The 267393-nt window shown below is 44.6% G+C and overlaps 16 protein-coding genes across 24 annotated transcripts; 8 read left to right on the top strand and 8 right to left on the bottom strand.

The window, feature by feature from the left end:
• Positions 1-12686: 12686 nt before the first annotated feature.
• Positions 12687-32168, bottom strand: LOC149307780 (tumor necrosis factor receptor superfamily member 1B-like). The gene is made up of 10 exons (XM_089536938.1): positions 32087-32168; positions 22755-22860; positions 19863-19991; positions 19389-19538; positions 18252-18345; positions 17053-17261; positions 16575-16652; positions 16449-16486; positions 14685-14922; positions 12687-13620 (listed from the first exon to the last, which is right to left on the bottom strand). Exons 1-10 carry the CDS (start codon positions 32138-32140, stop codon positions 13325-13327), a joined length of 1392 nt encoding a protein of 463 aa, XP_089393064.1. The 5' UTR covers positions 32141-32168; the 3' UTR covers positions 12687-13324.
• A 6485-nt stretch (positions 32169-38653) lies between these two features.
• Positions 38654-43100, top strand: LOC149307779 (kelch-like protein 38). Its single transcript, XM_089537212.1, has 4 exons — positions 38654-38761; positions 39739-39817; positions 40293-40520; positions 41609-43100. The coding sequence occupies exons 1-4, from the start codon at positions 38686-38688 to the stop codon at positions 43098-43100; spliced, it is 1875 nt and encodes a 624-aa protein (XP_089393338.1). The 5' UTR covers positions 38654-38685.
• A 4849-nt stretch (positions 43101-47949) lies between these two features.
• LOC149307778 (kelch-like protein 38) lies at positions 47950-53362 on the top strand. The gene is made up of 4 exons (XM_089537104.1): positions 47950-48099; positions 49463-49541; positions 49999-50226; positions 51871-53362. Exons 1-4 carry the CDS (start codon positions 48024-48026, stop codon positions 53360-53362), a joined length of 1875 nt encoding a protein of 624 aa, XP_089393230.1. The 5' UTR covers positions 47950-48023.
• Positions 53363-56384: 3022 nt separating this feature from the next.
• Positions 56385-63950, top strand: LOC149307777 (tumor protein p63-regulated gene 1-like protein). Its single transcript, XM_089534410.1, has 5 exons — positions 56385-56619; positions 57952-58043; positions 59518-59694; positions 60871-61024; positions 61755-63950. Exons 1-5 carry the CDS (start codon positions 56407-56409, stop codon positions 61947-61949), a joined length of 831 nt encoding a protein of 276 aa, XP_089390536.1. The 5' UTR covers positions 56385-56406; the 3' UTR covers positions 61950-63950.
• A 284-nt stretch (positions 63951-64234) lies between these two features.
• Positions 64235-82531, bottom strand: LOC149307776 (WD repeat-containing protein WRAP73-like). 2 transcript variants are annotated; one of them, XM_089534408.1, is made up of 13 exons: positions 82440-82531; positions 80801-81184; positions 80529-80681; positions 77614-77730; positions 71971-72043; positions 69574-69677; positions 68607-68693; positions 68017-68151; positions 67833-67910; positions 66890-66995; positions 65984-66109; positions 65639-65830; positions 64235-64635 (listed from the first exon to the last, which is right to left on the bottom strand). In XM_089534408.1, the coding sequence occupies exons 2-13, from the start codon at positions 80867-80869 to the stop codon at positions 64520-64522; spliced, it is 1356 nt and encodes a 451-aa protein (XP_089390534.1). In that variant the 5' UTR covers positions 80870-81184; positions 82440-82531; the 3' UTR covers positions 64235-64519. The 2 variants fall into 2 exon arrangements, with proteins under 2 accessions (XP_089390534.1, XP_089390535.1); XM_089534409.1 differs by lacking the exon at positions 77614-77730.
• An 11827-nt stretch (positions 82532-94358) lies between these two features.
• LOC149307775 (tumor protein p73-like) lies at positions 94359-136812 on the top strand. Its single transcript, XM_089536936.1, has 14 exons — positions 94359-94390; positions 97041-97136; positions 98334-98457; positions 107946-108191; positions 125148-125334; positions 126775-126890; positions 128451-128560; positions 129451-129593; positions 130599-130687; positions 131469-131593; positions 132035-132189; positions 133400-133532; positions 134112-134205; positions 135522-136812. Exons 2-14 carry the CDS (start codon positions 97078-97080, stop codon positions 135840-135842), a joined length of 1902 nt encoding a protein of 633 aa, XP_089393062.1. The 5' UTR covers positions 94359-94390; positions 97041-97077; the 3' UTR covers positions 135843-136812.
• Positions 136813-140542: 3730 nt separating this feature from the next.
• Positions 140543-151310, bottom strand: LOC149307774 (uncharacterized). The gene is made up of 13 exons (XM_089536809.1): positions 151241-151310; positions 150219-150356; positions 149328-149514; positions 148465-148712; positions 147174-147348; positions 145966-146066; positions 145468-145554; positions 144584-144712; positions 143816-143938; positions 142817-142981; positions 141591-141758; positions 141164-141324; positions 140543-140608 (listed from the first exon to the last, which is right to left on the bottom strand). Exons 1-13 carry the CDS (start codon positions 151308-151310, stop codon positions 140543-140545), a joined length of 1818 nt encoding a protein of 605 aa, XP_089392935.1.
• A 1993-nt stretch (positions 151311-153303) lies between these two features.
• Positions 153304-168536, bottom strand: CCDC27 (coiled-coil domain containing 27). Of its 4 annotated transcripts, none has more exons than XM_089534400.1 (13): positions 168424-168536; positions 166369-166523; positions 164927-165056; positions 163818-163952; positions 160599-160741; positions 159409-159588; positions 158262-158495; positions 156928-157135; positions 156537-156667; positions 155596-155673; positions 155119-155331; positions 153647-153751; positions 153304-153536 (listed from the first exon to the last, which is right to left on the bottom strand). In XM_089534400.1, exons 2-13 carry the CDS (start codon positions 166510-166512, stop codon positions 153411-153413), a joined length of 1827 nt encoding a protein of 608 aa, XP_089390526.1. In that variant the 5' UTR covers positions 166513-166523; positions 168424-168536; the 3' UTR covers positions 153304-153410. The 4 variants fall into 4 exon arrangements, with proteins under 4 accessions (XP_089390526.1, XP_089390528.1, XP_089390527.1 ...); XM_089534402.1 differs by having other exon boundaries at positions 166369-166520; XM_089534401.1 differs by lacking the exon at positions 168424-168536 and adding an exon at positions 168150-168312.
• A 103-nt stretch (positions 168537-168639) lies between these two features.
• LOC149307772 (small ribosomal subunit protein bS16m-like) lies at positions 168640-172257 on the top strand. Of its 3 annotated transcripts, none has more exons than XM_089536933.1 (5): positions 168640-168726; positions 168836-168883; positions 169318-169342; positions 170332-170592; positions 171822-172257. In XM_089536933.1, the coding sequence occupies exons 3-5, from the start codon at positions 169330-169332 to the stop codon at positions 171941-171943; spliced, it is 396 nt and encodes a 131-aa protein (XP_089393059.1). In that variant the 5' UTR covers positions 168640-168726; positions 168836-168883; positions 169318-169329; the 3' UTR covers positions 171944-172257. The 3 variants fall into 3 exon arrangements, with proteins under 3 accessions (XP_089393059.1, XP_089393061.1, XP_089393058.1); XM_089536935.1 differs by having other exon boundaries at positions 168698-168736; XM_089536932.1 differs by lacking the exons at positions 168640-168726; positions 168836-168883; positions 169318-169342 and having other exon boundaries at positions 170316-170592.
• Positions 172258-172816: 559 nt separating this feature from the next.
• On the bottom strand, positions 172817-182977 carry LOC149307771 (proton-associated sugar transporter A-like). Its single transcript, XM_089534399.1, has 9 exons — positions 182762-182977; positions 181308-181721; positions 180294-180386; positions 179721-179945; positions 178534-179276; positions 177134-177283; positions 176069-176249; positions 175302-175507; positions 172817-174316 (listed from the first exon to the last, which is right to left on the bottom strand). The coding sequence occupies exons 2-9, from the start codon at positions 181708-181710 to the stop codon at positions 174050-174052; spliced, it is 2268 nt and encodes a 755-aa protein (XP_089390525.1). The 5' UTR covers positions 181711-181721; positions 182762-182977; the 3' UTR covers positions 172817-174049.
• A 2348-nt stretch (positions 182978-185325) lies between these two features.
• On the top strand, positions 185326-190827 carry LOC149307770 (claudin-16-like). The gene is made up of 5 exons (XM_089537114.1): positions 185326-185502; positions 188446-188581; positions 189634-189798; positions 190106-190170; positions 190451-190827. Exons 1-5 carry the CDS (start codon positions 185413-185415, stop codon positions 190646-190648), a joined length of 654 nt encoding a protein of 217 aa, XP_089393240.1. The 5' UTR covers positions 185326-185412; the 3' UTR covers positions 190649-190827.
• Positions 190828-192302: 1475 nt separating this feature from the next.
• On the bottom strand, positions 192303-197796 carry LOC149307769 (claudin-16-like). Its single transcript, XM_089537009.1, has 6 exons — positions 197726-197796; positions 197387-197500; positions 196081-196183; positions 194956-195120; positions 193863-194054; positions 192303-192886 (listed from the first exon to the last, which is right to left on the bottom strand). Exons 2-6 carry the CDS (start codon positions 197498-197500, stop codon positions 192795-192797), a joined length of 666 nt encoding a protein of 221 aa, XP_089393135.1. The 5' UTR covers positions 197726-197796; the 3' UTR covers positions 192303-192794.
• Positions 197797-201714: 3918 nt separating this feature from the next.
• CLDN19 (claudin 19) lies at positions 201715-205555 on the bottom strand. The gene is made up of 5 exons (XM_089534398.1): positions 205333-205555; positions 204010-204174; positions 203547-203631; positions 202525-202671; positions 201715-202097 (listed from the first exon to the last, which is right to left on the bottom strand). Exons 1-5 carry the CDS (start codon positions 205553-205555, stop codon positions 202064-202066), a joined length of 654 nt encoding a protein of 217 aa, XP_089390524.1. The 3' UTR covers positions 201715-202063.
• A 4170-nt stretch (positions 205556-209725) lies between these two features.
• LOC149307767 (prolyl 3-hydroxylase 1-like) lies at positions 209726-225636 on the bottom strand. The gene is made up of 15 exons (XM_089536808.1): positions 225118-225636; positions 222505-222657; positions 221558-221747; positions 221076-221207; positions 218597-218736; positions 217779-217868; positions 216833-216885; positions 216290-216411; positions 216038-216165; positions 215238-215333; positions 214923-215073; positions 214162-214279; positions 213542-213617; positions 213165-213305; positions 209726-210819 (listed from the first exon to the last, which is right to left on the bottom strand). Exons 1-15 carry the CDS (start codon positions 225634-225636, stop codon positions 210667-210669), a joined length of 2262 nt encoding a protein of 753 aa, XP_089392934.1. The 3' UTR covers positions 209726-210666.
• Positions 225637-227157: 1521 nt separating this feature from the next.
• Positions 227158-232738, top strand: LOC149307766 (uncharacterized protein C1orf50 homolog). The gene is made up of 4 exons (XM_089534397.1): positions 227158-227368; positions 229958-230044; positions 230818-230949; positions 232135-232738. The coding sequence occupies exons 1-4, from the start codon at positions 227177-227179 to the stop codon at positions 232318-232320; spliced, it is 597 nt and encodes a 198-aa protein (XP_089390523.1). The 5' UTR covers positions 227158-227176; the 3' UTR covers positions 232321-232738.
• Positions 232739-235031: 2293 nt separating this feature from the next.
• LOC149307765 (cell division control protein 42 homolog) lies at positions 235032-254366 on the top strand. 3 transcript variants are annotated; one of them, XM_089534407.1, is made up of 6 exons: positions 235032-235170; positions 243393-243534; positions 244510-244582; positions 246888-246997; positions 247106-247303; positions 251616-252378. In XM_089534407.1, the coding sequence occupies exons 2-6, from the start codon at positions 243430-243432 to the stop codon at positions 251664-251666; spliced, it is 537 nt and encodes a 178-aa protein (XP_089390533.1). In that variant the 5' UTR covers positions 235032-235170; positions 243393-243429; the 3' UTR covers positions 251667-252378. The 3 variants fall into 3 exon arrangements, with proteins under 3 accessions (XP_089390533.1, XP_089390532.1, XP_089390531.1); XM_089534406.1 differs by having other exon boundaries at positions 251466-252378; XM_089534405.1 differs by lacking the exon at positions 251616-252378 and adding an exon at positions 252989-254366 and having other exon boundaries at positions 235033-235170.
• Positions 254367-267393: the final 13027 nt, after the last annotated feature.

Below are 267393 nucleotides of genomic sequence, written 5' to 3'. Positions count from 1 at the left end.
AAGAAGAAGAGATCCGCTTGGCATCCTCTGAACCAGAGAGACGCAGAAGCGATGATGACTGCAGGCTTACTTTCCAGAAGGACGGCTGGAGAGTGACATTGGACACCTGGCTTTCGTTGGGCAGAGATCACTTTCTCGGTCGCCTTGGAGCTCCAAAGGGACAAAGAGCCACCTCCATGAAGCAGCGGCCGGCCGGGCCAAGAGTTCGAATCACAAGGCCCTGGGTCACAGGGACACTGTTTCCCTCCGCGGACGCTCCGTCCCGTTCCTCCAAGGGCCAGGTTTCCCAGTGTTTTTGATGCTGTGACAAAAAGAAATAGAGAGAGCAACAAACCAAGTTTCTAGTTCTCAGGGATGCACAGATGAAAGAGGAAAAGGAAGGATGCAAAAGGCTGGGATTTATAGATCTCCCAAAGCTGTACTTGGAGTAAGTCCCAGCGAAAGATGGGATTAGGCACACATTTGTTTAGTTGTGCTCCAGAGATTAAAGGAAACCTATTGTGGGATTTAATAAACAAAAGCTAATTTATTTGTTTATTAAATAATAAAACCAGTAACAACGTCCCAGGTTTTCCTACCCAGACCTCTCCTTGTTTCTTGTCCAATAGAGCAAAGGAAGGTCCAGGGGAAGGGAATGGGGCCAAATCCCCCAGAAACAGACCCACTTCAGTGAATGGAAATAGAGTTTATATACAGAATGCAATGGCTTCTGCATTGCAGCCTCTTGGACTTTTCGTTCCAACTTTAATCCTGGAGCGCCATCTGGTGGCCATTTCTGGGCATCACATCTCAGAAATAAAGCAGTCTCTCTCTCTAATGGGGAAACCCTCGTTTTTGGTGGGATTTGGGAATGCCAGGAGCATTGGGTGCCATTGCCTTGGCAGGGATGGCATCAGAGAGGCACCCTGGAAGCCTTATTCCTGCAGAAGTAACTTCTCCAAGCTCTCTTGCCCAATGCACTCCTAGGAAATATGGGGCCAGGGCCACTTTCTGGAAGGGTTATTATGTGTGTGTGTATATATAAAACTGTATGTGTGTGTGTGTGTATATATATATATATATAATATGTCTATATAAATATAAAACTTTATATTATATGTGTATGTGTATATATATATATATATATACACATATATGATACTGTATGTATAATATGTATGTGTAAGTATATATATGTGTGTATATATATATATATATTACATTCTCTCTCTCTCTCTCTCTCTCTCTATATATATATATATATATATATACTGTGTATATATATATATATATATATGTGTGTGTGTGTGTGTATATTATATATGTCTATGAATAGGAAATAGGCAGCCAATCAGAGCGCAGGAAGGTCCAGGTGAAGGGAATGGGGCCACGGCCCTCAGGGAGGACTGGGACACAGAGCAGGAGACGTCTGGAACTGCAGGGCCCATCATTCCCTCCCCAGGGTTGGTGACTTGAATGTCAGTGTTAGGGGTTTTGGAGGACACTTCCCATCATCCTCAAGCCCTCCATTCGCTCTCCTCCAGCCCTTCACGAAGACTAGGGCTGGAGGACGACACTTCCCATCATCCCCAGGCCATGCAGAGGTTGGGGGAGGGCTGTCTGCGTCCTTGGCCCCCTTCCTCCTCAAGCTCCTTTCTTGAAATCCCCAGAATCCTCCAGGCCCATGCCCATGTGGGTTGGTTGGGGGTGATGGGAATTGTAGTCCTCCAAAACTAAGAAGTCCCATTCCCATCATCCCCAGTCCATGCAGCCTGTCTGCGCCCTTGGCCCCCTGAGGCCCCTTCCTGGTCTGGAAATCCCCAGAATGCTTGAGCCTCCTCCAGGGCCAAGGGCATGTGGGTCTGTTGGGGCTGATGGGAATTGTAGTCCCAAACTCAGTCCCTGCACTCGCTAAGGGCGCCTCCCCTTTCCCTGTGGTCCTGGAGCGCCCTCTGGCGGCAGCAGAAAGGGCGCCTTCTCCCCTCGAGGCTCCTCCCTCCCTCCTTCCCTCCCTCTTTCTCTCTCTCTTTAGGTCGATCTCTTGCTCGACCTCAGCGCCTCTCTCTCTCTCTCTCTAGGTCTATCCAAAGGAGTTTGGAGGAAGCTGAGAGAAGCTGCAGTGCTCTAGAATCGCCACTAGATGGCAGCCTTGCATTAGGAATGTTCTCCTTGAGCCAGAACTTGATCAAACCGAAGTCTTTGGAGACTCAGGTGTTGGTGATGATGGTTGCATCAAATGCACCTGGATGCCTTCTTCCTCTCTCCTTTTCCCAGAGCCTCCCTTCTCCAAACCAAACCCTTCATGCCAGCAATACTTGGCATTTCCAAGGTTAATACCCCCCTTCTCTCTCTCTCGCTTATCAATTAAAAAGTGTATGCTTAATTATTAGTATTATTGTGGTTGTTGTTGTTGTTGTTGTTGTTATTATTATTATTATTATTATTATTATTATTATTATTATTATTATTATTCAGAAAACATTCAAGGGTAGCTGTGGATCCCAAAAGCCACAATGCCCAAGTCCCATTCAATGCAAGGGAGGAGTGAAAGGGTTGGTGAGACTGCAGTCCCCAGCATCCCTGGCTGGCTATTGTTGGCTTAGGCTGATGGGAGTTGCAGTCCAACGAATTAGAACAGCCCCTTCATGGATCCCAAAACCTATGGATGCTCTAGTCCCATTAAGTGCAGGAGGTGCCTATATATATATATATATGTCTCTGTAAAATGCTAAGTCTTCCTCATTTGTTTTATTATTTCCTTCCTTCTGACATGTCATCCAAAACATGTCTTCCCTGCCCATTCGACCCCTTGGCACCAGGGACTGGCATGGGGACAAAGGGAGGAGACAAAGTGGAAGGGTAGGAGGCGCAGGAGCCACTGCTGCCTAGGGAAGGGGATGCCTGCTTTTGGGGCCTCAATGGTCAAAGAAGATGGGGCAGGAAGGGAGGCATTCCAAAATCCGTGGATGCTCAAGTCCCACACGCCCGCACCATTATTAGGGACAATGGGACAAAAGTACCTCACCTCCCGTCCTCCCTCCCTTCCTCTGTTCTTTCTTTCCTCCCTCCTTTTATACCCTCTCCCCATCTCCTTCCCTCCCTCAACCTCCTTCCTTCCTTCCTTCCTTCCTTCCTTCCTTCCTTCCTTCCTTCCTTCCTTCCTCTCTCTCCTTCCCTCCTTCCTTCCTTTCTTCCCTCCCTTCTTCCTTTCTTCCTTCTCTCCCTCCCTCGTTCCTTTCCCTCTTTCCCTCTCCTTCCCTCCCTCTCTCCCTCCGTCCCTCCTTCCCTGCTTCCTCAGAGGCTTTAGCAGCCCCAGGTCCAGCAGCAAGAAATCCAGGCCCTGGTCCTTGCACTGGCTCCCTCTGGACAATGGGGTTTGGGAAATTAAGGGAATTTTTTTATTATTGATTATATAATTTGTATTTGGAACTTTGCTGTTAGCCGCCTCCACCCTGAAAAAGGCAGAGACGGGAAACAAATAAATATATTGTTGTTGTTATTTTTATTGTTGTTTTTGTTGTTTTTATATTGGATCCACCTGAACTCCTCCTCTGGAATTCGCACTTTTGCAGCTGAGAAGGAAGGACTGAAGGAAGGAAGAGAGGAAGGAGTGGAAAGTTTTTGCAAGCCCACACAGGCGCAGAGAATTTGGCAAAAAAGCATTGCAATTTTGGAAAATTTACGCACAGATTTGGGGGGGGGGGTTGTAAGGGGGAAATTTGGGGGGATCCCAAGGAGGAATAAGTGGGGAGCATTAAGTGGGGGGTCATGCCTCTATTCCTAATTTGCTTAGAATCATAGAGTTGTAAGAGACCAAAGGGCCATCCAGTCCAACCCCATTCTGCCATGCAGGAACTCTCCATCGAAGCATCCCAGACAGAAGACCATCCCCGACAGGATTCCTAGGAGGAACTTCCTGACAGTAAGGGCTATTTGACATAGGAACAAACTCCCTCGGAGTGTGGTGGGGTTTCCTTCTTTCGAGGTCTTTAAACAGAGGCTGGATGGCCGCCCCTTGCGCCCCGCGCAGCTTTCACTATATGCTGAAAAAATGGACATAATTAGGATTTGTTAATATCATAGCTTCATTTTCTGATCTTATCTCCTTTTGATTAAGAATTCAGTGTGGAAGTCCGTATTTGTCAAATGGTATAAACAGAAAGCAGTGCTGTATTAAGCATATAACATAACACAATATTAGAAAGACTAGTAATATTAAGAAGAGATGTGATGGGTAATATTAAGAAGACATGAAATGTATTGGTTTATGTGTAAATTGCTTTTGTAAGAAATAAAATTTAATTGAAATGAAAATACAGTAAATTAAACTAAGCTAGTAATATGACAGATCTCTTCCAGCAGGGATTTCCATAATCTGGGAACAGTTGCAGTCGACCTGGTCTTTATGGGCTGCAACAGATTCCTCCCAGAGGATCCAAAAGTGTGCAATTTCATGCTTACACTTGAGTCCAGTCTCCAAGATATTTCATTATGTATGTGCAAATATTCCAAAATCTGGAATATTTGCACATACGTAATCAAAATATCTTAGTCCCAAGCATTTCGGACAATAAGGGAGACCCCAACCTATAATATCCACAACAACACTGGAAGATACATATGGGTTTGGCACCAAACGTTGTCAATACACAGAGACCCTACAAATCCCAATTGAAATAATACATATTGTCCATTCGAAAAATGTAAACCATGCAAGCATCTTCATTTTGTCCCAGCTCAATCTTGAGATGTTCCTGCATTATATACATACACACACGCATTAAATACACACACACATATATACACACAGACATGTATTATATACATATATATACAGACATGCATTCTATACACACACAGACACACAGACCTGCATTACATATATATATATATATGTGTGTGTGTGTGTGTGTGTGTGTGTGTGTGTGTGTGCATTATATACACATACATACAGTGCGCCTGCATCATACGCGGGCACGCTTTATGCGGACTTGAGCTTATGTGCTCAAGAAGCGGGGAGCGCGTGGGGCAGAAGGGGCGGCGTGTCCCATTCAATTGAATGGGCGCCCATGCCTGTGGCGCCCTGTGCACCGCCACACCGCCGTGCACGAGCCCCATTGTTTCCCATGGGGCTTGAGCATAGGCGGGGGGGTGGGGATCCCCAGCGTAAGGCAAGGGCCGGCTGTATATACAGAGACATACAGACACACACACACACACACACAGAGACCTGCATTATATACATATGGTTAATAAGGTTAATAAGGGAGGCCCTTTGCAGTCCAGGCCTCTGGCCACTCTGTTTGAGGTCCTTCTGACTTTGGGGCCCTTTCATCCTCCATTAGGGATTCCCTAAAGGCCTCCAACTGCCAAGTGCTGAGGTGCAGGTGGCCATTTTGTGTTTCAGTGGCCATTTTGTGTCCCGGCAGCCATTTTTTGCTGCTTGTGACTGTGGTGAATAATGTTCCAGAACTTTCTCTGAGGCCTCAGTTGAACAGAGGTCAACTTTGTGTGTCTTTTATGTCTCTTTTCTGAGAGGGTTTTCTTACACAGAAATGCAGAGGATAGTTTTGATAGAAGTCTTATTATTCTTCACAAACATTGGGCTTTGGCTGCCCCCCAAATGAGGCCAATAGTTGCTCCTTTGGAGATTTTAAGTCTCCCTAGTTTTCTTATGAAGAACTGCAGGCAAGAAGGAAGCTGACATTAAGGTTTTCTTATTACACAGCTCTGCTCCTTCTGGGGAACATGGGTTTTAAAAGGGATCAGAAATGCAGAGGATAGTTTTAATACAAGCCTTATTCTTATTCTCCACAAACATGGGGCTTTGGCTGTTATCCCTGTTTTCAATAAGTGTTTTAATAACTGTCCAATACTTTAATGGCATTTCATTTTGGGTGGGAGTGTTAGGAAGGATTTGGGGTATCATGAAAGATGTTGTTATTGTACTGTATGGATATTTTTCTTGTAAGCTGCTAAAAGGTGGCCATTCTTGTGTAATAGTTGTCTTGGGATTAACTCCCACAACAGCCTTGTAAGGTAGGCTTCATGGGCTCCTGGGGCTGGAAGGGAGCCCCAGGGGCCAAACAGTCAGCCCCATTCTGCCCTCCAAGTCCTCCGAAGAGAGGGCTATCCAGCCACAGACACCTCCAATGCTCTTGGAGGCAGCGTCTCCCATAGATTTGCCAAGAGGTCATGATGGGGCCCACAGTCCCATGAGAACCCCATTTTGGGAAAGGAGACCCCCCTCAGCACCATGGACTCTTTACTACCAGGAGGATATGGGAGAAGGTATCTGGACCTAAATTGGAAGTGAACCCATGGCCCTCAAGCGCACAGTGCTCCCCAGAACTGCTTTTTAAAAACGACATTTGCCTCTGAAATTTGGCAACAAATGGCTAAATGCACTATAATCTTTGGAGGCTAAATGTACTATACATGTTGGGATAGTCAGTATCCTAATCCATCATCAATGTCCCAGCCATGGCCTAAATTATATTGTTTATTATATTGTATATTATATTGAAAGGATTCAAGACAAACTGGATCAAAAAGGCAAGAGCTTTTTTCTTGCTAACAGAATTTAAAGTGTATTTCCTAGACTGAATTCTGAAGTGATGAAATAATATTTGGGATGCAACATATGCTTTCCCCCTCTTTTGCTTAGTCTCTCTCTGGATGAGGGCTGTTTTCTGTTGCAGGTGACCTTTGCGGACGTGGCGGTCTATTTCACTGAGGTGGAATGGAAACTGCTGACGAAGAAGCAGAGGCTTATGTACAATCATGTGATGATGGAGAATTATGAGAACGTGGCCTCTGTGGGTAAGGAAGCTGAATCCATTGCCCTTACTATGAAGACTGAGGGTCCTTTCATGCTACCTTATCATGGCAATGGGATTCCACTTTAGAATGATAGAATCATAGAGCTGGAATAGACCACAAGGACCATCTGGTTCGACCCCTTGCCATGCAGGAATACACACTGAAAGCATCCCTGGAAGATGGCCACCTAGACTTTGTTTAAAGACTTTGTTTCAAAGAAGGAGTGCTTTAGAAATTTATTATAATAATAATAATAATAATTGCAGTAATAATAAGAATAATGAGATGCCACCATGCCCTGAGGGAGTATATCCCACTGTTGGATAGCTCTTACTCTCAGGAACCTCCTCCTAATGCTCAGGTGGAACCTCCTTTCCATTGTTCCCTCTCCTTTGCTCTGGAGCAGCAGAAAGCAAGCTTGCTCCATCCTCAGTATCTCTTCACATATTTGAACAGGGCTACCATATCCACTCTGAACCTTCTCTTCTCCAGGCTAAACATTCCCAGCTCCCTAAAGCACTCCTCATAGGGCTTGACCAGACCCTTCACCATTTTCATTGCTCTCCTTTGGATACACTCCAGCTTCTCAACATCCTTTTTGAATTGTGGTGACCAGAATTGGGCACAGTATTCCAAGTGAGAGCCTGGCCAAAGCAGAATAGAGTTGCACTATTGCTTCCCTTAATCTATAACATAGAATCATAGAGTTGAAAGAAACAAGAAGGTCCATCCAGTCCAAACCCCTGCCATAACCCTATACTCTTATTGGTGAGGCCTAGGATCACATTGGGCTTTTTAGCTGCTGCATCACACTGTTGACCCATGTTCAAACTGTGGTCTACCAGGACTCCTAGATCATTTCACACGTAGTTTAATTGTCATAGCAACTTTCTGTGAAATCGTGGAATTAGTAGTTTATGGGGCACTATTTCTCTCCACTTTCTAAGGATTCTAAATATCCTTTCTGAAACTGTCAATTCAAGGATTTTTGTGGGAAGGAACCATGGAGAGAAATACTTTTGTATCCCCATGCTCCTCTGCCCATCCCTGACCAAGTTCCCTGGCTTTTTTGGCCCCTCTTCCAGCCTTTTGAGACTCTGGAGAGGTTTCTTGAGTCTGCAGTGGCTCAGAGATCAGTGGCAAAATGGAATCTGCTTCCCCAAAGGGATGCTGTCGGATATTCAGAGGTAACATATTATTTACCCAGCGATCCCCTGGGGTCCAATGTGACCTTCCCCCAATCCCCAACAGTAGTCCATCCCTGTCTTAGAGATGTCTTCAGGATATTTTAAGGCTGCTCTCTGGCACTTGACCCTCACCAAAATTGGAGTCCAGGTCCCAGCCCCTTCGTTCTGCCTTTCCTATTATTTGTCTATATTGATTATCCTGTCTTGCTCAACAAATGGGCCTCAAAGTGTCCCTTTTATGCATCACACGTTGTGGGTGTGTGTTTGTGATAGAGAGATGGAGGGGATGTGAAACATAGAAAGGCAGGGAAGAGATGTTGAAGGTGAATGCTGAAGCAGTGCAGATGGGCAAGAGGGAAGGATGGGGAGCAGAGGGAGAAAGGGATCAGGCCTCTGTGAGCCAGGAGGGGAAGGCAGGAGCAAAGCCAGGATGGCTTAGCTCTGTGTGGAGAGGAAGGGGCCTCTGGGAAGGGCCAGGAGAGGGGCCTTGGGGATTGGGAGGCAGCCACCAACCTCACAGATTTTAAGAACTGCTTTGAGTGAACTCCTCAGAGCCAGCTCAGATCCTTGTTTTCAGACATATTTAGCGTTTCCATTGAGCAATTATGGGTAATATCTATGAGGGGAGGAAAGGGCTTCCAGAAGCCCTTTGTTACCCAAAATGCTGGAGTCTGGGGAGGACACCCACAAGTGCTATGCTTTAGGGGAGTTTGGTACTTGGCTGAAAGGAGAGATATAGTTTGGTTGGGGTAAGAGCGACCTCGGGATTCAGCCCAACTATACCAGGCCCAGAAGCAGACAGAACTCCAAAGGCATTTGAAATGGGATTATATATCTTGTTTAGGGGAAAAGCTAAATGCACACACGCAGGTAAGCGTTCACACACACACGCAGAAGAAGTAGATAACAGGAGGGAGTGGTGAAGAGATGTAAGACTTTCATAATGGTAATACTTGACCTAGGTGGATCTTGATTCTAAGTGCTGAGGGTTCGAAATGGGAAGAGAAGTCAGGAGCTCCTGCGACAAGTGGGGCTGGCGAGTGCATTGAGGTGCTTAGCCATGTAAACCCACAGACTGTCTGTCTGTAATTGGACTGACGTCAAAGAACGGCCAGTCAGGGCAGATATTTATATTCTAATGGTTGCTTCGGGGCAGAAACCGAGTGTTCAAAAAGGTTTGAATGTTTCCTGGGGGGAAGAACGGTCTGAAACTAAATTGAATGCAGTGGGTGCTTGGTGCAAATACCTCAGACGAAAAGGATTAGCCCACTGGCTCTCAGGTCCTTCTTGGCTCTGAATTCCGATCGCGTTCAGAAGCCAATATACAGCACAATCTGAGGGTGACGCTTCCAGATGCAGCTCAACAATAACAAAGCAGAGTATGGAAGCAAATATCCAGATATAGATATTGGCAATGCACTGAACATTTTTCACACTTAAAAATAAGTCACAAACACAGTTGATTTCATCGAAATCCTTGGAGGTGCTCTCTCTTAGGTTGCAAAATAACACAAATATTTGCAAGCAAGCTCTCCATCAACTTGACCATCTCTTGTACACACAACTCCAATACAATCCACACCAATCTGCATATGAGGTGTATACTGTATTGGTTGTGAGTCATCTCCTGGTGCCAAAGAGCAGGAAGGGATCTCTGCAGTTAGCTTGCATCATGCCTTGGGCTCAGGACTCTATGGCAGTCTCACAGGATAGGATGCCACCTGTCAATCAAAGTATTTTTGCACATGTTTCCTGGAATCCTTTTTCAACAGCCCTTTGACTATCTGCTTCCACTGATTCCCTCAAGGCAGTCCCCATGCAGTCTCTTCTTTGCTAGCTCCTAGGAGTAAGGATACAACCCATCCATGGGTTTAGGCGCATAAGCAGCTGGGTCATGCTTGGGTTACTCACAGCAACTTTATTAATTTAATCTCAAATAAGGAGGGGATAATGAGGGTAAATCATGGGGTAACACCCTCCTCTCTTAACTCTGATTTTCAGTCTTATCTGTCATTGTCCTTCTTTACAGAAGAATATTTCAGTCACGAGAGAAGCCACACCAGAGAGAAGCCACACAAATGCCAGCATTGTGGGAAATGTTTTTATTTGAAGTCAATCCTAGTGACACATCAGAGAGTCCACACAGGAGAGAAACCTCACAAGTGCCAGCATTGTGGGAAATGTTTTTATTCAAAGTCGCACCTAGTGACACATCAGAGAGTCCACACAGGAGAGAAGCCACACAAATGCCAGCATTGTAGGAAATGTTTTTATTCAAAGTCATACCTAGTGATACATCAGAGATCGCACACAGGAGAGAAGCCACACAAATCCCCAAAGTGAACTAACATTATTTTCGTCTAAAAGGAAAACAAAGAATATAATGTTAATCCAGTAGTGATAAGAAAAGGCCCTTGTGATTTTGTGTGTTAGGTTTGTCTGTTTATGTTTTAAAGTTATATTTTGTTAAGTTCAGTTTTTATTTGCTATGACTATAGATCGTTGCTTCAGTTTATCAATTTGACTGGGGATTATGGGTTGTGGAATAGTTTAGCTAGATAGAGGGATGGGATTTGTTGCAGCTGGCTAGAATAGTTTTAGGACTGATAGATATTTGGAATTTGTGGGATGTTGGCTGAAGAACGTTGTTGGCCAGCATTAAGGGAAAGGGGGCTAGTTTCTGGGAATGGCAACGGGGGCCTTGTTACCTGCAGCACATAGATGGCATCGATTATGAGAACTGAAGGTGGGGGCTAGGTTTGGAAGAGGGTGGACTTTTAGGATTTGGGGTTTTAATGTATTGTTTGGTTTGGAGTGGGCAGTTCTGGCTGAAAGGATGAATTTCTGCCTATGTGTTCTTAATAAAGTTCTTTGTTGTTTCAACACACTGGACTCTTTGATGCACAGAAGTTCTGCATTTGCACAAAACTGACCCTTTCTTCTCTCCTCAGCCCTTAGCTCCATTCCTAGCCATAAGAACAGAGGCAACACACACACACATACATTTACATATACACACACACACACACACACCAATTTCAAAATTATATAAATTACTGTTGGAGAGAGACCTCAAACAAGAAACTATAAAAGAAAGTAGAATCATAGAGTTGGGAGAGACTGCAAGGGCCATCCAGTCCAACCCCATTCTGCCATGCAGGAAATCCAAATCAATGCATCCCCAGCAGATAGCCATCCAGCCTCTGTTTAAAGACCTCCAAGGAAGGAGACTCCACTACACTCCGAGGAAGGAGTGTGTTCCACTGTCGAACAGCCCTTACTCTCAGGAAGTTCTTCCTAATGTTGAGATGGAATCTCTCTTCCTAAAGCTTGCATCCATTGCTCCATTGGGTCCTGTTCTCTGGAGCAGCAGAAAACAAGCTTGCTCCCTCCTCAATATGACATCCTTTCACATATTTAAACAGGGCTATCATATCACCTCTTAACCTTCTCTTCTCCAGGCTATTTCTATGGTGAACTGGGAGGCTAGAGTGCTAATCCCAGCTCAGCCATCTAACTCCACAGGATGACATTGGGTAAGTCACACTCTCCTTGCCTATTGTTACTATTATTGTTATCATGCATGATAGGTTTGCGCCTTACCATCACCATGGGAGAGGTGCAGAGAGAGTTGGCCATGCCCTGCCTCTGAGGCCGAGAGAGTGTGCCCCTCACAAAAGAGAAGAAAGGTGTGCTATAGCAGGAATTCTGCCATGGATAAAGCCTAGCATTCGAAGGGATTCCCAGGGGTCATCTAACCCCCCCCCCCCCCCTTTTACCATGAAGGAATACCTAGGACTTGGAGTTGAAGCTGAGAATATGTGACTTGCCCAAGGTCAGCCAGTGAATTTCTATGCTGAAGTGGGAGAATGAAGTCCATGCAATCAGGGAAGGATATCCTTTTTTGCATTTTGCAAATAATACACACAATGATCCACAGTCTCCACTTGGTTGTCCTGCAAAGGGTTGCGGCAGAAGCTTTCAGAAAGATGCTACTAAACAAACAAACATTCTGCTTTTCCTTCATTAACAGATTTCTTTCGATAACAAAAAAAGTCGGAATTAAGGAAAAAACAGAATTAAAAGAAATCCAGTAAAATGGACTCCATAAAAATGTTTGCAAAAGAGACGGACCAACTGCACAAAAAGGAAGGCTCAGTTCGACGCATGGCAGCATCCACACTGAGCAAATAACCCGGTCTGACACCATTTTAACTGCCACGGCTATGCAGACCTCTTTCTCTTAATATATATATATGTATATATACACACACACACACACACACACACACACACTTTCTATATACAGCTATGGCTTTTTAAACTTCCTTATCAACAACCCATCGTTTATATATATATATTCACTATTTACAATGAAATATAAAAATGGGAATTAAAACTGAAACTGGACCTAAACAAGTTTTAAAACAGGGCATACAAAATAAATGACGTTTGGTGAAATATATAATATATATACTGGCCTTTTGGTTAGTACGCAACCATTGCAATTGTTCATTTTTATCAATTATTTATTTATTATTTATTAATAACAATTGACTATTTAGTAGTAATTATTAATAATTAATTAATTATTCAATTATTTATTGATAATTATTAATAAATAATTACTAAACAACTGATAAAAATGAATCAAAAATTAATTGTTTATCATCAATTATTGATTAATTATTTGACCGTTAATTTTTATTGCCATTAAAAGTAGGACCACAGACTTATCGTCTTGCTGTTTCTTAATAAAATCTAAATTTTCACATTCGGGGACATAGGAAATGGGATTTATTCCAAGGAAAGCCACTGATCCATGGATCTTTAATGGATCTTTTAAGGATAAGCGGATCCCCAAAGTCTTAGGATTGTCCTTCTCTGGGAATTTCTTGGGACTTTCTGCATGCAAGGTAGAAAGCCTAACCCTTCTCCAAAACACACACACACATGTGTAGCATTTCTTGGCTGGCCAGGACTCAAACCCAGAACCTCTTGCAGTGAGCCAACAACTGGGAAGCCGAGTCACAATACAGTAGGTTTTGCTTAAAGGCAGGCAAAGGGGACATTTCGGGGTCACATCCCTGAAGTTGCGGAGAACATGTCTGCAACCAAAGAACCCCAGAATCTTTTCCGTTGTCTGACGATCCTTTACAAAATCTGGAATTTATGTATAAAAAGAGGTTCTTTTGTGTCCAAGTCTTTCCGTTTTTGCAAGAAGCAACTGAGATTTCCAGCCGCGAAGGTTGGCCACAGTGTTTTTCCCCTAAAGCTGATTTGCAAGAACTCATTCAACCATTTTATATGGGATCCATCAGCCTCCGGCGCAGTTTTCATGCCGCTTTCATGCCGGCGTCTTGTACGCTCAGCGGCGGCGGCTTTTCCTCACCGTAACTGATAACGTCCATGCTGTCCTCCACTTCCACCGCAATTTGTTTGCTGGAATCTTTCTCCTCTGGACTTTCTTCCGTCGAAAGCGGAAGGTCTTCGTCTTCCACAAAAGTGTGAGGTCTGGGATGCGTAGCATGCAAACCGTTCGCTGGCTGGAATCGCAAACTGTGTTCTGCGCCGCAGACACTGACCACGCAGCTGACATTGACGCGCGTCTCGCCACCACCGCCAGCTTGCTCTGCCGAAAGAGAAAGAGAACCATAAGATATAAATAAATTTTATTATTCATAGCATAGAATCATAGAATCGTAGAGTTGGAAGAGACCACTAGGGCCATCCAGTCCAACCCCCTGCCATGCAGGAAATCCAAATCAAAGCATCCCTGACAGATGGCCATCCAGCCTCTGTTTAAAGACCTCCAAGGAAGGAGACTCTATCACCTTCTGAGGAATTGCATTCCACTGTCGAACAGCCCTTACTGTCAGGAAGTTCCTCCTAATGTTCAGGTGGAATCTCTTTTCCTGTAGCTTGCATCCATTGTTCCGGGTCCTGTTCTCTGGAGCAGCAGAAAACAAGCTTGCTCCCTCCTCAATATGACATCCTTTCAAATATTTAAACAGGGCTATCATATCACCTCTTAACCTTCTCTTCTCCAGGCTAAACGTCCCCAGCTCCCTTAGTCTTTCCTCATAGGGTTTCATGGTTTCCAGACCCTTCACCATTTTTGTCGCCCTCCTTTGGACACACTCCAGTTTCTCAATGTCCTTTCTGAATTGTGAATTGTGAATTATTATTATTATTGTCTAATTAACAAATTGTAAGCCACTTTGATAGCCTTGGCTATCAAAGTATTATTGAAGGACCACTTTGCAAAAAAAAATAATTAACAATCATGCAAAGAATTTTTGCGGTCCAAATAAATCTGGATTTTTGCATGCGTGCGCACACATGCGCATATACGCACAAGGTCCCAGGTTATAAAAATTCTTGCAATGGTGGACTGTTCTCTCAGCGAAACGTCTCCGTGCGTCAAAGCACTCTTTTTGCCCAAGGATAGGAACGTTTGCATATTATTATTTGCTGCCTTGAGTCCCTTGAGTTTATGATAAATAATAATAATAATAATAATAATAATAATAATAATAATAATAGTTTCTAGTGATGTGAGTTCATTGATTCCAGTGTGGGATGCCTGTGCATTGGGCTCCTACAGACAGAGCAAATATATTGGGAGGTTGTAGCATTCGCTGCTGTCATTCAGTTGCGCATTTCTGTTGCATCTGCAATTGTGGCATTTCTTACCCAAATTTGCTCCGCCGTGGTGCAGACAGCCGTTTGACGGAGCGAACCTTTGCTGCAGCCCTTCGGTTTCCATTCCCACCGAATGTGCATTACTAATGCCGCTGTCAGACCCAGCTGGGTTCTCCAAAGAGCCGCTGCTGGACGAGGCGGAGATCTGTAAGAGGTTCTGCTCCTCCTGGCCCAGAGCGCTGGCATCCGGGACCCAAGAACCCAGTCCCTTTTCGTTAAATGAGAACGGCTGGAAGAGAACAGAGAGCATTGAGAGTATAATGGAAATCTCAGAGTAGACCAGGAGCGGAACATGAGCCAACAATGTGATGCAGCAACAAACAAGGCCAATATGATCCCAGGCTGCGTCAATAGGAGTGCAATGTCTACAGTGACCCCCAAACTTTGATCCTTTGGCAATAGCATCATGGCTATTCTGCTTTGGACATAATGTCTGGGCACCACAATTCGAGACAAGGGTGAACAAGGCTGTGTCTACACTGCCGAAATAATCCAGTCTGAGACTGCTTTACACTGGAATTCTTAGATTTATAGTTTGGTGGGACATTTCACCTTCTCACCAAACTACAAATCCCAGGAATCCATGGCAGTTAAAGCAATCTCAATCAGCATTAATTCTGCAGTGTGGCGGCAGTTTAAGATGGTCAAAGGTCTGGAAACCAAGCCCTGTAAGGATCAACTTTGTGAGCTGGGTATGTTCAGCTTGGAGCGGAGAAGACTCCATCTGCATCCGCACTGCGGAAATAATCCAGTTTGGCATTGCTTTAACTGCCATGGTTCAGTGCCATGGAATCCTGGGACCTGTAGTTTCGCAGAAGAGTGCGCTCCTTTTTTGCCGCTCGTTTCTGGGCTTTGAATTGCAAGGATTCCAGGAAAGGCAAGGAATTTGTTCCATGAGGCAAGAACCCCTTGGAGCCTTTCCAGAGGCAGAGAAATATCTCATGTTAATTGCTCCTTTGGGGAGTCAAAATCACAAGCGTTTCCCAGAAACGGCACAAATGCCACCGCTGGGACTCCTCTCTTTGGCCAGAAAGAGAATCATTAATGTGGAATTAGCAATGAACTGACCGCCAAAAGCATGGAGCGCTGCCTGTCGGAGTCAGGTTTCCATGTTCCCTTGTATTGATGTGATTCCTGCTTCTATTTTATTATTTTGAATCATTCATCTGACCCCTTCATTCGTCAATATCTATCCCTATTTTTCTGTCCTACATACATCTAAACACACATACATAATATAAAATGCATAGTGTCTCTTTCATTTTGCTTTTTCAAAACAATATGCCATTTTACTCCATCCATCCACCTTGCAGCGATAGAGTTTATTTATATATTCAGTGTATATTTATATGGAGAGAGAGAAAGAGAGGTAGTGTTTGTATGTATGTCGACCTGTAGAATATATCTCTATATAGGTATATATATAAAACCACCTCCTCAAACAACCTTGGTCCTCCAAATGTTTTGGACTGCAGTTCCCAGAATAACCAAACATTGAGCAGGGCTTTTGAGAGCTGAAGTCCAACCCAGAGCCTCAAAGTTGCTGAACTTCCAGGTCTCACAGGTGAGAAAAGGAGGTGGAGAAGATCACTTTTCGTTCCCCGTTTTGGACAATGTGAGGGATGGCATCACTGCCACCCTCCACAAAGAAATAGGCACACTTTCCCCCATTTCTGGACCTTTCTTTTAATGGACAACAACAAAGACCTTTATGCGCAGAATCTCATTTATAGGGGATGAAACACTGGCACTGACCTGTTTCTCTTTGGCACACGGTAGAGAACAATCTCGGTCTGTTGGGAAGGAAAAGATTGCAAGTTGATTTTAGCCTCTCTCCTTGCAAATACACTCACACACACACACACTGTTTTAAGGTCATACCTTTCTTTCGAAACGCCAGGCAAAGAAGTGCCGCCGCGATCAGTGCGACGGCGAGAAACGTCACTCCAGCCAACCAACCTGAAAACAGGTAAAGAAATACAGAAGTCTTAAACATTTAGGCAAAGAATCGTTGCATAATATTTATGCTGGAATTCCTCTGCAACTTCAATACAGTCCAAGGCAGATCAGCGATTCCCAAACTTTGGTACTCCAGGTGTTTTTTTGGACTTCAACTCCCAGAAGCCCCAGTCAGCTTGGCCAACAGTCAGGAATGCTGGGAGCTGAAGTCCAAAACATCTGGAGGACCAAAGTTAGATGCAGCTCCAGTTGACAACTTAGTGCATCGCTAGGACCTTGTAAACCTATGAATGTTGTTGCAATCTCTGATTCCTGGCAGCTGCATCCAGGGCAAAGGATGATGGGAATATCAACTCCAGGAGCACCATGTTTCTCCATCCTTTGCTTTATTGATGCTCACCAGCAAGAGACGAAATGTCTCCTGAAGCGTCTTGCTTGATGTCCAGCATTGGATCTCCGGTGACAGACAACAGTGGTGGCAACTTTGTATTTCTTTTGCTGGTAAATGGATTGTGTGGCGCATGTGTTACAGCGTCAATGGGTCCGTCATTGGGATCGCTGCAAAGGGCATCATTGGTGCTGTTTCCAGGAACCAGGATTGATTTACATCTGCAAAAAAGAAAGGAACAAAGCAAGGGCAGATGACAAATCCAGCAAAAGCTTTGAAAGCCAACGAATGGTGGTTAAACATTAATTTAAAGTAGGAATAAAGTTTTATAGACTGTCCGATGGCTGTTGTGTTGTTGTTTTTAAATCCGAGGGACAGTCATTTGTGTGTGCTGAATCCCACTGTCAGAGAAAGGCAGGATATGAATCCTTCAAATAAAGTAAAATAATAATATCTAAAGGTTGTTTTTCTTTTTGCAAGGAGATCATTCGATTGGGAAAATCTGGGGAGAATCTGCTTCTATTGACTGCCTATCCAAAATAACCCAAAACGGGCGGCTGAGATAGTAATGCCTTTGCTTTTGGATGGTTCGATGTGCGCAAACATTGTTTCCGGCACAAAACTATGAAATATATTATGTATAAAACTACCTTCAAGCTGTAGAAGAATGATAAATGAATGCCGTGTTTAGACTTGATCCCATCTCTAAGGGCCAAGACAGACCGCCTGAAAACAGCGGTCTGCAGGCGGCCATTTTAACTCCGGAGGGACGCCGCAACTGCCAAACAGCGCAACATCCCTCTGGAGTAAAAAGGACCCGGTTCTTCTGGGTTCTTTTTGCGGCGCCCAGGTTACGTTGCGAGTGTGCTACTGGCACACTCATGACATAACCGTTGCACAAGAACGTGTGGATGCTACATGTCCCTTGCATCAAGATGGCAGCACCCGTGTAAACGGGACCCCACCATCAGGCCGCTGCTGTTACATACTAGGTTTCCGGACCGTGCAGTTGCTGTGTGGTCTGGAACCCTAGGATCGCCACCGCCAAGCCCCTTTCATCCCGTCTGTCTTGGGTCTTTGATCTAGCTCTATGTCTATGCAAATATTCCAAAATCTAAAGGGAAAAGACCAAAAATCCAAAATTCCTCTGGACCCAAGCATTTCGGATAAAGAGGACTCAATGTGAGCATCAGGTGAAGAGACTGACTTACTTCTTGTGGGGCTTGCAGAGAGCAGTGGCAGATTCAACGTCGGAAAATGTGCCGGGATTACAGGGAGCACATTGCGCATCGCTGGTACCAGTCCCTAGTAAAACATGACACACAAATCACAGTATGATAAACTCCAGAGTCACCATGAGTCCAAGGGCAGTTAACAACAACCAAATTAACCTTTAGCAGAAACATACTCTGAATGAACCCTTGCAATACAGACATGAACCTTTAGCCACCTGTCATGTCGACATGCAAACTTATACATGTTTGACTCAAAGAGTTCTTGATTCAAGGAGAGTTGAATTCTTGCCAAGAGAGTTTGCAAAGTGCAGGGAACTATCACTTCAGGCTTGCAAACTTGGATGAACTGGAGACTGTTACCACTCCTTTTGCACTGGAACCAAGCCGTCCAAAGCTGGAGAATCTGCACCCTTGGCTCCTGCCTGAAATCAAGAGATTCAGGAACCAGGCTCTTTGAGATCTGGCAAATGTCCCTGAACATTATCAGTTCTGTTGCTGGGACTTGCTGCCCTTCACTGTCTTTTGTGCAAACTTCCTCTTCCCCTTCCTTCCCTTTGTGCAGAGCCCAACGCTTCCTGCGTGCAAAGCAGAGATTGCTTTCTTTGCCTGAACTGATATAATGCTTTGCAAAGATGCCAAGAAGTCTAGATTATTATTATTATTCCTTCTGGCCTTGTTCCCAGAATGCCTGGAGTCACTCCGCAAGGAAACGTAAAACCATCAAGTCAGCCTTTGCATAACTCAGGAAGTCCAGGCAGACACCACAACTTCAGCATCAAATTAGTTCAACACTAATTTTGCAGGATGATGAGATAGAGTGATCACAACACAGCAGAAATTATTATTATTATTATTATTTAGGGTTGCTCTAAGAAAAGTATTTCCCTGCTATGATTTCATCTGTGCTGAAACAGCTGCGATCAAACAGTAGTGATGAACTGTCATATTCTGTTCTGAAGTCCCCGCTTCTACATAACCATTAGATGTACAGGAGGCCTTTCACACTGGCAACCCTGCCTTTAGCACCAATCCATCTATTCCTAGAAGGACCTTTATTCCTTATTGGTCTTACCAGTCGCCACCAATGTAAACGGTGGTTGCTCTCAGACTTACCTGGCTTCACAACTCCAGACCCTTTCGCACAGGGATGGTGCTCCACACACTGCAAGCAGCTCTGGGAGAGTTTGATCGCACAAAACTGGTGAGAGCGACACCAGCAGAACCGGTCCTGCGTGCGAGTGCATTCCTTCACTTCCACAAATCCTGGTTTCAAGGGAGAAAAACAGGTGTCAGGTCAGGTAGAATGGAGGAAGGAAGAGGCCTAACTATTAGAAGACAATGCAAAAGTCAGGCTATTGTGGCTCAACTGAAGTCCAAAACATCTGGAGGACCAAGGTTTGGCACAGATCTCTCCCTGTCTGTCAACAAGAATCTTCTTCATCCAACATCAGTCCTGCAGTCTGCAAAAGTATGTTTCCAAATGGCGTGTACTGAAGGCCTTCTGTGGCATTTCCACCACCTCCCATCTTCAAGACCTTCCAAACTCAGGCTTGGAAACTCCAAAAGACCTCTTTTGTTGCTGCCTACCTGCTTTGCACGGTGGGATGCAGCTGAAGCACCGTTCGGCTCTACTCCAAGCTGAAGTATACATCCCCTCCTCACACTCAATGCACTGAGTGTCCATGCTTTCGTTGCACCTGCGCTGTACACGGGAACCTGCAAGATGGATGAGAAAACCATCAAAATAGGGACACTAGGAAAGCAAAATATTCATTGTATGCTCAGGACCTTTCCGTGTCACGGAGGAATGGTTTCTCTGCAATCTGTTGGGGGTGTTATCAAAACACTGCATCCACACAGCGATTCATATACAGGGCTGAGTTGTATTGCAATCCAATGCAATAAGACCAGCAAATCCAAAATAGAGCAACGCATACAGTCAGCCCTCCGTATCAATAGATATTTTTTATCCGCAGTTTGGAAAATATTTTTAAAATATATAAATTCCCCAAAACCAACCTTGATTTTGGCATTTTATATAAGGGACACCATTTTATTATGCCATTAAGTTTTAAGGGGAGGGTGGGACTAGGGATATGGGACTGTATGTAAGTTTTAAGTTGTAAGTCACCTCAATGTTCATCAACAGTGAGGCGGGATATAAATAAAAGTTTTATTATTATTATTATTTATTTTATCTATGGATTCAAGCATCCATGCTTTGGAAAATATTTTCAGTCCAAAAACCAAACCTCGATTTTGCCATTTTACATAATGGACACCATTTTACTATGCCATTGTATTTAATGGGATTTGAGCATCCATGGATTTTGTTATTTATCCATGGATTTTGCCCTGGGACCAAACCTCAGCGGATAACAAGGGTCTACTGTATAACAACCTTTTCAATTAAAAACAAAACAAGGAGATACCTTTTGCTGCCCGGTAAAAATATTTTTATGTCGGCAAGCTTTCTAAACATAGCCGAGTGGTTTTTATGGAGCAGGTGGGTTTTTAGCCTGTTTTTAACGTAACCGTATTTTATGCCATTTTATATTATATTTTATTGTATATTTTATATATAGATGTTTTAATTGTTTGAATTTTATAATAATGTGATAGGTTTTATCTGCGAGCGTTTGGTCCCTCCGAGGAGAAAGGCGGGGTATAAATGAAATCAATCAGTCATCAATCAATCAATAAAAACTTGCTGAGTAGTAAATTACTATAAATACATTTACACTGCTATAAGAATAGTAAAATAAGTAAAATAGGTAAAATAGCAAAAGAGCCGTCACATTCAAGGAAGTAAAATGTGAATGTTATGTATGTATGTATAAAATAAATAGAGTAGAGGAAACTGACGGCATACTAGCAGCGATTTCTCAACAAGATCCGCAATCCTTGGTTTATTATACTTTTTACCCCAATGGATATCAGAAGCACAAAACTATGCTCCAAACTGCCCTCTTTGTGAAAAATAACATTAAATGAAAAAGGGGAAGGTGAAATGCCTTTGACAGCAGCCTCTAAAGAGTAGCTGTTCCTCTTTCAGATAGGTCAAAGGATGCCCCCGCCGTGCCGATAACATCTAAAACAAACAACTAACCCAACCCGTTTTTCCAACCCAGAAGCGAACTTCCCGTTTTTGCGTCCGTCCTTTGAGGGTTGGCGCAGCCCTCCAAGAGCGTCCCAGAGTCCGAAAAGCGGTCTCAAGATTTTCTGCAATTCTGCAACATGCATTTTGTGGCCATCAGTGATTGCAAGCGATTGCTGACTGCACACTTTGCCACATGTATATTTAATTGTTTTGTTTGTTTACTGGTTCATTTTCTGGAAGTCTTGGGTCGGTTAGCAGCGCAATGGAAAGAGCGAATCTGAACCATTGCCCTTTTCTCTTCCTTCGGGAAGATTGCAAGTTTGGACCTCTTTTCCGTGTTGAGGTCAAAACACACGCTTGGTCTTTTTCCATACTTTGCAAAACTTGGTCTCCTTCCATGCAATTGACTGATTTCTTCCTCGTTCAGCCAGGCATCACTAACTCCATACTTACTGTCCTAATTTGGCAAGAATGGTCTCATTTAATCCCCTGCCATCCCACTTTTCAGCTGCTTTTAAAACGTCCCAGTTTTCCTCTAGTCCTCCCATTTCACCGCCTTTGTCCTCAGTTATTTCAGTTGCTGCAAAGTGACCTCAAAGTGCAAACATAGTTTGCATTGCTTTAACTCTGCAGAGGAAGGTAGAAGAGGAGAGGAACTGAAAATTGAAAATGGCCCAGCTGACTTTATCCTCAGCTTGCCTCAGTTGCTGCAAACTGAATTCAAAGTGCAAAAACAGTTTGCAAGAAAGACCGTTTTTCAATTGCTATTTCACGTAAAAATGGCACCTGGTTGCTTTTCTCACAGGCAACTGTGTTTTCTGCACCGTACATAATGTCCAAATATTGTATATACTCATGTATACGTCTAGAAATTTTAGCCAAAAAGTTGGCCTAAAAAACCTGAATCGATATTGATCCATGGATCAATATAGGTACCCTAAGGACTGTACTTGAACACTTGTTTTTAAAAAGGGACCTTCCCTGGTGAAAGGCAAAAACCTAACCTGTCCTGGAATCACTGGTCCTCTGTTTTTTCATCCATCTAGCCTTTATTTTGAGCACAAATAGTTATGCTTGCTAGAAGTTTGTAACTGCTTTGGCGTTGTTTTCCTTTGCATCATCCTTTACAGCCTTTGTTACATGCCCCTAGATTTTACCCTCGACTTATCCATGGGTCATATCCAAATCCAAATCATATCCAAATCAATAATTGTGACCCCAAAACTTGGCCTCGACTTATACATGGGGTCGACTTATAGTTAAGTATGTATGGTTAATCTTTTCATCCTTAACATACTTAAGCACATGCAGGAATCTCAACATCCCCAGGGTGAATTCATGCCACTAGTTAATATTTAGGAAGGTAAGAAATGCATTACCTGGAGGACACGATCGGCAACATCTATCGATGGCTTCAACATAGTGCTCGGTTTGTGGATTTTGGCATCTCTGATGGATCTGTGGGGTGTATGGCAGGGAGGACACCTGCGGAAATAATAATAATAATAATAATAATAATTTATTTATATTCCGCTTTTTCACAGAGGAATCAATTGATCCTAATGTCTGAGCCGATTCCAAGTCCAGCCTCACTGGGTTTCCCATCAGTACCTTATGTATAGTTTGAATAATAATAAAGTGATAAAGAGTCAGGGGGAGAGAATCATAAGACTTTATCACACAAAGGAGATTGTGAATTTACCCTGTGTATAGCCTGGAAAATGTGAAACGATTTCACACGATGTCGCAGAAAACCCGCCATGAAAGTGGCCACAAAGAAGCATCAACGCGCACCTTTTTACTTTCGGGATTTCAGCTACAATGCACTTCCAATGTTGCTTTATTTGTGCAATTGCATGTGATAATCATTCGTGCAATTACTTGACATTTCCACTTCATTTGCGGGACGCTTTCAATGCGCTTTAATGCCGAAATTAGCCCCAGTGTGAGAAACTCCATAGAATCATAGAGTTGGAAGGCATTACAAGGGCCATGCCTTGTAAGAAAGAGAGTCCAGGGCTAGCTAAACTCATGACCAAATAGGGTTGCCAAACCAGATTCTAGCCCAATTTGACCCAGATTCTAGCCATGGTATCTGGTGCCTGTTTGGACCATCATTTGATGTCCTGAGCTTCAGAAGGACACTAAAATGTCCCCAAAGTCATTGTTAATGCAAGAGATGCACTGTTGCTCTAAAGGTTGGGATGCTTTAATGCTAGGGAATAGGTGAGAAATGAGGTTGCTGGCTAGGGATGCATCTGCACTGCAGAAACAATCCAGTTTGACACCACTTTAACTCTTTGTAGGAGTCAACAGATGGACATGACCCCTTGCAAGTTGAGGATGTCTACCAAAGCCCAACCAAACTGTTCATCTGTGTGGAAAAAGTGACATTATTGCCGGCTGTTTATACAGTGATGTTGTTTCCAAAAGGGAGGTGAGTGTAACTCAGGCGTAGGAGTTTCTTGACATTCAAAGCTCTTACGCAGAAAAATGACAACTGGCACAGTGCAAAAGTGCAAAAGTGTGGAAGAGGTCCCTACCAAGACATCTAACCTAGAAGCCTCTGAAACTAATTTTAAAGAAAGCATTTGGAGGACTTCCAGAAGCATCTGGAGACACTCCAGCTCCCAGAACGCCACAGCATTGAGCCATAGGTAGTAGTTAAAAGTGGTGTCAAACTGGATTATTTCAGGACAGATGCAGCCGACGGTGAGCAGAGACGTCTGAGTGCATCTATGCTGGCAGTTTCTCTTCAAATATCTAAAGCAGTGGTTCCCAAACTTTGATCCTCTAGGTTTTTGGGGGGACTTCAATTCCCAAACTCCTCAGCCATTGTAACCAACAGTTGGGAATTCTGGACGATGAAGTCTAAAACATCTGGAGGACCAAAGTTTGAGGACCACTGATCTAAAGGGATCCTCAAAGAGAGGAAGCTGTGGGTTTGCTGTCTTCTGGCCCAGAAAGTAGGACCAGGTCTAATGGTTTCAAGTTACAGGAGATGGCAGGTTGCAACTGGACCTTAGAAGGAACTTCTTGATGGTAAGAGTGGTTCAGCAATGGAGACCAATTGCCGACAGAGATGGTGGGGACATTTTCAGAAAGACCCTCGATCGCTCCTTGCTGGGGATGATGGAAATGGAAATGCTACGTTGAATGTGGGGTTGGAGCTTGATGACCTATAGGATCCCTTTCCAATATGATTCAACAATCCTGGGAACTTCAGATCTCTCAAAGTCATAGCGTTTTCATTTCCCTTAGACTTAGGGAGATGGTTTGTTGCTGTCATTCCTGAATTATGGTGGCCCTAAGGAAAACCTATTACAGTCAGCCGTCCATATCCACCGATTCTTTATCCATGGATCCTAACCATCCACAGTTTGGAAAATATTTTTTAAAAATAGAGCATTTCCAAAAAGCAAACCTTGATTTTGCCATTTAGAAGGGACACCATTTCACTCAGCCCCACTACATTTTGGTATCTACAGGGGGTCCTGGGACCAATCCCCAACAGATAGCAAGGGCCCACTGTACAAGATTTGCTCAGAGGCCTTTGCCTTCCTCTGAGGCTGAGAGAGTGTGACTTGCTGAGCATGGAGTCTGTAATCCAACACTCAAACCACTGCGGATCCCCAAATATAAACCTTTCTTTAATCGGTAGCTCAGCAAACTCATCACGGAAGAAAAGGCAGCGGAGCAATAGAAAAACCGCAGCATTTGCAACCCTTTTCGGTTGCAAAAAACATTCGCAAAGAGGGCAGGGGAATGAAGAAGGAATGAGGTCTCCTGCCAACAACAGGTTGTTTTTAGGCCAACCTCTCTGCGGTTTGTACCCAGAGGAGACGGATCAAGATCTCGGCAGAGAATGATAAGAGCGACCACAAGAAGGAGGATCATTACAGAGAGTCCTTATCTTATCTGCCACACAAGCCAAAGAAACATGGTTGAAATGAAAAGAGCTGGTGTGATTTGATATCAGACACCAGAGGAACTGAAGGGAAAGGGATCAGAGTCTGCCAACAGATCTCTGGTCAGTTTCTAGTAGATCACACTATCCTATATTATATTATATTAGACCATCTAGGAAACCCTTTGGTTGCTTGAATTATTGCCAGGAGTGGTAGTCTAGATCAGAGATGGGATTCATGCATCCCTGCAAGATGTTGGACTGCAATGCCCAGCAACTCCAGTCAGCATTGCCAATGGGAGCTGGAATCCAATCATATCTGGGGGACCAGGCGATGGCCAATATTTTAGAGTGTTTTGTGCTCTGACGTTTTGGCTTAAGGGCCCCATAAATTGGGAAACATCGTGTGTCTCAGTGTTGGACTCTGACTCTGGAGTGTTTACAGTCCAACACTGGCTGGGATTTATAGTCCAACGCTAGCTGGGACTTGCAGTCTAACACTAGCTGGGACTTGAAATCCAACACTAACCGGGCTTTACAATCCAACACTAGCTGGGATTTACAATCCAACACTAGCCGGGATTTACAATCCTACACTGGCTGGGATTTACAATCCAACACTGGCTGGGATTTACAATCCAACACTGGCTGGGATTTACAATCCTACACTGGCTGGGATTTACAATCCTACACTGGCTGGGATTTACAATCCTACACTGGCTGGGATTTACAATCCTACACTGGCTGGGATTTACAATCCAACACTGGCTGGGATTTACAATCCTACACTGGCTGGGATTTACAATCCTACACTGGCTGGGATTTACAATCCAACACTGGCTGGGATTTACAATCCAACACTGGCTGGGATTTACAATCCTACACTGGCTGGGATTTACAATCCAACACTGGCTGGGATTTACAATCCAACACTGGCTGGGATTTACAATCCTACACTGGCTGGGATTTACAATCCTACACTGGCTGGGATTTACAATCCAACACTGGCTGGGATTTACAATCCAACACTGGCTGGGATTTACAATCCAACACTGGCTGGGATTTACAATCCAACACTAGCTGGGACTTGAAATCCAACACTAGTTGGGACTTGCAGTCTAACACTAGCTGAACCTTGCAATCCCACACTAGCTCAGATTTACAATCCAACACTAACTAGCACTTGAAATTCAACACTAGCTCAGATTTACAGTTCAACACTAGCTGGGACTTGCAATCCAACACTATCTGGGATTTACAATCCAACACTAGCTGGGACTTGCAGTCTAACACTATCTGGGATTTGCAATCCAACACTAGCTGGGATTTATAACCCAACACAAACTGGGATTTGAAATCCAACACTAGCTGGGATTTGCAATCCAACACTAGCTGGGATTTACAATCCAACACTAGCTGGGACTTGAAATCCAACACTAGTTGGGACTTGCAGTCTAACACTAACTGAACCTTGCAATCCCACACTAGCTCAGATTTACAATCCAACACTAACTAGCACTTGAAATTCAACACTAGCTCAGATTTACAGTTCAACACTAGCTGGGACTTGCAATCCAACACTATCTGGGATTTACAATCCAACACTAGCTGGGACTTGCAGTCTAACACTATCTGGGATTTGAAATCCAACACTAGCCGGGATTTGCAATCCAACACTAGCTGGGATTTGCAATCCAACACTAGATGGGACTTGAAATCTAACACTAGCTAGGATTTGCAGTCCAACACTATTTGGAACTTGCAATCCAAACACTAGCTGGGACTTGCAATCCAACACTAGCTCAGATTTACAATTACAACACTAGCTGGGCCAACCATCTCTCGAGGGCTGCATCCTTCCCACAAAAGGCCATGAAGTGGCCTGTCCAAACCAATGGCCAATTGGACCATGGGACGGACTCCAAGGGGGAAGCGAAACCCTTGCGTGGCTCTATATATTTTTGCAAAGGAAATTGCTCAGCGGCACGTGAGTCCTTCCCACTCGGGATCTGGAGCCCTTGCAGCAAACCTTGCAGTCTCAGGAGGTTGCGCGGAAGCCCATACGTTTCGGTGGCACTGGGGGGAAATATTAAAAAATAGGTTATGTGAGAAAACCACAGTGACGAAGCTCCCGCTGTCTTCGCTCAGAAAGTGTGGCTACGAGGGGGGAATAAAGCAAGTTTCCAGAACCGTTCAGCAGCAGAAGCTTGTGAAAGCGGAAACAACACGGCACTTTTATTTTTCTTCTTTCTGTTTAAGAAAAAGACAGCAGCACTGAAGCTGAAACATTGGCCAGGTCAACTTTTACGCATGGAGAGTGGAAAGGACAGCGACGTGGGAGTCACACTGCGGAGTGCGTGGCCCATGTGGCTTATTACAACCCCCACGCTCTCATGCAAGAAACCATGCGTGGCTCGGAGGGGCATTTTCGGGTCCAACCTACACACAGCCCCAAATTTTCCCGCATGTGGTGCGGAAAGCCCATATGATGGTCCATGCGCCATCTTTTTAGAGCACCTTCCTGAAGGTCAAATGAAATGTCACTCACAAATATAGTTGGGATTGTTTAAAAATGTCTATTAACCGCAGACACAAAGGGGAGGAGAAGGACACTACATTGCAGAATATACAGGGAGGATGTGAAGCTCCATACTATTCGACTATCCCAATTTGGCTGGGATAGTCCAATTCAACCCTATGTAGAGCCATACATATATATTAGCTGCGTTTAAAATGTGCCAGTATCTCTCCCCTCCTCCTCCTTTGTCCCTGGCTTACTTCAATTGCTGCAAATTGTTGCAAGCCATTGCTGCAAATTGCTGTGAGCCACTGCAGCCTTTGCACTGAATTCGACGTGCAAAAGCATCTTACTCTCCAGTAACTCAATGGGGAAAGAGGAGAGGGCAAAATCTTGCCCTTCCAAGTAGGATCAGGCAAAAGCAAACGGCTGCATCCTTTCCTATGATCTCCACGTTGCACATGTCTCCTTACAATATTTGAAGACTACTTCCCAATCCCTTTCCCATTTCTCAATTGCTTTTCCTCTAATGATCATGGATAATCCGTCTAGTTGTAACATATCCAGTTGTTGTTGTCATTGTTACAGTCAACCCTCCTTATCCACAGATTCAAGCATCCACAGTTTGAAAATATTCCCCAAAGGTATAAGTCCCATATAGCAGACCTTGATTTTCCATTTTATATGCACCGTTTTGCTGCGCCATTATATTTAATGGGACATTATTATTATTATTATTATTTCTTTCCTTCAAGGTGGGGTGCAGCATGCATTTCCCCCCTTATGCCCTCCAGGATGAGATTCTGGGACATTGCACAAAAGCCTTTTATCGGCAGAACAAGTAAACACAGATACAGAGCAAAAGATAAGAACCGACAGGAATTTTGCAAACAAAACGAATGATGTTATCCAGAAGGCCAGCAGAAAATCGACAACATCCTCAGCCTTTCCCTTTGGCCTTACACACAACCGGATCCTGTTGTGGGTCTTCCAAAATCTCACAACTCAGTTGTGCACAGCGGCACTTATGCGCCGTTTGTGGTTTCCTCACTTCTAGCCTGAATTTGTGACTAAGTGTTTCGGGGGCCGTTGCCTGAGTCCTTTCCAAAACACAGCAAATGTGTGAGAGTTGTGCATCTTTGCAGAGAGATATGAGTCATGCTTCCTGTAATGCGCCTGTTTGCCCTTCTCCACCTCTGTGTAAACCATGAGTAGGAGCTGGCTATCATTACCATATACACTTGTCCCTCCATATTCACTGGGGTTAGGCCTCGCACAAGACCCCCGTGGATATGGGGAAACTGCAAATAACAAAAACAACATGTTTTTACCTGAGAGGACACCTCTCTAGGAATCTCTAGGTCCTCCAGAGCAACTCTGTAGCCAACGTCCGACAGAAACTGACCATAGAACTGCGCTGGAGGAGCTACAAAGGCCTAGTAGAGTGTTCTCTCTGGGAATCTCTAGGTCTTTCAGTGCAACTTTTAGTTAAAGTTGACCATAGAGTTGCATTAGAGGACCTAGATATTCCTAGAGAGAACATATTGATCAAATCCGTGAATAATCAAATCCGCCAATATCAAATATGGAGGGATGAGTATCTATCTATCTATCTATGTATCTATCTATCTATCCATCCATCACACACACACACACACTATAACATCTATACAGAGCAAATATTTTATCTCTTTTAATCATACCTGTTTGTCCTGAATTTTAAACACATCCATTTCAAAGGCTTTTATTTGCACTTAAAAATTATACCTGACTGTTTCATTTTGATACGGTTCGCTCTTCGTTTCCAATAAGGGATGCTCGCAATCTTACAAGTAGGTGTATAAAATGTATATAACTATTATTATTATTATTATTATTATTATGCTTTATTTATATAGCGCTGTAGATTTATTGGAGTGTTTGGGTTGGTCTTGTCGTTGTTGTTGCTGTTTTGCCTTATGGTTTGTCAACTGTAATAAAGGCTTGTTGTTGTCATCGTTGTTGGAATAGCTATGAAAAGATTGCATGGCTATATCCATCCTATTCCTGCTTCTTTTTTTCTTTTTTTTTTGCATTTTTCACCCTGATTATTGTCCTTTTTTGCGTTTTTCACCCTGTTTATACTTTCCTTTTGCACCAATAAAAAGGTACCTGTTTTGGTCTTTTGTTTGGCACCTATAAAAAAGTATAGGTTTTGTATTTTTGTTTTGCACCAGTAAGAAAACACTGTACAGTATAGGCTTTCTACTTTTCTTTGGCACCAATAAGAAAGTCTCTGTTTGGACCTTTGGGCAACAGAAAGTAAAGTAAGAAAGTAAAGGGTTTATACTTGTCTTTTGCACCAGTAAGACAGTATCTGTCTTATTCCTTGGTTTCGCCCAAACAAGAAAGTATAGGATCGGGTTTGTACTTTTGTTTTGGACCAGTTTTGTTTTGTACTTTTGTAAGAAGGTACAGATTTTGCATTTTCTGCATTTCCGGTCCTGCGGATTATAATCTCCTAATATCTCAAAACAGAGATAAAATCTGCAAATGGAAGGTAATGCTCCATCATCTGTGAAATTTTCTTATGCTAAAATGTAAATTAAGAGTTTTCTTTCCTGTCTGGTTTTGCAAGCTAAGCAGGGTCAGTGGTGGTTAGTACTTGGATGGGAGACCGCCAATGAATCCAGGTGATGTTTCAGAGGAAAGCACTGACCAAACCACCTCTGAGTCTTCTTTGTCTTAGAAAATCCTAGGAAACTCATGGGTTCGCCATAAATTCGCAAGAGATCTCATTCCTAGGAAACACATTTTAGGTCTAACCACTAGGCAGAACCTCCACTCCCCAACGCAGTATATCTTTTTAATCTCAGATGCTGAGAAAGTGGGACCTTCAAACCTTGTTTATGGCCTCATGAAGCAAAGGTAGCAAATCTGGGGACCCAAAATATTACTGGACTGTAATAATATAATCCTGGAGAGCCAGTGCGGTTTTAATGTCCTTGTCCAAGGCTCAATGGCTTGAGTGTTGGACTATGGCTCTGGAGACCAGGGTTCGAATCCCGGCCATGGAAACCCACTGGGTGACACTCTCTCAGCCTCAGGGGAAGGCAGTGGCAAGCCTCCTCTGAACAAACCCTACATACACTAGGGTTGCCATAAGTCAGGCCACGCAAACCACTCAGCTCAAAGGTGTTTTTCCATACGTAAAAGCATATAAAAAGTTATAGGGTCGGCACAAGTCAGACAAGACTTGAAGGCACACAACAACGATGACAACAACCTACCCTGATGGGTCCATGGCAGTTAAAGTGGGACCAAACTGCATCGTTTCAGCAGTGCAGATGCATCCAAAAGACGCTTCCAAGTAGCCCATTCCTCTGTATGCATTCACTTGGGAAGATAGTGGTTTGAGTGCTGGACTAGGACTCTGGAGACCAGGGTTCAAATCCCAGCTCAGCCATGAATCCCAAGTCAGCCATGACTTGGGCAAGTCACACTCTCTCAGCCTCAGAGGAAGGCAATGGCAAATCTTGCCAAGAAAACCCCAGGATACAACTCTACATGCCTTAGGGTTGCCGAAAGTCAGAAACAACACGAAGGCACACAACAACCCAGTTGTGAGTACTTTTCCACAAGTGAAAACATACACAAAGTTTTTGTGAAAATGCAAGTAAACTATGCATGAATTTTAAACCATTTAATACCAATCCATCAGAAAAAGACCAAAGGTACCTTAGGGTTGCCGAAAGTCAGAAGCAACACGAAGGCACACAAAAACCCAGTTGCAAGGACTTTCCCAGAAGCAAAAACAGGCACAAAGCTATTGGGAAAATACACTTAAAGTATGCATGCATTTAAACTGATTTAAAACAAATCTAGTAAGAAAAAAGACCAAAGATGTAGTCAGTAAGTACTTTTCCATATGTAATATATGTGTGTGTGTGTGTGTGTATAGATAGATAGATAGTGTTATTGTGAAAATGCAATTAAACTGTGCATGAATTTAAAACCATTTAAAACAAATCTAGTTAGAAAAGACCAATGGTGCCTTAGGGTCTCCATAAGTCAGAAAGGCCTTGAAGGCACACAATAGCAACAAGAAGCTTCCCTGAAAGCATGAGGATGGAGGCCCAGGGCTTTTAAACTGGGATCAACCCGCATCATCCCAGCAGTGCAGATGCACCCAAAGCCTCTTGCAAGGCATGCATTTATATTTATATTTTGGAGCTTTCCTGGAGGCAGATGAGAGACAGCAATTTCTGGAGTCTCCCCATTTTTGGAGGGATGCTGAGCCCACTTACCTGGGAGAGGCAGAGCAAGATCTGGAGCAGAGTCCGGAGCGGACAGAGCCCCATCTTTCTTGCAGAGAGGAACCCAGGGAAACTGGTCACTTTGGAGGCAAGGTTCTGAATGAAAGGGCAGCCTCCAAAGAGGAGGAGAAAGAAGGAGGAGAAAGAAGGAGGAGGGCTTGGCTGGTACCATCTCCGCCTCTTTGCTCCTGGTCTGAAAAAACACTGCTTCCAGGCACATAGCTTCCCCACTTTCTCCATAAGAGTGCCTCTGAGCATGGGCAGAGAGCTCACTGAGGGTTGCATGCCTCCCTTGGGCCCAGATGATGCCCTTGAGCATGGACTGACAGCTTGCTAGGGGTTGTTTCCTTTGGTCCCCAGCAATGCCTCTGAGCATGGACAGAGAGCTCAGTAAGGGTTGCATGCCTCCTTTGGTCCCAGATGATGTCCTTGTGCATGGACAGAGAGCTGACTAAGGAATGCATGTCTCCTTTGGCTCCAAATGATGCCTCTGAGCATGGACAGAGAGCCTGCTAGGGATTGTGTGTTTCCCTTGGTCCCCAGCAATGCCTCTGAGCATGGATAGAGAACTCACTAAGGGCTGCATGTCTCCTTTGGTTCCAAGTGATACCCTTGAGCATGTACAGAAAGCTTGCTAGGTGGTTGCATGTCTCCCTTGGTCCCCAGCAATGCCTCTGAGCATGAACAGAGAGCTTGCTAGAGGTTTTACATACATTACATTTTTAAATGCATGTAGACGTTTTACATTTTTACATTTTACAATGGTTTGAATGATTTGATTGCTGTTTTTAAAACTTTGTGCTTTTAATGTTTTAGGCTATTTTAACTTTAGACTGTCTGAAATTTGTTAGCTGCCTTGAGTCCTTGGACTGGGAGAAAGGTGGTATATAAGTAATCATCATCATCATCATGATTCATGTCTTCCTTGGTCCCTGACAATGTCTCTGAGCATGGACAGAGAGTTTGCTAGGTGGTTGCATGTCTCCTTTGATCCCAAATGATGCCTCTGAGCATGTACAGGAAGCTCACTAGGGGTTATATGTCTCCTTTGGTCCCAAAGGATGCCATTGAACATGGACAGAGTGTTTTCTAGGGGCAGGATGTCTCCTTTGGTCTCCAGCAATGCCTCTGAGCATGGACAGAGAGCTGACTAAGCACGTCTCCTTTGGTCCCAAATGATGGTTTGAACATGGACAGAGATAATAATAATAATAATAATAATAATAATAATTATTATTATTATTATTACATTTATTTATACCTTGCTCTTCAGCCGAAATGCTATCAGAGTGGCTTACAATGTGTGAATTAGACATTTCCCTGCCCTCAGGCTTACAACCTAAAAAAGACAAGACACAAAAGGAGAAGGGAATGGCAGTAGGGAAGGGGGAAAGTCCAGCACATCTGCTCTCTCTAGGAGGCCTCTCTCCCCCTCAAAATGGTGGTCGGAAGGAGGGCTGCCTGTTTGAAAGGGCAGCTTTTCCATAGGGAAGGTACATAATACATCATCTGTGAAGATGTCAGCCACAGATGTTGGCGAAACGTCAGGAATAAACTCTGCTAGAACATGGCCACATAGCCCCCAAAACCCACAAAAAACTATGGATGCCGGCCATGGAAGCCTTTGACTTTAGATGGACAGAGAGCTTGCTGGGGCTGCATCTCTCTTTTGAGTCACTTTCATTTCATCTCATCTCCATCATCTCAACCTCCAATCTTTTCCATCCAAAGCAGGTGCCCAACCCAAGAGGGCCTGCCTGCCTGCCTGCCTGCCTGCCTTCCTTCCTTTATTAGTTCTTATTACTTCCTTCTTATTATTTCTTTACTACTCTTCCTTTCTCTAGCAATAGATGGAGATCATGAGTAGGTCCCCTTGAAGGAAAGCCAACATTCATGATCACAGGCCTCTGAATGAGGAACTCTGCAAAATCACTTTCCCATAAGAAGAAGGAAACAAAAAGTCTCGATTGGGAAACGCCAGCAGATCTCCTTTTAAGTTCTCCATTTGAGAATGCAAAGGATCACAGACCAGGCAACACAATAAAATATCCCACAATCTAAAGGCGGACTGCTTGTGGGATCAGCTCTGCAATGCACATCTTTCTCCTGATGCTGTTGGACTGTTGACTTCTAGCATTGCTTGCCACTAGCTGGGGTTGCTGGGACCTGCAGTCCAACAACTTCTGGAGGTCTACATGATCCTTACCCCTGTCAGGGAGAAAAAGAGACGAAAAGAAAGAATTATATCCAGGCTGGACTTACTAGCCACAACAAGAGTGCCTTTTTCTTTGCAAAAGACGTGGGTATCACAACTGGAATAAAGGCCAAGTAATAATCCGAATTTCAGATGGAGAGCTAGGAAAGTGACCCAGAAAACTAAAGCAGCTGCATTACATCTAAACTAGTTTATATATATAGATATAGATTGCAAACTCTCTTCCAAACAAACACTGGAGGATACTCTCTGTCATTGACCTTACAGTAACTGTTCCAAAGGAGATGTGTTTATGAGAAACGGGGTGGATAGAGTTTGCAGTTTGACGCATTGCTTTAACTGCTCTGGCTCCAAGCAGATCAAATTCGGGGATCTGTAGTTTTGCGTGACATTTACCTTTCCCAGTCAGAGAGCTCTGGGGCCACTGCGAACTACAAATCCCATCCCATAGGATGGGGCTGTGGCAGTTAAAGCAGTGCCAAAGTGCATGGTTTCTGCAGTGCTGATCAGACCCCCACAAATTTTGCTGTTTGGGACTTCAACTCCCAGAGGCCCCAGCTAGCCTAGCCAAGAGTCAGGAATTCTGGGAGCTGAAGTCCAAAAGATCTGGAGGACCAAAATTTGGGAAACACTAGATGTTGGGTGCCCAGCAGAGTGGAAGGTGAGCCCTGGCAGCACTTTGGGAGGAAAGGAGGAAAAAGTTCACCATACGAAGGAGGTCGGGAGTTTATTCCATGAATATCCTGGGGGGAAATTGCGTAATTATGCGGAACGATTTCACACAACGTCACACTAAACCCGCCATTAAAGTAATAATATTTATATTTTCCCGCCTCTCCCAGATGGATTGAGGTGGGATTATAACCCAATAAAACATACGTGGCACAATGATAAAATACGATAAAGTGGACACAAAGAAGCATTAATGCACATCTTTTTACTTTTGGGATTTCAGCGACAATGCATTTCCGATGTCGCTTTATCTGCGCAATTGCATGTGATAATCATTCTGCAATTACTTGACATTTCTGCTTTAAATGCACTTTAATCTCTCTTTAATGCCAAAATCAACCCCAGTGCGATAAACTCCGAAGTACATGCATAGACCTTCCGGAGAGCCTTTGCAAGTTGCGGCAAGAAACGGAGCCTTGCAAAAATTATGCGAGCTGGAGATTTGCACCCAGCTCTTTCCTCTTTGGAGATAAGTTCCTCAAAACCAGAAAAATTATTTTGTTTTCTTTTTACCTTCTTTTATTCTGCATCCCCTTTTAACTTTTTCTGGTCTATATGACCATAATAAAGAACTTGAGAACTTGCACCCTTGTCTTCCAGCTGGAGATGAGCCGTCAAACTAAAAACTCGGGGTTGGGCCCTGAAATATAGTACCCAAATTGTGGTCTTCAAGTGGTCCCCTGTTACTCAGTGGCTGTAATATTTGCTCATTTCTTGCCACGCTTTTAGGGGTGGGAAGGATGATAATGGAACAGTAAAGCAGCAGACATTTTGTTGCAGCACATAGGTGGTCCTTGGTTAGGTAAGAAGGGATCTTCCCCCGAAACAGCACTTCTGCTGCGGGGAAACTCATTTTCTCCTCCTGCACTTGAATCACCACCTTTTCTCAATAGGAAAATGTGACTATTTGCCACCCACACTTTGCTGCGTACACACATGTCGGTTGTGCAATCGGCACCCAAAGTCTCGTGCCTTGGACTCGTGCCAACATCGCCCTTTTGCAATTTCCATGCTCCGGGGCAAAGCCTTTTGCACGGTTAGGTCCCAAACACACTGCAGGAATGATCCAGTTTGAGACCGCTTTAACTGCCTTTGCTCAGTGCTAAGGAACTATAGGATTTCCAAATTGACCTTTAGGCTTCTTTTTGGAAAGCTCTGGTGCTACAAATAAAGTACAGCTCCCAGGATCGCCTGAGCCAGGGCGACTAAAGCGGTCTCAAACTGGATGGTTTCCGCAGTGTGTTTTGGACCTTCATCTCAAAGGTGCGCTATAAGATTCCTTTGCATTTGATCTCCAGTGTTGAGAGTCCCAATGCTCAAATCACTGTGGAGTTTATCACAATGGGGCTGATTCCGGCATTAAAGAGAGACTCAAGCGCAGTTAGAGCATCCCGCAAATGAAGCAGAAATGATGAGCAATTGCGCAAATGAAGTGACACCAGAACTGCATTGTCGCTCAAATCCCAAAAGTAAAAGGATGTGCGCTAATGCTTCTTTGTGACCACTCCAACAGCGGGTTTTGTGCGATGTTGTGTGAAATTGTTTCCCGTAATGATGCAATTTTTCTGGGGATAAACTCCCATGATAAACTCCATCATCCCACATTACCGCCGTTCAAACTCGCTATATTTGCTCCAATAATTTGGAGACTTTACCTCCCTTCCTTCCCTAACTTTGCAAAGGTACTATCCAACCTTTGATAGGTGACAACTAAGACATGTGCATCTGACCACAAAGAAAAGAACGAGGGCAGAGAGGCAGAAAAGGAGGCAAACATGATCGGCGAGAAAGATCCCAGAAGGAAGAGCCATAACCAGAGAAACAAGATGTTCAACATTACATCTGAAAGGAAACCAGAGATCTATATATTATAAAATATGACAAATAAAATTGCAATATATATATATATATATATATATATATATATATATATGGATGGATAGAGATATTAGAAATTGCTCCTATAGACGATAACGGCTGCGAGAATCATTGAGTTGTAAGAGACTGCAAGGGCCATCCAGTCCAACCCCTTCTGCCATGCAGGAACTCTCCATCAAAGCATCCCTGACAGATGGCCATCCAGCCTCAGTTGAAAGACCTCCAAGGAGGGAGACTCCACTTGCCTAGCCCTGTTTGAAGCCTTTCTTTGGGCTCCAGGTGGGCCTTGGCTGCCTCTTGCCCTCCTCCTTGCAGGCACACAATTGGGGGGGTGCATGAATCAGAGGGGAAATATGCAAAACTGGACTATGACACACCTGGCCCAGGGAGGACAATTGGGGCTGGGAGGCAAAAGGGGAGCAAAAGGTGGCCTCCAAACATTTGGGGGAAGGCAGCACAGGTTCACACACCACATCTGGACACAGGTGAGGGAAATAGGAGAACAGGGCCCGAGGTTGTAGGTTGGCCGCAATGACGGAGCTTGACATTGTCTTCCTGCAGGGCAGGGGATTGGACTATCACATTTCCCCCGAAAATAAGACACTTAAGCTTATCACATTGCCCCCAGGGACGTGATGTGGGTGGAACGAAAGGGAGCGGGATGGGAACAGAAGGGGGCCAGGGACCACACGTTGGAATGCCGCTGCCGCCGAACGTTCCCATTCTGTTCCCGATCCGGCCCAGAGGAGTCGATTTTCGGAAACACTTTTGGACAGTTCCCAAAAATCACCTCCTCATTGGCTTAGAAGGGTAACTTAAGAAAGATGAACTTCACTCCTTTTTAGGGTGCAATGGTAACTTTTCCTGCCATGGAATCATAGGATCACAGAGTTGGAAGAGACCTCAAGGACCATTCTCAACCTTCCTAATGCTGCAACCCTTTAATACAGTTCCTCATGTTGTGGTGACCCCCAATGGACAGAGGAGCGGTGTCTCGGTTCCTAAGACCATCGGAAATACGACCCACAGGTTGAGAATCAGTGATCTAGCATGCTTTCCAAACATTGGTCCTCCAGGTGTTCTGGACTTCACCTCCCAGTAGCCTCAGCCATATTGGTCAATGGTCTGGGGTTCTGGGAGCTGAAGTCCAAAACACCTGGAAAGTCAGAGTTTGGGAATCACTGAGTCCAATCCCAAAAAGTGATGGGGAAAGGGAGAAGGAGTATCACTTGGTTTGAGTTTGGGCTCCTGGTGTGTCTCCAGTTCTCTTGCGTAACAAAGAGGAGAGAGTGTTATGTACCGTTGAGCAAGTGGCTCTCTGTATTTGCGGTATTGACTTTTGCGGACCTGATTATTTGCCGTTTTGATCAATATGTTCTCTCTGGGAATCTCTAAGTCCTCCAGCGAAAGTCTGCTGGAAGTTGGCCATAGAGTTGCGCTGGAGAACCGAGATGTTCCAAGAGCAAACACCTCTCTAGGCATTTGAAGGTCCTCCAGCATGATTCTATGGTCCACCTCTAATATTTGTTATTATTGACATGCAATGTAGTAAATACCTACTTTTTAAAATAATAACTGGAATGATAAATAGAATCGGCTGCCTTGGAAGGTGGTGGCGTCTCCTGTTTAGAAGTTGTTGTTGTTATTATTATTATTATTATTATTATGTTTTTCAAGAAAGGGTGGGTGGTTTTCTCTTTGCTTCCTCCAGGAATGCCTTATAACCATACGGCTTTGCATACAGAGAACAACTTGGAGCACAAGGATGAATTTGGCGATGGACAGAGATGAAGACATCATGGGAGAGGAACCCAAACCTCTCGATCACTACATACGGGAAGGTTGGTCTCTTAAGAGATGGAGCGGTGTAGCCGTTTGAGCATTAGACTCTGAACTTTTGGTGACCAGGGTTCAAATCCCCCTTTGGCCATGGCTGACCTTAAGCAACTCAGACTTTCTCAGCCTCAGAGGAAGGCAAACTTGCTTTGACTGTGTATTCCTGCATGGCAGAAAGGGATTGGATTTGAGGGCCCTTGAGGTCTCATCCAATTCTATGATTGTGAATCGTGCCAAGAAAACTCCATTAGGGTCACCATAAGTCAGAAATGACTTGAAGGCACACAACCACAACACCGCAAGGTCTCTTGAGATCCAGTAGAGGCTGGTGGCTTCAATGTCAGTAGGGATGGAGAACCTACCCAAGAATTATGTCTCAAGGTGCAGAAATTGCCTATATGGGGCCCCAATAGTCAAAGCTCTTGATCTAATTTGTTGTTGTTGTGTGCCTTCAAGTCATTCCCAACTCATGACAATCCTTTGTTGTTGTTGTTGTTAACTACCCTCGAGTCAATCTCGACACATGGCAACCCAGTGGATGAGACATCTCCAAGACACTTTTCATTGTGTTTATCCATCTGGCGTGTGGCCTTCCTCTCTTTCTCCTTCCCTCCACCTTTCCTAGAATTTTATTTTCCCCAATGAATCCTCCCTTCTCATGATGTGTCCAAAGTACGACAGCCTCAGTTTGGTCACCTTAGCTTCCAGGGAGACCTCTGGCTTGATCTGATCTGGGACCCATTTGTTGGTCTTTTCTGGCCATCCATGGGACCCTCCTAGATGGCAACCCCAGTCATCTTCCAATACTGAAGAGTTGCCATACAGAATAGAATCACAGAGTTGGAACCCAAGAGGCCATCCAATTCAGCCCCCTTCTCAGTGCAGATAGAGCATCTCCAATAGATAGATGTCCAGCTTCACAGCCTGAAATAAAGCTGAGATGGATATCTGCAATTGCATAAGGCCTTCAATGTTCCTACAGGGCTGAAGCAGTTGCGCCAGGAACAACTTCTCTGTGACACAACCATCGTGGCCAAGGGTGAGCGATTTCCTTGTCACAGGTGCGTTTATATTTCCGTTTTATGATGCTGACCAGAATCCATAGCATCATCCTCATTCTCCAACTCTTTCTTTCTTTCTTTCTTTCTTTCTTTCTTTCTTTCTTTCTTTTGAAAGAAAACCTAAACAAATACTAAAGTGAAGCCACTTGCTTCGGGGAGGCAGGATTTCCAGGATGGACAATATCAGAAATTGGGACAGCAAGCTATTTTTTGAATGTTAGCGAGTGTGCTTTTTCTTGCATGTGCCATTTGGTGCTCTGCGCCTGCAGAAATAATCCGGTGTGACACCGCTTTAACCGCCATGGCTCAATGCTATGGAATTGCTCTGGTGCCCCAATCAAGAGGCCCATCGCATTGAGCCATGGCAGTTAAAGTGGTGTCAAACCAGATTATCTCTGCAGTGTGGATGCAGACATCGTTGTCGGTAATTGTGATATGAGTGTCTAAGGCTGACTCTGCTCCTTCTTGGCACCAGGATGCTCCTCGCGGCCATCAACCCCTACTTCCGCGCCATGTTTTCGAACTGTTTCCGAGAGTCGCAGGATGGGGAGGTTTTCCTGCAGGACATAGATCCCTCCATTGTCCAAGCTGTGGTCAACTATTACTACACCGAGGAGATTGCGCTCGTGCCGGAGATGGCCGAAGGCCTGTTTGTAGCAGCCAGCAGGCTCCAGATCATTCCTCTGTTAGAAAGTTGCTCCAGGTAAGCACTCAAGAACGCAGCAGCCTTGAATGCTAGAACCTTGTTTGGAAGCAGACTTCTTTCCAGGTTCTTTCCAGCTAGAACTGCATATTGCAAACATAAGCACAATTCAAGCCCCAATGAGAACAAGCATGGTGCATGGTTTGAACGCTGGACAACAACTCTGGAAACCAGGGTTTAAATCCTGCCTCAACCATATAAAAACTCATTGGGTGCCCTTGGGCAAGTCACTCTCTCTCAGCCCTGGAGGATGGCAATGGCATCCCCTGAAGAAACATGCCAAGAAAACCCTGTGATAGGTTTGCCTTAGGGTTGCCGTAAGTCAGAATCGGCTTGAAGGCCCCCAACAACAACAAATATTTCTAACAACAACACTGCACACTGTATACAGGTTGAGTGAGTCTTATCTGAAAATGCTTGGGATCAGGAGTGCTTTGGATTTTGGGTTTTTTTTCCTGGATTTTGGAATTCTTTCAATATACATTGGGCCCATGCCATCTTCTGGGATTTGGTTCTAGGATCCGCCGTGGATACCAAAATCTGTGGATGTTCAAGTCCCATTAAATCCAGTGGATAGTAAAATGGTGTCCCTTATATATAAAACTGTTCCATATTTAGGAAGGTGCCAGTCTAGGAAGGGAACCCCAAAATCTGAGAGCAACCCCTGAGAAGACTTTCTATTATACTCCCCATCAGATGTATGTGAGAAAAGGGCCTCTCTGGAAGATTTCAAACTCTGGGCAAATATAGTCCTTCAATTTCTCATGGTTTTCTTGGGCAAAGGACACTCAAAGGTGGTTTAACTACTGCACTTGGTATCCATTTGGTGGTTCCTCTTGCACTTGGGGCAGAGAGAAGACCCTCTCCAGACGACCTCCAAATCAAAGTCGGCTCAGATAGGAGAGTATATGATCCTTGAGAAAAAGCCTGGACCTGAGCCATAGAGGGATTTATAGTCACATTCCCTCTTCGAAAGCTTGTATTTTGTGCACTTTGGTTGGCCGATAAAGGTCTCCCTGTTTGGTGGACTTTGGGTCTTATTGTACTTTGCTCCAACATGGCTCTCCTTGCGTGTTTTCTTCCTCCAGGTACCTCTTGGAGCACCTCTCCTCCGAAAACTGCCTCCGCCTCTACGAACTGGGTTACGCGCACAACGACCCGGCTCTCTTCCAAGAAGCCAAGGTCCTGGTCAACCTGTATTTCAGACGCCTTTCCCAGGAGGACAAGAGCTTTCTCGACTTGAACCCCAGCACATTAACCAGCATCATCTCCTCCGACGGCTTGGTGGTCTCCTCCGAGTTCGTCGTCTACCGCGCCGTGTGGCGTTGGGTGAGGGCCCAAAATACCATCCGTTTCCCCTTCCTCGGGCAGCTGATGGCCTCCGTCCGTCTCCCGCTCTTGACTCAAGAAGAGCTGAGGGAAGTCCAGGCCGAACTAACCTGTTTTCGGGACATCCGCTTGCAATGGCGGCGCCTCAATCGGCAACAGCGGCTCCAGCAAAGCCGAGGCCTGCGGCGGGGGATGTATGCCAGCTGGATCGTCTGCGTCGACCTTTTCAACATGGAGGGTCCGGAGCTAAAAACAAAAGATTTCCAAGTGGCCTGTTACGACCCACAAACAGACACGTGGGACAAGCTGCCCCTCTTAAAATGCCTCTACTGCGCCCGCTGCGTGGCCGTGGGCGAAAAGTTGTATGTCACAGGAGGGGTCCACACCAACGACACCTATTCGGATCATTTGCACGAATTCAACCCGCTGAGGGGCCGCTGGACGCAGCTCCCGTCCATGTCCGTGCCCCGGGCGTCCCACGGCTTCCTGGCTTGCAACCAGAAACTCTTTGCCGTGGGAGGCTGGCGCAAATACGAAGAGTACCTCGCAACGGGCGAGTGCTACGACTTAGCGACGGGGTCCTGGTTGCCCATCGCCAAGATGCCGTTCAGCCTCAGCCATTTTGCCTGCGCCGTGTTGAAGAACAAGATCTACCTCATCGGCGGGGTCACCGACTCGGTGCGCTCGTGGTACGCCTCCCGGAAGGTCCTGATCTACGAAATCAGCTCGGACCTCTGGAGCCAAGTCTTCCTCGATAACGAGTGCTACTGGTCGGGCGCAGTGGCCATGAACAACGGGATCTACGTGATCGGCGGTTACTACCGGAGTCGGGTCAGGTACCACAGTGAGCGGTGGCCGGACGCCGGGAATCCCCGTTGCACCCGGAAATGCTTTTTCCTAGATGAAAACGGCAAGGTGGACAAGAGCGTGAGCATCCCGAGGCTGCCGATTGAGCTGGCCGGAGCCGGCGTGGTGCGCTGGAAGAACCGCATCTACGTCCTGGGTGGAGAAAACACCTATTTGTATAATAATCTAGACGGAGAAATGAAAGAAGAGTATTACAACACGGTTTACTACTGGGAACCCGGGGCCACAAAGTGGGTTCTGTGCCAGGAAAGGCTGCCGTTCACCCGCTGGGGTCTCAGTGGCTTTGGCTGCACCACCATGAAGCTCCCCAAGAAGCCTATCCTGGACCTTTTCCGGAAGCCTGCCGTGGCCCTGACCGCCATCGAGGTGGCAAGCGCCTCCTGACGGTGCGAGCACGGAAACGCCGCTCCTTCGCCCTCGCGAAATGGCTTCCGTGGGGAACACCTGAGAAACCCGAAGGCCCTTAAATTTAGAAGTATAAAACAGAACGACTAGCACTTACCAACCTTCTAACTTTGTGTCCGGTGGTCTCATTTTGTATTACGTTTCACACAACACAACGCACTGCAATGCAAGGAAGGAAAACATCTTTTCCTCCCTCTTTGCAAACTAAGGAGTTTATCACACAAAGGAGACTGAGAGGTTATCCCAAAAACCATCCCGAAATAATTACACGGTGCCAAAAACTGCAGTTAAAGCAGTCATAAAGTAGCAAAAATCTGCATGTTTTACTTTCGGAACTTCAGCGAAAATGCATTTTTCGATTTCGCTCTGTTTGTACAACTGCGAGGGTATGAAAGCCAAATTCACGTTATCTTTGGGATAACCCTCTCTTTCCTTATTTTTGTAAGACTGCATCTACACAGCAGAATTAATCCAGTTTGACACTGCCACGGCTCCATGCCTTGGAATTCTGGGATTTGTAGTTTTGTGAGATATTTTTGCCTTCGCTGGTGTCACAACAAACTAAAAATCCCAGTATTTCATATGATGGAGTCATGACAAATAAATAAGTGTCAAACTGCATTGAGTTTCGCAATGTGGCAGCAGCCTAGGTCTAAGACAAACTTGGGTCCTCCAGATGTTTTGGACTTCAGCCGGGGCTTCTGGGAGTTGAAGTCCAAAACACCGGGAGGGTTAAAGTTTGGGAACGATCAGACTGATGCCATGGGCACAATCCTGTACGGTCAAGAATAGCGTAGCTCTGCATGGGGAAATGCACCACAAATGGACATGCGCTGACCCTAAAATGGCATCCACTGTATAAAATCATGGCTTGCTCTCTGGGATTCATTTTTGTCAAATGTTTTCAAGCCGCAGACGGTCGAATCCGTGGATGCAGAGCCTGTGGATACGGCGGGCCGACTGTTGAGCCGAAGATGCCATATTTTTTTTGCCGATTTTTGCATATTTGCAAGCCATGGATGGTTGAATGCGCAAGCGGGAGACGGACTTATGCCTGCTTATATCCCTGAAAGATGGCATCATTTTTGTTATCTTCCAGCAGCGAGGGGAATTACTTATTACGGCAATTATGGTTGTATTTAACCATTAACGCTTTTCTCGACAACAATTCTCCCCCCGCGGGGACTCTTTCCTCTGCCATCTCCTAATATAAAAGCTATACACTCATCCCGGCGGCTTTGATATTTGCGGACTTGCTTATTCACGGATTTGATTTATATGTCCTCTCTAGGAATATCTAGGTCCTCCAGTGCAACTCTATGGTCAACTTTAACTAAAAGTTGTACTGAAAGACTAAGAGATTCCTAGAGAGGACATTCTACTAGGCCTTTGTAGCTCCTCCAGCGCAGTTCTATGGTCAGTTTCTGTCAGACGTTGACCACAGAGTTGCCCTGGAGGACCTAGAGATTCCTAGAGAGAATACTCTACTAGGCCTTTGTAGTTCCTCCAGTGCAGTTCTATGGTCAGTGTCTGTCGGACGTTGACCACAGAGTTGCCCTGGAGGACCTAGAGATTCCTAGAGAGAATACTCTACTAGGCCTTTGTAGTTCCTCCAGTGCAGTTCTATGGTCAGTGTCTGTCGGACGTTGACCACAGAGTTGCCCTGGAGGACCTAGAGATTCCTAGAGAGGACACTCTACTAGGCCTTTGTAGCTCCTCCAGTGCAGTTCTATGGTCAGTGTCTGTCGGAAGTTGACCACAGAGTTACCCTGGAGGACCTAGAGATTCCTAGAGAGGACACTCTACTAGGCCTTTCTAGCTCCTCCATTGCAGTCCTATGTCAGTGTCGGTCGGACGGTGGCCAGAGTTGCCCTGGAGGACCTAGAGATTCCTAGAGAGAACACTCTACTAGGCCTTTGTAGCTCCTCCAGCGCAGTTCTATGGTCAGTGTATGCTGGACGTTGACCACAGAGTTGCCCTGGAGGACCTAGAGATTCCTAGAGAGGTGTCCTCTCAGGTGAAAACATGGTGTTTTTGTTATTTGCGGTTTTTCCACATTCACGGGGGCCTTGTGCCCCTAAACCTAGTGAATATGGAGGGACAAGTGTGTGTGTGTGTGTGTGTGTGTGTGTGTGTGTGTGTGTGTGTGTGTGTATAGGCTCTTTTCTCTCACAATGGAGTCTGGTAGCCATCATGTCAGCAGGAGGATGAATCCAATTCCATATTGACCTGTTTAAACATAAGGGTCTACCTATACTATGTCTCTCTCTGTGTGTGAGTGTATATCTATATATCTATATATACACATACAAACACACATTATAGCATACACACACACACACACACACTCACACTCACACACATATGTATTTCCATAGACAGGCTGCTTAGCGCCCTCTAGTGTTTTACCAGGAAACTGCGGCTCCATGAAGGAAGAAGGACTTTACCTCCCTTCCTTCCCTAACTTTGGGAAAGTACCTTCCAACATTTGACAGGTGACAACTTGAAGACCTGTGTATCTGACCACAAAGAAAAGAACGAGGGCAGAGAGGCAGAAAAGGAGGCAAACATGATCGGCGAGACAGATTCCAGAAGGAAGAGCCACAACCGGAGAAACAAGATGTTCAACATTACATCTGAAAGGAAACCAGAGATCTGTTTCTTTAAAAATACGACAAATAAGATTGCACACAGACACACACACACATATACACATACATATACTGTATATGATGGACGGTGATATTGGAAATTGCTGCTATAGACAACAACGGCTGCCAGAATCATATAATCCAAGAGTTGGAAGAGACCTCAAGGGCCATCCAGTCCAACCCCTTCTGCCATGCAGGAACTCTCCATCAAAGCATCCCTGACAGATGGCCATCCAGCCTCAGTTGAAAGACCTCCAAGGAGGGAGACTCCACTTGCCTAGCCCTGTTTGAAGCCTTTCTTTGGGCTCCAGGTGGGCCTTGGCTGCCTCTTGCCCTCCTCCTTGCAGGCACACAATTGGGGGGGGTGCATGAATCAGAGGGGAAATATGCAAAACTGGACTATGACACACCTGGCCCAGGGAGGACAATTGGGGCTGGGAGGCAAAAGGGGAGCAAAAGGTGGCCTCCAAACATTTGGGGGAAGGCAGCACAGGTTCACACACCACATCTGGACACAGGTGAGGGAAATAGGAGAACAGGGCCCGGGTTTGTAGGTTGACCGCAATGACGGAGCTTGACATTGTCTTCCTGCAGGGCAGGGGATTGGACTACCGCACTTCCCCGAAAATAAGACACTCTTATATTTATTTCTCCTCATGAAGACACACTATGGCTTCTTTTCAGGGGATGTCTTATTTTTTATTAAGTATGGTACAACTATTGACATTTATTCAAACATAGCTAAGTCATCTTCTTCTGGAACATCCCCATAACGCTCCAAAGCCTCCCTCCTTGGAAGTCTTTAAACAGAGGCTGGAGGGCCATCTGTCAATGGGGATGCTTTGATTGAGAGTTCCTGCATGGCAGAATAAAGGGGTTGGACTGGATCAGGGCCCTTCTAGGGGTCTCTTCCAACTCTAGGATTCTATGATGCTAATGATTCTAAACCCGAAATTCCATCCTGAATTTCTTGCCACTCCATTTCCTTTAGGAGCATTGGCCCCAATCATTCTCTTCCCTTCCGTTCCATGCCAGGCCTATCGCTATGTCTTATTTTCGGGGTATGGCTTATATTGCACAAATGCTTAGAAATCCTCCTATGGCTTATTTTATGGGCATGTCTTATTTTCGGGGAAACAGGGTAGGTGCCCCATGGGGTCCCTTCCAACTCTAGGATTTGATGGTTCGAGGAAACTTGTTACGAACAGTGCGCAGTTTGCCACCTGAGTCTTCCTTTCCTCCATAGGAAAGGTAGAACTGCATTGCCTTACAAGGGGAACTTAAGAAAGACGAACTTCACTCCTTTTTAGGGTGCAATGGTAACTTTTCCTGCCATGGAATCATAAGATCACAGGGTTGGAAGAGACCTCAAGGACCCTTCTCAGCCTTCCTAATGCCGCAACCTTTAATACAGTTCCTCATGTTGTGGTGACCCCAATGGACAGAGGAGCGGTGTCTTGGTTCCTAAGACCATCAGAAATACGTTCGTTTGACCCCCAAAGGGGTTGCGACCCACAGGTTGAGAACTGGTGATCTAGCATGCTTTCCAAACGCTGGTCCTCCAGTGTTCTGGACTTCACCTCCCAGTAGCCTCAGCCATATTGGTCAATGGTCTGGGGTTCTGGGAGCTGAAGTCCAAAACACCTGGAAAGTCAGAGTTTGGGAATCACTGAGTCCAATCCCAAAAAGTGATGGGGAAAGGGAGAAGGAGTATCACTTGGTTTGAGTTTGGGCTCCTGGTGTGTCTCCAGTTCTCTTGCGTAACAAAGAGGAGAGAGTGTTATGTACCGTTGAGCAAGTGGCTCTCCGTATTTGCGGTATTGACTTTTGCGGACCTGATTATTTGCCGTTTTGATCAATATGTTCTCTCTGGGAATCTCTAAGTCCTCCAGCGAAAGTCTGCTGGAAGTTGGCCATAGAGTTGCGCTGGAGAACCGAGATGTTCCAAGAGCAAACACCTCTCTAGGCATTTGAAGGTCCTCCAGCATGATTCTATGGTCCACCTCTAATATTTGTTATTATTGAGATACAATGTAGTAAATACCTACTTTTTAAAATGATAACTGGAATGATAAATAGAATCGGCTGCCTTGGAAGGTGGTGGCATCTCCTGTTTAGAAGTTGTTGTTGTTATTATTATTATTATTATTATGTTTTTCAAGAAAGGGTGGGGTGGTTTTCTCTTTGCTTCCTCCAGGAATGCCTTATAACCATACGGCTTTGCATACAGAGAACAACTTGGAGCACAAGGATGAATTTGGCGATGGACAGAGATGAAGACATCATGGGAGAGGAACCCAAACCTCTCGATCACTACATACGGGAAGGTTGGTCTCTTAAGAGATGGAGCGGTGTAGCCGTTTGAGCATTAGACTCTGAACTTTTGGTGACCAGGGTTCAAATCCCCCTTTGGCCATGGCTGACCTTAAGCAACTCAGACTTTCTCAGCCTCAGAGGAAGGCAAAGGCTGTTGGATTTGAGGGCCCTTGAGGTCTCATCCAATTCTATGATTGTGAATTGTGCCAAGTAAACTCCATTAGGGTCACCATAAGTCAGAAATGACTTGAAGGCACACAACCACAACACCGCAAGGTCTCTTGAGATCCAGTAGAGGCTGGTGGCTTCCATGTCAGTAGGGATGGTGAACCTACCCAAGAATTATGTCTCAAGGTGCTGAAATTGTCTATATGGGGCACCAGTAGCCAAAGCTCTTGATCAAATTTGTTGCTGTTGTGTGCCTTCAAGTCATTCCCAACTCATGGCAATCCTTTGTTGTTGTTAACTGCCCTCAAGTCGATCCTGACCCATGGCGACCCTGTGGATGAGACATCTCCAAGACCCTTTGCCCTCCACTTCTTTTCTGCAAATCCAGGCCCATGGTCTCCTTTATTAAGTCTATCCATCTGGCATGTGGCCTTCCTCTCTTTCTGCTTCCCTCCACCTTTCCTAGAATTATTATTTTTTCCCCAGTGAATCCTCCATTTTCATGATGTTTTTGGAGTATGACAAGTTTGGTCATCTTAGGTGCGGTACATACCTGTGAAAAAGGCTGGACTGGACGTGGCCTGTTTCCCTCCAGAGAGATGCCGCAGCAGCCAAACTATGTGGCGTCCTCCTAGAACGAAAAGAACCTGGAAAAACCGGGTTCTTTTTGGTGCATGGGGACGTTATCAGTGTACCATTGGCGCACTGTGATACGTCCAAGATGCAAGCGTGGCACCCCGCACTGTGGACGCTTCATACTTGCTTCATACACATGCACCACATATTCATGGTGCCACGTAAAGATGGTGCCGTCCATACGTGTTAGGGTTCCAGAGCGTGGAGATGCTGCGTGCTCTGGAACCCTAATAGCGGCAGCGGCAAGGCACTTTCGGGACGTCTGTTTCGGGCCTTAGCTTCCAGGGAGACTTCTGACTTGTTCTGCTCTAGGACCCATTTGGTGGTCTTTTTGGCCATCCACGGGATCCTCCAACCTAGATGGCAATCCCAGTCATCTTCAATACTGAAGAGTTGTCATAAGGAATAGAATCATGGAGTTGGAAAGTAAGAGGGCATAAAATACAATTCCCTGTTCAATGTAGATAGAACATCTCCAGCATCTCCAGTAGGTAGATATCCAACCTCACAGCCTGAAATGAAGCTGAGATGGATGTCTGCAATTGCATAAGTCCTTCACTGTTCCTACAGGGCTGAAGCAGTTGCACCAGGAACAACTTCTCTGTGACACAACCATCGTGGCCAAGGGTGAGCGATTTCCTTGCCACAGGTGCGTTTATGTTTCCATTTTTGATTCAGACTAGAACCGCTGGAATCCATAGCATCAGCCTCATTCTCCAACTCTTTCTTTCTTTCGAAAGAAAAACTAAACAAATACTAAAGTGAAGCCACTTGCTTCGGGGAGGCAGGATTTCCAGGATGGACAATATCAGAAACTGGGACAGCAAGATATTTTTTCAATGTTAGCAAGCGTGTGTTTTCTTGCATGCGCCGTTTGGTGCTCTGCGCCTGCAGAAATAATCTGGCTTGACACCGCTTTAACCGCCATGGCTCAATGCTATGGAATTGCTCTGGTGCCCCAACCAAGTGCAATTCCTAGAGGCCCATCGCATTGAGCTATGGCAGTTAAAGTGGTCTCAATCTGGATTATATCTGCAGTGCGGATGCAGACATCGGTAATTGTGAAATGAGTGTCTAAGGCTGACTCTGCTCCTTCTTGGCACCAGGATGCTCCTCGCGGCCATCAACCCCTACTTCCGCGCCATGTTTTCGAACTGTTTCCGAGAGTCGCAGGATGGGGAGGTTTTCCTGCAGGACATAGATCCCTCTGTTGTCCAAGCTGTGGTCAACTATTACTACACCGAGGAGATCGCTCTCGTGCCGGAGATGGCCGAAGGCCTGTTTGTAGCAGCCAGCAGGCTCCAGATCATTCCTCTGTTAGAAAGTTGCTCCAGGTAAGTACTTAAGAACGCAGCAGCCTTGAATGCTAGAACCCTGTTTGCAAGCAGACTTCTTTCCAGGATCTTTCCAGCTAGAACTGAATATTGCAGACATAAGCACAATTCAAGCCCCAATGAGAGCAAGCATGGTGCATGGTTTGAACGCTGGACAACAACTCTGGAAACCAGGTTTTAAATCCTGCCTCGGCCATATAAAAACTCATTGGGTGCCCTTGGGCAAGTCACTCTCTCTCAGCCTCAGAGGATGGCAATGGCATCCTTTGAAGAAACATGCCAAGAAAACCCTGTGATAGGTTTCCTTGTCGGAATCGACAACGACAACAAATATTTCTAACAACAACACAACAAACTGTATACAGGTTGAGTCTCTCTTATCTGAAATGCTTGGGGCCAGGAGTGCTTTGGATTTTGGGTTTTTTTCCTGGATTTTTTAATTCTTTCAATATACATTGGGCCCTTGCCATCTTCTGGGGTTTGGTTCTAGGACCCGCCGCGGATACCAAAATCTGTGGAAGTTCAAGTCCCATTAAATCCAGTGGATAGTAAAATGGTGTCCCTTAGATATAAAACTGCTCCCCATTTAGGAAGGTGACAGTCTAGGAAGGGAACCCCAAAATCTGAGAGCATAGAATCATAGAATCGTAGAGTTGGAAGAGACCTCAAGGGCCATCCAGTCCAACCCCATTCTGCCATGCAGGTAATCCAAATCAAAGTATCCCTGACAGATGGCCATGCAGCCTCTGCTTAAAGACCTCCAGAGAAGGAGACTCCACAACACTCCGAGGAAGGAGTGTGTTCCTATGTCGAACAGTCCTTACTGTCAGGACGTCCCTCCAAATGTTGAGCTGGAATCTCTTTTCCTGGAGCTTTCATCCCTTGCTCTGGGTCCTAGTCTCTGGAGCAGCAGAAAACAAGCTTGCTCCCTCCTCAATATGACATCCCTTCAAATATTTAAATAGGGCTGTCATATCACTTCTTAACCTTCTTTTCTCCAGGCTAAACATCCCCAGCTCCCTAAGGCGTTCCTCATAGGGATTCATGGTTTCCAGACCCTTCACCATTTTAGTTGCCCTTCTTTGGACACATGGCTCCAGTTTCTCAATGTCCTTTTTGAATTGTGGTGCCCAGAACTGGACACAATATTCCAAGTGGGGCCTGACCAGAGCAGAGTAGAGTGGCACTATTACTTCCCTTGATCTAGACACTATACTTCTAGAGGAGGCTTTCTATTATACTCCCCATCAGATGTATGCAAGAAAAGGGCCTCTCTGGAAGATTTCAAACCCTGGGCAAATATAGTCCTTCAATTTCTCTTGGTTTTTTTGGGCAAGGAACATTCAAAGGTGGTTTAACTACTGCACTTGGTATCCCTTTGGTGGTTCCTCTTGCAATTGGGGCAGAGAGAAGACCCTCTCCAGACGACCTCCAAATCAAAGTCGGCTCAGATAGGAGAGTATACATTTCCTTGAGAAAAAGCCTGGAACTGAGCCATAGAGGGATTTATAGTCACATTCCCTCTTCATAAGCTTGTATTTTGTGCATTTTAGTGGGCCGATAAAGGTCTTCCTGTTTGGTGGACTTTGGGTCTTATTGTACTTTGCTCCAACATGGCTCTCCTTGCGTGTTTTCTTCCTCCAGATACTTCTTGGAGCACCTCTCCTCTGAAAACTGCCTCCGCCTCTACGAACTGGGTTACGCGCACAACGACCCGGCTCTCTTCCAAGAAGCCAAGGTCCTGGTCAACCTGTATTTCAGACGCCTCTCCCAGGAGGACAAAAGCTTTCTCGACTTGGAACCCAGCACTTTAACCAACATCATCTCCTCCGACGGCCTGGTGGTCTCCTCCGAGTTCGTCGTCTACCGCGCCGTGTGGCGTTGGGTGAGGGCCCAAAACACCATCCGTTTCCCCTTGCTTGGGCAGCTGATGGCCTACGTCCGTCTCCCGCTCTTGACTCAAGAAGAGCTGAGAGAGGTTCAGGCCGAACTGACCTGCTTTCGGGACATCCGCTTGCAATGGCAGCGCCTCAACCGACAACAGCGGCTCCAGCAAAGCCGAGGCCTGCGGCGGGGGATGTATGCCAGCTGGATCGTCTGCGTCGACCTTTTCAACATAGAGGGTCCGGAGCTAAAAACGAAAGATTTCCAAGTGGCCTGTTATGACCCACAAACAGACACGTGGGACAAGCTGCCCCTCTTAAAATGCCTCTACTGCGCCCGCTGCGTGGCTGTGGGTGACAAGTTGTATGTCACAGGAGGGGTCCACACCAACAACACCCATTCGGATCATTTGCACGAATTCAACCCGCTGAGGGGCCGCTGGACGCAGCTCCCGTCCATGTCGGTGTCCCGAGCGTCCCACGGCTTCCTTGCTTGCAACCAGAAACTCTTTGCCGTGGGAGGCTGGCTCAAACACAAAGAGTACCTCGCAACGGGCGAGTGCTACGACTTAGCGACGGGGTCCTGGTCGCCCATCGCCAAGATGCCATGCAGCCTCGGCCATTCTGCTTGCGCCGTGTTGAAGAACAAGATCTACCTCATCGGCGGAATCACCAACACGGTGCGCTCGTGGTACGCCTCCCAGAAGGTCCTGATCTACGAAATTGGCTCGGACGTCTGGAGCCAAGTCTTCCTTGATAATGAGTGCTATGGATTGGGTGCCGTGGCCATGAACAACGGGATCTACGTGATCGGTGGCTACTACTGCAGCTGGGTCAAGTATCACAGCAAGCGGTGGCTCGACGCCAGGAACCCCTATTGCTCCCAGAAATGCTTTTTCCTAGATGAAAACGGCAAGGTGGACAAGAGCGTGAGCATCCCGAAGCTGCCGATCGAGCTGGCCGGAGCAGGTGTGGTGCGCTGGAAGCACCGCATCTACGTCCTGGGTGGAGAAAACACCTATTTGTATAAAAACCTAGACGGAGAAATGAAAATACAGTATTACAACACTGTTTACTACTGGGAACCTGGGGCCACAAAGTGGGTTCTGTGCCAGGAAAGGCTGCCGTTCACTCGCTGGGGTCTCAGCGGCTTTGGCTGCACCACCATGAAGCTCCCCATAAAGCCCATCCTGGACCTTTTCCGGAAGCCCTCCGTGGCCCTGACTGCCATCAAGGTGGCGAGCGCTTCCTGATGACGCAGGAAACACCGCTCCTTCACCCTCGCGAAATGGGTTCCATGGGGAACACCTGAGAAACCCTAAGGCCCTTAAATGTAGAGGTATAAAACAGAATGACTAGCACTTACCAACCTTCTAACTTTTTTTTGCCTTCTCTGGTGTCACAACAAACTAAAAATCCCAGTATTTCATATGATGGAGTCATGACAGATAAATAAGTGTCAAACTGCATTAATTTTTTGCAGTGTGGCAGCAGCCTAGGTCTAAGACAAACCTGGGTCCTCCAGATGTTTTGGACTTCAGCCGGGGCTTCTGGGAGTCGAAGTCCAAAACACCCGGAGGGTTAAAGTTTGGGAACGATTGGACTGATACCACGGCCGCAATCCTGTATGGTCAAGAATAGCGTAGCTCTGCATAGAGAAATGCACCACAAATGGACATGCGCTGACCCTAAAATGGCATCCACTGAATAAAATCACGGCTTGCTCTCTGGGATTCATTTTTGTCAAATGTTTTCAAGCCGTGGATGGTCAAATCTGTGGCTGCAGAGTCTGTGGATACGGCGGGCCGACTGTTGAGCCGAAGATGCCATATTTTTTGTGCCGATTTTTGCATATTTGCAAGCCACGGATGGTTGAATATGCAAGCGGGAGATGGACTTATGCCTGCTTATACCACTGAAGGATGGCGTTGGTGAAGCAGTCTTTGTTGCCTTCCAGCAATGGGGGGGGGAATTACAGTCCTGTTCAATGGCTTGGGGTTTTATATATAAGGGTTTCCCCTTTGACAAGTTGCCAAGTCACGTCCGACGCTCGTCTCTGTTACTGAGCCGAAGGGCCAGCGTTGTCAAAGATGGCTCCCTGGCCATGTGGCCGGCATGACTGCGCCGGACGCGGTTGCCTTCCCACTGAGAAGCGGCACCCATTTCATCTGCTTGCACTTTTGCACACTTCCAAAGTGTTAGCACGGAAGAAGCTCACTCCGTCATACGGTGCATGGGCCTCGAACTACCAACCTTCCCTGATTGTCAGAACTGGGATCTTAACCACTAAGCCATTGTGTCCCATTGTGTATATGTATGTGTATGTACTTGTGTGCCTGTATATGTGTGTGTGTATGTGTGCAGATGTATGTGTGTATACACACACACACATAGAAACACCTATGCTCTTTCTCTCTCTCTCTATGTGTGTGTGTGTGTGTGTGTAGGGGTGTATGTATGTATGACATGTATATATACACACCTATACATACATATGTGTATATATGATATGTATATGTATATGTGTGTGTGTATATGTATGTGTGAGTGTATGTGTGTGTATATATACATATACATACAGAAACACTTATGCTCTCTCTCTCTCTCTCTGTGTGTGTGTGTGTGTGTGTGTATAGGGGTGTGTGTATATATGATATCTACATATACACACCTATACATATATATATATATATATATGTATATATATATGTTGTGTATATGTGTGTCCAGGGCTAGCCTTACGGAAGAGGCTCCTCCCTCCTTAAGTGTCATCTTCTGGCCTGAGAGGGAGTGATCAGGCAGGCCCAGCTCCACCAGGGCTAGCCTTACGGAAGAGGCTCCTCCCTCCTTCACTGTCATCTTCTGGCCTCCTATTCCTCTCCAGCTATGCTCTGACTGTGTGGGGGAGAGGCTTGCGCACCCTAATGATGTTGTGAGCTATGTTGGCGGTGGTATAATAGCCACTGGCAGGGACTCCCAAGCCAGACAGGTCACAACCGAAGGGTCTGACCAAGAGCGCCAAAGGGCAGGATGGGCTCTCTAGCCTTATGGCCTCGCTGCCACTGTCCATGCTTGTCAAGGCCTCAGCAGACGAACCTCTGGTTTAAAGGGTGAGGCCAGTTCTGTGCACGCTGCGCGTCACCAGAAAAACCCATGGCACAGGCTCCAAGGATACATCCAACGTCATCAAGGCGCTTCTAGAAAGCACTGATGAATCCTTCCTGAATCTTCATTCGCGAAGTAAAGCCAATAATAATAATAATAATAATGTGTGTGTGTGTGTGTGTGTAGTGTGTGTGTATACACACACACACACATATATAGACACATCTATGCTCTATCTATCTATCTATCTGTATGAGTGTGTGAATAGGTGTGTGTGTGTATGGTGTATGTGTGTGTGTGTTTGTGTATATACACACACACACACACACACACACATACATGTATGTCCCACCATGCGGAAAAGGCAGGCTACAAATACTTGAAATAAATAAAATAAATATTAAAATAAACACACACATACACACACATGTGTTTGTGTGTATATGTATGTATATATATATATATGTGTGTGTGTGTGTATATTTATTTATATATAACATATAGACAGATTTATGCTCTCTCTCTCTTTTTGTATTGATAGGTGTATGGGTGTGTGTGTATGTATACATATATATGTCTAAGTGTGTATATATATATATATATATATGGTGTGTGTGTATGTGGTATATATGCACACAGACATATAATAGCATAAGTGTGTGTGTTTGTGTATATATGTCCCATCATGGGGAAAAGGTGGTATATAAATCCTTGAAATAAATAAAATTAATAATAAAGTAAATATACACATACCTATACACACACATAAATACACACACACGCATACATAGACACACACACACGGACACACACACATATCTACACATACATACACACACATATATATTTATCTACAGACACATACATATATATATATATATATATAGAGAGAGAGAGAGAGAGAGAGAGGCTGCTTAGCGCTCTCTAGTTTTACCCGGAAACTGCGGCTCCACGAAAGAGGAGGACCTCTACCTATTCCTAACTCTAAAGAGGTGATTCGCTCCGCCCCTTTACTGTGGCGCGCGAGGGGCGGGGCGGGGCCTGAAGGAGGCGGAGCCTCCCTCGCTCTGAGAAGGCCGGCCCTCGACCAGGCGAGGGCGGAGCCTGAGAGGTGATTGGTCAGAAGCGCGAGAGGGGCGGGGCTCGAAAGGGGCGTGTCCGGCGCGAGGCGACGGCGGCGGCCTAGTCGGCCATGCTGCAGCTGCGGGACTCGGCGGAGGGCTCCGCGGAGGCGGCGTTGCTGGTCCCCGCGGGGGCCGAGGCGGAGGTGCCCTTCACGCCTCCGGGGGAGCTGCCGGCCTCGCCTTCCTCCTCGGTGCTGCTCTCTCCGCGGCAGACGCTGCGGCCCCTCTCCGTCCGAAACCCCACCCGAAGCGGGCGCCTGAAGGAGTACTTCGTCTTCAGGGTGAGCAGCAGCGACTCCGGGGGCCTTCGCTGAGGGACCCAGAGGAAGGAAGGCCAGCCCAAGGCGATCCTAGGAGGCATCCCTAGACTAGGTCGCGGGAAGAAGGCGGAGTGCCTCGCCTCGAATCACAGAAATCCTATCATGAATATTACTATTGTTATATGTCATTATTGTATTTAGTAATAATAATAATAATAATAATAACGTATCTCGTTATTATTATTTTATTATATAATATATAATTATATATAATGGTATTAATAATAATAATAATTATTATTATTATTTCTCTTCAGTTCGGGGCATCACAGTATTATTATTATTATTCTATAATTATTATATATAATATAGATAATAATAAAATTACTTATCTCCCATTATTATTATTATTTCATTATATAATATATAATTATATAATAATAATAATAATAATAATAATAACAACAACAACTTGTCTCCAGTTCTGGGCATTACAGTAATTCTATTATTAACATTATTATTATTATTATTATTATTATTATTATTATTTCTTGGCTCCAGCCCTGGGCACCACCATATTTCTACTATTATTATTATTATTATTATTATTATTATTATTATTATTACCCACCTGGATCCTCAAACAGGAGATGCGGGATATGAATGAATATTTTATCCTTATTTCATTATTATTGTTGTGTCCAGTTCTGGGCCCCACAATTCAAAAAGGACATTGAGACACTGGAGCCATGTCTCCAAAGGAGGGTGACTAAAATGGTGAAGGGTCTGGAAACCATAAAGCCCTATGAGGAAGGACTCAGGGAGCTGGGGATGTTAAGCCTGAAGAAGAGAAGGTTAAGAGGTGATATGAGAGCCCTGTTTAAATACTTGAAGGGAGGTCATACTGAGGAGGGAGCAAGCTTGTTTTCTGCTGCTCCAGAGAATAGGATCCAGAGCAATGGATGCAAACTACAGGAAAAAGAGGTTCCAGCTCAACATTAGGAGGACTTTCCAGCTTGTAAGGCACTGGAAGATGCTTCATTGGAGAGAGATGGAGTCTCCTCCTTTAGAGGTCTTCAAGCAGAGGCTGGATGGCCATCTGTCCCAAGGAGGGCTTGGATTGTAGCTTCCTAAATGGCAGAATGGACTTGGACTAGATGCCTCCGGTGGTCCTTTCCAGCTCTGGGATTCCTTGATTTCAGCCGGTTTTCTGCAGTGCGTTTTGGACCAAAATACCTTCGAAATTTCTCTTCTTGCGACGTTAAGCGGAAACGATCTTCTTCCCCATGCCCTCCAAACGCCAAATGGCCATCCATAGGCATTTAAATAAACCTATTTCCCTTTTCCTTTAAGCCAGGGACGATAGAACAGGCTGTGAACGAGATCCGCGTGGTTGTGATGCCCACCGAAGACGGAGAGGTGCAAAGCGTTTGGCTGCTGACTGAGTAAGTAGCAGAACCGATGGTGAGTGAAAAACATGGCATTGCCCTCCGCCCCTTCCTTCAAAAAAGAGGGGCTTTGCCTTTGCATTTCACCTCACAAAGACACAAACCGCACACAGTTGCCTTGTGATCCAGCAAAAGGAGGACCTTGGCAGTTAGGCAACTGACCATGCCACTCTGGGCATGAGAGAGGTAAACACTGGCTACTTCTGCTTTGGTCGAATGCCCAGCCTGAGTGGTTTTGAGAGAGGCACCAGAGCTTTCAAGGGTCGGCCCAAATGGTTTAAGACACCCATTGCTATACTTTACATATTAAAGTATTCAAGACTCTCCCAGCAGCTTATTTCTCTTGAGAGTGGTCCGTTGGCACTGGTTTTAGGAGGCAGTGGGATCACTAATACATTGCGCAAACAGTCCCTGCGCCAGAGGATAAATGGGCATAAATCAGACATCAGGAATGGGAAATACACAAAAGCCAATGGCAGAACATTTCAATCTCCTTGGGCATTTCATCTCAGACCTCAGAACAGCGGTCCTTGAATGAAGGAACTACAAAGATAGATTGGGAAGAGAAATAGCAGAATTGGAATTCATCCACAAACTACAGTTCCTCAGCAATGGATTGAGTAACGACAATTGTTTCCTGACACACTACACACGCTTCAACACTATTGGACCCCATCCTCATGGGGATGCCCTACATATGCAAACATTACAGCACTATATAAATCAATGTTAATAATAAGCTATTCCCCTCACCACAGGCTTAGTCCCATTGCAAAACTAGATCTGCCACTTCCTCTCCATGCGCAAAGACCAGTTTCCTTCAAACTGGACCCGCAGCTTCATTTCCAAACACAAAGGATTTGTAATCTGAATCGGCATCCTCACATACCAATGGCAGATCTATGTCTGGGCCTGGCTTCCACTCCACCAAAAAGCATCTGAGGAGGTAGACTGAAGTCTAGGAAAGCTCCTGCTGCCAGCTGCTTTCTTTCAAAGGTGCTCCAAGATCCCTTTGCAGACTGATATACCACAAACAAGCTGACAGTGGGCCTGAACAGACAGGCCAAAATAAAGCTGCTTTGGGCCACTTTGGAAGTGTGTTGTTTAAATGATGCATGCATCCTAAGAGGCTGGAAGCCATGCCAAAGCCATGCTCCAGCCCTAAGGATTGGAGTGTGGCTTTGGCGCAGCTTCTGGCCTCTTAAGATTCCTGTCTCATTTAAACATCATACCTCCAAAGTGATCCGAAGCAGCTTTGTTTTGGCCTGTCTGTTTGGGCCCAATGTTACAATAAAAAGTAATTTCCAACTGAAACTAAGGTGGCCATGCACACTCCAATGCTCTGTTTAAAATAAAACAAATTAGGACAATGTAATTTCAGAGGTGGCTATTCTGACCTCTCAGTTTGGAGGCAGGTATTGCTGAATGAAAACCAACCATCTTGATTTGGCTTTTTCTCTCCGTTCTCAAGGATCGACCACTGGAACAACGAGAAAGAGCGCTTGGTTCTTATTACCGATTGGTCCCTATTGATCTGCAAATATGACTTCATCAGCCTTCAGTGCCAACAAGTGACCAGAATATCGCTCAATGCTGTCGACACCATTTCAGTTGGAGAGTTTGAGTTCCCTCCCAAGTCACTGAACAAGTGAGATCTGTCTTTGTGTTTTATATTTCTTTCCTTCCCCCCTTTGAATATTAATATCTGACAAAATAAAACCTCTAATCATTCATAGCTCCTGGTTTTGAGTCAGTACTAAGATATTCTAATGCTACCTTGTCTGTTCCTGTTTAGCTCCTAGTCCTTCTAGAACGGCTAGCCTGGGATCAGCTTTCCATGTATGTTCCTCACTGGTAACTATGGGCCAGAATAAAGTTGCTTTGGGTCACTTTGGAAGTGTGCTGTTTAAATGATACATGCGTCCTAAGAGGCTGGAAACCGCACTAAAGCCATGCTCCAGCCCTAAGGACTGGAGCGCAGCTTTGGCACAGCTTCTGGCCTCTTAAGATTCCTGTCTCATTTAAACAGCATACCTCCAAAGTGATCCGAAACAGCTTTGTTTTGACCTGTCTGTTTGGACCCTATGTTTTGGAAGTTTTCCTTTTAAGGTTTGCTTAAAGGTTTGACTGTAGCTATGCTTGTCACTTTCAGGTACAGACTTGTAGGTGTGATGGTCGCATTAAAGCTGTCTTACGAGTGGAAACATGATTTCCTGTATTGGGTGGTATTCAGACCGGCGCTTTGCACCGGCCTGGATACGTGCCAGGGTTGCCTCGGGGTATCCTTTACAGATGCCCCGCAACCCTAGCATGTAACCGCAGCGTCAAAATGGCGGTGCACTGTCTACATGGCCGCAGCCATTACGACATCATGGCCATGCCGCAGCCAAATGAGGCACGGGCATGATGTGCGCACACCGCTGCAGGGCGCTTGTGGCGCCTTTTCAGCGGCGTCAGAAGGAGCTCTGAAATGGAACTCCTTTCGCCGTGTGTATCGCTGGCGCAGCGTTTACACGGCTATGCCAGCGATACAGAAGAGAAAGGGGACGAGGGGCCCCTTTCTCTCTTTCCCCACCGCTGTCGGTGTGTCCTTGGGGCATGAAGCCCTAAGGACACCCCTTTCCAGGCCGTGGGGAAGCAGCATTTTGCCACTTCCCCGAGGCCTGGAGAAGCAGCAAATCGGGGCCTCCGGGGCTGCTGCTGTGGCTGCTCAGGCTCCAATCCGTCGGGGAAAGGGGCGGTCTGTATCCTGCCATCGTTTCATTTGTTGTAATGAACAGAAAGTCTCATAGCCCTTGAGTGAGCGTGCTGTCTATCTTTTCAGGAGAGAAGGCACCGGAATTAGAATCCAGTGGGACAAGCAAAGCCGTGCCTCCTTCATAAACAGATGGAACCCGTGGTCCGCAAATGTGCCATATGCAACCTTCACAGAACATCCAATGGCTAATGCTGATGAGAAGATTGCGTCTCTTTGCCAAGTAAGGTGTTGCCATGTGTGGGTTTTGTTTTGCCTTCTTGAAATCAAGTTAGTTCTTTGAATAGAAGGCGGAAAACAGTAGGATTTTGGTTCACGTGTCAGACCACTTTCTCCTTGCTGGATGTGAAGGTTGAAATCAAAGGATAGGACTAGTTATAGTGCCCTTAAAATTCCATTTTCCCTCACCAGGCTTTGTATGCGTTTGTATGTATGGCCTTCAAGCTGCCTGCCAACTCATGGCCACTCCAGGAATTTCATAGGCTTTTCTTAAGCACAGAGTACTCAGAGGCAGATTGCCTATTCCTTCCTTTAAAATAGAGCCTACAGCGCCTGGTATTTGTTGGTGGTCTCCCATCCAAATAATAACCAGTGTTGACACTGCTTAAGCTTGAGAAATCAGATGGGATCTGTCGCCTTTAGGACGTTTAGGCCACTTGGGTTTCCTTAGTACTAAATCCTCAGTGCAAAACAAAGAAGAATGTTGTGGGCATTTCCAACAGAGGCAAACTAGAATAAGGTAATGTGATGCTGAGCTTAAAATGGATTACTAGCTTGATTTGTTCAAGGTGATATTTATAGGTTTTCCCTGAACTGACATGATTCGGTCTGATTTTGCATTCTATCCTTTGACACCTTTTGCCACATCTCTCCTTAGTATGAAGGCTTCAATAGTCCGTACTGCTTTACTTTTTGACTGATGCACAACTCACACGTATGTGTTTGCTTTAAAGTTGGAGAACTTCAAGACCCAGCTGATCCAAGCGGTGAAGAAGGCCCACAAGGACTGCCCTCTGCCTGGGAGGGCAAACGGAGTCCTCCTCCTGGAGCGCCCGCTCCTCATCGAAACCTACCTGGGATTGATGTCTTTCATCAACAACGAGGCCAAGCTGGGCTACTCCATGACAAGAGGCAAAATTGGGTTTTAAAAGCAGCCGTTACACCGAGGAAAAAGTGGAGGAGCGGACATTGTCTAGCAAACCCCTGGAAGAAGGCAGCAAGGGAGAGATGCATGTAGAGGGCTTTTCCATTTGTTTTATATATATAGCTGTAATAAAAATAATTTTTGATTCTTTTGGTCAGCTAAGGTAATACGTTCGATTGGGGTAGAAAAGTTTGAATCGATAGGGAAAATAATATAGAAACAAAATATTATCTTTCTTTGATGGAGGACAGCCTTGCCTGCAGATGCATTAGAGCAGTTGGCGGTTCCATTTGTTCCTCCTCTTCCACTTTCTCTCCCTCTTTCAGGATGTTGAGGCCTTTGGCTCATAGCCCTCTGATGCACCCCTCTGAAAAGCAGCCTTGTCTGCTGTGGGTCCGGTAGGATTTCTTCATGAAGGGAATATAGGAATGGCCAACTTGTTGTCCTCCGGCAGTAGCAACACTCGAAATGTTTATAGTGTTTTCTGCACCGCTGCTTGTTGGGCAGAGAGGTGGCTGCCTTGTCCTCTTGCGTCTCTGCCTGAGGCTGCAGATGTTCAGCTAGCCTTCTTTGCGCCGCTCCTGGGCAGGAAGATGGCTGCCTCGTCCTCCGTCGGCTGCGGAGGGCAGCCAGAGACCCCTGAGAAGTGAAAAATGGGGGCGCCTTCACCTCTTGAGCCCAACAGGACCGCCTCAGGTGCGTCTTGCACACAGTCACAACCGACTGAATAGGCAGGCGCACGCCCCCGCCTTCCCTCCACAGGGTCCTGTGCCGACTTTTTAGTTTAACTAACAGATGCTTGTCTTTTATGGGTCAACCCAAGATGGCCAGAGAGAGTAATTACAACCCCGAGTTAAAACTTGCTCTATATTGACTTGCTGTTATGAGCCCATGAGAAATACAGCTATCCTGTTATATCCTAGCTCACGTTTTCTCTCTGTATGCGAGCGTCTCCGTAAAGTTTCAGAGCGTATTGATGTTTTTCCCTCTTAAGGAAACATACGGTTATTGCAGACTTATATTCTTTTTAACATATGCTCCAAAGTTTCATTATGCCTGGATATACACTTTATCCCTCTGATGTGACGGAGGGAAAGTCTGTCCATTTTGGCAGGTCGTGAGCTGTTTTGCAAATGTGACTTACTTTGATTCTATAGCAGAGTTCTTTTCTGTACTTGCTTAGAAAATACACATTGAAATGAGGCTGAGTGATGATATATGCCTTTATATGATATATGCAGTACATACGTCTAACAATGGCTTTTGGCAGTAGAGCATCACGAAAGCCTCACTGTGAACACATATGCAACAGTGTCTTGTTTTCGTATACAATTTTGCCGTGTGGGATTAAGTTTTTCTATTGATAGAAAAGGGAATTTTTTGATTAGCTTTATACTTTTTTAATTGAATCTAAATTAACGCCACCAAAGTATCATAGACCGCAAGGAGAAAGACTGTAGTCAGTTTATTGTCCCTTAAACTTGCATAAGCTCCCTTCTCAGAGTATATGAGAAGAGTGACATTGTGCTATCGCATGAAGGCCTTACAGCTGGGATCCCCTCCGTCACGTGGCATGTATGTAAAAGTGCTTCAGCAGTTACTTATGTGCATCCTCCAAAAGTTACCCCAAGAGGCTCAAACTCTTCTGGATAGTTTTCCATTAGAGAAACTGAGCTATTGCCATAAAGAGGGGGAATGCGCCCAATCCATTTTCCTAGTGTCCATGCATGCGTACTTTCTGCGGATCCCACTAAATATCTCCTCTTTATGAAGCCAAACTTCCTATAGATTTCTTGCCAAGCTGCTATTCCTTGCAGGTTTCTTGTGACACGAAATAACGATAACCTACATTTTATAGTGTGTACTCTTCTCAAAGTTGTTCTCTCTCTGAGACTTTGTGTAAAATTGATATGGTGCTGTAATGCAACTGATAGCATGCCTGGGTTGGGGCTTAAGCATAAATATAGAGCTTCAAAAAGCATAAATAAACATGGTTATATGTCAATCTGGAAATTGTACGCATCTGATTTGCAAAGTGATTGAGAGTCTTGGTTATTACAGATCGCTTTCATTACGTGATCTAGGACCTCCACTGCAGAAATGACTAGATCCTTTAGGCTGTTTTTGGGGGGATTTATGAAAGACTGTCCCTATGACTTTTCCCCTGGAGACCTCACTGATCCCCAAATGCTACAGGTGAAAAAACAGAGAGAAATGAATTGCAGATGGACATTTTCAAGTTCTGACGTATTTTGAGTTTGAAGACAAAGCTTTAACAAATCTGTTTATTGAAATATCCTCACAAAGCAGCTTACAGAAAACGAAATGTAAAAGTTTGAAATTCAAATATCAGGTTCCCCCCTATTTATAAATACCTAAGCACACTGTTTAAAGTGCATTCACAGCAATTTATCCACCTCCCACCTTCTATATTCAGACTTGAACCACAAGTGCCCTGGCTCAACTGACCAGTTTCCTTTGCCTTTTTGCTTAATGTTGGAAAAGCAGTGCGCACAAACAATGCGCTGCTCCACTTCAACTTCGCTTTGCATTTTCACTTAGCTTTGGGTGCAGCTACTTCACCTCTTCCTCTTGTTTGTCTAAGAAACACATACAGAAGTTGTCCTTGCTCAAGAGAGCCAGAGAGCTACCGCTGGAGTGCCAACAGACAGAAGTCACCTGGAAGTCACCTGCGCACAGAGAGCAAAGAGGTTTTACTGACAAACCTTCCCCCCTAAACTTTGACGCTGCTTTTTGCTATATGTTTGCTAGGGTTAGGGATGCAGGACCGTCGGGAAAGTGGGAAAACCATAAACAACACCTTTCTAGGAATCTCTAGGTCCTGCAAGCAACTCTGTGGTCAACATCGATCACAAAGTTGTAACCCACCTTGATTCTTCGTGAAAAGGTGGGCTATAAATAAATCATATTATTATTATTAAAGTGACTACAGAATTGAGCTGGAGGATCTACAAATGCCTGGAGAAAGTGTTCTTTCTAGGAATCTGCAGCTCCCCGAAAGCAACTTCTGGCGAACGCTGGCCATAGAGCCGCACCGAAGGGCCTAGAGATTCCTAGGGAGAACACATTAAAGCAGCCCAAGTCAAAGCCGCCAAAGCGGAGGGCCGACTCCTAGGATCCACCAACCACTGCATTTTGGAAACGGAAAGGATACAGTATGAGAATACAGTATTGGGAGAAGAAGCAAATTAAATAAACATTTGAGCATTTAATTGAACATGCGACGGTTTAAAATGCAAAGCAGTAATAACACCAGTCTCACCACAACACCATTCATCAACATACTCCTCAGACCTTTCCACATGCAGTAAAAAAGATATGTGCAACTGGTTGAATGGGATTCGAAGTGTGTGCGCCTTTATAAGTTGCCTGTTGACTTATGGAAACACTATGAATTTCATAGGGTTTTCTTAGGTGGATTTGTCAGTTCCTCCGAAATATCGCCATGAATTTCATAGGGTTTCCTGCCTCCATACAAATGGGTATTTATAATACTATCAAGTTTTCAAGCAAACATGCACAGAAGGCTCTTTGGGCTATTAGGGATGGGACGACAGACATAAGACTTGTATGTGCACAGACCACAGACACATAAGTATTTAAAGAAAGACAAGAACAGTTGTGCGACCTGCCACTAGGCCTGATGTGGCATCAATGGTTTGGCATCCTTACCTTCCATGGGCACCTGTACAGATATGCATCCGGCCTGGGACCACAGGTATACTCTGTTGTTCCCAGTACAAATGGCAAGCCGGGACTGGGAGGGATCCCACTGGAACAGATTAACAGGACAGAGCTGCTCCAAGATAACAAACAGCTTCATCTTTTGAACATCCCAGATCCAGACAGCATTAGGAACGTTATCTATTTAGAAGGAAACACCAGACATTAAAGGACGTTTGGCACAATGCTAACAAGTAACTTTTCTAACACTGCTCCAGAGGCAGGGTTTGAACTCAAAGTCACTGGCATACTTTGGGCACACAGTGGCATACATTCAGCCGCCAAGGCACTAACCATTTCTGGTTGCCAAAAAGCAGTTATCTGAGCTGAAAGCCAACATCCCGACTCCGATTCTTGGATTGGCCCGGTCCACAGCAGGTTTCACATAATGCAATGAAACCGGGACTTGCATAACTTCATCTGGAATTTAAAAAGAAGATGTGGCAGGTGAGAAGAGAGACATGGCGACAGTGAGATCCTTTGGAGAAACCAGCAAATGATTAAACTGGGGTTAAAGGTGCCCCCTTCCATTGTGTCCAAAATTTCAATGATGCATTTTAAGTTTCTGTTTTGCCTTTCCCTTTGCTTATTGTCATATACAGCTGAATAAATTTTTGTGGTTTGGCTAAATTTTCAAATACAATATTAAGAAAAGATATTCTACAGTTATAATACTAAGTGTTAACTTATTATTGCAGATACCAATACTTTCCAAATTATTAAGTATTTTAATCTTTGTAGTCCACATAAAGGTTTGACTAAGTGTTTGTATCTTACAATTTGGTATCTTCCCTTGTACTATTAACCTTTCTTTCTTCCTTTTCTTCTTTTGGCTTATTTCACTGATACCTCACTATTCCTACAATGTGGGATCTAAGGCAGCTTACAATATAAGATTAAAACAAATATCTAGATAGATAGATAGATAGATAGATAGATAGATAGATAGATAGACAGATAGATAGGGAAGTGTTATGTATGATCCAGCCAAATGCAAGAGATGTTAAGAGAGGTATTGACAGACACAGAAAAGCCTCCATCCAAAAGTCTGCACTCCGCTTTGCAACTCAAACAGTCTTATACCAAATCTCAAATCTCTGGACTGTATCCACTGTAGTTGTTCAAAGGCACATCTGTTTAATATAAAACGGTTTTGTTAAAACACCCAAAGAGAGACAGCCAGAGAGAGCGCTTGCTTACATTTACTCTTTGTGCTGAAGAGGGAGCTGGCCATTTTCTTGGAAGGAGGGAAAGCAAGTTTCTCAATTTCCACGGCTGGAGACTTCTCCGCTTCCTTATAAACAATCTGGAGAGAAAAGTCAAGTCAGCTCTGCACCTTTTACAACAGGAATGATAACTAGCTCCCTCGGTCCTGGGTTCGAAAGGAAATGAACGGCAGAACTATCGATGGAAAGAGCGATTTGAGCAGAAGGGTTTCCATACAGTGAAGACAGAAGCTTGGAATAGTGGGATGGAAATCTGGATAAGAAACTCTTTCTGATCGAGGTCAACTATTGCCATTCACCAACAGATCCATTATTTATTTTATTTTTATCCCGCCTTTCTCCCAAGTTGGGACCCAAGATGGCTCACAACACACACACACACACATTAAAACAACACTTTAAACAACACGGAGATTAACATGTAAATCACCTCCTCTCAACCAAGGATAACACTGTGTGTGTGTGTGTGTGTGTGTGTGTGTATATATATATACATATATATACACCCCACTCACCTCCATTCTCTGAAGATGCCAGTCACAGATGCTGGTGAAATGTCAGGAATAAACTCTGCTAGAACATGGCCACGTTGCCCAAAAACCCCACAAAAAACTATGCTCATAGAACCATAGAATTGGAAGAAACCCCAAGAGTCATCCAGTCCACTCCATTCTGCCATGCAGGAATTCACAAAGGACCCCCGACAGATGGCCATTCAGCCTCTGTTTAAAGACCTCCAAGGAAGGAGGTTTCGGAGCATCCTCCTTGCCACCCTCGCAGTTGTTCTGACTTCTCTTTTTCAGTTTTTAAGGACACCGCAAAAGGCTCTGGAAGTATTAACTACTGTCCTCGGCTTCTGTTCTTTTCGCACACTCCCCTTCAATCATCAGGGACCCCTTCCCCACGTCTCTACTTACTATCTTTGGGCTGACAATGTTTACGGGATGCTCAAATTCGGCTATTTTCTTCCAGGTCACGTGGTTCAGAATGCGCACCTGATAAATAGAAGGGAAAAAAAACCCACAAGTTAAAATAAAATACCATGAAACTTTGCTATTAAACAGATTCTGCTTCTCTTTTTGCAGGCTTTCAGAAGTTTACCTTTTCGTCAAAACTGCCGATTGCCAAGAACTGACTGCTGGGGCTCCAAGCGATAGATTTAACACCCAGGGACCATTCGTAGGCATTGTATGTGGACAGCAGCCGGCCATCGAGTGAATACAGCAGAACCTTATACTGGAAATAAGTCTGACATCATTATACTTTATACTTAATACAGAGTTTTATATCTTAAACACTGACAGAAGGTAAGCTTTTGTCTCTGTTGCTTAGAGCAGGTCTCTCACCCATAAACTTGCCGATCAATGTCCAAACCCAAAAGGTCAAGCTGCTAGGCATTAAAAGTGGATTTACTATGTACTGTTAAGGTATGGTTTTTAAAGGCCAGGCAAATTCACAACAAATATTCAGAGGGAGGTTCAAGTCAGAGAATATACACACTTTCTAGAAATTATCTGAAACAGTTGCCTCTTTGTGTGAAGTCAGTGCTCTGCATTTAAACACAACTATGTCCCAGTTTACATGCCGCTGTTGTGAAGAGATGTAAAACATTGTATTGATAGATCCCATATATAGCTAGGACAACATCTGTATGTGTATGTATACATATATATGTGTGTGGTTTCCCTCACCTCAAGGCAGCTGTCCCAGACTGCTAATACGCAGCCGTTCGGAGCCCATTCAATCCCGACCATGTCCTGAGTTTCAGTTTCAAAGTGCTTCCATGAAAACAGAGACAAGGAAACAACACATTGTTATCTATAAATGATAAACCAGAGTTTCAAGCTGATTAGTAAACTACAAAGATATAGCCGTGTTAGCCTGTAGAATCAGTATGTCGATAGATCTTGTAGCACCTTTGAGACTCACTGAAAGGAAGAAGTTGGCAGCAGGAGCTTTTGCAGACTTCAGTCTACTTCCTCAGATGCCAACTATCTCTCTACATAGTAAACTACAGTTAGCTTTAATTACAATTCATCATCTCATACTGCAATAGCAATAGCAAGGACATCTCTATAATGCTTAACAGTGTACTTAAGTGCTCCCTAAGTACAAAGGCGCGTTACAGACTGCCTAAAAGCAGCGGTCTGCCAGCGCTGCTGGTTGTTCCGCGAGGGAGCCGCAGCAGCCAAACCATGCGGCTCCCGCGTGGAGCAAAAAAGCTCCCAAATGGCGCTTCTTCCCACGGCGCGGTTATGACGCCGCGAGGCGCCAATGGCGCACTCGCGACATCATAAGCGCCACGCAACGTGCGGACACTATGCATCCGGCACGTAATAATGGCGGCGCCTGTGTGTATAGGGCGCCGCCATTATTACGCCCCTGTCACGTGCTAGGGGTGAGACCGGTGTGGACGCTAGGTCTCTGGCCAACCCCTAGCACGTGATGGGGGCGCCTCAAGAGCCCATCTGTAACGGGCCAAAGTGTAAGCTACTGCAAAAGGCCATTTTCATTCCCTGAGGCAAGCATGCATGCACCTGAGGATGTAGACCAAACCTACGAAAGCTTATGGTGCACAGTTAGTCCCAAAGGTGCTACAAGGTCCCTTTGCATACTGATATTCCAGACTGTGAGGAAGTCTCAAAGATGGGTTTTTACCCTTAAAAGCTGCCAGTCACTGCACACAAAGAGACTGATGTAGTCTTTGCAGTCTCTCCGCTCTGCCAGGGCCAGGTAGCGTCCGTCCTTCGTAAACGCGATTCCTGCCAAAAAAAAGAGGAGTGCTTGAAGGAAAGGGAAGTGGGAACGATCAATACCACATTCGCATGGATGGGAAAGCAATGAAAGGGTAAAACCGACCAGGAAACACAAAGTATGGACAGAAGAGGCACTGTCTCTGGGTGCCATTCAAGGTGTATTTGTTACTACTTGGCTGCTGTTATCTTAAGAGGCCTTGCATAATACACACGCTTTATTTTATCTGAAGTGGTGGCCTATGGTTTGTTCAGCAATTCAAGGCCCTTAAGTGCATCTCTAGTTCAAGTGATAGAAACCCTGAGCGCATGTGAAAGGAAAACAGGACATACTAGATTTCCCAGCCATCTCCGTCTTAGGAATATAAAAAAGGAAATGCTTTCCAAAAGGCCACACAAAACCAACATTTTAAAACTCAGATACTGGCACGATCTTTGCAACGGTGGAGAAGCGGGACCCTTCCTCTCAGAACTGAAGTTTCTTTCTTTAAATTCAATTAAATAAATTTAAATTAAATCAATAAAATTAAATTATAATCCTGACCATGAGATCTTCACACTTTGCAGGCACCGTTCACAAGAATGCCATATAACTTTCCGCCCCACAACTCTGCCGCACCGAGGTCAGAAGTACAATTTGCCTTCACACATTCCTTCTCTCATCCCTGTCTTATCACGACAAACAGAAATGGCCCGTCTTCACAATTTAAATGTTGTGTAAAAATGCCTGTTTCAGCTGTTCACGATGGCTTGGAGTACTGGACGCTCTGCAATAAGGCTGGTGGCAAAGCAGCCGGCTGCCACTGTCATCAAGCCAAGGAATTACACAACCAAGTTTATCCCATTCAAGGCAGAAACAATCTCATTGCCAAGGAACAGAAGGCGCATGTTCAAGACCCGTTGTACAATAAGCCACTTAATAAATAAATGCCTGGTACATAATCCTGTACTATGTTTTGCTGGTCGACTTTGGCACCACTGCCATGCGGTCTACCTCTTTTTCTCCGCACTTTCCTAGCATTATTGTCTTTTCTAGGGAGTCCTGTCTTCTCATGATGGGACCAAAGTACAACAACCTCAACGTGATCATCTTGGCTTCAAGGGAGATTTCCAGCTTGATCTGTTCAAGGGCCTGTTTGTTTGTCTTTTTGGCCATCGATGGTATCCTCCGCACTCTTCTCCAGCACCACATCTCCAATGAATTGATCTTCTTCCTATCCACTTTCTTCACTGTCTAACCTTCACATCCATACAAGGTGATGGGGAATACAATGGCTTGTACGATAATAATGTTCAAGCTCAGTGCGCCCATCATGCTGAAATCCGCGCTGGGGAAAGGAGTAACGGCACCCGTGCCCTTGGTGCACATGCGCCACTGCGTGCACGAGCTCCATTCATTTAAATGGGGCTTAAGCATATTTGGAACTGCCCTTATGCGGGGGGGGGGGGGGTCTGGATCCCCTGTGTAAAGGGAAGGCTGGACTGTATATATTTACTCTTTAGGATCTTTTGTAGTTCTTCCATGGTTGCCTTTCCTATTCCTATTGTGATTTCTTCACTGCAATTTCCATCCTGATCGATCTTTGATCCAAGACATTGGAAACCTTTGACTATTTCTATTTCCTCATCACTGAGGGTGAATTTATGTATTCAGATATTCTGTGGTCTACTATGAATAAATTGTGTGTATGGTAAGTGGAAACAGCAGTAACCCTAAAAATGGGTATTAACACCCAGGAAACTAAACATATTACAAGCACTGTGCAAACACCTCAAAATCTGATGCAGACTCACAAACTTGAAATGTTATTTCTAGCCCTAACTTCAACAATGTTCCATTGCTCAAACTAAAGCCCTGTATCTATCAGCTGGTCTGACAAAGACTATTGATTGTATATTTTTATGCAACAGCCACCGGTTTTGCAGGGGGCCTTCATTTTCCTGCACATGGTCCATCCGAAATACAGTTAAATAGATACTCAGTTGAACTCTGCAAACTGAACTGGACAGAGTGGGATGGCTGTTGGTTTTATCTCACCAAACTCTGCTGAGTTCCTTGAAGCTGATAGGACTGGATTTTTCCAAGATGGACTTTCTCTGTTTTACACCAGAAACATGTGGAACTGCAACGATTTAGTAACATCCATAATCCTCTTGCAAGCGTACATAAGTGCATCAGCTGGAAAGGATTTGGATGCAGCTGGATCATGACAATATTTGATATATGTGTGTGTGTGTGTGTGTGTGTGTGTGTGTGTGTATATATATATTAAACTTCCTATATTAAGTTAGCTCCACTTACCCTGCTGACAGGCCTTTGGATACTTGATATAAGACACCGATTTCGTACACAAGGACCAGACAGTTATCCGCAGCTGTTGAAACAGAGAAAGAGGCAGGGGAAGGTTATGTTTTTGTTTTTTTAGTCCTTGCATCTGAGATGTGGGAGAGAGGTTCTTATATTTAAAGAAAGAAAACATCCGCCGGTCTCCATCTTTGCATTCAACAATGGCTTGGTTTGGGTACCACAGTCAGAAATCCCGAAAACAAGAGCAGGAACCCACAAAGAGATCTCAGACATGCTCCAGTTTTGTCTGAAGTAAGCAAAGTTATACCCATGTTGTAAAAGTAAAAGAACGTGCTGCAATATGTTAGTATATGTGCAGAAGTGACTTCGGCTCACAGCTGGACAGATGTATCTGCAAGCAAGTCCGTGACTAAAGGCTGCAACAGAGGGACAGCATGCAAACGGTGATTCTGTTGTCTCTGACTTCTCAATGTCCACCTTGTTTGTTGTTGTGTGTTTTCAAGTCCTTTCCGACTTATGGCGACCCTAAGGTGAACCTCACATAGGGTTTTCTTGGCAGGATTTGTTCAGAAGAGGTTTGCCTTTGCCTTCCTTTGAGGCTGAGGGTCTATGACTTGCCCAATGGATTTCCATGGAGGATGAGGGATTCGAATTCTGGTCTCCCCGAGTCCTAGTTCAACATTATACCAGTTGTCCCCAAATTGTGCTCTTTAAGGGATGTCGGACTTCAGCTCCCAGAATCCCAGACTATTGGCTGAGGCTTCTGGGAGCTGAAGTCCAAAATCTCTTAGGAGTTTATCACACTGAGGAAATGGCGTCCTGGAAAAATCGCGTCGGTACGTGAAACGATTTCACCCGCTGTCACACAAAACCCGCCATTAAAGTGGTTGCAAAAAAGCATTATCTTTGTACTTTTGGGATGTCAGCGACAATGCATTTCCGACATCACTTTATTTGCACGGTTGCGTATGATAATTATCCATGCAGTCACTCGCCATTTTGGCTTTATTTGCGGGACGCTTTCAATGCGCTCTAATCTCTCTTTGATGCCGAAATGAGCCCCAGTGTGATAAACTCCTTAAAGGGTACAGTTTGGGGACCAGTGCTCTATACTGTCGAGGGCCACCTAAAAGCAGCTATTCCATGAGATGCCAGCAGAGGGAGGGAAGAAAAGCAGGACCATTTTGTTTGCACACTCTTTATAAATTCCAAAAACTGAACCTTGATTTTGCCATTTCATATACAGGACATCATTTATATTATGCGTTGTATATAATGGGACTTGAGCATCATAGAATCATAGAGTTGGAAGAGACCCCAAGGGCCATCCAGTCCAACCCCATTCTGCCATGCAGGAAATCCAAATCAAAGCATCCCTGACAGATGGCCAGCCAGCCTCTGTTTAAAGACCTCCAAGGAAGGTGACTCCACTACACTCAAATGGAGTTTGTTCCACTGTCGAACAGCCCTTACTGTCAGGAAGTTCTTCCTAATGTTGAGCTGGAATCTCTTTTCCTGTAGCTTGCATCCACTGTTCCATGTCCTGTTCTCTGGAGCAGCAGAAAACAAGCTTGCTCCCTCCTCAATCTTCCATGGATTTTGTTACCCATAGGCTTCCTGGAACCAAATCCCAGTGGATACCAAGGGACCGTTGTATAAGCCACATAAAGGTGGTAATTTAATAATGATGTATTTGTGGATTTCTGTGGCTTGATAGTGATGGAGTTGACCACTGATCTATGCTCCGGAAACCAGAGTCTGATTTCCCGCTTAACTACGGAAACCCCCCCATGGGCAAGTCACACTCTCTCAGCCCCAGAAAACCCCACGATAGGTTCATTTTGGGATCATCATGAAGTCGGAAACAACTTGAAGGCAAACAACAACAAGGAGTGGAAGCACTCACGCTATGGCTGTTGCAACTCAATTGCACACATTCTTGTCCCACGTAGATGAATTTCCCTTCAACAGATTTCTCTCCCTAAAGTAGGTTTGCTGCTTTCGTTAATATTCTTTCAATCTCGCATCCTCCTGGTAAGGTGTCTGAGAAGCATACAGCTGTTGTTTTGCAGTGAAGTGCTGGGAAGGGTGGGCAGCAAACCAGAAGCCGCAGCAGCATTTTCCGAATAGCCTAAAAACAGCTGAGAAATATGAAGCATTTAGACAGCAATGCGATAAAACAGTCTGAAGAGCTGGGCTAAGGAATGGCACCTGCCCTTCTGACAACCCTGGGCAGGTGGCAAGGCTGGCGACTTTCGCTGCGCCAAACCCACGCTTCGACAACCTTACATTCCCAAGTGGCCCTCAACTCTTGTCCCAGACTTGACTAGGTCAACAGGACTCCTGACATAGCTGCGTCTGTCAGCACAGGATTTCAAAAGATTATGCGGGGCACATTCCTGGACAGAAAGGATTTTTTTTCAACCCATGCAGTCGTTTACAGTTACTAAGGATTAGAGCCACAAGCAGAGAGGAAACGGCTGCTGCGGTTTGTAGCAGATCCACCGGACATTGCCGCCTCGATCTTACAGGAGAGGCAGGGTAATAATAATAATAATAATAATAATTATTATTATTATTATTATTATTATTATTAAGCACAAGCATTGCTCCAAATGGGAACAACTCCAACCATCCAGGAGTGTTTTTGAGCATGCAAACAAAATCAGTATGTGCTTTATAGGTTACTGCAAAAAGCCTTTGGATGCATAGATCACAAAAAGCTATGGACTGCGCTTAAAGCAATAGGAATGCCACCACATTCGATTGTTTCGATGTGTAACCTATACTCAGGACAAGAGGCAACCGTGAAAACAGAATATGGAGAACGGTTCCCAATTTGCAAAGGGGTCAGGCAAGGATGCACCCTATCACCCTCCTTTTTCAACCTGTATGCAGAAAACATCATATGTAGAGCAGGTTTAATGTTGGAGGAAAGAGGAGTGAAGAGGAGGAAGGAGGAAGGAAAAGCAACCATTTAAGATATGCAGACAACACCATAATACAAGCAGAAAGGTACCAAGATTTGGAACAATGACTAAAGAAAGTCAAAGAAGAAAGTACTAAGGCAGGTTTAATGCTGAACATTAAGAAAACAGAAATAATGAGCACAAAGGATCTACATAAATTGAACTTAGCCAATGAGGAACTGGATATAAATATTTCCTGTACCTCGGATCTAATATTGATCAGAAAGGAGGCTGAAGTCAAGAAATGAGAAGACTAGGAATGGGAAGAGCAGCTAAGGAAGAGCTAGAAGCGATTCTAAAGAGTAAAGATATACAACTGAGCATTGAAAGTTAGAATCATTCAAGCCACTATATAGTATGAATGTGAGGGCTAGACCGTGAAAAAGCAGATTAATAAGAAGGATAACAGTTATATATTTGACCCATGTTGCAGCAAGATACTCTGAGGCCAGCATACAGGCACTAACCAAAACCAAGAAACTGGGCTCCACTCTGGAGCCCAGAAGGACATTTCTAGAATTCCCTCCAAATCCAGATCTAATCTGTGGGTTTTGGAGAATTCCAGATATGAAAATCCGAACTTGTCAGTACAGTCACCATCTGAATGTAATGGTGATGGTTGTTCATTGTTGGCTGTGGCCTTATGAAAAGTGTGTGTTTTAAAAGGCAGGATACAAATCCATAAATGGAGATTAAAATGTCAACTCTCCACATTTGTGTCGTAAGAGTTCTGAAAGAGAACCTGCCAGGCAATCTCTGAAACATACAAGGTATATAAGTATCCTTAAAACACGCATCCCACAACTCTAGTCCGCAGTCTGCTTTCTGACAGATGATGGATTTAGGGGATCTGATAGTAAACAGCACAGACACTAACATATCCTGGCCAGCTGCCTGCCACAAGTTAATTTAGCAACCTGTTTACAGCTGGGGAGAAAGCCTATCCCCAAACGCACATGCCAACTTGGCAAAGGCTTAATGAAAATCCGGCAGGGTCATGTGGAGTTCTGGTGGCTGGTCATAAATACTCACCGGCCCGCCTCCGGACACATGTGCCATTTGGAAGCGGCCTGCGGTATGCAGAGGCAGCGGCCCACCATCCCCAACCCTCAAGCTGCGTGTGGGCTGGCGGTCAGGCATCTGTCTGCTCCCAAAAGGAGGTTGGATAGCAGGAATAGTTTTCACCCCGTTAAAGCTGCTCACTATTACGAAGTCCTGTGCCTCGTTTTCTATTGCACAGCACTCTGCAGCTAAAGAAAAAAGCAACGTGTGGCAGGTGAACCTCCTACTAGAATCACAGAATCCTAGATTTGGAAGAGATCATCCAGTCTACCCCCATTCTGCCATGCAGAAAGACACAATCAAACCATGTTAGTGAAAAACCTCCAAAGAAGGAGGCTCTACCATACTTCAAGGCAGTGTCTTCCACCAGCTCTTACTGTCAGGACGTTTCTCCCAACGTTGAGGTTGTATCTCATTTCTTGTACCTTGCATCCATTTGCCAGCACTATGGGGATAATGCAACTAGTCTGCCACACAAGCTTGGTGAAAGGACCTCTGGGTGCATGCAGAACACTGTAAACATGTGGCTAGTGATTTGAGTGTTGGACCACAACTCTGTGAGATGAAGTCCAAGACATTTGGAGGACCAAAGTTTGGGAATCACTGCTGGAGTGTTCCTAAACACTGTCTCCATATAAGGCAGGTCAATATCACATAGATTCCAAAACAACCCTATAATGTAGGTCACTATCAAATATATAGTAATATTGTTATCAGCATATGCTATGGCTGATCTTGGATCCAAAAGAGAGACTGTCAGCTTAGTAATTCTATGCTTGGCCACTATATTGCACACCAGGTTATACGAGGACTGACCATAATGGGTTATCCTAACCTTTGAGACTAAAGATTCTTATGACTACTGTATACACTCATGTATATTTATTGACCCAAAAAACCTGAGTCAACTTATCCATGGCTCAATGTAAATACTGTATCTTAACTCTTCTTTAAAAGAAGGAACCATTCCCTGGTAAAAAGCAAGAGTATAATCTGTCCTGGAAGCACAGACCTTCTCTATTCTCTCATCCATCCAGCCTTAAGAATAAGCAAATAGAGTTATGTCTGCTGGAATTTTGTATGTTCTATTGCATTGTTTTGCTTCATCTTTTATATCCTTTGCTATATGCCCCTAAATTTTACCCTCGACTTATCCATGGGTCATAGCAAAATCCATAATTTTGGACCCAAACCTTGCCCTCAATTTATACATGAGGTCGACTTATAGAATCATAGAATTGGAACAAACCCAATTGGAAGAGAATTGGAACAGATCATAGAGTTGGAAGAGATCTTTTCCCACTGTTTTATAATAGGAAACCAACATCATATATCAATTTTGTATTCTGCTCCCCTACAAATATTAACAACCTAAGCCAGCCTTTCTGCAATCCCTTTTAAACATGCGGACCCTCTGTGTCAAAATCTAGAGAGAAAACCCCCAGGAATCAAGAAGTGCTGTATCTGAAAACAAAAAGGGAAGGCAGCATCACAAGCAGAGCTCAGTTACACCCTGCAGCTCTAAGAGCTTCAAGCTATTTTAGGGGCACGGGTGCAGACAGCAACACTTGATATGTTGGAGAAACATCCCTAATTTCACACTTACGTGGAACTCGGTAGTATTGAGAATGTGACGGCCATCCGGGCTCCAGCAAGTAGCCACCAGTCCCGCCGAGCCTTCATCAATCTTGCAGTGCCAATCCGGTTGCTCCAAGGACCAGACCTAAGTTGGGTAGCCAGGTGAGGATTGACTGGAAAAGGCACCTGAAGTCCAACCACATTCCCCTCCAGCTCAGAAAGACAAGAGATCAACCAAGACCATGAAAGACTGGCGATGGATCCCGCTACAGAAGTAAGCCATTTTGGTTTCTCTCTCTCTTTGTAACTAATTAATCCATAAAGTTATAGTCTCCTTTATCCAAAACACTTGGGATCAGAAGGTTTTTGGGATTTGGAAATATCTGCACATAGAATCATAGAATTGTAGAGTTGGAAGAGACCACAAAGGCCATCCAGTCCAAACCCATTCTGCCATGCAGGAACTCTCAGTCAGAGCAGTCTAGTGTCTAGATCAAGGGAAGTAATAGTCCCACTTATTCTGCTTTGGTCAGGCCCCACCTGGAATAATCCTGTGTCCAGTTCTGGGCACCACAATTCAAAAAGGACATTGAGAAACTGGAGCCATGTGTCCAAAGGAGGGCAACTAAAATGGTGAAGTGTCTGGAAACCATGGAGCCCTATGAGGAATGGCTTAGGGAGCTGAGGATGTTTAGCCTGAGGAAGAGAAGGTTAAGAGGTGACATGAGAGCCATTTTTAAATCCTAGAAGGGATGTCATATTGAGGATGGAGCAAGCTTGTTTTCTGCTGCTCCAGAGAATAGGACCCAATGGAGCAATGGATGCAAGCTTTAGGAAGAGAGATTCCATCTCAACATTAGGAAGAACTTCCTGAGAGTAAGGGCTGTTCGACAGTGGAACAAACTCCTTCAATGGAGATTATAGTGGAGTCTCCTTCCTTAGAGGTCTTTAAACAGAGGCTGGATGGCCATCTGTCATGCTGTACATAAGGAGATATCTTGGAGATGGTACCCCAGTCTGAACATGACATTCATTTGTGTTTCATATATGACCTATACATGTAGCCTGATGGTAATTTTATACACAATATTGTCCGTGAAACAAAGTTAGTGTGCCTTAAACTATCAGAAAGCAAAGGTGTTACTATCTCAGCCATTTAACACTATCTCAGCCACTCATGTGGACAATGCTGGAGCATTGAGGATTTTGGAATTCCGGATCACAGGGACATTCAACCCATAATACACTTTTCAGGGGAACAGTTCATCATCATCATCATCATCATCATCATCATCATCATCATCATCATTTATAGAGTGCTGTAGATTACTCTGTAATCTAGTAAATGGAATGGCACCCTATGGCACCATTAGAGGAGGAAGCATTTGCTGGAGCATAAACGTTAGGAGGCCTCTGCCAAAGATGCTTCCAACAAATCTTTTAGCCTCTGAGGTTGCCCTAGAACTTCACTGTTAAATATATGCAAACTATAATGCCTCTGAGGAATATATAAACATATGTTAAATATAATGCATCTGAGGAAGGAGACACCAACTTCTTTCACTTAGTCTCAGAGGTGCCCCAAGACCTCTCTGCATACTGATGCCACAGACTAACGCAGCTATCTCTTTGACTTCTGTTAAATATATGGTGCGAGAGTTCTCTAGTAATAATTTAACTGGCCATGTGTCTGCAAAACGCGTTGTAAAAGGCTTTTAAATCAGGTGTGTGCGGTGCGTACGAATCACCTCCAGGTAGGGAAACTTTGCAGTGGATGCACAGGACGCTTTAGTGATAATCTAGTTCGGTTTTGCAGAACTGTTTTTGTGGTTGCTTTTCAACTATCAGGTCAATGACCCAGGCTCTTCAATATCATAGCATTGGTAGGATTGCGCTTTTCTCCTCCTTCCCTTCTGCTGCAGCTCTCCATAGTGTCAAAAACCTATTCCAGAGAGTTTTCCTAACCTCAGGACCAGGTTCTTTGCACAAAGAAGAGGAGATCACTAACCCTGGCATAAGTAGTGGCATCCAATAGAAATACTGGCTCCTGGCCCATGTCCACCTTGTGATGGTCATAGTTCATTCTCAATGAACAAACAGGGAACTAAACAGGTTACTAAGCTTGTATATAAATGATTTCTATAAATGGAGAGACCCTCCTGGTGGTGCCAGGCATAGTAATTTGGAACAGGGCATTACTACTATGGCACTGCTGTTATTGGACATGCCTTAACAATGTTTAGTTTTTAGACACAAGCTGCAAACTGACCTATTTTTGCAAGTCTCCTCTGTATATTCCAGCCTACCATATATTTCATGGACCATGTATACACTGGGTTTTAATTCAGTGTATTGATGCAAGGTATGCTGATTACCGTACTCTTTAAGATCTAAAACAGTTTAGAAATAGGTGCAAATCAACAAACAGGCTTTACTTGCTTAAGGCAGCAAACCCAGCTCCATCTCTTTCTGCAAGAGAACACTAACCGTTTCTTTCCAAACTTGCAATAGCAAATGCTAGGGAAAAACAGTAATTCCCTGTGGCAGAATTGTTACTGAAGAATAAGCTATTTACGTGTCTTTGTAAAGTGAGTGCAACGTTTGTCATTGAAGTGTGATGCTTTGGGATGAAAGCATTACTCAAATCGCTGGATTCAGTGTCTGTTACTAAGGCCTGCATAAAGTAATGCAGTTTGAGACTGCTTTAACGGCCATGGCTCAATTCTATGGAATGCTAGGATTTGTAGTTTGCTGTGGCACCAGTGATCTCCGACACAGAAAGGCTAGACGCATTACGAAACTACAAATTCCAAAGCACTGAGCCATGGCAGTTAAAGTGGTGTGAAACTGCATTATTTCTGCTGTGCAGATTAAACTCAAGATTGCCATACTTTAGCAGCCGCCAGGTTCGGGAAGAGGCAGCATATTCTTGGGAGTGCTCACCTGCACAATTCCCCGTCTGTACATGGCGCATAGTATGAAGAGAGAATCCGAAGACCACTCGATGTGTTGGATTTGATCCAGGCAGGTGAAGAGCTGCAGGATTTGGAGGGTGTTGGCATCCCGAACCACCAAACGGTATTGAACCCCTGAAGCCTGAATGAGAAGGAAAGAAAATATATAGTGCAACGGAGACAGGACATGATATAATCTCACATCTGATACCTCTTACTATTACTTTCACCGACAAACCCTGAGACCAAGGCGCAACTCACCAGGCATTTCCCGTCTGGGGAGAACTGGCACAACTGGCTGGAGAGTTTGAACGCTTCAGAAAAATTCATACTGTCCAAATCAAGGAGGATAAGAATTCGATACAAGGGTCCAAAGCTCAGCCTAAGTGCATAGTCTTTGTGCTTAGTCTCTGCTCTCTAGTCCACTGAAGAAGTAGGTCCTAATGGTTGTATCTCCAAAGCAAATGCAAACTGCAGAATAAGGTCAAGCAAAGGAGGAGATCTTCCACATCATGCAGCAAAATGGCTCCTCATTTGATCAATAAGGATGTTTCTTGCTGGAAGGATGATGTGGCTCTTCCTCTAAATGTCCTGGAATAATGGGTGACTTCTCTGGTCTGGAGAAGGAAAATGCTGTTTTTCAACCTGATGGTAAAGAAGAGACATGCTTTTGGTTAAATTCATTTATTACGGTAAATAAATAAGTGTGTTAAAAGGAGAAGCACCCCTCGCCACCAAAAAAAGACACCCGAGAATGGAAATTTGCTCTAGGAAACGGAAAGAGGCCTGTCTCACGCTCCAGGAATGGAGGAGAGACCTGGAAAGTGTAAAAGGATGCCTACTTTTAAAAGGGAAATATAACAATATAAAATGCCTCATTTTAAGGGGTGCTAAAGTACCGATAGATAAGACACCTCCACAGTGGGAAAGGAATATACATATACATACACACACACATATAGCAATAGCAAGCGCATTGCTATACTTCTTCTATATCAGTGTACTGAAGCACTCCCTAAGCAGTTTACAATGTGTAAGTTGAACATATGAATATACTGTACATAGATAGGCTAATGTACTTATAGAGACACCCCCAAATTGGGGGATATAGGTGTTAAAATGATGAAGACACCCCCCAATGTGGGTCAAATAAATATATAGATATACAGAGTACTAATAAGGGCAACCTTAAAGTGAGGGACATAGACACACACACACACACACACACCCTGATAAAGATACCCCCATAGTGGGGAAAATAGAGACAGACAGACAGACAGACAGACAGATAGACAGACAGACAAAAGTACTGATAAGGACACCCCCAAGTGGGAGTGGTGGTATATATATATATATATATATATATATAGAGAGAGAGAGAGAGAGAGAGAGAGAGAGAGAAAGAGAGAGAGTGGGGGGGGGGGGAGTGCGTGTGCTAATATACGGCTAAAGATGACCAATACTGAGTACTGATAAAGACAATCTTAGTGTGAACACACACACACACTGATAAAGCTGCCCCCAAAGTGGGAAAGATAGACAGATAGACAGACGGATGGACAGATAGATACAAACAAATGGGACTTGAGCATAGGCATTTTTTCTCATATGCAGGTGAGGGGGTCAGGAACAGATCCCCTGCATAAGAGAAGGGCAGACTGTAGATGGATGGATATTTAGATAGATGATAGATAGATAGATAGATAGATAGATAGATAGATAGATAGATAGATAGATAGAGGCAGAGAGGTAGGGAACGAATGCCTAAAAAGGGATGTATTGGGAAAAGAGGGAGCTGGGGGAAGCTTCTCCTGGAAAAGAAGGGAGGGAGGGGCTTAGCACTAGAACGACCAAACTAAAACGGCGGCCTGGAGACCCTAAGCTCCCCTGAGAGACCCACCCAGGAAGGGCTCCTTTTGGGGAGCAGAAGGAGAGAGAGGGTCCCGCCACAGCCCCCGCCCGGAAGCCTGCCGCTTGGGCAGACCGGAAGGGGCGTGGCCATGGCGGCAGGAGGCACCCGGGGCATGCTGGGGGATGTAGTTTGCCAGAGCCAAAGGAGGCTGGCTGCCAGCCAGGGAGGAGGAGGAGGAGGAGGAGGCCCTGCTGCTGCTGCTGCTGCTCTAGTGATGGAAGCCCCTTGCCCTCCTCCGCTGCTCTGCAGTGAAGCCAGGCCTCCAGAGAAGAGGGCACCCTCCCTCTTCTCTCCTGCGTCCCTCCATCTTCCCTGGCATCCAGGCATCCAGGCCTCCAGGGCTTCTCATGGTTAGGGAGGAGGGCCCAAAGTAGGGCAACCTCAGGTTCCTCTGGTCATCTTGGCTTCCCTGGTGGATGGATGGAGAGAGAGAGGGAGGGAGGGAGAGCTAGATAGATAGATAGATAGATAGAGGGATGGATAGAGGGAGGGAGGGATGGCTAGATAGATGGATGGATAGAGGGAGGGAGGGATGGCTAGATAGATGGATGGATAGAGGGTTGGACGGATAGATAGATAGATAGATAGATAGATAGATAGATAGATAGAGGGATGGATAGAGGGAGGGAGGGAGGGAAGGAGGGATAGATAGATAGATAGAGAGAGAGAGAGAGAGAGAGCTAGATAGATAGATAGAGGGAGGGAGGGAGGGATACAGGGATGGCTAGATGGATGGATAGAGTGTTGGACGGATAGATAGATAGATAGATAGATAGATAGATAGATAGATAGAGGGATGGATAGAGGGAAGGAGGGATAGATAGATAGAGAGAGAGAGAGAGGGAGGCAGGGAGGCAGGGATGGCTAGATAGATGGATGGATAGAGGGTTGGACGGATAGATAGATAGATAGATAGATAGATAGAGGGATGGATAGAGGGAGGGAGGGATGGATAGATAGATAGAGGGATGGCTAGATAGATGGAAGGATGGATGGATAGAGGTTTGGATAGAGGGATGGATAGATAGAGGGATGGATAGATAGATGGAGGGATGGATGGATGGATGGATGGATGGATGGATAGAGGGTTGGATAGAGGGATGGGTAGATAGAGGGATGGATGAATAGATAGATAGAGGGATGGGTGGATATAGATAGATAGATAGATAGATAGATAGATAGATAGATAGATAGAGGGAGGAAGGGATAGATGGAGGGAGAGATAGATGGATGGATGGATAGATAGATAGATGGATGGATGGATGGATGGATGGATGGATGAGCGATTAATAGATTAGGCAGGCAGACAGACAGGATGGATGGATGGATGGATATATTTCAGGCTTGATTTGCTCTAGGTACCATTTGTTTGCCTTCTTGTCCAAGGAGAGTCATTGAATCTTTAGAGTTGTAAGAGGCCCCAAAGGGCCATTCTGCCATGCAGGAACTCACTATCAAAGCACCCCTTTAAAAATATGGCCATCCAGCCTCTGTTTAAAACCTTCCAAAGAAGGAGACTCCATCACTCTCCATGGAAGAATCTTCCACCATCTGACCATCAGGAGATTCTTCCTAATACTGAGCTGAAATCTTTTTTCCTGGAGCTTGCATCCATTGCTCTGGGTCCTAGTCTCTGGAACAGCAGAAAACAAGCTTGCTCCCTCCACAATATGGCATCCCTTCAGGTATTTAAACAGGGCTATCATTATATCACCTCTGAACCTTCTCTTCTCCAGGCTAAACATCCCCAGATCCCCAAGTCTCTCTTCATAGGACATGGTTTCTAGACCCTTCACCATGTTAGTCCCCTCCTTTGGACACATGGCTCCAGCTCCAGTGTCTTCACACTTCTTCATCATGCTCAAAATGGAGGATGTTCAAGAAAAATGTAAGATATAACAACATAAAAGCTAAACACAGTGTTCTAAATATACGTTTTGTGCTTCTTAGTCATGCTCAGAATTGGAGGACATTTTGGAATCCCTCCTGGACAGAATGGGCTGAAATGTTGGCCATGTCCTGGAAAAGGAGGACCAAATCCGGTGACCTTGGTACATGGCGATGGGGAATGCAATGGCTTGGATGAGCCTGACTTTAGTGTTCGATTGTATTTGTGGTTGTCTTGGACTTATGAGACATCTCCAAGCCCTCCATGTCCTCCATTGCTCTGCTCAGGTCCAGCAAATCCATTTCTATTGTCCCTATATAATTCAGCTTCATTGATAGGAAGAGGCCTGGTGTTCCCAGGAGGAGATCAGCAAAAGCAAGGCAAGGACATTCCCGGGAAAGAGACCGCCAGTTTCCCAACCAGCATTAGCTCTTTGCAAACCCCTTCCAAATGCAAAAGAGACAAAGAACCCATTGGCTTCCATGCTTTTCCAAGGAAGCGTATCTAGGGCCAGCCATGTTGGGCCATGCAGCGATGTACAATAACATCCAGAATCCACAAAACAAACAAAATGCACAAAATGTTGTTGCGAGCTTCTATGTATTCTTGCATGGCAGAATGGGGATCGGATGGATGGCCCTTGGGGTCTCTTCCAGGTTTAGAGTACTATAAATAAATAAAATTGCATTGAGCTAAAAAGAGCAAAGAATACAAATTATACAAATAAATGTGTATTTAGCCAAAAAAAGAGAGCATAGCTATATATATATATATGCAATAAATAAATAAAATTGCATTGAGCCAAAAAGAGCCAAGGTAGAAATATAATACTAATTATACAAATAAATTTGTATTTAGTAAAAAAAAGGCAGCATAGCCAAAAAAATACAATAAATAAATAAAATTGCATTGAGCCAAAAAGAGCAAAGATCAAATATAAATTATACAAATAAATGTGTATTTAGCCAAAAAACAAAACAAAAACAAACAAAAAAACAGTAAAAATGTAACAAATAAATAAAATTGCATTGAGTTGCAATTTTGGGGGGCTATGCTCCTTTTGAGGGGCTAAATACACTATCTGTATGATTTGTATGAAAGCAAAAGAGAAAAAGAGAAAGCATTGAGGAACAAAAAGGAAGTTCACTGAAGAAGACATTGGAGACAGAAGAAGAAGAGGAAGGAGGAATTGAAGAGGAAGAAAGAAGGAGGAGAAGGAGAAGAGGAAAAAAGAAGGAGGAGAAGGGGAAGAAGAAGAGAAAGAAGGAAAAACAGGAGGAGGAAGAAGAGAAGGAGAAGAGGAAGAAAGAAGGAGGAGACGGGGAAGAAGAAGAGAAAGAAGGAAAAACAGGAGGAGGAGGAAGAGAAGGAGAAGAGGAAGAAAGAAGGAGAAGGGGAAGGAGAAGAAGAAAAAGAAGAAGAGGAAGAGGAAGGAAGGAGGAGAAGAGGACGAAGAAGATGAGAAAGAAGGAGAAGCAGGAGGAGGAGAAGAGGAAGAAAGAAGGAGGAGAAGGAGAAGAAGGCTTTTTTTTCCAAATCTGACCCCAAGGAGCTGTTTTCAAAAGGAAAAGAAAAGAAAAGATGAAGGGGGTAAGAGATATAGGAGAGCTACAAAGACTGAAAGAGGGATGGGATGAGAGAAGTATTAGTATTAATGTTATTATTTACTCACCCCTCTTCTGCTACTCCAAATGGAATCAACAAAAATTTGGGAGGGTTGTTGTTCTGAATGGAATAGAAGAGCATTTGGGAGGGTTATTATTATTGCTATTATTATTATTATTATTATTATTATTATTATTATTGCTACTATTTGGAATGGACTGGAAGAGCATTTGAGAGGGCTATTAATTACTATTGCTATTACTATGCTATTCGGAATGTAATAGAAGATAATTTGGGAGGGATTATGATTATTACTGCTACTACCACCTCTGCTATTATTATTATTATTAGTAGTAGTAGTATTTCTACTATTTGGAATGAAATAGAAGAGCATTTGGGAGGGATATATATCTATATCTATATCTAATATGATTATTATTCGGAATGGGGAAGGCAATGGCAAATCTGGCCAATAGGTTTTGATAGGTTTGCCTTAAGGTCGCCATAAGTTGGAAAAGAAGGAACACAATACCTATCTATCTATCTATCTATCTATCTATCTATCTATCTTTCTATCCATCCCAATCATCCATCTGTCATTTCAGTCAACGATCTATCTATCTATCCATCCATCCATCTCAATCGTCTATCTATCTCAATTATTTATCTTTATCTATAGATCTGTCTCAACCATCTCTCTCTCTCTCTATTTCTTTATCTCATTCATCTTATCTCTGTCTATAAATCATATCTGTCTGTCTGTCTGTCTGTCTGTGTCTCAATCATCTATCTATCTCAGTCATCCATCTATCATCTCAGTTGAGCTATCTATCTATCTATCTATCTATCTATCTATCTATCTATCTATAATCTAGTCACCCTATCTCTCTATCTACTTACCTACCTATCTGTCATCTCAGTCATATCTTTCTCTCTCTCTTTCCCAGACTTTGCTGGTTCCTCTGCCTCCCAAAGTTACCTTTCCTAAGCTTGGCCAGGCTAATGAATACTACTCCTCCTTTCCACCTTCCCTCCATCCCTCCCTCCCTCCCTCCCTCCCTCCCTCCTTCCCGCCTGTTTGCAGCCAAAGGGCGCCTTTTCCTTCCATCCTGGCAGGCAGGGGTTAAAGAAAGGGGGCGAGGAAAGGACTAGGGACAGGTTTCCAGCCCAGACAGCCAGCCTTGCCAAGCCAAGCCTGGGCACCAGAGAGGCACCAGGGCGAGATGAACCATTGGGGCCTGGCAGTGCCAAGAGGTCCTACTGCCTCCGACTTCGATGCATCGCCTTTGGGTGCAGCCAGCCATAGACTGCCAGGTAGGGAGAGATTGGGGCCGGGTGGGCAAAAGTTCAATGCCAACTATACTATTGTGTTGTTGTTGTTGTTGTCATCTGCCCTTGAGTTGATCTTGACCCATGTCAACCCTGTGGGTGAGACATCTCCAAGACCCTCTGTCCTCCACTGCTTTGCTCAGGTCTTGCAAATTCATTGGCTTCCTTAACAGAGTCCATCCACCCGGTATGTTGTCCTCCTCTCATTCTATTCCCTTCTACCTTTCCTAGCATTATTGCTTTTGCCAGTGAGCCTTTCCTTCTTGTGACGCGGCCAAAGTACGACGGCCTCAACTTTGAGCATCTTCTAGTAGGAATAGTTCAACTTACTGGTTTTTCGTGCGCCTCATTCCCACTACATTTTAAACCGGTTCGCAAATCAGTTTGAAGTGGTTTAAATGACCCTGGTTCACCCTTGAACCAAATTGGAGAGGGGGGGCATGCGCTACACCCATTTAACCCACGTCTTTTTGACGCTGATTTTCCCCCGTGTCTTTTTGGATAAATCGATTCAGCGCAACTGTGAACCAGACGCAGGTTGGAATCGATGTAAATTTGCCCTTCGTCCGGCTGGAGCGGGTCCATTCTCAATGGATTCATTCACGAATGCAAACCACAAGTGGGTTGTTTGATTTTATTTTGCAGCAAGCGAATGCGACCGGGGCGAATGTAGTGCGAATCATGCTCCACTGCCGAACCAATCCATCAGTTTGGATCGCAAAGCAATTTATTTGTAAGTAAGAATGAGGCCTTAGTGAGATTTGTTCAGCCTTCTCCTGAGGCTGAGAGAGTGTGACTCGCATGGCTGAGCCAGGGTTCGAGCCCTGGTTTCTGTAGTCAATGTCCAAATGCTCTAACCACTGCGTCACACTGCTCTTGGCACAGAAGCGATTGGGATTTTTGATCTTGAGACTCAATTTATAGCCCACCTACATCCTCCGTTTGGCCATGGAAACCCACTTGGTGCCCTTGGGCAAGTCACACTCTCTCAGCCTCAGAGGAAGGCAAAGGCAACCTCCTAAACAAATCTCGCCAAGCAAACCCCATGATAGGGGTCAACACATGTTGGAAATGACTTGAAGGCACACAATAACAACAGCAACATACCTTTGTGCCATCTGCCTTCGGTCCTTCCCATCATATCCATCTCTCTCTTTGGTTTCCATGAAATTGTGCCAGTCTTGCAGTCCTGAATCTTAAATCTGTTTTGCATCAATGGCAAATACGTTGTGCATGGCATTTCCATGATGCACAGAGGCACGAAGCAGGGCACAGACACACAACACACAACACACATTTCCTTTAGGGACACGCCACCTTGCCACCTGCGGGTGAAAGCACACCGGCCTTCATGCGTCCTATGCCTCCCCCGGTTTGCAAAAGCGTGCATTGTGTGCCATTGTGTTCCTGGGGCGGTTGCCATAGAGGCTAGTGTAACCAACTAGGGATCATGCCTTCTCAGGTGTAAAATGCAACAGAATATAATGCTCAAATTCCCATGTGGTTGCAAAGAAAATAATAAGGGCTTTCCAAAGAGCGACAATGGCCCCGCATCTGTTCCAGGTTGTGGCAGGGAATGGGGAATTTCCCCTATGCGCGCCTATCACCAGCCCTCCATATTATTATTATTATTATTATTATTATTATTATTATTATCTTATATCACACCTTTCTCTCAATATAGGGAGTCAAGGTGGCAAACGAGTATAAGACAACGCAATTTAAAAACAATACGAAATATTAAAATACGTAAATATAACATTTAAAAATAATAATAATAATAATAATAATAATAATTTTTATCCCATCTCTCCATTGGATCAAGGTGGGATACAGTAGTAAAAACTTACAATAATAAAAAACAATAATTTTAAGGATTAAAACAGTTATAAATCAAAATATAATAATATTAAAATACAAATTTGTAGAGCCCAGCATTAAAAATCCAGTCCTCCGCTTAAGAGGCCTGGCTGCCCAGGAACGTCTTTACTTGGCGTAGTAAAATAGCATCCCTATTTATAATGGCAACATTGTAAATTGTAAATTTACAGTGCTTTATAAATAAAGGTCAATAATAATAATAATTGAGATTTGCTTTTGGGGATTTCTATGTTCTAAAATGGCTTTCCAATGCATGAATCGGTGGATATGGAGGGATGAGTGCAATGAGATGGCATTGTGCACTCAGTGTGTAAATCTTGGGAGTGAAATGTTACTCTGTCCTTAGTAGTGGACTCCCTGCATGAATGGAAGGAGATGGGTAGCAAACTAGTTGTTGGTAAACGTTGTTGTCATGCGTCTTCCAAGTCATTTCTGACCTATGGCAACCATAAGGCAAAGCCTACCACTGGAGTTTCTTGGTAAGATTTGTTCAGAGGAGGTTTGCCATTGCCTTCTCCTGAGGCTGAGAGAATGTGACTTGCCCAAAGTCAACCAATGGGTTTCATGGCTGAGCAGGGATTCGAACCCTGGTCTCTGGAGTCCCAAACCCCCACTTGTTCTCTGCTAACCACTTCTTCTTCTTCTCCTCTTCCAACTCTATGAGTCTTCTTCTCTTACCTCTTCTTCATAGACTCATAGTTGGAAGAGACCCCAAGGGCCATCCACTCCAACCCCATTCTGCCATGCAGGAACTCTCAATCAAAGCATCCCTGACAGATGGCTATCCAGCCTCTGTTTAAAGACCTCCAAAGAAGGAGACTCCACCGCTCTCCATGGCAGCATCTTCCATTGTCAAACAGCTCTTGCTATCAGGAAGCTCTTCCAAATGTTTGGGTGGAATCTCTTTTCCTGGAGCTTGCATCCATTGCTCCATTGGGTCCTGTTCTCTGGAGCAGCAGAAAACAAGCTTGCTCCCTCCTCAGTATGACATCCCTTCAAATAGTTAAATAGGGCTATTATATGTTAGGCTAATGTTAAGGTGGAATCTGTTCTCCTGTAGCTTGCATCCATTGCTCCATTTTCTTCTATTCTCTGGAGCAGCAGAAAACAAGCTTGCTCCCTCCTCAATGTGACGCCCCTTCAGAGACTTAAACAGGGCTCTCATATCACCTCTTAACCATCTCTTCTCCAGGCTAAACATCCCCAGCTCCCTAGTAAATCAATCTCTCTTGTGTGCCTTCAAGTCATTTCTGATTTAAGGCTATTGTAGGACTTTCTGGGCAGACGTTCCCTTTTGGTCTCAAAGGTGCTCAAAGGATCCCTTTGCCAATTGAACTTCCTGACCTCCACGGCTATGTCTCTGGATTAAACAAACAAATTAGCAATCCTACATTTGGAAGAAAGAAGAAGGCGAGGTTTCCCTTGCTTAACAACCGTGGCGGCGTTGCAAGATGTTCAAGGGCCGGGTGCCAGCTGGAGAATCAATTCGCCTCCCCTGCCTTTGCCAGTTCTGTGGGCTTTTAATTGCTCACCTGCTGCTCCCTACAGTTACAGGATTCTCCAAGGGGCATCTCTCATGGGCATGCAACTGATGTGGCTGTGGATGCGCATTGAGCGTCACCGTCACTGTTTCAGTCACCTGCGACAAGGCCTTGGGCAAGTCACACTCTCTCGGCAAAACCCCCTCTGAAAGAACCTGCCAAGAAGACCCCATGAAAGGGTTGCCGGAAGTCGGAAATGACTCGAAGGCACACATTTTATTTATAATGTATGGAATCATAGAATCATAGAGTTGGAAGAGACTGCAAGGGCCATCCAGTCCAACCCCATTCTGCCATTCAAGAAACCTAATACACAGATAATAGCACTCTATACATTCTAGTCGTTTTCACTCTGTTTGCTCAGCAGACTTCCTAGTGTGCCCTTAAGCCATTGTCCAATGTTGGCGGATTGGAGTTTGTGAGTATGTTCTAATTCAACTGTTTCTCTTCCATTGTGGTTTCTTTGTTCACGGATCGCTGTCCTTTAGATGGAACAAAGACGCTGGCTTTCTGGCACACTACATATATTATAACACTGGATGCTCTTATCCAGTTTGTCATGGTTCTCAGTCTCCACATACTGTACCATGTTCCAAATCCTCCTCCACCGTTCATAGGGTCATCCATCCATCCACGTCTTTCCTCTTGCCTTTGTCACTCGACAACCATGGTTAAAACTGAACTTGTCACCACATCGCAAGACCCACATGTTTTGCATTTCTATGACTATCCACAGTGTAGTTATAAAGGTCCTTTCTGGGCACCAGTTCACTCCATGTATTTGGGGAAGAAAAGCTGATTTCTTATTTTGCCCAGTTAGTCTCAAAGGTGTGCGCCAATGTTCTGGATGAACACACATGTATGCACTCATGCATAAGTCTAGAATTTGTAATCCACAAATTGGCCCCCAAAACCTGAGTCAATGTAAGAACCGTGCTTTAATTCGTATTCAATAGGGAACCGTCAGCGTCTCTGAGTTGAGCGATTCTACCCGAAGTTGACCATTGTGTCAAACTGGAGGACCTAAAGACTGCTAAAGAAGACTCTTCTCCAGGCATTTGTAAGTCCTCCAGTGTGGTTCTGTGATCAATTTCCACTTAATGTTGGCCCTAAAGTTGCACTGGAGGACCTAGAGCTTGCTAAAGAAAACTCTTCTCTAGGCATTTCTAGGTCCTCCAGCGTGATTCTATGGTCACTTTCCATCTAATATTAACCACCAAGTTGCATTAGAGGACCTAGAGATTCCTAGAGAAAGTACTTCTTTAGGCATCTGTAGGTCCTCCAGCATGAATCTAGGGTCAATTTCCACCTAATATTAACCACAGAGTTGCATTAGAGGACCTAGAGATCCCTAGAGATATGTTCTCTCAGGTTTTAAGGACAAAATTATATGTGAATTTCCCATTTTCATGGAGGTCCCAATTTCAGCAAACATGGAGAGCCCATTGTAATCTCTCCATATTATTTTTTACTTCTTTTACCACATTTTCTGCTAAAGAAGAAAGTATTTCTTTAAATGAGGCATCCCTGTAAATGCATCCTCCAAAGGCATACTACAGCCCCCAAACTTCCTTGGGGTTAGACTTAAAGACAGTCTCAAGTTCGCCATCATTTCCCTCTTCCAACTCAATTACCGACATGTTTGCCGACATTTCCGTTGTCGTTTGCACTCTTTTCCGAAGAGCGGGGGGGAATTTTCGGACGCGGCTATTGATTTTCTCTTATTAGAGGCCGTCATTAGCGGAGAAGGAGCTGGCTGAGATCCGAAATTAGGAACGGGGAAAGCAAGTTGGAACACGCTCGGCGCACAAAGCGCGGGGATATTATTTAGAAATGGTCTAATTACGAGCCAGTTTTGTCGACATTTCTAGACTTTGGGGAATGAGTGACAGGACGGGGAAATTGATAGTTAATTACCCGATGGCGCGTGTCACTTGTTATTAAGTGTGGTTCGGATTGTCTCCTCTTATAATACAACCAGACGCACCCTCTTTCTTTGTCGCGTTAGTTTGCTGTGATGCCACAAGGTGCGCGCTTGATATTGCAAGCAACTCAGTCCTTCCCTGCAAAAGAGGGTTGGATGGCCATCTTTCAGGGGTGCTTTGATTGTGTATTCCTGCATGAAAAAGGGGGTTGGATTGAAGGGCCTTTTGGGGTCTCTTCCAACTTTATGATGCTGTGAAAAAATCTAATTCTTCAGTCCTTGATCTAACCATGCATATAACCAATGCTCCTTGGCACATAATGGCAACCACATTCTTCTCCATTCTTTTGTCCTTGGGTGTATCTACACTGAAACCAAGCATGGCAGAGTGGTTTGAGTGTTGAACCATGACTCTGGAGACGAGGGCCAATTCCCCGCTGAGCCCTGAGATCCTTTGGGTGACCCTGGGCAAGCCACACTCTCTCAGCCTCAGACCCATGGCAACCCCCCTCCGAAGAAACTGGCCAAGAAAACCCCATGATAACTTCGCCTTCGGGTCGCCATAAGTCGGAAAGGCACCACCACCGCTGCAACTGTGTCTACGCTGTAGAAATAAAGCAGTTTGGTCCCACTTTAACTGCTGTGATAATATCCTACAGAATCCTGTGTTCGTCTGGAAAAGCAAAGGGATCTTGATGCACCTTTGAGAGTAAAATGAAGGAAGAGAGGAAGTGTGGAAGAAAGATAGAAAGAAAAGAAGGAAGATAGGAAGGAATTAAGGAAGGAAGGAAGTGGTAGCATGAGGAAATAGACTCAAGTCTACAAAAGCTCAGTCTACCAACCTCTCTCTTTCAGTCAGTTTCAAAGTTGTTTAATTTTATCAAGAATGGAAAATACTGTTATTTTGCAAAGCTACAATCACATACTAGAAAAGTACTTTTGCACCTTGAATTCAGTTTGTTGTTGTTGTTGTTGTGTGCCTTCAAGTCATTCCCTAAGGTGACTCTATCATGGGGTTTTCTTGGCAAGATTGGTCCAGAGGAGGTTTGTCATGTCCCTCCCCTGAGGCTGAGAGCGTGTGACTTGCCCACAGTCACCTAATAGGTTTTTATGGCCGAGCCGGGAATTGAATCCTGGTCTCCAGAGTCATAGTCGAACATTCAAACCACTGAACCACGCTGGGCTTCGTGAGCAAAATTTGCAGCAATTGAATTAAACTGAGGGCAAAGGTGGAAAGTGGGAAGAGGAGAGAGAAACTGGGACATTTTAAAGGCAGCGGAAAAGTGGAACGATTAATCCAGCCCTTCCCTGCCAAATTGGGACAGTTGGCAGGGATGTGAGGCCTAAGCATGATTGCTTAGAAACAAGTCCGGTAGTGCTTATGTCCAAGAATGCACAGGAGCATAACAACATCATGGCAAGCCTAATTGCAACCGAGATCCTTCTCAAAAGTGGACCGAGGAGCTTTGCAATAAAGTTGGCAGGAGACGAACTCCCTCCAGGTGAACCGTTCCAACGGAAAGGATTGTTCTTTTATTAATGGTCCGCTGGCGTTTGCTGGGAGCTTTCGCCAGAGCCGGTCCCCTCCCTGCCATGTTCGGTGTTCCAGGAAGGAAAGCGTGCATGCAGGGTTTTCGCATAGCTTTCAACAGCTCCAGTGTCATCACCTTGGAGACCGAGACGCTACTTGGTCATTTTAAGTAGTACAAAACCTCAAATCCTTAGGCCTCTGTCAGAGGGGAACCCAATTCACCCAGGGCTCTGCAAACAGGTAGGAACACATCCCCCCTTCTCTTTCCTCTCTCCAAGAAAGAGTTGGGTCTTTGGAGTTGACTTTTGTGTTGCGCTTTTTGCTACACGTCCATAGAGTGGGATGGAGGCAAGGAGAGGGATTTATAAACCTCCCGAGGTTAATCCCCTGGCATGAAGTCTTGGTTTGAATACTTCAGTGTGGCCTTGTTATGGAAGCGGTGGAAACAACGAAGTGTGGCCAAAGGGTCCCCGAAATGAGCCAGTCATTTAGCATGATGCAACTCTGTGTAATGTCGCAAATGGCTAGTCAGAGTTTGGCACTGGAAGATGCAAATTGTCTCCATGGATGAGACTATTCAGACGGAGAAAATAATCCGGGTAGAATCTGGGTTCAGTATCATGAACTTTGTTTCGTTTCGGATCGATTCGGCAATCCTGATTCTATGTGACTCAGACACTGGTTTAAATGCGAATGTGAATGAGCATTTAGTTGTTCACATGAATTGCGAATGCATCCATTTCAGTTTTGGGATGCGCTGCCCAAAAACCCGCTTAACCAGGGATAATCGATGGTGGGTTGGTAACCATTGTGAATAGACGCAGGATAAAACTTTGCATGTCTCGAACGTGTTTCAAATACATCCACATCTCTGACTCCATCTTTATATGAGCGCTGGCCCATGAAAGCAAGAGAACTTGCAGAGATGCGCAGAGATGCGGTTCCGATAAATGTTTTTATTCTGAACAACAAACCTAGAATGCGTGAGTGAGATTATTTGAACAGTCATGCTAAATGCAATGTCTGAACAACTCCTTAAATCACATTCTTCTGCAATCCTTTTGTGCATGGAGCAAAGTTTGTGTACATTGTACTTCCAGAAAACAAAGGCGTCACTATCTCATTCATCCATGATTTATTTCAGATTTTGGAATTCCAGATTGGGGAGACTCAATCTGTAAAATGATTGTGATCTTACTTGTAATGAAAATAGATCCCAATCATAGAGTTTAGCATGGACTCTTCTGAAAAATCCAAGTGCAGTTGGCCCTCCGCATTTGCACCTTTGACTTTTGAGGATTGGATTATTTGCAGATTTGATTCATATATTCTCTCTAGGAATCTCTAAGTCCTCCAGCGCAACTCTGCCAGAGTTTGACCATAGAGTAGTGCTGGAGAACCTAGATGTCCCTAGAGAAAACCCTTCTCTGGGCATTTATCGGTTCTCCAGCATGATTCTGTGATGAACCACTGACAGATGTTGACCACAGAGTTGCGCTGGAGGATCTGGAGATCCCTAGAGAGGAGTTCTTTTAGGTAAAAAGAATAGTGCGCTTGTGAAGTCGAAGGCTTTCATGGCCGGCATCCATAGTTTTTTATGGGGTTTTCGGGCTATGTGGCCATGTTCTAGAAGAGTTTCTTCCTGGCGTTTCGCCAGCATCTGCGGCTGGCATAGTGCGCTTTTTCCACATTCATGGGGGTCCTTCACTCCTGACCTCAGCGAATGTGGAGGGGCCACTGTATATCCGTCCCCACCTGGCTGTGACTGATATACATTTTTTGTGGCTTTTGGGGGCTATGTGGCCATGTTCAGAGATTGTGAGAATGTGATTGAGATTCTTCCAAAAAATAAATAAAGGCGGCCCATCAAGCATGAAATCCTCCTGCCTCTGCTCTAAATAGTTCGGAAATGATTTTTGTTCAGTTGTGTTTGGTTGTGAGGGTTGTGGTGCCATCCTGCAACATCAGAGACCATGCTCCCTTCCGGCAGGAGCAGAAATGGCAACATTTCCATCTAATGAGTTCTGCAGAGCTTTGTTTCTAAGGGCAAAGCCCCAGAGGAGCACCATGTGCCATCCCCAGGCTCTCCTGGACTTGGAGACCCAGCGTGAGACTATGGACAGAAGCAGTCCGTGCGCCAGTAGGTTAGCAACACTTGTTCTCTCCTATATTCAATAAATCATAATTAAATTAGCTTTTCTGCCATCAGCACGGAGGCCATCCTCAGGTGGTAATTCAACCTGAAAGTCTCTCCAGACAGAGCCACTTCCAGGGCTTCCCAGTTCCCAGAGGTTGTTGGATTGCATCTCCAAGCATCCATCACCTGTGGATACTGGCACCTGTAGTCCAACTATGTTTAAAAGAAGGTGCATTTCCAACCCTTGTTTTATGATCATGCTTGGAAAGCTCTTTGCCTTGTGGGTTTCTGCTGGTTATTCGGTTATCAAAGGAGGCCCAATGGCTGTGTTGACAATGCAGAATTAATACAGTTTGAGACTGCTTTAACTGCCCTGGCTCAGTGCTAGGGAATTGTGTGAACTGTAATAATAATAATAATAATAATAATAATAATAATAATAATAATAATAATAATAATAATTGATGTAATTATTTATGATATTTTGTTATAGTTTAGTGGGGGAGGAAATTAATAGAATGTATTAATATGCTGTATTTTATACTGTATTTTATCTTATACTGTAAGCCGCCTTTATCTTGCGGGAGAGGAATAATAATAATAATTTTGACACCTATCTGACACAGAAGTCTAAATGACACACCTAATGTTTAAGTAGAATCTCTTTTCTTGTAATCTGCATTCATATTCATAGGCCTATGTCTAGCATGAAGTAGCATGGCTAAAGTTTTTCTTTTCTTCTTTTCCTTTTAGGGCCATTTATCCTTCCTCTGACTGCCCTTCTGTGAAAATGTCCCAGCCTTCTTCGGCAGATGAAGGGACCACCTTTGAGCATCTCTGGAGCACCCTGTGAGTATCTTTACACGGAAGCATTTACGTGCGTAGAAATTATATATCAACATCTGTCCCTAAGAGCATATAGTGACATTTTTGGAACCTTTAGGGTGCATCTACACTGCAGAAATAATGCGGGTTGACACCACTTTACCTGCCATGGCTCCATCCTGAAGATTCCTGGGATTTGTAGTTTTGTAAGGCACCAACACTCATTGGCAGAGAAGGTTTGTAAAACTACACATCCTGGGATTATATAGACTGGAGCTACGGCACTTTAAAGTGATGTCAAACCACACTGTTTCTACAGTAGATGCATCCTTTGAGGGGCTATGCATGCAGATTTTGATCTCATTCTCTGTCCCTGATTTAAGACCTTCCCTGAAACATTGTGTCTGGTTCTGGGCACCAGAATTGTTTAAGTGATTTTTAAACTTGCATTCTGTATGTTTTATAGTGTTTTAAACTTGGACTGTTTGAGTCCCTGTACTGGAAGGAAGGTGGGATATAAATAAACATCATAAACATAAACATAAACATAAACATAATAATAATAATAATAATAATAATAATAATAATAATCGTTATCATCATTCAAGAAAGATGTGGACAAGGTGGAGTGTGTCCAAAATGGTGGAAGGTCTGGAAACCTTGAAGTCCTATGAAGATTGGTTTAGGGAGCTGGGGATGTTCAGCCTGGAGAAGAGAAGGTTAAGAGGTGATATGATAGCCCTGTTTAAGCATTTGAAGGGATGTCATATTGAGGATGGAGCAAGCTTGTTTTCTGCTGCTCCGGAGAATAGGACACAGAGCAATGGATGCAAATTATAGGAAAAGAGATTCCACCTCAACATTAGGAAGAACCTCCTGACAGTAAGAGCTATTCAACAGTAAAATATGTTGCATCAGAGAGTGATGGAGTCTCCTTCTTTGGAGGTCTTTAAACAGAGGCTGGATGGTCATCTGTCAGGTATGCTTTGATTGAGAGTTCCTGCATGGCAGGTGGCTGGATTAGATGGCCCTTGGGGTCTGTTCCAACTCTAGGATACTGTGATTCTGGATTGCTCTTCCTTCCCCCAAGCAGCCTTCTTCCTTTTTTCTGCAGAGAAAGAGAGACTTAGAAAGGGTGTTTGTTCATTAAGCAGCGCATGGGATTCTTGGAAGCTACCTTGCATTGTGTTAATGTTGCATTACATTGTCTCCTTTATCCAGGGAGCCGGACAGCACTTATTTTGACCTCCCCCAGTCGGGGTCCACGGCGGGCAGTGAAACATCGAACCGGACCGAAGTCACCATGGACGTCTTCCAGATGAGGAGCATGAACGACTCAGTAATGGTAAGCGATGCCAAGAAAGTATTAAGGATGGGTCAGGACTGGCCCTGTCATTAGACAAAGTGAGACACGGCGATGTGGGTTTTGGAATATTGTGTCCAGTTCTGGTCGCCACACTTCAAGAAGGATATTGACACGCTGCAGGACCAAAATGGTGAAAGGTCTGGAAACCATAAAGTCCAATGAGAAGTGGCTTAGGGAGCTGAGTAGGTTTAGCGTGGAGAGAAGGTAAAGAAGGGACATTATAGTTAAGTTTAAATGTTTGAAGAGATGTCATATTGAGGATGGAGCAAGCTTGTTTTCTGCTGCTCCAGAGAATAGGCCACAGAGTAATGGATTCAAATTGCAGACAAGGAGATTCCACCAAAAACTAGGAAGAACGTCCTGATGGTAAGAACTGTTCGACTGTGGGATACTCTGCCTTGGAGCATGGTGAAGTCTCCTTCTTTTGGAGGTTTTTAAGCAGAGGCTGGATGGGCATCTGTCGGGGATGCTTTGGTTGTGTCTTTCTGCATGGCAGAAGTGGGTTGGATTGGATGGCCCTGGGGGTCTCTTCCAAATCTATAATGATTCTATAAGCCCTGTTTAAGCATTTGAAGGGATGTCATATTGAGGATGGAGCAAGCTTTAATTTTTAGTTTACCCATCTTAGCTAGGCAGCCTCTCAGACAGAAGGATCATATTGGATAATATATATATGCTCCACCTACCGCAGGTTGAACCTATATATAGGTTCAACCTGCGGTAGGTGGAGCATATATATATAGGTTCAACCTGCGGTAGGTGGAGCATGTCCACAACTGGAGAGCAAACGCTCTTGTTTTGCACCGGTATGAGAGTTCATTCTGCAAACAACATGAAAGTCATTCTGCGCTGAGTACAAAATTTGGTGTGTGTTAAAGTAACTGTTTTAACCTATGAGGAAGAAAAGAGTCTTGTGGCACCTTTAGGAGCAGCATGTTTTATGTGGGATGTGACCACTGCCACACTTTGTGGCTTCAGATGAAATAGCCCACAGTCTGCAACGGTGCATTTCTTCTTGTTGTCGACTGAGTCGACTTTGACTCCTGGGGACCCTGCGCATGGGATACTTTCAATCCTCTTTCTCCTCAATTGGTCTACTCAAGTTGTGGCCTCCTTCACTCAGCCTATCCCCTTGGTATGCAGTCTTCATTTCTTTCTACATCCCTCCACCTTTCCTAGCATTATTGTCTTTTCTAATGTTGTGATGTGGCCAAAGTATGATAGCCTGAGTTTTGACATCTTGGCTTCCAGGGAGCATTCAGGCTTGATCCGTTCCAGGACTTGTTTGTTCGTCTTCTTGACCCTCCATATTTAGATGGATGTTTTTAGCTTTTATTTGGTAGTCCCCTACATTGTTTTGGAACATTCTACAATTTCTAGTGCCTTGTCCTCATTTGCGGTTGTGACATTCGCTCACTCTGGTTCTGATCCAACAAAGAGTATGTTTTGGACACGTTTGGTGGACTGTTTGCAATGGGATGGTCTCCGCAATTTTTTCCCTCTCCCTTTCTCCCCAACTTCCATTCAATCCTTTTAACCCTACACATTGATGCTTCATGCGCCATGCCACTTTGGCAACTCCATGCCATTAAAATCAATTTACACCGGTTATGTACAAAACAAGAGCCAGAGTAGCATAGTGGTTTGAGTGTTGGACTATGACTCCGGCAACCAAGGTTCGATTCCCTGGTCAGCCATGAAACCTGTGGGTTGGGCAAGGCACATGCTCTTAGCCTCAACCTTGGTCAAGGCACATGCTCTCAGCCTTAGGGGAAGGCAAGGGCAAGCCTCCTCAGAACAAACCTTGCCAAGAAAACCCCATGACAGCTTTGCCTTAGGGTCTCCATAAGTTGGAAACAACTTGAAGACACACAGCAACCACAATGTACATAGAACCCCACACATGCTGTCCTTTTGAAGCATGCATCTGTTCACTGTTGTGGTTGCAGAAACCCAACCTGTGTTTTTGAAAGTGTAGATTTCTGCAACCGATCGTCCTGGGAATAGACCTTTTGTTTGCCTCCAGAAAGAGAGATACGTCTGAGCAATTTCCAAATCGTTCCATTTCCTCGCGCATGCAAAGCGCATTGCATTCCTAAAAGGGGGCACCTTTGGTGAATATTTACTTCCAGAGACTGTTTCAAATAGTATGTGTGTGTACGTGTTTAGTGGGAATTAAACCTGGCTAGGTTTAACTCAGCTGAACGCACAACCACCTTGCGCTCCTCTGCTCCCTCCCTATGGAAAACCATTGGTACTGTCCAATGCATCACTGGGCAAGTCTAGGCCTGCCTTCCCTTTTAATGAATAGTCATGAGAGAGGGAAAGGGGTGGATATAAGTTTTGTTGTTAGATGCAGCTAGATGACAGAACTAAGGTGTTGTTGGGGGGGTGGGCAATGCAAGCAAAATAACCAGCCACCTAAGTAGCCAGCCCCGCATCTCTGTGTCGCCCTTTTCCCTGTTCGAATGCAGAGTGCTTCTCCAGCCAGGTTAGCGTGCCACTTGATGCCACGGCGACGTTGACCCCATGATTCCAGCAGCGGGGAATTGCCCTGTTACTTGCAAACCCCACGAAGACTAAAATGCTGTACGTTAGCAACCCCATGCAGCACTACACCACGGTAGGTGCCACCTTTTCTTTCCTTGGGGTGATGGAGTCAGTGGAGAAGGTGATAGAGCAGTGATGGAGAACCTTTTACAGACCGAGTGCCCAAACTGCAACACGGACCCCACTTATTTATTGCAAAGTGCCACGTCCCTCTGGCTTTCTAGTAAGAAACTCTGGCAAACTCTGTGCTAGGGCGACAGCATGTGTGCCCACAGAGAGGGCTCTGAGTGCCACCTCTGGCATGCGTGCCATAGGTTCACCATCACTGTGATAGAGCATAGCTAGACCAACCCAACTCAACTCAACCCAACCCAACCCAACTCTACTCAACCCTACTCAACCCAACTCAACCCAACCCAATGGCGGAACCCGTGGGATACTTGAGGAAAGCCAGCAAAGGGTGTAAGTTGGGGTGAGTGGTGGCCATTGAAAGAGAACTGGGTTTGCTTTGTTGATGCATGCGCTTCTTAATGCATTGGGAAGAAGCTGCAATCTTTCTCTGGACGCTTGCTGTTGAGCAAAGGAGGTTGTTTCTTCCCAGAAGGTCATCCTTTTGAACCATAATGGCTCACCTCTCCAACATCAAGCTCTTGGTCGGGTCAAGTATATAGAGAGGTCTTGTAGCACCTTTGAGACAAAGAAGTTGGCAGCATGAGCTTTCATAGACTATGGTCTACTTCCTCAGATAGTTGGTCAGGTCTTCATATCTGGTGTCTTTCTTTTACTAAAACAATGGCTCAATAATGTCTTTTAACTTCAGTCTTTAATGTCTCCACCAACTGAAGTGATGGTTGAAGCCGCCTTGTGATTCCCACATGTCCGACTGGATTGCTTCTCCAATGCTTTCCCTTCCTTTGTAAGAGTTCTTGGAGGAAGGAAGAGAAGAGATGCTCAAGAACTGAGCTCCAAAAAACCTTCCCTGGCACATTGTGAACTTTTGATGATGGTTGTCCCACTATATCCATGGATTCTTTATCCGTGGATTCAACCATCCACAGCTTGAGAATATTCAAAACTAAATGTAAACATAGCGCTGTACATAAAATAGAATAAAATGAAATAAAAATGGACCTGCCAGTGGCGTACATTGTAGATTGATTTTCTTCCGATCTTCTTTCTTAACAGTCCAGCTCTCACATCTGTACATTGTAATGGGGAATACAATGCTTTATATGTGAAGTCAAAGGCTTTCATGGCCGGCGTCCATAGTTTTTTGTGTGTTTTTCGGGCGATGTGGCCATGTTCTAGAAGAGTTTATTCCTGACGTTTCGCCAGCATCTTCTCCGAAGATGCCAGCCACAGATGCTGGTGAAACGTCAGGAATAAACTCTTCTAGAACATGGCCACATTGCCGCTCTCCCCGTTCTTAATATTCCTCTGATTTTCCAGCTGCAGTCACCATTTCTATTAATATTTCATCCCAGATATGAGAACTCTTTTACTGTTTCTATTTCTTCATTGTCATTACTGTTGTGTTCTTTATTTTTCAACAGTAGGCTTGCCTTTGCGCTTTCTTCTCGGATCTTCCTTAGTCGGCGTCTCGGGTCCGTGAGCTTTTCCGCTAGTATTATGGTGTTGTGCCATAATACTCATTGGGTACCAAACACTATTACACCTATTTATTGCTCCGCCGTATAATGGGACTGACTCAGAACCGTTGGAGTAATTGGCATGAGTCAGTGTCGCTGTCTCTGATGCCGTGTTGTGTGTGTATGTGCCATGTGTTTTCTGTAACCTTAGGAGATAATTGCTCAGTGAGATTACAGTATGCTTAACTAATTCCTGCAATGGCCAGAATCGTGCGCGCGCGCATGTGTGTGCATGTAGTGCATTTTAAAATGTATTTATTTATAATAAGTAATATTTATCACATTTTCACATAAACCAATTTATAATATTCATATTCCAAGAAAATTAATATTATTTTGTATCATTCCCCCTTCTTTACACCTTCTTTAAGCTTGATTTCATCGTCCGTTGGTGGATTTCTGTTAGCCATGGTTCTTCCTTCCTAAAATGTCTTGTATCAAAGAAAATTACAACTTGTCAATTTATACATCTATATGAAGTCGAAGGCTTTCATGGCCAGCATCCATAAGTTTTTGTGCATTTTTGGGGGGATTTGGCCATGTTCAAGAAGAGTTTATTCCTTTGGTGATGTCTCTGTGAGAGTGATTGCTGAATCCATGCCTCCTTTGCTGCATGTATCTCTCGTGTAACGTAAAAGTACTCACCAATCTTTATTCATTTGCTTGCTTTAATAGTCCTGTCGCAAGGGAGAGCAGACTTCAGGCTGCCAGAGTCTTCATTGTTTTGGATACTGAGGCTAAGGAGTTTATCACATTGGGGTTGATTTCAGCATTAAAGAGAGATTAAAGCGCATTAAAAGCATCCTGCAAATGAAACGGAAATGGCAAGTAATCGCACGAATGGTTATCACACGCAAATAAAGTAATATCGGAAATGCACTGTCGCTGAAATCCTGAAACTAAAAAGATGCACAATAATGCTTCTTTGTGACTGCTTTAATGGCGGGTTTTGTGCGCCGTCATGAGAAATCGTTAAACGTAATTGCGCAATTTTTCTGGGATATTCATGGGATGAACTCCCCGTCTCCTTCGTGTGATAAACTCCTAAGTCAGTCTTAGGGTGACCCGATGTCTTAAGAGCAAAGGAGGAGAAGCCACTGTAAAATGTAAGACATTCCAGAAAAATGTAGGGCTGTCCCAAACAGAAGCTTTAGCTGCTGTGGAATCCTGGGATTTGCAGTTTGCGGAGGCACCACAGCACTTTGACAGGGAAGAAAAATCCCAGATAAGACAAACCCAAAATCCCATAGCACTGAGCAGCTGCACCACTTTAACTGCCATCCTATGCAATTCTGGGATTTGACTCCATCCTATGCAATTCTGGCTCCATCCTATGCAGTTCTGGGATTTGTAGTTTAGGGAGGCATTTAGCCTTCTCTTTCCGGTGCCACAGCAAAATATAATTTTCAGCAGCATGGAGCCATGGTAGTTAAAGTGGTGTCAATCTGGATTATTTCTGCAGTGCGGACGCAACCATCAACAATGAGTTGGGACCATGACTAGAAGCAAATGGATCAGATAAAGATTCAAAGGCTCCCAATTGGATCGCTGGGGATCCTTTTTGCCTCTGAAATAAATTCAGTACAAAGCATAAGCATCCTGGGATGGGACCACGGTGCGGAAGGGCAAAGCATTTTTTTTTCCGGGGAGAAAAGAGGTGTTCTGTGTCGGCGCATGTTTCGTCTTGTCCCAAATTCCAGCAGTTACTCACCGAACAGTGATGATATTGTGGGAGACACAACACGCTGGAGGTCTTAGCTGACATGGATGGCTCATGTGGGTACATATCTCTTTTTGAAAAAAGAAAGCTATTATAGTACAACATCAGAAAGTGATCCGTGGGTGAGGTTCAAAAAATCCCAAGTTATAACATGTTCCTTGATTCCAAAGTCTGGTTCGGTTTTCAGAATTTCAGATTGAAGGCACGTTGATGGGAAGGGAAGGGTCGATGGAGGGTACTTTATTGAACCCTTTTTGTCATGCGCGATTGGGGAGCGGAGAAATAAAAACCCAAGCCGTTGTTGCCCCATCTTCGCACAATTTTGCTTCATCCGGTGTGCTATCTCAACCATATTTTCAACTGTGAAGGAGATTGGAAATTTATCCCATGAATATCCCAGGAAATCGCGTAACGTTTTCACACAACGTCGCACAATACCCGCCATTAAAGTGGTCACAAAGAAGCATTAACACACGTCTTGTTGCTTTCCAGATTTCAGCGGCATTGCATTTGTGACATCACTTTATTGGCGCAATCGTTGGTGCAATTGCTCGCCATTTGAGCTTCATTTGCGGGGATGCTTTAAATGCGTTTTAATCTCTCTTTAATGCTGAAAGCAGCCCCATTGTTATAAACTCCGATGGTTTGTTTGCTTTATCAGTTCTTCCAGGAAAGGTTGCCTGTGGAGTAATGGAGACAAAACATTGGATCAGAATGCAGAAATCTTAAACTCCATGTATTTGGACTTTTTAGTCCAATGCAACTCTGTGACCAACGTCTGGTGGAAGTTGACCATAGATTTGCATTGGAGGATCTAAAAACGCCTACATCATTGTGTTCTCTGGGGATTTCTAGGTCCTCCAGCATGACTCTATGGCAGTGATGGTGAACCTTTCAAAGGCTGAGTGCCCAAAGTGCAACCCAAAACCCACTTATTTATTGCAAAGTGCCATGTCCCTCTGGCTTTCTAGTAACAAACTCTGGCAAACTCTGTACTGGGGCGATGGCATATGTGCCCACAGAGAGGGCTCTGAGTGCCACCTCTGGCACGCGTGCCATAGGTTCGCCATCACTGCTCTATGGTCAATGTCTGACAGAGCCATGACGGTGCATCAGAGCTCTGATAGAGAAGGCTAAATATCTCACAAAACTACACATCTCCTAATTCTATAGCATTGAGCCAGGACAGTTAAAGCAGTGTCAAAATGCACTATTTCTGCAATACAGACAGCACCCACTCCTCTCCAGTCCGAAATAACATCTGCTCCCCATTGAAGTAGATCTGGGGAGGAATGGCGGGGGGCTTCCAAAGAAGGTTGATCTTTGCCCTGTTTCCACCATTTGAGTGTGTTTGTTCCTTTTGGAAGACCTAACATGCAGGAGCAGATCCCTTGCAAGTCTGAAAACAGCCTTGTTCGAACACGTCCGTCATCTGCCTCAAAGACCTCGGCGATGGGAAGGTGGGAGATAAATAGGTTAAACAAATACAAATGTATTCGGCGGGAAGGGTGAGATACCAGAGCTCAAAGTTATTTTTTTGGGGGAAGGACACAACATCAAGAATACCTCTGCCACAAATAGTTGCGTCGGCTTGGGAATGGTAGTGCTGTTGCCACGCTGCAGGAATAATGCAGTTTGACCACACAGTGTGATGCAGCAGCTAGTAAAGCCATTGCAATCCTAGGCTGTATCAATGGGAGTCTAGATCAAGGGAGAAATAGTATCACTCTATTCTGCTTTGGTTAGACCTCACCTGGAATACTGGGTCCAGTTCTGGGCTCCACAATTCAAAAAGGATGTTGAGAAACTGGAGCATGTCCAAAGGAGGGTGACTAAAATGGTGAAAGGTCTGGAAACCATAAAGCCCTATGAGGGAGCTGGGGATGTTTAGCCTGGAGAAGATATGGTTAAGGGGTGATATGATAGCCCTGTTTAAATATTTGAAGGGGTGTCATGGTCTCATGCTGAGGATGGAGCAAGCTTATTTTCTGCTGCTCCAGAGAATAGGACCCAGAACAATGGATGCAAGCTACAGGAGAAGAGATTCCACCTAAACATTGGGAAGACTTCCTGGGAGTAAGAGATCTTTGACAGCGGAAGACACAGAGTATAGTGGAGTTTCCGTCTTTGGAGGTTTTGAAACAGAGGTTGGATGGCTGTCTGTCACTGGGAATGCTTGGACTGGGAGATCCTGCATGGCAGAATGGATGGTCCTTGCTGCAAAGTTCAGAGTGCAAGAGCAGTTTGCACTTAACTAAGCAGATTGAGAAATGAGAGAAGAGGGCAGAACCTTGCCCTTTCCAGTAGGCTTGGGCAAAAGCAAACTGATGCAGCCTCTTCTAGCTTATCTGTTCATCATTAATAATGTTTGCCATCTTGATCACACTCTGATGTTGCTTGGCCACATGTATCCCAGTTTTTAGGGGTGCCATGTTGGCGGGTATGTTTCCCCAAGTGGAAACTGTTTCACCCTATAGGTCTACAGTTCCCACCATCCAGCATTGACATGTACTGTGGATGATGGGAGCAGTATGCTTCCCCAACTGGTCTATAATTCCCACCATCCCAATCCAGCATGACATATGCTGTGGATGATGGGAAAGGTATGCTTCCCCAACTGGTCTATAGTTCCCACCATCCCAATCCAGCATGACATGTACTGTGGATGATGGGAAAGGTATGCTTCCCCAACTGGTCTATAATTCCCACCATCCCAATCCAGCATGACATGTACTGTGGATGATGGGAAAGGTATGCTTCCCCAACTGGTCTATAGTTCCCACCATCCCAATCCAGCATGATATGTACTGTGGATGATGGGAAAGGTATGCTTCCCCAACTGGTCACCCTACAGGTATCTTAGTTTATAGTTCCCACCATCCAGCATGACATATACTGTGGATGATGGGGAAGGTATGCCTCCCCAACTGGTCTACAGTTCCACCACCCCAATTCAGCATGTCATGTACTATGAATGATGGGAGAGATATGCTTCTCCAACTGGTCACTCTACAGGTGTCTTCACCTACAGTTCCCATCATCCCAATCCAGCATGACTTTTACTGTGGATGATGGGAGAGGCGGTCAGGAGGCCGGCAGGTTGGGGAAAGTGGCTTTTGAGTAAATCCTTGTCCAGGCTACTTTAGGTTTACTTTTGGCATTGCAGATCGAACCGAGGAATGAGGTCACCCTGTCAAGTGTATCCTTCTCTGTGTTGTGCACAAGCGGAGACTTGTTTTTCTCCCTCTGTGTGTATAGAAGTGATGGAGGGAGGGGGACACAAAACACAAAGCGCAGCCCGAAGACCCCCTCAGAGGTATTTCCCATTCCACACCAGTCCCAGGAGCGAAGGCTGCCCCTTTTCGGCTGCCTGTCGGAACAAGACACCTGGAGAAGTTTTGCCAAAGGTGTGCAAGTGGGGCTGCTGCAGCTGCCGCCTTAAGTTTTCCAAGCCTCTAACCTGGCAGTGTCATTTCTCCCCATCTCTTCCTTTCCTTCCTTTCCTTCCACTCCACCTCTGCCTCCTCCCCTTCTTTGCTTTCCTCCAGTCCCAGTTTAATTTGCTGAACAACAGCATGGATCAGAGCACTGACAGCCGGGCCGCCTCCTCAAGCCCTTATAGCTCGGAGCACGCCTCCAATGTCCCAACGCTCTCGCCTTATTCGCAACCCAGCTCCACCTTCGACACCATGTCCCCGGCACCTGTCATCCCGTCCAACACCGACTACCCGGGGCCGCACCACTTCGAAGTCACCTTCCAGCAATCCAGTACGGCGAAATCGGCCACCTGGACGGTAAGTTGCATGCTTGCCTTTTTGTGTGCCTCTCGAATGGTCTTGCGTGGTCCAAAGGCCCATTGCCCAAATTGTTTGGCATAGTCTACCAAATCAGACCCTTGGTGCGACCATCAGAGTAGAGTCGGTCCTCCGTATCCAAGGATTCTTTATCCACTGCTTGAAAACATTCCAAAAAAAGTATAAATCCCAACTTGATTTGGCCATTTTATGTAAGAGACATCATTTTACTGTGCCATTGTATTTAATGGGGCTTGAGCATCCATGGATTTTGGGTCTGGGAACCGAACAAGGTCCCACTGCATTTCCCGATGCCCACACTGGCTCACCGGAGTTTCATAGGAGGTCTCTATGAGCTCTGCCTAGAGATTCAGAACTTGAACCTGGGACCTTCTGCAGGCAAAGCATCGGCTCTGCCATTGAGCTATGGCACTTTGCCGAAAACAATGCAAGATTCTACTGTGTGTGGTTTTGAATAGAGGGCTAACACAGCTGGGAACATAGGAAGAGCATTGATCCATCTAGCTTGGTGCTGTCGACAAGGACTGGCTGACAGTTTCAGACAGAGGACTTTCCCAGGGAAATGTCACAGAGGATCTTTGGCACACAGATGTATGTTCTACTCCAAGGTACGCAATGTTCTACCTTCCCCGTGTGTATTCATTCCCACTGTTGATATGGTTACTTTGGAATATGTCAAGATACCTAAACAGTTCTCTGCCTAACAGTTTTGGGAATTTGGTATCACTGTGCCCATTTTACAGAATCTGCCTATCAGTCATCTAGCTGTCTGTCTCACTATATCTGTTGCTGGAATTCAGAGGCATCGCAGTGAGCTTTTGGAACATCAGTTTGAAAAAGGTTCTTGCAGCACCTTTGGTGTGAAAGAAATGGTAAGCTTTTGTAGACATGGTCTCCTTCCTCAGATGCATGGGATGAACTATTGCCGAAGAAGGATCTTTATAATGAGACATTGCAATGGCTATTCATGCAGTCTGGTTATAAAAGTCCTTCCTCGGCTCCAGTTTACTCCAGGCATCTGAGGAAGGAGATCAAGGCTATGAAAGCTCATGCTACAACTTCTTTTGCATGGTTAGTCTCAAAGGTGCTGCAAGATCCCTTTGGTCTCTATCATCAAGCTAAGAAACCACTTCCAGAATCCCGTCTTACTGGGATGAGCAAGAAACTGGGTTATGGCTATACTGATATGATTTGCTGGTCATCTGTAGCATCTACTGTATATCCCATCTTTCTTCTAACATGGAGTTGTATGCAGCAGTTCTTGGGCAGCTTCCCATCTGAGCATTGACCAGATTGGTACCTGCTTAGTTTTGGCAACTAGCTTGCTATGTTGTGTGCCTTTCAACTCCAAGTTTGGCCCTGGCTTCATTCTTAGCATCTCTTAGCATTGAGTTGTGTGGGACAGAGGGAATGAGAGGGACATTGCAGAAAACACTTGGGGTTGGGGGAACCTGCACTTTGTTGTTGTTGGTTGCTATATGCTATATTCAAGTTGTTTCCGACTTAGCGGCAACACTGAGTTTTCTTGGCAAGTTTCTTCAGAGAAGTTTTTCCATTGCCATCCCCTGAGGCTGAGAGAGTGTGACTTGCCCAAAGTCATCCAGTGGGTTTCATGGCTAGGATTCAAACCCTAGCCAGCAAAGTCATAGTCCAGTACTCAAACCACTAAGTCATGCTGGCTCTCTGCTCTAATGCAAGTCCCTGGGATTTGGGGGAATGCAAGTCCCATCTCTGCATGCAGGTGTGTTCTTTCCTATATGAATGGGGCTACCATATGGAAATCCATAGCCCCATCTAGCTCCTGTGATGAACAGACTCTAGACCTTTTGTGGGTTTTTTGGGCTATGTGGCCATGTTCTAGAAGAGTTTATTCTTGATGTTTCGCCAGAATCTGTGGCTGGCATCTCAGATGCTGGCAAAACGTCAGGTATAAACTCTTCTCGAACATGGCCACATAGCCCGAAAAACCCACAAAAAACTATGGATGCTGGCCATGAAAGCCTTCGGCTTCACAGACTCTAGACACTCTGCGCATACACCTAGGATCCCTTCATACACATGGGATCTATCGTGATGATGAGAAAGAGCCTTGGTTTAGTGTCACAAGGGGGCAGCAGGGAGGTCTGACCCTGCAAGCCAATGCTGTCATATGGGAGCATCCCTTTATGCTCTTCCTTCTAAGTACATTGATGCTAGCTGTTCTGTTGCGCCTCTGCTTTTGGTGGGAAGGCAAAATTGGGTCCCTTATCCTTAATGGATAATGGTTCAGACTATGCTTACCTGAGACTTACAGGTAAATGTAAGATATATCTTTGTGAATTTTCCCATTGCACAGACCTTAAACTTATTTATTGCTGAAAGTCCAACCAAACGTTGTTACCTGGAGAGAGTGAAGAAGTTACCAATACATATTGAGTCTCCCTTATCTGAAATGCTTGGGACCTGAAGTGTTTTAGATTTTGGATGTTTTGGTTTTTAAATACCTGTATTTGCATATAGGTGCATAGTGAGATATCTCAGAGGTGGGACCCAGGTCTAAACACAAAATTCATTGATGGTTCATATACTGCTTATACGTATAGCCTGAAGATGAAAATAAGTACATAGGAGTTTATAACACGAAGGAGATTGGGAGTTTATCCCATGAATATCCCAGAAAAATTGCTTAACGATTTCACACACCACCGCACAAAACTCACCATTAAAATTCACAAAGAAGCATTAATGCACATCTTTTTACTTTTGGGATTTCAGTGACAATGCATTTCTGATATCATTTTACTTGTGCAATTGAATGTGATAATCATTTGCACACTTACTCGCCATTTCCGCTTCATTTGCGGGGTGCTTTAAATGAGCTTTAATCTAATGTCGAAATCTGCCCCAGTCTAATAAACTCCATAGTTGCAATGGCATCTTCAGATACACTTTGTGTTTGTGTTTTGCTTCTAGAGCAGCAGGAAACAAGCTTGCGCCTTCTTCCATATAACATCCCTTCAGATATTTGAACTTGGCCTAACTTGGCTGTTAGGTCAATCAATCAATCAATCAATCAATCTTTATTTATGGTCACTAGACCCATTGAAGCATATAGTAACTTAGATCACGTAAATGGAAAGGTTGCATAACATACAAACCAATATAAAATAGAGAGATGGCATTAAAATACATTAAAAATACAAAAAGTTTAGCCTCAGTGGATTGCCTTACCTGCGCATGTCTTGATTTGGAAGGAATAGTCCTGGTTTGTCATCCCAGGTTTTCAGCTGGTTTTATAATGTTCTAGTTTCTTATGGCTCCATGTGAAACTGGGTTATTTTTGTGGCTTTCACATTTGGCCCGAATGCCCTTGGTGCAGTTTGCAGGGGGCTACCAAAAAACCTCACTTAACCCAGTATATTCGATACCGGGGTTTTTCCCATGTCTTTTTTAAAGAGCTACAATGAACAAATCTTTGGTAACGTGAGTATGCTACCGAATCGATTCGAATTGCGGCGTATCGTTCTCGAAAATGGAGGCGCCTCCATTTTAAACCGAAACGATGCAAGTGTAAATGGTGACAGGGTTTAAATGTCACAGAGAGATTCAGTACCGTAAAACGTAGTGGGAACACTGATCCGGGATTTCATCAGTGCGGAGATCCAGATCTCCTCGACACGAAACTGTAAGTGCGAATGCCCCCATTATTTATATAAGTAGACAATCTGTGGTCCCTCTTCAAACTACAAATCTAGAATTCTATATGATGCTCCATGGCTGTTAAAGTGGGGTCAAACTGTTATTCTTGGGATGTCCCCAGCAAATAGGTCTTCCCTGTAGTGGTTTCACCTCATTTGGCCAATACTGGGTCCAAAGAGAGGCCCAAGCAGGGACGTAGCCAAGGGGGGGGGGTTCTTGGGGTCCAGACCCCCCCCTTCCATTAGAAAAATGAATGGTGGGTGCTGCTGCGCCACCGCGCCCAAGGCCCATTATAATGGTGGCACTTAGTCTGGACCCCCCCCCTTCCTAAAATCCTGGCTATGTCCCTGGCCCAAGGTGATATGGAGTGTGATGCAGCAGCTAAAAAGGCCAATGTGATTTTAGGATGCATCAATAGAAGTAAAGTGTCTAGGTCAACGTAAGTCATAGTGCCACTCTGTTCTGCTTTGGTCAGACCTCACCTGGAATACTGTGTCCAGTTCTAGGCTCCACAATTCAAAAAGGACGTTGAGAAACTGGAGCCATGTGTCCAAAGGAGGGCGACTAAAATGGTGAAGGGTCTGGAAACCATAAAGCTCTATGAGGAAGGACTTAGGGAGCTGGGGATGTTTAGCTTGGAGAAGAGAAGGTTAAGAGGTGATATGAGAGCCCTGTTTAAATACTTGAAAGGATGTCATATTGAGGAGGGAGCGAGCTTGTTTTCTGATGCTCCAGAGACTAGGACCCGGAGCAATGGATTCAAACTGGAATAGAGAATCCACCTCAACATTAGGAAGAACTTCCTGATGCTAAGACTTGTTTGATAGTGGAAGAGGCTGCCTTGGCATGTGGTAGAGTCTCCTTCTTTGGAGGTTTTTAAACACAGGTTGGATGTAAAGTCAAAGGCTTTCACAGCCGGCATCCATAGTTTTTTGTGGGTTTTTCAGGCTATGTGGCTGTGTTATAGAAGAGTTTATTCCTGATGTTTCGCCAGCATCTGTGGCTGGCATCTTCAGAAGATGATGCCAGCCACAGATGCTGGCGAAACATCATGAATAAACTCTTCTATAGCATGGCCACATAGCCTGGAAAACCCACAAAACGCTACAGACTGGATGGCCATTTGTTGGGAGTACTTGGATCTTGTCTTCCTGCATGGCAGAATGGGGTTGGATTGGATGGCCTTTGGAGACTCTTCCAACTCTAGGATTCTAGGATGCTACGATCCAGAATGCAAAGCATTGGTTGGGTTTGTTTGTTTATTCCGCCTTCTGCTACACCTTGTTTGATGATGGTGGCAGTGATGCTGATGCGCCTCTGCATCTGGTGAATGTGAAACAAGGACTTGGCGGAGTCAACTCAAGCAGCCGTTCCAAGCCTTCGCAGCATCCCTCCCTCTGCTATGCCCCTCAGCCATGCTTTCTCTTCATAGCGGGTGGGAGGCCAGAGAGAGAGAGAGGCTGGGCTCTCTCTTGCACATGGCATGATGGAGCATGTTGGTACCCCAACTCGAAGGTGCAAAGCTATCAGGCCCTTGGCTTGCCGGAGCTGCCTGGACCTGTCAGAGCCGGGAGCCGATCACAGCTGCCATGCCTCCCTCGCCACGCCAGCCAGCTGGTAACTGATAGATAATTAGTATTTTTCTCAAGTCTCCGTTCAGCAGCCATAGAAGCAGCCCACTGGTACCCACCGTCTCCCTTTGGAAAAAAGAAATGCCAGGATGCTTGAAGTGCAAAGAGAGCCTTTGGCCTCCTACGTCTTGCAAGCCACGGAGAGGAGAGGTGTGTGCTCTCCTTTCAAAGGCTGGTGTTGTCTAAGGATGCAAACCTTGGATGGTCTACATATTAGCAATAGCAGCAATAGCAGCTTCATTTATATACCTCTTCATACCGTCTAAGCAGTTGACAACTGTAAGCTAATTCCCTATGATCTCGTCTCTTAGGTGAAGTGAGTAAATGGGTCCTATTAATATCAGTGGTTCTTTGCTGGGCATCCTATGCAGACCCAAGGACTGTGGTCTCTTCTGTACTATACAGTTATGGCATTTTGTTACTACTGGCGTTTGGTTTCCCGTGGATAACAAAATCCATGGATGCCCACGTCCCATTAAATACAATGGCATAGTAAAATGGTGTCCCTTATATAAAATGGAAAACCAAGGTTTGCTATTTGGAATTTATACTTTTTAAAAATATTTTCGTGCCATAGATGTTTGAACACGTGGATAAAAAATCCATAGATAAGGAGGACCAACAGTACTGTAATTGCCATGGTTGCATCCTGCAGAGTCCTAGGTTTAGTAGTTTGGTGGGGCATTTGAGGTCTCCGGCAGAGAATTACAGCCAGCCCTCCATATCCATGGATTTGTTATCCATGGATTCAAACCTCCGCAGATTCAAAATATTTCTTAAAATAAATGAATTCCAAAAATCAAACTGTGATTTCGGCATTTGATATAAGCGATACCATTTTACTATGCCATTGTATGTAACGGGACAAGAGCATGCATGGATTTTGGTATCTGTGCAGGGTTCCTGGAACCAAACCACAGCGGATACCAAGGACCCACTGTATAAATCCCCAGGAATCTATAAATGGCAGTTAAAGTGGCATCGAAGTGCTATAACTGTGTAGTGTGAAAGACAAAAGTCCCTGATCTAATGGCTTTACAATATGCATGGATTGTACAATATATAAATACATGGATTTGTAGTTGGTTGACCAGCCAAACCCAAAGGGTGCCCAACAATGGCTCCTCTTCTTCATCCTGGAAAGAAGTGACCATTGGGGTGCCACAGGGGTCTGTCCTGGGCACAGTGCTATTTAACATCTTTATCAATGATTTGGATGAAGGAATAGAAGGCATGCTTCTCAAATTTGCAGATGACACCAAATTAGGAGGAGTAGCTAATACCCCAGAGGACAGGATCAAAATTTAACCTTAATAGATTAGAAAACTGGGCCAAATCTAACAAAATGAGGGGCAAATGTTAGGTACTGCACTTAGGGTGAAAAAAATGAAATGCATAGATACAGGATGGGGGACACCTGGCTTAAGGAGACTACATCTGGTGGGATCTAGGCGTCGTAGTAGACCACAAACTGAACATGAGTCAGCAGTGTGATGCGGCAGCTAACAAGGCCAATGCAATTTTAGGCTGTATCAATAGAAGTATAGTGTCTAGATCAAGGGAAGTAATAATCCCACTCTATTCTGCTTTGGTCAGGCCTCACTTGGAATAATACTGTGTCCAGTTCTGGCCAAAACAATTCAAAAAGGATATTGGCAAACTAAAGTGTGTCCAAAGGAGGGCCACCAAAATGGTGAAAGGTCTGGAAACCTGCTAAGCGGAACAAGTGCAACAGTTGTCTTTGTTGACGTCATCTGGAAGACGTTTTGTTTGTTTGTTTGACTGTCTCCAGTTACACGACTGGGATCAGACCTGATCCTCTGTTGCATTAGAACGGATTAAGGACATTAGTCATAAAATCCCACAAATTCTCCGCTAGATCCATCCAGACAAGGCAGCAGTGTCTTGGTGGAATGCTCTTTTTAATGGTTTTGTTTTTCAGGCTCAAGACGCAGACGGTTCAACATCGCACGCCTTGTGTCACCTAGCAAAAGGTGGATCTCCCCCTTTGCCATACTTTAAAATTCCCCATCTGTAAAACTGGCAGACTATAAATCAAACTATAAATCCCAGGATTCCATAGGAGAGAGCCAGGACTGGTGCAAAACTAATATAATGGCACTTCATATTTATTGTCAGTGCAACACTTGGAGAAAAGAAAGGACCAAGAGGGAGGTTTTTTAGAGCAGAAAGGAAACAAAAGCCATTTTATCTTGTGCACAAAACCTGCCTTCTCTGAGCCACCTGCCTTACAAGCCCTTCTTCCCCCCTTTCTTGCAATTTGGTGGACATTTCACTCTTATGCGCCACCGACATAATAATGAGAAAGAAAACACGAACCTGGCGGTAGGCATGTGTTCTCCTCTCCCCGGATCCGTCCTAACAGATTTGGCCAAGCTGGTTAACGGTATTTGCGGTCTGCAAGATCCTACATGTCGGAGGGAAACGACAGACACATTATTATCACCTCTCCATCGCGCTTTGCCCGAACCTGCCTTGGGAAAGGGGCTCCGCAGCTGCTTGTTTGGGGAACGTGGGGGAAATTAGCAGCCCCAAGGCACCGCTTTTCTTCTTTTTCTTTTCTTGCTCATCCTGCTCCCTCTTCCCGGGCCATTGGGTTTCTTGGGATCCATTGACTGCAGCCCTCAGTATCAGTCTAGAGGAGAAGTGGAGTGAGGAGAGGGCAATGTGGAAGGAAAGAAGGAAGGGAGGGAGGGAGGGAGGGAGGGAGGGAGGGAGGAAGGAAGGAGACTGAAAAGATAGACAGAAAGGTGATTGGAAGGAAGGAGATTGAGAAGATAGACAGATGATTGATTGAAAAGGAAGGAAGGAAGGAAGGAAGGAAGGAAGGAAGGAAGGAAGGAGATTGAGAAGATAGACAGAGGAAGGAAGGAAGGAAGGAAGGAAGGAAGGAAGGAAGGAAGGAAGGTGATTGAGAAGATAGATAAATGAAGGAAGGAAAATAGGAAGGAGATTGAGAAAAGGAAGGAAGGAAGGAAGGCAGGAAGGTGATTGAGAAGACAGACAGATGATTGATTGAAAAGGAAGGAAGGAAGGAAGGAAGGAAGGAAGGAAGGAAGGTGATTGAGAAGATAGATGAAGGAAGGAAAAAAGGAAGGAAGGAAGGAAAATAGGAAGGAGATTAAGAAAAGGAAGGAAGGAAGGAAGGAAGGAAGGAAGGAAGGAAGGAAGGAGATTGAGAAGATAGATGATGGATGGAAGGAAGAAAGGAAGGTGATTGAAAAGATAGACAGATGATTGATTGAAAAGGAAGGAAGGAAGGAAGGAAGGAAGGAAGGAAGGAAGGAAAAAAGGTAGGAGATTGAGAAGATAGATGATGGATGGAAGGAAGGAAGGAAGGAAGAAGATTGAGAAAGATGAAGGATGAAAGGAGGGAAGGAGATTGAGAAGATAGATGAAGGATGAAAGGAAGGAAGGAAGGAAGGAAAAAAGCAAGAAGATTGAGAAGATAGATGATGGATGGAAGGAAGGAAGGAAGGAGATTGAGGATAGATGATGGAAGGAAGGAAGGAAGGAAGGAAGGAAGGAAGGAAGGAAGGAAGGTGATTGAAAAGATAGACAGATGATTGATTGAAAAGGAAGGAAGGAAGGAAGGAAGGAAGGAAGGAAGGAAGGAAGGTGATTGAAAAGATAGACAGATGATTGATTGAAAAGGAAGGAAGGAAGGAAGGAAGGAAGGAAGGAAGGAAGGAAAAATGTAGGAGATTGAGAAGATAGATGATGGATGGATGGAAGGAAGGAAGGAAGGAAGGAAGGAAGGAAGAAGATTGAGAAAGATGAAGGATGAAAGGAAGGAAGGAGATTGAGAAGATAGATGAAGGATGGAAGGAAGGAAGGAAAAAAGGGATTGAGAAGATAGATGATGGATGGAAGGAAGGAAGGAAGGAAGGAAGGAAGGAAGGAAGGAAGGACTGAGAAGGTAAACAGATGATTGAAAGGAGGTAGAGAGGGAGGGAGCATCGTGAGCAAGAAATGGTAATGGTTCCAATTTCCTTTGTGAAAGAAGGCAGGTGAACCCTCCCTCCATCCTTCAAGTCCAGACAGCTCTGCATCAAGAGATTACGATAAACAAGATCTTATCGGCTGGGATTCTGTTGGGACACATCCACATCTAGCGGTTCGGAGCAGCCAGGCTATGCTTTGCTTTTAAGGAATACGATGGGCATGTTCACACAGCTAAGCCCTGGGCTCTCCAAACGCGGAGGAGAAGAACGTTGGTGACTTCATCTCTGGCTGCTTCTCTCTCCTGCGGTGGAAAAACCACAAGCGGAGGAGAGGCAAGGCTTGCTGTGAGGTAGCCAGGAGGGGTATTACGGGCCTTAAGAACCAGCGTGGTGCAATGGTTGGAGCATTGGGCTTGGGGCTTGCGAGATCCAGCTGCGAGTCCCCTCCCAGCCATGAAACTCAGTACACCATGCTGTCTCTTGGACAAGACACAAATAGGTCTCTCCTTCCTTCCTTCCTTCCTTCCTTCCTTCCTTCCTTCCTTCCTTCCTTCCTCTTCCTTCATGCACTGTGCATTTGGTAACGTTTTCTTTCACTCCACGGCAGAAATACCAGGGACAGCTCCTTTGAGCAAAGGCCAGGACAAAAGCTAAGGGAAGCACACACCCAAAGCAATGAAATAAACCCAAATGAGCTCCTTGGAGTAACAGAGGAGCAGGGAAATGAACTAAGGGTAAACAGAAGGTGGATTGAGATGGGCCGGCAGATTTGCAGAGTGTTTTGCAAAGAGTTTTTGTCTTCCAGTCATTTCACAATGACAGGTAAATTGGCCTGCAGAGCTGTTTATCGATCTCTCAGTGTCTGTGTTCCTCGGCTGTAAAATACGATGAATTGCCCTGCAGGAACTTTAATAATAATAATAATAATAATAATAATAATAATATTTATTTGTATCCTGCCTCTCCCTGTATTGGATCTTATACAGTGGGCCTTTCACATCTCTGAGGTTTGGTTTGAGGAACCCCTGTGGATACCAAAATTCATGGATGCTCACGTCCAAGATACTAAACTCTGTGGATGCTCAAGTCCAAGATTCCTTCCTTTTAAACTCATGCTTTATACATCATCGTAGTGCTCATTGGCTTTCTTTCTTTCTTTCTTTCTTTCTTTCTTTCTTTCTTTCTCTTTCTTTTTAACTCATCTGCCAAGTCTTGGTGCCATCATGGTGCCCATTGGTTTTCTCCCTCCCTCCCTCCCTCCCTCCCTCCCTTTCTCTCTTTCCTTTCTCTGTTTCTTTTACTCATGTGCCAGGGTTTGGTACCATCATGGTGCCCATTGGCCACCTTCCTTCCTTTTAAACTCATGTGCCAGGGCCAGCTTCCTTCCTTCCTTCCATCCTTCTTCCCTTCTTCTCTCCCTCCCTCCCTCCCTCCCTCCCTCCCTCCCTCCCTCCCTCCCTCCCTCTCTCTCTCTCCTTTTCTCTTTCCTTTCTGTGTTTCTTTTAACTCATGTGCCAGGGCTTGGTACCATCATGGTGCCCATTGGCCACCTTCCTTCCTTTTAAACTCATGTGCCAGGGCCAGCTTGCTTGCTTGCTTGCTTGCTTGCTTGCTTGCTTCCTTCCTTCCTTCCTTCCTTCCTTCCTTCCTTCCTTCCTCTCTCATTCTTTTTAACTCATGTGCCAGGGCTTGGTACCATCATGGTGCCCATTGGCCACCTTCCTTTTAAACTCATGTGCCAGGGCCAGCTTGCTTGCTTGCTTGCTTGCTTGCTTGCTTGCTTGCTTGCTTGCTTCCTTCCTTCCTTTCTCTCTCTTTCTTTTTAACTCATGTGCCAAGCTTGGTACCATCATGGTGCCCATTGGCCACCTTTCTTCCTACCTTCCTTCCTTCCTTCCTTCCTTCCTTCCTTCCTTCCTTCCTTCCTCTAACTCTCTCTCTTTTTTAACTCATGTGCCATGGTGCCCATTGGACACATTTCTTTCTTTCCCTCCTAAAATCTTACAACCAACTGGTGGCCAGTAGCTCACGAACCAGCAATGGTTTTCCAGTTTTGGAAGCACCAGTTTAAACAGTAAAAACAAACCTAGAAAGCTGACCTGCTGCAAATCTCCAGGGACCCACTAGCAGATCCTACTCTTAGTAGAGGATGCTAGTAGATGTCAAATGGAAGATGACGCAAGCTTGTTCTCTGGTTGGATACCTTCAAGTCATGGAGACCCTAAGGCAACCCTATCATGGGGTTTTCTTGGCCAGGTTTGTTCAGAGGAGGTTTGCCATTGGTCCATTGATCGGAAGACAAACTAATGGATTCAAATGATAAAAAGATACTCTACCTAAACATTAGGGAGAACTTGTTGACTGTAAGAAGTGTTTGAGAGTGGAAGGGTAGTGGACTCTTCTTTGGTGGTTTTTAAGCAGAGGTTGGATGGATCTCTTTCAGGGGTGCTTTAGCAGTGCATTCCTGAGTTGGAAGAGGTGGCCTTTGGGGGTCCCTTTGATATCTTTGACTCTGCGATGCAGGATCCGACTCCTGCTCCACCAGATCCGTCCATCCGAACATGGCAACGCTCAGCACGTGCCGCCCAGATGGGTCTGTTGTTGTTGAGGGATCTCTGGGAGTTGTCGAGGCTTGTTGGGGTTATCGGAGGAGGCTTGTCTGGATAGGGATTGCAGCAGCCTTTTCCTCCAGCCGCAGGGCAATGCTTCGTGCTTTTCTTTTTTGCTCCCTCCCTCCTTGTCATAACATGGCATCAGGAGATAATTTGTACCAAGCAGCTTAGCATGAAAAGCACCTCCGCTGTCCCGGGACCTTTCCCCCCCCCCCCTTTCCCAGGCGTGTCCGGGACATGTCTGGGAATGCCAGCATGAAAGGGATGCTTTGACAGGAGCCATCCTTGCTTGCGCTGAACACCTGGCCGAGGACGTTTTCCTGTGATTCCCCTCCAAACCCTCCTTCCCTAAAATGAGGTGGCCAATGGGCACCATGATGGTACCAAGCCCTGGCACATGATCACTGGGTTGCAAACGTATTCTGAAATTCATAGGGAAGGCGGGAAGAGACGGAGTCTGCGTCTACATTTAGAATTAACGCAGTTCCTCACTGCTTTAACTGCCATGGCTCCGTCCAATGGGATCCTGGGATCTGCAAACTGCCATGGCTTCATCCTATGTGATCCTGGGATCTGCAGTTTTGTGAGATCTTTCGCCTTCTCTGTCAGAGGAAGGGTTGCATCCTTAGGATGAATGCAGTCATTCCATCGACCAAACATTTTTTGTAGGCTTTTCATTGTCTTTTTTTAGTAATAGTAAACTGCTTTGAATTCCAATTTGAGGGGAGAATGGGCTATACATAAAGTATTATTATTATTATTATTATTATTATCATCATCATCATTGTAATTACAGTCGGTCCTTCTTATACGCAGATTTTTTTATACATGGATTCAAGCATCCACGGTTTGAAAATGTTCATAAAAAGTATACATTTCAAATATCAAGCCATGATTTTCCATTATTTTTATAAGAGACACCATTTTGTGATGTCATTACATTTAATGGGACTTGAGCATCCATGGATTTTGTTATCCATGGCGGATCTTGGAACCAAACTCCAGTGGATAACAAGGGTCCACTCTATTAACAACAACAACAACAATAACAACAACAATGGCCGATCAATAATAAACAAGCTGGTCCCAAGAAAGAAAGAAAGATGGAAGGAAAGAAGGGAGGAAGGAAGAACGAACCTTGGGGGAAGGCAAGGCAAGCCTCCTTTGAAGAAATCTTGCCAAGAAAACCCCAGGATAGGTTGGCCTTAGGGCCGCCATAAGCTGGAAACAATCTGAAAGCACACAACAGCAAAATCTGTGCGTAAGATGGAGTTATGAAGGCACATGGGAGAACCCTTTACTTTGAAGAAGTGCAAAATATCACCCAAGGGTGACCCCAAAGTAGCCCAGTGCGGACTGTGCTTGCTAGGGGACCATGGGACATAGGGTTGTATTGGGAAACACACACATAAATGTGGAGGATGGAATGGAGTACCATATATACCCGACTATAAGTGGACCTCATGTATAAATCGAGGGCAAGTTTTGGGGGCAAAATAATAGATTTTGATATGACCCGTGGATAAGTCGGGGGCAAAACCTAGGGGCATGTAATGAAGGATGTAAAGGATGAAGCAAAGGAAAACAATGCCAAAGAAGTTACAAAATTCCAGCAGACATAACTATTTATGCACAAACTAAAGGCTGGATGGATGAGAGAATAGAAGGGGGTCAGTGCTTCCAAGGCAGTTAAACTCTTGTCTTTATATATATCTATATCTATCTATATCTATATATCTATATCTATATATATCTATAGCGTTAAAATACAGTACTTACATTGACCCATGGATAAGTTGACTCAGGTTTTTTGGGGTCAATTCTTTAACCTAAATTTCTAGACTTATACAGTATATGAGTATATACAGTGTTTGCAAAAAAAGGGCATGGCAAGCAGGCCGACTCGAACCCTGCACCAAAGTCGTCTTCCTTATCCCATTCCCTGTCCAAAAAGTAAAACGGGCGTGAGATAATCCTGCAAGAAATATGATATTAATATGATATTAAATGGATTCTTGGGTGGCCAGTTTCCCCGTTTTATTTTCTTCCTGTTCCCTGTGGCTACTTGGATCCTGGAATGGCAATGACAAAACAGCTGAAGTATTCCAGTCGGTTTAGAAAGAAATGTATTTGCAGGCGATAATTGTTGGGAGTTAATGTCTAAAGATGAAAGGAATGTGGGCTGTTCTCCCCTGAAGCCATCGAAAAGAGAAGGGTTAATTGTCGTAATTCATTAAGAAGGAAGAAGCTTAACCACAAAGGCAGGGATGGCAGGAAGGAGCCTTTCACACCAAAGGTGAAAAGTCGAAATCATTTCCCGCCTTTAAGGAATCAAGAACTGATATCCTGGTATTGTGCAAAACTCTAGTCTTCATGTGTCCGACAGCTTTATCACACTGGGGCTCATTTCGGCATTAAAGAGAGATTAACGCGCATAGAAAGCATCCCACAACTAAGGCGGGCATGGCGAGTAATTGCGCAAATGTTTATCAAACGCAGTTGCGCAAATGAAACAATATTGGAAATGCATCATCGGTGAAATCCCAAAAGTAAAAAGATGCACGTCAATGCTTCTTTGTGACCGCTTTAATGGCAGGTTTTGTGCAACGTCGTGTGAAACCGCTTCGCGTCATTACGCGATTTATGCGGGATAAAACTCCCAATCTCCTTCATTTGATAAACTCACTAATGTTGTTGTGTGCCTTCAAGTCATTTCCGACCAATGGCAACACTAAGACAAACCTATTCTGGGGCTTTCTTAGCGAGATTTGTTCCAAGAGGGGTTTGCCATGGTCTTCCTCTATGGCTGAGATAGTGTGACTTGCTAAGGTCACACAGTGGGTTTCCATGGTCGAGCGGGGATTCGAACCCTGACCTCCAGAGTCATAGTCCAATGCTCAAACCATGATGCCACACCATAATTTTGGGAACTGTAGTGTTGTGAGACATTTAGCCTTCTTTGTCTGAGAGCTCTGGTACCCCAACTGACCACAAATCCCAGGAGCCATATCAGTTAGAGTGGTGTCAAACTGGATTATTTCTGCGGTGTGGATGCATCCGTCCACAGTTTTCAGGTGCAAATGAAATGGTGCATCCCTGCAGCAGTGAAACTGGTGTCCCGAAACTGGGAGAGTCGCAACGTCGTGCGATCCGGAGGAACCAAAAACACAACTATACTGTTGCAATTGTGCAACAGTCCTATTGTGTGATAAAGTCCTAAGCCACTGAACACAACGGTTATTGTCAAACCATTTGTTTCTAGGGGGTTCCATCCAGTGACTATGGAGAAGGGGATGGAGCCAGGCTTGGAGGCCATACTGGCCTTTGAATCAACGCTTGGAAGCCTTACCATGGTGCCATGGGGATTCTGGGTACTGTAGTTACAAAAAACAAAACAAAACACAGCTTTTCCTGGCTTAGCTCTGAGGAAACCCATCCTGGAATATTACGTGGGAAGGGCATGTACGGGCAGAAGCCTCCTCGGCGCTTGAACATACCTTGAAAGCTTTCTGCATGAGGTGGTATTTTTAAAGGGATTTTTTGGATGGGTTGTTTTGGCACAGCGGTGGCGTTTTGTGTGGGGAGACGTTGGAATGCCTTCAACGGCAAAACATGCCCCGCCGTGTAAGGACACGCCGAACCATGCCATTCGTTTTTGCGCCAGGAAGGCAAGAAGAAAGAGGATGGCAAAGGGCAATTTCTTTGGAAGCATAGAATTGGAGGGGAACCCAAGAGGCCATCCAGTCCAACCCCATTCTGCCATGCAGGAACTCTCCATCAAAGCATCCCCATTGACAGATGGCCATCTACCCTCTGTTTAAAGACCTCCAAGGAAGGAGACCCCATCACACTCCATTGCAACATATTTAACTGTTGTACAGCTCTTACTGGAGTTTATCACACGGGACAAATCCTATGCAGAAACTAAATTTAAACTAAATGTCACGCAGAAACTAAATTTCCAGGTTCTTTTCCAGGCGAATAGAAAGTTTGAAAAGACCCTGCATTTGCAGGATGTTTTTCAGCCGGCGTTTGCGTGAAAGAGAAATGATGCAAAAACAGCCCGGACACAAAGTCATCAAAACCAGCTCCTTTTTACTTTCACTCAATTCCAACAGTACGAAGGAGCTTTCCGTTTGGATTATTTCCCGCGTTATTTCTCTTTCACGCCAACGCATCCGAGGAACAATTTTAAAATCCCATTTCTGCATGGGATTTTACCAGTTCGCCCGCCGTGTGATAAACACAGACCAAAAGCTTGGGAAAAAGCAACTCTTTGAAAACTTCATCCATGCCGACTGGGAGAGTTTGGGAGCTGTAGTCCAAACAGAGTAACATTTCCAAGAGCTGAGAAAGTCCTCAGTCGTTTGGATCTTTTAGGGATTTTAGGATATGGGTTGTTTTCTTTTCATAGCCAGCCAGAGTAATGTTCTCTGTGTGTCCCAAGATGTCTCACTTTAACTATGGCCCGGAACAGACGGGTCAAATGCGCCATGCTGGTACTGAAACTAGGGTTAGGGACTGCGCACCAACCACACGGTCCCTAACCCTAGTACGGCGTGGCGGCAGAGTAATGGTGATGTCCTGCCATTTTGACATAAGCAACACGCACCATCCGCACATTGCTCTGCACCACTTATGTCGCAAGTGTGCCAGTGGCGCACTCACAACGTCACTCCAGCACTGCAAAAAGAACCCAGAAATACTGGGTTCTTTTTACTCCGGAGGTACGGGGCGCAGTTTGGGGGCTGCGCCGTCCCTACGGAGTTAAAATGGGCGAATGCAGACCACCATTTTGCAGTGGTCTGAACTGTACTGAAGTCTATTTTTAACTAATTTTAACTTGCATTTTATACTGTTGTTGTTTTTGTTTTAAGGTAAAGGGATAGGGGATTATGTCGTGTTGGGATGTATGTATTATGTGTTTTATTGATGTACTTGTGCTGTTGTAATTCGCCTAGATCCATAAGGGAGAGGTGGGATATTGTTATTATTATTATTATTATTATTATTATTATTATTATTATTATGTATGAACCTTGTTTCCAGTATTCCCCGCTGCTGAAGAAGCTGTACTGTCAAATCGCAAAGACGTGCCCAATCCAGATCAAAGTGTCGACCCCTCCGCCGCCGGGGACCATCATCCGAGCGATGCCCGTCTACAAGAAGGCAGAGCATGTGACTGAAGTGGTGAAGCGGTGCCCAAACCATGAACTCGGACGCGACTTCAATGATGGTGAGATCAGCTTATCTTTGCCCCTTACCCATAAGTGTTGCCCCTTTGTAGATGCTTGCATGGACCCACATTTCACCTTACCGTCTCTCAGACCGGAAGTCCACAGTGAAAGTATTCCCAATGGTAACATTTGAGTCAATATGCAAAGGGTCAATGGGTTATACAAGCTGAACATGAGTCAACAGTGGGATGCGGCAGCTAAGAAAACCAATGCAATTTTAGGCTGCATCAATAGAAGTATAGTGTCTAGATCAAGGGAAGTAAGAGTGCCACTTTATTCTGCTTTGGTCAGGCCCCACCTGGAATATTGTGTCCAGATCTGGGCACCATAATTCAAAAAGGATGTTGAGAAACTGGAGCCATGTGTCCAAAGAAGGGCGACCAAAATGGTGAAAGGTCTGGAAACCATGATTTATGAGGAACGACTTAGGGAGCTGGATATGTTTAGCCTGCAGAAGAGAAGGTTAAGAAGGTGATATGATAGCCCTGTTTAAGTAGTTGAAGGGATGCCATGTTGAGGATGGAGCAAGCTTGTTCTCTGCTGCTCTAGAGAATAGGACCCGGAGCAGTGGATGCAGACTACAAGAAAAGAGATTCAACCTTAACATTAGGAAGAACTTCTTGATATTAAGAGCTGATGGACAATGGAAGATGCTGCCTCAGAGAGTGGCAGAGTCTCCTTCATTGGGTTTTTAAATAGAGGCTGGATGTCCATTTGTCAGAGGAGCTTTGATTATGAGTTCCTGCATGGCAGAATGGGGTTGGACTGGGTGACCCTTGGAGTCTTCTTCCAATTCTATGCTTATATGATCTTCAACTACTAGACCTATAGTCATGGTTGGAAAGAAACAAATGGGCTAGACTGGCAGTTCTCAACCCTCAGTCTTCTGTGTGTTTTGGACTTTGGTTCCCAGAGGTTCCAGCCAGCATGGTCAAGGGCCAGAGATTCTGGGAGTTGAGGTCTAAACTTGCAGCCTGAATCATAGAATCATAGAGTTGGAAGAGACTGCAAAAGCCATCCAGTCCAACCTCATTCTGCCATGCAGGAACTCTCAATCAAAGCATCCCCATTGACAGATAGCCATCCAGCCTCTGTTTAAAGACCTCCAAGGAGGGAAACTCCATCAAAATCCACTGTTGAACAGCCCTTACTCTCAGGAGGATCCTCCTAATGTTGAGCTGGAATCTGTTTTCCTGTAGCTTGCATCCATTGCTCTGGGTCCTAGACTCTGGGGCATCAGAAAACAAGCTTGTTCCCTCCTCAATATGACATCAGTTCAAGTATTTAAACAGGGCTATCATATCAGCTCTGACACATTTAAGGATAGGACTTATGTTGCCATCATTCCAACTTCCTAGGGGTTTCTGCCATGGGATAGTCATGTTCTTTGGAAGGGTTTTCCCTCCGATGTGTAGCAAATCTGCCCTTTTCCTTTGCAGGCCTCTCAGCTCCTGCTAGCCACCTCATCCGCGTGGAAGGCAACAACCTTTCCCAGTATGTGGACGACCCAGTGACTGGGAGGCAGAGCGTCATGGTTCCTTATGAGCCTCCGCAGGTAATTTGCTTTATTCCTTTAAACCTTGATAGAACCAAATATCTCAGAACATAGACCAGTGAGCCCCAAATTTCTGGTCCTCCAGATGTTTTGGACTTCATCTCCCAGAATTCTTAATTCTTGGCCAAGCTGGCTGGGGCTTCTGGGAGCTGGAGTCCAAAGCACCTGGAGGACCGACGTTTGGGAATCGCTGGTCTAAGGCATAAACCGTAAACCAAATGCAAACCAAACCGAACGGCGACCTCTTTTAGTCCGAAAGACATGTTTGGCTTTTTAACTTTCTATGTTTTAAACTTCATATTTGCAATTTTAAAATATTTTTTTACGATTTTAGTTGTCTGGTTTTAATGGTTATTTTAACGTGTTTTATAGATGTTGCGAGCCGCCTTGGGTCCCACTTCGGGAGAAAGGCGGGATGATAAATAAATGAATAAGAGTTTTATATAGAGTTTTATATAGAGTTCTACTTAGTTTTATAGTACTTTGAGACAGCCCATGGGCTAATCAATAAATATTTAAAACAAACAAACAAACAAATAAATAAATTAGACAAGTTAAGTTGACCCATCTGGATTAGAGTTTTAGTCTAATCCAAATCAAAGTGCTTATTTTGAAAGCAGGTTATGTACAATGTGTTGTTCATCCCTATGGCTGGAGAAGTGAGCTTCAGCATCTTTCAAGGAATAGCTAGAACTACATCCATTGCTGAGAAGGAAATGCCATATATATGTGTGTGTGTGTGTATATATATATATTTCATCCCTACCTGAATCTCAAGTCTTCCCTTGTAGGAGGTTTTGTAGGAAGGGTTAGATCGCTCCCTAGTGTTGGGAACGATTACTGCAGATTTCATTCCGCACCCAACTTGCTCATTTTATTTTATGAATATATGGAGTTTATCACAGGAAGGAGATTGGGGATTTATCCTTTGAATATCCTGGGAAAACCGCGTAATTACGCTTAACGATTTCACCCGATGTCGCACAAAACCCGCCATTAAAGTGGACGCAAAGAAGCACTAACGCACATCTTTTTACTTCTGGGATTCCAGCGACAGTGCATTTCTGATATCACTTCATAGGCGCAATTGCGTGTGATAGTCATTTGCACAATCACTCGCCATTTCCACTTTGTTTGCGGGATGCTTTCAATGTGCTTTAATCTCTCTTTAATACCGAAATTAACCCCTCGTGTGATAAACTCCTGAGATGACTTTGGAGAGAGCAGGATTCGGGTCTCTGCTTGAGCATGGAAACCCATTGGGTGACCATAGGCAAGCCACATTCTGTCAGTCGAAGGCAATGGCAATGTTAGTCTGAACCAACTGTGCCAAGAAAACCATGTGATACATTTGCCATGGGGTTGCCATAAGTCACAAATGAACTGAAGGCACACAGCAACAAAATATACGAATAGGACAGACATGGGAACAGCCGAACATAGCTGTGCCGTTCATGCTCAGTATGATCCCAAGCTTAGGAATCAAGTACTCTTTCCCTCATTGCCAAGGAAACTAATGCCCTCCTTCTCTGTCTTCTTTCATTCCTTCCATTGGAACAGGTAGGGACCGAATTCACCACCATTCTCTACAACTTCATGTGCAACAGCAGCTGTGTAGGGGGCATGAACCGGCGTCCCATCCTCATCATTATCACACTGGAGACCCGAGAGTAAGTTACTTTGCTCACGCCAAGTATGGTCTGATCAGGTCATGCAATTCTGCAGCCAGGAAAGCTGAAAAGGGGGAAATAAAGGATGAGCGGTGGGATATCGGTGGGATTTTTTTCCCATCCAGATGGATCACCAATTCATTGGCATGCGAGAAGAGGGTAGTTGGTGGGTGGAAACACCAAGGAGATCTCTGCTTCCCCTTCCAATTTTATTATTTTCAGTTACGTTTTATATTGTAAATCGTTGAATTGTATTTTAAGGGGGGTAGGATTGGGGGATATTGACTGTATATTTTAACGTTGTAAGCTACCCCAATTGTGTTATAAAATCAATATTATTATTATTATTATTATTATTATTACAAGTAACATAAAAAATCTTGTCACATTTTGACACCTTTCTCCAGCTTTTAATAGGTACTGTTATGAGTCAGGTTTATTTCGTCTCAAATTAATCCCAGCTAATTAGATATTCCTAGAGAGGACATGTTAATCAAAAGTGCAATCAAATCTGCAAAAACTCAAAGCCACGAATGTGGAGGGCCAGCTGTGTTTAAAGCAGTCCAGTTTCCAACAAATCAGCACCTTCTGGCCCGTTCTTTAGGTTAGATGCCACAATCTTCTTCCACAATGTGAATCCCAAATTATTGGTTCCAGTGCATTATATTCCAGGAATCAATCTATGTTTTGTAGTCATTAAGTATGTCCTGCTATCTTCTCACCCTTGTGATGGTCCTCCTCCTAAAAAATTGCTATCATTTTTTAAGCCTAGAGATTTCATTCCCTTGTGTGCATCATGCCATTTTGGATCAATATGGTTCAGTAACTCGTGAGTGGTGTCAGTGCATAGAGTCACCATCCATTGCATTGACTTCTGCTTTGCTTCTCAGTGGGCAGGTTTTGGGACGGAGGTCGTTCGAAGGACGGATTTGCGCTTGCCCCGGCAGGGACCGGAAAGCGGACGAAGACCATTATCGCGAGCAGCAGGCCCTGAACGAAAGTGCTGCCAAAAATGGCAACCCCAACAAGCGGAGTAAGTGATTGAGTTGTAGCTCTAGGACAGACCCAACATTGAAAGGCTGGGATGCTCTAGAGCAGTGTTTTCCAAACCTTGGTTCTCCAGGTGTTTTGGACTTCGTCTCCTAGAAGCCCTAGCCAGTTTGGCCAACAATCAGGAGTTCTGGAGGCTGAAGCCCGAAACATCTGGAGGACCAAAGTTTGGGAAACACTGCTCTAGAGTACTAAGTTCAAATTAGCAAGGGGAACCAACCACCACAATGAGATGGACTGGTTATATCTAACTTCCTATAAACCATGTTTATGTGGTTTGTTAAGGGAGAACCCATATCATACCATGATGGTGGACTACATGCTATGCAAACACATACACATATACATACACATGCACACACTATGCAGATCATGTATGCATAGCATGTAGTCCACCATCATGGTATTATATGGGTTCTCCTATGCCAACATGTCCATATTGATTACTGCTATCTGAAACCCCAAAGATATGCATTATGCTCTGGACTCCACAGACACTCATGTTTTCAGATAAAGAACCAGATCTATGTTTCATGGGAAATGGTCCCTAGAGCCTCCTTGGTCTACCTCTTATGGCAACTAAGGACTCCTAAACCTCATATCATCTCCAATGCTCTCCAAATGGAGTCTCCTTCTTTGGAGGTATTTGAACAGAGTTTAGATGGCCATCTGTCAGGAGGACTTTGCTTGTGTCTTCCTCCATGGCAAGAGGTTGGAGTGGATGGCCCTTGGGGTCTCCTCCAACTTGTCCCATTGCCAATGACAGTGAATCCTCTCCAAGTTTGCTTCTGAACTTTACAAGTTCCATCCAAGATGCTGAAGCTGTATTGGGGACATCATCCTTTAAAGCTCAGGTGAAAATCCAGATTAGAGTCACCACTTCACCTGCCATGGAAGCCACCAGTTGTCACGATCCAAGCTCAGATGAAGCCCTACATTAATAAAACTCTTGTTATCTTTCCTTTCCCTTTCTCTCTCCTGACCCCAGCATTCAAACAAAGTCCACAAGGTATCCCAGCACTGGGAGCTGGGATGAAGAAACGGAGGCATGGAGAAGAGGAGACCTATTACGTACCTGTAAGTAGCATCCCAGTAATTAACATGGAGAATGATTTGCAAGATTGCACAAGCTGCTGTCGGATCCCTATCTGGGCTGGTGTGCTTCAAGATAGACTAAATGTATGTCATACTGAACTGCAAAGAATATAGTCTTTGCTGTATTCTCCCAGAAGTATGGTGTCATCTGCATATTTTAGATTGTTGATGTTCCTTCCTCCAATATTCACACCTCATTCCTCTGAGTCCAATCCTGCTTTTCGTATGATGTTCTTGGCATGGAAATTAAATAGATAAGGTGATAAAATGCAGCCTTGCCAATTGGAAACCATTCTGTTTTTCCATATTCTGTCATCCTGATGGTAGTCTCTTGTACAGAGTATGCATCAGGACATCCAAATGTTGTGGCACACCCATTTCTTTAAGAGCAAACTATATGTAAGAGCAATCCATAATTTTCCATGATCTACCCAAAGGCTTTGCAACTATCTATAAAGTACTGGCTATTTTCTTCTGAAATTCTTTGGCACGCTCTATTATCCAGTGTGTGTTTGCAATATGATCCCTAGCGCCTTTCCCTTTTCTGGACCCAGCTTGGACTTTTGACGTTAATTGTTTATTCGTGGATGGTAGGAAGTTGGACTAGATGTGGTCTCTTCCAATTCATTTTATGCCCACAGAAGGACATTTCCAAACTGGGGTGCCACCAGTGAGAAAGCCCCACCAGAAAATGCCAATAAAACCCAAATTTCTCCCCCCGATTGCTTCCTGAGACGATGCCTGTTGTTTCCCTCTGATCCAGGTTCGTGGCCGAGAGAATTTCGAGATCCTGATGAAGATCAAGGAGAGCCTGGAGCTGGTTGAACTGGTCCCCCAGCAATTGGTCGACTCTTATCGGCAACAACAGCAGCAACTTTTACAACGCCAGTGAGTCCTGAATGGTTTCCCTGTCCCTGATTTTGACAAAACAGATTCCCGTAGTAAAGTAAAGGGACTCTATGATGAGAATAATTAATTCCCCCCTGGATTGGTTCATCAGTGCAATGTAGTGGTTTGAGTGTAGGACTTGGATGCTCAAGATATACAAATCTACACTCAGCCATGGAAACCCATTAGGTGACACTAGGCAAGTTACACACTCTCAGCCCCAGAAAACCCAGTGATAAGTTTAGAGTCACCTTAAGTCGGAAACCAAACAACAACCAGGGGCTCAGCAAAGTGGAATAAACTCTTGTCAGGAATAAAGATGGCCACATGGCCTGAAATACCCACAAAAAACTATTTCATATGATGCATGGCCCCTTGACCCAATCCTCTGCCTTTTACTGGATCCGGTTTCGGCTAAAACTTGACTCTGTTCTGGAACAGGACTCACCTTCAGCCTCCAGCTTCGTATGGTCCGGTTCTGTCCCCGATGAATAAGATCCACACCGGAGGGATCAACAAACTCCCGTCGGTGAACCAACTTGTGGGTCAGCCTCCCCAGCATGGCCCTGGGACTGGACCAAACCTTGGGCCTATGGGTAAGGTGCAAGAACCAGGGTTTTGCCCATTTCTCTTAGTTTAGGACAGAAATGGACAGACTGGGATCACTGCATTTGCAAATGCAAATGAAAAATGCAAACCTGAATTATTATAGACTAGAGAGTGCAACATCACTTTTTCTTAGCTAACTCAGCTGCGCATAGACTTGGGCTGCAACCGCATTGCAGGAATGATCCACTTTGACACTACTGTAGCTGCCATGGAGTTTTGGGAATTGCACTTTTGTGAGACATTTAGCCTTCTCTCTCAGAGAGCTCTGGTGCCGCAGCAAACTCCAATGCCCAGGACTCCATTGCATCGAACCGTGGCAAAGTGGTGTCAAACTGGATTAATTCTGCAGCGTGGCCTTGGTCAAAAGCAACCCGTTGGTGCGCATCTTTTACAGGCGATGAACCTGATTACTAGAATCCTTATGCCTGCTAACCTGGGTGCAAGTCCAGTTTAACTCAATAGGATTTACTCCTGAGCAGGAGTAAAGGAATAGAAAAGCGGTTCTGAACCTGTGTTCCCTTAGGGCTCTGTGATCACTTCTCATGTGCTCTGCGGCCGCTCCGGGAAAATGAAAGAAATAAAAATGGAATGAAATTAAAGAATAAGAATATATTCTTATATATACTCCTAAACACAATTAACTTGTAAGCCTCTTAGGTGCTCTGCCATAGAAACAAGAGCTCTAAAAGGTTGAGAACTCCTGGAATAGAATAATAGCATCCTAGAGTTGGAAGAGACCCCAAGGGTCATCCAATCCAACCACATTCTGTCATGCAGGAACTCACAATCAAAGCACTCCCAACAGATGGTTATTCAGCCTTTCTCCATTAGGAGGTTCTTTCTAAGGTTTAAGTGGAATCTCTTTTCCTGTAGTTTGCATACATTGCTCTGTGTCCTATTCTCTGGAGCAGCAGAAAACAAGCTTTCTCCATCCTCAATATTACATCCCTTCAAGTATTTAAACAGGGCTATCATATCTCCTCTTAACCTTCTCTTCTCCAGGCTAAACATCCCCAGCTCCCTAAGCCACTCCTCATAGGGCTTTATGGTTTCCAGACTGCACTATGATTCCCTGCGCACACAGTGCGCACTCTCCTCCCAAGGAAAATAAGACTTCTGAGTTAGTGTGGTCAGGCTTTCGCTGGATATGTATCTGCAAGCTCACCGGGAGGCCTTACTGTTGTTTCTTGAACCCAGGGCCAGGAATACTGAACAGCCACAACATGCAGTCCAATGGAGAAATGAACGGCGGTCACTCGTCGCAGTCGATGGTCTCCGGGTCACACTGCAGTCCTCCTCCGCCTTACAACCCGGACCCAAGTCTTGTCAGGTACGGAGGTGCCAAGTCTCCAGGTTTACTGGCTGTGGGGCAACTCTGCCATGCCTCCTCTTATCTTAAGATAACTAACCTTTGTACCAATCGTTTTGCTAGCTTTGTATCAGGCATCACTGCTTGTGGCAAGCAATCTTCATCATGATCTTCATCAAAGGGGCAGCTGCGGGTCCACTGTTATGTCTCAGCCCAGACTTTAAACACCTAATGAAGGTGTATGAGTGCATATTTTTACATCTGTTGTGCACTTTATTTTACAGTTGGTCTATATAAATAAATAATAAGTATATAAATGATTGATTGGCAAAGGCTAAGCATCCATTTTGGACATGAAAAACTGTATGCGTCAGTGGAAATTTGGAAATGTCTGTGATATAAATGGTCCAGATGCAAAGCCCTGCTCTTCCTTATTATATCTTTAAAAAACCTTTTAAAATCGCAATGTAGCTGAGGTACTTGAGGACTTAACCGTGGTTTGATTTTCCATATATATAATCCAGTGGAAGGGCGGTATAAAAAAAAAAAAAATAAATAAAAAATAAAACTTTATATATATATATATTCTTTCTTCTGCAGTTTTTTAACAGGACTGGGATGTTCCAACTGCATTGACTATTTTACGTCGCAAGGGTTGCAGACTCTTTATCACCTGCAGAACTTAACCCTAGAGGTAATTGCACTTTTTTGAAATGATTAGTTGCTCATTGCTCCATATCTTTTGGGGCACTCAATAATAATAATAATAATAATAATAATAATAGAAATAGACATTTTTGGGGACTGTGCCTTCCAGAATCCCTCAACCCACATGGCCACTTCTCATATTGACAAGGGAAGAGATTCCCAAACTTAGGTGCTCTAAGTGCTTTGGACATCATCTCCCAGAAACCCCTGTCACTACAGCCAATGTCCAGGAATCTTGGTTGCTGAAGTCCAAAATGCCTGGAGGGTCAAAGTTTGGGAATCACTGGATTCTGGAAGTCATGAAAAGTAACTTCTCCATGCTCTGAGCAACTACTATATATAACTAGAAGACTTGGAAAAGATACTCTTGGAGAAACATGAACTCCCATCAGGGGCTTCACTAGGCAGGTGCGGGGAGTATGGACCGCAATGGGTGACTCTAAGGGGGATGCCGCCTTTGCTCCCCAAACATATTATTATTATTATTATTATTATTATTATTATTATTATTATTATGCTGAAATGGGTTGTGGCATTCACCTGTGTCCTTCTGGGAGAGAAGTGGCTTAAAAACAAGATAAATAAGGACGTTCCCTGGCCACTCAGAGGCTTTTTATTTTCTTTTGTGGACATCAGGGTGTTGTACAGAGATGTTGCCCAAGATAGCCAAATTTTTTTATGTTGCCATGAAAATTAGGTTTTTGTAAATGATTAGGTTTTTACTATTTGTGTATGCAGTTATATTTTCTATCTATATTTTACAGTTTCATTCTTTGTATTTACATTTCTACTCTTTTTTTATTCGTGTCCGTAGGTGTATGTATCTTACTAATATCCAGAGTACAGTCACCCCTCCTTTTTTGTGGGGGATCCGTTCTGGACCCCCTTGCGAAAATGGGATTTTGCTTATATTCAAGCCCCATTGGTATGAATATAGGCGTGCAGTTGCAGCAGTGCGCAGGTGCAAGCCTTGGGCATGTGCCCCATTGTTTCCCCCTCCGTTTGTCCCTCCTGCATAAGCAAGGGACGCGGGTTTAAAAACCGTGAGAACAGAGGGAAGACTGTATGTATGTATTTTATATATGCATATGAATTTAGGAATATGATAATTTAATTTGGTCATTGACCGCAATAAAACGATTGATTGATTGATTGATTGATTGAGATAAATAAAATAAATAGCGATGCCACTCACTCTTCCTCTCCTGTTCCGCACCAGAACTATTAGGAATGGCCTGAAGCCCATTGTCACTCATCCGGTTTTCAAACTAAATTAACCCCCTGCAATGTTTCCTTCCGTAGGATCTTGGCGCACTAAAGATCCCAGAGCAATACCGGATGATAATCTGGAGGGGACTTCAAGAACTGAAGCAGGGCCATGACTATGGAGCCCAGCCGCTCCTCCGCTCCAGCGGCAACGCCTCCACCATTTCCATTGGCGCGTCTGGAGAACTGCAGCGCCAACGCGTCATGGAGGCCGTCCACTTCCGAGTGCGCCACACCATCACCATCCCAAACCGCAGCGGGGCGGACGAGTGGGCAGACTTTGGTTTCGACCTTCCAGACTGCAAAGCCCGCAAACAGTCCATCAAAGAGGAGTTCACCGAGGGAGAAATCAACTGAGGGCCTTGGTTTTTACGGACGAACGGAGACGAGTTCCATAAGGGACCTGGAGAGATTGGTCTGGAAAGCCAGGTAGAAACATGCCACCGGAAGTATTTTTCAGAGCTTGTGGCCAAACGTTGCGGGTTTGTCGCAGAGCTTTTAGCCCGAACCATCGCTACTTGCCTTTCTATGCGAAGATGGTTTTATGATTTCCATGCTTCGACTTACACCATGAAACAAGTTGGAGATGTTTGGTGGACATGTCCAGGAGATGAACATGTGTTGGTGGAAACCAACAGATGCGTTCCCATTCTGGCATCGTAATGCAAAGGACCAGCCTGTTTCATCCATCAAGGACAACAGTCCTTTTTCTCAGACTTATCAAATAGGGTTGAACTCTTGTTTTATTTCATTGGGGGAAACAAGATCACCTCCTTCATGGCTTCTCTTGTTTTGGGAAGTCTCCTTGACCGCTTGATACCAAACCCCCCTGAGAACATGTTTTCCTTAACAGACTGCCAAAACGAAAAGTGTTTTTTTGCCCTTACATTTCTTTGTGGAATGAAAAAAGCAGCCCTTTATGATAACATGGTCCTGAGAAACACTTACTTTGGATAAAATCTTGTGCAAAGAGACGGTTTTCGGTGTACATTGTGCATACGCTGTCCCCACCATGGTTGTTGTAAGGTTTATTTTCTGTGTAAGCTGTTAGATAAAGAAATGACAGATGAGGAAGACTTACTCCTCCATAAACACAAAGGTTTCCCAATCCTCTCCCAATCCTGCCATCGTAAGGAAAGACACAGAGGTTTGTACAGTCAAAGGTTTCACGGCAGATACATTTCAAGGGATTGTTTAGGTCTCTGCAACATTTCCAAAAGCAAAATGCCAAACCTTACCACTTTGGTCTTTGGGAAAAACAGGATCTATATACCTTCTCATGATTTTTTTTTAACATGCATAAATTTATATATACATTTCTTCCTTCTTTGGGTCCTCTAAATTATATGAGCATTTCCTTCATTTCAGGAGCAGTTCCGTGAATAAAATGCACCCGCCAGTTTGAGTTAGTCGCATCCTATGGTGAGTAATTGCTCAAATGGTTATCACATGCCGTTGTGCAAATAAAGTGACATTGGAAATGCATCGTCGCTGGAATCCTGGAAGTACAAAGATGCGCGTTAATGCTTCTTTGTGACCGCTTTAATGACGGGTTTTGTGCGATGTCGTCATGTGAAATCGTTACATGTAATTACATGATTTTTCCAGGATATTCATGGGATAAACTCCCCATCTACTTCATTTGATAAACTCCTACGATAGGTTGGCCTTAAGGTCACCATAAATCAAAAATGACTTGAAGGCACACAACAAAATGTCACTAAGAGAATACCAGTCTCTCTATAACAACAGCAACCCTCTTTTCACCAATCCATCATGCCATGTTCACACAAAGTACTTGAGGTGCATTCCCCCTAAAAATGCTTCAAGTCTGGAGCAGCCCTTGTTTCTGGAAGCTAAGCTGCAACCTTCTCTCTTTGGTACCAAGATGACCTTAGAGGAAGGGGAAAATTCTGCAAAGGGTTTTTAAAAATGTCCCTCCTCATTTATATCTAAGGAAACAGCCAGATCTGCACCAACATCTGCACGTATGTGTCTGCGCTCATTGGTTGAGACTTTCTGGGTATTTGCATTACACAGTCATATATAAGTCTGACACCATCTGAATGCACATGGCTTCATCCTATGCTATCCTGGCAGCTGTAGTTTGGCAATGGATTTTGTGCCACAGAGCACTAATGTTATGGATTCAACGGACAACCCCATTGCTTTCTGCAAGGGGATTCTTAGTATCCCACCAAACTACAAATGCCAGGATTTTGTAGGATGAAGCCATGGCAGTTCAAGCAATATCAAACTGCTATGATTGCAAAATGTGGATACATCAAAATGGCACCATGCCTTGCAAAGTAGTAGTGAGTTAAGGCACTTTATCCTTTAACTTTGCGATCCTTTAATGTCTCCAGTGGTCATGGAAATGCTCCCCCCCCCCAGCAGTATTATTGTAAAACTACTGTGTTGTTATGTATGATCATGTTATTGGCAAATTTCAATGTTTTGGACGCATGGTGGTTTGGATCAAATGTGGAAACTCTATTAGCGACCCATGGATGGGGATATTATCAGGGCTTGACATTCTTGGGCACTGGGCAAAGTCTATACAGGGGCAACATCGACTCCTGGAGCATTTTGGCTTTGCTGCATCTTGTCCTTTTTAGCGCTGCCTGTTGTCCATCCCTCTCAGAGTATGTCAATAGTAACAAAAGGACAGGGAAGCAAAAGGGTCCTCCATTTGAGTGGCAATCTCCTTTGCCAGGTAAATGCATCAATCATCCAGAGGGAAGTTTAAAAAGCAATGGTGGCATTGATAAAGAGATGGGTTCAACTTTAGGCACCCTCTCCAAGATTTCCTTAAAATATGGAACTGGCTACATACCCGGAAAAGACCTATGTTTCCAGACTGTGCAGAAGCGGAAGACGGTGGCTGTTTTTCGCATTTGTATTTCGCTGTCATTTTTCAATCCCTTGTGCATTCCTCCAAGATTTGGGAATCACAGGTAAAATGAATGTTATTTTGTCCAGGTGTGTTGCAGGGAATTTGTGACATGCTTCGACAGCAGCTGGAAGACCTGGCTGTGGCTTAGAGTCAGAGCCTTATTGCATTAGAAACAAACTTGGCATGCAAGTTGGGAGAAGTGTGTTTTGACTCCGTATGACATCCAAGCACTTTTGCTCTCTTCCAGTTGTAAAAACATGGAAAAGGCTTGCAAAAGCATCCCTTTTGCCAAATGGATCTTTCCAGCTTGGGAAAAAGGACACTTTTATGACCATCTCCTGTGCTTTTACAACCAGTAGAGAATGAAAGTGTTTCGACGTCACACGGAAACAGAAAGAGACACACTTTTCTCTGGGTTTGTTTGGAATGCAATAAGGCTCTTTCTTAGGCTCTTATACATCTGCCTCATTCAGTTCAACTGGATAGACTCACAATCCCACAAGACTAAATAGCATGAGAAAAGAAAGTTAAATTGGAGTGGAAGAGTATCGTCTTTCTCCTTGCCTCTCCGCATGACGTTGTAGCACTTCCACCAATCTCTTTCCAAGGGAGAAAGTTGTAAAAACGTATCTTTTGTCATGCTGGAAAAATCTGTTTGACAAAAGGCACACTTTTATCACCATATCCCTTGGGAAGGAGACTGGAAGTGATACAACGGCATGTGGAGAAGCATGAATCTACTCAGTGATTTTTCCTCAAGGAGTGTCTTGCAAACCCAGTCCCAACCCAAAGGATGTTCCCTGCTTTTGGGTCATTCCGACGGTTGCCTCTACCTCTGCAAATGTGCCCGTTTTTGGGGAGATTCGCCTTTAACGTTGGCACACCGACACAAAACGGAGTTCAACTTTGTCATGAATTGTGAGATTTGTTTTGTTTTTGTTTTATGGTAATGATATATTTGGAGGGGAAATGTGTTATTTTTATAGATTTTGTTTTGGTAAGACAATAAATGTATTTCAAATGTTTGTCCCCAAAGGGAGAATGAAATCTGTCTGTCTCTCTTTCCATCTCTCTACATTCACTTCTCTTTATATTTCTACCCAAGACCTAAGTACAGTCTAGAGCACCTTTTATCAATATGTTTCCCCTCCAGATGCTTTGAACTACAGTCCAAATAGCAAACACTGAGCTTGCCATTTTATATAAGGGATGCTATTTTCTTATGCCATCGGATATAATGGGACTTGAGCATCCATGGATTTGGGTATCAGCTGGGGATCCTCGAACCAAACCTCAATAGATCCCAAGGGCCTACTATACATGACATTTTCTCCATCCTGAAGTATTTTCAAGGATCCCTGGCATGACCAAAGATTTTTCGTTCTTACTCTCCAGGTTTAAATTAAGCCAATATTTCCTGAAATGAAACGTTCCTCTCCATGGCTGGCTCTCTCGGTTATATCTAAAGTGAGCAATTGTTTCGAAGACCCAGATTTAACAGAGATCTAGACAGGGAAAGAGGATCACTAGCAATGAAAGGAAATTATCTTGATGCTTAGATTCAACAGAGATCAATAATCAATCCAAGGCACCTTGTTAGCGGAAATGAAACTTTAATCACCTTCATCATTGACCAGGTTTGGGGATAGAAGACTCTTTTCTTTAACCTGGTCTAGAGTTCCTTGCCATCATTTTGCTTTGCTGTGGTTTGTCTCTGCGATCCTCTCTTGAAAACATCACTTAACTTTGTTTAAAAAAAGGCAACCCCCAAACAAACAACAAACAAACAAAATCCATAAACTCTGCACATTTTGCACATGATAACTTTCTGGTTCCGGAGAAGTCAGTTTAACAACATTTTTGCCCAATGCTGCAAAGTTAGTACGGCTTGGAAGTTTCCTTCCAAAGACATCCTTTGCTCTTCTGGGGACTTTGGTGAAGTCATCCATCAACGATTTAAGTCTTCCTAAAATTGGTTCTTGGGCATCTTTCGACACTCAATAGATGTCTCTTGCGGTAGCAATGCAGTCGGCATCAATTCTGGGGCTATCGGCATGTTGCTATGCCAGCTTCCATTGCCATGCAGAAGCCCAAATGATAAAAGGTTAAAGCTGGCTTGTTGTTGAGATCCTTCTTGCCGCTTCAGTGGTCTGTTGGTTCCCTAATGGATCCGTCTCCTTGATGTTATAGATTCAGAGGATTTAGGCAGGTATTTGCAGAAAGCCTCCTGTGTACAAAGTAAAACGGAAGAGAAGAAGAAGGAAGAGATAAGGGGAAAAAAAGAACGTCCATAGCAAAAATTGTCAGCGTATTGCAAAGCTTTGCAAAACCATGATACGGCTTGGCAACGTTGGCAGGGCTTGGGGCAAATGTTTTGCTCTCTTAGTGTGAAAAAAAATGATGGAGGATGAATATTATTATTATTATTATTATTATTATTATTATTATTAGCCCACCTCTCCCTTCAGATCGAGGTGGGTTCCAAAAATAATACCAAAAAATTGTACCGTCTTTGCCAAATTGGGAAAGTTGGAGGGCATGTTATATTAAAAATGGAAGAGGATTGCTTTAAGGAAATCCTAAGTTACACATCACAGTAATTTATTTGTAGCAATGATGCTACAAGGACATTTCGGGGCAAAACCAGTCCCTTGTTTACAGCTCAAGACCATGTCCAAATAGAAACGTTTCTTACAGGTTTTCTACTTTTGCATCCCACTAAGCCACCTTTAAAATAATAATAACATGATTTTGTTACATCGATGCGTTTGTTGTTCCTCACCGGGAATCCACAGGAACCTTCCTCGTATCTGTGGCCGCTGCAGTCCTTGCCTCCGTAGTTTGGGGCAGGATTGTCGCATTGCCGGCTTCGTCTCACGGCTCCTAGTCCGCAGGAAACTGGGCAAAGGGTCCAAGATGACCAAACGGACCACTTGCCATCCACTGTTGCAAAGAGAAAATATTTAATGCCCAATGTAACAGAGCTGGGTGGCCCAGAAGTCAGGGGTCCAGGGATTTGTAGTTTGTTGCAGCACCAGAGCTCTCAGAGAAGGCTGAATAGCTCACAAACTACAAATCCTAGAATGCCATCACATTGAGCCACAGCGGTTAAAGTGGTCTCAAACGGCATTCATTCTGCAGTGCCAATGCAGCCTTTGATTTTCAATACGAACTCCGCAATGCTCCTCTTTATCCCCCAGTGGAAGTACCTGGACACTGGACGTTGTCGCACATGGCGAGCTGGACCTTGTCCCCTTCGCACGGCATCCCTCCTCTGGAAGGGACAGGGCTGTCGCACATCCGAATCCTTTTCTTGATCCCCGAACATGTCTCCGAACACATTGACCAGGGCGACCATTCTGACCAGTGGCCGTCGACTAAGGGAAGGAAGGAGAAATAGGTTGGCTGCTAAGCAAGTCTCAGTGTCAATTCTCTATCAAGAACTTCTCCACCACTGAGCCTCATTGTATTCATGGCTTGTCTGCCACTGAGCTCCAGGGTTTCAAATAATGGGACACCGAATAATGCCACAACCCGTTTCTGCCAAAGGATGGACCTTTGTGGAGCAGAGGTGTCACATACACCTTTAAGGTGTCACCTGACGTGGTCCGCACCCCTTGCACCTTACTAGGGACACCCCTGTGTTGCTTGTTTTGGTTAATGTACAGCAGCCACAAGGTTCTGAGTTTGATCCCTGCAGGGCTCCAAGGTTGACTCAGCCTTCCATCCTTTTGGCAGTCAATAAAATGAATGCCCAGCTTGTTGGGGGCAATTGGTTTAGAGATTATAAACTGCATATAGAGTGCTGAGTTCACTGATAAGTAGTATAGAAATGTACATGCTATTGCTATTGCTATTGACTGCTTCTGCCAGTTGCTAGACAAGTCATGGACTCTCCTTGCACCGTCTCTTTATGGGATGTTGGAATGAGGAACCCTGGCTTGTCGATAAGCTAGAGTCATAATGCAAGAAAAGACACTGACATACAATTCTGACTTGCGTGGAGACAAACAAAGCCAGGTTTGGGCATCGCATTAAACATACAGTTGACAGAAAGTCCTGACTTGCAGCAGGGAGCCAGGCATGTGCAGTTGAGCAATGTGCTCAAATGTGCTCCCTTGGTCATAGTAACTCAAGGGTTTGCTGTTGTTGGCACACTAGTTAAATGTCAGTCTTGCGGCCACAATGTTGTGAGTTGGATCCCAGAGGGCTCCAAGGTTGGCTCAGGCTTCCATCCTTTTGTAGGTCAGTAAAACTGAGTGCCCAGCTTATTGGGGGCGATTGGCATACAAGTTGTAAACTGCTTAGAGAGTTCACTATGAAGGGGTATACAAAGGTACATGCTATTGCTATTGCTATTGCTATTGCTATTGCTATTGCTACCTCCCTTTATGATCTGATACGGTTCCCATTTAAGACGCGAAGGCCATCTTACTGGGGCAAGGTGGGAGGTCAGGGCACAGCTTGAGGTCGGCAGAAGGGCCCACGCAGCGCATGCCACTCTCCGGATGAGTGCACCAGCGGATCCGCATCCGGTTCTGAAAGCCGCAGGTGACCGAACAGGCCGACCATGGAGACCAAGGGGACCAGGTGCTTTTGGCTGCAAAGAAGAAGAAAAACAGAAGTAGTAGCAGCAATAGCAATAGCATTTACATTTCTATACCGCTTCATCATGAACTCAGCACTCTCTAAGCAGTTTACAGTCTGTAAGCCCATTGCCTCCAACAAGCTGGGTACCGATTTTACCGACCTACGAAATGAGGGAAGGCCAAGTCAACCTTGGAGCCCTGCCTACTCTCTATTTGGTTTCTTAAGTAATAATAATAAATAGCCTCCTCCTGCTTAATCGTCGAAATTCATCTACCAAACTAAGCATCTCCCCTATTATTAATATTATTCCATAGTTTAATACCCACTAATAGTAATAATAGTCTTTCCCCTCTTAGTATTCTAAATTCCTCTACTAACTTAAGCATCTCCATTATTATTAATATTATTCCACAGTTTATAAAATGCTGTAATACTCCGTTTTATAAAACTGAATTGATTTATGGAAGTCCTACTTCCACAAGATCTGAGGATGCGTGAAAAGAGGCATGCAGCAATTTCAGGGAGACAGGCCACGAAAGAGCCAGTGAGATGCCATATAAGTTAAATGGAGCCTCCATATACAGGAGGTTAAGCCTACAAAAGCTCATGCTGCCAACTTCTTTATTTCAGCCAATCTCAAAGGTGCTGCAAGATCTCCATACACAGGGACAGCATATCTCTGAACACTGTTTGTTGGAGAGCAAATAGTTAAGGAAGGAGACTGATGTATAGACTGTATCAGAAACAGGACACTGGTTAAGATGGACCTTCAGCCTATCCATGGTTTTCCTGCATGCCTTAAGGAAAGACTTCCAACAAATATCAGGATGGTTTGTGTCATTACCTTCGCAGTGGATGCCGTCGCCGATAAATCCACTTTGGCAAATGCAGGAATAAGAGCCCAGGGTGTTCAAGCATGTTGCCTCTCGGTTGCAGGCGTGGGTTCCTCTGGTGCATTCATCTATGTCTAAAAACAGAGAAAGGACATCAAGCCTTCTTTCCTAATGTCAGAACGGTAACCCCAGCTCACAGCATTGTTGGCACCTTAACAGTGATGTGCGAGCTTGCAGGCTCCACAGTCCCCACATTTCTCCAGGCTGAATGGCTGCTTGCCATGTTGGTTGTGGATGGGGGATTCTGGGCATTGCAGTCCATTTTTCTTTTGGTACAGCATTGAAATGCAATTCCCAGAATTCCCAGGAAGAATGAACTGGAACAGAGGAACCAGACCTCTTGTGTCCAGCGCAACACAGCGGACTGAATGCACAAAGTGGACCCAAACAGTTCAATTTCTGTGAAGCATAGAAAATTCATCTCTGTACATTTTGCCACTGAATTATGCTTTGTTGCATAGGACAAATCCTGGATTGGGAACGTATCCATCCTTGTCACAGTGACTAGAAACTTGAAGAGAGATCTTGTAATACCTTTGAGACTCACCGAAAGAAAGAAATTGGCAGCATATGTATCTGAGCAAGTATACATAAGTCTATGGAAGATCGTGCTGCCAACTTCTTCTTTCGGCGAGTCTCAAAGGTGTGGCAAGATCTCTCTATCCACTGATCCTACAGACTAACACGGCTATATCTTAGGAACTTGAGGTTCCCTCTACCTATGCAGCTGAACAGTCCGTCTCCTTCCAAACCTTTTGGACAGCGGCAAAAAAAGGAGCCGTAGGTGTTGACGCACTCGGCTTCTGGCAGGCAATACTCGGGCATCCCTTCCTCGCATTCGTTTACGTCTTTAAGGGAGAAGAGATAAAATGAGGTTACATGCATGATGCGAGCAGGTCCTATGTTCGTATAGTTTTGCATTTGTTCATTTAATTGTGCATTTGTTCGTTGAGTTTAATTTTAATTGATTGTACGTATTTATATTGTACTATATAAATAAAGCTTAATAATAATAATAATAATAATAATAATAATAAGTTTAGCATTGTAGCACCTCCAGGGTCTCCATCCATGATGCTTCCCATCACAAAACTATCTCAGGATGATAAGCGAATTGACATTTGATTTTGTCATTTTATATAAGGGACACCATTTTATATAAGGGACACCTTTTTACTAGGCCTTTGTATGTACTGGGAGGAGAGCCAAGGTAGCGTAATGGTTTGAGTGTTGGACTATGACTCTGGAGACCGGGGTTCGAATCCCAACTTGGCCATGGAAATCCATTTGATAACCTTGGCCCAATCACACTCTCTCAGCCGCAGAGGAAGGCAATGGCACACCATGCCAAGAAAACCCCATGATAGGATAACCATAAGTCAGAAATGACTTGAAGGCACACAACAACAACAACATGTAATGGCACTTGAGTATCCATGGATTTGGGAACCAAAGTCCCAGTGGATACCAAGGCCCTACTGTACTGTTAAATGAAAATAGTACTTAGTTGGTGGTTGTAGTGTTATGAGTATCAAAAAGGACTTTTGTATCCAGCTCTATGAAAGCAAAGGCGAGGCAAGAAACCAAGCTCACAATGATTTACCGACACAGTGCACACCGTCCCCCACAAATCCCGGCTTGCATTGACACTTCGGCCCATCAGGATCCATGCGGCACATTTTGCTGATATCTGGCAGGAGATACAAGGATGCAAAGACGCAAAAGTGAACAAATGTGTGTACATGTCCCCCGACGGAACGGTCCATTCAAATTTCTCTGTCGTCTAAATCCCAAATATTGATCTGCCTTGCTTTCGTTGGCGCTTGGGAGTGCAAAAGCCAAGGGCATATCCATCTTCTGATCATCATTTAACTACAGCATGAATCTATACCCGGCTCTTCAGCCAAAAGGCTATCAGAGCGGCTTAGTCCCACTCTCTTAGCCTCAGAAGGAGGCAATGGCAAACCTCCTTTCGACAAACCTTGCCAAGAAAACCCCATTATAGGGTCTCCGTAAGTCGGAAACGAATTGAAGGAACACAACAACAACAATAACATTAATGTCTATGAGAAGCGCAAAGGGATAAAGAGAGATCTCCTACCCTTCTTTACATGGAAGAGCCTCTGAGCTACCAACACGCGACCGGGAACTTCAGGGCTAAAATCATAGACCAACGCTCGGATATAGCCAAAATGATGATCCCTGGGGAAAGAAAATAGAGGAGAAAAATGACCCAGACTATTTTGGAGACCTGAAAAGGCAAGGGGTTCACTCTTCTCTTTTTCACATACACATGCATAGTTTCAAGATTCAAAGACATGGCCATGTTAGTCTGGAAAATCAGTCTGCAAAGGGGTCTTGTAGCACCATTGAGACTAAGGACATTATCGCACAACGGAAACTGGAAGTCTAATCCAGTGGTGTCCCAGACACAATGATGGCTATTCGTGTTAATTCGTGAGAGATTATCACACCCAATCGATGGCAATGGGAAGTCATTCCAAATGCAATTCCAAGTCAACCCCAAAATGAGTAAATTCGGTGAACTAGTGAATTCACAAATGTCTGGAAGAAAGAAGCTGAGAGCAGTTAGTCTCATTTCTCCAGTGCCAATGCAGCCATATAGTCTTTCCTCCTTGCACCCAAATCAGCAGCAGAACAGACCTCCTTTGGCTGCTAAGATAGAAAGCAGATAAGAAGAAGGACAATTCATTTGGATGTGATGCTGGAGAAGAGTGCTGAGGATCCCATGGACCCCCCAAAAGACGAACAAATGGGTCCTTGAACGGATCAAGCCTGAAATCTCCCTGGAAGCCAAGATGGTCAAGTGGAGGTTGTTGTACTTTGGCCACATCATGGGAAGACAATAATGCTAGGAAAGATGGAGGGATGTAGAAAGAGAGGAAGATTGCATACTAGATGGATGAACTCCATTAAGGAAGTCATGGGTCTGAATTTGCAAAACCTAAGCAGAGCATTGGGAACATTGGGAGGCTTGGAGATGTCTCATCCACAGGGTCACCATGAGTCTGGATCAACAACAACGGCAAACATTATGAGAACTCACACTTCCCAACCTTGAGTAACCCTTTAGTTTACACACACTCATGCAAATATAAGTATGAACACAAAGCATGAGTAGAAGGTTCAGCGTTTTGTCAACCTGGGCCAAAAAATCTCCTCTATCTTGTTCTCCAGAGCTTAGCAGAGACCCTTGTTCATCCTTGCAACAAAAGTGGTTACAGAAATGGGACGTCGGCGAACCCCTTTCTCTCTTTAGGTGGAAAGCCCCCAGGGTGGCAAGCGTACATTAATCTTCCAACCTCAATCCCTTCCACGCCTTCGGCCAGGACCGTTGCGCGGCTGTCCAGGAGGGTCATCGTCCGAGGCTCCTTAGTCCACCTGACAAAGCTGGATGGCGAAAGCTGGAGGTACTGGGACAACTGGATGGCAATGGCTTCTCCTTCCAAGAACTCGCCCATCTCTAGAATGACCAAACAAGAAAGCAACCCAAACACCATTCAGTTTACTTACAGCAACTGATTCACCAGAAGAGCTTCTACAAGCAAGAATCTTGCTATATCCCAAGTGGCTTTCATGCATCTCCCTTGTTCAAAATGCTTGGGACCAGATGTGTTTTGGATTTTGGATTTATTTCATTTTACTTTTTGGATTTTGGAATATTTGTACTTATAGCAGAGAATTGTTATCTGCTGGGGTTTGGTTCCAGGATCCCTGTGGATACCAAAATGCATGGATGCTCAAGTCCCGTTAAATATAATGGTATAGTAAAATGGTGCCTTATAGATAAAACAGCAAAATCAAGGTTTGCTTTTTTGGAGTTGCATATACAGTCGTCCCTCCTAATGTGCGGATCTGGGATCTATGGTCTTGAATACTCATGAAGGGGCAAGCTCTGTTGTTTCCAATATGTGCGCCCCTGGGCATGTGCCCTATTCAAGCCTATGGGGCTTGGATATGCGCAAGTCTCTGTTTTTGCAGGGAGTCCAGAATAGATCCACTGTGAAAACAGAGGGTCAACTGTACAGTATATGTATGCATATGTGTATGTATGTATGTGTTCCTAGTGGAATCAATACTTCCACTAGTGCAGTTGCCGAAGCTAAATGCATGCTCTCATTCTGAAAATGCACCACTAACAGGTTTGTGCCATTCATCACTATGGGCTATCTATCTACCTAGCAATCCTATCCTATCCTATCCTATCCTATCCTATCCTATCCTATCCTATCCTATCCTATCCTATCCTAGCCATGGATGGATGAATCTATGGATAAAAAAATCCATGGCTATGGAGGACTGACTGACTTTTCAAGTCATGGATGGTTGAATCCATGAATAAAGAATATGTGGATATGGAAGACCGACTGAATTTTCAAGCTCTGGATGGTTGAATCCATGGATAAAGAATCCATGGATTTGGAGAGCTGACTGTACATAAGGAGATAACTTGGAGATTGGACCCAAGTCTAAATATGAAATTATACTGTATGCAAGCCATGGGCATGCATACTTTCCCTGAGCATATCTACTCAGAATCTAATCCACAATCAGTCAAGTGAATGCAAGGTTGACTTACCAATAGGCATGCTATCCAGCACAAAGTAGTATCTCAGGCGGGAAGGATTCAATATCTCAAAGGCCGTCAGATCGTACGCTTCCGCCTTGGCCGGTTTGGCAGGGGTCGGGTGCCGTTTCACTTCTGCCCAGAATAGATTTGGGTAGAAATCATCCTCTTTGATTGACAGCAGGGTCAGGGCCTGGCCACGGTTGGCCACGGAAACCCATGGGATCTTGTTCACCACGGGCACCAACCTTCGCCGATAGCTGCAATGCGACCACAGAGAACCAAAGCAGTTGCACTGAGCAAAATCCTGAAAATGCACCATTGGTATGGGCTATAATGACAACATGAGACACTAGGCAATGGTGCAAAGATGAGACTTAAGAATATATGGGTAAAAATTACTGCTGTCCAGCATTGCTCTTATTCCATCCATCCATCCATCCATCCATCCATCCATCCATCCATCCATCCATCTGTCCGTACATCCATTCCTCTATTTTTATCCCATACTTTTCCAAAGGAGCTCAGGCTGAAATAAAGATGACCAGTGGCTTATATCCTGCCTTTTTAGGGACTCAACGGGACACAAGTGAATGCCATGGCACATTTCTGCCCCAAAGTCCCATGTTTAGGGAACAGTGGTGTCAACTTAGGGAGCTGGGCATGTTTAGCCTGGAGAAGGGAAGGTTAAGAAGGGATATGTAAAGGTTAAGAGTTGATAGCAATGTTTTAAGTATATGAAGGGATGTCACATTGAGGATGGAGCAAGCTTGTTTTCTGCTGCTCCGGAGAATAGAATTCAATGGAGCAGTGGATGCAAGCTACAGTCAGGTTTGGAGACAAAAAGAGACGGAGAGATTTGGCTGCAAACTTACCTATTGAACTGTGGGCTTTGGCCAGAGTAGAATTTGTACCATCTCACTACATAGGAGCGATGGTTGTCCGAGGTGGAGACCGAGATGCTGAAGGTGACTTTCTGTTCTGTTACCTTGAGAAGACAAACCTGTGTTCCCAAGCTGTCACAAGCCGATGTGTTGGAAACGGCGATGTGCAATCCAGGGTCTACGGAAGGAACAAAAGCAAATGCATTCTCTGAAGATGCCAGCCACAGATGCTGGGGAAACATCAGGAATAAACTCTTCTAGAACATGGCCACATAGTCCGAAGAACCCATAAAAATCTATGGATGCCGGCCATGAAAGCCTTCACAATAATATTCCCGTTTGATGGATGCGGTGCATGAAGGTTGAGGTGGTGGCGGTGGTGCATTCATGGCCATGCGACACACCTGAGATAGAGCTGGGATTTGAACTCAGTCCCTTCCGGATCCAAGATGATCTCTCTCACAATCTTTCACTCTCTCTCTCACACACACCATTAAAAGTACCTCTGTGTGATAAAATTTCATGTGCAATATTGTGCATTTGAGCAACTATGGGTTTTATATCATGTCATAACATTTCTGCCTTGCTAGGTCAAACTGGACAACGGCAAATGCTCAGTTGTGGCCATAGTCATTGACAGAGAGGCGGGAGATGATGATGATGATGATGATGATGACGACGAGTGTCCCCTAAAATCTATGGCTTAGTCTGCATTTGCACTGCAGAATTAATGCAGTCCAACACTGCTTGAATGCCATGGCTCCATGCTATAGGATTCTGGGATTTGTAGCATGGTGAGATATTTAGCCTTCTTTCCTTTCTATTAAAATATTAGGATCCCAGTCCTGCACTCCCAAATGAATGCACATATTTCAGACTTGCCTTGGCAGATGCGTATCCCATCTCCTTTGTAGCCTGGCAGACAGCGGCAATAAAAATCGTATGTCAGCTCATCTTGTTGACAAATCGCTTTCTGGTGGCAATGAATCTCCCTGGTGATGCATTCCAGTTTATACGGATCTGAGCAGAGAGAGCGAGGATGACAAAAATACGCTTATCACCCATGTATACCTCATCTTTGAGCATGAAGATGCATAGCTTCATTGCTGCAGTGTGGCATGAACAAGGAGCGCACTCGTGTGTCTATATATGTGCTGTCAAGTTGCTTGCTGATGTATACTGAACCCATGCCTTTCATCGTCATGTGCCTTCAAATTGTTTCTGGCTTATGGCGACCCTAAGGCAAAACTATTGTGGGGTTTTCTTGGCAAGGTTGGCTTAGAGGAGGTTTGCTGTTGGCTCCCCCTGGAGCTGAGAGAGTGTGACTCTCTTGAACCTAGTCTCCAGAGTCATGGTCCAACCCTCAAACCGCTATGCCATGCTGGCACAGATCTTGCCAAGAAAACCATGCCATGATAGGGTTGCCATAAGTCAGAAATGACTTGAAGGGACACAGCAATGAAAGTCATGGGGTCACCATAAGTCCACAAGTGACTTGAATTAGCTTATACTTTGTAAACTGCTTAATACATCGGTAAGCGGTATAGAAATGTACTTGCTATTGCTACTGAAGTTGAAAACATTAGGACAAGAGGATGCCCACATTCCAGGTGAATTGCATCTCCAACAGAGCCGCATCAGCCCTGGGTTTGCAAGACCTGAGCAGGAGCATTGATGTCTGAGGTTCTTGGAGGTTTCCCATTCATAGGGTTGCCCTAAATCGAAGGCAACTTGGCTGCACATGGCAGCGGCAACAAAGGATGAGGTTAGAGATGGTCATGTTCTTATTGAACTATAAGTTGTTCGGATTGGCTTCCTGACTAAAGTGCACTGCATAAATGCTTCAAATAAATAATCAAATGGTTGGACTTGGATATGTGTATTTGTGTGCTGAATGGACTTACCTCGGATCTTGCTGTGTGTAGTGAGAAGGCGGAGGAGGAGAAGGAGAGAAGCCAGGAGACTGGGCAGCATCTTTACTTAAAAAGACTATTTTTGTATGTAACCTGCATTTTCGAGGTTACAGTTGGGACTTATGAGGTCCCTGGTGGCAGTGTGGCCCCACATCTGCTGGCTAGACCCATCTGGAGATCCTTGTATCAAAGCTTAGCATCAGAGATGAAGAAGTTCTGTTTCAGTTCTAATGGTTCTGAAGGTTCCAATTCCAAGATCCGAAGCGCTTGAGAACTTGGGCCAACGTTCAGTGGTTCTGTGTCACTGAGCAGCCACTTCCAAACAAGGTTGCTGAGGATTCCTTTGAGGAAAGGTTGAGCAATTGAGCCAGAACAGTTACACACCCTTGATGCCAACGCTGAGTATGTTTAGATTTATCTACTCAGGCAAATGGATCACAATAGCAACATCAATCATAATGTCATGGTTCTTCTTCACTTGCTCCCTTGGAAAGGGAATGCATCATCTGCCAGAAATCCTGCTTAGCACAGCTAGATCAGTCTATATGTCAGCTTTCCAAAATGTATGCTTTCCAGCTGTGTTGGACTACAACTCCCATCATCCCCAGTTATCAGGTTAGGAAAAGCTACTCTACTCTGAAGGTTCAGTGGACCTCTATCTGGCATCAGAAGCGGCAACATTTGGGATACAGTGGGAGACTATTTCAAAGCTTGAAAGAATGAATGAATGAATGAATGAATGAATGAATGAATGAATGAAGAGGGAAGGGAGGAAGGAAGGAAGGAAGGAAGGAAGGAAGGAAGGAAGGAATAAACTTTCATTGTACAAGATGTTCACCTCACCAGGGCACTTTGGTAACCATCCTTGGGAGAAGAAATTTCAATAGGAGACCTCAATATGGAGCTACAGTGGATTGATCAAGTTGTATTCCATTTGTTTGGGTCTAAACAAAGACTATGGTTTCCTGCCCCATGGCAAACACAACAACACAACATTGAAAGTTATGGGGTCACCATAAGCCAACAAGTGACTTGAAGGCACATACGCTCCGAAGTGCGCACCATGTCACACTGAAACACTGAGTCTATGCATCTTCATGCTCAAATACATAGGTATACACGGGTGATAAATGTATCTTTGTCATCCTCGCTCTTTCTGCTTAGATCCATATAATAAACGGGAATGCATTACCAGGACTAGAACAAAAGCCAATGGATTTAGATTATGGGGTTCTACCTGAACATTAGGAAGAATGCCTTTACTGTAAGAACATGAGGAACATCTTTGGAGGTCAAGCATAGTTGGATGGGCCTCTTCCAGGTCTATGACTGTACAATTTTAACAGTTCCCATACAAAACAAGTTTGGCCATTGAGATCCACTGCCAGAAATACATCTCTGATAGAAGGTTTGGGCCTCTTATTTATTTTATTATTGGGTCAGTTAGGTCCAATGGCTTTTCCAACACACAAAGAATAAAAGACCCAAAAGGTGGCTATTGTGGTTTGGTTTTGACCCAGCAAGGTTTCTTTTGATGTTCCTTATATTCGGCATGCATTATTGGCACTTTCAGAAGGGTCATCATTCTCATTTCTTCAAGATACATTGGGAGTATATGAGCTGGATTGCTTTGATGCCGTAAAGTACTATTAGACTTTTTGGAATGGATTTCCAAAGGAACAATGCAGATCAGGGAGAAAGCTACTGTATATACTCATGTATATGTCTAGAAATGTTGGTCCATAAATAGACTCTAAAAACATCCATGGGTCAATGTAAGTATACACTGAACCATCACAAAGCAAAGGTGCCGCTATCCCAGCAATTATGCCCGCCAGAATTTTGTAAGTCCTTTGACATCCTTTTCCTTTGCTTCATCCTTCAGATCCTTTGCTATATGCCCCTAAGTTTGACCCTCGACTTATCCAGGGGTCATAGCAAAACCCACAATTTTGGCCCCAAAACCTGCCCTCGACTTGTAGATGAGTATATATGCTCAGAATGAGTGTGATCACTGAACTGGCATCATGAATAAAAAACCAGATCCATCCAAGTGAGTTTGAAGACAAAAGACTTTTTTCATTCAGGCACTTTATCAGTGATACTCAAAGAAGAAAGAAAATAGAACGTTCCAGGCACACATTGACACACGTTTTGGCTTCTATCTGCTTGAGCTCTTCTTCTTATGAGTAGTCGGGGTGCTGGATTCGGCACTGATCAGCGATGGGACTTTCACGCCTTTCTGTTTCAACAGTTGATGGAAATCCAAACGGTCGGCTATTATTTTCTGGAAAACAGACCCATAGCAGGTTAGGAAAGGCACCGGTGATTCTATCGCTCATTGTCCTCCAGCTTTCCAATGGATCCCTCCCCACTTACACAATGGAGTAAATCTACCTGCAAAGCCTCTAAGACTTCGTCGTCTGTGATTTCTGCCTGGGGAGACTTGGTCCCTGGAGTGCTGTAGGTGGCCTGGATGATCTTGCTGCGAAATCGTTCGAACTTTGCATGTATTTTAACAAAAAGAGAAGCAGATAGAGCTTTCATTAAAAAAATTAGACTCAGAAAGGCTTGCAACTGAAGAGCTTTCCTGTTTCTGTTCCTGATTTAAGAGAGTGTTTTATGCCGTTTTGTTACGAACATGTGCACTATGTCCGTATTTGGCACCGCTCTGCATCTAAGAACTGTACTTTCACAAACCGCATGCAGAAGGCCACAGGTTCACTCTGCAACATCTCTAGTCTTTGTGAAGTCGGAGGCTTTCATGGCCAGCATCCATAGTTCTTTTGTGGGTTTTTGGGGCACTCTCTTCCATGCCAGCATTCTCTGAAGATGCCAGCCACAGATGCTGGCGAAACGTCAGGAATAAACTCTTCTAGAACATGGCCCCATAGCCCAAAAAACCCACAAAAACCATCTCTAGTCTTTCCTTAACACAGAGCTACTGCAGTCAGAAAACACAATGCTGGACTAGGTGGACTGATCGCCGAATAGTATAAGATCATATTACATGACACTAGTGGCTTCCGTGGCAGTTTGTGCAGGGCATCCATTTTAGGTTTAAGTCCAAACCTTTAAAAGACACTACCTAGGGTGCCAAAAACAATTTCATTCTCTGAAGCCACAGATGCTGGCGAAACGTCAGAAATAAACTTTTCTAGAACATGGTCACATTGCCCATAAAACCAATAAAAAACTATGGATGCTGGCCATGAAGGCCTTTGACTTCACAATTTCAGTTTTATAGGTCAGACTTAAACCTAAAGCGGGTTCACTGGCCAACAATATGAAAACCAGCACTGCCGCATGATAGGAAAGTCCCAGTTTCAAGCTCCAGCTTTTCTCAGTCTGTGAGCCCTAAAGAGATGCTCCCAGAGTATGCTCAAAAGAGACTGGCAATGCCTTATATCCCAGTCCCCTCATTTCTGATTCCCAGCAACCCTTTGGTTTATAGTTTTTTGTGGGTTTTTTGGGCTCTGTGGCCATGTTCTAGAGGGGTTTATTCCTGACATTTTGCCAGCATCTGTGGCTGGCATCTTCAGAGAATGCTGACCTAGAAGAGAGTGGGTATACATATATATACTGTATGACCCTGTGTAAGGAGGAGTAGTTCCCATTGGACCTGCCTCCTACATTTGGAGTCCCCTTTTATCGGAAATGGCTTCAGGTTGCCTCTTGCAAGCTGGATTAGATTGTGGCTTTAGCGCAGCTTCCGGTCTCTTAGGACACATGCATCATTTAAACAGCACACCTCCAAAGTGACCTGAAGCAGCCTGTATGGGGCCACAGTTTCTTATTTTGGGATTTCTCCCCTTGACACTATCAATGAGGGGATTGATCACAGGTGTTGTGTATGTGTGAAGAGCTACCCGTGCGCTGATGGCCTCCAGTGTGACTCTGGTTTGCTGTTCCACCCGCTGCAAGACCTCCAGTTGTTTCTGTAGCTCGCTCTGCTGGGTCAACTGGTTCCCAATATGGTGCTGGTTCACCACCAGCTCAGCCTGGAGCCGGTTGACATTGCTCTGCAAATTGTCAATCAGCTGGCTCTTGTCCTCTAGCTTGCATTCCAGGTCAGAAACGTTCTACATGGTAAACAAGAGGGAAGAAAGATTACATTTTATTATTGCCATATCCCATAATAAAGTCATGATCCTGCCTAACTTTCCCAGAAGACGTGCAAGCCATGCGTCCCCAGAAACACTGGTAGTTAGATCTCTACACATACACACTGGGTACTGCACCATAAAAAGGGGAATCAATTCCATTGGGCTGCTAATCGTAATGTACGATGTTAACCTCAGCTGACAATGCATGATATCAAGGAAAAACCTAAAGGACTAAGTCACCTGTCGAAGTTTATAATTTTCCCTCTCAATGGATCCCATCATTTCTTCGTGTTTCCTCTCTTCTCGTAGGTTGCAAAACTAAATGAAATATAGAAATTAGAAATTAATATGGCCAACATTCTGTGAAGGATATACAAAATGAAACATCGATTACAAAAGGCATGAAGGACCTTACATCTGTAGGAAAGCTAAGGCTGGTCAGCCAAATCTGAGATGCAGCGGCTTTCCCAGGACAACTGAATGCGTTTGTGGCAGAGCAGAAAACTCAACTGTGGGGGTTTGCCTCAGTTTTTACGCTGTCCTAACCCAGAGCCTTATTGAATGGCAAAAGAAAACTGAAATGGAGCAACAGAGAAGCATCTTTCTTCTTGCCTCTCCGCATGCTGTCCTTACCGTTTTCATTCTCCTTCCCAAGGGAGATGGCCATAAAAGAGTGCCTTTTGGAGCCCTGGTGGCGCAGTGGTTCAATGCCCATACTGCAGCCACTGACTCACAAATCATAAGGTTGTGAGTTCAATACCAGCAAAAGGGATCAAGCTTGACTCAGGCTTGCATCCTTCTGAAGAGGTCACTAAAATGAGTCCCCAGATTGTTGGGGGCAATTGGCTTACACTTTGTAAACCGCTTAGGGAAGTGCTTCAGTGCACTGATAAGCGGCATAGAAATGTACTTGCTATTGCTACTTGCTATTTTGCCAAATGGATTTTTCCAGTGTGTGACAAAATACATGCTTTGGCAACCACTTTTCTCAAGAAGAGAATGGAAGTGCTATGACAGCATGGGGAGAGGCCAGGCGAAAGTTGCTTCTCTGCTGTTCGGTCTCAGCTTTCATTTGTCAGTTGATAAGGCTCCTACGTTGGTGATCTCTGCCTCTTTCATTTTGCCGGAACTGCAGCCTGGGTTGTTCCATCCAAGGTACCTTATTGTTACCTTATTATTACCTTATTAGACATAGCTTCCAGCTGGTCTCCCCGCTCTCTTAGCTCCTTCTGCAACAGTTCCCTCTCTGCGTGAGCTCTCCGGAGCTGGGATCCCTCAAAAGACAGCTGTCTTTGCAAGGAAGATATGGCCCCTAAAAGAGTAAGGAGGCAAGTTGTTAATGGGACTAAGGCCATCCACTGGGTATCTCTAGACAGCATCTCTCTCTTTTTGTTTTCATCCCCAGCATTTTCTTCCTGAGCCTCCTTGCAAAAGTGCTGCTATATAGGAAGGATGCTGGCCAAACATGCCCTCTATCAGAGTTCTCTTTATTCTCATTTTCTTCTGGCCTCAGAAGGAACCTACGGCTTATGTGCAGTTTTCAGAGACCTATCCCAGCTTTTCCAGACATACCTGTGGCCATGTCATAATCATTTTTCACTTTCTCCAGTTCGTCATAAAGTTCGTTGTTCATCCTCTGGAATTCAAAAAGTTTGCGCACGATCAACTCTTCCTCCAGCTCCTCCATGGTTTCAAAGCCTTCTTTGGACTCTTTGGATTCGCTTTCGGGGAGTGTCTCTTCCCCATATTCCAGGGTCCCCTTCTGTTGTATTTCTGTGTACTGTGGGAAGAACATAGAAAGAAAAGATCTGTGATGGAGAATGTCTGGGGAAAGAGAGTGAGAGCTCCAAAATGAAAACAATAGATCGCAGAAGGAAAAGATTCTTGCAAGAAAGGAAAACCTGCGGAGCTTTTGTGGGCCTCGATAAAGGACACAATTACTTTCCATACCATGGAGGAGAATATTCAAGTATCTCCAAGTTTTCTTTACTACAGACAGCTCTTGTATCTTGTTCAATGAGTCTCTGCTTCTTAGTCAATATGCTTGGGGTGAGCAGAAGGTTAACCTGGATCTCCCAGTATCTTTCCAGCCCCCAGTTATGTGGTTGTCATTCACAATTTATGGTGAACCTAAGCCGAATCTATCGCAAGTCTTTCTTGGCAACATTTGTCCAGAGTGGAAGCCTTTGCCTTTGCTTTCCTCTGGGGCTGAGAGAATGTGATTTGCCCATGTTTCTCTGTTTTATCAATAGCAGTAACAAAATGGCTCATCCACACCAAATTGTCCTGGTGAGATGAAGAACGGTAGGGTTGGCCAGAAGTGAGTTTTTATATGTAAAGGACTGTGAGCCCCATTCAGTTCTAGCACTCAGAATCAATTCCTAGGGTTGAGAATTCTTCTGAAATGCATTTTGGCACAAGGCCTATAGATACTGGCCAGAAGCAAAGAGAATATGTTCGCTGTTGATATGCTGCAAGGGTGGGCATGCACCAGTGGTTCAGGGTCCATCTGTGGGATGTGTCACGGCTTTGCTAGAAAATCCAGCAAAGCTGAAGCTAAAATCCAGTTCTAGCTTTGCTAGAAAATCCAGCAAAACTGGGGGGTCACTTTATTATCTTTTAAGAGAATTGCCACTCCTAGAGAGCAATCCCTAAAAGTGGTACTTTTGTTTTTATTTTAGTCTGGCACAGGACTCACTGTGTGCAAGACTGAACAGAGACCCATATAGCAATGGTTCCCAAGCTTTGGCCCTCCTGACGTTTTGGACTTCAGCTCACACCATTCCTGACTGATGGCCACATTGACGGGGGCTTCTGGGATCCGGGGTCCACAACAAACGGAGGACCAAAGCTTCAGAACCACTGACCTATAGCGTATAGGACGCATCCCATCGGTCTTTGCTCACCTCCTTTTCTAACTGCTCCAATTCCTCCTGGTCCTTCTGCAGTGTTTCATTCAGTACCTCCATCTTGGAGTCCAGGATTTTATCCGAGTGGGCGAACTCTGATTTCAGACGCTCAACCTCTTGGCGGAAGTCTTCTGGGATGCTCTTCTGTTCGAATTGGCTTGGGAGAGAGAAGCCTCTTTTGCGGGCCCAGTCATTACTGGTTTCTGCCACTACGAACTCTCTTTGACTCCTCTAAAGAGAAGGATTCAGGGTCCAGGAATGAGATTGCGGGAATTGTAGTGCGACAAAATAACTTACAGATTACGCTTTAACCATCCAACGAAGTCATTAAAATCTAGAGCCTAGAATTACACAGCTTGAACCCTGGCCTAACTGTCCTTATACAGAAATATAAGTACCGTATATACTCAACTATAAGTCAAGGGCAGGTCTTGGGGGCCAAAATGATGGATTTTGATATGACCCATGGATAAGTCAAGGGTAAACCTGAAGGGCATGTAACAAAGGATGTAAAGGATGATGCAAAGGAAAATGATGCCAAAGAACATAGAAAATTCTGGCAGGCATAACTTTTTGTGCTCATCCTAAAGGCTAGATGGGTGAGGGACCAGAGAGAATCCATGCTTCTTTTTGGTGCTCTTAGGATGGACTAAGCTCTCCCCTTTTAGCACTCTATTCAGAGAAAGGGAATGGCTCCTTTTTAACATATATAAAAGTTAAAGTACAGTACTTACATTGACCCATGGATAAGTCGATCTAGGTTTTTTTAGTCAATGTTCTGACTAAAATGTCTACACTTATACATGAGTATATACAGTATACTGTGCCCAGTTCTCTCCCCCCCCCCCCCAAAGGACATATTCTATTCTCTATTCACAGACAGTGCTTGATCTTGTGGTTGGAAAAGCGTGGCAAATAACCACTGGTGCAAGGCTCACAATGAAGGTGGGACATATCTAGCAAGATGGTGCCATTACCAGTTGATAGACTGGTGGCTGAGAGTTCATTTGTAGAAGATGAGTGGGGGCTTGGCTCTTCCCTGTAACTCTCCTTGGGGATCTGTTGCCTATCAGAACCCCTTCCGCTTGGTTCAGATCCAAAGCTATCACCTCCAGGCCAGAGAAAGACACAGAACTTTACCAACCTTCCTGTCTTGAGACTCCTTGGAGATGTTGATACTCCCCCACTGGAGCTGGTCCAGCTGTTTCTGCATCGTCTCCACCTCTTCCCGCAGGATTGAGATCACATCGTCCTTGCGGGCACACTCCGCTTCGCAGCTGGCAAGGCGGGCAAGTTCTTCCGCCAGTTTCTGCAGAGACACATCCTGGAAGGAGAAGAAGGAGAGATTCTTAAGAGCACGTCCTCCTGTCGAACATCATGGATACCACAGGGCCTTGGGTTGCTTTGGCACTTTCCCAATGCTACGGAATTCGGGGATTTGTAGCTTTGCAAGATACTGTATATACTCATCTATAAGTCTAGAAATGTAGGTTGTAAAATTGACCCAAAAAATCTGAGTTGACTTATCCATGAATAAATGCACTACTGAACTTTAACTCTTGTTTTTAAAAAGGGAACCATCTCCTGGTAAAAGGCAAGAGTGTAATTTGTTCTAGAAGCACTGACTTCCCTCTACTCTCTCATCCATCCATCCTAAAGTGAGCACAAAGTTATGTCTGCAGGAATTTTGTAAGTTCTTTGGCACTGTTTTCATTTCCTTCGTCCTTTGCAATATGCCCCTAAGTTTTACCCTCGACTTATCCAAGGGTCATATCAAAATCCATAATTTTGGCCCCCAAACCTGTCCTCGACCCATATACGAGGTCAACTTATAGTCGAGTATATACAGTATTTCATTTTCTCTGTCAGAGAGCTCTGGTGCAACAACTAACTGCAAATCCAGTGTCAAACGGCATGATTTCTGCAGTGCAAATGCAGCCTTGTTAAACAGCCCAGTTGGCATGTACTACCTTGAAACTGTGTATGTTCCTTCCAGCATGAAGGCTTGCCACCACATAAAGGCAGATTATCCAAAAATTGAACAAAGGCAGCATGCTTCCAAAGCATTGTTTTCATCTATGATGCCGTCACTCAACTGACAGATTAATTGCCTGACGCTTGCAGGATTAAATAACATTTATTTAATTGGATTGGAAACTTACAAGTAAATCATGGCAGCCTGCCACCCACCCAGGTATACCAGAAAGTGTCCAGGAAGGGATTGGTCCGAAAGGAATTGCTGCTTTTCCCAGTTTGAAGCTAACTTTGGCATCGATCATTCCTATCCCTCTGTTCCCCTCCACTGCCCACGTCGAGCGGCATGCAAAGCCTTACCTTCTCACGAAGCACAGCAACATACCAGGGGGCTTTGTCTCCTGTGTGGCTTTTCATTTGGACCGGAGGAGCGCAGCCTTCGGTATAACTCCTCCACTTGGATAAGCCAGAGGCATTTGTTGGTGTGCCTTCACTTGGAGAAACTGCACATGGGGAGTGGAGGGAGGACAAGAAAAACAGCATCAAGTGACCATCTTAGGGTGGTCATAGGCAAAAGAGGACAAGACAAAGGCATTGAGTTGGTTGGTACCCATTATGACAAAGGCTTCAGCAATAGACCTAGATCAAAAGGGGGCATTCTTTCCGCAACTCACAAGCACACTCAAACACATACAGGGATGCGCAGGAGGCTAGAGTGGATAATCTGTATGAATAAAAATGTAAATGTGCATTCGTTCATACTCTTAAATCTTCGAAAGTTCGTCACCGATTGCTTTGAAATTTTGACACCATGTTCCACTCGAATACACACATTTTTATATACATATACCTTTTATATACATATTATATAGATGTCACACGCCTGGATGTAACAGCAACACACACTATACCAAATATTCACTTGGCGTTTGCAATCGCCATCAACAAAGCTCAGGGCCAGTCTTTGGCGTTGTGCGGTTTAGATCTAGACATGGATTGTTTCTTACACTGACAATTATATGTTGCGTGTTCTAGAGTCAGCAAACCAGACAATCTCTATATCTACAAAGACCATGGAATAACAAACAATATTGTAGACCCACAAGCATTGTGACATTAAATATTTCAGAAACGTGCGCTTTCTCTTTTCTTTCTTTTCCATTTAACCAGACTGAGCCACAGCAACACATGGCCGGGGACAGCTAGTTCCCAAATAAAATGCTATGTGCATTCTCCCTTGACATGCACAAACGCATGCTCCTGAAATCCCCGCGTTTCAATCTTGCATGAGCCATTGCCGTCTCAGAAAGTATGAACCAGACAAGTAGACTTCAAAGGTTCAGATGCCAAGTAGAGAATACAAAACCATGCTTTCTCTCTCAGCTTAGCGAACAAGAGGCCTGCAAAATATATATATATATATATATATATATATATATATATATATTTCCAGAGAGAGTGGGCCTCCACAATGACCTCTCTGAAAGCTTAACGCATCTTCTTTCCCAGCAGGTTCACACATATTGAGTTGGCTCAGCCAACCTGCTGGGATTAAAGAGGAGGGCTGTAGCACCACGCATGTTGCAACAGGAACCGAATTCATAGTTGGTTCTCTTCTACAAAATAATTGGGCAATATGGTGGGGAGGATACAAAGTACAGGGAGGCCGCACCCTTCTCCCCCCATATTAAATTGGTTTCTGCACTAGTACCTTTGCTAATAATGTGGAAGAGAAAGTCTACACGTTGTGTAGAAAGAACATATATGCTGAAGTTTCTTTTTCTGCACAACTATGAAGACACAGGATTTCAAAGCACAGCCAGCCCTTCTTATACACGAATTTTTTTATACATGGATGCAAGCATCCACGGTTTGAAAACATTAAAAAAGTATACATTTCAAATACCAAACCTTGATTTTCCATTTTTTATAAGAGACACCATTTTGACATGTCATTATATTTAATGGGACTTGAGCATCAACGGATTTTGTGATCCGCAGGGGATCTTGGAAACAAACCCCAGCGTATAACAAGGGTCCACTGTATACACCAAATGCATGTGTGTGTGTTTTTGCACCTTAGCTGTTATTGATCATTTACTAAACATGAGCCTTAACTCAATAGTGATAGCATATGTTTTGAATTCAAAGATATAGCCATGTTAGTCTGTAGAATCAGTATCTAGAGAGATCTTGTAGCACCTTTGAGACGCATTGAAAAAAAGAGGTTGGCAGTATGAGCTTTCGTAGCCTTCAGTCTACTTCCTCAGATGCATTTGCTTACTATTATTATTATTACTATTATTTCAAAGATATAGCCATGTTAGTCTGTAGAATCAATACATAGAGAGATCTCATCACGCCTTTGAGACTCACTGAAAGAAAGAAGTTGGCAGCAGGAGCTTTTATAGACTTCAGTCAACTCCCTCAGATGCATTACGTTATGTTTCTCGTGTGTTTTGAACGCAAGTTCAGTTTGCAGCCTCTTCAACAAAAGGGCAGGAGGTAGGATATGATGATGGAAAAGTCTTCGACTCAAGACTAGACTCTTCTCCAACCTGCTGTCTTCCCAGACATATTTATATATTTACAGCCTGCCTTTCTGCTGGGACTAGGAGGCTATAGCTCCCATTGCCATGCATTGTTCCCAGGATCCAAGTTCAGATTCTGCCACAGAAAGTGAAGCAGAGGGACAGGACATCATGCTTAGTTCCTGGGATGCATGTTTAGACTCTGTTGCCCTTCAGAAGGGAAACAGAAGGGCAGAGTGTCATGTCTTTGAGTCAGACAGTGACACTCCCCAGCAGCCACGGCACATAGACATGGACTCAGCACTACCCACCGCAACTGAACGTAGATGAGAATGGAGGTTTCACAATGCACAAAGTATTTATGTAGGAAATGGTACATCAGCTACAAGAGGCTGCCTTTAAGCAGAGGCTGGATGGCCATTTGTTGGGGATGCTTTGACTGAGAGTTCTTGCATGGCAGAAGGGGGTTGGACCGGATGGCCCTTGGGGTCTCTTCCAACTCTATGATTCTATGATAAATAATCCATCAACTCCTTTAGGAGATGGTTGCTGACCACCGACCATTCTGGAAAGCAACACTTTCACCTCTTGATTCTTTGGCTTGTGTTTCTGAATAACCTTTGCCCCTGCATCGTAAGTTGACCATGCTACCGGATACTCCCTTGGATTGACACCTTGGATTTATTGCTATACTCTACCAACCTGGATTGCCTGGACCCTGAGAATAGTAACTAACTGGTAAACTCCTGTCCATGACTGGGACTGCTTTTGTCTGTAACAGACTTTGCTTGATATTTTGCCCTGGCTGGCCTTCAAGAGAAGACACACATTGCCCTCAACCAAATATGAGTTATATTGAGTTATGGCCCTTCCTTAAGAAGCAAAGGAGAGCTACACCAACTTAACCCAAACAGATAGGTTTTTTAAAGAGCAAAATAAGGGAAAGAGCCAACCAGTTGCCATTTCTGATGGCAATCCTGTGGCACAAACATCAGTGGAACAGAAAGTGTATGGGTGAAAACCAGCTGGTAGGACAAAAAATACTTACATTTGACATAACTCTTTGATTCTAAAAGGTCTGGATTCTGAAAGACGGAGGCCCAGTCATCCAAAGATAGTTGGGAGGACAGGCTTACGGTGCTGATGTTGCTGGGCAGCTCAGCAGGTTTGGGGAAGTTGGTTTCTGTTGGCACAAAAAGCAGAAATCAGGGCACTGTAAGACGGGTTCTCAGTCTAGCCTGTGCAAAGAGCAAGCTCAGTACTGAGATCTAGGAGATGTGGGATTGTTAGGCGTTGGGGCTTAAAGGGTTTCATCCATTTCTTTGACTCTAAAGGTCTGCAAGGAATAAGGTCCTCAGCCTCTCTAACTTAAGAGCCCCTCTAGCTCCAAGGAGAGCCATGAACCCCATTTTGGATACAGATCTGTCAAACAGCTGGAGGTAAGTCATACTAATACAGCATTTCATCTGCATTAGAAAAGCAACCCAAAATGGAGCAAGAGAATAACTGCTTTCTCCATGCCGTCATAGTATTTCAGTTCTCTTTCTGAAGGAGATGGTCATAAAAGTGCATCTTTTGTCACACTGTAAAAATCCATTGGACAAAAGGCATGCTTTTATGACTATCTCCCTAAGTGGAAGAAGTGCTATGACAGCAGGCAGAGAGGCATGGAGAAAGACTCTACTCTCCTGCGCTGTTTCGGCTTCCTTTTCTCATGCGATAAGGCAGTAAATGACCCAGAGAAGAGCTGCTGAACTGGAGACGTATCACTTGCCCTTCATGTTTTATACTCAAAACAGCCATTTGAGAAATGCAACCTTGATCAGTGTTTTGTGTGGTTTTTTGGGCGGTGTGGCCATGTTCTGGAAGAGTTTGTTCCTGACATTTTGCCAGCATCTGTGGCTGGCATCTTCTGAAGGTCTGCAAAGATGCCAACCGCAGATGCTGGCAAAACATTAGGAATAAACTCTTCCAGAACATGGGCACATAGCTCGAAAACCCCACTCAAAACACTATGGATGCCGGCCGTGAAAGCCTTCAACTTCACAATGGTCAGCGTGCTTCAAGGATACACAATGTTTTGAATGCACATCTCCTGTATCCCTGTATTATAACGCATTGGCTACCATCGGATCGCCTCTCCTGGGAAAGCCTTACCAATGTGGGATGTCGAAGTTGCTCTGTGGCTGTAGCTTGGGCATCCGGGTCGCATGCAGAAAGTTTTCTGTAATTCATCCAACTGAGGGGTGTAGTCTGACGCAAAGGGATCTGCCATTCGATGCTCAGCCTGGATAAGAGGAAGCATTTTGAGAAAGCAACATGAAGAGCCAAGGCGGTCCTTCACTTGCGTGGGCAAACAAAAAATGATTCTTCTCATCAACATAGGAAGTTGCTTGTGGGTTTTTCGGCCATGTTTTGGAAGAGTTTATTCCTGACGTTTCGCCAGCATCTGTGGCTGGCATCTTCAGAGAATGCTTCAGCATTATGTATACCCCACTCTCTTCCATGCCAGCATTCTCCAGAGATGCCAGGCACAGATGCTGGCGAAACATCAGGAATAAACTCTTTTAGAACATGGCCACAGAGCCCAAAAAATCCACAAAAAGCTATGGATGCCAGCCATGAAAGCCTTCGACTTCACATGGGAAGTTGCCTTTATATCAAGTGTCCCCTGCTATGGATATGAAAGGTAGTTATTTGTGGTTATAGAAGTGGGGATTGCAGATCCCATACTGTTATGGTTTGTGCCAGGAGCCATGGAAATATAACTGGGAGTATATGGAATGTATGCATTGAAAAGGGATTGTTGTTGGGACAAGAGGTTATGTCTTTTATTGATGCTCACATGCTAAACCATGGTTATACTTGTTATGGTTTACCTGCTATGATGATATTTATCCATTTAGATGCCTAGTGTCTACTCCAGTTGTTATATACAGTAGTATGACAATTCGCCAGCATCAGTGGCTGGCATCTTCAGAGAATGCTATTTTTAAAGATGTTATTTGTTCTGGAGGATTACTATAGCCAAGGCTAGATGGTTTTAATGCTGTTTGGTGTGTGTGTGTGTTAAGACCATTCATGCATCCAGCTCAGTACTGTCTGCTCCACTGAGTAGCAATACTAAAGTCCAGATGAAAATCTTTCTCAGTTTATGAGATTCTGTACACAAATGTGATCTGCTCTAGAATATTTCCTGGTATTGATGTCCGACTAACTGGATGATAATTGTTGGGACCCTCTTTTTGTCCCCCTTTTTGAAGATGGGGAGAAAGTTTGCCCTCCTCCAGTCTGCTGGGACCTCTCCTGTTCTCCAGGAGTTCCCAAAGATTATTGCCAATGGCTCCGATATTACATTTGCCAGTTCTTTTAATACTCTTGGATGCAGTTCATCTGGTCCTGGAGACTTAAATTCATTCAGATTAACCAGGTGGTTCCACTGTACTTGTTTACTTATTCGGCCTTTAATGCAACAATGCAAACCATGATCTTGCAGTGACCTAAGTGAAAGAAAGGAGTTGGTTGCATGAACAGGTTGTTGCAAGAAAGGCGAACTCCATGTAAATCTAAACTAACAAAGCAACCCAGAGCCTGCGTACCTTCTTCGCGTAGAAATCCCTGATGGCTTTGGATGCTTTGCTGGGGTTGGTTTTGTCGCTTTTTGATGGGTTTCGCATCGGATTCTGTTGCAGCTCGTTGAAGCCCTTCTTCATCAAGGTGATGGGTTTCTCCATGTTTGTCATCCGCTCATCTGCTGCAAGGAAATTAGAAGAACCATACACAAGTTTTACAATTCTGTAAGGACAAAGATGGTTTGAGTGTTGGATTAAGACACTGGGAGACCAGGGTTCAAATCCTGGGTCAGCTATGGAAACCGGCTGTATATATCTATATATGCATACATATTCATATGTATGCATACAAACATATATGCATGTACATATACAGGTATGTATGTATATATAGATATGTATACTTACATACACAGACATATATATGTGCATATATACAGTATATATACACCTATATACATTTATGTATTTATATATACATATAGATGTGTGTATACAGACATATATATTTACATATATGACCATGCATACACACACACACACACACATATACATATATATGTATAAACATACACACTCTCTCAGCCTCAGAGGAAAGCAATGGCAAACCTCATCAAGAAAAGCACCCCCACGAAGCCACGAAGTGCATCCACAATGCAGAAATAATCCAGTATGAGGCCACTTTAATTGCCCTGGCTCTGGAATTCTGGGAATGGTAGTTTGGGAGACATTTGGCCTTCTCTGTGAGAGAACTCTGGTGCCACAATAAATTACAATTCTCAAGATTTATATTGCATTGAGCCAAGACCATTAAAGCAATCTCAAAATGGATTTTTTATGCTTTGTGTTTTGGACCTAAAACAACAGAGTTTGAGCTTAATCATAGAACGGAGCCAGGGCCGTTTAAAGTGGTGTCAAACCGGATTAAAGCCCAAACTATGTATTTTGAGGAGTACAGTATTTATTAACTATTAACACAGTAACTATTGCAATCAACAATTGTGGCGGTAATCCTATATGCCCTTAAACCCCATTGATATTTGACCATCATTTTGATCACTGGTTATCCAACGACTTCTTCCCGTCTCAGTTGTTTCAACTAATGTTTTTAATGATTTATTTGATATTTTATCATTGTTATATTTAGATATTTAGATCTATGTAATATATGTTGTGATATTTAGATATATGTAAGGAAGGGGGTGGAGGGGGGAATGATTTATATTGTATTGTATTGTATTGGAGTTGCATTGTACCTTATGTGTGTATCGGTTATATATACATATATATATATATATATTTTACGGGTATCGGTTTTTATTATTGTATTACTGTATTGTGTTTTATTGTGTTTGTAAGCCGCCTCAGAGGAGGGATATAAATGAAATCTATTATTAATTCTGCAGCCAGAGAGGAGGAGAGAGGTCTCATAAAATCACAAATTCCAGGATTTAAGTGGTGTCAAACCGGATTAACTCTGCAGTGCAGATGCAGCCAGAGAGGAGGAGAAAGAAAGGTCTCATAAAACTACAAATCCCAGGATTCCCTAGCATTGAGCCAGGGCAGTTAAAGCAGTCTCAAACTGGAATAACTCTGCCATGTGGATGCAGCATAACTAGGGTATCATTAACTGCCCTGCCTCACTGCTATGGCATTCTGGGAACTGTAGTTTGGCTCTGGAGCCACATCAACTACAAATCCCAGGATTCCCTAGCATTGAGCCAGGGCAGGATTTAAGTGGTGTCAAACTGCATTAACTCTGCAGTGTGGATGCAGCCAGAGAGGAGGAGAAAGGTCTCTTTAACTACCTTGCCTCACTGCTATGGAATTCTGGGAACTGTAGTTTGCCTTTGAGGCCACCACAAGCTAGAAATCCCAATTGCATTGATCCAGGGCACTTAAAGCGGGGTCAAACTGGATTAACTTCGCAGTGTGGATGCAGCCTGAGGTAAGAATGACAAAAATGGAGAGGAAATTGTTAATGGGGCGGAGCCTATTTTCCTGGGCGTGGTCAAGGGGCGAGGCTAAAGAAAAAAAAGGTGGCCTCTGAAAAAGAAATAAATATGGATGCTTCTTCCTCACTCTTTCTATTTCTTCAGGTTCCTCGCCCAGCCAGGGGGCTACCAACGCGGGGGCCGCGACTACTCGAGTCAGGCTCTTTAGATTGCTAGGCCCGACACGGTTGCTTAGCAACGAGTGTGTTAAAAACAGAGGAGGGGACTACAATTCCCGGCGCGCTTTGCGCAAGGGGAGGACGGCCATTTTGTCTACTCTCGCGACCTGATTGGCTGACGCCCACCAACGTTCTAACAACCTGGTCTGCAAACGACGCGCATGCGCAGAGGGCTTGAGTGGGGCTGATTGCAGCTGCTGCTGCTGGAAGCTGTAAGTAAAGGTCATTGGTCCCAAAATTAGCTTTTTAAACATTGGACTGCATTGAACCTACATATTATACTCTATTAGTAAGAATATAACCCCTATTTTCCTCTCTTAGGAGCTCAAGGTGGTCTCTCACTTGGAATCCTCACAACAGCCCTGCAAGGTAGGACAAGGTGGAAGAAAGCGCATATATATATATATATATATATATATATATATTATAATATAATATACTGAAATTGAAAATGGATTGTGTTTTTTATGGAGCAGGTGGGGTTTTTTTTAAGACTGTTTTTAACTTAAACTTAACTCTATTTTATGTGATTTTTAAAATATTTATATTTTATTGTATATATTTTATGTGATTGGTGCTTTAATTGTTTGAATTTTATAATACTTTTAATTAAAAGATTTTATTAACAATGATAAATGTGTGGAGTTCCCTGGCTGCCAATGAGAGCTGCATCTACGCTGCAAAATTAATACAGTTTGGTGCCGCTTTAATTGCTATGGAATCCTGGGATTTGTAGTTTGTTGTAGCACTGGCGCTCTCCGTCAGAGAAGGTTCAACCTCCTCTCCGTTTTTCCCCCCTCCAGCAAGAAAACGTCATGGTTCAGCTAGGTAAGTGGGGTTAATTCTTTGCATACATTGTGCCATAGTTGCAGAAGGTTAGTTGTGGAATTCTTTGCAAAAACAACATGGATAGATATAGGATGGGGGACACCTGGCTTGACAAGATTACATGTGAAAGGGATCTGGGAGTCCTAGCAAACCACAAGTTGAACATGAGTCAACAGTGTGATGCGGCAGATAACAAGGCCAATGCGATTTTAGGCTGCATCAATAGAAGTATAGTGTCTAGATCAAGGGAAGTAATAGTGCCACTATATTCTGCTCTGGTCTGGCCCCACCTGGAATAATATTGTGTCCAGTTCTGGACACCACAATTCAAGAAGGACATTGAGAAACTGGAGCCATGTGTCCAAAGGAGGGTGACTAAAATGGGGAAGGGTCTGGAAACTGTGTCCTATGAGGAAGGACTTGGGGAGCCGGGGATGTTTAGCCTGGAGAAGAGAAGGTTAAGAGGTGATATGAGAGCCATGTTTAAATCCTTGAAGGGATGTCATATTGAGGATGGAGCAAGCTTGTTTTCTGCTGCTCCAGAGAATAGGACCCAGAGCAATGGATGCAAGCTATAGGAAGAGAGATTCCATCTAAACATTAGGAAGACCCTCCTGACAGTAAGAGCTGTTTTGATAGTGGAAGATGCTCCCTGGAAGGATGGTGGAGTCTCCTTCTTTGGAGGTCTTTAAGCAGAGGCTGGATGGCCATCTGTCGGGATGCTTTGATTGAGATTTCCTGCATGGCAGAAGAATGGGGTTAGACTGGATGGCCCTTGCGGTCCCTCCCAACTCTACGATTCTATGATTCAGAAGACCTGGTTCATTTCTTTCTCCCTTCAGAGGACAGCTGAGTAGGGCCAGATCTAATGGGTTGTATAGTTAGATTCTGACTAACCCCGTAATTTGTACAGTCTAATACAGTAGTGTAAGAATCTTGAAAACAACGTCTTTCTGTTCCTTGTTGCATTTGTATGGTCTCCCCTGCAGGGCATCTCCTCTTGAAGCAGTACCACAACCTCCATGTGGTCATCCGTTTGGCTCTTGGGGGCTGTGCCAACCGGCCTTACTACCGGATCGTTGCGGCGCACAACAAGCGGGCGAGGGACGGCAAGTACCTAGAACAGATTGGCTGCTACGACCCACTTCCCAACGACCACGAGGAGAAGATAGTGGGCTTGAACTTCGAGCGGCTCAAGTACTGGATAGCCAACGGAGCCCAGCTCACCAAGCCTGTGGAAAAGCTTTTAGGTAATCTCTGTGGCATTTTCTATACGTTTGACCACCCGCTTTTGTTGATTTGGTCATTCATGGATTTGATTTAACATATCCTCCAGCGTGGAAGTTGACCATAGGTCTACCAAGACCAAAACCATCTCTGCCCCATTTGTAGTTGTGTGCCTTCAGATCGTTTCTGATTTATGGCACCCTAAGGCAATCCTACCCGTTTTCTGGGGCTGAGATTATGTGATTTGCCCAAAGTCACCCAGTGGGTTTCCATGGCTGAGCAGGAAGTCGAACCCTGATCTCCAGAATACCACACTGGCTCTCATAACCATAACTGGGGTTAAAGCTGTATGTAGAGAGATCTTGTAGCACCTTTGAGACTAACTGAAAGAAAGAAATTGGCAGCATGAGCTTTCGCAGATTTCAGTCTACTTTCTCAGATGCATTTGACCATTTTCATTTGACTGAAGTATAGGAAAGCCCATGCTGCCAACGTCTTTCTTTCAGTTATGTATCTGTAGAGAGATCTTGTAGCACCTTTGAGATTCACTGAAATAAAGAAGTTGAAAGCATGAGTTTTCGTAGACCTCAGTTTACTTCGAATGTTATGAAAGCTCCTGCTGCCAACGTCTTTCTTTCAGTGAGTCTCAAAGGTGCTACAAGATCTCTACGTACTGATTCTACAGACCAACAAGTTTATATCTTTGAATTCTAGGGTTAAAGCTGGACTGAAATAGCAATAGGTCAGTGATTCCCAAACTCTGGTCTTCCAGGTATTTTGGATTTCACCTCCCAGAAGCCTCAGCCATCTTGGCCAATGGCCTGGGATTCTGGGAGCTGAAGTACAAAGCACCTGGAAGGTTTGGGAATCACTGCTCTAGGTAATATCCATCTTGTCCAGGAATCTCTGGAGCCAAGAGGTACCACCACATGTTCCAGCGCCTTACTCAAAAGTGGAATATTGGCCAATCATTAACCAATATAATAGGATCACGATTCCTGGGAGCCATTTGGAGTGAGAACCGATTTGTGCCATGGTGAATATGGAGAAGGAAGGTGTGGGCATTGGCCAGTCAGTCCTTTGCACAAGGAAAGACTGTACTTAGGTCTCTTCCATGGCGAGTGCATTTGACTCAGCTGAAAGGTTGCCATTCTTGTTACGTCTTTATCCCCACCACTTTCAGTTTAAGCAAATTGATTTCAGGGCGTGAGAGGAAACGGTAACAATGGTACGTTTGGCTTTTGTTTCGTAGGGCTTTCGGGATTCTTCCCCCTCCATCCAATGACCGTCACAAACGCTGAACGGGCAAAAAGGCAAAGAGCCAGAGAGGCTGCAAGGGCTGCTCAGGAAGAAGATGCGGCCGCAAAAGAGTGAAAACCAAAACGGACAAGCAGAACTCTTTGGTTGTCGGCTCAAAGGACAGACCTGGGCTAAACAGAAGAACTGGAGGAATGAACTGAAGCTCCCAAAAACAGCTTCACTATCTCAGGGTTAGAAGAACTGTATTGCATAGCTCAACACAGAGGTACCTCCTGCGAGGGAAATTTGCACCCGGTTAACCTGAGTTTGATTTTTCATTAAACAGGGCTGTATACATTTCTCTGTATGTCATGCAATGTATTGCACAGATTCGGAGATGCTCAAAACCTTATTAAAAATGTTCCACGTGGAGATCCTTTTTTAAAAAATGCACTCGTGTTCCGTCTTGTATTGTAACCCTTCTTGAAACCCATTGTGGGAGAAAGGTGGGATTTAAATCCTTGAAATAGTAAATAATAATAATAATAATAATAATAATAATAATAATATACTCATTGGTCCAGAGGAGAATTTCTCAACTAGGGTTCCTTGAATGGTCAGTAGTCAGTTCCATGAGAGATCATTATTGTAGCTCAGGCTTAGCCCATAAGCCATATTATTTATTGGACAAATGCATCTCAATTGCATTTTGTAAATTGCAGTTTTGTTGCGCACATAAAAACTACAAGAGAGTTACATTACAGTACTATTGCAAACAATTTATGGCCCTATACAGACAGGCCAAAATAAAGCTGCTTCGGGTCACTTTGGAAGTATGCTGTTTAAATGATGCATGCGTCCGAAGAGTCTGGAAGCTGCACCAAAGCTGTGCACCAGTCCTTAGGACTGGATCGTGGCTTTGGTGCGGCCTCCGGGCTCTTAGTACGCATGCATTATTTAAACGCCATACCTCTAAAGTGACCCGAAGCAGCTTTATTTTGGCCTGTCTGTATGGGGCCTATATGTATGCCATTTCAAGTGTGTTATTTGAAAACAGCCCTTGGGCAATTTAGTATTGGACTATAACTCCCAAGATCCCACCATCAAAAGCCTATTCCAGCTCCGAACCAGTTTGGCTCTGGAGTATACCAAGTATATTTGGGATAAATATGGTATAATTGAGCAAAAGGTACCAGGGCCCTTTCGTAGTGCCAAGGAATACAACCCAGTTTTCCTTCCTGGATTTCTCTGCCTCGAATACAAGGAGGGGAGAATTTAAGGTCTGAATGAGAGATAGAATATGCTCCTGTTAAAGATTTCCAAATGCCAAGAAATCCAGAACCCAAGGAAGAAAAGGTGCCAGCTTACCATCCTAAGCATGAAAAAACAACTTGCATTTAAAATACACGCCAGGGTGTTTGAAAGCACATTCTGTAAACACAGCAAACCAATCCACGATGTTGGATTTCGCACTTAGTTCAAGATGCCTACTTGCCATCTTATATCCACATAGCAGCTCTCTCAGAGAAAAGCATCACTTACTGTCAAGTAAGTGGATATAGGATTGCAAGTTGAACCTGAGAATGATACCTATATAAGATCCAGCTGTGAAAATAGGGCATCCAACTCCAAATGTACATCCACCCATTGGAAATGGGATGTTATTTTCATGCGGTTCCTAATCCAAGCTGTGCGCCAGTGTCGCTGTTTTCGGTGCATTTTCTTGTGGGTCTTTTTGGGATTGTCCAAAGATAAAATAGTGCTGTTGCAAAGCATTATTCCTGCTTCTTTCAGCCCTTGACCTTCCAGTGATGCTGCTAGTCAACCCTGTCCAGATACTTTGGTCCAAAACCACCGCAGCAACAATCCAATTTGGTGTAGTAGTTTGAGCTACTATGTTGGACTATGACTGTGGAGATCATGGTTCAAATCCTCACTCGGCCATGGAAACCCACTGGGTGACCTTGGGTGAGTCACACACTCTCAGCCCCAAGAAACCCTGTGATGTTTTAGGGTTGGAAATAGCTTGAAGGCACACAACCACAACCTTCCTGGTAGTCCTATCCTTCTTGAAGGCCACCCTTTCCCCATCCTGAATTTAGAGAGGCTAAGGCATGGTGTTTCATTCCTTTTATTAGATGCACAACATCTCTGTGGTTAATCTCCTTTCAGTGTCTCTCCTACAGCACCGTGGTATGGACAAGGGGCATGGCAGGGCTGGATTCGCACCCTGCGCCACCTTCATGTGCTCAGCATCAGCGGCTGTTGCTCCTCGGGCAGTTCCTCGCTTGGCGAGATCTCGTAAATGACGCAGAGGGACGAGTACAAGCAGCCCACGAAAGAGACCACGCTGGAGAAGTACATCACCCCGTTGGCGCTGCCCACCGCGGCGGTCAGAGGCCCCATCACCACCGAGACGAGAATCTGGGCAAGGAAATACTGGCAGCTCAGGAGGGAGATGTCCACTCCCATGCCCCTCTTGGTGCCGTCTTCGTTCGATCCAGCAAACTGTGCAGAGGGAAGGAGGTTTTTGTTAAACCATCTGTTGCAAACATTTCTGCACAAGCCAATCTGCCAACCCACTTCACCAAAACAAACTTCAGTGCAAGTTATAATGACCTGATACCAGTGATATATTCAAGTCTTTTAGTCCAAGTCTCAGGTCCCTACCTTCAAGTCTCAAGTCCTTGCAAGATACTTCCAAGTCAAGTCTCAAGTTGAGTCTTAAGTCTCTGCCTTCAAGTCTCAAGTCTTAAGTCCTTGCAACATACTCTTAAGTCAAGTCTAAGTCTTCGTAATATACTTTCAAGTCAAGTCTGGAATCATAGGTCTACCTTCAAGTCTCAAGTTGAGTCTCAAGTCCTTGCCAGATACTTTCAAGTCAAGACTCATGTTGAGTCTTAAGTCTACCTCCAAGTTTCAAGTTGAGTCTCAAGTCCTTGCAATATTCTTTCAAGTCAAGTCTCAAGTTGAGTCTTATGTCTACCTTCAAGTCTCAAGTCAAGTCTCAAATTCTTGCAAGATACTTTCAAGTCAAGACTCAAATTGAATCTTAAGTCTACCTTCAAGTTGAGTCTCAAGTCCTTGCAAGATATTTTCAAGTCAAGACTCAAGTTGAATCTTAAGTCTACCTTCACGTCTCAAGTTGAGTCTCAAGTCCTTGCAAGATACTTCAAGTCAAGTCTCAGGTCTGGGGGGCAACTTTTAATCTTTTTATAGATATAGAAGAAGAAATTGTCAAAGACATCATGGTTAAATGGACCCAGAACTTCGGTCACTCAATACTGTTGGAAAATTGGGGAAAAGAATGGAGTAACGCTACGAAATTTACATTGCATTACATTGGTACAAGATGTTTTATGGGTGACATCTTACTCCCGAAACGTTAGCTAGGATGTATAAAGGCACTCAGGCCAAAGGGACAGATACCTTTTGATATAAGAGAAAGGTGGCAACCCTAGAAAATCTGCCGGGGCACCAACTTGAGACTTACCTTTTTACACTGGTAGTAGTCGCACAACAATGAATAGGGGAGCGTGCAGAGTGTCGAAAACAAAATGCCGTACGTCACGCAGAGTGACAAAATCAGGTAGACGTTTTTGGATAGCGTGGCTAGGCCAGTGCCGAGTCCAAAGGCAAGGTATGCTATAAAATATAGCGTGCGGATGCTGAAGTGTTCCTCCAGCTTTTCTAGCGAGGCTGTAAAACAGAACAGAAATAATGGGGATTAACCTGTATTCTTAAGGAGGAAATGTTTACTGCAAGGTGTTTGGCGCAAACCTTGTGTAAATGTTTGGTTTAAATTCTACTGTGCATTGTATGGTTTTTAAGATGTTGTAACCTGCCTTGATTCCTTGAGGAAAGGCGGGCTATAAATAAATCATATTATTATTACTACTACTACTACTACTACAAATTGTGCTACTCCTGGTTTATGACTCTGCTCTATGACCTGGTTGATGCCAGCCAAAAAGTTACTGGCAGATGTAACTGAGAAAAGGTCAGCTTTTCTGTCTGACTCTCCATAGTCCAGTGGTTACCAAACTTTGGTCCGCCAAATGTTTTGGACTTCAGCTCCCAGAATTCCTGACTGCTGGCTAAGCTAGCTAGGGATTCTGGGAGCTGAAGTCCGAAACACTTGGAGGACCAAAGTTTGGGTATCGCTGGTCTATATGGTTGGATTTTGGCCAAACAAGGCGATTGCTGGCAGCGCTGTAGGATATTTGCAAGGGAAGACCAGAGAGGGTTTTTGGTACCAACCTGAGTAAAGTGCTGCACTGAAGGCATAGATGCACATGCCCCAGCATCCCATGGTCACCCCGGCATTGTACTTCTGATACTCCTCTGAATCGTGTGGTGCTTTGGGGTCCCCTTGGAAGACCACTTCTCCCATGAAGTCCGTGTAGAACAGGAGCATCCCTTCGAACGAGAGCCAGCCTAGGTCAGAGATCGGTAGAGAGAAAGAGAGGAGGGATGGTTTGGAGCAGCTGAACCTTCCATATTCACGGTGCCCCTAACCCTAGCAAACATGGAGGTACAGGTGTGTGTGTGTGTATGAAGCAAAGGAAAAGGATGCTAAAGATCATTTTGACAGGCATAACTGTTTGTGCTCATTATTCATATAAATAATAATAATGATTCTAAAAACTGGCTGGATGAGATGGTTGATGCTTCTTTTAAATGCTCCGAGAAGAGATTAAGCCTCTCACCTTTCACCAGGGCATGGTTCCTTTTTTGATAAGAGTTAAAGTACAGTACTTATACTGACCTTTGGAGAAGTTGATCCAGGTTTTTGGGGTCAATTTTTTGACTAAAATTCCTAGACTTACACATACACACACACACACACACACACACACACACACACATGTCGTGCTATTTCTTATTAACCCCAACATGTCTGAAAATCAACCTGTTTTTGCGGGTTTTTAAAATGGATTTAAGAACGTATTTATCACCATCCCATGTGATAAACTCCTATGATTCATGTTGGGGATGGAGCAAGCTTGTTTTCTGCTGCTCCAGAGAATAGGACCTGAAGCAATGGATTCATATCCATTGAGCTGTTTGACAGTGCATCGCACTCCCTTGGAGAGCAGTGGAGTCTCCTCCTTTGGAGGTCTTTAAACAGAGGCTGGATGGCCGTCTGTTGGGGATGCTTTGGTTATGAGTTCCTGCATGGCAGAATGGCTTTTGGTGTCTCTTCCAACTCTATGATTTTATGATCTCAAAAAAACAACAACAACAAAGCAAACCAGAAGAATTGTGCTGCAATCTCAGGTCTCTGTTCATATAGTCAAAGCAACGGCACAGAGGCTTACCTAGGAAATGGTTAATGCAGAGGTTTCGCAGGGCTGTGGGCATGTGGCAGATAGTGGCGCATAGGAGCTTCATTGAAAGCGGCTGCTCTGAGAGTTCACTGGAGCTGTTCAGTTCGCTCTCATACTTCACCCCGTTCAGCAAAATGTTTGCTACCTGCACCACCAAAAATAAATACATTTAAAAACTGGTCGCCAAATCAGCAGAAGCAATAGTATGACCTGGCCTGCTCCAAATAACATTAAATCAGAACTTGAGAATTTATTATATTTTGGATTGCAACTCCCAGAATCCAGAAGTGGTTCGTCTTCCACTGAGTTTACTTCCACACTGGCTCTTTCTTGACAAACGTTATCCATTTTGTTTTAACTGTTGCCTTTCTTTTTCTCTATCCTCCCTTTCGAACGGTCTCCAAGCAAATGTACATAAAACAATACACTGTAAGGGCACTGAAATTATTTTTAGGTCATCCTGAACATGGAATGGAAAAATGAACATTAACAGTTGAACATTAAACAATTTATGGATTCAAAGATATAGCCATGTTGGTCTGTAGAGTCAGTATGTGGAGAGATCTTGTAGCACCTTTAAGACTCACTGAAAGAAATAAGTTGGCAGCATGAGTTTTCCTAGACTCAAGTCTACTTCCTCAGGCAATACTTAGCTTACTGTATAATATAATATACTGTAGTATATTTAGATATAGCTGTGTTAGTCTGTAGAATCAGGATGTAGAAAGACCTTGTAGCACCTTTGAAACTAAATGAAATAAAGAAGATGGCAGCAGGAGCTTTCCTAGACATAAGTCTACTCCTTCAGATGCATCAGATTTTTCCAAATGCCTCTGAGGAAGCAGACCTATGGGGCGTTACAGACCGCCCAAAAGGGGTGGTCTGCCACCGCCTTCATTTGCAGCGCGGAGGAGCCCCAGCATCCAAACCGCGAGGCTCCTCCGCACTGCAAATAAGCGCCAAAAGGGCGCTTCTCTTTGCGGCGTGGATATGACACTGCAAGGGGCCAATGGCGCACTTGCAGCATCATATGTGCTGTGTGACATGCAGACGCAGCGCGTCCGCTACATAAACATGGCGGCCCACCTTGTGGAACGGGTGCCGCCATTTTGTATGGACACGGTCCGTATTAGGGTTAGGGGCGTCTGGAAGTGACGCCCCTTTCCAAACCTAATATGGACCCAGTCCATACTTTATGCCCATTTGTAATGGGCCTAAGTCTCCAAAAGCTCATCCTGCCAACTTCTTTCTTTCAGAGAGTCTCAAATTGGATCTCTCTCTATACCAATTTATGGATGCAATATAATACACCAGGCCTTAATACTCATTTCCAAACACTGGAAAGATGAATAGAAGAGGAGCACAGGTATGTTCCTCTCTTGTTTTCCAGCTCACCTGTTGGCTAAAGGTGACATTTCTTCTCCGACTGCTTTCCGGGATGTTGCCCGTAATAATATCTGGGATGGCCAAAGTCTGCGGCCTTTTCAGGATCCCCGATGCCCGGGGTTTAATGGCATCCAGGGATCCCACCCGCAAGCCATCTCCGTCCGCCCCAGGAGTCCCCAAATTTTCTCTCCCTTCGGAGGCGGCATTTTCATGGCAATAGAAACCCTCCGGAGCTCTAGGGAAGCTGCCACTGATTGCCTGCCTGGGCAAGCTGGCCGGCAAGGTGGCCAAGTACCCGTCGTGCCCGGTGGTGAAACAGTCGATGAGCACGCTGTCGATATTCGAGGTCCCGAAGGAGGACGCAAAATCACTAAGCCCCGTCAAAGAATTGTCCCGGCTGATGAAGCTGCCATACTTGGGGGTCAAGGGGCTGAGCGGAGAGATGGGGCTGGTGAAGCTGGCATAGAGGCGGACCGGGTTGTGAGTGGCGAGGTGGTCGCTTGCACAGTCCTCGAAGAGAAGGGGCGGCGAAGGCGGGAGCGGCAAGCTGGGACTCTTCATCACTTTCTTCTTCTTGCTGAAGGAGGGCAAGGTTCGCTCGGGGATGCTGACTAACGTCAAAACGGTGGCCGCCATCAAGGTGATGGAGGTGAAGATGTAGATGACGCGAAGCTGCCCCCCCACTGCCTTCCCAAAACTGGTTCTGTCCCAGTTGATCCCTCCGACGACGTAGCCAAATCCGCCTCCGAGACCTGCCAGGAGGAGAAAAATCACACAGCGAATCACAGGATCGCAGAGTTGGAAGAGACCTTTCGTCATCTTGGTCACCTTTCTATGGACACTTCCCAGCTTGTCAATATGTTAACTGACCAAAGTACAATACAGTGGTGCTATTACGTCCCTCGATCTAGATACTATACTTCTATTGATGGAGCTAGGATCATATTAGCTTTTTGAGCTGCTGCATCACAGTCTCATGTTTAGCTTGGCGGTCTACTAACACCCCTAGATCCTTTTTGCATATACTGCTTTCATGCTTTCACCCATCTTATACGTGCGCATCTCATTTTTCCTGCTTAGATGTAGTACCTTTCATTTACCCCTGCTGAGTTAACCCACAAAAAGCTGTTTTCATTACCGTTTTATATATCGGGTTTTGCAAAGCAGAAGAGACAGGTTCCATACCAGAAACTCACCGGCTAGCAAGGCATGGATATTCAATCCCCGGTCCTGGTCTGCCGGGCTGCAGACATCCATCATATAGGCATGGCTGGGGTTATCCGCCGAATCGGCGCAGAAGTCCATCAGGATGACCCCACAGATGGTGAGCACGATGCCCCACTTGTGGTTGTTCACAGTGTCGGTCAATGCGACGCCGATGTCTCTGCCGTTCAGCATAAGGGAAAGTCCTGCCAACGCTCCTAAAGGTAAAGCAGCCACAGGCAACGGTTGGAACAAGGAAACTGGGCCCAGTTCCTACTGGGATTTTTATTGAGACTTAATATTTTATTGAGACTTAATATAGGGTCGCCTTGTGTGATGTTGTTTGCCTTCAAGTCATTTTCTGACTTATGGTGAACGTGAGGTTTATAGAAGAGGGACTATCTTCAGGTGCTGCTTGTCCCACAACCAGGTAGCAAACAACACCTTCTGAAACTCCATCTTCTACGCAACCATTAAAAGTAGAGGAGTCCTCTCCAGTTTTCCATCCGTTATTCCTTAGGACAACCTTACCTGAGCTGGAAGAGTGAAATTAAACATGGAATTACCAATGGCCAGGACCAAGATGAAGGGTCTCCTCCTGCCGAAAGGCGAGGTGCATCGGTCGCTCCAGGCACCCAGCAAAGGCTGCAGCAGAAAACCTGAAAGGAGAGAAAGGTGGTATATAATAATGAAGCAAAATGATATTTTGCTTTGGAGAGTTTAGGATAAGGCGACAATAAAGGAGATGAAACATATATCCACATCTAAGGATGCTAATTTTTAAAAGGAACTAGTTCCTTCACTCATTTCTCTGATCCCCCGAGCTGTTATTCATTATTTTGTTGAATTATTAATTGCTAATAAGTTAAGAGTTCTTGCCAATGTCTTTGCATTGTAGCATATCGGAAAAGGCTCTCTGTTGCCTCCAAGTGGCTGATTCAGATACTGAACCTTGTAAATTCTAAAAGAAATACAGCCACATTACAAAGAAATAATTTCCATTTGAGAGGCAGCCACTCATGTCACCCTTCCTCCTGCCATTCCCATTGCTTAGACCCAATAATGAGCAACATTCAGACAACTGTAAGCCGGAAACGACTTGAAGGTGCACAAAACCAGGTCCACAAATGGTATAATAATAATAATAACTTTATTACGGCCAATTGGCCAGCACGCCACAAATGGTATGTAAAGAGATCTTGTAGCTCCTTTGGGACTAACTGAAAGAAAGAAGTTGGCTGCCTGAGCTTTCATAGACTTTCTCAGATGCATTTGGTGGAGTCTAAAGCCAAGGACGGACCAATATATGCCATAAGTGTGTGAGAACATCAATTCAAAATCGAAATTCTTTGTGTATGGAAACAAAGTAGCCAGCCCTGTTTTAAAGTTGGTCGTTGGTGGACAAAGGCAGTGGAAACTAGCCTGAAGGTGAAGAGAATGTAAGGAAGAGGTTGCATGTTGCAGCATTAAAATTTGTATGTGACACAATGTGCGGTACCATTTTGGACCAGTTTTGAATGCCTCTTACTTTAGCTGGATCAGGGCCATGATGTGCCGCTGGCGCACTGGATCCCACTCACCCAAGATCGGACTGATGAACCAAACCATCCCATACAACTGGTCTGGCAATCCCATCTGAAGCAGGGCCGGCGTCACGTAAGCGGTCTCCATGGCATAGCTGAACTCGATCCCGAAAAGGATGCACCCGTTGAACAACAGTTCCAGGAAGGACCTCTGTGGATGGATCTCTCCAAAGTGGATCCGGTCGATGGGGCAAGGGGTGTTTGGAGGAGGCGGAGGGGAAGGCCGGATGTGTTTCCTCCTCTTCGGGTGCCTTTTAAAGTTGTTGGCGCGGTGGCTGATGTGGCGGGTGATGGATCCCGCGTACCCGGTCACCTGGGACCTCCACAGTTCCTGAGAAGCAAGCGTAGGGAAGAGCGCATCGCTGGAAGGACTTGCCATCACAGCTGTCGGAGGGATCATTGTGGATTTGCCTGTGTGGAAAAAGGAACTCTTAGCCATCATAGATGAGCGCATGAGCATTGGCGGCTCCATATGAATCCATCTGGGGTTTTAGACTAAAATTTATCTATTTAATTTATATGGCCACCTTTCTCCCAGGAAGGGGGTCTCCAAAGCACACCTTTGGCAGGGATGTGTGTTTTTATTGGCTGGGTTCTTTCGTACAATGCTAAGCATACTGATGGTACTATGGTAATATTTACAGCAACGGCAACAAGTTGCTGAATCCTATCCCCAAAATGGGTTCAGCATTTGGATAATGCCATTTAAGTTCACACTAAAACCCAGAGCACACTAAAACTGCAAAATAGGTTCAACATTTGGATGCCACCATTTAACTTCACACTAAAACTTAGAGCATACTAAAACTCCAAAACAGGTTCAGCATCTGGATGCCACCATACAAGTTCACACCAAAAACCCACATCATACTATAACACCAAAACAGGTTCAGTATTTGGATGCCACCATTTGAGTTCACACCAAACCCCCACATCAAACTATAACTCCCAAATAGGTTTAGCTTGAGCATAAAAACCCACTTGGGCAAGTCACACTCTCTCAGCCTCGGGGCGGCAAGGACAAACCCCCTCCGAAGAAACTTGCCAAGAAAACCCCACGATGGGGTTACCCCAAGTCAGAAATGACTCAAAGGCACATACACACCGAGTAGCGTCTGCACATTTGATCTCTGAGCCTTATGTGTCTGGGATCATACAGACTAGAGACTTTAAAAATGATAAATCAGAATGATCAGAGATAAGGCACAGAGGCAAAGAGTCCAGAGGCTGTCAGATCAAATAACCCTCAACCATGGCTAGTCAAAGGCACTTGCACTGTCTTTTAAGCTTGCCTTGCAAAACACAGCCAACATGATGACAGCTCAGGTAGCCTGATCCTTCCCAGTCCCGCCTCTACAGCATCTCCTCCTATTTTGGCATCCTTTACCAAAAGGCCCAAGATATTTGAAGACTCAGCATCTTAAGCCATGCAAGAGGAAACCTGGGTGTACCTGGGTGATGAGCATCCCTTTTAAAAGCACACAAATACACACAGAGACCCAAAATTCAGATGCTTTGCAGTATCTCCTGGATCAGTGGCAAGATTTTGCTGTCTGGGTCTCTGGCTTCAGCTTGGTCTGCCTCTTTCCCATTCCTCCCAGTTCTGGCTGGGAAGGAGGCTGGGTGGATGGATGGAGGGATGGATGGAGGGATGGATGGTGATGTCACGGTGCGTCTTTCCAGCACCACCACCCTCTTTCCCAGCTCTGCAGAAATGCATCCGCCTTCCCTCCACCTCTCTGCCACCCTTTCCTTAAAGAGGCAGGAGGAGCAAGGAGATGTGAACACCCTTCCCCTGCTGCAGCCAATAAATAAGAGGCTGAGGGATGGAGGATAGCAAGTGGACAGAAGCCTGGACCACTCATGCACACTACTAGAGTGGCAGCACTATGGTCCCACTTTCACTGCTGTGGCTGCATCCTATGGCTTTGCAGTTTGGAGGATCACTGGGGCCCTCCCTAAACTCCAGAACCCAGGATTCCACAGGACAGAACCATAGCAGTTAAAGTGGATCCCTATGGGTCATGGAGCCCCCCTGCTCAATATAGGATCTCTTGCTAAAGCATCCCCAGCAGGGAGCTCTTTCCAGCCTCTTTCACTGGAGTTTATCACATGGGAGGAATTTCTCTTAATTTCAAATGAAAAGAAAGTGGGGCCAACGCATTCACATGAATTTGCTAGTTCAGCGAATTTACGTGAATTCGAATTGCGTTCGAACTGACTTCCCATTGCCCGAAAATAGCTTGCCATTGCCCGAAATTGCGTGTGATCACCTCTCACGCAATAGCCCGAAACCCCATGATTGCGTTCGGACTGACCTCCCATTGCCGAAATTGCGTGTGGTAGTCTATCACGCAATAATGTGAAACCCCATGATTGCGTTTGGATTGCCATTGGATTATACTTCCAGTTTCCCTTGTCTGATAACGTCCACTCAGGATGGAGCAAGCTTGTTTTCTGCTGCTCCAGAGAAAGTAGGACACTGAGCAATGGATGCAAGCGACAGGAAAAGAGATTCCAGCACAACATTAGGAGGAACTTCTATTCTACATCTGAAAACTACGAAGCCCTATGGCAGTGATGGTGAACCTTTTAAAGGCCGAGTGCCCAAACTACAACCCAAACCCCACTTATTTATTGCAAAGTGCCACGTCCCTCTAGCTTTCTAGTAACAAACTCTGGCAAACTCTGTGCTGGGGCTATGACACATGTGCCTACAGAGAGGGCTCTGAGTGCCACCTCTGGCATGCATGCTATAGGTTCGCCATCACTGCCCTATGGGGAGAGATTTCGGGAGATGGGTATGTTTAGCCTGGAAAAGAGAAGGTTAAGAAGAGATATGATCGCCCTGTTTAAATACTTGAAGGGATGTCATATTAAGGATGGAGCTAGCTTGTTTTCTGCTGCTCCAGAGAATAGGACCTGGAGCAATGAATGCAAGCTACAGGAAAAGCGATTCACGCTCAACACTGGAGTTTATCACACTAGAGAGATCCCGCGGAGAAAACGGGAATTAAACGCGATATAAAGCAAAGATAACCTGGAAAAGCCCAAAGTTTATCACACGGCGTTGCCGTTAACGTGAAACAATGTGAAGTTAATCCGAACGCAAAGCGGAGGAAACCAGCAGCTTTTTAAATTCGGAACAAACCGAATTTAAAAAAACTGCTGGTTTCCTCCGCTTTAACTGCGGATTAACTTCACATTATTCCGCTTTAGCAGCAATTGCTGTGATAAGCTTTCCGAATTTGCAAATCCTGTTTAAATTCGAATTTAACCTAACTCTCGTTTAACTCCTGTTTTGCTGCGGGATCTCGCCAGTGTGAAAAACTCCATAAAGAAGAACTTCCCTTGGAGTCTCCTTCTTTGGATGTCCTTAAACAGAGGCTGCATGGCCATCTGTCGCGATCTTTGTAGATCACAAGCTAAACATGAGTCAACGGTGTGATGTGGTGACTAAAATAATAATGCCAACATGATTCAAGGCTGCATCAATAGGAATGGGAATGCTTTTGAAGAAAAGACTAGCACCGTTGTCTCTCTCGAATCCTAGAATCATCGAATCCCAGAGTTGGAAGAGACCCCAAGGGGCATCCAGTCCAACTCCTTTCCACCATCCATGAAGACACAATCCAAGCATCCCTGGCAAGCATCTATCTTCTGTTTAAAACCTTCCAAAGAAGGCGACTCCACTCACTCAAAGGCAGCGTCTTTCACTCTTGAACACTGAATTTCTTCCTAATGTTTAGGTGGAATCTCTTTCCCTGCAGCTTCAATCCATTGCTCCGTGCCTTGTTCTCTGGAGCAGCAGAAAACAAGCTTGCTCCCTCCTCAATGTGGCATGCCTTTCTTTTGGTGCATTCAAGAGGAGATGTCAAAAGAGGCAGGCAAGGCAGTCTTGGCCAAAGCACAGCACATCTTTTTAGAAATGTTTTCCCTCTGCTTCCACAAGGGGGGAAAATGCATTGGCTTTGAACACACAATCCCCCCACAGAAGTCCTTTCTCCTCGGAATTGCAGGTTGCCTTCCACCAGGCCACAAGGAAAGGATTTTTGCAACAGGAGGAAAAGTTGCACCTGAATGTGGCATTGCAATCCAAGGCATGGCAGTGGCTGCAGATGTACTAACCCTGGTCTTGGGTGGCCTGGGACTTGTGCTGCTCATTTTGTGCGCTGGATCCGATTGCTGGAGGGTAAGGAGCATTTTTGGTGGGTCTCACAACTATGAGTGTTGCAGAGCTGGAAAAGGTGCAGAGTTGGGAATGGAGAGGAGGACTATAATGCCCAGGAGAATGGGAGCACTTCCCTAGAAAGAGAGTTGCCAAGAGCTGGAGTAGGCATTGCTGGTCTTCCAAGAATTGGCAGACTACAACTCCCATCAACCCCTCACCATTGGTCAGGATGGTGACAGTGCTGGACTCCAACACCGTAAGGACCCCAACTCTGCTTTGGCTGCATCCACACTGCAGAAATAATCCAGTTTGACACTACTTTACCTGCCTTGGCTCAGTGCTATCCAGTCCTGGGAAGTGTAGTTGGCAGAGCTCTCTGGCTCAATGTGTCACAAAACTACAATTCCCGCATTTCCATACCATTGATCCGTGACATTAAAGCGGCGTCAAACTGGATTATTTCTGCATATAGGCGGATGCAGCCTATAACATTTGTCTTATAACGGTGGCCCTCTTTGCACCCAAGGCTGCTCAATTGGCACAGTTTTAACTTTGGTCCTTTGTTGTTTTAATATAAGCTATCATTTTATTTTATTAATCATGAATTTGTAATGATTTGAAATGGTCTGTAGACTAATTCAGTACATCATTCATTGTCATCATCATCATCGCCTATAACATTTGGGGCGTTCTGGGTTTGGAGTGATGGAGACGACTACGGCAAGACATGGTAAAAAGAAGTTTATAACATTATTTTTATACTTGCCCAGTTTTTCTGTTCCATCTCATATTTAAATGCAATGCTTTTGCTGATATTTCAGCCATTGACGAGGCTATTCTAGGATAGCATGGATTGTACATTTTTCTTATTTACTTAGCTTAGTCCAGAACATGTTTTCCATTGTCGGTGCAAATATACAATTGGGATTAGACTACACATTGCTTGGAAAACTTAGTTCACCCATTTAAAATGGAAATCCTACTGGTTTTCAATCCATGCCTGTATCCATTGCCTCTGCAGAGGATGGCAGCTACAGTCAGCCCTCCATATCCATGGCTTCTATAACTACGGATTTAGCTATGTATGGCTTGGAAATATTTTTAAAGAGTTATCAATTCCTAAAAGCAAACTTCGATGTTGCCATTTTATACAAGGGGCACCATTTTATTATGCCATTGTATTTAATGGGACTTGAACATCCATGGATTTTGGTATCCATGGATGGTCCTGGAACCAAACCCCAGCAGATACCAAGGTCCCAATAATAATAATAATAATAATAATAATAATAATAATAATAATAATAATAATAATACCCCATTGTAGCTAATGGGACTTGAGCATCCATGGATTTTGGTATCTACAGGGGTCCTGGAACCAAACCCCAGCAGATACCTAGGTATTAATAATAATAACGCAATTGTATCTAATTGGACTTGAACATCCATGGATTTTGGTAACTACAGGGGTCCTAGTACCAAACCCTAGCGGATACCAAGGTCCACTTAATAATAATAATAATAATAATAATAATAATAATAATAATATACCCCATTGTATCTAATGGGACTTGAGCAGCCATGGATTTTGGTATCTACAGGAGTCATGATACCAAACCCCAGCAGATACCAAGGGCCCACTGTAATAGTATTAACAATATATAATGCCCAATTGTATCTAATGGAACATGAAAATCCATTGATTTTGGTACCCATGGAGGGTCCTGGAACCAAACCCCAGCAGATACCAAGAACCCACTGTTTTTTCTTTGGAAGGTCTCCACCCCAAATCGTTGTCCTATCCAATGATTTTCTCCTCTTCCATCACCCAACCTGTTGTCCTTTCCTTTGTTCCTCCACCAAAAGAATGGCGAACCCTGCTGATAAAGGAGTAGGGAGGGATGCTTTGGATACGCTGGTTTCAGAATGGAGACCCGGTTGCCAGGGGAATGCCATGTGAAAAACGCATCAATGGCTGCCAGGGCCTTGTGGCATTTCTTATGTTTCTGGAAAGGTCAAGGAGACCAGTTTACTAATCTGGCTGTCGCCATGCGAACACTTGGAGCCGTTGCCATTCTTTGACTCGCATTTCCCCCAAAAGGGTAAAGGAGAAAAACTCTGCAGCTGATCCTGCTTCAGTTCCAGAAACCCACTCTGTCAAACTTACTTGCTTGCTCCGTTTCCCATCCATTTTAGGCCCAGGAGAGGTCTTATATTTCATTCCCTATTGAGTCACTTCTTACTGGAAAGAGGGACCATCAATGTCCAACAAACCGGTGTGTGCTAAACTGGAAGACATTACTGCACAGCCACCATTGCAACAACCTTGGCACTCCCCATGTCTATTGAGTCACAGGGGCATTAGTGCCATGGCGAAAGGGTGCCAGTTTTTGCCCACTAACCTCCATATCCATGGTTTCTGTCTGCCATTTCATAGGTGAAAGCCAGGACACATGTGTCCAAGCAACATCAGAGTGTGGTCAAGGAAGCAAAAGACATGAATGAGGAAAGACACACCAGCAAAGAGATGCTGCAGCAGTTTGCTTTTGCCCAAGCCTACTGGGAAGGACAGTATTCTGGCCCTTCCATAGAGTCACAGAGCTGGAAGAGACCACAAGGGCCATGCAGTCCTTCCTTATTATTATTATTATTATTATTATTATTATTATTATTAACCTTTATTTATAAAGCGCAGTAAATTTACACAGCGCTGTATATTCCTGCAGAGTTAATGGAGTGCAAACTAATTTTGCACTTAAAACTCAGTTTGCAACAAGTGAAGTAAGCTGAAGACAAAGAGGGAAAGTGTTAGGAGGAGAGAGAACTTGGGACATATTAAATGCAGCTGAAAAAGCGAGACAAGAGAGGATTAATCAGGATAATGGAGGATATTCTGTCATTATTCTGTCATTATAAAGACCCACTGGCGCTCGTTCTTGCATGCTCTTTCTTCTTTCTTTGCAGCAAGATGCCAAGGATCCCTTGTCTTCGGTGGGCTTGAGCGTTCGGTGCCGGGGGTTGTGGAGCGAGTGCATCTTCGACAACGTGGCTGACCTCTGGACTTGTGACATCCCTGTCTCCTATCTCGGCGAACATCCAGGTAAGATGGTTTTCACAAAAAGCGGGATATAAATCAAAGTTGTATTATTGGTTTATTATAAGAGGGAAACAAACTAATTCCAACAGAAGAGATCGGGGTGTGACGGTGGTTGGTTGGTTGGTTGTTGCAGCAGTTGGTAACTTTGGTGCCATAGTGCTGGGAGGAGTGTGGGTCCCAACACGCACTTCTTCTCCCCAACTTTCCTCATCTCTGCCATCAAGCATCCTCCACATCTCAAGGAAGATAGCTGGGAGGACAGGGAGGATTAGAAGGAAGATACCTTATATACAGATGTGCCCTTTGCTGCCACCTCTCTGCCTTTACTGCCTGACAAAAATGCCCAAGTCCACTTAATAGTAGTGCCAGCCCTGCTCCTCTCCCTTTGCTACATCCCTTCTCTGAAGTGGCATGCATACCCCAAATGTATGTTGCATGTTTAAGTCAATTCTCCCTCTACAAACCCCTGTTGTTGTTGTTATTGTGTATCGTCAAGTCGTTCCCAACTTATAACAACCATAAAGCAAACCGATTGTGTAACTTTCTGGGCTGAGAGTATGTTACTCACTCAAGATCACCCAATGATCTTCTAAAGGCAGGCAGGGGATCGAACCCTGGTCTCCAGAGTCCTTGTCCAATGCTCAAACCGCTGCACAAACCTCAGTACCTTGAGGGGAAAAACACTTGGACATTATCTGGAAAGGTTGCAAATACGTACATGACATGATGCTTGTCTTTGTAATTTTATATGGTACCATGGAAAAAGAATAAGCAAGGATGTCATTCCGCAGGATTTCAGGACCGCGTATGATAAGGTTCCTCCAAAATATTTTGAATAGCAAACCGATTAAATGGGGAGATGATGGGAACACTGTCAGATAGATGTACATTTGGTTGGAAACCCAAGTCATCACAGACGGCTGCGCATCAAGCAGGGAAGGAATCGTATTGAGAAAATGGAGCAGAATTTAGGTGGAGAATATGGCAGAGAGATCCGTCTCATAAAGCCTTTTCCAACTGTATAGTGCTATGATTCTCTCCTGATGTCTCCCCAGCCGTTCTTGTCGTCACACGGGGTTTGGTGATTCTGTCTGGCTTTATGACTCTTTCTGCCGTGCCGCTGTTCGTCGCAGGGATGAATTGCACCAACCTCTGCCATGACAAGGTCCCGCAAAAATACAAGTTTTCCTTTGCTGCTGGGTCCCTGTTTCTCCTAGGAGGTAAGGAAAAGGAGACGTAGAGAAGAACGCAACTCTTTCCCAGGCCTTCGACTACTTGTTTCTAGCCACCTTTCCAAATGACAGCAACGACACCAGGCTTTTGGGTACCTTTAACATCACTCCAAGCTGAGCAACACTTCTGGTGCGGAGATTAATAATAAAATTTAAAGGGATCTTGCAGCACCCTGGAGACAAACTGGAAGATAGAAGTTGGTAGCATGGGCTTTCTCTTTTGGAAGAGAAATCCTATCAAACCGAACATATCAATTGCCGAGACCCACAATGTGGAATTGTCTCTCCTTCATAGGTCTTTCTGGAGCGGTTGCAGTTCTCTGGTATGGCATCGACACAGTACAGAAGTACAAGCTAGAGGTAAGTTTGGCATCACAGAGGAAGGGACTAGTCTCAAAGGTGGCGTTCAGGTAGCTAGAAAATTGAACACATTCTTTAGGGTTGCAGAATGGCAGCTTCAGAAGGAATCATAGAGGCCAGCTAATCCATCCCTGGGTTCTGCATGCAAAGGAGGTTGCTCCACCACTGAACCACTGACCAACTTGTGTTCTAACATCCCTCCCAGGAGCCTCTCTTTTCTTTTCCATTTTGTCAACCGTGGCATTTTCTAAAGGGACTCACTCGCACTGTTCTCTTTCAGGTCAGTTTGGGCATCCCTGGCGTTACGTACGAACTTGGCTATTCCTATTGGATGGCTGCGGTCGGTGTGGCTTGTGCCACTGCCAGTGGGATTTTGTCGATCACTTCCAATAGTTGCCAGGCCAAGAGCTCACAAAAGGAGCAGCGGAGCCTCGGATGCCACCCTTCATCCTCCAGAGGACAGAGGACATACCTGTAAAGGTGGAATCTGACCTCTTAACAGTGGCATCATTAGGGTTGGCATCATCACCCGGTGCAGTAACTCATGGCATTACCCTTCGCTGACCTCCTCCCCTAACTCACCATACAGAATCCTTAGTCATGTATTTTTTGTCCCGATGTTACTCGTAAATTGTGATTCCTGTACATCACCGAATGTAATAGCAATGGTTGTGATAATCAACAACGTGCAAAATTATAGGTGATACCGTTATTGTTTCAATACCTTTATTGTTTTGTGCATTGTGTATTTTTTTTTAACTTTGCTGTATGGCCAATGCAGATACCCTTGGATATGTTTTCTCATACATAGGATCGCCATAGGTCAAAGCTGACTTGAAGTCAACTTCACAACAACAAATTGCCATAGGCATTACCAGTACTAAAGAACCAGCATGGTGTAGTGGTGTTGTGGTTTGAATGCTGGACTACAACTCTGGAGATCAGGGTTGTTGTTGTTGTTGTTGTTGTTGTTGTTGTTATTATTATTATTATTATTATATTTTCCTATATCCCACCTTTTCCCCCATACAGGGACTCAAGGCGGGTTTGATTCCCAGCTCAGCCATGGAAACCCACTCTCAGCCCCAGAAAATGCAGTGATAAGCCTTAGGATTGCCATAAGTCGGAAATAACTTGAAGACACACAACAACAATAATATCAGTACTGTCTTGGGGTTTCTAGAGATGGGAACAAGACAGTCTTGGTCGACTTGCATGCTCCTCCTCAGACCCACTGAAGCCAATGGAGAATGGTGCTCCATTTCAGTCATTTAACTGCTCATGTTCTCAAAGAAGGCAAGGGACCCGAAGGCAAGGTACAGTAAGGAGCAATAGCCATATGGCCCATTCCCACTTACATTTAAACCGGTGTGCGGTTCACCTTCACTCTGTGTTAGTAAATCGATTCCAAAAGCTCCGTTGCTCCCACTATGAAAGCAGATCATTTCATTATTCCCTTGTAATCGCTTCTTGTTTTGGCACGATTGTCATTCCCACTAGTTTGCGCCAATTCAAAATGCATGTCAATCATCTTTGCGTTATCAATGATGTAAGCGGCAGCCTGGGCAGCCCGGCTCGGGAACTATATATATATATATATATATATATGAAATAAATTGATAGAAGAATCAATTGATTGGTTTTGAAACTACTTGCCTGACTATGAGCTGCCATTGGATCGCCCAGGTAATTGCAAGTAGTTGCAAAATCAATGAATCGACTCTTCTATCCCACTTCCAAGCATTCTTAGGCGCGTTACAGATGGCCCAGAAGGGGCAGTCTCGCGCCGCTGCTGGTTGCTGCGTCCAGGAACTGCAGCATCCAAACCGCGCGGTTCCCGGACGCAGCAAAGAAGGAGCGCGAAAATCGTGCTCCTTCCTGGGCCCCGGAAAAGACGCCGCGAGGCACTAGTCGCGCACTCGTGGCGTCACTTCTGCTGTGTGACATGCAGACGCAAAGCGTCTGCTACGTCAAAATGGTGGCGCCCATCTGTATGCGGCGCCGCCATTTTGACGTAGTCATTATGCACGAGGAGCAAGGCGCGTCAGGAAGCGCTGCCCCTCGCGTGTAATGACGGCGCGATGACGGCGCCTCATGGGCCCGTCTGTAACGCGCCTTTGCATTTGAAACAGAACAGGCGGGGGGGGGGGGAATGGTGGACCTACCAAAAACTGAGGACGGATGGTAAACACCCCTCTGCCATTAGTCCTCCCCTCCAGAATGATGCAGTTCAGATCCTTCATTCCCACTTGTTGAACACGCTTTGGAATCGATTCTTTTCAAAAGAACCGCTATGAAACTTGTGTCTGGAAAAACCGGGGTTTTGCGTTTGCCTAGCTTTATGGTGACAGGAATCGATCAAAGTCGGATCGGAACCGGTTTCAAATGGGAATGATGGCCATATAACCCAATTGGGGATTCGCTTTAAATCATAGCGGGAACGCACCCGTAGTATGGCTGAAAGGCTCTGAGGATCATCAACAACCCCTCTTTCAGCATAGAGGCTTCAACAGGGACCAAACCATGATAACAGAGCTGGAGGGATGGTGGAGAGTCTTGGACATGAACAGATACCCGGCAGCGAAGTCCTCAATCCCATCCAAAAGGGCCTTTTTGAGCCTGGATCACACTCGGGAAGCGACGGCATACATCTTGGATGGGATGGTTCGTGAGTGGTACACGGTGCGTTGAAACCTCCTGGAAGGGGCAGAGTCTGCTTTAGAAAGAAAGAAAATAAGTGACAGGATTTGCAAAGATATATACGGTGCTCTTGTGCTCTTGGAGAGGTTTGCCTCCATTGTCTTATCATCCGAATAACAACCCTTTGAAGTAGATCAGTATTCTCTCCATTTTGCAAATGGGCAGATTAGGGAAGGGAAGAGTATTTTAAAATATGATATAAGGCTGTGCATTTTGAGTGTTAAGATAAAAAGAATCCTGGATGAATGATAAAAATTATAGTTTGGGACATTTTAAAATTATTATTATTATTATTATTATTATTATTATTATTATTATTACAATATTTGCCTATGATGATTTTGCTAAGAAAATAGCATTTTCTGTGCAGGAAATAGCATGAATCTGAGGAATCAGACCGAGTCTATGGAAGCTCATGCTACAACTTCTTTCATTTGGCCTCAAAGATGTTACTTACAAGATCCCTTTGTATACTGATTTTTTCCAGACTAACAAGGCTATGGCGTTTATCACACTGGGGCTAATTTCAGCATTAAAGAGAGATTAAAGCGCATTTAAAGCATCCTGCAAATACAGAGAAAATGGAGAGGGATTGTGCGAATGATTATCACATGCAATTGCACAAATAAAGCGACATCGGAAATGCATTGTCCTGCAGTAAAAAGATGCATGTTAATGCTTCTTTGTGACCGCTTTAATGGCAGGTTTTGTGCGGCGTCATGAGAAATCATTTTGGGTAATTATGTGATTTTTTCACAATATTCACAGGATAAGCTCCCGATCCCCTTTGTGTGATAAACTCCTATATCACTGAATGAGTATGTTAGTTAATGCATTATTCCATCTTTGTAAAAGTTATTATTTCCCAGATTTTATATAACCAGCCTGGATGGATTTTTATTGCTTATGAAAGGAGTGGGAATTAGGAGCCTGAAACTTGCCTTGGACAATTTAGGAGAACGTATTACCATCTTTGTGCCCCCTTTACTGACCTTTGATGGCATAAAGGCAGCAGGTGAGTGCAATGGATGCCACCAAGCACCCCACGGATCCAGCCATGCCCATCCAGCAAGACCAGCCAAAGTCGTAGTGGACGCCCAAGAACACGCCATGGAGCACCAAAGTGACTCTTTCCATGTAGACGTCAACGGCGTACCAAATGGAGCCCACCAATCCAAGGATGCCTTGCGGGGGACCAAAAAGGACAACAACCGAATTATAGAATTGGAGGGAACCCCAAAGGTGCATCTGCACTGCCGAAATAATCGAGTTAGACACCACTTTAACTGCCATGGCTCTATATCCTACATCCTGGGGAATCCTAGGATTTGCGGATTTGCAAACTTCTCGTTTGGAGAGCTCTAGTGCCTCCCCAAACTGCAAAACTCAAGACTCCATAGGATGGTACCATGGTTGTTAAAATGGAATCAAAGCATTATAATTACGTCATGTGGAAGTGGTCGACAGCCAAGAAAAGCCAATGCTTTTTGGGAACAGTTTGGGAACCAGCGGAGTGGTGATTTCCTTTGGCAAAGATGATTTCAGATGCCAACCGCTCCATTGCTACAGCTTATTTTAATAATAATAATAATAATAATAATAATAATAATATATTTATATGCCGTCTTTCCCCCGGAGGATCAAGGCGGCTCACAGCATCAGGTAAAAGACAGTATAAAATACAACATACAATTAAAATACACCTCATTTATTCCCTCGTCCCTCCAACCATACTATAGTAAAATACCATTAAACGATTAAAAGAATTAAAAAATTAAAAATCACAATAGTCAACATTTTACACAAGATACTGAGCTGCTGCCTGCATCACAGTGATGCCATCCATGCCAACCCATTCATTTCCAAGCCTCTCTTAACAAACCTATGCGCTCTATGCATGGTTCATTGGTTGTTTCGAAAGGAACAACAACCCAGAAAGTTGATATTGCCAAATACTGGATCCTGTCAACCTCGGAAGAGATGCATTAGCTTCATGTTGCAGCTCAAACCTTGTCTGCACAGTCATGTTGCAACGTAGATTCCTTCTAAGTCAACAAAAGCAGAGCAATGGAAGGCGCTACTTACTTCCAACTCCGAGCACTAATCCCGACGAGTAGCACATCTTCAGCTTGACTTGGGGTTCATCCTTGAGAAACTTGACGCAGTCAAGACTTAACACCAGAAAGGCCAAAGCAAATCCGGAGAGGATATCGGCCGTGATCAGCAATGCCCGGGTGACCACGATTTTCACTGGGAAAAAATAGGGTAAAGCCAAAGTGGGCAAAGGATGGTCAGCCACTGTCCAAGAGCTATTATTTGGCTATCTTCCCTCCTTGCATTACTTTGGCCCTGTCTGTACCTGTGGCTGCATCTACACTGCAGAATTAATGCAGTTTAGAACCACAGAACCATAAAATCATAGAGTTGGTGGAGACTCCAAGGGTCACCCTGTTCAACCCCCTTTTGCCATGCAGGAACTCACAACCAAAGCACTCCTGACAGATGGCTATCCAGTTTGACATTGCTTTAACCGCCATGGCTTCATGCAATGCTATGGAATTTGTGGATTTATAGTTTTATGATAGCTAAAGTGGTGTCGAACTGCATTAATGTTGCAGTGTGGCAGCAGCTCTAGTTGGCCCAATAAAAGTATCACTGTTTGGAGTTTGGTGAGACACCAGCACTCTTTGGCAGAGAAGGCGGAAGACCTTGTAAAACTACAAAGCCCAGGTTTCTACAGGATGGAGCTGCAGCACTTAAAGTGGTGTCAAACCGCATTATTTCTACAATGGGAATGCACCCAAAGTCAATGGCAATTGGCAAACCTCTGACCGAATCTTGCTGAGAAAACCCTAAGACAGTGGTTCCCAAAGTGTGGTCCTCCAGATGTTTTGGACTTCAGCTCCCAGGTTTCCTGACCATTGACTGGGGCTTCTTGAAGTCCAAAACACCTGGAGGACCATAGTTTGGGAATCACTAGGACATGGTCACTAAAAGTTGGAGCTGATGGCCCATAAGAACAACACAACAACAAATGCAACTAGACAGAAGCTGAGTAGATGGTCCAAAGCAAGTTAGGAGAAGGTCGGACCAACTTCCATCTTCAAGATGGGCTTCAGTTTGGAATAGGAGGTTCAAATGCATAAAGGTTCAGATGTCCTGCATACATCCTAAATGGCTAAAATACATGGACCCTAACTGGAAACGTACATGGATGGTCGGCTAAAATAGAATCGTACTGGTCACAGGTCCGGATGCCGTCTTGCATGTTGGTGACACACTCCCTCCAAAGCCCCCGGCATTTGTGACTCACCTAGGAAGCAAACGAAATGCAGTGTGGAAACACATCACCACCACCACCACCACCACCATCATCATCATCACCATCATCGCATCTGTCATTGTCCTTGTTGCCACCATCACTGCTACATGATGTATATATTGCGTTCCAGGGTAACACAACCCTCTCAAGGCCACTGACACAATAAAATTATTCATTCAGGAGCCAAATCAGAGCCAAATGCAAGGTTCACACAATAGGAACATCATGAAATTCAGTCCAAACCCCAGCAATCGTAACAACAGCAGCTGTTATACTTCCAGTGCAAAAGTACTGGCTAAGTATATGTGGATAAGTTAAATGCAGCAGTGTAAGCAACCAAATTGAATACTGGTCTTCAGAGTTGTAGTCCAACACTTGAACCAATAATAATAATAATAATAATAATAATAATAATAATATGTATTTCTATCCCTCCACTCCAGCAAGATCGAGGCGGCTTACATCAATAAAATCCATACAGTGCAATACAATAAATCCCACTATCCCCTCCCTCCTTAAACCAAATCAACATAAGAATTACAACTTAATGATAACTACACACTGGGCATAGGTTCTCATGACTGCCATAGAGGAACTATGCACTTATAACCCATAAGAAACCAATAGGATCTCGTAAGAGATCAATAACTGACCAATTTTAAGAGACCAATAGCATTACAGTTATCAAGGCAGCGTGGCATAGTGGTTTGAGCCTTGGACAATGACTTTGGAGACCAGAATTCAAAGATATAGCCATGTTCGTCTGTAGAATCAGTGTGTAGCGAGATCTTGTAGCACCTTTGAGAATCACTGAAAGAAAAAGGTTGGCAGCATGAGCTTTCCTAGACTTCAGTCTACTTCCTCAGATGCACTTGGATGTAAGCCTACGAATGTTCATGCTACCAACTTCTTTCTTTCGGTGAGTTTCAGATGTGCTACAAGATCTCTCTGGAGACCAGGGTTCGATTTCCAGCTCGGCCATGAAGTCCAATGGGTGACCTTGGGCAAGTTGCACTCTCTCAGCCTCAGGGGAAGTCAATGGCAAGCCTCCTCTGAAGAAACTTGTTAGGACAACCCCAGGATAGGTCGGACTTTGGATTGCTATAAGTCAGATGTGACTTGAAGGCACGCGCCACCAGGATCAGTCACAAGTGGCCTCAAAAGTCCCCTATCCAGCATCTGCATTATGCTCACCTCTAAGCTGTCGTCGGCATTGACCATCCAGCAGTCTGTCCAAGTGGCTGCAATGAGGAAGAGGGTTGAACTGAATGCCACGCAGAAGGATGCCAGCTGCAAAACCACGGCCATCTGGAGAACGGGGAGAGGCCAGAAGAACAGACACATCAGGCTTTGGATCTATTTGCTCTACTAAATGTTATCAACTTGTGTTCCAGTTTCACTGCCTTGGCTCCCTTTCATGTTGCATTGCCACACAACATAAGCAAGCTCAAGTCCCATTAAATACAATGGAGTAGTAAAATGGTGCCCTTTGCTTTTTGGAATGTATATACATCAAAGATCACCAAATTTTACCTTTTAAGCTGAAATATCTGGGGTCCCAACCATCATCCCGGTGAAGCGGCAGAACCTCTGGAGCGAATGTGAGAGCCAGGTAAGTGTATAATGGAGAGCTTTAAAAATGCCAGCAAAGTTAGCAGATGCTTGGTCCAGAAAAGCAGCTAGGGTTGCAACAGTCACCTGGCGGCATCCACTCCCCCTTCCACCCTCAACATTTCCTTTGGGGAAAAAGAAAAAGAAACCCATGTCAGCTGTGCTTTGGGCATTAGGGCGTGATGGGTCCCTTTGCAATTAAAATAGCCATGGGTCAGAAAACACGAACAGCGTCTGAAGCAGGTGTTGGCATCTTCGGGAGCCTGGCAGGCAACCCTGACCCAGCGGTAATTCTCCATCTACTGCTAAATCCATTACTTCTGAGGCTGAGGTTGGATCAAGTATTGTGGGAATTGGAGGGTCCTGCTATTCTGTCCCCAAAGAGAGAGATCAAGCGGAGTGACTTTCTGGTTTCCTTCCCGCAAGTGCATTCAGAAGTTCCCACTATATGGCCTCGTTCCCACTACGTTTTAAATCGGTTCGCAAATCGGTTTGAAGCAGCTTAAATGACCCTGGTTCACACTTGAAGCGATTCAGAGAGGGGGGCCATGCGCTAGACCCATTTAACCCGTGCCTTTGTGACACGGATTTCCCCCCGTGACTTTTTGGATAAACCAATTCTGCGCAAGTGTGAACCGGACGCGGATATGAATCGATGTAAATTTGCCCTTCAGCTGGCTGAAGCGGGTCTGTTTTGAATCGATTCATTTGTCAATGTGAACCACAAGTGGGTTATTTTATTTTATTTCACAGCCAGAAAATGAGATGGAAGCAAATATAGTGCGAACCACACTCTGCCGCCAAACCGATCCATCGATTCGGATCATAAAGTGATATATTTGTAAGTGGGAATGCGGCCTTTAATACGTGGCTTGTAGCATGTGAAGTCATTACTCCATTTCCAACAGGAGCCAAACTTGTGCAAAGCCCACAAGACAGACATGGAGGTATAATGGGCTGCTGTAAGTCGGGAAACGACTTGAAGGTGCACACCAACCACAGTTTTGCAACTGCAGCAGTCTGGAGAACTGGGGAGGCAGATTTTCTGCCAAATGTGGGTGCTCCTGCTAATGCTGATGCCAGATTTCCCTCGCTGCTGTGAACAAATGAATCCTTTGCACTGTTGTGCCTTGCTGTTTAGCATCAGACAGCTTTGATGGCAGCGTCTGATAAAATGGAGAAGGCTGAAAGAAAGAGCTCTGTGTCTGTGTTTCGAGCCTCCTCAGCCGCATCTGTGCAACTCCAAATCTTGAGTCATAGAATTGCCAAGGTTGCTTTGCTACCCAGCCAATTTTTATCATTGAGAGTTTGACCATTCATAAAGAGAAGATCAAACTTTTCACCCATGTTTGCTCTCCTTGTCCTGTTCTCAGGACCAAGAGAGGAGATAAGCCGAGAAACCTCCTCCCTCTTGGCAAGATGAATCCAAAACCCACACACAAACCGGTGCAAGAGCCGAGAACATAAACCATATTCCCAGTTGAATTTTTATCATGAAATTGCAAGGTGGGTTTTCTTTGTCCCAGTCCTTGACTTGTGCACTTGCAATATGGAAGCAATAATGCTTGTGCATAATGCTGTAGCCCTTGCCTGTTAAATCTGTTCATTGACCAATACTCTTGGTTGCCTGGGCAATGTATGGTTTATTGATCATCCAGCTATTTAAAACACAACCATGACATGACTTAAGTCTACGAAAGCTCATGCTGACAACTTCTTTCTTTCAGTCAGTCTCAAAGGTGCTACAAGATTTCTCTACATGATGGCTGGCATAACAGATGTCCAGCCTGAGCTACTGTGACTCCATGCGCTTGGGTTCTGCAGAGGCTGGAATTCTTTACCGACTTATTCCAACTTATGGAGACCTTACAGTGAATCTGTTAGTGTTGGTGTGTGCCTTCCAACTTATAGTGACCCTTTACCAAGGTTTTCTTGCCAGGTTTCTTCCGAAGGGGTTTGCCATGGCCATCCTCTGAGGCTGAGAGAGGACGACTTGCCCAAGGTGACCCAGTAGGGTTTTGTGCAGGGAATCGATATCCAAAGTCACTGTCCAATGCTCAAACCAATAAAAAACACCAACAAATAAGGGAAATATATATAGTTTTTTGTGGGTCTTTTGGGCTATGTGACCATATTCTAGAAGAGTTTATTCCTGACGTTTCACCAGCATCTGTGGCTGGCATCTTCAGAGAATGCTGGCATGGAAGTGAGTGAGTATATGGAATGTATACCCCACTCTCTTCCATGCCAGCATTCTCTGAAGATGCCAGCCACAGATGCTGGCGGAACGTCAGGAATAAACTTTTCTAGAACATGGCCACATAGCCCAAAAGACTCTCAAAAAACTATGGATGCCGGCCATGAAAGCCTTCGACTTCACAAAATATATATGCGCTACACTTTTCAAGGTGGCACTCTTGCCCTGAGAGTCCTCTCCTTCCCTCTGAGAAGGGGGTCCAGACTCTGAGTTCTGAGCAACCTGTTATTTTGCAACTGGCATCAAAGGTCCACCTTGTATCAAAGGTCCACCTTGTCTGGCGTTGGTCATCTTTTCCCCTTGCCCTCATCTCCAAGGGTCTGGGTTCGTTCAATGTTTAGCTGTTGCTTCCAGCCTTAGCCCCTTCTTTAGCCGCCATTTCTCCACATTCTCTTTGCTTTTTTTGGACCGACGGCAGAAGGAAATTCTAATTAACTTAATCTGTCTGCACAATCCGATGCCATGAAAAGCAGTGGAAGGGGATGTAAGCTTCTCCCCTGCGGTTTTCGAGTTTGGCTTCGGGCGAACCTGGACTAATTGGGTCTGCTTTTTAAAAGTTCAAGCTCTGAAAACTCTCCACAGCGACCAAACCGCGCTGCAGTTGCGCCGAAGGAGAGAGAGTCAGAGCTGCTGGGAACTGCACTTTTAGATCCACAAAATGGGGGAACTGATCTGACCTGTTTGGGGTACAATTCAAGATGGTGGTCGACACAATATTAAAGTGTGGTGTAGTGGTTTGAATGTAGGACTAGGACTCTGGAGATTGGGGTTGCTCTCTTGGCCATGGAAATCTGTTGTGCAATCTTGCTTGAGTCACATCCTTTCAGTTCCAGAAAACCTTCTGATAGCATTGGACTATGGGCTCGAACAGACAGGCCAAAATAAAGCTGCTTCAGGTCACTTTGGAGGTATGCTGTTTAAATGATGCATGTGTCCTAAGAGGCTGGAAGCTGCTCCAAAGCTGCGCTCTGGTTCTTAGGACTGGAACATAGCTTTGGTGCGACTACTGGCCTCTTAGGACGCATGCATCATTTAAACAACATACTTCCAAAGTGACTCGAAGCAGTTTTATTTTGGCCTCTGTTTGGGCCTGATGACTCTGGAGACCAGGGTTCGAATCTTGGTTTGGCCACGGACACCTACTGGGTGATCCTGGACAAGTCACATTCTCTCAGCCTCAGAGGGTGGCCATGGCAAACCCCATCCAAAGAAGCTTAGCAAGAAAACCTTGGCAAGGGTCACCATGCGTTGGGAACAACTTGAAGGCGCACACCACCAACAGCCTTAAATTAATGTTCCAGCCTTGAATAAATTCTTTCCAAACAGAGCAAAGATGTTGATCGCACTGTAAATAATTTTGTCGAGGGTGCATCTACATTGTAGAAATAATGCAGTTTTTAAGTGCCGTAGCCCTATCCTATTGAATCCCGGGATTTGCAGTTTTGCAAGGTCTTTTGCCTTCTCTGCCAAAGAGCGCTGGTGCCTCGCCAAACGATAAATCCCAGGTTTCTGTAGCATGCAGCCATTCCAGTTAAAGTGGTGTCAAACTGCATTATTTCTGCAATGCAGATGCACCCTTAGCATCACAAATCAACCCAGAATCGCATGTGAGGTGTAGGGAGGAACGCAACAAACTTTCGAAACAAGCTGGCGATAAAAATATTTTAATAATACCGATTTTAGTACAAACCATTAGATACAGAGTTGTCGGCTTTAAAAACAGAATAATAATAATAACCAGAGCCATCCTTTGAACACTATAAAGACAGTACCAGGGGAAATGTTAATGCAGCATTTATAGTACAAGAAGAGCAGATCCCATTCAGCGTTGTGCTCCTGATTTTTGGTTTGGTTTTGTTTGGCAGCTTGACATGGAAAAAGGAATCTCAGGGCACCGTTTGGGGATTTTTTAATATACACATATATATAAATGTCCCGGCTTACAGCCATTTTGGTCCCTCTGGAAGGAAAAGCGTGGGGCCGTGTCGCTTCCCTTGCCGACATTATACGTTTTGCTCTCCCCTTTTTACAGTGGGTCTGAAAAAGCAAGGGAAAATAAGAAACAAAAAGAAGGAAAAGAAGAAGAAGAAGAAGAAGGGCTGTTAATTCCAAGACGTCGGAAAGAAACAGCACCTTGAGAGCATTCCCTCCCTTACCATCCTCATATTCATATAGGGCCTCTTATAGGGTTTTGGAAAAAGCTGGGAAGGCTGCAAGAATTGCAGGTGCCAACGCAGGCTCAGGTTTGAAAAAGAAGCAGAAGGAAAAACCCTGAGAATGACCAGATCCTAGCATCAGACACCCAGCAGCCCAACCAATGCAAAAGATCCAGCCTTAGAAGAGAAATGAAAATGCCTTTTGCATTTTCCAGACCACTGGTTGCTCCTTGGGACCCGTCTAGAAGTGAACCTCGCTTTCACTCGCTTCCTTCTCTCTGCTAAAGAGAGATGGGGTTCACACATACTCTCTTGCGGTCGAAGGCTGGGACTGCCGGTAATACTGCTGTCCTCTATCTTCAGGTTTGGGGCAAGAACAGGACAGGAACGCGCCCCCCAGGAGGGTCAAGCTGGCCGCCGACCAACCTACAAAGAGAGCCGGTCCAAATTCGTACCTGGGAAGACAAAGGATGGAGAAACATCGCTATGTTAGTCTGGAAGATCATGACGCAAAGGGATCTCGCAGTACCTTTGAGACTCACTGGAAGACGTAAGCTGGGAGCATGAGCTTTCACAGACTTGAGCCTACTTCCAAGGAGGTTGGATGGAAGCAAGGTTTAAAGAGGCCTGGAAATATGTCCAAGGGAATTGCACCCTGAGCTGAATGTAGCAGCGATGGATTCAAGTCTTTCAGTCTAAATTTCAAGTCAGCACTCAAGTCCTTGCAAGATACTTTCAAGTCAAGTCTCAAGTCTCTGGCTTCAAGTCTCAAGTCCTTGCTATGTGACCATGTTTCGAAACAGTTTATTCCTGATGTTTCACCAGCATCTGTGGCTGGCATCTTCAGAGAAAGAGTGGTTAAATGATTGCTTTTAATTGTCCATGTGGATAATTTTGGATTTTGGAATAATTCGGATTTTGGCATTCCAGATAAGGGAGACTACGCTTGTAAAGAGTAAAAATAACATGAGCTCTATATATCTATATATTGGTTTCATTTGCTATGGTCTTTCTCGCCTTCTCCATTAATAAAGGATGCCCTTCTTGCTCTGTGCCATCTTAGGAACCCTCCGAAGGCGGCCAGATTGGCCACAACAGGACTTCAAAAAATAATGGGATAGTAAGTGGAGGTCCCAAAAGGTTGATTATTATTACAGTGCAATTCAAAAGCAGTTTTCCCACACCCCAAAATAATAATAATAATAATTATTATTATTATTTATATTCCACCTTTTCCCATTGGGAATCAAGGCAGATTACAGCAACTGTAAAAACATCATGAAATAAAATTACAATTCAAAATGCCACCCTTCTCTTGCCACCTTCTTACCTTGCGTTCACTGGCGTGCTAGGATTGAAGAATTCGTAGGTCACCCTTGCAGCGTACCACGAAACCGCGGTCATTGTGCACAGACCTAGATAGAAAGAAAGCGACGGTGAGGAATCCTTAGGATTATCTACAGAGAATACAGATGATGGCCAAACTCTGTGGCATGTTGATGTTTCCTGAATAGCACTTCCAATGCAACTCTGATCCGGAAAAGTAATAATGCTATCAGGCCCTTCATAAGCCTCCAAGCCAGCTGACATGAGGCTTTGCCATTATATATTCTCCCAAATGCATCTTCCCATCTTGCAGAATATGTTATTTAAGGGCCCCAAATGACAAGATATCTGGTACGACCCATTCCATGTGCATTTCCGGACTCACCCAGAGCAGGTATCCCTATTGCTATAGGTGAATTCAGGGCCATAAAGTGAAACTTAATAGGGTATGCAAGTGTTTCACTTACCTGCCAGTAGGAAGAAGACACCCCCCAAAACAGCGATCCAGCTTTTGGCCACAGGATTCTCATCCCCTACTTTGGTGCATTTCATCCCAATGACACTCACAATGACCCCCACGAAGCCCAGGAGGATCGAGACCACCATAAGGGCCCGGGACATCTGGATATGAACTGTAAAGCCAAGGAAGGGTTCGGTTCAGTTTTTGCAGCTTCCATGAGAAAATGCACAGCAGAAACAATCCAGTTTGACTCTGCTCTAACTGCCATGGCTCCACTGGCAAAGCTTGGGCAAGCCATACTTTCTCAGAGCCAAGGGCAACCTCTTTCAGCCTTAGAGAAAATTAAAGGCAAACCCTTTCTGAAGAAACTTGCCAAGAAAACCCCGTAATAGGTTTCGCCTTAGGGTTGCCATACGTTGGAGATGACTTGGAGGCACACAACAACAACATCTTTTGGTATACATGGTTTCTAGCTGCTCCCTAGTTGACAGTAAATGCCCTCTGTCCATGCTCAGGTTTCCAGCTACTCCCTAGTGACCAGAAATGTCCTCTGCCCATGCTCAGAGGAGCTCTTCCCTAATGACAATACATGTCCTCTGTCCATGCTCTGAGAAGCCCTTCTCTGCTGCAGAATGGAGGGCTTCCTAGTGGCAAGGAAGGCCTCTGTCCATGCTCAGGGGACCCTTCCACAGTGACAACAAAGGCTCTCTGTGCCTGCTCAGGGGACCCTGCCCTAGTGACAGTAAGTGCACTCTTTGCATACTCAGAGGACCTTTCCCTGCAGCAGAAGGGATGGCTTCCAAATGGAAAAGTGACCCTTCCCCAGTGAGAATAAGTGCACTCAGTGCATGCTCAAAGGCGCCTTCCCTAGTGGCAGCCTATGCCCCCTGTCCATGCTCAGAGGACCTTTCCCTGCAGCAGAAGGGAGGGCTTCCAAGTGGCAAAGTGACCCTTCCCTATTGGCAGTAAGTGCATTCTGTGCATGACCTGAGGCCCCTTCCCTAGTGACTGCATATGCCCTCTGTCCATGCTCAGAGGTCCTTTCCCTGCAACAGAAGGGAGGGCTTCCAAGTGGCATCAAGTGCCCTCTGTGCATGCTCAGGGGACCCTTCCCTAGTGGCAGTAAGTGCATTCTGTGCATGATTAGAGGTCCTTTCCCTAGTGACTGCAAATGCCCTCTGTGCATGTTCAGGGGACCCTTCCCTAGTGACAGTAAGTGCATTCTGTGCCTACTCAGGGGCCCCTTCCCCAGTGGCTGCCAGTGCCCTGTGTGCCTGCTCCCAGCTTCCCCTCCCCTGCCCCTGCCCTGCCCTGGCACCCTGGCACCCACCGTCGAGGGCGAGGAGGGAGTCGTGGAGCCTGCACTGGACCTGTCCGGTGCTTTGGGAGGCGCAGCTCATCCAGAGCCCCTCGTAGAGCCCCACAGCAGTGATGATGGCATCTCCGGCGTAGGAGCTCTGCTTCCACTGGGGCAGCGCAGAGGCACAGATGATGCCCACCCAGCCCCCCAACGCCAAGAAGTAGCCCACCAGCTGCAGACCAGCGCTGGCCATGGCAGAGAAATGCTGCCCTCCTCCTCCTACTACTTCCCTGCCTCCATCCCTCCCTCCCAGGGGCTGGCACCAGGAGGAGCCACCAGGATGCCCAACAGCCTGCCCAGCCCCTTCTGACCCTCCAGGGGAAGGACGTTGGGTGGGTAGGATATCCACCTACCCACCTGCCCACCCTCCTTTTCGCTGCAAGGCATCCATGGCTTGTTCTTTTCTGACTTATGGGGACTCAAAGATAAACCTGCCACAGTTTCTCCAGAGGGAGGTTTGCCCCTGCCATCCTCTGAGGCTGAAAGAATGTGACTTGCCCTCTGTCCATGCCCTAGTGACTGCAAATGACTTCTCTTGGCTGCAAGGCAAGCATGGCTCCACCTGTCCTTGCTGTCTACCACCGCCAACTCTTTTCTGACTTATGGCAACCCCAAGTCATACCTCTCCTTGGCAGGTCTCTTCAGAGGAGGCACAGTTAGGATGCCCACCTGCCCACTCTCCTCTTGGTTGCAAGGCACCCAGAAGCAAAGCTCAGGTGGGTGCATCTATTCTTGCTGTCTACCTTCAAGTCTATTTTGACTTGTGCCAACCCTACGGCGAACCTATCACAGGGTTTTCTTTGGCAGGTTTCTTCAGAGGGAGGGTTGGCATTGCCATTCTCTGAGGCTGAGAGTGTGTGACCTGCCCACCTTTCTCTTGGTTGCAAGGCAGAACTTATGGCAACCCTATGATGAACCTAAGCCAGAAGCAGAGCCCTGATGGGCGCATCGATTATTGCTGTCTACTTTTAAGTCTTTTTCAACTTATGGCAGCCTGAAGTATGACAGGTTTATTCTTGGCATGTTTCTTTAGAGGGAGGTTGGCATTGCCATCCTCTGAGGCTGAGACAATGGGACTTGTCCACTCTTCTCTTGGTTGCAAGGCACCCAGAAGCAAAGCCCAGACGGACGTATCTCTTGTTCTTGCCTGCCTTCAAGTCTTTTGGCCTTCTTCATCTTCCCCTCATTTCCATGTACCTTTTCCTTCTATACATTCATACCTTCCATACATTCGTCTCAACCATCTCAACCAAGAACAACAACAACATCTGGACAAAATGTAGGTCTGTGGCTCTAACCTGGTCTTATTTTTCAGTTTCTCCAGTAGGATTGTGAACACCTTTGCTGAAGATGCCAGCGAAGCTTTGAAAGCTTGCATGGTGAATTTGGCACATTGTGTTCGGTCCGACAAAGGTTGCGCTGTTTTGTGGATTCTGGATACCATTTCCTTTTGCAAACTTGACCACACGTGTCCCGGTTTTGTGCCCATGTCATATTGGAGGGCATGCTGTGCCATGGCTATAGCGATTTCCTCCGAGGCAACCATTTGCAAACCGCTTTAGGCAGGAATGCGCCAGGCATGCTTTGAGCCCTGGCTTCCTTCCAGAGGGTCCCCCTTTGCGCACTGTACACTTTGTTTTCACCAAAATGCAAAAAAGGCGAAGGAGGAGGGAGCATTCTTTCTGGACAATTTGAACACACATTTGCAAAAGGGGGGAAGATTCAAATGCAACCAGAGAAAGAGAAGCCAAACACTCAGAGTACCATCCTGTCCTCTCAATGGCTTGTTTTGTTGACAAACGGAGCCCACCCGGATTCCAGCGCAAATGCCAGGCGGCCCCCGCAAAACAGCAGGCCACAAAGCCAGCGAAGAAGGAGACTGTAAAGGTTACCCGCATTAGCATGCAGCTCAGGCCTCTTTTGCAGACAAAGGGCAGGAGTTGAAGGAAGGGGGCAAAGTGTGGGGAGAGAGCAGGTTTCGGGTCAAGCCTTCCCAAATGCCCATTGTGGCCTGTGGCCCTGCAAAAGGAGGCCATGTCATATCGAAACATGCCATTTCTTAAACCATGTCATAGCTTAAAGTTTCCAACAGTCCCAAGGTTAAACAGTCGGCCTTCCACATTTGTGGCATTGACTTTTGCGGATTTGATCATTTGCACCTTTGATCAGTATGTTCTCTCCAGGAATCTCTGAAGTCCTCTGGCGCAAATCTGCCCAAAGTTGACCATAGAGATGTGTTGGGGAACCTAGACGTTCCTAGAGAAAACCCTTCTCTAGGCACTTGTAGGTCCTCCAGCGTGATTCTAGGATCAATGTCTGGCAGATGTTGGCCATAGAGTTGCACTGGAAGACCAGAACCAAAGTCCGCGGATGCTCAAGTCCTATTATATACAACGGCACAGTAAACTGGTGTCCCTTATATAAAATGGCAAAATCAAGGATTGCTTTTTGAATATTTTCAAGCAGTGGATGCTTGAATCAGTGGATAAAAACATCCGTGGATATGGAGGGCTGACTGTGTTCTTTTCAGTCCAGATAATAATGGTTTCTTCAGAAACTTCTCACCGTTGCCATCCTCGGTGTGGAACTTGCCCACTGTCACCCAGTGACCGTGCCAGGATTTGAACCCTGTTTTCCAGCTCTCTTTCTACATCATGATTCTGCAGACGGACACAGCTATCTCTGAATTGTACCACTATGGAAAGCACCAAGTTTAGCTGAATGGAGTGGACATCCATCAACCTCTTCAAGCATTTATATGCCTGTCCCTGGCTTCCACTCCACTATATGCATCTGAGGAAATGGACTTAAGTCTAGGAAAGCTCATGCTGCCAACTTCTTTATTTCAATGCGTCTCAAAGGTGCTACAAGATCTCCCTACATACCTATTCTCCAGAGTCCTAGTCCAGCACTCAAACCATTGCACTAAGGTCCAGGAGCCCTCTCCAGTTCCCAATCTGGCAACCCTATAGAGGGAACTATAGGATGCTAACCTCTGTCATATGTCCCTCTAATGTTTAAGTCGCATTGGATGGGAGACTTTTTTCCAGCTACAAAGCCTTTGAGTTGAACGATAGGTGATTGTCCAGTTTGCTCCTTTGCAAACAAAGAAGGGCAAAGGGACCGTGAGCGGATTGCTAATGAGGCAGGAAAGTTAAATATTTCCAGGAGGGAGGAGATGCGTCAGGTGAGGAGCGACGGAGAACTTACAGCCCAGGGCCAGGATGCCAAAAGCATTGGGCACTTTGGCTTCTTATCCTCCTATTGCCTATCATCTCCTCCTTTAAAATAAGAACGAACGTCAGCACAGAATCCCCTAGTGTCCTGGAAGCACTGACCCCGCTCTACTCGCTCAACCATCCAGCCTTTAGGGTAAGCCCAAATAGTGATGCCTACCTGAATTTTGTAAGTTCTTTGGCATCATTTCCCCTTGCTTCGCTATTGAGATCCTTTGCTGCATGCCCCTAAGTTTTACCCCCGACGGGTCATATCAAAATAGATAATTGTCGCCCCCAAAGCTGCCCTCGACTTATAGTCGAGTATATATGGTAAGAAGAGGGATGTATTTGAAGGGTTGTGCCATAGGTAATGGCGAGAGCTAGCGTGGTTTGGGCATTGGGACGATGACTCTGGCAGCGGCGGCGACCCCGTCGTGGGGTTTTCTTGGCAAGGTTTGTTCAGAGGAGGTTTGCCATGGCCATCCCCTGGGGCTGAGAGAGTGTGACATGCCCAGGGTCACCCATTGGGTTTCCACAGCCAAGCTGGGAATTGAACCCTGGTCTCCAAAGTTGTAGTCTGATGTTCGAACCACTGCACCATACTGGCTTATGTGCTTCCGCGTTTTCACCATGTTGACCACACTCTGATGTTTCTAGGGTCCCATTGTTTGACCTGTGAAATGCTGGAAGCATGAGAAGTAATAGGAAAGGGCTTCAGGATACCATTTGGCTCAGCCTTTCCACCAAATATCCCAACCTCTCTCTTTCCTTCAAGACCTTCCCTGACTTTTCTCTGCTTTTAAAAAGACTCCCCCCATAAAAAAAACCTGCTCAGTTCTCTTGCCAACATCTATTTCTCTTCTTTCTCTGTTCCTTTGTGGCACTGATCTTCCGCAACTCCCTTTCTTGCACAAAACTGCCTATTTTCTATCACGGCACCATAATTACGGCATTCCAGTCCTCCAAATATCCTTACTGCCTTGCTTTAAAACAACTGTTTATCAACAACAACCTTAAATATACCTTTGCTTTTGGTTGTCCGTGAATGTTATCCAACAAGGGGCAACTGCCGAACAGCCCTTGGCAAAACTAGGCTAACCTTTCCTTGGTTTCTCCAGTGATGCTTGGAATGAATAAAGTAAAGATACAAAAAGAGGGAACATTTTATTCAGCAACTGTGTAGGAAGGATCCTGGACAAAAGTGACATCCACCTTAATTTTGGGGGGGTACCATGGATCTCAGGGATGTGCACACTGGGCTAACCAATAGATACCTTTATTGGTTATGCTCTGAGACATGGATTGACCCATGGCCTCTCAATGAGATGTGTGAAATTTAGAACTCGGCTCTCGCGAGGCCAAAACAACATGCTTTACTGTTTCCCTATACTTGCATTCCACGAAGATGCCAGCCACAGATGCTGGCGAAACGTCAGGAATAAACTCTTCTAGACCATGGCCACATAGCCAGAAAAACCCACGGATGCGGGCCATGAAAGCCTTTGGCTTCACATTGCTATACTTGGGTTGGGAAATGATTCAAGTTGAACCGAAGCCCATTCCATGGGGATACTAGGTGCTGCCCCAACAAAGGCAGCGTAATAATATTTTTTGCAGTAATAATACTGAAGAGGAATTTGAGGTCTATTGACAAATGTAGGCTTCCAAACCATGAGATGCTTCTAACAATGTGGTTCTCCATGCTCTATATTTTGTGGACAGGCTCCCCCTTCACACCAATGGTTGCCCATGCGCCATCCTTGGAGATGCAGAACAACCAGGAAATCAGAGAGAAGTGGTGCAACTGGAAATATGTCCCCAGCACACAAAGGCACAAAGCCATTGAGTCCAAAGGAAATATATATATATATACACACACACACACACACACACACCTTGGGCACTAGGGGACTCTCAGTCTTGCTTGCCTGCCAAGCAAAGGACCCAGTCCACAGGCTGATCCCTCTTTCTGTGTTTCAGTTTCTTTCCTCTCCTGCAAGAGTGTCTGAAGTTCTGATGGTTCTGATGGTTCAAGAAGAGCCATTCCTTGGGCTCCATGGAGGGCGTAGTGCCAGGGCAAAGAGGGTTACAGTTCATCTTTCCCTAAACTAGGGCTCTCTCCAGCAGCTTTCGTTGGGCTTGGCGGTGGCCCTTCCGCCACCGGCGTCTGCTCCGGAGGCAGCTCCGTTTCTTCTGTATTGAAGAGCATCCTCACCAAGTCGTCTGCTTGGACCCTCTCCTGCAGAAAGTGAGAAAAGAAGAGACAGGCCTTTGCAATGCATGGGAGAGGTATTGCAGCATTGTATTCTTAAAAAGGGACCTAAAAGCTGCCAGTGTGTTCTCATCCCTCTTCCTCCTCTGCCTTATTTTATACAGAGCAATTCCAAAAAGGATGGTGCAAAAGTAAAGCTGCAGGCCTTTGGTTTTGGCACCATTCTCCATAGCCATAGATGTTTTATTCATGGATTCAACCATCCGCGGATTGAAAATATTCCCCCAAAATATACATTCCGAAAAGCAAACCTTGATTTTGCCATTTTATAGAAGGGACACTGTTTTATTATGCCATTGTATTTAATGGGACTTGAGCATCCCTAGATTTTGGTACTTATAGGCATTCCTGGAACCAAAACCCAACTGATACCACTGTAATCTCTCCAGGTCAGGATTTAAAGAGGCTTACCCATTAAAACAATTAAAAAGGAGTTCAGCGTACCAAAAGGTTCATATTAAAATGCAATTTAACCGGCTGTGCAATTCAAGCCAGTGTGGTGTAGTGGTTTGAGCATTGGACTATGATTCTGGAGACCTGGGTTTGAATCCTAGCTTGGCCATGGAAACCCATTGGGTGACCTTGGGCCAGTCACACTCTCTCAGCCTTAGAAGAAGGAAATGGCAGACCCCCTCTGAACAAATCTTGCCAAGAGAACCCTGTGTTGCCATAAGTGGGAAATGACTTGAAGGTACACAACAACAACAACAACAACAACAACAACAGTAAACAGAAAATCCATTTTGTTTGAGAAAAAGGTCTCTCCTGGGTCTAAAATGCCCTGCAAGATGGGAAATGTGACACAAATGATCCCCCATGCCCTCTTGAAGTCCTTTGGAGGGCAAAGCATTTTGATGCCCTAGTGCACCATGAGGTCCACAAAAAGACACCAAGGGCCATGTGAAAGACCCTGCAACAAGTAACAGTGATTTAGGGCCCATACAGACAGGCCAAAATAAAGCTGCTTCGGATCACTTTGGAGGTATGCTGTTTAAGTGATGCATGCATCCTAAGAGTTTGGAAGCCTCGCCAAAGCCAAGCTGCAGTACTTAGGACTGGAGCATGGCTTTGGCATGGCTCCCGGACTCTTAGGACGCATGCATCATTTAAACAGCATACCTCCAAAGTGATTCGAAGCAGCTTTATTTTGGCCTGTCTGTATAGGGCCTATGTTACTTTTCCAAGCTTAGTAACATTTTGGAGGCCTTTAGTTCTGCAAAAATAGGAATGCCGGGGCAGATGTTTTCCTACCCCGCAGTTTAAAAAGGCAATAAAGCAGAATTGCGTTCAGAAACAATTGGCAGGTTGTCCAGGTAATGCAATAACAACGTCCCCACTGTATATTACTTTCCAGAAACAGCAAAGCAACTCCTGCTATTAGGACAACAAAGCTGCATTGTTGAACTAGCGGCTGCAAATGTAAGAGCTGATGTTGCACAGAGATTTTCTATGTGGATGTTTTTAATTTGCTTTTTCTCATAGTAAGGGAGCCACATTTTCCTTTCCAGCTAACCGAAGGTGCAAGGGTTTGAATCTCATCCTCCAAGGGATGCCTTGTAAGCAGCATAAAGCAAATTATGTTTAGTTAGTCTCAAAGGTGCTACAAGATCTCTCTTTATACTATTCTACAGACTTAACACGGCTATATCTTTGAATTCTACTACCAATTCTACTATACCTTTGCATTCTATTTGTTGGGTTGTTGTGGCCTTTTAAGCTTCAACTTTGGCTTCAAGTAACTCCTAAGAACTTTCTGACTTTTGCTAGAGCTGCTGGACTTTGCTTATTTTCCTTCTCCTATCCTCCTTTCCATTTTGACCAATTCACAAATGGGTCAGATGGGCAGCAATTCATTTATTTATTATATGTACAGTATTCATATCCCACTTTCCTCCCAGATTTGGGATTCACAATTAAAAGGAACAATACAATTAAAAATATAGTGAACTCTTCATTTGATCACAGCATTGCATGAGAAGTCTTACCAAGTGAGATCAGATGCAGAAAGTCTGTGGAGAGGAGATTTCAGCCCAGGTTGCATCCACACTGCAGAAATAATCCACTTTGACACCGCTTTAACAGCCATGGCTCAATCTATGGTATACTGGGAACTGTAATTGGTTGTGGCAACACATCTCTCTTACAAAGAAGGCCAAATATCTCCCCGTTTGATACTGCTTGAATTGCCATGGCTCAATACAATGGAAGACCTCACAGCAATGAGCCAAGGTAGTTAAAGCGTTGTGAAACCAGGCTATTTCTGCAGTGTGGACAGACTCAGAGAGAGAGCGGTCCAGGAGCAAACTACTTACGCGCTCGCTGTGGCGCGGATCCAGCGTGAACCACAGAGCAATGGCACAGCGCTGGCCCTTGGTGACCGCTTTCACACCGTGTGGGTTTTCTGCGCCGGAGGAAAAACCCACCGCTCGCCCGCACTGGGGCTGGACTTCCGCCTGAAGACAAAACATGGTCGATGAGAGAAGAAGGTACCAAAATAAGGTGCTGGGCTGAATCAGGGATTGTTGGTCCAAGTTCACTTTTCTCCTTGCTTTAGGGGTGCAGGAGTGGCATTAAACCATTTTAAGGACTGAAACAGTTATAATTCAAAATAGAATATATTGAAATACAAACCGTTACCAGAGCATATATAGATACAATCCTTGCTCATAAACGGAAGCGATCCACTCACCGTGATTGTCGTGGCGTCCAGTTCGGTGAAATAAAAGGCGCCGCCTTCAAAATCCCCGTTTAAATAGAGGATGGCACTGGAATGAGATGTAAAAACAAGATGGCAGATCTTATTCAGTACTTTTTTTGTTCTCTGCTGGGAGATGAAATCTAGTAGAGCAAAGAAACCATCGGACTCATCTTTTCACACCATTAATCTGATCAAGGGAAGGTGCAATATTTCCAGGAATGTTGTCTGTCCACACTGCAGAAATTAATTCAGTTTGGCTTCCATGTTGCAATGCTATGGAATGCCAAGATTTGTAGCACTGTGAAACGTTTAGCCTTCTCTGTCGGAGCGATCTGGTGCCATAATCAACGACAACACCCCAAATTCCATAGCACTGGGCCATGGCAGTTAAAGTGGTGTCAAACTGGAATATTTCTGCAGTGTGGATGCAGCCTGTGGCAGTGGCTTACCCATGTCTGAAAAGCTCTTGAGACATTATGTTGACTGTTGAGAAGGACCAACAAGCAGAAGCCTTCGCAGACGCCATCACAGAAGCAAAGCAGCCAGGCCATTTTAGTGAGAGGTTTGCAAAAAAGAGTGTTTTTTACCCCTGCTTTTCCAACAGCCATTACCTATAATCCCGAAATGTGTACGCTGGAGGCTCCTTGACACACACCAGGGCTTCTGCATTCAGGATGCAATTGTCCACATGCACAGGATGGCTGGGGTCCACTCGGTCCTCTTGTTTATCTATGGGAAGAGACAGGCAGGAGCATGAGACTCTATCATGGTGAATCCATCCACCCATCCATGTATCCTTCCATCCATCCCTGAGTTTGCAACAAAGTACAACAACATCCAAAAACCCACAAAACAGTGATAGCTTTCTTTGACTGGTCAAAAGAAAGGTATCACTGTTTGGTGAAATTTGGATGTTATTGTACTTTGCTATATAGCAAAGATGTTCCTGAAAGTAAAAAGGTGTCGTTTTTGTCCACTTTCCGCTCGCTTTATTTTTGCATTATTGCTGTTTGGAGGAAACATTGTCTGAAACCCTCTCCAAATACACATTTGTGGGTTTTTTCTACTTTTAAATCCAGATTCTGAGCAGGATTTGTCTGGTGTGATAAGGTCCTATGACATGTTCTCCTTAGGGTCGCCATAAATTGGAAACAAAGCAATATGGTCACATTAGGAAGGAAGGAAGTGCCAGCCCCCAACATCAGATTGCTTAAGAAGCACTGTGACAGAGGACCATCAAGGGCACTGACCTTCTTGAGCATATAAGAAAACCAGAAATTGTTCCTTCTTTGCAAACTTGGTCCCACCAGGAACACCCCAAAGAAACCCACACGGTGCAGAGGATGTGCCAACATGCCAAGGAGACATTTACCTTCGATAGCAGTGCGGCACACCAGGTGGGAATAGGAGAAATACAGCGGGACGTCCAGGCGGAAGTAGGACTCCATCACCTGCCGGACCTTCTCTGTCACGTTGTAGTAGAGGTAGGCACCATGCATGGGCACTTTGCCCTCCTGTCCCAGCTGCAGAGGAAAGAAATACATAAGGGAGATTGTCCCACTTGGAGAGGTCACTCTAGCTGACTTCTCCCCAGAGAAACCAGGAGGACATACATGCTTTTCCTTCTCCAGGGTCTTCTGCCATTACAGATAATAGTCCCCAGTTCGCCATGATTTCAAGGGCTTACCTTAAGTGCTTTGTAGACTGTCACGCCATAAAAGGTTTCACTGGGTGTGTGGGGGGAGGTCTTCCCACGATAACCGTCTCCAGCAGAAGAAGCTGCCTGGGGAGGAGTAAGAAAGAGGTCTATATATGATACTTTCTGGTTGGGGTTGGCTCCCAGAAGCTATTCATCTCTGACCAAAGGAAAGGACAGCACCCCAAGGCTGTCTCTGTAGCTTCCCTCTGAATCATTGAATCCTCGAGTTGGAAGAGACCCCAAGGACCATCCATCCCAACTCCCTTCTGCCATGCAAGGAGATGCCGTCAAAGCCCTCCTGACAGATGGCCATCCAGCCTCTGCTTAAATATCTCCAAAGGAGACTCCAGCTGGAGATGTTAAACACTTCTGTTTCCGAGTTCATATCATGCACTCATAGGTTCTGGTGCCATCTTAGAACTGTGGAGGGTCCCATGGACCAATGGGTCCAACCTCCCCTGCAACGCATGGTCTCCAGCTAGAGTATCCCCAAGCTTTGTAGAAGACGTCCATAGAAGCTCATCTGCATCTCCTTCCAAGCAGCCTTTGCTGAAGGCGCCATGAACAAAAAGGACACTGGATTTCATGAGACAGCACACACTTGATTCTAGCTCTGGGACACAGTCTTCAGGAGCACAGGCCTCAAGTTCCATCTCTCATTGTCCCGAGAAACACACAAAAGGTGGCAAGGCTGTGAAAGACCGGTAGTGGACACCCTAATGGTGGAGCCATCCCAAACCCATGTGTCAATGGGGCCACAGTAAAAGGACCGGTGGGATGTTACTCACATTTGTTAGCCTCTGCAGCGCCCGACACTCTTCCTCAGAGAGGACGCCATCCACCACCACGCGCTGGGAGCCGTTGAGCAGTTTGGAGTTCATGGTGACACTGAGGCCGTCATAAACCAAAGGTCCTCCTACGGTGGTGGAAAAAATCAAGGGGTGACCAAGGTGCTTTGGGACTTCTCATCCAGGTGAGATACAAGATCTACAACAGAATGAACCCACTCTCCACTGTCACATTCCTCGACACCTTCTCACCTTCCCGAACAAGTTTGCTCATGTCTGACGACTCCTTTGTTTTCTCTTCCACCAGGGTCTCAATCTCCTTCATGAGGTTGCCAATCTCTTCTGAGATGCGGGCCGCCGTCTCACGCTCCACCCTGGAGAAAAGATGCAGAGACAAGTTGGCAACGTTGGAGACCAGAACTAGAGCATCTGGGAGAGAAGCCAGGGAAGAACCGAGTTCAGATCTCCACTCATCCCAGAGGTGAGGGACATCATGATGATGTCCATAAGGCACCACATCTTGGGGCATCCAAATGCTCTTTGTAAGATTTTAGCAGTGTGTGAAATGCATCTTGCAAGTCTCAGCTGTTAGTGACGTTAGTGAGGATAAGCTTGGAAATACTAGGGTTTTTTGAATGACATACAGTGGGCCCTTGGTATCTTGATGGGTTAACAAAATCCATGGATGTTCCATGGATTAATTGTATTAAATACAATTTGGCTCTGAGCTGAAAGGCAGACGAGGGAGAAGAACCAGAGGCACAAGCAAAGAAAAGTGATTCAAAGGACTCTCACTTCTGTTTCTCTCTCAGTCGCTTGGGAATCACCTCCGGAGGAGTCCATGTGTCCTTAAAGACAAGATTGTGGGGGTGGGAGAAAACTTAAATGCTGTAATGACATTTTTAGTGCCCCCCCTGAACCAACTTCCAGCCTACACACTATCAGCATTTAACACACTATCGAAGCATGGTTGCTGGTTGTCAGTGGGATTCTGGATGCTGCAATACTTTCAAGCTTTGGTCTTAACACACTATGAACATTTAACACACTATCAAAGCATGGTTGCTAGTTGTCTGGATGTTGTACCACTTCCAAACATTGGCCTTAACACACTATCAACACAGTATCGAAGCATAGTTGCTGGTTGTCTGGATGTTGTACCACTTCCAAGTTTGGGTCTTAACACAGTATCAACATTTATACTGGAAGCTTTCCAGGGCAGGGCTCTGCACTTTAATGCGCTCTCTACAGCTCTCCTTGTCAAGGTCGCCGTTCCTTAAAAAAGCCCAAAATGTCACATTTCTTGCAAAACATTACAGATGTCTCTGCTGAATGCAGAGGTAGGCAAATACTCAGGTATTCCCAGACGGTCATTTCCAATGTCCTGCTAATTCCCCTATTTGTGTGCAGGGCTTTTCCTTCCCATCCTAAAAGATACAAATGCTCCTCCCATGGCTTAGTAGTAAGAGCCCAAAACTAAAATCTGATGGGATGTTTGGTCCACATGTCTTTGCCACCCTCTATGAATTTAGCCTTTAGTTTTTTGGGCTCTGTGGCCACGTTCTAGAAGAGTTTATTCCTGACGTTGATTCATTCTCTGAAGATGCTAGTGAAATTTGAGGAATAAACTCTTTTAGAACATGGCCACATAGCCCTAAAAACCCACAAAAGACTATGGATGCCGGCCATGAAAGCCTTCGACTTCACGATTCAGCCTTTGCCCCCCCATTCCCTGGCTCACCGGGTCCACGAAGGGGATCCCAAAGACGTCGTAGGCGAAAAAGAGCAGCTCCTTCTCCAGAAGGCTGCGCCTCCGGTAGATCTGGACGTTCTGAGAAGGTGCAAGAAGATAACAGGTGAGTTGAGTGGTCAAGTCAAACCAATTGGCTCAAATAGCGGCCAGGAAACATGGACAGAAGCAGAGGGCAATCCTCTGTTGGTGATCTGGTAAGCTTTAGGTGCATTTCTTTTGCTATGAATGAAACACAGACCCCTCTGAAAAGAGCCCAACCCATTCAAGTTTCATTGCCAAAGAAACATCTGCCTAGGGATTTACACAATATCTGAAGCCCATTTACACATACATGTTGAATCCTGTGCCTCAATCATTCATGCATAGGTGAATGCAATATCTATGGCACTTACTAACATAAGATGCAGTGACGCTAAGTAACTCTGATGCCTTTATGGGTGGGCCAGTGTGACATAGTAGTTTGAGTGTTGGACTATGACTCTGGAGACCAGGGTTCAATTCCCTGTTTGGCCATGACCTTAGACAAGTCATATGCTCTCAGCTTCAGAAGATGGCGATGGTAAACCTCCTCCGAACAAACCTTGCCAAGAAAACCTTATAAGTCGCCATCAGTTGGAAATGACTCGAAGGCAACAATAACTGCAGAATCACAGAATCCTAAAGTTGGAAGAGACCCCAAGGTCCATCATCCTGTCCAACCCTCTGCCATGCAGGAATACAGAATCAAAGCACCAGCAGTCACTGGAACAAACAGTCTTCTTGACCGAAGGGGAAAAGTCAGAACACCTTCAAGAGGCAATACTCACCTCTCTGGGCTGTATATCCTTGGCCAGGTTCTCTCCAAGCACAGCTGTGTAGTAAGCCAGGTTCTGGTTCATGACTTCGTCGTTCGGGAAGAAGAGTAAAAATGTCCTGGCGCACTCAATAGCCTTTTTGTAGTCGCCGCCTGGAAAGGAGGGAACATCGGGTCAAGCGCATGATGGAAACAGGAGTGTGAGCACCAACGTGCTTTTTGTGGTTGCTGCGTGCCTTTAGGTCATCTGCAACTTATGGCAACCCAAAAGCAAGGCTGAGAATATGTGACTTGCCCAAGATCACCCAGTGGGTTTCCAGCTCTGAATGTAGAATTGAGCTCTTTGACAGAGAAGGCTAAACATCTCACAAAACATCTACAAATCCCAGCAAATCCATAGCATTGAGCCATGCCGGTTAAAGCTGTGCCAAACTGCATTATTATTTCTGCAGTTCAGATTAGACCCTAGCCACAAATAGCATGCTTTGGCCAATGCTTAGGTCCAGAATTTGCATTTGCTGCACCATTCCCCATCAGCTTTAGACAAACATTTTTATTTCTGGCACATGAGGAAGGAAAGGATGCCCCCTACAGGGAAAAATACACCACAAAATAGTCTAAATTGGGGTTGTGATGCCCCTTTTTCACATTAGGCAATTGTAGCACTTTGATACCACTTTAACCGCCATGGATCCATCTTAAGGGATTTTGTAGTTTTGTGAGCTATTCAGAATTCTCAGGCGGAGAGCCCTGGTGCCTCGCCAAACTACAAATCCCATTCAAATCAGATGTGGCCACGGCAGTTTAAAAGTAGCATCAAAGTGCTACAACTGTATAGTCTGAAATGGAGCAAGTTTGGGGTGGAACCACTGCCTCCTGTATCCCATCTTGAATTGCATGATGCTGGACCCAGATTTGACAAGGCATGTCTTCCTTTTGGGGGGTAATGACAACCTAGCAATTTGATTGTTATTTTTAGCTAACAACATGTTACACCACCATTTTTGTGCATATACAAAAAGCCATCATGATGTAGTGGTGGGATGACATTGGACTATGACTCTGGAGCATTGGACTGCGATTACAACTCTGGAGACCAGGGTTTGAATCCTGCTCAGCCATGGAAACTCACTGGGTGATCTTGGGCAAGTCACATACTCTCAGCCTAAGAAAATCCTATGATCTTAGGATAGCCATAAATCAGAAACAACTTGAAGGCGCACAGCAGCCACAAATACCACCCTGAGCCACAAATACCACACCCAGATGCCAACTCTCTTGCCACATTTTCTCTGGGAGCACCATTTCAGGACCTTATATTACCCAACTACAGAGGTTCATTCAATGGTTCCTATTCTAATGTAATCTATGCCAGTACCTCTCTGGCTATCCAATTTGAGGGACCAGGGACTGGTACAATATTTGTATCCACTGGATATAACGGTTTCTTTCCTTCCTTCCTGGCTCATGGACCTGATGATGGGATTGCCATTTCTGAGTAGCACTGGTCTACAATGCCCTCTGCCAACCTTGCCCTTCCGTGGGCAATGCAGATCACACAGGGTCAATGCAAAACGGACACAGATTTGACACTGGTTATTGCAAAATCCCAAAGAGGACACCATCACTGACCTTCAGGTAGCAGTTGAGGAGTAAAGAAACTTCAAAAGGCGATGGGGCAGAATAGAAAGAGAGAGAAAGACAGCTGAGTTGCAACACAGAGATAAGCTCCTTCTCAACCCAGAAGACTAAGCTGGGGTAAAGGATGCTTAACAGACTTACATGGGTTCACTGGTTTATGTAGTAGCAGAATATTCATGTTACCAGTTTGGGGAAATGCAAGTGTTAGGAAAGCAAGCGCCATTCATATAGTCATTACTGTCTGCATTTCATTCCCTTCTAAGTTGTCAACTATCCCACCCCCAAACTTGTATTGTGGTTCATTCTGTAACCCGCCTTGATTCCCTCTGGAAAAGGCAGGATATAAATAAGAATTATTATTATTATTATTACGCTGCATCTTCTCTCTTGCAAGGCTGGAGGTTGCGCTCCAGCAATGTTGGGGATGACATTGTGGTCCTTCCTCAGGCACTCTGTTCTCTTACAGAAATGTGGTTACATGGTGCATGTAATACCCAGCCATGGGCAGAAACCTGGATGAGTGGCAACTCACCAGAGTGGCAAGGGCATGCCATGGCAAGGCAGGGAAGAGCCTGCAGCACTCAACATCCTTGGATCTAATGCAGGATGGAGAATGCCCACCTCTGCATCCCTTATCCCCTTTACCCCCTTAACATTTTGCAAAGACTATCCTACTTTTTAGCAGCCAAAGCCCTCCCATTCCTATTGTCAGCATTTGTATGATCTCCTCTTCAAACTGCGGCAAACATTCCCTTGCAGCCATTTGGCTGCATTTGGTTGACTCTTGGAGATGGAAACCTCCTCCGCTCTGGAGCAAACCCTTTTCTCCATCCCACATGCTTCCAACTTACTGTTGTAGTATGCAAACTGAAGGTAGTTGAAATGCGACGGAAGGAAGTCCTCGAGGGGCTTGTTGCGACCGGGCTGGGACGCCAGCTCCGTGGTGCAACCTTGCTTGCAACTCAGCACCTGCATGTAATGGTCTGTCAAAGCAAAAGGGATGAGAGATAGAGGCTAAACCCCAGATTTTATTATAGGCAAGTCAGAGCTAGGGCCTCATAGGCCACATAGTCTAATATCATGATGAAAGGAACGTACAGGATTGAATTTAGGTTACTGTAATGCAATATATACTCCAAACCTTCCTATACAAGCTGAAAGGGGCGAACCAACCACCTTAAACAAATTGCAAACTGGAAGCATCCAAAATAACATATGGCAATATTTAAAGTAAGAGATTGCAGTGGGCATAGTGTATGTATACTCTAATGTGTGTGTAGGTACACTCTTTTAAATTCCCTTCGCAGGGCCCAGTTGGCACCGTGGCGCTCACCAATAATCGCCTGGTAAAGGTCGGCGGTGTACTCCAGGTAGTTGTAGCCTTCGTAGTCGTACGGTCCTTCGCAAAGGGCCCGGCACTCGGCGTCCGCCACCCAGTAAGCTTCCAGCGCCTTTTCCAGGTGCAAGACGGCCGCCTGCGGCTTCTCCTCTGTGTAAAAGCTCACTCCTAGGTGGAATTCTTGCTATGAGAAAGGACAAGAGAGCATGCACAGTTGGCACCTGTGGCTAGAGGCACAAGTGTGCAAGGAGAACCAGTGACAATGTTGTAAGCAAGCCATGGGATACAGAGCTTGGAAAAGTTACTTCTGTGCTGCATTCCCTTGAACTACGGTTCCCAATATAGCTGGAAACAAGAGATTGAGGATTAAGTCAGGATACTGTGTGGAGTGGAGCAGGACTGTCTAACAGAGAATTCAAAGTACAGTGGGCCCTTGGTGTCCGCTGGGGTTTGGTTCCAGGACTCCCCATGGATGCCCAAATTCACGTATGTTCCAGTCCCATATATATTTATATAAGGGGCATCAAACGGTGTCCCTTATATAAAATGGCAAAATCAATGTTTGCTTTTCTGATTTGTGTGTGAACATTTTCAAGCTGTGGATGTTTGGATCGGTGGGTGCAGAATGTGTGGATTCAAAGGGCTGTCTGTACCTCACCAAACTACAACTCCCAGGATTCCACTGCATGGAGCCATGGCAGCTAAAGTGGCACCCGGCGACATTAATTCTGCAGCGCAGATTAGACCCTAGTTGGTTCATTTCACAATTCTGGATTAAATATATATATGAAACGCTGAAGCATGTTGAACTATTATGTGAGGCAGGAGCTTATATCTAATCTGTCCATGCCATTTCTGCCCCAGGTACTAAATTTTCTGTTGAGGAATTAATGCCAGATACACCCGTACACACAAAATAGATGCGCGATAGGTAAGCGCACCATGTGCGGCTTGGCTTCCAAGTCCACGAAGTCGGAGTCTTTGACGCCCGCCATCATCTGGTAATACTCCAGGTTCTGCCTCATCTCCATGTGGTCAGGATTGGCCACGAAGAAGGTGTGGGCGGCCGCCACGGCTTTGTCCAGTTTGTTGATCTGGAGAAAGAAAGAGGAAAGCAATGAGAACGTAAGAGAGATTCTGCAAGATCGGATCTTAGGAAGTAGCAATGCAACCAGAGAAGATGGAGACCGAGGATTAAATCGGTGTAACCCTCTAGTATACAAAGGTGCCCAAGGTACCTTCAGAATGGTAGTTTAAAGGGTATGAAATGTGAATGTATTTTATTCTGTGTATTAAATGCTTTAATAATAATAATAATAATGGTAGTTTAAGGGAGCGGGTGAGAGATCTCCAAGCTGAGAATTTGAACTCCCTTCCCAAACTACAAATCCCAGGATTGCCTTTGAGCTGGAAGCCAAGCTCAATATAAAATACTGTATATAAAGTTCATACAATGTAAAATAAATCCCATTATCTCCTTGGGATGCAAAACACTGTATATTTTCCCTTTCTGAACAGTGTGTGTGTATATATGTACACCAAGCAACCACAACAGAGCAGGTTGACCGATCACAAAGAGTGCGTCTACACTGCAGTTTGACACCGCTTTAACTGCAAGGTCTTCGTCATACAGAGTGCTGGGATGTGTAGTTTTGTGAGGCACCAGCATGCTTTTGGCTAAAGACCTACAAACTACAAATCTTAGGATTCCATAGAAGAGAATGACAGCACTAAAAGTGGTGTCAAACTGCATCATTTCTTCAGTGCAGACGTACCCAAAGACACAAGGAATGCACAAGGAATGCAGCCACTTAGTGGAGGAGCAAAGTTTTAATTGATGGAGAACTAGAGGCAAAAAGTCTAAAGCAGAGAATTCGAAGTATATTTAAGGGGGGAAATGAAAGGCCTAAAAGCATGGCAACCATGATTCCTACATCATCAGGAATTTAGAGGCAATATGTTATATTTTTTGCATTGCGGGGATTGAGATTTGGACAGCTGCAGGGTCCCAAATCTGGATTTACCTTCCCACAAGAGCAGTTGCTCATAAGCAATGTGAGAAAAGTAAAACAAGTGCAAGAAGTGACTACTTTTAAGCATCAGTGCAAACAACAACAATGCGCTATTGCATGCTAAACAAAACATAGAAAAGGTGGCAGAGCAGTTTGAGCATTGGGCTAGGACTCTGGAGTCCTGGGTTCGAAACCTGGATTGGGCATGGAAACCACAATGTCTTTTATCAAAGAGAATTACAACTTGTCAATATATATATATATATATATATATATATGATATTTAATATAACATGTACATATTATATATATAATAGTGTATATATTATATATATTTAATATAATATGTACATATTAAATATATATATATATATATATACATATTATATTATAGTGTGTATATATATTTATAATACATATATACTTAATATATATATATATTTAATATAATATGTACATATTAAATATATATATATATTGTAATATAGTGTATATATATATTATATATAAAATAATACATATATTTAATATATATGATATATATATATATATATACTATATTATAATATATATATTTTAATATATACATATTATAATATATATATATATATGTTATATATATTATAAATAAAATATGTTTTATATATATATATATATATATATATTTCCCATTCATCTTAAAGACCCGGGATCAAAATACATTATCACTATTATGTGCAACTGTTCTGTCCCGAAACTTTCTCCTTCCCATATATATCTATCTTTCTCTTGTTTGTCCATGATTTGCAAAATGTCGGTTGTTCCGATTACACTTAAAGATCCTCGAGAGCATTTTTACTCCACTTTCATAGCTTGCCCTATATACTCCATCATCCATAATGCGCAGCGCATGGGTCTGGCCAGAAGGATGGAAAGAAGAGAGCCGGACTCTTCCCACATTGGCTTTTCTGGTTTTGTCATTCTGAAGCCATCATCCTTCTCTTCTTCTCCTCCATTGGATTTGGTGCAGCCCCTTGTTTGATACGTGGCACCCAAGAAGGAAGCCCCTCCTAAGGAAGGAGTCAGAAGAAGAGAGGGAAGGAAGAAGAGGAGAGATGGAAGGAAAAGGGGAGGAGGGAGAGGCTTTCCTAGAGGATGGAAGGAACATGTGGCAGGGAAAAAGGAGGAGGGAGATCTCCAGCCCAAAGTCATCTTTGCAGGGCTGGAAGCAGAGGCATAGGAGGCCTTTATGCCCATACTCCCATCTATTGGAGAAGGTTTCCAACCTTCTCTGGCTGGGAAAGGGATGATGCTTCTCCAGCTGCAGAGACTGCTCTGTCTGTCATAAGTTATGATGACCCCAAATGTATTCCTTGAGCAATCCTAGCACCCCAAAGCAATGCAATGCCACTCTGGCCATTCAAGCCTTGCAGATTAGATCCTTTTAACTGACAAATCCCAGGATCGCAAAGCAATGGGGCCCTGGCCATTAAAGCGGTTCCAAAGCGCATTAATCCTGCAGTGCGGATCAGACCGCAGGCGTTTCCTCGGACCAAAGCCCACCTTGAAGTAAGCCACTTGGAGGTAGTTGTAAGGGCTGCGCTTGCGGAACTCCAGCTCGGCCTCCTCTCCCAGCTGGAAGCGGGAGCTGTCTGGGGGCAAGCAGCGCCGGAGGCAGGCGGCCCTCCGGAGCAGCCCTCGGAAGAAGAGCAGGTCCTCCACCGGGCGCCTCTGGGGCCCAGCAGCAGAAGCATCCGGCCAAGGAGAGCCCTGGCTCTGGAGCCCATCGTCGGCAGAGCAGCTCTGCCGGCAGAGGACCAGCCTCTCCCGGTGGGCTTCCCTGGCCCGGAGCGCCTTCTCCATCTGGAGGATGACGGCGGGCCAGTCCCCGCGGGAGTAAGCCTCCGCTCCGGCCGACAGCAGAGCATCCGCCGGCAGAGGCAAGGAGGAGGGAGCCTCGGCGGCAGAGCCTCCTCCCAGCAGCCAAGGAGAAAGGACCCAGAGCAGCCAGCGCAGCGCCATGGGACACAAGGGAGAAAGGCAGGCCCTGGACACGCCCACCTCCCCAGAAGCCACACCCATCTCCCTAGAAGCCACGACCCTCCATAGGAAACCGCGCCCCATATCACTAGAAGCCGCGCCCACTCGCTATGAAGCCACGCCCTATCTGCCTCGAAGCCATGCCCCATCTCCCTAGAAGCCACACCCCTCCCTATGAAGCTACGCCCCATCTCCCTAGAAGCCACGCCCCATCTCCCTATAAGCCACGCCCCTCCATATAAAGCAACGCCCCATCTCCCTAGAAGCCACACCCCTCCCTATGAAGCTACGCCCCATCTCCCTAGAAGCCACGCCTCACCTTCCTAGAAGCCACGCCCATTTTCATAGAAGCCACGCCCCTCCATATGAAACCGCGCCCCATATCACTAGAAGCCTCGCCCACTCGCTATGAAGCCACGCCCTATCTGCCTCGAAGCCATGCCCCATCTCCCTAGAAGCCACACCCCTCCCTATAAAGCCAAGCCCCATCTCCCTAGAAGCCACGCCCCTCCACAGCAAGCCACGCCTCACCTTCCTAAAAGCCACGCCCATTTTCCTAGAAGCCACGACCCTCCATATGAAACCGCGCCCCATATCACTAGAAGCCACGCCCACTCACTATAAAGCCACACCCTATCTCCCTCGAAGCCGTGCCCCTCCCTATGAACCCATGCCCCATTTCCCTAGAAGTCACACCCCTCCCTATAAAGCTACGCCCCATCTCCCCAGAAGCCACGCCCCATCTCCCTATAAGCCACGCCCCTCCATATAAAGCAACGCCCCATCTCCCCAGAAACCACGCCCCCCTCTATGAAACCACGCCCCAAATAACTCTTTCAGCACCAATCTGTTGGCAGAGCATCCCAGGAGTCAGGGATGGAGGACCAGAATGAATGCAGCAGAGAAAGAGATGCTCCTGGCCACGCCTGTCCCTGAAGCAACGCCCCATTTCCCTAGAAGCCACGCCCATCTCTATGAAGCCACGCCCCCGTGACTTTTTCAGCACCAATCTCTTGGCAGAACATCCCAAGAGCCAAGGATGCAGGAGCAAGAGGAGCCATGCTCCAGAATGGATGCGGCAGAGAAAGAGATGCTCCTGGCCACGCCCCTCCCTGAAGCCACGCCTCATCTCCCTAGAAGCCACGCCCATCTCTATGAAGCCACGCCCCAGTGACTTTCCGCACCAAACTGTTGGCAGAGCAGTTTGGAAGCAGCTACACTTTCCTTTTTTTCCTGTTTAGCCTACCTCACAGGGGCGTTGTGAGGCTCATAATATCAAGGGCCACGTAGTTTGGAAACTTAATGTTTAATTGCGAAACCCGGAAACCCGCCGAGGGTCGGTTCACTCTATAATGTTCGCACTTCTACGTGCTGCTTGACGAGTTCCGTTATTTCACCCTTCTGTTTGGCGAAGGTGGAAGAGGCTGCCACGCCCACAGAATGTTCACATGCCCCGCCTGCCTCCTCGGTGATTGGTCCATCTTCCTCGCATCCTCATTGGCCAACGGAGAGCTCCTCCCTCGCTGACTGTAAGCCACGCCTCCTTTCGCGGAGTGAGGGGAAGCCTTTCAGAAGGCAAGGAATGGCGTCGGCGATGGCGGCTCGGGCGGAAACGGGACCTGGAGAGGAAGGTTCCGGGGGGCAGCTCTCCCAGGCTAAGGCTTCGGAGGCTTCGGCGTTGGTCGAAAGGAGCCCAACGGAGTTTCAACTGGCTCCCGCCGCTCGGAAGGCTCGGCCCTCGGACCTGGTGGCTCTGGCGGAGCAAGTGGAGAAGGTGGGCAAGGGTTCCTCTGAGCATGTGCAGAGTGCCTGGGGCTAGGAGCCTCCAAAGTTCAGCGGCGGCAGGTCCAGGGTCACTTCTGCAGTTAGGAAGAGCCTAAGGAGCAGAGATAGGACAGTACTTGCCCATAGGGAATCATTGGGGAATCCTTGCCCATAGGGAAATATAGGGGTTGCTTGTCCATAGGGAATCACTGGAGAAGGCTTGCCCATAGGGAATCATTGGGGATTGCTTGACCATAGGGAAATACTGTATAGGGATTACTTGCTCATAGGGAAACATAGGGATTACTTGCCTTTAGGAAAATGTAGGGGTTGCTTGTCCATAGGAAAGCATGGAGAAGACTTGCCCATATAGCATCTTGGGATAATCCTTATGTTTCCCTATGGACAAACAATCCCCAGTGTTTCCCTATGGGCAAGTATTCCCCTATCATTCTCTATGGGCAAGTATGGTTTCTCTATGGGCAAGAACTGTCCTCTGTTTTAGTCTGGCCGAAGCCAAAGGGTGCTCAGCAATGGCTCCTTTTCTTCATCCTGGAGAGAAGTGACCAGAGGAGTGTCCAGTGGGGCTCTCTCCTGGGCCCAGGGCTATTTCACATCTTTATCAATGACTTGGACGAAGGAATAGGGGGCATGCTTATCAAATTGGCAGATGACACCAAACTAGGACGAGTAGCAAATACCCCAGAGGACTTGTAACTTTGTACTTTGCCCCCCTCTCTCATAGTCCAAAGCATCTTCTGCTTCAGTGCCTTTGGGCTTCTTCCGCACTAGTTACTTCTTCTGGTTCCACCCGACAACAGATTGTGTAACTGCTTGTGGGCTTTTATTCATGTGCCGACATGTGCGCTCTCTCTCTCTCTCTCTCTCTCTCTCTTACACAAGCAGATATATAATATTACATGACGCTTGAAAAACATTCCAAACAAGTATACATTCCAAAGGACAAACCTTGATTTTGCCATTTTATATAAAGGACACCATTTTACTATGCCATTGTGTTGAATGGGATTTGAACATTCATAGGTTTTGGTCTCCACAGAGGGTCCTGGAACCAAACCCCAGCAGATACCAAGGGCCCACTGTAATAGTATTAATAATACATAATGCCCCATTGTATCTAATGGGACTTGAGCATCCATGAGTTTTGGTAACCTGATACCAAACTCCTGGAGATACCAAGGGCCCACTGTAATAGTATTAATAATAATACCCCATTGTATCTAATGGAACATGAGCATTCATGGATTTTGGTATCTACAGGGGTCCTGGAACCAAACCCCAGCAGATACCAAGGGCCCGCTATAATAGTAATAATAATAATAATACCCCATTATATCAAATGGGACTTGAGCATCTATAGATTTTGGTATCCACGGCGGGTCCTGGAACCAAACCCTAGTAGATACTAAGGGTCCACTACACTTTTGTTCTTTCTTCCCACTCATTTATTAAAACATCTATATCTCCATTGAGGAGGAATGGTCTCCAGTAGTTCAATACTGTAAAAAAAAAGATGGGAATAATAATAATAATAATAATAATAATAATAATCTTTATTTATATCCTGCTTCTCTGTTAATAATAATAATAAACATTTTATTTGTATACCGCCCTTCCGTAAGATCAGGGCGGTTTACAGCAGTTAAAATACACAATATTCAATTTAAAACCATACCAAAAATTACATAAATTACACAATAAACAAAATCAAAACAAAACAAAAAGCAAAAGCCCCCGGGTTAGCCAATCCATTGCCTGTGCGGCCTGTGCGGCGGGGGGGCCTATAAGGACTTAATCGGGGAATGCTATTTGAAACAGGTAGGTTTTCAAATCCCGTTTGAATTGGGCCAGGGAGGTAGCTGAGCGGAGCTCTATGGGCAGCTTGTTACGAAGACAACCAAAGTGGGATATAAATATGCAGGAGTATGCAAATGAGTTTGGTGTGTAATTTTAGAAGAACTGTTTTGAAATTTCGTTTAAATAGTATATAATTAAAAGGAAGTTGTGAAGAATGAGGAAGACAGGAGAATGGACACAAATTGAAATTTGGGAAGTCACATTGGCCCCATACAGACAGGCCAAAATAAAGCTGCTTCAGGTCACTTTAGAGATATGCTGTTTAAATGATGCATGTGTCCTAAGAGTCCGGAAGCCGCGCCAAAGCCACAATCCTGTCCTAAAAACTGGAATACAGCTATGGCGCAGCTTCCAGACTCTTAGGACGCATGCATCATCTAAACAGCATATCTCTAAAGTGACCCAAAGCAGCTTTATTTTGGCAGTCTGTATGGGGCCATTATGACTAGAACAAGACTGGATAGGGTTATCTGTATGTGTATAAATGACCACAACAATTGTACTTTGCTGTTTTGTAAAGCATTTTATATATATATATATATATATATATATAAAATTATATCTTGACATCTTGCAACAAGGTCCTGACGGAAGCACAATTGAAATACAACCTGAAGCACAGCTTAAGAAGATAAATATGTCAATATATAGACTGAACTGAAACAGACACCTATATCCTAGCCTCCTGGCCAGTACAGTAATTTCCATTTTCCTCTTCCAGGCTGACGATTTTGTTAGAGCAAATGCGTGCAACAGGTTGACCGTCATAGCGGAACAAATCCGGTACTTGCAAGAGCAAGCCAAGAAGGTAATGCTGGTCTGGTGTTGTGGAAACCTGTAACTGTGGTGGGATGTGTAGTTCTGAAACAGGACATGGCCCCAGCAGAGAGATTTCCCCTTTCAGGGGGAAAATTGAAGACCAAACCCTTCTTCTCTGACCCTCAATGTAGCACCTTCTCTTGCATCTTCATTTCATGGTACAGGCAAGAGGCGTCTCCATTGTCCGAATCTCATTCTAGTAAGACATGCTGGGCTTGGTGGTCCCGCAGGTTTGCCTTCTTTCACACAGATCAAATGTGAGTTATGTGGACTATGAGACAGGGATGTGATATAGAGGATGGAGCAAGCTTGTTTTCTGCTGCTCCAGAGAATAGGACTCGGAGCAATGGATGCAAGCTACAGGAAAAGAGGTTTCACCTTGACATAAGGAGGAACTTCCTGACAGTAAGAGCTGTTCCACAGTGAAATATGTTGCATCGGAGAGTGATGGAGTCTCCTTCTTTGGAGGCTTCCAGACAGAGGCTGGATGGTCATTTGTTGGGATGCATTGATTGAGAGTTCCTGCATGGCAGGGGTTGGACTGGATGGCCCTTGTGGTCTCTTCCAACTATGATTCTATGAAATGTTTCTTTTTTGGGTCTCTGGCCCACTAGTGGATGAAATATAGGGTGGGCATGGTCCTGATCCTTCTGTAGTTCCCTACCCTAAGGGATATGTAGTCCAAGACAGGTTGGCCCCTTATTTATTTTCTCTGCCAAGCAGCAGGAGAGCATTCTCAGCCTTGTCTCTGGTGTTTTTTAGGTTCTGGAGGAGGCGAGCCGAGACGCCGACCTGCACCACGTGGCCTGCAACTTTGTGAAGAAGCCGGGCAACGTCTATTACCTGTACAAGCGGGGAAACGGCCAGCGCTACTTTTCCATGCTTTCGCCAAAGGTCCCAAAATGTTCCCTTTCTTGAAATTAAGTCACAAGGAAGGACAGCGGTGGGATTGGGCTGAGGTCCTTCACAGGCTGCATCTCCATTGCAGAGTAAAGGCAGTTGGACACCTCTTTAGCTGTCATGCTGTGAAATCCTGAGATCTGTAGTTTTGTGATATGTTTAGCCTTCTCTGTCAGTGTGTGCTGGTGCCACAACAAACAACAAATCCCAGGGTTCCATAGCATGGAGCCGTGGCAGTTAAAACACTCTCAAACTGCATTAATTCTGCGGTGTGGCTTAGACGCTTGTGATTCTGAGCAATGAATCTGTGCATAGGTTTTCCCAGCAGCGTAAACAGAAACAGGAGTGCGTGTGAAGGCTTTTGTCCAAAGAGGTAGGGTGGGTGACTTCCTGAGAGTAAGGGCTGTTAAACAGTGGAACATATTCCTTCCTTGGAGATTCTAGTGGAGTCTCCTTCCTTAGAGGTCTTTAAACAGAGGCTGGATGGCCATCTGTCAATGGGGATGCTTTGATTGTGAATTCCTGCATGGCAGAATGGGGTTGGCCTGGATGGCCCTTGCGGTCTCTTCCAACTCTATGATTCTATGATCTACTAGAGTTTTGTAGACAAATATTGTGTGCATAGTTCACTGATGTAAGCCCGAGGGCAGGGAATCGTCTAACTAAAAGATTGTATGTACAGCGCTGTGTAAATTTACAGCGCTTCATAAATAAAGGTTAATAATAATAATAATAATGTTTCCATGCGCCATCAGTGATGTAGAGCTACAGTTTCTTCCAGCCAGTGTTTGGAAAGGTATGCATTACGATATGCATTACAGCTCCCAGCTGAGAGCCAGCATAGCATAGTGGTTTGAGCATTGTATGACTCTGGAGACCTGGGTTTGAATCCAAGCTCAGCCATGAAACCTATTGGGTGACATTGGGCAAGTCACACTCTCTCAGCCTCAGAGGATGACCCTGGCAAAAAAAATACCCCAAAGAAATCTTGCCAAGAAAACCCTGTAGTAGGGTTGGCATAAGTTGGAAACGACTTGAAGGCACACAAAAGAACTCCCAGTATCCATCAGCGCCATGCTAGTGTGCGGACCTCTGGGAGCATTGGTCCAAAGCAGTAACCATGCCAAGCTTTGCTGCAAGCATTATGGATGCTTGATCTGTCTTTCCTCTTGCCTACAGGAATGGGGGGTCAGCTGCCCAAGCGAGTTCCTCGGTGCTTTCAAGCTGCAGCATGACATGTCCTGGACCCCTTCGGATGACATCGAGAAGCGCGACGCAGAGTTGAACGTCCTGGAGAAGTTGCTGACCCAGCAGGCCGCCTTGCCCCCCTGCAGCGAACCCAACTTCCGGGGCCTGACCATGTAAACTGCGCATGCGCAGAGCACTTTGTGGAAGGCGATGCCATCTTTGTCCCTTCTCCTTGCAACTTTGCTCCCACCAGAAGAAAGAAAATGAAATGACAAGACTGAAATGGGGGCTCCTTTGGCTTTTATGATTGCCTTCCGGGAACCTCTGGACGGCTCCTAATGTCCGAACTGCGTCTGCTTTGAACGAACCTGGCTTCAGGGTTTGCAGTTATGTTATGAACCTTAGGCACAATCCAGCAAGAAAAGGGGCATCCTCTGTTTCTGAAGGACCCCACAGAGTAAACCAAGCTGAGCTTTATTTCTTTTCTCTCCTTCCTTTTGAGGCTCTAATCCTAAATACTTCTCCCTTGTTCAGCAAACTTCATAAGATTGCATTATTGCTAATTGCATACATTTTTTGCCTTTTTTCCAAATGACTCACGGTCCCATTACGATTCATTTCTCCTTCCTTTATCTTATCTCCACAGTAGCCCTGTGAGGTGGGTTGGGTTTAGAGATATCAGCTCATCTTAAAGTCTCCTTTGTGGCTGAGAGAGGATTCGTTTCTCCAGAAACCCAAAAGCTTGGGCTCCTCTAGCCTGCGGTTGTAACCCCAAAAGTAGCCTGGCATCTACTAAATCCCATTCGGGAAATACAGTGGTCCCTTGGTGTCCGCTGGGGTTTGGTGCCAGGACCCTTCATGGATACCAAGATCCATAGATGCTGAAGTCCCATTAAATACAATGGCATAGTAAAATGGTGTACCTTATATAAATTGGCAAAATCAAGGGTTGCTTTTGGGATGTGTGTGTGTGTGTGTGTATGAATATTTTCAAACTGTGGATACTTGAATCCATGGATAAAATCTGTGGATACAGAGGGCTGAATAGTAGTTTTGAACCACAGCTCTCATACTTTCCTGCCTTTGCCCATTTTCCCTGAGGCTGATGGGATTTGCAGTCCTAAACATCTGGAGGACACCAAATTGCTTACATTTCCTCTACATTAAACTGGATTATCCACAGAAAACATAGCAGGGATTTTAGTTATTCCCATCCATAGATCTTGCATATGATGCTGAACTCCAGTTTCCCATATATGCCTTTGCAGGTAGAGGGGAGCATGATGCGCCACCGTTTGGAGTATTTCATGGTGGATTTTAGAGAGGGCTTTTGGGGCTTCATCTTCCTCCTGTGAAAGCCTGACTGATCCTATTATTTATCCATCTTTTGGTGTCAGATTAAACGTGACTGTTTTTCCCCCCGAGCACTTTGGTCCTAGCGAAATCGTCAATGTCTCGGACAGCGGGTTTTCAATGATTTTAAAAAGGGGTTTTAGTGACAGTGACATTGGAAGACGCTCCCTAAGAATAGTGGAGTCTCCTTCCTTGGAGGTCTTTAAACAGAGGCTGGATGGCTATCTGTCAGGAGTGCTTTGATTGAGAGTTCCTGCATGGCAGAATAAAGGAGTTGGACTGCATTCGGATGGCACTTGAGATCTCTTCCAGATTTATGATTCCCTGGTTTCTTTGATCGTATCCCATGCCCTAAGATCTGCCGATATGGAATAATTAATAAATTGATTCTCCTTATGCCTGAATCTTAGTCATGCCTGGTATTGGGTCCATGCAAAACCAACAACAAGGGAAACCTATGGGATTCACGGTGGTTTACTGTAATTAGGAATATATATATATATATATATATATATTCATTATTTTCATATTTTATGACTTTTAGAGTATAGGTTGAATGTTGTTTTGATGGATTCTGTACGGTGCCATGCAAATTAATGGCACTATAATAATAATAATAATAATAATAATAATAATAATAGATTTTAATTTTTTAAGATTTGAAAAACATGAATTACAAATAATAATAATACTAATAATAATAATAAAGTATTGCTAGTATTAAAACATAAATTAAAAAGAAGAATAGATAGTTAATGGGAAAAAAAGAAGGGAAAGGCTTTGAAGGAGAAAAAACCCAGTATAAATAAATAAATAAATAAATAAAATTGATAATATTGATTTATTATTAGTAGTAGCATTGATTTTAATTTTTTAAGATTTAAAATACTGATTACAAAAATTAATAATAATATTAAAATATTGTTAATACAAGTTAAAAACAGGAATAGTTAGTTAATGGATAATAGAAAGGAAAGCCTTTGAAGAACAAAAAAATCACTCAGTATAAATAAATAAACAATAATAATATTAATAATGATTTTAAATTTTTAAGATTTAAAATAAGATTTAAAAAATGTGGATTACAAAAATTAATAATAATAATAATAATAATAATAATAAAATATTAATATTGAAATAGAAATTAAAAACAGGGATAGATTTAAAATAAGATTTAAAAACCATATGTAATAATAATAATAATAATAATAATAATAATAAAACATTGCTAGTATTAAAGCATGAATGGAAAACAGGAGCAGATAGTCGAAGGGCAAAAAGAAAAAACCCCAGTATGAAAATAATATTTAATTTTAAAAAAAGGAATGAAGCAAAATAAATGAATGAATAAATGAATGAATTAATCTTTCCACCCTGAAGGGGAGGGAGGGAGGGAGGGAGCCCTATTGAGGGAAGAGCCGCGTGGGCGGGGCCAGAGCGGCTGTTCCCTTTATGGGCCGACCCTCCCTCCGTTGCAAGGGAAAAAGCCCCGCCTTTGCAGGGAGCGCGATGACGTAACCGCGCACGTACGTATCGACGTCTGCCCTTGCTGCCGAGTGGAGGAGACCCCGGAGCGAGCTGCCAACGCCCGGCGGACGAGAAGCAGAAGAGCAGAGGCTCCGAAGAGAAGGAAGGAAGGAAGGAAAGAAGGAGGAGGAGGAGGAGAAGGAGAAGGTGAGGCCTGGTCCCTCGGGAGGAGGCCTTCCTTCCGAAGCGCCCCTGAGGCGCCGGAGGGGAAGTGGCGGCAGGGCTTCCCGGGCGCCGCCTTCGGGGGTCGGAGCAAGGCCCGGCTCTGCCAGGGGAAGGGTTTGGCTGGGCCTTGGCGGGGAAGAGGCCTTCGTGGGTCTCTCTCTCTGCCTCGATCCTTTCCTTTGGAAGGGAAGGCCCTCCTCGCTTTGGGTCTCAGGAGGAGAGAGAGAGAGAGAGAGATGGAGAAAGAAAGAGATAGATATAGATATGGATATATAGATATATGTCTCTCTCTGTATGTATATATATATATGTGTGTGTGTGTGTCTATACATGTCTGACAATAGGAGTACAGTGTATACGTAGTGTGTGTGTGTGTATGTCTGTGCATATGAGTAGATATATATATATGATATGTGTGTGTGTATATATATATATATATGTCTGCATATGAGCTTATATATATATGAGTGACTATATATGTATGTCTGTGTGTATATATATATATATGTGTGTGTGTGTAGGTCTGTGCATATGAGTGTGTGTGTATATATATATATATGATATTTATGTGTATGTGTGTGTGTATATCTGTCCATATTTATTTATTGATGTGTGTGTGTCTGTATGTGTGTATATATATCTGTGTGCATATGTCTCTCTCTCTCTCTCTCTCTCTATATATATATATATATACATACACATACAGTGTATATATATACGTGTGTGTGTGTGACTATATATCCATGTGTGTGTATTTATATATACACATCTGTGTGTGTGGATATCTGTATACATATGAGTCTCTCTGTCTATGTGTATATATAGATGTATATATATATATATGAGTGTGTATCTGTGCATATGAGCATCTCTCTTTTGCTCTCTGTATATATATATATATATATATATATATATGTGTGTGTGTGTGCATGTGTGTGTGTATACACACGTATATATGAAAAGACCCCTCCTTTAGAGCTTTTGAAACAGACTTGGATGGCTATCTTTTGGGAGTGCTTTGATGGCGCTTCTCTCCATGGCAGAATGGGGTAGGACTAGATGGCCCTTGGGGTCTCTTCCAACTCTAGCATCCTCTCTATCTATCTATCTATCTATCTATCTGTGTGTGTGTGTGTATGGGGAGGGGAAAAATGGGCCAAGAGCACCCCTTGAACCCTATCATGGCCTTAGGGTTGCCATAGGCCAAAATGACATGGAGGCACACAACAACAATATGCATGTATTGATTGTATGTGTGTGATACACACACACACACATATATATGCTATCCTGTGAAGCTGAGAGAATGTGACTTGGTCAAGGTCACCCAGTGGGTTTTTATGTTCTAGCGGCTGTTTGAACCCTGAGTTGTAGCCCAGCACTCAAAACGCCGCACCATGCTGCACTTCCATAGGTATGTGTTTGTGTACATGTATAGCTATAGAAAGTCTTTCTGACTTATGGCGGCCCTGTTACACATTCGCCTTGGGCTGAGAGTGTGCAATTTGACCCAAAGTGTGACCACATCTATGGAGGTTGCAGTCCAGCGCTCAAACTGCTGCACCATCCTGACCTTCCATATGTGTGTGTGTGTGTGTGTGTGTGTATATATATATACACACACACAGTCATCCCTCCATATTTGCGACTTTGATATTTGCGGATTTGATTATTCACAGATGCAACTCTGTGGTCAACTTTGACTAAAAGTTGCACTGAAAGAGCCAGAGATTCCTAGAGGGAATACTCTACTAGGCCTTTGTAGCTACTCCAGCGCAACTCTATGGCCAGGGTCTGTTGGATGTTGACCACAGAGTTGCGCATGGAGGACCTAGAGATTCCTAGAGAGGTGTCCTCTCAGGTAAAAACATGGTGTTTTTGTTATTTGTGGTTTTTCCATGTTCATGGGGGTCTTGTGCGAATATACCCTAGCTAATATGGAGGGACAAGTGTGTGTGTGTGTGTGTGTGTATATATATATATGTATTTATATGTTTATGTACCCACACACATATATGCGTTTAAAGAAAAGGGGGATTGGCTAAGTTGACTTATTTTAGGACGGGCTCAGAGGCATGGAGGGCAAAATAGGAAGCATCTCGGTTGCATGCAGTGTGTGTGTGTGTGTGTGTGTGTGTGTTTCTTTCTCTCTGTGCCCAGGGTCCATGGTTGCTGGGGATGGAAGGAAGGAAGGAGGAGGCGCTGCCTCTTGTTTCGCGCTCCCATCCTCCACTTCCTCCCTGCGCTGGGCGTGACAGTCCCAGGCCCCTGCGCACTGTGTGCACTCATGCTCCCGCCTGCGACAGCTTGTCAGGGAGGAGACAGGAAGAGAGAGGGAGCGAGAGAAAGGAAGGCGAGAGGTGTTTTCCAAGTCTGAAGAGGGATGGGCAGGACGACAGTAAGGGCTCCCTTGGCGTATAGTCGAGTCTCCTTCCTTAGAGGTCTTTAAGCAGAGGCTGGATGGCCATCTGTCAATGGGGATGCTTTGATTGGGAGTTCCTGCATGGCAGAATGGCCCTTGCAGTCTCCTCCAACTCTATGGTTCTATGGCAAGCCAGGAACATTTAAGTGTATTAGGACACGATAAATAATATTAAACCAAACAATAACACTTTTATTTATACCCTGCTTTTCTGCCGCAGGAGCAGTCAAAGCAGAGGAGGGAAGCATGGGAGTTGTCCTATGTGGGTCAGTGCTCTGTGACGCTTACAGCCACTGCCCAAGATAGGCTTCTGGTTTAAATAGAGAGGTAAAATGGAGTGAGGCAGAGGACAGCTCTCTCAGAAAGGCTTAGAGTCAGCCCAGAAGAGACAAGAAGGTTATTATTATTATTATTATTATTATTATTATGCATTATTTATATAGCGCTGTAGATTTGTGGAGGCTGGAATAAATGGAGGAAGAGCACACGCTTGTTCCAGTTACATGTACAGACTACAGCGGAGGAAGGAGTTAATCGCGACGGTCTTTTAATTAAGATTACAACAGCTTTAAATGTGTGCCACGCATGGTAAACGGTCAGGCTAAAGTGGTTGGGTCCTTTCTGAAGCGGTTGTAAATCCATGAGTGAGAATAGTTACAACCTGATACGGAATGGGGCTGAAATGGAACCCGTTTCGCTCCGACTTGCCCCAACGCAATGCTGCTTACGCCCTCGGCTTGCAATACAAAACTCATAATGCTATCATCCTTGTGGAAATCCTTTTTGTGAGAGTGGCAGAGAGGCCGAAATCCTGGCCCATAAGTCTCTTCTCTCACATTTGGAAGCATTACTTGTGGCCAGGAGCTCCCAGGTTGGCTTTGATGGGCAGCTCCGGCTTCTTACCTCTCCCATCAGTGATTCGGGGAGGAGTGATACTACTGGCCTACTTCACAGTGTTGTTAGGACTGCAGTAAGTTAATACACTCATCCCTCCATGTTCGCAGCTTAGACTTTTGCGGATTTGATTATTCACAGAGTTTATTAATATGTTCTCTCTAGGAATATCTAGGTCCTCCAGCAACAGTGTGATGCGGCAGCTAAAAAGGCCAATGCGATTTTAGGCTGCATCAATAAAAGTATAGTGTCTAGATCAAGAGAAGTAATAGTGCCACTCTATTCTGCTCTGGTCAGGCCCCACCTGGAATAATATTGTGTCCAGTTCTGGGCACCACAATTCAAAAAGGCCGTTCAGAAACTGGAGCCATGTGTCCAAAGGAGGGAGACTAAAATGGTGAGGGGTCTGGAAACCAGAAAGCCCTATGAGGAAGGACTTAGGGAGCTGGGGATGTTTAGCCTGGAAAAGAGAAGGCAAAGAGGTGATATGATAGCCCTGTTTAAATATTTGAAGGGATGTCATATTGATGAGGGAGCAAGCTTGTTTTCTGCTGCTCCAGAGACTAGGACCCGGAGCAATGGATGCAAGCTCCAGGAAAAGAGATTCCACCTCAACATTAGGAGGAACGTCCTGAGAGTAAGGGCTGTTCGACAGTGGAACACACTCCTTCCTTGGAGATTTTAGTAGAGTCTCCTTCCTTGGAGGTCTTTAAGCAGAGGCTGGATGGCCATCTGTCAATGGGGATGCTTTGATTGAGAGTTCCTGCATGGCAGAATGGAGTTGGACTGGATGGCCCTTGCGGTCTCTTCCAACTCTACGATTCTGTGATTCTATAACTCTGTGGTCAACTTAAACTAAAAGGTGCACTGAAGGACCTAGAGCAGTGATGGTGAACCTTTTACAGACCAAGTGCCCAAATTGCAACCCCAAACCCACTTATTTATTGCAAAGTGCCATGTCCCTCTGGCTTTCTAGTAACAAACTCTGTCAAACTCTGTGCTGGGGCGACGGCACATGTGCCCACAGAGAGGGCTCTGAGTGCCACCTCTGGCACGCATGCCATAGGTTCACCATCCCTGACCTAGAGATTCCTAGAGCGAACACTCCTTTGTAGATCCTCCAGCACAATCCTATGGTCAGTGTCTGGCAGATGCTGACCACAGAGTTGTACTGGAGGACCTAGGGATCCCTAGAGAGGGGTTCTGCCAGGTAAAAAGATAGTGTTTTTGTTATTTGTGGTTTTCCCACATTCACAGGGGTCCTGTTCCCCTAACCCCAGCAAACGTGAAGGGACAAGTGAATATATGTATATGGGGTACTTTGAGTATCATGCCTATGCCTACTCCTCTACCTAGTAAAGTGACTGACTGAATCATAGAATCGTAGGGTTGGAAGAGACCCCCAGGTACTCCATCCATTTAAAGGCCAGAACACCCTGAAAGGTGGGGTGAATATATAATATGGCATCATGTCTTCCTTTGTGAACAGTATCCCTTGGGAAGACATTGACCTGATTGCTTAGAGTCGTATCTTATTTGAGACTGAATCTGCGAGGGAATGGTCTACTTGCTTATACATCTCTTTCTGGGAGAGTTTACAAGTGTTCTGTTTCCTAATCCTCTTGTTTTGCAGTTGGTTAAAGCAAAGGCCCCTGAATCCTCTTCGGACGTTGGATTCCAGTTCCCATCATCCTGTGGCAGCCTGGCTGCTGGTGAGGCATAATGGGAATCACCATTTGGAGGGTCGCATATCCCTTATCTGTGTCTTAAAGTAAACCTCATTAATCCAATCTTAATGAGAAAGACCCATGCGACCTTATCTCATATGTATGAGAATGTTTAATACAATGAAACTGTACATTAAGTGATGTGTTTTACTAGTGTCACAGTTGCCTACTGATCTACTTTATAGAGTTAAGTCATTGACCCAGTTTGAGTTGGTGCTAGTAAACCGGGATGCTGGGAAGTTCTCCTAAAACAGGCTTACATGGACAATTGGGGATTGTTCTTGCCCTGATTCAGCCTTCCTCCAGTATAAGTGTATGAGACTTCTGACATTACGTCTTATTCAGAACCTCACACAGCTATGGATAGGGATGGGAGTGCTTCTCCACCGGAGAAGAGAGGAAAGGAAACCCATCCCGATCTTGCATCTTTTGAATGTCTCTCAGATGGAGCATTGCAGAAAGCCCCTGCGTTTCTTATGCCTTGCATTCCTAACATCATTCTTCCATCATGGAAAGCGGTCTCTCATGTCTAGCCACAGAAGAATAACAGGTTCTCCTTGATATTGTGCTTTAGCCAAAGGAAAAGAGATACTTACTTGTCGCAAGCCGGCGCATTCATTTGTGTATCTTTGGCTGCTGTGCAAGAGACCTCTTAGCTTCATTACTGAAATCGCTCCCCCCAAATGCTCAGCACTTCTCTTAGGCGTTTTGTACAAAGCCGTGATTAGTTTTGCCGATTATAGCAGCCTGTAATCACAAACTGGACTTGCTATTTCATTTCCGTACACGAAGGATTTTGAATTTGAATTGGCATTCTCACGTACCAATGGCATATATATGTCTCTCCCTGGCTTCCACTCCACTAAAACATCTGAGGAAGTGGACTTAAGTTTTCTAAAGCTCATGCTACCAACTTCTTTCTTTCACCGAGTCTCAAAGGTGCCACAAGATCTCTCTACATACTGATTTTACAGACTAACATGGCTATGTCTTTGAATGTAATCCCATACGTTGGCTCTTGGAAGTGTTTGCAACACAGAATGAGAAACCCATTTTTAAATTGGTTTTGATGGCTTTTAGATAAGCCACACTACTGTGGAAATCTTTCGATGGAGACTTATTTTAGGCCGTTCTCTGATTTAGGGATTGCTAGTGGTAAGGTTGTTAGACGTAACCCTTGTTTGCTTGGTGCTTTGCGTTTTGAATTGTGAAGTACTAAAGTACTCCTGTTCATTGATTCTTTCAGAAGCATCTTACAAGTTGTGGCACTTGTGGCATCCGAATTCTGCTGAGAATACATCGTGTAGTAATCGCTTTGAGGCTTGTTTGAAGTCCAGGTGTTTTGGACTTCAGCTCCCAGCATTCCTGACTGTTGACCAAGGTAGCTGGGGCTTCTGGGAGTGGAAGTCCAAAACACCTGGAACACCAGAGTTTGGGAACCATTGCTGTAAAACAACAACAGATCTGATGAAATTTTCCTGGAGGTCAGGAGAAATGGAGACAAGTATTAGGACTTCTAGTAAAAGTGTTAGTTGATTTCTTAAGGGCAGGTTAGGTCAATACCATCTTGCCATATCCCCCAGCAGTTTACAATGCTTTTTCAGGGCTAATTCCTTGGTTTGTTTCTGCCAGAGGTCTATTGGCAAACAGAAAGAGAAATCAACCATGGCAAAGTACAGTGACGCAGAGGAGAACACACCCTGACAGTAGGAGGAAGTTTTGACCTCAACATGTCGGTGCATAACTGTTGGCAAAAGGAAGAGCTGTGCTTTGAAGACACTAGACCTCTGGCTGCGAAACTCAGGATTTATTAAGAGGAATAGGAAGGGGATAGGCTGGTGCGTTTGGGTGTATGCAACTTCGCCTATAGAACAGAGCATTAAACGTCTGTCACAGACATAAGAACAGCCGTGTCAAGTCCGTCTTTCATAACTGGAAACTCATTGAGAGCAATTTTAGAGAGGTACTTAGTGTTAGATCACTTGCCATTTTATTTGCGAGGTAGTAAAGCAGTAGCTATGTTAGTCCTCTGTAGCAAAACCAACCAAGAGAAACTAGTAATGTAATTGTCACTGTCAATACATGGTGCATTTGATTTCCTTCTGGCCTCATTGCTTATGATGCCAAGCCCTGTGTAGTACATGCGCCTGCAATGCTGGATCATGTTTCGCGCATCCATTGATTCTGAGAGACATGAATGAAAATGTTTAAATCTTTGAGGTGCCATAGACTTCTTTACCTTATTGCAGGGCAGATTTTAAGTGTTCATTACTTGATGGGGTTAAATGCAGCCCTCAGCTCATTGTTGGACTGCTGCATCCATCATTCCTCTCTAGTACTGACTATGGCTGATAGGAGTTGCAGTCCAGCAACATCCAGAGGTCTTTACCTCTGTTCTAGGTTTCAGTACCAACAGGCAAGAAAGGCATGCCACAAAAGGCATATTCTTTGCAATGTTGTTGCTTCAGCTTTGAACCCATGTAGTTAATTTGCAAAGTCACTTATTTTAGGGTTCTTTGTTTTTAAAGTCAATATATTATGGTTACTTCTGAGCGCCTGCTTGCAAAATGGGAAGGAAAGGGTTTGTGGTCAAAAGCCGAATTGTAGCCTCAATGCAAAATGTATGAGCTGAAGTTTCCAAGCTCAGCAAAAAAAGGAGAAGAAACAAATAGTGTCAGCCTTATTTCGAACTTTGGATTCCTGGTCAGACAAATGTTGTACACCACATCCCTGCTTCATAGACAAAACTATGCAATATGAATTGTATAAGTACCTTTTCTTCATTCTACTAGATGACACATTTAGATATGAATTCCTGGTAATAGTTCCTCTTCAGTTACGATTTCTGGTCTAAGAAGTCCCCTTTGTGTTCATAAGAAAATGTCCTGGGACTTTCAAGTGATGATGGAGCAAAACATAGATGGAGAGGACTTAGAACCATATTATATCCTGGGGTTTCTTGGTAGAGAAGGAAAGAGTTCTTCTGGGAAACCTCTGCTCTCTTTGACCTCCTTGTTTCAGGCTCTTTACCTACTAAGTCCTAAGCTGTCATAGACTTCTCTTTGCCAAGGCTTTGCGGTGCCTGAATCTGCTTAATGGGAAAAAGCTGTCCTCTTTCAAAATATAAATGAGACCTTCTCTTTGTTTTGTTTCCTTTCCAGATCAATCTTCGACTTGACCCAGTAGCCGATCTTCACTATGCAGACTATTAAGTGTGTAGTTGTGGGCGATGGAGCCGTCGGTAAAACATGTCTTCTAATTTCTTACACGACAAATAAATTCCCATCTGAATATGTACCAACGGTAAGTAAAGGGTAAACTTCACCCTGTTTTTTGGGTATAACAAGAGGGATTATGATCCTCTTAATTCTACAATATAGTGACATACCTATGTTATGTCGGCTTGTATCCATGTAACATAAATGTTTGGGAGAGCACTTGTATTTGTCCTGCATTGGAGAAACATCTACTCCAGAACCTCTGGAAACATTTAGGTTTTTGTCATACCTAAAAGAGATTGTGGTGAGGCTGCTGCTATTATTATTATTATTATTATTATTATTTTAAATATCACCCCTCCTTGAGCCTCACGCTATTTAACAACTACCAGCCAGTCTCCAGTATTTGTTTTTTGGGTGAGGTTCTGGAGTTTCTTATGGCCTTGCAACTCCAGCTCACTTTACAACCAGCTGATACTGAGTGATATATTTCAGTTTTTGTTTCACTAGAAGCACAAGAGCCGCATGACAAAATACTTGCTCTGACCACAGGCGTTGTGTTGTTTTGTGTTTATCTGTACGTCGCCTTTCCCCAAAGCTGGGACACAAGTTAGCTTACAGACTAAAGAGAAGCAAGTAAAAGTATGAAGGGATAAAACATGCAGAAAAAGACCTTGTGCTGAAATCTTACTCAAGGTCTATCCCTTGTCAAAAACAGATTATTTTAAATGTTAAGCTCAATCAGAACTTCAGCCTTTTCCAAATTTCACGTCTTTTTTCAAATGCCAGATTGCTTGTTTAATGTAAAAAGACATACATTTTCCTTATAGATAGAAAAATGCTGTATTTTAACTAATTACAGGATTTACTTCCATTTGATTTTCAGAATGGAATCTGAGATGTTAGTTGACTTCCAGGCAGAGTAGCTGCAGGGTTTGAAAGGAGATTTCAAGTTTCTGCTCACTGTTTTCATTTCACTTCTTGCTTACCTGTGTGTTGTTCACATTTAAAGGCTGTTTTGGTGTCTGAAGGTTGATTTTGTCTCTCATTGCCTCCCCAGGTTTTTGATAACTATGCTGTAACTGTGATGATCGGTGGAGAGCCGTATACCTTAGGCCTGTTTGACACAGCAGGTAAGTTCCCTTTGATATTAATTCATCTTGGAGGGTGTGTGTGTATGAAACAAGTGACTTTTCATTCCTAGATGCTCACCTAAACTGCCAAGATACTATATTAACAGCTTGACGGGTACATTTTTAAAGAAGCACCCAGGGTCAAGTGTAACATAAAGAGCTTTACAGCATTTGCACACTCCATTAGTTTTTCCCACTAAAGACTGGCTACTTGGTGGTCAGTCTGTAATTCTCCTGTCTCACTTCCTTCTCTTTCAGTACTCTGAACTCAGACCGTTTTGTGAAAGTTTGAAATGAGTTGATAATATGATGCTGTAGTATTTTCCATGTACCGAACCAGTCCACAAGCTGTTTCCAGTCAGCAGTGAGTTTTCAGGAAAGAGAGAAAGAGTTGTAGCCAGTGGGCACAGATACATTACTGGCCCCTGACCAGAAATAGGAAAAGTCACTTTATGGTCCATCACATCACATAGATAGAGAAACACTTCTGTAGGGAGAATGAGAGAGCAGTTGAGGGAGAGGGAAGATAGGACAATAAAGGGAATTAATAAGAAGGGAGGCAAAGCCGGGGCAGTTGATGTAGTCATAGAATCATAGAGTTGGAAGAGACCGCAAGGGCCATCCAGTCCAACCCCATTCTGCCATGCAGGAAATCTCAATCAAAGCATCCCCATTGACAGATAGCCATCCAGCCTCTGTTTAAAGACCTCTAAGGAAGGAGACGCCACTACACTCCGAAGAAGGAGTGTGTTCCACTGTCGAACAGCCCTTACTATCAGGAAGTTCCTCCTAATGTTGAGGTGGAATCTCTTTTCCTGGAGCTTGCATCCATTGCTCCATTGTGTCCTATGCTCTGGAGCAGCAGAAAACAAGCTTTCTCCCTCCTCAACATGACATCCCTTCAAATATTTAAACAGGGCTATCATATCACCTCTTAACCTTCTCTTCTCCAGGCTCCCTGAGTCGTTCCTCATAAGTGCTGAGAATGTTTGTGTCGATAGGCTTATATCAGTGGCATATAAGGAAATGGCATATTTGCATGTAGTTTGTTAGATTTTTAAAATAATGTATGGAGAACACATATGTTAAGAGTCAAGTGTGCATACTTTTTATTTCCAATTCAAAAACACTGTCCTGACTGCATTCAGGACACTCTTCCTCCTTTCTTGCATTTAGTCAGAGAAGTACCATCTGTACAGCCTCCATGATGCTTTTTAAGATTTCGTTCCTGGTTGAATATTCTATCATGGGTGACTAATGGCCCTAGCCTCTGTTCTCATCAAGTGGAACAAACACCAGGGGATTGGCATGGCACAAGTGGTGCCCGTGGCAGATCAATAGGCAGGATTATGGTGTAGGCCTGGTCTTCCGTCTTCTGGTTGGCAGGGAGTAGTTGTTGCTTGTCACAGGCAGACAACTTGCTTGGCAGCTTTATTTGTATGGCAACCACACCCCTTTATATGTGTAGGAAGGGAAGAAATTCTGTTCTTGGCTCCATTGTGTTGAAGCGAGACAGACTTGCTTGCTACCCGCGATATTGGTGCAGCACTCTTTCTTCCTGTCTTGAAATTAGGATCTGAATCAGGGTTAGATTTAGTTCTATAATGTTTACCTCACCTGCCTATAAAACTCTTGATGTAATCTTCAGTTGGGCTTCTGTATCCTGGTAAGAAAGTGTATGCTTCCTCTGGCTTGTCCATAGCTCTGAGAATTGGATTAGGATAGGTGAAAGTGAAGAAAAGTGACTTTTGGAATTAGTGTTCATGCCTTGTGAAGATCTCTGCTGATCATAGAATCATAGAGTTGGAAGAGACCACAAGGGCTATCCAGTCCAACCCCATTCTGCCATGCAGGAAATCTCAATCAAAGCATTCCTAACAGATGGGCATCCAGCCTCTGCTTAAAGACCTCCAAGGAAGGAGACTCCAATACACTCCGAGGGAGTTTGTTCCTCTGTCAAACAGCCCTTACTGTCAGGATGTTCCTCCTAAAGTTTAGATGTAATCTCTTTTCCTGTAGCTTGCATCCATTGCTCCATTGTGTCCTGTTCTCTGGAGCAGCAGAAAACAAGCTCGCTCCCTCCTCAATATGACATCCCTTCAAATATTTAAACAGGGCTATCATATCACCTCTTAACCTTCTTTTCTCCAGGCGAAACATCCCCAGCTCCCTATATGCATCATATATGTTACGGGTTTATACTTTTACATATAGTTACAGCTGCACAATTCTCCCAAAGATTATGTGACTCCATGCTGCTCCTCCCTTGAACAAAACCTGAAACTGGTCTTTTTCCTTTTTGTAGGGCAGGAAGATTATGACAGGTTACGGCCTCTCAGCTATCCCCAGACAGACGTGTTTCTGGTCTGCTTCTCAGTGGTCTCGCCATCTTCGTTTGAAAATGTGAAAGAAAAGGTGCGCATGTTCTGAAGTGAAATCCAGTTTCTTTAAAACATTATAAAATATCCCATGCGTATTTGCTCTATGGATTTTGTGTTATAATCTGTACTTTTCTCTCTTCAGTGGGTACCTGAAATCACTCACCACTGTCCAAAGACCCCCTTTTTGCTTGTTGGGACCCAGATTGATCTCAGAGATGACCCCTCCACAATTGAGAAACTTGCCAAGAATAAGCAGAAGCCTATCACTCCTGAGACTGCTGAGAAACTGGCGCGGGACTTGAAGGCTGTCAAATATGTGGAATGCTCTGCACTCACGCAGGTAAGGCCTTTTCGCTTAGGATGTGCTAGACTACCGTTCTTTCTTTTTGCAGTAGTGGCAAACAGTTCAACACGATGGAGGGTAAGTTCTTTTTGGAAAGATTTGGTCTGATTGCTTGGAAAGCAGTAAAGTGCTGGTGAGTTCAAATGCTGTACAAATATATCAAGTATTCCCTATTTATTATCACATCTGATACCAAACTAGTTGTGTTGGTAACACAGATTTATCAATGAGCAAATAGGACAAACAAGGATCATGTAAAAGGAGATATTTCTGGTGTAAGAAGTTCAATTAAAAAGGATATATAGAACTCTCATGACAAAGAAGGCTGACAGTCATTATCAGAAGCATAATATTATCTTGTGGCCTGAGATGGTAGTATGACTAACTCTATCCTATCCTATCCTATCTACACACACACACACACTGTATGTATATATGTATGTATGTATGTATGTCTCTCTGAGAGCCTTTAGGGCTGAGGGGCAGGGTATAAATACCCTAAATAAATAAATATACCAAGAAGGATTAATAGAATGGTTGGGCACATTTGACACGCCTTTATCTACTCTGTATATCCCACTCTGAAGAAGGTGGAAGAATAGGATACATTTTCCTACTTTAACTTAAAAGTTTGACTTCCTTAGAGTAGTTATCCTTGGGTCCACTGTATATTTGCCCCCAATTTTAGACAAACCGATACGTATAGTTCAAATATATAGCCATGTTAGTCTGTAGAATCAGTATCTAAAGAGATCTTGTCGCACCTTTGAGACTAACTAAAAGTTGGCAGCATGAGCTTTCATAGCCTGCTTCCTCAGATGCGGCTGAGGAAGTAGACTTAAGTCTGTGAAAGCTCATGCTGCCAACTTCTTTCTTTCAGTTGGTCTCAAAGGTGTGACAAGATCTCTCTACATACTGATATGTATAGTAGTGTACTTGAACATTTAATAATCACTTCCTTTTAGTCACAGTTTGTTTTCATTATTAATAATGGCCCCACCATGTACTTTGGTCACATCATGAGAAGGCATGACTCAATAGAAAAGACAATAATGCTAGGAAAGGTAGAAGGTAGCACAAAGAGAGGAAGAACACACACTAGATGGATGGACTCAGTATTGTCCAGGACAAGGGAGACTTGAAGATGTCTCATCCACAGGCATTTATTGGCAATTGGTTAGTCATGTATGTTGTGAGTCCTACAGCATTTTTACTAACATTTGAGGAGTGAGAGCACCTGCGATATAAATAAAACATGGGCGAAATTCATGCTTTTGTTTGGACCTAAAACTAAGGTGCTGTCAAGAATAGGCCTGGGTATATTTCTTTGGGCTTTTACAAATCACTTCTATGCTAATTCCCTTACCTAACGAAATCTGTTGCTCATTAAGACTGGACATCGGGTTTCTTCATCGCTTGGTGATTGTAGTTATGAGTTGCAGCCACAAGGTGCTTCCATCTGTCGCTCTGCAAAATGCATCTTACGAAGAATCCTTGCTTGAAATTTTGGCTTTCTGTTACAGGAACTAGAAATTCTATCCAGGTTTTTGTGTGTGTGTAATTTTTTAAAACACACACACACACACACAAAATGTTGGGACTGTTTTTTTAGTTGTGTCTAGGAGGGTTTTTGAGAGCGATGTTGGCATCTTGGAATGCAAAATAACTCAGTGAAACATGTGATATAATGTTTTAAGCGATTGGGAGAATTCCCTTTATAATCACATGAATAAAAAAAACTTATTTTCTTTTAATAAATCTTGATTTATTAAGATTTATAAAGATTGGAACTAAAATAAAATTAACCAAAACCTGTTATATCACATCCGATGCTTAACACTGAATCTTAGACCCTCTAATATGTACATTTCAGGTTCAAATAGATTTGTTTTCTATAAACTATAAGCCATCAGAAAAATACTATAATCTTCATGCAGTACATGAAGTCTATCATTATGGGCTTGGTATTTATGTAATGGACTGACAATTGCAACAGACACTGGGATTTGGTCTCTGGCTATAGAAAATCCCTTCTTTCTCACCAGAGGATAGTCAGCTCATCTAGATTCCTAGATATTAAATACACCCATTTCATTCAGTCTAACCGCTTAAATCTTTGCAGCTGACTCAATTCTAAGCTTATGTAAAGTAAAACCATTTTTAGTTCTACATTAGCTTGTTTGCATCCTTGCACAGAGTGCTATTATGCATATCTGTTTTGGAACTAAGCGCATTGGAAACTGAGCTTAAACTGTGTGTTTTTTGTTTGGGCAAGTCGTTTTGCCTTAAGTCAGTTTGATATTGATAGATAGATAAAGGCAGGTATTGATTGAAAGCTCCCATTATTCCCATGGAAATTAGTAACTTCGTATACTTAGGAATCTGTGTATATTTTATTTGAAAGAGACGAAGGGGGTTATCTGAAAGCTGTGTTCAAAGCAAGATAAGCGTATAAAGTAGCCAGATAATGGAACATATTCAGAATCATAGGCCTCTTCCAGACTGCCAAAATAAAGCTGCTTCGGGTCTCTTTGGAGGTATGCTGTTTAAATGATGCATGCATCCTAAGAATCCGGAAGCTGCACCAAAGCTGCACTCCAGTGCTTAGGAATGGAGTGTGGCTTTGGCGCGACCTCTGGACTCTTAGGACCCATGCATCATTTAAACAGCATACCTCCAAAGAGACCCGAAGTAGCTTTATTTTGGCAGTCTGGAACAGGCCTATGTGCTTATACTTATAAGGTCAGTGGCCAGCTGTTCATAATACAGTAGATTTAGGTGAGCCCATTCAGTCCATTCAGTTTCTTCAGTTTTAGTAGCAAATGTTTACCTCTCAGTTCTTTCCAATGGCAGTCTGTTAAGAGATGCTGCTGCTTTTTGTAGAAGCTACTCTTTCAGATCATTGCTTTGCACATCGATGTGACTACTGCAGACAGAAGCATTTGTACGCCTGGCATTTAGTCCAGTCAGTCATCTGGCACTCTGCTTCCGCATGTCTTTCTTTTATCACTTCTAATTATTGTAGCTGGGATACTAACCAAACCTACCAGTTCATAAGCTCCTGGGCTCATGTTGAAATCAGGGTTTGCAAGCCACGCCAATACTTTCTTGCCTAGACTTTGTGGCAGCCCCAAAGAAGGGCCTGTTTTAATCATAGCTATGATCACCATAATATCGGGGCTTGGGAATTGTGAGAGTTGCTGTTAGTAGTCATATTCTTTCAACTGTTTTAATAGCTGAAGCGACATGAATTACACTTTTGTACAACTGGCTGGATTGAGGCCTGTTACAGACTGCCAAAATAAAGCTGCTTCGGGTCTCTTTGGAGGTATGCTATTTAAATGATGCATGTGTCCTAAGAGTCTGGAGGTCGTGCCAAAGCCACACTCCATTCCTAAGCACCGGAGTGCAGCTTTGGTGCAGCTTCCGGACTCTTAGGATGCATGCACCCGAAGCAGCTTTATTTTGGCAGTCTGTAACAGGCCTCAGTCTTAAACCATGGAGAAGAGGCAGGTACTTTTGCACTCCGAAGTACCAGACTGAACTAGAGAGCAATGAAGGAAGAACTGGGCTGCAGTGGCTAGACTTCCCTTTGCCCATACTTTTCTATGATATCAGTCTGTTACGAAATGCATTCATGTCATGTCTTGTCTATAAGTCAAGGGATAGGACTTGCATTGAAATTAACCCAGCTGACTTTTCCAGCAGCAGACGGTGTCCTATGGTACATCATGTTCCAGTGCCATCATCATATAAAACGGACGTGGCTTCAAGGGCAGCGACTTTGGTTCAGGAAGTGCTTTACTTGATAGTAATAATACTAAGACTCATAAGAGGGTTCCATTTGGAGACCTACAGACAGACAAAGGCAGGGACATCCTTCTTAACTCTTGACTAACAAGTCTTAATTTTGGAAGGACATGTGCTGTGATACTTTTCACAGATAGGGACGAAGGCCTCCTCTGTCCAAGCAGTGCTCTTGCTAACCCTCTGCTCAGCTTACCTGTTTCCTCTTTCCTTCCAAGATCTACTTTATTGAACAAAGTAAATCTGCTTTGCCTGACCACCTTGAATCCTGAATGCTCTTTGTATCTGCTTTGTGTCTCTCTAATCCTCTAACCTGCCAACTATTTTTCTCTCCTTCCCTCTGTCTTTGTAGAGAGGTCTGAAGAATGTGTTTGATGAGGCTATCCTAGCTGCCCTGGAGCCTCCGGAAACTCAACCCAAACGGAAATGCTGTATATTCTAAACAGTTTCCTCTCTCTTTTTTCCCCTTTCTCGTTGCTGCTTCCTCTTCCCGCCGCTGTAGAAAAGTTGGTTGAAAAACAAACACACAACAAAACCAATAAAACCATGCTGACTGAAAGAAGCCGTGTCTTTACTTAACAATGTCTTAGAGCAAACTCTGTATTAGCTTTTATCTTGGATTGGAAACTGCTTCTATGATTTGTTATGGCTATGGAACATGAACCGGACTCGTTTTAAACCTTCTGCTCCTTGGTTTGCTGGATTTTTTTTTAATACATTAGCTTTGAGTTAGTTTATGAAAGGATTGAGGAGCGCCTTTAAAACAGTTAAATTCGAGGGGAGGAAAAAAGTAAGTGGAGATGTGGTAAGATTTTTAAAATAGCCAAATGAAGAAGTTACGTGCAATTCATTTTCTCTCTCTCTTTCTCTCTCTCTTGTGGCTTTGTTTAACTGTATTTGCATGACGATTGTACTCGATATGGTGACCTGCAAAGTGATGCTGAAATGGTGAAGGGTGCGCTGGTTTTCCTCTGTGCAATGGGGCTTGCTGTTGCTTTGGCTGTTTGTGCTATAGTGGGGTATTTGGTCCTCTTTGGGGGGGAACGGAAGTTAGGTGTACCTTCTACTATACGACAGATGTCTTAATTTCAACAACATAGTAGGGGTGACTTTGATTCGTTCTCACAGCTTGCAGTTGTAAAATGTAAAGCTTTCTTCTTCTTTTTTAAGCAAGTCATACTTTTTGACTCCTGTTGTCCGAAGGAAGCGAAAGACAGAACAATTGTAGTATCTTACATTTCAAAATTAAAAATTAGTTGTTTGTATACATGCCTGATGAAGCATTATTCCTGTTTGCATTCGTTTTACACCAGTTTTAACATGTACACACACTATAGTGGCTGCCCTTTCTTTTTCTCATACTGGACTATACCATTCGCTTCTCTTGAGGCTTCCTTCGCTGCTTTAGCAACATGGGCTCCCTCATAGAAGCTTGCGTTGCCTTGAAGGGGTCTCCATTCTTGCTTGGTGTCGCCAGCCTCCTATCCTTGAGTCATTTCTCCTTCCCTTTTGAACATTGAGGTGTACATTGCCCATTAGGTTGCAAAAAGCTCAAGCAGACTGCCTCATGCACACGCCTCACACAACGAACTGAGTCACATAACTTCACATTTCTTGATATTCAGGTTTGCCGAAAGCGTTCTCAGGCTCCTTTTGTGGCTTTGCACATTGGGTTTTGTGCATTGAAAGGGTTGCTCAACATTGCAACATGGTTTGGTATCTAGAACGCTTGGGCAAGGAATATTGCTTCACAGCAGGATCCTGTCCTCCGCGGCTAGGTTTTCGTTTGGTCGGTGTGGGTTGTTCTTTAAGCAAGGTTTGTTTTCTAATAACGCAGACAAATGAGACAGCCCCTTTCTCTTTGCCCCTTTTCAGAAAGGCCTAAAGAATGTATTTGACGAGGCGATATTGGCCGCCCTGGAGCCTCCGGAGCCGAAGAAGAGCCGCAGGTGTGTGCTGCTATGAACGTCCTTTTCGCGGCCCCTTCTGCAAAGCTGGCGTTGATGTCATACTAAAAAGCAATGTCGAAATCAAACTAAAGATTCAGATTTCCCCCCCAATTTGTTATTTTTTTTTGTTGCAATAATGACAAATGCCGCGCGCCCTCTTCCCATGCGCTCCCCTGTCTGAGATGCAAATGTTAGTGCTCTTCTCCATTGCCCTTCGGTTAAACTAATTTCTTTTTTTAAGAAAAATAATAATATTGTATTTCAAACCAACACTGATCAATACTAGGGTTTTTGTTTTGTTGACTGTTTAATTTTTTTGTTTGGTTTTTAAAATTCAGGCATGCTTGTGGGGATTTCCTCCCCTCTATATATCAGACTAATTTTCAGGCCCTGACCCATCACTGCTAGCCTGGCATGACTTGGATTCTTTGGGCTTATGGGGCCGGCTTGCAGTCTGAGGGTGAGCAGGTTTCAGTCCTTGGAACAGATTCTGGAATTGAAAAACGCCCCAAACTGGTGCTTCTTTGAAGAGGAATGTAGTGCCCCTTTCCGATCTGCATCTCCTCCGAAGTTGCCTTGGATCTGTTTTCCTCTGTTTCCTCCAAGGAGGTCAGACCTTCCTATCTTGCCCTTTCTAAGAACGAAACGAAAACGAGCCCTTTGTCTGTGTTTTCAGCCAAAAGCTTTTGTGCGTGTGTGTGTGTGTGTATGAAAGAGACACACAAACCCCTACATAAATCCCACCCCATCAGTTGCTACTTTTCGGTCTGTAGTTTTCAAGAACACGAAAACGTTAGGCATTAAACAACCGGCCCCTTCTCTTGGCAATAGAGGCGTCTGATGATCGGCGGTGTGAGTTGATCTATTTTGAAATCTATCCACATGGCCTTCACCTGTTAATGGGAGTTTTGAAGTTTAAGAAGCTGACTTGTGTCACAAATGTGGTTCAATGTTCCCTTTGAAGAGAAAGGGAATCAGATGTGCCTCAGGAAAATAAACGGTATGGAGGGGAAAGATGTTTGAACCTGGCACCTTGGGGGACTGATGGAGGACGGACCCCAAAATGCGATAGCGCCTCTGGCCTCTTGGGTTGTTGCTCAGTGTAGCAGATCATGCGAGGGTCTCTGACCCCAGTGTTAGTAGGGATCTTAACAGAATTATACTCCAGCTTAATATTTCTCGATCTTCCCTGACTCTTTAATTCTTGTAGACCTGTTAGTGTTGAACTGATGCTTCCCCCCATGTCTTAAGTTCTTTGTATATGCATTTTTTTCAAATGTATTAAACATAAAGTATCTTCACAAGCCTGGCTGAGAATAATTTGTTTTCCCGGAGCGACTGATGCCATAAGAAATGTCATCTTCAGGATTTCGTTTCAGCAGCCGGTTCAAAACCCTCCTCTCTTCCCTGATGACTGGCAGCTTCTTGGTCAGTTTGGTTTTCATTTTGAAAAAGCAGTTACCTGAGACCTCTCCATTCAATAGTACCAAGATGCTTAAAAAAGGACTTGTGTTTTGCAATCCCATAGGAAGAACTTGGAAGATACTATTATCGGTGCATTCCAGAATCCTTCACCTTAACAAAACCTTAATCATGGTTCACTTGTGTTTCGGAAACCAAAGACCCCTTTCCTCCAAAGGTTTGAGTTCTCATATTTTAAATGACACAACACAACACAACATTCCCTTCTAAGAAACCTGAAATTGGATAACAAAATGTGTTCTGGTTTTGTACCTCTACTAAACCTGTGTGGTGCTTTTAAAACCGAACACTTGTTCATTCTCTTGTTTCCCACCCAAATGTTCATTGCACTTTGATCACATTCTGATTATAAATATGAATGGATTTTCCTTTAGTGTTGCAAACTAATGCTGGTTTTTTTCCAGCTAAATATATAGTAATATGGCCCCAGTTTAGCTTCTGCTCTGTTTGCAGTACTTGGTAGCCTTCCTACAGATGACCCATTTGGGAATGGGGAATTAGGGGAGGCCAAAGGCAAGTCAAGTGCTCTCAGCCCCAAGGGAAGGCAATGGGAAACCTCCAAATAACTCTTGCCAAGAAAACCCTATGATATGTGAAGTCGAAGGCTTTCACGGCCAGCATCCATAGTTGTTTTGTGGGGTTTTTGGGCTGCGTGGCCATGTTCTGGAAGAGTTTATTCCTGACACTTCGGCAACATCTGTGGCTGGCACCGCCAGAGAAACTTTCTCTGAAGATGCCCGCCACAGATGCTGGCGAAACAGCAGGAATAAACTCTTCCAGAATACGGCCAGAGTCCGAAAGCCCCACAAAGAACCCCACAATAGTTTTGCCCTAGCATTTCTTGAAGGCACACAAGGACAAAGATGCCAACTTCTCTGAGATTTTGAGGTTTTCCAAACATAGAAGAACGGATAGTTTGTCTCCTCAACTCTGCCCATCTGATAATGGGCATGGGACAGGGAATGGTGGGCAGTGTGTTGAAGATAACTGTCTGGCCTTACTCCCCTTTGGTTTTGGAGTCTTCATCAGAGAATGCATTCTCTGAAGATGCCAGCCACAGATGCCGGCGAAACGTCAGAAACAAACTCTTCTAGAACATGATCACAGAGCCCAAAAAAACTGTGATAGGTCCAGTCCAGACCAAAGAGAGCAATTTTTGCTAGAAGCAAAACAGAAAAGTGCAAAAGGAGGAAAAAATATGCTTACTGCAGAGAACATAAGAGGCCGCTAGATGGCAGGGATGTACCAATTTAATACATCTCCATTTCTTCCTTTCAGCTCGAGAGAAGGCTTCTTGCAGGACGGAAGCATGTCTGTGTCCAGATTTGTCGTAATTTACATTTTCAGCATCTTTGTATACCCTTGATGCTGGCTTCGGGGTCAGGCTGCTGCATTGTTTATGGATAGCCTCCAAAAAGATCAACATAGGTTCACTTGCAGAGCTGAGCAGCTGGGCCCAGGTGTGTAGGGAACCAGGCTCCGTCCCCGAAAGTCAGTTTCATGCGGATCTTAGCAGGGTCCTCTGGTTTGCAGGATCTAAATAGCATGGCACCCTCTGGAGCTGGCAAGGTATTGCAGAGGCATCAGTGTATGAAGATGCAGCCTTTTACAGTGTAAAAGTATCTGGAGTGATGCCCTGGCTAGCCGCCCTTTTTTGCCACAGTTCAGCATTCCAAGTTTCACCTCATCCTTCCTGTTTTTAGACTTCACATAATACTGTAGTCCTTACCACCCACCCTTTTTAATCCACATTTCTGTCACTAGGAAAAGTAAACCGAGGGAAGGCAAACTCTCTCTATCGGAGAGACAGGGTTGTGAAGAAGTCTCCCGCTTTCTTGCCTTGGTTGAGTTAAAAGGTTCATTTGTATTTGGCATGGGGCTGTTAGTGGATTGAATTTCAACATGGACCTCACTTCCACCAGACATGTATGAGCACCCTGAGATCTTCATGGCAAAGCTACAAGTTCTGTGGTCCCGATATCTATGATTCAAAACCATAGATAGGGAAGTCCTCAAGCCATGGTTCTGGTTGTGAAGCGGTACCTTGCCATGCCTGCCGTCCTTTAGCCGTGGGGTGCCTTGGTCTAATGGGGCAGTACATTGGGGCACTGATGGTTTCAGACTTCTGAAGCCCTTCCTTGAGTCCCAGTGGCGTTATGTTCGGCTGGTCTCTCCATGCTTCAAGGCTGGAGACATCCTTTGAGTTTGTTCCCTCCCTCCTTGTTGTTTCAGCTGTAGGAGTTGGAGCCAGTGTTGGGTCTCTTGCCACGCAGGTGCTGTTTGCAGAGTATTTATATCATCTCTACGGAGCTCTTCGAAAGCCAGCGTTGTTTTGAAACCATAGCCCTGGGACACGATTGCCCTGTTCTTCCTTTCCAGAAGGGACGGGACGTGTCTCGGTGTGGGATTGCTGTTCCAGATACATGGCCTTGTTGCTTCCTCCATTAACCTCAAGGCCTTGGGCATAGGCTGCCTTTCTGCTCCTTGCTCACCGCTCTGTCCCTCCAAGGCCGCCTCTTAACCTGAAGAAGCCCTGGGTTATTTGTGTTGTTCTTGGCAATGTTGGCCTGGCCCTTCTCAAACGCCGAGGTGAGTGTGCTTGGAGGAGCCAGAGCCTGGTGTTTGTGTTGGACTTTGCTGCAGAGGGAATTAGTTCAACCCTGCTGCTAATTGCTCCTGAAGTGCAGGGCTCTGAAATGCACACTTGCACACTCGCACACACAACATGCTTAGGAAGAAAGCTAGCCCGCTTGCTCAAGAAAACACCCGGGTCTTCACTGGAGTCAACTGCGTCCAGTTCTGGGCACCGCAATTCAGAAAGGATGTTGGCGAATTGGAGCGTGTCCAGAGGAGGGCAACCAAAATGGCCTATCAATAGGTGCCCACGGGCCAATATCCTGGTATAGGAAGTATGAATATTGCTGTTTTATGGCCAATTTTATTTTTTGCAATTGGTTTCAAAATGCTGTGGGGTCATTTTGCCACCTCCCAACATTTATGTTTTGTGAACTTTTGTTACAATCGCAGGAACGAACTCTCCTACTTCGAGGGCCTGAAAAAGCACCATATACTATAAAAGGAAAATGCTTCTTTCTTTGGTTGCAGTTGCCTAAAGGTAGAACCAGAACCTCTCTTGGCAAGCATCAAGGAAGTCTACCTTTTCTATAAGCTGCCTCAGTAAAGGCTTCCTTAGACATTTCGTTCATCTCTATAACGATTAATAGAGCCATTAATTCCCTCCAATCCATTTTTTTTCTCGCATCAGCCCTTCACCAACAATATTACTTTCCAAATTCGACCTTGGATAATTCTCACGTATTGCGTTGCTCCAAGAACGGTGTCATTTTATCCCCTTCACCTGCCTGGTATACATTTTTTTAAAATAACAAAAAAACCACTTCTTATTCTCTTTGTACGTTTTAACCCTTTTGCTTTCCACCTGTCAGAGCACGGGAAGCCTTCTCTTTCCTCCCTGGCGGAGAAGGCCTCGGATCATTTTACTCGGGGGCTGCCTTAATCATTTCTCCACCTCGAGGAGCATTATAAATTGCCCGGCTCTGGCTACTTACGGCATGTAAAGCTATCTTAATCGGCAGCAGCCTGACAAGTGCGTATTGTTTCCCTAAGTCTTCTTTATTTCCTGCTCCGGTTCTTACTCTCTCTTTGCTGAGATTATCCTCTAGTTCCTGTGAGGATCAACAACGCAGCTTGAGTTGCAGTCTGGGTTGTATGGTTGAAAAATGTGGGCATCATCAACAGAGCGACAAGACTGACCACTGGCACCTAAACATTAGGAAGAACGTCTTGATGGTAAGAGCTGTTCAACAGTGGAATACTGATCTGTGTCCAGTCTCTAGAGCAGCAGAAAATAAGCTTGCTCCATCCTCAGTGTGACATCCCTTCAAATACTTAAACAGGGCTATCATATCACTTCTTAACCATCTCTTCTCCAGGCTAAACATCCCCAGCTCCCCAAGTTGGTCCTCATAGGACATGGTTTCAGACCCTTCACCATTTTAGTTGCCCTCCTTTGGACATGCTCCAGTTTCTCAACATCCTTTTTGAATTGTGGTACCCAGAATTGGACACAGTATTATTCTAGGTGAGGCCTGGCCAAAGCAGAATAGAGTGGCACTATTACTTCCCTTGATCTTTAGAATCAGAGTTGGAAGAGACCCCAAGGGCCATCCAGTCCAACCCCATTCTGCCATGCAGGAACTCTCAGTCAAAGCATCCCCGACAGATGGCCATCCAGCCTCTATTTAAAGACCTTCAGGGAAGGAGACTCCACTACACTTTGAGGGAGTTTGTTCTACTGTCGAACAGCCCTTACTGTCAAGAAGTTCCTCCTAATGTTGAGGTGGAATCTCTTTTCCTGTAGTTTGCATCCATTACTCCATGTCCTGTTCTCTGGAGCAGCAGAAAACAAGCTTGCTCCCTCCTCAATATGACATCTAGACACTATACTAGTACTAGATATTATACTAGTAAGTAGTACTAGGCACTATACTAGTAAGGCCTGACCCAGGTTTGCAAGTGGGGTCATCCACAGCACTTTCTGAAGGTGTCCAGATCACGACCAGCAGTGGGGTGAGTATTTTTGGACTGCATTCAAAGGATATATCAGTTTGGAAGACTGCCCCCCCCGTTATACCTAGCACTCTGCTTAGACTTATGGGGAGGCATCTCTCTGCACCCCTGCCCCATTTTGTGTATGTTCTCCTTCCTGAGGATGCTCTTGGAAATGTGGAGCCTGTTGTGGGCCCCACGTGTCACTGTGCCTTTTTCTTTTCCTTCCTTTCTCCTTCCAACCCTCCTTGTTCCCAGCTTGAGAACAGCCCTGGAAAAACTCAAAAGCTGATGTGCGGTTTGGCTTGTTTTGTTTTGTTTGTTGTTCTGTTTTTTTGCTTCCTCTTTAATGTTCTGACACCCTTACGGTCTTGTTCATGCAACGCTAACCTCTTTCTGGCCTTTTCTGCAGGACTCCCTACTAAGAGCCTGGCTCCGTTTTCTCGCTTCATTCTCGCAGATATCTCCAGTTGGTTTAGCTGTTAAGAATGTGGTGCCATGTGTGGAAAGGGCTTTCTATGTGTTGTTAGTGCCCACACATGTGAAGTCAAAGGCTTTCATGGCTGGCATCGTAGTTTTTTGTGGGGGTTTTTGGGCTATGTGGCCATGTTCTAGAAGAGTTTATATGTGAGCTATATGTGAAAAGTGAACATTGTAGGGGGGGAAATAATAATCCCAGAATGCATTTTAGAAGAAACTTTGGTCTCTAGAAGGTTCAAAATATTTTACTTTACTCATGCAAGACATACCTGGCTTCTTTGTTTCTAATGTTTCCTAACAGGGAATTTGCCAGTTTCATGGCAGACGCATGCTGGAGCTGTATTTCCAATAATCCCTTCTTAGGGTCAATAATGGCAAGTACTGTCTCCCCATCAATTGTGATTTCACCGTTACTTATATGAAACCATCACTGCCCAGTTTGGAGAGACCCCCTTTTTCAATCTCGCTTGTCTTTCCCCCCTTTTCCTCCATCATCTTCATCACTAGCTTCTCCTTTTATTTTCAGTGCCTCCTTCCTTTCCCAGCTGCAGGGAAAAGCCACTAGGCTTAGTCACCAGGAAATGACTGCATTTGGGCAGGGATGCGAATACATTCTCCTGATGCATCAGTGCTGGAGTCCTTCAAATCCTTGCATCTGCTGTATCAGGGCCCCATTCCCACTTACATTTAAACCGGTTTGTAGTGTGCCTTCACTCCGTGTCAGCGAATCGATTCCAAAAGGCCGTTCTCACTATGCTTGTCAATCATCTGTGTGTCGTTGGTGACATAAGCGGCAGACCGGCTTGGGAACTATATATATATATAAGAAAATTGATAGAAGATTCGATTTGATTAATTGGTTTTGCAACTACTTGTCACAAAGAGCTGCCATTGGCCCGATGGACTGGCTTGTTGCCAGAGCAATTGCAAGTAGTTGCAAAATCAATTGATCAAATCTTCTATCAATTAAAAAATAAAAATCATGCTCCCATAGGTCACACCAGAAGCACAAAGGCAACGCTGAGAGACCGGGGAAATGGTGGATCTCCCAAAAACTGAGAAGGGATGGTAAATACCCCTCTGCCATTAGTCCATCCCTTCCAGAATGATGCGATTCAGATCCATTGTTCCCACTTGTTGAACATGCTTCGAAATCTATTCTTTTCAATTGAACCGCTAGGAAACTAGTGTTTGGAAGAACAAGATTTTTTTTTGCATTTTCCTTGCTTTATCGCAACAGAAATCGATCAAAGTAGGATCGAAACTAATTCCAAATGGGAACGACAGTCGTATACTCGGATCAGCAATTAGCTTTAAATCATAGTGGGAATGCGGCCCAGGAGTGGGATTTGTGTGACTTGCTACACATTGGACTGCAAGTCCCATTGGCTCTAGCCACCACAGCATTGTCGCTGCTGTTGTTGTGTGCCTTCAAGGCATTTCCAACTTATGGCAACTTTAAGGTGACCCTATCATGGGGTTTTCTTGGCAGAGCTAATGGTGGGGATGATGGGAGTGTAATTCAACATCTTGAGGGCTGCGTGATTTTCACTTCTGCAAACCTGTGGAAACCTGCTGCTTCTTAAAGTTTAATGATCCTTTGCTCCTTTACTTTTTCTTGTCTTTTAAAAATCCAAGGACTTCAGTTACCATTACAAGTGGGATCTAGGCCATTCCCATACTTTTTCTCTGTAACAAGAGGGACTAGCCCCATATTGCCCATGAAAAGTTCAGATCTTATATCCTAGTGGGATCTAAGGGATCCCCTTATTGTTTCCCCCTTCCAAAACCTCAAGTCCTCTCTTTGCCATATAGGAAGAAAATGTAGGGATTCAGAGATGACCGTTCTTGTTGTTGTTGTTGTGTGCCCTCAAGTCGTTTCTGACTTATGGAGACCCTAAGGTGAACCCGTCGTGGGGTTTTCTTGCCATGTTTCTTGTGAGGGAGGTTTGCCATGGCCCTCCTCCGAGGCTGGGAGAGTGTGACTCGCCCATGGTCACCCAATGGGTTTTCATGGCCAAGACAGGATTCGAATCCTGGTCTCCAGAGTCGTAGTGCAACTCTCAAACCACTCCATTTATTCCTATACTAAAAGTCCATAGCATTTTTCGGTCGCCATTATTGGCAACTTTTGGGGGTTCAGTGCCTCGCCACTTCGTGGAGGATGGCAAATGATACATGTTCTAATGTATCATTGCAGATACTTTACCATGGCATTTTTAATAACTGATTTGCACAACCCTTTTGCACACAAGTGGTCAGTTTCGTCTTTCTTTTTTAGACATTAGCCCCATGGTAGTGTGATCTGAAGTGTTACAACAAAATCGCAGCACTTACAAAGTGTGACGCTGAATCTTTCCCCTCCTTTCCCCTTCTTGGCAAGAGGAGAGCCGAAAGAGTTGGGCATTGAGCAAGAAAAGCAAGCCCAAATGAGCGGAACACATATTTACCCAAATTATAGAAAAAATAATAAGATGAAATAACCCAAACTCTTCTTCCCCTCTCTTTAACCGTAATGCCACTAAAAATATGAGTCAGGCCACACGATGGAGATGTTGCAGCTGTTTGCACGGTATAAACAGCAACAGGGGACCAAAGGTTGACAAACAAGAGGCAAAAAGTGCAATGCACTTTGGAGTGGAAGCATCCGAAAGTTTGCACCAACTTGGCTTCTGTGCCAAGAAAGGAAAAGAAAGGAAAAGGAGAAAAGAAAGATTGAAAGAAAGAGCTTGTGCCATGAGGAAGCGTACAAGGGAAGTGGTCAGACTTGGACCATTCACCTTAGCTGACGGTGTAGAGCCGAATGCTGTGACAGCCAAAAGCCCGTTCGGAAAGAGAGACCACAAAGTACATGTTTGCAACAATTCTGCACCACTTTTCCTTCTACGAATTGCAAGGGCAGGGAGTTTTAAGGCATGACTTGGCTGCTGGAGTTGACGCTTGCCTATGCAGTTGTCTTTGGAAGAGGGTCCATTGGCCAAAGGACAGCCTCGGACAGCAAGAAGATGCCTGCTAGGAGTCTCAAATGGTTGGCAAGCAGACTGTGTGAAGACAAATGCCCTTCAAGACAGCTCTATAGTCCAATGTGAAGTCAAAGGCTTTCATGGCCGACATCCATAGTTTTTTGTGGGTTTTTTGGGCTATGTGGCCGTGTTCTAGAAGAGTTTATTCCTGACATTTCACCAGCATCTGTGGCTGGCATTTTCGAAGATGCCAGCCACAGATGCTGGCGAAACATCAGGAATAAACTCTTCTAGAACATGGCCACATAGCCTGAAAAACCCACAAAAAACTATAGCTCTATAATCATTTGGCAGAGTGTGAAAATCAGAAGCATTTCAAGATTTGGGGATCATGGAGCACAGAGTTGCAAGGAAACAAAGCTGTTCGATGAAGAAGGTACTCTGAACGTGAACGCCAGCATGATGTAGTGATTTGACTATGACTCTGGAAATCAGTTAGCACCTATCTTTGAGACTGACTGAAATAAAGAAGTTGGCAGCATGAGCTTTTGTAGACTTAAGTCTACTTAAGTCTGTGAAATGCATCTGCGGAAGCAGACTTTAGTCTAGGAAAGCTCATGCTGCCAACTTCTTTCTTTCAGTGAGTCTCAGAGGTGCAACAAGATCTCTCTACATCTCTGATTCTACAGACTAACGTGGCCATATCTTTGAATTCCTTTCTGCATGCGGGGAAAGGGAAAGCTTTTGCATTGAAGCTACATTGACAGAGATCAGTGCTCCAAGGCTGGCAGGGAGACTACCAGGAACCTTCAGATGATGGATGGCTTGGTTTATTAGCCAGACAAGGCCAGGATTGCAAAATGCATCTCATCGTTCCCTGCCCTGGATGAGCTGAAACACCCTGGAGGCCATTCCAGTCAGCATTAGCCAGCTGTAGCAGTGCCAGCGCTGCCCAAAACTTTGCCACCTGCCCCATCCATGGCACTAGGCTGGTATTATAGCTTAGCCCTTCTCTATGGCTTGTTCACAGCAATGGGGATGAGATGGGGAGGGAGGTTATTGCCTCTTGCGTTGCAGAACGGCCCAGACAGCTGGCTGGGGGATCCAGCTCTCTATGTCAGCTGTGCTTTCTTGGCTGCGCCTGCCCAAAAAACTGCTTGGTTGCCCTGGGTTCCTTTGCCACCCACCACTGAGAGGGAAAAACCGAAACAGTCAGCGAAGACATTGCGTTCCAGCTAAATTCTTACAGCCTTTTTTTAAACAAAGAAGGAGAAGAAGCTGTTAACAGATACGAAATTGCTACGACGTGGATCGCGGATGGCTTCCGTAGTAGTAAACCAACCTCGGCTGTGCCGGAAGGTAGTAGAGAGCATGGAGCTTGAATTTGTTTCGAAAAATCAGGTTTCGAGCTTTTGTGGTGGCAGTCATGAAGGGAAGGTGTGACGGGTGACAGCCTATTTTAGGCTGTTTGGTAAAATAGATTTGACCATGTCCCCTTGTCCCGACTTGCAACCGGTCCATTTGCGGTGTACTAACACAGCCTTTGAAACCCATTAGGTGACCTTGGGCAAGTCACATCCTCTCAGCCTCAGGGGAAGGCCATTTGTGCCCTGAACAAATCTTGCCAAGAAAAACCCATGACAGGGTCACCATAAGTTGGAAATAACGTGAATGCACATGACAACAAACAACAGCATAGCCTGGAGAGCCAGCATGGTGGAGTGGTTTGAGCATAGGACTAGGACATCAAGGTTCAACGGTGGACTTGGGCAAGGCACATACTCTCAGCCCCAGAGGACCCAGTGATACATTCGCCTTAGGGTCACCGTAAGTCAGAAATGATTTGAAGTCACTGAACAACAATAACAACACAGCCTTGCTGAATCGGAGCAGACCTTACACTACTTAGCAGTGTTTAGCGCTAAGAGTGTTGAACAATGATAATCCAGTGAGTTACCATCCTCCAGGTATTTTTCTACTCCAGGCCTCAGAATGAATGGGAGCTACATAAGAGCACTTCCGTTCCCTGGAGGAAATGCCTTTTTATAGCCAAGGAACTGGGTGCAAAACCATCACTGTGGACTGCCCTCTCCATGTTTTCTACCCCTTGTGTAGATGGCAGAACGTTCCTTTTTTTCCTCACTGACTATAAGGGTCTTGAGTCATCCTTTTTCTAGGGACAGATGGATGTCTCATGGAGGTTTGGCAGCAGGATCTGTTGGCCATATTCTGCAGCTCATCCAGAGCCTTTGGTACTTGGAACAGACGCTACATAAAATCCAAGTAGGAGGCTTAACTTTCAGTGTGAGCCAAACACACTCAAGTACCATTTTTAAAATGGCCCTGAAGTGTTATGCTTCATGGTCTTCTTCAGCATGCTTCTGAAGCTATGCTTCTAGCAGCTGGAAGACCCATTATATGTGCAAAACTAGGACGAGAGACCTGTGGCTCTCTAGATCAACACTTTCCAAACTTTGGTAACCCAAGTGTTTTGGAGTTCACCTCCCAAAATTCCTGCTTGTTGGCCAAACTGGGTGAGACCTCTGGGAGTTGAAGTCCAAAACACCTGGAAGACCAAAATTTGGGAACCACTGCTTCAGATTATTTTAGATGTTATTTCTCTAACCATTAACCATGTTGGTTGAGACTGGTGGGAACTGGATGGCTACAGGTTTCCCCTATTGCTGTTTTAAGGCAGTGGATACAAGAGGCTGTTATGCTATCTGTATCAAAGAATGCTGTAAGGTTTGGAGGCTTTTTCAAAAAGAGAAAGCAAGTAGGTCTCTGATTCAGTCTCCGAAGAGCAGGAAATGCTGAAACTGGGCAATTGGGTCTGACTCAGGATTTTGCTCAAATGCGATGAGTGTAAGGCCCAGTGCCTATTCTGTTTCATGTCAAGAAAAGAAAAGAAAAAGAAGGCCCAAGTTAATTTAGCTTGGAACTCTTTTAACTGTCAACATAAATAAAAAGCACAAAAAATCGGGATCAGGCTGACATTTGCAAGGGTCAGCCTTGAAGTGCTGCGTCCAGGAATTCCAAACTTAACATGATGTTTGTTCTCAGTTGCCTCCTTGGCCCTGGTCCTAGATGGCCATGTGCAAGAGGCCTGACAAGTGTCCTGCTGGCGGCGGCATCATCTCTTGGACTGATTTCTGAAATGGCCTGGAAAAGGCTTATTCAGAAGCTGCCGTCTTGCATTGCCCTGGTATTGAGGATTTGACCAGAAAACTGAAGTTCGGAACTGTACTTGGTCCAAAAGAGATGTCATCCTAAGTCTGAGTGGGAGAGACACAGAAGAAGGGATGATGCTGTGATGAAAACTCTGATAGGAACATAATTCATCTTGACTCAGACCATTGGCCATCTAGTGCAGTTTAGTAGCGTTTGGAAAAGTTGTTGTTAATAATGTTGGACTAATGGCCAGAATTTCGCAGCTAGCATGACCAAACATTATTTTAAACGTTGTTTGCACTGACTGGTAGTGTCTCTCCAAGATCTCCGAAGGAATCTTTCCTAGCCTATATGGAGATGAGATGGCAAGCACTGAACCCAGGACATTTGGCAAGCCAAAGAGGTGTTCTCTTGCTAAACTTAACCTAATTATAAACCTGATCGCATGAGAAAATAAAGTTGGAATGGAGTGGAAGAGTACCAGCTTTCTCTGAGCCTCTCCACATGCTGTCATAGCACTTCCAAAAAACAACAACCCACCTTCTTCTACCCCCATAACCTAAATCAGATGGGGCATATTGCACAAGCTTAACTGGGTTTACTTGTGCCCACTTTGTCATCCCCTGCAAACAGGTGGGCTCACTTGCCACAAATGACTTAGCTCCTTAAAAATAGCTCCGAGTAAGATACCACTATGGCTAAAAGTGTGACAATGCTGCAAAGAAAGAATAAGATCTGGCTGTTGTCACAAGGAAGAGTGTCAATGGGGTAGGATACAAGGTCTAAGCATGCTTCTAACTCCTTCTCCTGCCAGAGAGCATAGAGGGGCCCTTTCTGGGCAAACGCCGCTCGACTCCCACTACAGATTTTGCTGCTGTGTGTTGCTCCACAGCCAAGAAGATCCAGCCGGACCTTATCAGTGATGGGACGGGGGAGAAAAAGTCTTCCAATGGCCACAGCACTCCCCCGTCCCATCACTGCCATAGAAGAGACAGCCAGGAATGTATGCCTGCATTTGTCCTTCCCATCCTGCTTCAGTCTCCTTAACCTCTCGCCTCTCGCTCTGTTGGGAAGAAGGAAAAAACGAGGCCTTCGGTGCCAAAATGCACGCTTCTGCTTTTCCCCCCAGTCCCCAAAGGCATGGCGGAAGAAGAAAGAGAAACATTGGACGTTGGCTCCTGCTGGGTCCATCTAGCTCAGGAATTCTGGCACCGGTTCACCTCTGTTTTCCAAGGTTCCAAGCAAGGCTTTCCCACAACATTGGAACCTATCTGAATTTTAAGATCCATTCTCAGTCCCACCACCATCACAGGTATGTTTGGTTAAGGACATGACAAAGACTTGTTGGTGGCTGTTCCTGCTCCCCTTCCATTGGTAAGTAAAGACTTCTTTTTATTTGATGACTAGATGGCTATACGGAAAGGTCTTCAATGCATGCATGTGCTATATCATTATATACTTTTAAATTATTTAAAGGATTTTTTGTGGGTTTTTCGGGCTAAGTGGCCATGTTCTAGAAGGGTTTCTTCCTGACGTTTCGCCAGGATTGGACTCTCTGAAGATGCCAGCCACAGATGCTGGCGAAATGTCAGGAAGAAACTCTTCTCAAACATGGCCCCATAGCCCAAAAAACCCACAAAAGACTATGGATGCCAGCCATGAAAGC

This window comes from Sceloporus occidentalis, unplaced genomic scaffold (assembly GCF_023333645.1).
Source record: "Sceloporus occidentalis isolate IW3139 unplaced genomic scaffold, rSceOcc1.0.p SCAF_8, whole genome shotgun sequence".
NCBI lineage: Eukaryota > Metazoa > Chordata > Lepidosauria > Squamata > Phrynosomatidae > Sceloporus > Sceloporus occidentalis.
Note: the sequence above shows the minus strand (reverse complement) of the source record. Positions and strands in the feature narration are given on the sequence as shown.

Bases quoted from the DNA above. Each gene is read 5' to 3' on its own strand.
- LOC149307780 (XM_089536938.1), bottom strand. From the start codon at position 32,140: ATGGGGCTCTGTCCGCTCCGGACTCTGCTCCAGATCTTGCTCTGCCTC. The intron at 19,539-19,862 runs GTAGGCAGCAAC...CCTTGAAACCAG, and splicing joins CATCCCACCGTGCAAAGCAG to GATTTGTGGAAGTGAAGGAA. The intron at 16,487-16,574 runs GTATGACCTTAA...CCTTCCCAACAG, and splicing joins CCTGGCGTTTCGAAAGAAAG to ACCGAGATTGTTCTCTACCG.
- LOC149307779 (XM_089537212.1), top strand. From the start codon at position 38,686: ATGAATTTGGCGATGGACAGAGATGAAGACATCATGGGAGAGGAACCC. The intron at 39,818-40,292 runs GTGCGTTTATAT...TCTTGGCACCAG, and splicing joins GAGCGATTTCCTTGTCACAG to GATGCTCCTCGCGGCCATCA. The intron at 40,521-41,608 runs GTAAGCACTCAA...TTCTTCCTCCAG, and splicing joins CTGTTAGAAAGTTGCTCCAG to GTACCTCTTGGAGCACCTCT.
- LOC149307778 (XM_089537104.1), top strand. From the start codon at position 48,024: ATGAATTTGGCGATGGACAGAGATGAAGACATCATGGGAGAGGAACCC. The intron at 48,100-49,462 runs GTTGGTCTCTTA...CTGTTCCTACAG, and splicing joins CGATCACTACATACGGGAAG to GGCTGAAGCAGTTGCACCAG. The intron at 50,227-51,870 runs GTAAGTACTTAA...TTCTTCCTCCAG, and splicing joins CTGTTAGAAAGTTGCTCCAG to ATACTTCTTGGAGCACCTCT.
- LOC149307777 (XM_089534410.1), top strand. From the start codon at position 56,407: ATGCTGCAGCTGCGGGACTCGGCGGAGGGCTCCGCGGAGGCGGCGTTG. The intron at 56,620-57,951 runs GTGAGCAGCAGC...TTTTCCTTTAAG, and splicing joins AGGAGTACTTCGTCTTCAGG to CCAGGGACGATAGAACAGGC. The intron at 58,044-59,517 runs GTAAGTAGCAGA...TCCGTTCTCAAG, and splicing joins AGCGTTTGGCTGCTGACTGA to GATCGACCACTGGAACAACG.
- LOC149307776 (XM_089534408.1), bottom strand. From the start codon at position 80,869: ATGAATTTTTCTGAAGCGTTCAAACTCTCCAGCCAGTTGTGCCAGTTC. The intron at 66,996-67,832 runs GTAAGTAGAGAC...TTTTCTCTCCAG, and splicing joins ACATTGTCAGCCCAAAGATA to ATTGTTTATAAGGAAGCGGA. The intron at 66,110-66,889 runs GTAAGCAAGCGC...TTTAAATTCCAG, and splicing joins CTTCAGCACAAAGAGTAAAT to ATGAAGTTATGCAAGTCCCG.
- LOC149307775 (XM_089536936.1), top strand. From the start codon at position 97,078: ATGTCCCAGCCTTCTTCGGCAGATGAAGGGACCACCTTTGAGCATCTC. The intron at 129,594-130,598 runs GTAAGTGATTGA...TCCTGACCCCAG, and splicing joins TGGCAACCCCAACAAGCGGA to CATTCAAACAAAGTCCACAA. The intron at 130,688-131,468 runs GTAAGTAGCATC...CCTCTGATCCAG, and splicing joins AGGAGACCTATTACGTACCT to GTTCGTGGCCGAGAGAATTT.
- LOC149307774 (XM_089536809.1), bottom strand. From the start codon at position 151,310: ATGCTGCCCAGTCTCCTGGCTTCTCTCCTTCTCCTCCTCCGCCTTCTC. The intron at 149,515-150,218 runs GCAAGTCTGAAA...TTCCTTCCGTAG, and splicing joins TGGGATACGCATCTGCCAAG to ACCCTGGATTGCACATCGCC. The intron at 143,939-144,583 runs GTAGAGGGAACC...CTCTGTTTTTAG, and splicing joins CGGACTGTTCAGCTGCATAG to ACATAGATGAATGCACCAGA.
- CCDC27 (XM_089534400.1), bottom strand. From the start codon at position 166,512: ATGACAAACATGGAGAAACCCATCACCTTGATGAAGAAGGGCTTCAAC. The intron at 163,953-164,926 runs GTAAGGCTTTCC...TTGTGCCAACAG, and splicing joins AACTTCGACATCCCACATTG to AAACCAACTTCCCCAAACCT. The intron at 159,589-160,598 runs GTAAGGCTTTGC...TTCTCCTTCCAG, and splicing joins TTGCTGTGCTTCGTGAGAAG to GATGTGTCTCTGCAGAAACT.
- LOC149307772 (XM_089536932.1), top strand. From the start codon at position 170,316: ATGGTCTCCCCTGCAGGGCATCTCCTCTTGAAGCAGTACCACAACCTC. The intron at 170,593-171,821 runs GTAATCTCTGTG...TTTGTTTCGTAG, and splicing joins GCCTGTGGAAAAGCTTTTAG to GGCTTTCGGGATTCTTCCCC.
- LOC149307771 (XM_089534399.1), bottom strand. From the start codon at position 181,710: ATGATCCCTCCGACAGCTGTGATGGCAAGTCCTTCCAGCGATGCGCTC. The intron at 176,250-177,133 runs CTAGGTAAGCCT...CCGATCTCTGAC, and splicing joins ACCTCTGCATTAACCATTTC to CTAGGCTGGCTCTCGTTCGA. The intron at 175,508-176,068 runs GTTGGTACCAAA...TCTGTTTTACAG, and splicing joins CAGTGCAGCACTTTACTCAG to CCTCGCTAGAAAAGCTGGAG.
- LOC149307770 (XM_089537114.1), top strand. From the start codon at position 185,413: ATGGCAGTGGCTGCAGATGTACTAACCCTGGTCTTGGGTGGCCTGGGA. The intron at 189,799-190,105 runs GTAAGGAAAAGG...TCTCCTTCATAG, and splicing joins GTCCCTGTTTCTCCTAGGAG to GTCTTTCTGGAGCGGTTGCA. The intron at 190,171-190,450 runs GTAAGTTTGGCA...GTTCTCTTTCAG, and splicing joins TACAGAAGTACAAGCTAGAG to GTCAGTTTGGGCATCCCTGG.
- LOC149307769 (XM_089537009.1), bottom strand. From the start codon at position 197,500: ATGGCCGTGGTTTTGCAGCTGGCATCCTTCTGCGTGGCATTCAGTTCA. The intron at 195,121-196,080 runs GTACGTTTCCAG...ATTTTTTCCCAG, and splicing joins TATTTTAGCCGACCATCCAT to TGAAAATCGTGGTCACCCGG. The intron at 192,887-193,862 runs GTCAGTAAAGGG...TTCTTTCTAAAG, and splicing joins CTGCCTTTATGCCATCAAAG to CAGACTCTGCCCCTTCCAGG.
- CLDN19 (XM_089534398.1), bottom strand. From the start codon at position 205,555: ATGGCCAGCGCTGGTCTGCAGCTGGTGGGCTACTTCTTGGCGTTGGGG. The intron at 203,632-204,009 runs GTAAGTGAAACA...CTTTCTATCTAG, and splicing joins TGTCTTCTTCCTACTGGCAG to GTCTGTGCACAATGACCGCG. The intron at 202,098-202,524 runs GTATGTGTGAAC...TTGCTTTTTCAG, and splicing joins CAGCCTTCGACCGCAAGAGA to ACCCACTGTAAAAAGGGGAG.
- LOC149307767 (XM_089536808.1), bottom strand. From the start codon at position 225,636: ATGGGTGTGGCTTCTGGGGAGGTGGGCGTGTCCAGGGCCTGCCTTTCT. The intron at 217,869-218,596 runs GTGAGTATTGCC...GCACCTTCTCAG, and splicing joins AGGATATACAGCCCAGAGAG to AACGTCCAGATCTACCGGAG. The intron at 210,820-213,164 runs GTAAGTAGTTTG...CACTTTCTGCAG, and splicing joins ATCCGCGCCACAGCGAGCGC to GAGAGGGTCCAAGCAGACGA.
- LOC149307766 (XM_089534397.1), top strand. From the start codon at position 227,177: ATGGCGTCGGCGATGGCGGCTCGGGCGGAAACGGGACCTGGAGAGGAA. The intron at 230,045-230,817 runs GTAATGCTGGTC...GGTGTTTTTTAG, and splicing joins TGCAAGAGCAAGCCAAGAAG to GTTCTGGAGGAGGCGAGCCG. The intron at 230,950-232,134 runs GTCCCAAAATGT...TCTTGCCTACAG, and splicing joins TTTCCATGCTTTCGCCAAAG to GAATGGGGGGTCAGCTGCCC.
- LOC149307765 (XM_089534405.1), top strand. From the start codon at position 243,430: ATGCAGACTATTAAGTGTGTAGTTGTGGGCGATGGAGCCGTCGGTAAA. The intron at 243,535-244,509 runs GTAAGTAAAGGG...TTGCCTCCCCAG, and splicing joins CATCTGAATATGTACCAACG to GTTTTTGATAACTATGCTGT. The intron at 244,583-246,887 runs GTAAGTTCCCTT...TCCTTTTTGTAG, and splicing joins AGGCCTGTTTGACACAGCAG to GGCAGGAAGATTATGACAGG.